Below are 288358 nucleotides of genomic sequence, written 5' to 3'. Positions count from 1 at the left end.
ACACTTCAGATTTAAACAGACACGGCAATTTGTATTTCAATAAGAAAAATAAATCGCTGTTCAGCGTTGAGGAAAGAAATACCTTCACTCCTACACGGGAGCCATTTACTGTATCACACGCACACATTTCAGCATCGCTAATGCAAACTGTGCTGCAGGGAGACAATTTAAATTGCCCTTCAAAAGGCAGAAAAAGGAACATTTCATTAGCCTGACACCTCTGCTCTTAAATGCACCAAAGGCTGGTTGTGCTACAGAAAGCTGCAGCTGGGTATAAGTGAAATCAAATACATTTTTGACTTGGTGCTAAGGAAAACGTGGAAATAGAAATGTCAGCGTGACAGACCGTCCTGCTTTTCTCACTCCTGAGAGCGAGAAATTGAAGCTACGTTGTAGTAAGGTTGGAATTCTTTACCCATTGGAGTGGCACATGTAGTTATTGATCATTTAATGAAGAAAAAGAAAAAGCAAACCCCAGCTTGTCACCAACACTACATCTTGTTCTGTCATTTCTTGTGAGCCTCAGCAACATTTTCTGCCTTGTCAAAGTAAATTTTAATTGCTACGTGATGAAAACTTTTTATGATGCTTCCTTTATTTGAGCCAGACCTAACTTTAGTTCCTGTCCACAGAAGAAGGTACTGCAAGACACCGAGAAGTTGGGAAAACAAAATCCTCAAGAAAATTCCCTTTTATATGTCTTGATCTTTTTATCTGATTAAACGCTGACCTGAGTTTACCTCCAAGTCAGTAGGAAATCCAAGTAGAGTACTCAGTTATTTTTTCTTTACGAACCACTGCTCTCCTTTTACCTCATCAAATTAGTTTAATTGACAAATAGATACTTCTAACAGCATTCTAGCACATTTGTCCCAGCAAAATCATACGTCTGCAGGACACTGCTTGCTTTAGATATTAGAAATCCTCACTACGAGATACTGGAAACTTGGGAAAAAAGTCAAGAGTATAGACTGCAATGAACGTATCAGCATGACTCATTTTTCTCATAACCCAACTGACGATCTTAATTGTTTTACATTTGATCGTTGCAGATTCAGGGCACATTTTTGCTGAGGCCGTTGGTGGGAGCCACACATTCCACTGGTGTTCCTGGGAAAAGAGGACGACAATTAGCACGGGCCGTCATGGGAACACCTTCAGCAATTTCATGGAAAACATCACGAGCTGCCAAGCCAGGTTTTTAGGCTACAAAGATCAAGATGAGTAGTTCTGAAAATACCCTGAGGAAATAAACTACAGAATGAACCATGTACTTCTTCCTATGAGCTAAAATAAGGAAGAATTGAAGATTTGTTAATTGATTTTAATATTAGGTTTGCTGATAGAAAGCTCCTAAAGTTGCTAAAATTTTCTCTCTGTTCTTCATGTGTGTGTGCTGATTGGATTATCTCCACAAACCTGGGGCTGAGACATAAGAGATGGCTGCTGCTTGCTTTTTTTTCAGTGAGCTTTTTCTTTCCTGTGACTTTTATGCTTTTGCCACTGTTCAAAAATAGCTTCTAAAATCTGATGTAATAAAGACAGAATTACATCCCTAGGCCTTCAGCAAGATCAATAAGTAAGTTAATTTCCTGAGTGGCCATACAGCTCCTGGGGCTGTGAGAGGGGGAAAAAGGACTAAAGGACACAGAGACCTGGGCCCAGGGAAAGACAATTCCAGCAGTAAATCCAACTCCCTGCAAATATAGATCCTGGGATGCTCATGGCAGGTCGAGTCCCTTCTACCTTCACACTTCTCTCAGAGAGAAACAGCAAGTGTCCTATTCCTGGGGCAGCACCTTATGGGATCTGGGGTGGGGGATGAGGAGGAGAAGGAAGGGCAGCAGGTGAGGAATCCCAGAATGTCAGGGGTGGGAAGGGCCCTGGAAAGCTCACCCAGTGCAATCCCCCCATGGAGCAGGAACACCCAGATGAGGTTACACAGGAAGGTGTCCAGGCGGGTTGGAATGTCTGCACAGAAGGAGACTCCACAACCTCCCTGGGCAGCCTGGGCCAGGCTCTGCCACCCACACCAGGAACAAGTTTCTTCTCAAATTTCAGTGGAACCTCCTGTGTTCCAGTTTGCACCCATTGCCCCTTGTCCTGTCACTCGTTGTCACCCAGAAGAGCCTGGCTCCATCCTCCTGACACTCCCCCTTTCCATATTGATCCCCATGAATGAGTCCCCCCTCAGTCTCCTCTTGTCCAGCTCCAGAGCCCCAGCTCCCTCAGCCTTTCCTCACACGGGAGATGCTCCACTCCCTTCAGCATCTTGGTGGCTGCGCTGGACTCTCTCCAGCAGTTCCCTGTCCTGCTGGAACTGAGGGGCCACAACTGGACACAATATTCCAGGTGTGGTCTCCCCAGGGCAGAGCAGAGGGGCAGGAGAACCTCTCTGACCTACTGACCACCCCCTTCTAACCCACCCCAGGTACCATTGGCCTTCCTGGCCACAAGGGCCCAGTGCTGGCTCATGCTCATCCTGCTGTCCCCAGGACCCCCAGGTCCCTTTCCCCTACAGTGCTCTCTAACAGCTTGTTCCCCAGCTTACACCTCCCAGCTTCCCTTGACATGGCACAGGGGTGCCCAACTCATTTTGTACAAGTAGCTACATTTACATAGTACTAAAATTACATATGGCCCTTTGAAGGCAACCATACGGCTGATGCGGCCCCTTGCGACAATGAGTTGGACACCCCTGTGAGGGTGATACAACCTCACCTGCACTGCACGGCAGCCACGTTCCTCCTGGTCAGACTCACTCATGCCCTCACCAACACTTATCTTTACTTCTAGAAATAACAGGTTATGGAGAAAACAAACTAATCCTAGAGAAAGGGAAAGATCACTCCGCTGTCTGCAAGCCAGACTACAAACAGGGAAGTGCACCAGAAACGGGGATGACTGTCAGATCTTTTGATGAAGGTATTCCTGAGCTTTCCCAGCCCTACGAACCCAGCTGCCCTTGTCCATCCCCAGCAAAGAGCCTGCCTACCCAACCCTTCGATGACAAACCCAGCACAACACCTGCAGACGCGGCTGTCACCAGAGAGAGGACACTGGTCGCACAACTGCTGCCATGACTGACGGGGGTCTCACCGTTCCATTTGATCAGTGAGCTTCCCATACAAATTTCAGCTTCACGTTCAGTGAAAGATACAATGTCAGGACAGCGGTATTTTCTTTCAGATTGTCTTTTATGGGGAACCTAATGCCACTGCCAGCGAATCGTGAGCTGCTTTCACAGTTACAGGCTTGGTCTCAAAGTACTTGGGATGGCTCTCCAGAACCAGCTCTATCAAATGTGTCTTAGCATCATTCCTTTTCCTTCCAGATTAATGATAAAAACAAAGCAGCACGGGTCAAGTCCAGGACGATTGCTTTAGGAACCGAACCCATTCACTCAATGATTACTTCCCAGTTTATAGTCAAAGGTCTCATTTGAGCACATTTTAATCCCTCTGGAATACATGAATTCATTCTATTGTTCCAATCTAACCAAGGAACACCTTACCCAGAACAAACTGGTATTTCCTATGAGATACCTGAATAACAAAGCTTGTCAAGAGCATCCAAAGCTCATACCTCAGTGTTATTTTCCTTGAAGACGCATTGAGTGGCTGACACATCTATTCAAATACATGAATCATGTATTTCGTCTGTCACTTGCTCCCTCTAGCAGGTCTATGGTTTCCTTTGTCATTCAATTTGTGTATTTTTAATATAAAGTCCTGGTGCAACTCCAGCATTTCCCAGTTTTCCCAGGGCTGCGTCGTGGGGTGTGAGATTGAGGAAACTACATCCCTTTCCCCAATAATAAGAGGTCACAGACATCCTTGCATAACTCTTTGAACGCTTGTGGATGTGCAGCATCTAAAGACACTACATTATCCTTGCTTTTTTAGCATCATTGCTGTTTCCAGTTGGGACAAGTCCACCGCCCCACTACACCAACACATCACCTATTTTTCCTGCTGGGAATTATGACCTACTTGTCCGGACTGTCAATGATTCACTAGCAGTATTGTAGTATCAGACTAAAGTATGAACAGAATTCATTCTTTTCCTATTGCTCTCTGGAAAAAGGGAGTTGACTTTATTTTCAGTGGCCCCATATTGCTCCTGCCCCCTTGTTGTGCCCCGGCAGGCACCCAAACACTGTTCACTAACATCAGCCTTTTGGCAGCTGCTTTCGTTTCCCTTTCAGCCCAGGATTTCTCTGTGCTTTAAAGGGGAAAACCAGCACATCACAAGTCTTTTCTCTCAACAACATCTTAGTGGCTTTATAAACATCTGGTAAAATCTCATTAAACAACTCCCTACTATTAATTGGGGTTTTGTGTGTCAAACGCTTTGTCTCAGTGGCTTTGGTTTGCAGTTGCTACTTCTCATTTGGTGGAGCCAGCCCCATTAAGGTTTTGGATGTAGAAGGGAAATTAGAACAGACCTAGACTGTAGAGAAGCGAGAATAACACCAGCTCTCACAACACGAGCACCTAACACAAGAAAACCTTCAACTTATTTGTCTTGTTTGTACAAAGGAGGGACGTTGGCTGTGTCCCCCTCGGCCTCAGTATCGCAGCACAAAAGGCTGTGGGGAAGGGAAGGCATCAGGAAAGTGGCTCTCAGGGCTACTGGATAGAAAGAAGGTTCATTTTTCCCGCACTGGGATCAAGACTCCAGGCTTCGTGCAGCTTGTGTAACACCCAGAACCAGCAACACAGAGACCAGCATGGAAAGGTGGAAGAGTTTTGTCTATTGATAGTTATTGCACATCTAGGCTTAGCAAAATCCAGTTCTAACTTGAGAGCAGTTCCCCACATTTGTCTGTGAGGGAGTTGTAGAAATCACCATCTGTGTAATGGTTCAAGGAGAGAACCTGATGAATGCTGAAAAAAAACCATGTTAAATTTAAGGTAACACACACAGCTTCTGCACTGCTGCCTTAATCCTCACTTTTCAAGGTTCCAATGTAGCACAGCAAGAGTTCCAAGAGTAATCAAATCAGCTTTAACAGGCTTTTAGCAGAAAGGGTAACATGTATAAGCTTTCCTAAGCAGCCTAAAAAAAAGTTTACATTAAAACATGTAACAGATACACAACTATGCTCAAATATTTTTATTTGTCTAATATGTGAAATAAAACAAGTTACAGCAAAGCTCGAAATCTGATGAGGATTCTACCTTAAGGAAAAAAAAACCTGCCTTTTGTAATAACAAATAGTTGGAAGCAGCGCATTGCTGTAGCGACATTGTTCCCTCCAAGACAAGTCTAAACTGTTCAACATTATGAAAACTCTGCCTATTGCTTTGTACCAGAAAATTTATTACCCCCAAATCATTTACAACAGACAGCACGCATTCCAAAACTGATTTGTTACTTTAGGCCACAACAACTCACTTTCAAAGCTTAAAGAATCCATTACACTGTGCAAAGGAAAGAGAAAGAACAAGACATATATTAGAGACGAGTTTAAATGGAATTCCATTAAAAAGTTTCGGTGGAGGAAGCCTACAAACATGGCCATAGAATCCATTTGAAGCATTCTTGGCACGGCGGACTGGGGAAAAAGATTGAATACAATTTTTATTTCATGAAGTGTGCGAGCATTTGTCACAATTTCAGCAACCTGCTCTCCTGGTCGGGAGAAGGAAGCCAGCCAGGGAGAGACTCAAACATGATTAACACAGGAACTCTTCTGTTTGGGAGATGTTATTACCTGCTTACACAGAACATGTCATTTATTTTACTTTGGTGAAGCGTAAAACACAATATGTGTGTTCAGCACCGCGCCGTTTCTATTATTTTGCAACAACAGGCGTTTGGATCAGTGGGAGCTATTTGATTAAAATGCTTTACAAGTTTTCCAGCTATGGAGGCTGCTGAAATTTAACAAGCGCTTCCCTGGTGTGATCAGGTTGTCGGAGATCAGAGACTCTCACACCCCAAGAAGCAAAACCAGCGCAAAGAAGATAAGAAGCCGTGAAGTGCCACCGAAGCCCAAGGGGGTGCACGAGGGCTGGGGGCAGCACCCCCTGCTCAGGGCAGGGGCTGGAGGGCGCTGAACCCACCTACAAAAGGTGACGCGGGCTCAGGTGTCAGCTGGTGCCGGGCCCTGCTGTGGCACCCGCCTGAACATCTGCAGTTAAAGATCAAAGAACCGACGCAGAAAGCCAAGATTTCCAAAGTTTCCTGCACCCTTTGATTTATAGCCTCTCTAATCACAAGAGACAATTCTCAGTGTTTTTTTTCTTAATTTGAATCACTGCGAATTCACATCATTAAGAGTCTTTTTCTACTAAGTTATCACAAAAAACATCACGGAAAAAGCGTAGAGAAGCGATGCGTGCTTGGTCAGTCCTGCATTTCTTTGAACTGCAGCAGGCCCAAATAGCCCAACCTCGGCTCCAAACTGTGTGTAATCCTAGATGACCAAAATACAGGGGGCTGCTTTGAAAAGAAAACAAAACCATGGAGCTCGACTGAGAGCAAGGGACTGGGGGTGCTGGCAGCCGCGTCCTTTGCAGGTGCCAGGGCTGTTCGGAGTTTAAATTTCTGTTCAAAGCCACTGGAGCCCCAGCATCAGGGCTAAAAAGTGCCCAGGTCCCTTCATCCACTGTCACACTCTGCCTGGAGTCACGTTCTAGAGGCCATTCCATAATTGCTACTGCTGGAAATAGATCTTTTTTTAAAGCTGTTAGAAATGTGCTTTTCCTTTAGCTTCAACAATTCTCCTCTCTGTTTAATTTTATCCTAAACCCATACCTATTTTGTTTCACAGTTCTCAGTTGAAATATTGACTCTAAAAACCCTTATTCTAGTCAACACCAATCCGGGCTATTCTGAGCATCCTATTTGCAGAATGAAGCACAGAGTCCAAGAGAGCATCATTATCGAACATCTAAATGATTTTCTTAAAGCTGCCTTTTAAGACCTGGGTCTTCTATGATCTTTGTCCAAGGAAGATCACCAGTGACCTTAACGAGATTGATTTAGGAATGCAGATTACACCATTAAGTCAAGAGGGGATTTTATAATTCACGGAAGCAGCTCTGTTACAGGTGAGCGTTTCCAGCCAGCCAGGCTATGGAATGAGTTTGTATCCAGCTGATCAGTTCTTTCCTACAGTAAAGCTGCTTCTCAGTGAGGATAATATACCCTCAAAGAAAATGCCTTATTTGCTCAGAAATAACACATTTGTGTTTTTACCTTTGGGTCAACTGCCCATGTGTATGTTCTAAAAACCATTTTTGAAAAAGGGCAAGTCATGAATTGTAAGTTGACTCTGAAAAAGGAAAGCAGATTGAGAGTAAGCCCAGAACACGCATTCCCTGAGCTTTGGGAATCCAAACACTGCGATTCCAGCACACGCAACACCACAAAACGCTACTAGAAAGCGCCCAGACCCAAGGCAGCGACACCCCGACTGCTGCTTTGCAGCCAATCCCTGCAGGAAAATCCGCCCCGAGGTCAGAGGAGGAACACACAGCAACGCTCCCATGGCGATACAGCTTCCAGTTCCACTTGCAACTTGCAGCGCCAAGCGTTCCACACACACCCCCTTTAACTCTGTGTGTAACGCTGAGCTGCGCTTCGGAAACTAAGAGTCAAACCGGTTTCAAAAGCTACAAGCCTGCAGAGGTTTTTGCCTTTCTCGTGCCCAACGGGCGGATCAGCACAAGGATCCACCAGCACCGAAGCCTCGCTAAAGCTCCCTGTTGAAAATAAGGGTTAAAAGGCCGACTTTTAAAGTCACAAAGGTGTTTTTTTTCCCCATGCTGATTTTTCTTCACATTTCTGGTCACTTAGTACTGTAGCAGAATAATGAAAAAAACAAGTTTTGTTTACTACCTTTGATTACCACCTTGGAGAAATTATTTAACGAGACAAATTAAAAACATCTGTAGTTTATCACAGTCAGCTCTGGGTACCAAAAGCTCTTGTAAAGTTGATTCTCTTGGCCCCCGGTGATAGTTTAGGGCCACATCCTCATTAAATACGGATGCGCAAAGCAAAACTTTCAACTGTGTGTAGCAGGGACCAATTTAGAGGATGCTGAAATATAATTACATCATATATCCATTAGAAGGATGGTCTCTGCAGCTCCCAGAGAATTTGGCGCAGCATTAAGAGCCTGTCAAGGTTGACCACACAGTAACTGAAGGGGAGGAAGAAAGAAAAAGAACAACAAAACAACACCAAACCACAGCGAAACACTGGAAAAGGATTTCTAGTGTGCTTCTCCATCTCATCTTTGCTCTAAAATTGAAGTAGTGTTCTGGAAGTATACCTAAGCCAAAACAATGTGAAAGCACCCAGCATCCCTCCCCCACCACTCTGCTTACCCCCAAAACCAGAGGGGTTCCTTCTCCAAGGACATCCCTATGATTACAGTGTCCCTGGAAGGTGAGAGACAGAAGTTCAAGTGTAAGTGGAAAAGCTCTGCAAAAGTTCTCCTGAAAACCTCCCCAAGGGAAGGCCCAGCTGAGCATCCTTCTCCCTTCATTTAAATCTGCAAGTGGTTTCAAACTCCTGTTCAGAGACTCTTCAGGAGACAGGAAAAAGACATTTTTCTGACTGGCTTTAATTGCAATACAATCAATACAGATTTTGATCAATTCATACTCAAGTTGAGAGATTGTACAAGTTAAAAAACCATCTTCTCCTCTGCCCGGTTCCCACCTCTCTCATTGTTTTCAGCCCAGCCTTAGAAACCTGAGCTCAGATTTAGAAACCAAGGCTGACTTTTCCTTTGAGGATGCTGATAGTAACTTGTTCAGAGAGCTCCTTGCTTGTGCGACTCTGCCACCACTAACAGGTTCACCCCAGTCCCTTTACAATGTCTCCTTTTACAGACAGGCCTATTTTTGATGTTGCTGTTCTGGAAAGCAATGAGCTCATTTGTGTGTTCGTCGAGTTGCAATTCTGCCCTTTTCTGCTCAGACAGCTTTCTTTCTGCTTTGCTAGATCCCATCCCTCCTGCGCTTCTGGTACGAGCAACTTATGCTGTAGGAATGGATAGAGAGTAAAGAGAAAGTTCAAATCTAGAGCTACCTGACAGTTCTGAGTTCTAGAGAGAGGTTTTTGGTTTGGTTTCCTGCACGGAGGTACAAATTTGGTTCGATTTGGGGTTTGTCACCTAATAAATGGAACACGGCTCTCCCGCTGGAAAGCCAAGCCTTAGCTCAAAGCCTTAGCTGCTGTCAGTCTGCGTTCACAGCTAACCAGCAACAAAACAGGTTCATGCCAGCACAGGCTCCGGCTCCTACTTTGTGCTTGTCCTCAGTTTTGTCCTGAGCCTTCCCCACCAGCTCTGACTCAGAGAACACGCTGCCACTTTTTTCAACCCTGACGGCTCCGCACTGAACTTGAACAGATTTGATTTTCTAATCCCCTCTATTGATTTCTAGGCATGTTTTTGAAACGTTCCATGATTTAGACCCTTCATTTGGAACAAAGGGCCTGGCACGGGGCCTTCTTGCAGTGTCACCGCGCTGCTGCAAACACGGAGTAGACTGGAAGAGGCTTCAATGGTCATGTCAAGCCCACGGACGTGACAGCTCAACAGCAGCCAGAGCAAGAGGCTGACAGCCCAATGTGTTTGCAGCTGAGCCTTACAGCTGTTTAACGCCTTACCGAGGCTTCCCAGCTCACGTCACACAGGTCCCCAAGGACAGCGAAGTCAGAGCAAGCTCTGCTCTAAGTAACATTTATTTTTCTGCATCTTTGCGCCCAAAAAGAATTGCTGACATCTAGTATTGCCGTCAGTCACCGGGACCTGTGTGTGTGCAGGCAGCCACCCCTGGAAGAGCAAAGTCCTTAAAGAATTCAAAACCAGCTTTGAAATGTTAACGTATGTTTTGTCAAACACGTGAGAGAGAGACAGATCCTAAACGTGCAGTGGCTGCAGACAACACAGTTCAGCACTTTGGTTTTTATTCCTTCATTTTACATTTATAGTATTTACGTAGAAGTGCTAATTTTGACCAAATCCACTACTTATTAGATTAGGCTTTTCCTATAAAGGCTGTGTCTCCAACAAGCACGCTTTTTCAAGCAATATTTAGTTTTAAATACACTTTTGAATAGGAATTATTTTAGGATGGTTCCGTCTTATTATTATTTACAGTGTTCCCACTGTATTATTATTATTTAAAGCATTCCTTGCCAGATCAGCTGGTCCAAAGACTGTCCTCAAAAACCTATGGCCATCTCAGTGTCATTATACACCTTGGGACATAGAACATATACAACATACATGAAATGAGAGGTTCCCTGAAGTCCACCCACTGCGGTCACAGGGTGAAAGCCCAAAGCTGCGTATTTATTCTGTCTGGAATAGTTCTCTTTCTGCGAGAGAGGAAAGGCAAGAAATCAGTCGCTGCCACCCCTCTGTTGCACTTACTGTAGACAGGATCACAGAAGAGGCAATTTGGATCTGAAACACTAAATGTTCTGGATGAAAAATTTTACATTAATTTAATATATCCATTGGTAATAGGTAATTCCCCCACTTTCCTTGAAGCAGGGGCTTATCCCAAGATTTACCTTAGCTTTGCTACAGAACTGGCCTTCTAAAACGTGCATAAGTAACCAGAAGAGACACGCAGTAATAGAAATGTATTTTGAATTTCGTCTCAACAGAAGGTATCTCAGCTTTTCTGTGCCAACACAACATCGAAATGTCGAGAAAGTTCCTCTATGCTTCATTACTCAAAAAAACCCCACAACATGCAAAACCAACCAAACAATGACACAAAACAAACAAACCACCCACCCAATGCAAAAATACAAACTCAACGAAAAACGCTCCAAACCCAGCTCTGGTCACCCACTGCATCTTCCAGCCTAGGAAATGAGTTTTCTGCCTCTCTGAAGGAATAAAAGGCAAAGCCAGAGTATTCAAACTTTCTTATACTGATGCATGTTCTCGGTTCCCACTCCCCACAGAAGCAAAACCCACGAACCTCCATATGACTTCCCAGAGCGCAGCAATCTTTACAGAACCCATGGTGTGCTGCAAATGCAAATAAAAACAAGCAAATGCACAACCAAGACGTCTCCATTTTCCTTCAGATTTTGTGTTAGAACTGACACCGACCGGTATGGCACTGAAAAGAGGGAGAAGGTCAAAAAGAAAACAAAATGCGTGTCCATGGGTTTGAAATGAGCTGTTTCGCAGCAGAGGTGTGAGCGGGTGCACTGAGGGTGACCAGCCCCACTAGATGGCAATGTGCAGTGTTAGCAGCCCTGCCTCAGCACTAGTGCTGGCCATACTGACAGCGTGTTCACCTCTCCTGCTTATTGTCAAACAGATACTATCCTTCAGATGAAATAGAAGAAGAGTTATTTAACTGTGTGCTTTTCACAAGCAAAGCCACTGCCCCAAGCATCGCTGTGGCCTGATCTCGTCCTGCTCCAGATCCACAGTTCTTCTTAGACTCGGAGATTCACTCAGCTCTTGTGGTCAGAAGGGTGAGAAGCACTCCTGTGGTAAGCAGGTAATTGTGCAAGAGTGGGTGTAGGTGCAGAGCAAGAAAATCCAACAGGTAAAGGCTGTCACATTCACACTCCTCACACACTGCATCAGGGGTACTCATTTTGCACTCCCGAGAATGCCAAATCTTACCCCTTCTATCAGTATTTTCATCTCTTTGCACTCAAAACACGTAAACTTCGCTCAGTGTGCCAGCTGCAGCACAAGGCAGCCGTGAAGATGATTGCTGACACTGAAACTCATAACCAAACTCTGGTTCTTAACATCGTGAGAATCTCAGCCATGTATTGGGACCTTTGCTGTAGGAAAAACTCCACGAAAAACTTCAAACCCAACTCTTATTAGAACTACAGCCCATTTCCCTCTCACCGTCACTTTAGAAAATCCAGAAACGAGGTTTGGTTATAGGACTAACATACTGGCAGCAGTTGAACATAACTCAATAAAGCTCGCCTTTTATTGCGAACCAGCATGTTCTACACGCAGGCAGAATTGCTTTATGGATTATACTGCTTTTGATGTCATCTTTGATCAGATTTACTCCTCATGCTTCAATAGAGCTATTTCAGAGCAACACCTGCCCAGACGACATCAGAATCAAGACCAACACATTAACATCTTTGTAATTGGTGCATTGACTGAGAATATTTGTCCCTGATTGCAACAACTATAAACGAGCAGACAAATGCCTCCCTAAAAATAGACAAAGTGCAGCATTAGCAGCACATCCTTCCCACAAACTGCACTTTGGCTTATTAAAAATGGATGAATACAAAGCTCACACAGTGTTGTACAAGCCAAACCAAGAGCCAACTTGAGGATCCTTCCCAAGCCCTATCTCTGAACATTCAGTTCAGCTCCGTTTCCCTGTCATAGGAAGGGAAGTTAGAGAAGAATTAACTGACACATGGAGAGGTGAAAGACCCATCTAGAGCATACAATGAGCAGAACAAGGGAGAGAATCCACACTTTGGCTGCCATGCTCCAGTATTAGCCCTGTGACCTCCTAAAGGACGTAATGTAGACGGCGTCACCCCACGGAAAGTGACAGCTATCACCAATCAACATGGCACGGAACACTTATTTTAATACAAAACTTTGTGCTTTTTTCGTATTCTATTCCAAGGAGGTTTACAATGTCCAAAGGATGAAACAACATAAGTTACCATAAGAGATGGAGGAGCAGAAACTACAAGGAACCTGGCAGGGATCCTAATCCATCAGCTCCGGGATTTCTCGCAAGCCTTTGGTCTGGAGGTGCAAAGCCATCCTGTAACGTTCCCTTTGCCACCACCACTCAATTCCGCAGAGCGCAGGTTTATTAAGGGCATTTTGACTAATGGTACATGATAGAACGTTAAAAACGTTTTCTCGTTTCGCAATATTTTTAGGAGAAGCAAGACAATGCATTACAATCCAGGCCTCACTGGTCATTACACTTCTGATCTTTGCACAGTTCCTGCAGACTAGGAAATGAATCCAGCTGATAGAAGACTGGAGTTAACTACCAATGCTTGAATTTTTAGATCAAATCTCCTTGTGCCAGCAAACCTTTTGTTGGTTATATCTATTTTTCAGACCAACAACAGTTCTCTTATGCATAGCTGGGTGTATGGTGAGAATTCAGTAGCAAGCAAATAAGATATCATGTAGCACAGACTGCTGTTTCTAAAGTGAGGGAAAGATCAGCAACATACAAGGTGAGACTGGGATGAAAGAAACCCAAGACATTTCCAAAAACCCCACAAAATCCCACAGTGTTCTGCAGTAAGAATCTTGCTCAGAGGGGCACAAAACCTCACACAAACCCAGCAAGCAGTTTGCTTGGCAACGGGCTAAATCTGCTCCTTCATTCCGGGGTGCCCAAGGAAGCTTCTGAGCTGGTGACAGGTTGTCATCTGCTGGCAAAGGGAGCAGGGATGCGCAGAACCCCAGGATGCCGCTTCGCTCCACAACCATCCAAATCCCCTGCGAAGAACTGGACTCAAGCCAAACAAAAACATGGCTCTCTTAATATCTGCAGTGGCAGATTCATACAGCAAGAAGGAAATTCTCCAGAGCTGGTAGGCAATAGCATGCCCAGATAGGCTGTTAAAGCCTGACAAAGAGGCATGGAAAAACACCAAGGCATAACTTTTCAGCATATCCAGATGAAGAAGGGGGGCAGATGCTCTTTACTTGGCGGTTTCTGAAGCATTGTCCAAACCAAGGGGCAGGGGAAGGGGCACGGGGTTTGTCTGCATGGGTGGCAACACCCTTCAAGTTTAATCCACTTGTAAAAGAAGAGCAAACAACTTTTTTCACCACAACAATTTGCTTTTCCTGTCTCTCATTTCTTCCAACATCTTTTGCTCCTTTCATATCTGTAGATGCACCCGGCACTTCTGTACACAGTGCCCTGAAAGCCCGTCAGACAGATTGGGTTTAACATCCTTTGGAGAAAGACACAATGAAAGAGTTCTACTATTTCTAGATAAGGAGAAATTAATTTGTTTGCAGAATGACTCCACTGACATGTAATAAGCTGAGGCATGAGCGGGAAATACTGAGGCAGGATTTCGACTTGGGGCAGAACCTCCACTGGAGAGACGCCAGAGAAAAGACTGTCTGGGAAGGGGGGAAGGATGGAAGATTCATTTAAAAAAATAAGTCAAATCCAGGAATCCATAATTTATGGGACAATGGAGAAGAAAGGCCTAAATTTACCATAGTATTAAGATGAAGCAATGATACACAAAAGAGTGGGAGATGCTACTGGTTCAGTAAAGGATGAGGAGGTCCAGATAGAACCTGGGAGGAAACACCCCACAGCCATCTCCTCTGGAGGCAGCAAAACAGTGAGAAAACCGTGTTTACAACCACATTTCCTGAATACGTCCCTCTAAAAATACAGGTTTTAGAGCAATAAGCTTCCCGGAGATGAGTGTCCTGACTGGGGCCATCGGTGTGCACAGAGAGTTTGGGATGGAGGAGCGAGGATGGTGCAGCTGGCACTGAGCGCTCCGGCGCCTTACAGAGAGGTGATAAATCATGTAGCGCTTCAGGGGCTAGGGACTCCTGCCAAACCCTCCAAAATGCCTGAAACTTGATAAGAAAGAAAGAAACAAAGAAAAAGTCAATACTGTGTAAGCTCTAACTTGGGTAGTATTAATTAAAAAAAAAAAAAAAAAAAATCAGAGTTTTGCACAATTTATCCCATGTTTTGTTATTGTGCACAACCTGAAAAATACACTGAATAAGTCTGATCTTAAATCCCAATGAGATGGTTTCTATGTAGAATTTGCCCTTTGTGATTTCCCTGATGTTATGACAAGGGAAAGGGGATGCTGAGACCCTTGGCATAAATTTTAATGCCATTAAGATGATTTTCAAACACTGCTCTCAAAATTGAAATAAACAGGAAGTCCTTGACTGGCCAAAGCACCAACAACTTGTTTGGCTAGAAAAGCTCTGATTTTTTGTTTCTACCAAAGCTGAAGAGTTACATGAGAGGCTATCTGGGCAAACCAGCTCACAGCTGGTCAAACCCCTGTTATTCCATTGGGTTGGCAGGAACGCTCTCGTTCCCGACCTGCAACCTCCTATTAGACCATACACAAACCAGAGTGAACTCCCTGATGGACACCTGTTATGAACAGCACCTGGTGTTCAGGCATACAGGCAAGTCCTGTTTAGCCGTACGCCTGACTGATCCCATGATGTGTACGTAATATTTCAGTGCTTGCGAGTCACAGAGTTTCGTCTTCTGGCAGGAAAAAGCCACAGAAATGCAGACTGGAGCTTGGCAGTCAGAACCCCTCAAAGAAGGCGTGAAGTGCCCAGCAGGTCTGGCCAGAGTTGTCTTTAGTTTGGTATTTTCTCCATGGCAAAAGGCAGAGTTACTCAGACAAAACGTGCAAGCTCAGCCACCTTGTCCAGGCCGTTCCCCTTGGACATCCACGACTGTTGAATCGAGACATCCCCACCATGTTCCCAGTGCCTTGTCCATGTGTTTGTCCTTGCTTTGTAAAACAGGTGATGCTCTTTATCTCCACCACACTTTGGACAGCCAGTTCTAGGAGGTCACACCTGCTGTGTAGAGAAGCATTCCTCCTTTCAGCTGTTTTAAGTTTATCTTACTGCATTTTCTGCAGGTGTCTCCTGGCACTAGTGTTGCACGTGTTGGTGAACAGTTCCACACTTGGTTCATCCACCACAATTCACGATATCCTTCTGGGAAGACACATCCCTCTCAAAAGAATTCACGGAAAGCACAGCAGAACATGCAAGTGACAGGAGCTCCCTACGACCCTTGCTCAAGTCACACACAACATTAATTCCACAAGACATTCCAGCACAGGAAATAAACATATTTAACTTTTCCTGTGTCTGGTAATCTGCACTGACGATCTACTGATATATGACCAAGAGGTTTGTTCCCACAAGTTAGAGTTGTTGAGGATGCTCTACTGAACACAAGAAAATTTCACTTCCACAAGAAGTACACAACATGGAGTTTTGCATATTCTAGTATTTAAGAAAATGAAGTCTGGCAGTGCCGCAGGAACTTTGGACCAAGACTGAGCCCTGTAATGCAGGACAAAGGGCTGTGCAGTGCAAAGGGCTGTCCTCCTACATGTCAAATACACACCTTCCACAAACCTCAAACCACGGAGGGACGCACCAGGATTTTTCCAGAGCCCTGTTAGGTAGAACCGCGTATCTCAGCTGTTCATGTGGTACCTGTGGGCACGTCAAGCCGCCTGACGGAGGGATTTGTCATGTTGCCGAACGCTTCGTCCTGCTTCTCTGGGGAGAAACTGCTGCGTCTTTTCAGAGGGATGATCTGTTCCATCCCACAAAAGCAAAGAGAAAGCAAAGATGAAAACACTATCTCAAAAAGTAGAAATTAGAATTGTAGTGGAGCAATTTTCTTTTGAAAACACAACAGTTGCTCAAGGCACAGGAAGCAAGTGGCAAATCCTTTTCCTCAAAGTGTTGGGCTCACCAGCAAAACCAGAGCAACTTTCTGGCAAGCACAGACAGCTCCCATGCCACGGGCACCGAGCACCGCCTGGGCCCTTGTCAGCAGCACTTTCCTCTGCAACAGCTTCAAAGTGCAGAGGGCAAACACCAGTGCTGGAATCCACTGGTCTTGGGGAATAACAGACGCTTTTTAAGTCATAAGGGCTTAGGTTCCAATATAAAATGTCTTCATGACGCTGATTTCCAATCCCAAACCGAGTTCAGAGGCCAGAGCCCTGACTCACGCTGATAACTTGTTCTGCTACCAAGAGATTTTGTTATCCCTGCTCTCGCCGCACCCACACGTCCACTCTTAGGGTGACTCATTCGACGCGGGTAACTAAGGACAAAGCTGGAATCTGCACTGGCCACGTATGGTTGAGTGACCACCCATCTTTATTCCATTTAATGTAATAAAATAATCAATTCCCTAGATTTCCTTCAACATCCTCTTCCTTAGAAGAGCACACTTCAGCAGCCCAGACACTAAAGCGAAGGTCTGTTTAGCCTCAGGAAAGCGCATACAATCCCCGCCTGCCTCCCGACTTGCTCGAGCTTGTGCTGCTTTCCTCTGTGGTCACGAAATAAAATTAAAGATCAATTTAACCGCCTGGAAGAAACAAACCTATAAATAAGTAGTTATAAAAACCCAGAAGACAAGACAGGAAGAAACAAAATCTAACCGACAAGAAGAGAGGCTGAAAATGTCATTCCAGAACTAACTAAAGAAAAAGCAAACTTACTGTTGTTCTGGGAAAGAAACTAATTGGCAATTTTTCCTGGAAGCACTTGTCAGTCATATGTTCACCCTGAAAAAGGCAGATTCATAAAAAAACATGCATTGCCAATCTAAAAACATCGCTTCACTAAGTCAGTGACAAAGTTCCTATCAGCTTCACTGGAACTAGGATTAGACCTCATGAAAGCAGCATAAGATCTTACCTAAAATTCAGGTTATTAATAAACACTGACGACTAACAAAGACAGAAAGGCAACTCATTGCTGCCAAAAAGAAAATATATAGTGGAACCCAAAGGCACCCACATGTGTATCCTTCTTCAGGACAGGAATGACAGCCTTATGATAGATGAAGCAATATGCTCAAAGGGTGAGGAAGAGGGAAATGATAATATTACTCAACTCTTTCGCAGAGCAATTTCTTCTCTCTAGTTCTCTATGTTTATTTTAGAGATTTAATATCAGATATTCCAAACTGCAGTTCTGACGCTTCTTGAGCTTCATGGATAACTTATTAACCTGCTAGATAGAAAATTTTTTAACCTCAAATGAAAACCAAGATTGTGTGATTCCTCGGTTGGCTGACTGCCCGTGTTCCAAGTCAAGCTCAGCTTGTACACAGAGACCTTGAAGTGTCTACTCCTTTTGGGTGGGGAATTCTCTCCAGAGTACATATCCCAAGGGGTAAACATTTGTTGCTGTTTTTACTGCTTGCTGAGTGAGTTTTCTTCATTGCTGACTTGCGACACGACAAAAAACAAAGAGTAACTCAGAATAAGAAGCACCAAGACAGAAACAACGTCTGTCTCTTTCCTTAGGGGAGTAAAGTGTCTTGACTGTTCACTGAGGCTGTAAAGCATCGAGATTTTTTGTGTTAGACACTTTGCTGATTCCAAAGACTCTTTTAATGCCACTTTCAAGTGACACTGAAAACTCCTCTGTCTGATACAGCAAGAAAAAACTGAATCCTTACAAATAGATGTGTTTTAATACACCTAGGGGAAAATACTTAACAATCAAAAAACCCCACCGGTCAGGAAGTTTCCTTCATGACCATCTGTAACCTCCAGGTAGGTGGCACTAACAAGAGTCCTTTGGGACTGATTCTTCAGGTGTGTCACCTGGCCAAGTGACACAAATTATGACCAAGGTTGTCACACAGCGAGTTTGCCTTTTGGCGTTCTGGCATAAGATCCTAACAGCTAAGGGAAAATGGAAATAACCAAAAGATTTTAAATGCAAGATGAAATAATTGTTTCTATACAGTTCTCATCCCATCACTTACTAGAGTTTGACTATCGGTCACAAAGAACAGAATGCAAAACAGCACCATTTGGCCTCTACATTTAGATAATCCTGATTCCAGAAGCCTCCTTCCGTGGCAGGCTCCTAAACCAGCGCACATTTAACCTTATCTCCATGTATTTATCCACAAAGAGAGAGAGAAAAGCCACAAGTGTATCACCACACCCTTCTTAGCTGCAGATGGGAGAAGGATCCTCAAAATAAGATACCCCTGTTGAATGAAACCAGGGAAAATCTGTGGACAACAGGAAAAAACCCAATCTATGCATCCAACGCACAAAACAGCAAAACCAGCTTTTAGAACATGGGATGAACTTTTGCTTTGTGTTGCTGGCTCTAAGCAGCTCAGTCAACATTGGAAATTGTACAAAGAAATAAGTATTATCAAAGGATTAATCCACAGACAAATGCCACCTTAAGGTAGTTCTGAAACAGTCATGTCTGCAGAGTCTTGTATTTCAAGTACTAAGAGCCTCTTTTTACTCAGCCACCAAGCAGCTTCATCTTCTCACAAAAAATTTAATTGTACAAAGTCCTCTTAAAACAGACCCTAAGTTACTTAAGACTCTGAACTTCTTTGAGAATATTTGTTCATGCATCTCTCTATATTCCTGAAAGCAGAGGTGAGACTGAGGAGGGGCAGGGGAACTTCAAAGCTCCAAGCCACAGGTCTTGCTGAGATTTCTGCAAAAATCACCTCAGGAAATATGTCAAGTGGTGGGTGTTATGCAGTGATTTTTCATTAATTTTAATTGCTGTCATTCTATAGGATAGCGAGCATCCTTAGCCCTTCGCCTCCAAATTGCACTGGGATTTATGCCAAATTTCTTTTCCCCCATTGGTTCCCTCAAGCAGTATTTAATAATGGAAGCGCTTTAACATGTTTAAATAAGAAGTGTAAATGCCGAACACTTCTGAATGAGAAGGAACCTGTATCTTAAATGGCACATGAAACCTTTATTCATAATTCTGTAAACTAAAAACCTGCACTATTTGGGATCAAATAAAGGCTTGATCAGGCTTGAGAGGAGAGTAGATGGAACATCCCCGTTGAAGTAAAATCAAAACAAAACATGAAGCAACTCTAACTTTTCATAACCATTAACTGCGTGTACTGGGGGCGTAGGGGGAGGAAGAGATGCAAACCTGCAATCAATTCCACTGATGGTAGCTCGTTGTCTTACTTTAAAAAAATCAAATATTGTCTGCACCACATTTGTGATATAGGTGAGCAAATAATAATAATAATCGAGTCCTGGATTCCTTGAGCCATGACGACTCCAGATCCCATCCTCCTCTCCTCCTTCAACACCACTGAGAACTGCTTTTTAAACTCAGGCATCTCTGTTGAAGTGCTCATTTTCAGATAAATGACCCACATTAGCATGGTTCTGAGCCCAGGTTAGGCGCCTGCCTCCTCCTAGGAGGCAAGGAATTAAAAATACACCAGCAAACGAGATGTATCATCTTGTGAATGATCATTAATGGCTTAAGACCAAGATCTTACTGATCTGTGCAGTAAAGATCTCATTAAAGCATGCAGCCTAGCTAGGAAGCTTAGAGGCAGGAGCTCCAGCACTTCCAAGTTCCGGTTCTTCCATCTGGACAGCAGCTGATGGGGCAGAAACAGCGATTCCATGTTAATTAGCATTATGTCATGATAGCTGTGGTGTATTTACCAAAAGAGAGAATCTCTTTTTCCAAAAACCAGTATATGTGAAGATACACTTGAATGACTTTCATACAGATTGGCTGCACCAAGCATGGCAAAAACACTCCTGAAGCAGAAGCAGACACCAGCCTACGACAGTCCATCTACCTTCAGAGACATTTCCCACTTCTTAAGGAGATCAGAGGCCCAGCGAACAAACACCCACTAATTTTTCTCAGCTTTCCAGAGTTAACCAAACAGCAACTCGCCATTTTTTTTCCAGTTTATATTCTTCCACACCCACATAGAGTCACAGAATGTCCTGAGTTGGAAGGGACAAGGCTCACGGAGTCCAACTCCTGTCCCTGCACAGGACACCCCACAGGTCACCCCGTGTGCCTGAGGACGTTGTCCAGTCTCTTGTGAACACTGTCGGGTTGGGGCCGTGACACCTCCCTGGGGAGCCTGTTCAGTGTCCAGCACCTCTGGTGAAGAACCTTTTCCTCATGTCCAGCTGCCCCTCCCCTGGCACATGTTCCTGCCGTTCCCTGGGCTCTGTCACTGTCACAGAGAAGAGAAGAGCTCAGCCTGCCCCTCCTGCTCCTGCTGAGGAACCTGCAGCCCATGAGCTCTGCCCTCAGTCTGCTCTGCTCCAGCTGAACAAACCCAGGGACTGCAGCCGCTGCTCACACGGCTTCCCCTCCAAACCTTCACCAACTTCATGGCCCCCTCTGGACACTCTGCAGTAGCTTTATCTCCTTTTCTCCTGTGTCCCCAGCCCTGCACACAGTGAATGCTCCAGGTGAGGCCGCCCCAGCACACAGCAGAGCGGGACAATCCCCTCCCTGCCCGGCTGGCCGTGCTGTGCTGGATGCACCGGGACACGGGTCCCTCTTGGCTCCGGGGACACTGGTGGCTCATGTTCAACTTGCTGTCGTCCAGAACCCGAGATCCCTCTCTGCAGAGCTGCTCTCCAGCATCTTGCCCCCAGTCTGTCTGTACAGCCAGGGTTGCCATGTCCCAGGTGCAAAAGCAAAGCTCACACACAAGCTCAGTCATTTTTCATGTTAATGAATGTCAGTAGAAAGGGGAATACCTTCCACCCTCCACAAAAAAAAACCACAGTGCCAGCTTGGAATCTTAAGTAAATACAGTTACCATTTCTTTCCATAGGCACCTACATTATCTTCTCAAAGCTACTCCAGTCAAAAAGTTCTTCATCTGTACCTCTTAGGTCCCTTCCTAACACGGCTTCTTGTGTTTGCCTCACCAGACCTTGGGCTTTGCTCAGTGTCTCCTACAACAGCCTCCTGAAGAGCAAGGTTTGATTTGGGGTTTTTTGGGGGGGTCTCTATGTGTGTGTTTGGGGTGTGTGCATGTCCTGTCCTCCCAAGTTCTCCCTGCACCATCACCAGCCCAAGGAAATCCGCCACTGTGCAGCTGGACGGTCTCTTGGTGGGACAATTTTCCTGCAACTACTCAAAATCTCAGGGTATAGAAAGTAAAATGTTGGGAGCAAAAGTGTGCTGGAGACTACTTAGAGACCTAAACTCGACAGAGGTACATCCAAGCCACAGCTAAGTTACAGCAGTACCCTTCAGTGCTCAGAATGAAGACATGAGAAGGGATTTTCTCACTCTCCGAGTTGTTTTTCACCTATAAAACATATCGAGTTGTCTTGAAACTAAATTCAGCTATTGTAAATTCTATTTAAATTCATTAATTAGCACTGTATAACGGAAGGAGTCAGTAAGTGCACAATAATTTCATGGATATATTGTCCTTCCTTCTCCCACTGCAATTACCACTTTAAGTCACTCCAAAGGGATTTGGCCCAAAATCCCCTTAATTTCTACCTGATTTAGACCAGTGATATCAAACCAAATCAGACAACTATGTTATTTCAGAAGAGAAACTACAACAATTAAACGCTTGGGAATTATTCCTTTTTGACCCTTCTAAAGGTTTTACTGGTTCTTGGCTGAAATATTTACTTGAAACTACCGCATTTAGCTGTAGCCTGTGTGTTCAAGTGTTCCTTAGGGATTCAGTGGATTCTGGTCACACTGGAATTTCGGCTTTGTTCCTCGCTAGGTCTGATTATGGTCTCCAAGACTGAAGCATTTTCAACGCCAAAGAGAATCGAGATAATAGGATAATTAGGAAGTGGAAATTTGTACAGACAGAGCCGCAGAATACAAGAGACTCATCAAGATCTAGAGCGGCACCCAACTGCAATGCATCTGTCCTGGTTTTGCTAAAAAACAAGTTTTTCTTTTAGTGAATTAGCCTGTCAGCTAAAGCTTCATATTAGCTGCATTTTCCTGGAGAACCAGATACATGTTTTGGTGAACACAGCAATGGAATGTGAAGTTATGATAACAAATTGATGCACCCCTCCCAAGACTGGCAACGAGAAACAGGTGACCAAGAAACTGACCAGCTGTGTATAACATCCCATTCACGTGAATACTTCATATAAAAGTGGGAGATCACAAGGATCTCATCCCTTTTCCTTATGGCCGACATTAGGAGAGGATCATTAGGAGAGTTGTCCCTGTGAGCTGAGGCCAGTGACAGACTGAATCCAGCTCCGGTTGGCTGCAGAGTCCAGTCCAGGACTTCGGGTGCCGGCTCTGCAGTTGCTGAGACTTTCAAGATTGGTTTTGTATATTTTGTATTATTTTCTCTATTTTATCAGTAGCATTAGTAAAACATTTTTAATTTTTCCAGCCCTCTCCTCTCTGTCCTTCTTTCCCTCCCGATCGCCTGTGCTGAGTGGGAAGGGGGAGAGGAGGTTAACAATACATCTGCCACAGTTTTATTGTCACCCCGCAATCAAAACCTCGAGAGCATCTGAGATGGGAGAGAGAAAACAATCGAGTCTGCACTACAAAGAAACAGACGGGGACATTGTCAGGAACAAGAGAAAGAAGTTGGTGGCTGTGGGTCACATTTGATAATGCAGAGATTAATTTTCTGTTGGGAGAGGATATTTCATTACACAAGTATTTCATACGAGCACGAGGTAGTCAGTATAATATTTCAATTGCGGAAGCTAGACCTGAAATTCTTCTGCATTCTCCACCTATTCAAAAGGTAATGCAGGAGAAGCACAGAATATCGGTACCTTCACATGCCATAGTTTTTAGTAACAGTTTCCACTCAGTTTCACAGATAAAACATTAATGAGAATTCTTCATATCTGCCTTATCAATCGTCTAAATCCTTGCACTAACGAGGAGCATGGGCCACTCTTGATATCAAACTGTGGTGTTTGTTTACCATTGCATGACACGTTAGAGCCCAACCTCCAAAAACCATAACACGGTCGCTCCTTTACCGATGTTTTCTGCAGTATTTTGGCAGAGGTTTGGACACGAGGAGAGATGCATCTTTCAGCATCAGCAGATTTAGAGAATACACGCTCAGCTTTGAAATTCGGGCAAATTGATCCTGCAGGGCTGTTTACTTCAGCAACACACCTTCAAGTGCTATCGGGGCACCTGCGTGTTGCGTAATTGCTATTTTTCTCTCAAACAAACATCAGCCAAATTTACAGTAGTTAAAGCCATAATCAGAGGAGGTGCTACAGCCAACTTTCGCAGTTCGTATTTAAAAAAAGAAAAAGCTAATTAGCACGATTTATTCCGGAGCCTGCCTGCTCTCTCCTTTTATTCCCTGCCCTCTGCACTGGCATCAGCGTTGCAAAGGCGGCTTGTTTGAGCACATGTGATAACCCGCTACATACACAGACTATCCTTGGTGCCATAAGGCACAGACACATGGGAAGATGTATCTGGAGTTGACTGACTACTCATGGCACATTTTGAACTAGCGCCAGGTCTTCAGCCTCACAGTTTAACACCCAAGGCCTGAGTGACCCTTCAACACTCAATACAGCCACTGGTGGTGGGTATTCACATTTTTACACCATTCATCAGCATTACTTAAATTCTATGTCCACACCTCCAAAGTTAGATGGTCCCATTTGTGATGTTCCACTCCCTTGACCTTAATGAAGATAATCCTCTACTCCATGTGATCTACAACCAGATCCTTCCATCGCCACAAGTTGCCACCTCCTTTTCTCCAAGTCAAAGCCAATGCAGCAGCAGCCACTCTCCCAGGAACGCCTCCACAGCGTGAAACACTACATTTTCCCAGCACTATTAAGCTCCACGGGCAATATTTGAGCTTCCTTGGCGCTTTCAGCCTGCACGTCACCTCTCACATTTGTTTGTAGTTCCACACCATGTTTTGTATTGTATTGATCTATGTGCAATGAAAGCTAGCAGAGCTAACCTAGGAAGAACTATGCAAACCTTGAAGTTCTTTGTCTAGAAGACTTCTTCACTCTTACTTTTTGACTCACACTAATACAACTTCTTTGACCTTACCTTGTCCAACTGTTCTTTTTAAAACCCGCTGTGACAGACTCCAACATGAAACAGCACTGTCGCTCAAAAACAGGCCCTGATCTTCATCTGTGGATAAGCTCAGGCTGTACTTTCTGTACCCATAAAGGAAAAGTTTTAGGAAGAAACACATGACAATATTACTTTGGACTAAGAATATAAGTCTATTTTTCTGAAAGGTCTAGTAAATCTTTTACTTCTTCTTTCTATTCCTCATGAAATTATTTAAAACAAAACAAAACACCACAACCTAAATTTTGAAGAGATTAAGAACCAAGACCACACTCCAGCTTAATGCTAAAGTCCAGCCTATCAGTCTCAGAATTTGGGCTCAGTGTCTGGCTTTGGGTGCATCTCCAATTGCACCCTGATAAGACGCTGCCTATCTACGCAAATCCCGAGCTCATGGTTTAACTCTGTACATAATACAACGGTGGAAAGCATAAAGCATTTGCCAGAATGAATATATGGATGAAAAAGGCCCCCTAAGGGTATGTAACAGTAAATAGATATTTCTCATGTGACTGATCAGAGTGAAAACTATATTCCAGTTTATTACATAGCCTGAAGACATAAAATTGAACAGTAATTGTTTGAACTAGATTCAGCAATACCTACCACAATCCACTAATGAGAGAGACCTGTGTTGTCTTGCACTTTTGGATTAACATTGTCGAACACATTGTATTTCTGGAACAGCCATAAGGATCTTTTACATTGCTCCTGACACACACAGGTTTAACCAGGTTGAGCAACTAGTCTGGCTAGTAAGGAACTGTAACAGGAGAAAAGCTGGGGCTCAGTGGACTTGCACACAGCACAGGAGAGCAGTCTGCTTTAATTCAGGGCTGTTCTCAGTCAACAGAGACCTTGTGCTGGCTTCACTGCATTTTACTCAAGTCTATTTTGAGGCCAGTTAAGAAAGTTACCAAAGTAGTCCCTATAAAACAGTTTCGTTATTTTTTTTTTCTCTCTTCTTTTTTTTTTAAATCTTGTTCTGCTTTAAAGTCCCTTTAAAACAACAAATATTTCATAAGTTGGTGTAACATATACAAGAGGTAAAAAAAAAAAAGGTATAGATCTCCACTTCATATAAAGTTTGGGGAATGACTATAGGAAAGCTGTACGACCTTAAATATCTAGCAAGAATGTATACAAGGACTGATAAAATTCTTCAGGAGTAACTGATGCAGAACAACACCTGATGAAGTCTCTGGCTTCACAATTTGCTGTTAACACCAAAGCACGAGAACGTGAGCATGAGTGGCACTCACGTCAGCTTTATTAGGTGCAGAAAGAACACACATTTGTCATGGGCAGGACTGACACATCAAAGCTATTATATTATATGCTATTATATTATATGCTATTGTACGGCTACCCAAACCTAATTGCTCTGGGGTTGTTCAACACCAATATTGCAAAATGGCTGCAGACAGACCGATGTTGATTCAAAGGAGAGAATCACAGAATGTCACAGAATCCCAGAATGTGAGGGGTTGGAAGGGACCTGGAAAGCTCATCCAGTGCAATCCCCCCATGGAGCAGGAACACCCAGATGAGGTTACACAGGAAGGTGTCCAGGCGGGTTGGAATGTCTGCACAGAAGGAGACTCCACAACCCCCCTGGGCAGCCTGGGCCAGGCTCTGCACCCTCACCAGGAACAAGTTTCTTCTCATCTTTCAGTGGAACCTCCTGTGTTCCAGTTTGCACCCATTGCCCCTTGTCCTGTCACTGGTTGTCACCAGAAGAGCCTGGCTCCATCCTCCTGACACTCCCCCTTTCCATATTGATCCCCAGGAATGAGTCTCCCCTCAGTCTCCTCTTGTCCAGCTCCAGAGCCCCAGCTCCCTCAGCCTTTCCTCACACGGGAGATGCTCCACTCCCTTCAGCATCTTGGTGGCTGCGCTGGACTCTCTCCAGCAGTTCCCTGTCCTGCTGGAACTGAGGGGCCACCACTGGACACAATATTCCAGGTGTGGTCTCCCCAGGGCAGAGCAAAGGGGCAGGAGAACCTCTCTGACCTACTGACCACCCCCTTCTAACCCACCCCAGGTACCATTGGCCTTCCTGGCCACAAGGGCCCAGTGCTGGCTCATGGTCACCCTGCTGTCCGCAGGACCCCCAGGTCCCTTTCCCCTACACTGCTCTCTAACAGCTCATTCCCCAACTTACACTGGAACCTGGGGCTGTTCCTGCCCAGATTCAAGACTCTACACTTGCCCTTGTTCTATTTCATTAAATTTCTCCCCACCCAGCTCTCCAGCCTGTCCAGGTCTCTGGATGGCAGCACAGCTTCCAGTGTCAGCCACTCCTCCCAGCTTGGTGTCAACAAAGAGGGCAGAACTCCTTACACCAAAGATGATGATGCTGGACCAGAGAGAAGACAGTACCAGAAAAACAACCAACCAACCCACTCCACTAGTTTTAATTGCTTCCCTGTCCATCCTGTGCAGTTCTTGTTCTCAGTAGCAAATAATCCCCTAAAGAAAGGTGGGAGCAAATCAAAGGCACAGAGAAGGCACCGGGGTGATACTGAGGACTAGCTCTGGTTACACCCAACCCATGCTAAAGAAGAAAAAGAAAGAGCAGGATAAAAAGATCAGCTGCCCTATCGTTCTGGGAGGTTGCTCCATTTTCTTCTAGCAGTTACCAGATGACTCATGAAGATCAATTACTCCTCAGAGAGAAACAAATAAATAAAGGACAATCCCAAGCAACACATGGCATATGTAGACTTATGGCTTCCTGGCCACCAAAACCACAATACATATGCAGAAACCAGGAGAAGAAGAACCATTACCCAGGAAGAGACCTCCAAAACAACCACCAAACAAAAGAAAAACTCAAAAAAACAAGGTAGTGCAGGAAGTCACCTCCTTTATGGCTTCAGAGATGGTACAGGTCTCCATAATCATATAGTAGCTGAGCAAAGAACAGTACTATGGTCTTCACATTACGTATGTCCTGAGCATCATTATTTGACACAAGACTAGAATTACAAGCCAAGGCTCAGTGCAGAGCCATCCCTCCCTGTCCACACACCGTACTGTACTGTAATCCACTCCTGCTCCCAGTCTTAGCCATGAGTCTCACATCTGCTGCTTCTCCTCTTGAATGACAGGCCTCGTGTGTTGTGTAATGAGAGCAGCAAGCTTCCAGAACTACAGAGAGCTAACAAACCAAGAAAAGTAACACCAGAATACTGAATAACCCAATACTTTATAATATTTCATTTTCACTCTCAATAGGCTCAGGTGTAATTGCTCCAGTTCGGGCAACAGTTGGGTTTACCCCAGGCCACAGGCAAATAAAGGTGGACTAGACCACGGAAAAAGTGAGCAACCACTCCTGACCCAAAAGAACGTCTGTTTCTCTACAACACTCAGCAGAGGCTCAACCACAGGAAAGCTCAAGCTGCAGGAGAAGCCCGTTACGCCATCCTCTGATGATGGGACTGCAGGAGGACGTGTGACCAGAACCTCCAGATCAACAGAAACGTTCATCTCACAACAACAAAACAGAAGTAAAACTAAGGGACTATAACAAAGTGTGGTGGGCAGAGGCATTATTTCCCTCCCAATGGTTCACTGCAGTCGCTCTTAAAATGAGAGTGTTGGGGTTCCTGATGAAAGTATTCAGAAATATTTTGTCTTCAAAAGGAAACGGATGCACAGCTCCAAGCTGCTCACCCCTGGCCTCAGAGCTCTGCAAGGTGGCTTCAAACTACACATTTTTGTGATGAATGGAAAGAACATAAAAGTGACCATTTTTCAATTAGTCTTTCATTCTTGTGTTTTTATAGTTGAATCCAGAACCTGGCCTGAACTATAATTCAGATTCTGTTCAAATTCTGGCATCTGTAGATGTACCAGATCTGACATTTACAAAAAATGCCCAACAATTGAGTGAGCCAATTCTTTTTGGAAGAAGCATTGCTAAGAATTAATATGTGCGGCTGTTTTCTGAAGGAAAAAAAGCATTCAGATCTGTTGTTCTGTTGTCACTTCTACACAGCTGGTAGCAGGGCATGAGCTGCAGAGTAAAATACAGTCAGAGGAGGAGAATAACAGCAATATGACAACAACAGAACGCGGACTGTATCCGGAGACTCTCCCTTTCCAATCCCCGACATTCTGGGATTCTGTGAAAGAAGAACTGTAGTAGCTTGAAACTGTCCTCATCAACATGTGTATGTCAGCACCATTGCCAGGAGAACCAGCCAAAGGCAGAAGGTCACTGCAATCTAGTACATGGCCCCTGCACGCAAATTAGTGACAGAAATGGGTGTCTGAAGTCACCACATCCTACCAGTATCCTGGGACTGGACAGTGTCTCTGTGCATTTCAAGGAGTGTGAAAGAACATTTGCGTTTTCTATTTGCAGGAGCTGCATATAGTCGGCTCTATTTAGACAAAAATTGATGGCAAACACTGAGTTCAAGTGTTGTTTCTGAAATGACCGCTCTCCAGTGAGACCCTCATTTAGGGTAACCAGGCTTTAACCGTTCGGGTTTTGTTTTTTTCCATTTTCATTAGCCATCTCTTAATCGCAAACAGCGAGCTAAATTTATGAGGCTGAACAGAGTTTTCATCAGTGCTTCAGAGCACTGTCCACCTCAGACCTCATGTAACAGTAACAGCAGTTGCTAAGAGATCTCAAAGGGAAAACACCCTTTTGATTGCAGCGGGGGCTGCGGGGAACCTGATGGGCAGATGAAGAAGGCTGAGAAGGAAACACATTGAAGATTATATGGCCATGAAAAAGAGGTTCCCATTCCTTTAGCACATTCGGATTTGCAATCATATCGCACTTTATTTGTAGGAAGCTAAAGAGCTCCACACCCTGCTATAAACATGGACATGAAACTCCCAGTGACATTGCACCAGGAGACGTTTGTCAATAGAAACAGGAGCCTTTCCCAAGGACAAGGGGAGCTGGAGTCCAGTACTAAAGAACAGCTGCAGACTAGAAAGAGATCGATACAGTCCAGGAGAGCTGGGATCTCACGCTACTCCATCCAACTGCTCTCCTTAGGAACATAATTCCTAGCATTCTGACTGCCTGCTCTGTTAAGCCAGCTCTGTTATCACAGAAGAAAAATATACACTGACTTCTTTCTTCTGTTGTTTGCTCTGGCTCTTGCAGTGCCCTGCCAGAGCCTGTCTCCCTGCCCACTGATGCTCTTCATCCACAGAATGTCACAGAATCCCAGAATGTCAGGGGACCTGGAAAGCTCATCCAGTGCAATCCCCCCATGGAGCAGGAACACCCAGATGAGGTTACACAGGAAGGTGTCCAGGCGGGTTGGAATGTCTGCACAGAAGGAGACTCCACAACCTCCCTGGGCAGCCTGGGCCAGGCTCTGCCACCCTCACCACGAACAAGTTTCTTCTCAAATTTAAGTGGAACCTTTTCTCTTCCAGTTTGTACCCATTGCCCCTTGTCCTGTCACTGGTTGTCACCAGAAGAGCCTGGCTCCATCCTCCTGACACTCCCCCTTTCCATATTGATCCCCAGGAATGAGTCCCCCCTCAGTCTCCTCTTGTCCAGCTCCAGAGCCCCAGCTCCCTCAGCCTTTCCTCACACGGGAGATGCTCCACTCCCTTCAGCATCTTGGTGGCTGCGCTGGACTCTCTCCAGCAGTTCCCTGTCCTGCTGGAACTGAGGGGCCACAACTGGACACAATATTCCAGGTGTGGTCTCCCCAGGGCAGAGCAGAGGGGCAGGAGAACCTCTCTGACCTACTGACCACCCCCTTCTAACCCACCCCAGGTACCATTGGCTTCCTGGCCACAAGGGCCCAGTGCTGGCTCATGCTCACCCTGCTGTCCCCAGGACCCCCAGGTCCCTTTCCCCTACACTGCTCTCTAACAGGTCGTTTCCCAAGTTATACTGGAACCTGGGGTTGTTCCTGCCCAGATGGCAGTTGCACTGATGTTACTTGTGCGAACGTGACCTCAGGCTTGGAATCACCTCCCACTGCCCACCTGGGGACATTTGCTGTTGCAAAGGGGGTAACCAGAACAAAGCCAGCAGTGGGATCCAGCTGGCACGCGCTCACTCGCAGCTCTCTGACTGACTTTGCATGTGGCTTAGAGAAAGGTTCTCTGGCCGTTCAGCTTCTCCGTCTGTAAACCAGATATAGTGATATTTGCTTCTGTTTATAGCAGAGCTGAAGGGTGTAGTTTCATAATCTGCACTGGAATTTTCAAAAAAGTGTTATTAGTACGTCAGCTACAATATTCCATTTACGTCTGGTTGTGAAGGGAGATGTGGAAAAAAAAAGGTTAATCAAGTGCTAATCTCTCTGCTAATTATTTTAACTGCTTACATTTGGAATTTCTATATATGTTTCTTTGACTTTGCTCCTCTAAATGGGAGTAAAGTGTACAAAAGGGAAGGTATTTCCTCCTTCCTGGTCCTGCTCCACCTATTTATTGGGCCATACTACATGCCTGGGAGTTTCATAATGGGAATTGGAAATGGAATTAAAGAAAAGGAAATTGCTACAAATGAAGCAATTTCCTGGGTGTAAACAGCGTTTGTAATTTTGACGAGAAGATTTAACACAAAACCATATTTTGTTCTGTCAAACCAGTGTGATAATTTGTTGTTAGATAGTATTTAGCTGAGAACACTAACACATAAGCTCATTATGACTACTGGGGACATAAAAGACCAAGGGCTGAACACAGAAGCCCTAATTTGGGCAGAACTCCAGGGCTCCAATGACACTTCTGTCTAAGTAATCACATTAGGATCTGGTCTTTCCAGCCCTAAGGGATAACAATACACCCTGGGCTACGTTTTCAAAAATTCAGTAACTTGTTTTAAAAAAATAAATTGAGGCTGGAGGAGCTAAATCCCATTGAATTCCAGCAAAAGTAAAACTTGGTGCATTGTTTAATGACACCACTTCGACACCCACGCGCCTGCTGGAGAGAGGCAGGCCGCACGTGCCACTCCTCCTGTCTCTAGCTGCCCAAATCCCTTACAAAATCCATTCTCCAACTCTTTTGGAAACAGCAATTTAAGCTTTTACTCATTTAAACCTCTTTAGTAATTCCCCTGCTGTTTATTTCAGCATTGAGGAACGGACATTGAGAATTACTCTTCGTATCTGTGAGTGGCTTCGAACACAAAAGTCAGTTCATTTGTCGGAACTAAAAGACGCTGCTCGAAGTTGCAGGATGAACAAACACCTCCTGAATATCTCAGTAGATAATCCTACTGACCAGCCTACAGACGTGTTGGTAGTTATGTTGCCTTGAACAGTTAGGGCTAATTCCAGTCTTCTGAGAAGGCTGAAATAGTTTGCATATTCTACAACTGAAAAGAGTAGGAGTTTTACACCTGCAAACACTGTCCCCTGCCAGGGTGTATCATTTTTTTAAAAACCCTTTGAAGTCTTTCAATCAAATTTTAAGGTATTAAATTCCATTTTAGCCTTTGCTCTTCCAAATCATGTGGGCAGGTGAATATGTACTCCACACAGGCATAAAACGTGAATGTCAAAAAACATCAGAGAACAAATCCACTGCAACGTGTGAAATGAATTTTGCCGCCACAGACTGATATACCACCGAGGCATAACATTTGCTTAGTTGTCTGTCGTAGCAGCAAAAGTAAATTATACTTCGGCAATCCTGGATGTACTAGAGGTAAGAAAATCATTCATCCAAGAATAATCAACTTCTGGAAATCATTCACAGCTGCTATAACGGAGCACAATGCATCAGCAATTAGTTGTGCATCACTGCTTTCCAATTGCACAAAGCTGGCTACAGTGGGGGTGGTGAACATTTGTTAAACGAGGTTTTATATGAAAAAAGAAGAGATCACCTGGAGGAGGAATATTACTGGAATTTAGTTTTCAGGTCATATCTGGGAATTTACATTTCAGTTGTAGAAAGTCTGCACTTGGCTTCCACAACCAATGATGTCATAGATCAAAGACACTGGGTCTCTCCGAAAGCCCTGCTGGAGAGATACAATGAATAATTCAACGTTTGCAGAACAGCTCCTACTCTTATTTGTACAGGGATTAATAAGAAGTGATTCCACTGAAAGCAAAGTACATTCTATTCTGGTGTGAGGGATATCCGAATGAAACAGCCTGCACCCACGGGTTTGCTGCCTTCACAGCGGGTGTCAGGCCCAGACTCAGTCCACTCAGGTTAAATGAAATATCTAAATGTTGAATATCTCTTCTACAGCCCGGGGAGGGAGAGGCATGTCGAGAGAGGGCTGCAAACCATACAAAAGATTAAGGCAGCTGAACTCCCAGCTCAAGAATCTCATAGAAATGTTTTATGATAGACCACGTGAATTCAATGCATGCACAGTAGAGGCAACGAAACCACAGATCTGAACAGTAACAAGGTGCCTGTGTTCAGATGCAGCACAAATGAGAGCACTCTTATTGTTACGAGCACTTTGTTCATAGCAAGGGGAAACAAAGCCTGGTAGTATTTTGTAATAGGCTTCTATGTACTCCTAGAAAAAAAAAAATAAGAGAAACAAACAAACCCATGAAGAAGTAGATATGAAAGCTCAGGTCCAGTCTCCCAAACTCTGTAGCTGGGCTGTCCCAAGCATGGCCATTTGGCATTCTTCAAAGCACACACACAAACTCCATGCTCAGATGCACACGTCAGTCTTTCCTGCCAAACCCACGAAGCGCTGTGTTCTCCCACTACATTTGGCTTCAATCCCACAGGGAAGTTTCCAGTTGCTGCCCTTTCCCTGCTTTCCCAGTCAGATTTGACTCACGTGTTTACTGAAGAAGGAACAAAAGAGCCAACAGGACCCAAAGAACCACTAGATGAAATCCTTATCGGGCAAGATATAGAGGGCTGTATCTTCTAATATCAGAAGTCTGGTTACTCATTTCATACAAACCTATACCAAGTTTTTGTAATGACATGTTTTGTCTATTTGCTTTAAAGAGGGACTCACAGGTGACTCCTCTTGTTTGTATAGACATGTACAAACACTAAATAATTTCAGTGGTCCAGCCAGGGTTTGGGTACATTTTATGTCCATTGCATTACTGAAGGAAGCACACACGAAGCTCAACGCTACCATTTTAGACAAGAGAAGAAATCATATTGGGACACGACAGTCCAAAGTAACTCAATTAATTAGTTTCTATTGTAAAACTGGAAGCCTCTTGGAAATACCTTTACACAAGTTCCATAAAACCAGACATTACAGGTTTTAAACACAACTCAAACATGAAGTAATCATAATCATTGCCTTTGGTTTTTAAACTAAGTCAAAACATGGACAAAATTATTAGCAATATTTGGTGCTCAAACCTTGCAGTACATATTCAACATTTGGATTTCTGACTCCAATTAAATCAATAGGAGCACCAATTACAGCAAACGATAATCGGAGGGAATATGCAATGGCCTAAAAGAACTCTGAGTAGGAAACGGCTGTAAGAGGATAATACTTAAACACAACAAAATCAGGAAGCCTGAGGAAGACTAAGCCTGACCAGTAAAGAAGAAAAAAAAAATAGCATGTCCTGCAGAATTTGAAATAAAACAGAAACATTTCTTTTCTGGAGATTCGTCTGGCATTTCTTTTTTTCTGGTAAACAGAGACAACAGCTCACAAGAGAAGTGAAAACGCAGATGAAGTATATCACAAACCTCAGCCATAACCTATCACTGTGGGCAGCACTACTTGTAGCTCCTGGGTGCACACAGGCTCAAGAAGAAGCTTCAAGGTGCCTCCTGCTCTGGTTTTGTGCCATGAATTGGAAAGACTAAAGCGTGATAATAAACTTCCAATGGAACTTAAACACGGAGTAACTGATATCTTGATAAAAATACAAAGCTTGATGCAAAAATAACTTCTGTTCAACAGCTGAGACAGAAAAAATAGAGCACATAGAGCTTCACTTGAGGCTGGGAAAGTAACTAAGTTTCCTTTTACAATCTTCTCCTGTTCTTATCTTCACTTCTATCCTGCTACTCATTCTACAGACAACCTTCCCCATCTTAAAGCCTCAAACGATTCCTTATTTTTCATTTAAATCCTTCCTTCCCTGTTCTCTAAGAACACTTTACTATAACTCCTGGAACCGCACAGAAACCACTGTCATGCTTAGTCTGCTGGTTTGTTTACTGCTTGGATGAACGGCCTACTCTTTTTTCATAGGAAATTCTCCAGCAGTCTCTACATCCCTTAATGCTGCTCTACAGGAGCTATTTCACTGCCACTGCACAAGCAAGTAACGCATCTGGCTAAGTTAATAGAAAAGTCCCAATTACAGCAGACCATTCAGTAAAAGCAATAGTAAAGGGCAATAAATACCATTATCATTTACAATTAGAGTATGTACACTATCCACCAGCCTGGCAGTTCAAAAGTGAGCTCAGAATTACATCAGTAGGCTGTTTCAGTTTGAATAATTAGTTTTATAAGAGAACATTGATCAAAGGCACTGGTAGCGAGTTTAGTGAAGTGTTCATCATGTACAAAGTCGCTGGAAAATTGCTCAGACCTGAACTCAGCTCAGCCAAAATCAGGTAAACCATAAATAACCAGGGTTAAAGCTGAAGTGTCAGATCTGAACAAAGGAATTCCACAGAGAGGAAAGCACGGCTACAGTCTGGGCAGGGATGGATTTTAAAGAGGACCCTTGCAGGCAGGACTTCACAACTTACCATCAAAGTAGCTGCACGGTGGTATCGTATGTGCTCGGAACAGCCACTTACCTCTCGGCTGCAGTGACCGTCCTGGAGAAAACGACGCTGATTCTTCACACATACGCTGATTCTTCATATTTCTTCATACAGCATAAGATTTTTCGAGATGGGGAGAGCACGTCGCCTGTGTGCAAGCTGTCCAGTGCCACAAGAAACCTACGGCAACACAAAAACAAAGCTTGATGTCATCTAGTGTAATGAAAGCATAGTGAAATATTGGAGATAACGGGAAAAGTTCATAGTTTTTTGTTGTCAACGAGGCAAAACAATTCAGGCTTTCTGGAAGAAGTTCTTTTCTGCTCATTGTGTTGAAACATGGGGCAAGGTCTCCTCTATTGCTCAGGGCTGCTGAAACAGCGTACTGCAAAAACTAAAGTTTAATCAGCAATTTTCTACCTCATTTTTTGCGTGTTTACAGCCAGCTTATTAAAGGTTCCCCTAAAGTGAATGGAAACATCAATGTTTCTCCAACGAAATCTCCCATATGTGTGAAAAATATGTCACAATAAGCTCTTCTGTTCTCCAGAACTGCCAGCAAAAGATCCACGGAGGATCCACTGAGGACACTCGGTGATGCTGCCTCCTGCTCCACAGCCGGGTTTGCTCCAGAAGCAGCCTGGACAACCTGTTAACAACTCATTCAAGTGGGTTGTGACCCTCAGCCATTGGACTCAGAGAGACTGTATCCCCCTGCGCCAAGCCCTAAAGTCCTTCTGACTTGTATGCACTACCAGAGAGTTTTAACCTTGCAAAACAGTTCACTTAATCACAAATAACACAGCCAATATTACTTGGACTCCTAGTTAGATAGAGATAACCAGCTTTCCAAGTACATAAGACACATTTTTTTTTTTTCCAATATAAAAATAAAATCAACATTTCAAGTAATTCAACGTCACCTGCTAAACTTATTGTAAGTGTATTTATTCCTTATTCCAGGGATCAGGGAGAGCACCATACGTGATAACGTTTAAAATGTTCTCTACCAAATGGTTGTTCTAGTGATACAATCAATAAGAGTAAATTAAAGGAGATGCTGCTTTAATTAGTTTCTAAACCCTAGAAACAGTTCAAGTGACTCCTGTCATCCTCCCCTTCCAGCAATGGAGCAAACGCCAGCATTAGTCCTCTTGCTCCTTTCACGCCACCACCAATGCACTGACCAGGCTTTGTCTTTAAGTTTTACCCTTTCTCATCCCTTGTTGAAGTTCACATTCAAGACAAAACGCCAAGGAACTCAATTTGACCTTGAACCGATTCCAAAAACCTGGCTTATGCGCTCCTAGTTGAAAGCAAAGCAGGGATCCTGGCTCAAGGGTGAAATGGAAGCCTTGTTTGAACTGTGAAATTAGTGCCGTTCAAGAAAAATGACTGTATGGGATGGGAACGTAAATTAAAGGTAAATCATGAAAACAATACAGCTTTTTTAAAAAAAATAAAATCGCTTTCCGTTAAAAGTCAATTATTTTGCTAGAAGGTCAGCTATATTTTCAGTAATAACACCGTTCACTAGTAGACCATGAAGACCTGTACACATCTGAAATATGTAGATCTTTTAATATGCACAACAGAAACTGGATGTTGGAACAGTGTCAAACAGTCGCTGCAAAATTACAATGCAAGTCGGACCACATGAAGTAATCAAAGTCTCAGTTTATTAAAATGTGTTATTTATGGCCTACAGAAAATATTTATTGTCTGTCAAAGAGAAGTGAGTTAAGAATTAACCCTTTTAATATTAAAAAATGTTTCTTTTTTCATTAAAGTTACAAATACTGCATTTTAGTTATGAAGCAGGCAAAACAGAGATGCCAAGCCTCCCACATTATCACCTCTCGGAATCAATCTTCCCATTCCTGTACTCTTTTTCACATAATCATAACACCTTATGCTGCTGGCAGGGCTGCTCCATCCTCTATGTAAAATGCCCTTGCTGCTGGCACTGTACCACAAGAACAAAGCAAACAGGGATTGGACGGGTTGCTTTAAAATGGTCAATGGTTGCCTTAGACCAACAGTTGTCAAGATACATTGTCAAAACCAAGATATAACCAGGACATAACCAGCTGGATGGATGATGGCAAGGTGGTGGATGTGGTCTACCTTGAGTAAGGCATTTGACACAGTCTCCCACAGCATCCTCACAGCTAAACTGAGGGAGTGCTGTCTGGATGATCAGGTTCTCCTGCCCCTCTGCTCTGCCCTGGGGAGACCACACCTGGAATATTGTGTCCAGTTGTGGCCCCTCAGTTCCAGCAGGACAGGGAACTGCTGGAGAGAGTCCAGCGCAGCCACCAAGATGCTGAAGGGAGTGGAGCATCTCCCGTGTGAGGAAAGGCTGAGGGAGCTGGGGCTCTGGAGCTGGACAAGAGGAGACTGAGGGGGGAACTCATTCCTGGGGATCAATATGGAAAGGGGGAGTGTCAGGAGGATGGAGCCAGGCTCTTCTCTGTGACAACCAGTGACAGGACAAGGGGCAATGGGTACAAACTGGAACACAGGAGGTTCCACTGAAAGATGAGAAGAAACTTGTTGGGGGTGAGGGTGGCAGAGCCTGGCCCAGGCTGCCCAGGGAGGTTGTGGAGTCTCCTTCTGTGCAGACATTCCAACCCGCCTGGACACCTTCCTGTGTAACCTCATCTGGGTGTTCCTGCTCCATGGGGGGATTGCACTGGATGAGCTTTCCAGGTCCCTTCCCAGCCCTGACATTCCAGGATTCTCTGATATAACAGACTGAGTCCTCCTGAATCAATCTCATCAGCATGAACACTTGCTTTTCTCATTAAAAAAAAAAAAAAAAAGCTTTGACAATCTTATTTTGTTTATTTTAGGGTCTACTCTTTCTGTTCACAATTATATCTTACCCAAAAAACTTAAGTGCCAGTAGAATGCTCCCTGATGCCCTTATATTTGTTCAGAGGCAAATCCAGCAATAATCCATCCGAAAAGCTTAGATTTGTCTCATCAGATTGTGGAAAGTTGCGGCTCAAGTCTGTCCTCACAAACACAGCTTATTGCTCCAGCCTGAAGGCATAACTGGGATTTCTGGAGAGACACCATGGCTTTCCACAGCTCCGTGATGAACACAGAGAGGAGGAACTGAGGAAAACATGAGTCACTGCTCGGTGTGGCTCTGCTGTCACCGAGCAGAATCCCAGAGGGATCCTCAGGCCATGGCACTGCTGTGAGAAGATACTTACACCTCTCTTATGTCGATACACTCTCCTCCTTTGTGCCAGTTTTGATGTATAAGAGTTTTTAAGATGACTCAGGTTTCTACATGGAACGTTAATATTGTATATGTTAGAATTTGTGCCCTTTTCAGGCTTTGTCTCTTATTCAGCTTTTCAGCAAAAGTTGAAAAAAAATACATTTTTAACATAAAAAGAGATACAAAAAAATCATATTTTGACTTAAACATAATTACAGTCAGTGATTTTCTAGGGTTTCCCGGTTAGGACTGCTTGGTTCAACACCTCCTGACCAGCTCAGGTAACAACCACACTAACATGACCAGCAAGTCCCAAGTCCATCCAGAACAAATGCAGAAGACACAGGAGATATGCTCTCTGCATATATGTACCAAATACACCGCTGTCAAAGGAATAATCTTGACTATCTAACAAGTCTTGAAGTGCTAACTTATGTTACAATAGGATGGCAATTATAAACCATTTTTCTGTTCTTGCCCATGTTCACTAAATATGTATGTGATTGAATTTTTAATTTGAAATATGTATATGAATGAACAAGACTCTTTGTACCTGGCCACGGCTGCACACGATTTTAAAATTGTCTAAGTCAGACTTCTTACTCAAATAGTGTGGTTCTACTAAAGGGTTACATAAAATATACAATTAGTCAAAGAAATCACCTTGGTCTTGTGATTTTTTGGTTAGAATACAGCAAAACGCCTTTCATAAATAACAGTCACTTGAACTGTGCATGTTCAGTGAGAATTTACTGTTTTGTTGTTTGTTTTTTAAAGTCACAGCATTGAAAAGATGGTGGGTTTAACACTTTCTAAATGCTTTTAAGTCTGAATACTTCAGACCTGAAGTAAGTCTTCCCTTAGGGATTTAATGTATTTAATTATCTCTGAAGTTTTATCCATCATAATAGCTAAGTGAAATCATTGCTCTTGTATAGAACAAAGGGGAGCCAAATATATAAATCAATATTTGATTTCTTAAAGTTATTTACTGGAGTAATGCATGACAGACACTGGAACAGTAAAAGAATTCCCAGTAATTATCTTTTTACCAAAAATGAACAAAAGGGTATTTTAAAACAACAAAATTCAAGGGTAATTACTCCAGAGAGATGGAGCAGCGTGCTGGGACACCGAAAGATGAGCAATGGGGACTTTTGAGCTCTTTTGCATTAATTCCAGCCACAGGGTCAGGTAGGACTTGATTGGCCACTGCTTATGGGATCTTCAAGTTGCCTCATGTCACAAAAGACTTTCACAATATCAAAAGCCATTTTAGGAGTATTGTTCTACTAGAAACTTCATACATCTTATTTTCTTTGTGGTCACATCTTAATGCAATCTCTGCAGTTTTGAAAGGGCATGAGGAGACGGATTATTTTATAGTTCTCCTCCTTCTTCAACCAGCCATAGTCTTGCATTGCTAGAGATCCCAATGCAGCGCCTGAAACTACATTTAGAATCAGCTCCTGCCTTTTAGCAAAAGAAAGATTTTCTTTCTTGTTTTCTCCTGTCTGTGGGGAAAAAGAAGGGAAGAAAAGGTGAAATTTCCAGTCTTCTTCCAGAACTTGAGTGTGGTCTGGAGCCACCCTTGCATGGCCCGGTCCCACGCTCTGTACCTCCTGCTCTCCTACCCAAATCTCCCATCTCTCTCCAAGCCGAGGCCCCAGCCGGGGTTTCTGTCTGTCCTGCTTCTCCAGCTGTGTCAGTGATTTTCTAGGTCCCCACGTGCTGGGCGTCCGTACACCCAGGGCCTCACCCATGGACTCTACGGCCTGAACATCAAACTTTACCTGTGACCTGAGTGTACGATCACCCTCTACCCTTCCAAAGGCAAACCCCCCCAGCTGCAGCCTGCGACCCCCTCCCCGATGAACCACCCACGTGTCCCCACCCTTTCCTCCACCTTCTGGCACTCTGGTGACCCCCTGGCCTCGGCATGGCCTGGCAAGAGCCCGTCACCTCCTGACACAGCAGATAAGATCAAACGAGAGGGGGCCGGGCCGTGCTCCGCTGCAACTTGCTGTCTGTAATTTGGCCACCTCTGCCTCACATTCATGAAACAGGTGAGAACAGCTTTATTCAGCCAGTGCATTTTTTGGCATTCCAATTCAGCACACAAACACCGCATCACATCTCACTGAACAGTACTACATCCATGCGTCTATAACATCCGAATGTAAACCGCGATCTGTAAATCCAGACGGTATTTAGGGGATTACGAAGTTGCAGAACGTGTCAATTTACTTATTACTCCTCAATTTTGTTTTACATTACATGTATTTCCTATCATATTACCAAATGCACAATCTATAAGGGATATAATCTGACTCATTTCCTAACGAGTCATAAAAACCTGGATTCATTCTCAAGGACATTAATCAATGCTTTGCCTGTTGGCGTTAATTCCTCATCCCCCCGGCCCAGTGATGCCTGGAGCACACTGTCACTTGCCAGCTGTCCTACCCTGGAACCACATTCGGAAGCTATTATATCAGCAATACCGAACAGATACACCGTTATTGCAGTCCACACTGGCATGGCAGAGGAGTAACCCAGTGGAGAATGAGGACCTGAATTCTCTGTGACTCTCATATCCCTCCTGCAATACCTGCAATTCATGTATTTCCCCTCCAGGATTTGAGACACTCCAAGATTAGCAGGCGACACCCTGTTCGGAGACACAAAGGCAAAGCCACTCCTCTGATAAGGAAACTCAACGCATTTCCTTGGATTTGTCAACTCCCAAAGTTTCCAGGCCCATGCAATTGTTGCCTGTGTAAGGTATGATCTGTCCCTCATCTCCTGTGCTACTGCAAAAGTTACACAAGCAAATGCACCACCCCCCAATACAATACAGAGATTTGCCAGAAAACAGCAATATTGTATTCGGCTAGATATTACTATTGCTGACAACAGTGGAGTAACAGCTTTAGAAGAGGAGAACCACATGGAATCTCAATCGACAAACAAGAAAATTGAGGCATATGGAGGAAAACAACTTGTACACCTTCACAAAGGGAACCGGGGCTCATTTGGGAAGAGAATCCAAGAGTCTCTGTCACAAAATCACTGTTAGATGTCACCCACTGAAACATCATGGTTAATACCAAATGGCAAACAATCTTTTTCAGGTATGCACTGGGGAATATCCTGATGAACATCTTTGTTCTTTCAGGAAACAAGATGCAGTGAAGGATCAAAAACTGTGCCACATCCTGCAGGATCAATTCCAGATGAAAGCTGGAAGAAGTAGAAACACAAGCACAGACTGACCAAGAATCAGAACGTTACGTATGTTTACCACCAGCACCTGGAGAGACATCCAATGGAAGCATAATGAATTATCCCAACCGGATTGCTAGAAAGTGAAATTTGTTTTGGGGTTTTGTTTGTTTAAAGGTGACCCTGCAGCAATTAGATACCAATCATGTCGCCACCACAGGAAAGGACCTACAGTCCAACATATGCACCCAAGTTTCTTTAATCCTTTTATTCTTTTGGGAAAAGCCCAGACTGTTCCCCCACCTGCTGTGCCCTCGCTGATCAGCTATCCAGCTGAACCGAAAGGGAACCTGCTGCAAAGGGTTAAGGTGGCTGCACTGTCACAGGCTCAACTACATGGAAAACAACACGTATGGAACTCTGCCAAGAGGAAAGAACAGTGGTAATAATAATGTCCAGCTTAGCAGTTGCCTAACATGGACTATTTGTTTTGTTTCATTGAATAAAAGGCTCATAATGTAATGAAGTGTAAAAACTATAGTAATTTTCAAAAGGATTGAGGTGGTACTTTTGAGAGACGACTTACTTCTCTAGCAGGCCCTAAAAATATCAAGAAGGGTGCCATGGGCACAGTGTCTTCCCAAGGCATCAGCTTATAGATTTACAGCATTTACGGGCCAATTAGTAATAATGGTAATGGTTATATTAGGATATCTCTGCTCTGCAAGCAGCATCCAGAATGACCCGCCTTACAGAACTAACTGAACTTCCTTTGAAACAGAAACATTTCCAGTCACTGCCGACCTGGACTCATTTTGAATTGGCTGGTTGCTTTTCAATATGATCCACTCTTCTGTAAAATTTTACAATATACAGGTGAGAACACTGATATTGTTCAAAAGCCTCCATGTTGTACTTCGTATTCAGATTCTCTGGTTTAAATTTGACAGTCTGTCCTCTCTTGCCCCCACTTGTGGATCTTGCCCACGCTTTTCCAGAAAAAAAAAATAGGTTATATTTATGCCACAGCACTTGGTTTTCAAGAATTCTGTGACTGGAATTTGTGAGGATTATCTCGCTCTGGAAAAGATTCCCCCTTTCCTCACTCATAGCTTGGGCACGTACTAACAAGCCATGGTATGTGATGAATGTCAGAGAACAAACCGCAGGAGCGCGCTGCCGGAGCAGTGACACACGGCGGTGACACGCGTCACCTCTGCGCCAGACGGACCCACTCCATGATCATACGTGCCAGCCTATACCAACTCGCCTTAAAGACAATGGCAACAGAAAATTGTAACGCTCATGATCTCATGAGAAAAGTGAACCTGCCGTTTCACAACAAAGCACAAACAAGTATTTGCACTGTCCTAGCTATAAACCTAAAACCACTTTTCAACAGATATGATTAATTTGCTGCTTTTGCAGTATTGCCAACCCCTCACGCTTTCAAAAGTCATGAGTCAATCCCCAAAAGCTCATCAGATAGGCTTAAAAGGGCTCTCTCTTTATATATAAATAGAGGTGTATATATATAAACACACATATGGATTACTATTTGCCTTTGGGATATGGAGTCTTGAGGACTGAAGATTCATTTTTAAATTTTCAAACTTTTTGCTGCAACTGAGGGAGCTTAAATAGCTTTTTCTAATAAGCAGATGAAATTATGACATGAACAATTGCATTCAGGCACTAACTCAACCTTTAAAATAGTATGTTCTGTAGTACAGTGTGATTTGGCAAAACCGTTAAAGACACGATACAGTTCAAACTACTGAACATGAGACAATATTTCTGGATGGCGGTTTTTAAGGGGCAGCTTCAGAAGCTCTGGCGTTGAGCAGCAGGATCGCAGGTGAGACCAGGCTCCTGCAGACGGGCTACGGAACTGCCCAGGCCCACAGGAATTACACCTCCAAAAATCTACTGGGTCATAATTATAGTCCACATGCTTCCCATTTAAAAGACGGCAATTCTTACACAACAATAATTAAGTATAAATAACTGAAAAACTCAAATAATGGACCAGTGGGGATCGCTGGGAATTAAGTAAAATGTACATCTTTCATTCTCTTTACAAAGGCAAAGACGACCAGTTTACTTAGTGTGGAGTCTAAACAAAGACTGTTCTAATGAAAGGGTGTCTGATCATCTCTATTATTAAATTATTAAGCTAAAAGCCTCCAGAAGCCTCAGAGGATTAATTTGGATTCATCGTCGTAAGTTGTCCAAGAACCTCCTACGCTCAACACCATAGTAATGAGACCGGAAACTTCCTCAAGTCTGACCCTCTGGAGATATGGAATGATTCCTCATTTTGGCCATGACAAAATATAGTACTGGAATGATTTGCTAAAGAAACTTTTTAAGAATATTGCAGTAAACGAACACAGCAATAACCCAAAGAGTTAGTGTAATACTAAAACTGAATTCAAATACCACTGAAGCCAAGGGAAGCCTTTCCTGATTGTAACCACATCCCAGTGACACTGGACAGATCCAGGATGGCCACGCACCAGTTTTTGGAGTGTTTGTACAGACAGATCCGTCCCAGTGCCTGCTTGATTGGAATTGGTATTTTTTCCAAGAATGGGCATTACAGTTTTTCACTAGGTTATTGCATCAATCAGAGATACTTCAAATCTTTGCAGGTGTCAGTAGCGACAATTTCTAACCTGCGTGAAGTGGCCAAAATCACTAGTCTGTATGAGATGTAGAGGTCAAGTGACTGCCCAGGAGACCTGAGTCATCCTCTGAACCTCGTACAAAGCAAACACACAACCAGAAGTTGGCACCTCCGTTTCACAAAGCTTGAGTGCTCTTCCCAGCGGAACCGAGCTCAAAGAGGACACAAATAAGGAAAATAAGTTGCATTAAACTGAACTTCCGTTTTGAATATACTTTTTACACTTGCTAAAGCGCAATAATTGCCCCATTGATTCTCTATTTCAGTAGTAAAAAGGTGTTTAGTTCTGTACAGGTACCAATTCTACTCATGGAATATAACTTGCATATAGCTTGAGCTCCCCAGTGTGAACAAGCCATCCGATAGCTGGATTTTTAAGGTATTGAGTGCTCTTTTCTCCTCCTCATTTGATATAGTGTCCCTTTTCAAGGCACACAGCATCCTTTCCAGAATCATTTGGTTCTTACAAAATCAAGAAAATATCATTCAGGTTCATGTAGTTCAACATAGCAGCAAACAGCTACTACTGTTCCACACTAGCTACTGTGTAACAATATTAATATTATTAATACTGACACTCTGAACAGTAATTCAGCTGCTGCTTTTGCTGCTTTTTTTCTTCCACGTGTGTCCTCAGTGTGTTTCGTTCTTCTTAGGGCCAAAGAGCTTAGATTTCCAGTGCCACATAGCACAGAAGTTCCAGGGATTTCCTACACCTATTGTGCACAATAGAGATTCTGGCACTAGAACCTGCAACTCCCACACTACTACTATATTTGTCTAAAACAAGCACAGGCAGATCAGAGACAACAAACCCTGATAGCAGAACATTATGAATGTGCAATACAGCTTCCAAGTATTTGGAAACGTTCTCCCACAGCATCACGGCAACTGTGCCAAAAATGTTGGTTTTCGGACTCATGGGCTCGATCCTCCATGTCAAATTTTGCTGCGTCATATGCATCGGAATAAAGGGGAACAAAGAAAATTCAACAACCGACCCAGTTAGAAAAGTCACTATCGCTAACAGGGAACAGCACTGTGAGCAAAGATGAACACTGTGGGTTCTTTTGCAGCACAGGCACAGCAGAGAAAGAAATTTCCATAAGAGACAAGAATTAGGGGAAGCAAATGCATATTAGATAGTAGCTGGGCTAAGAAGCATTCCCACAGAACACTAATTCCATGTGTATGCTTCTCTTCTTTATTCAAAAAAAGAAAAATAAATCACAAAACTGCCATCGGTCTATAAGAACTTTAGTCCGCTCCTGTATAGCGCTAGAGACAGAACCAGCCCAGAAATAACAGGCTCTGTGACTGTAAAGAGCTGGAGAGTCTCTTAATTTTTCCTTGATCGGAACAGAACAATGAATTTGCTGTTGTGCTTTTCTGTTTGCTAATGAAATCACTAGATTTATATGTTAGAATGGCGCACAAAAGATCCCTATTTTAGTATGACTTATCAGAATAGATCATAGAATCAACTGGGTTGGAAAAGACCTCAGAGATCAAGTCCAACTCTTGGTCCAACTCCAGTCCATTGACTAGATCACGGCACTAAGTGCCATGTCCAATCTCAGTTTAAAAACCTCCAGGGCCGGTGAGTCCAGCACCTCCCTGGGCAGCCATTCCAATGCCTGACCACTCTCTCTGCAAAGAATTGCTTTCTAATCGCCAGCCTAAATTTCCCCTGGCAGAGTTGAAGCCCATGGCCCCTTGTCCTATTGCTGACTGCCTGGGAGAAGAGACCAATCCCCACCTGGCTAGAACTGCCCTTCAGGTAGTTCTAGAGAGTGCTGAGCTCACCTCTAAGCCTCCTCTTCTCCAGACTAACCAAGCCCAGCTCCCTCAGCCTCTCCCCATAGGGCTTGTGTTCAAGTCCCTTCCCCAGTCTTGTTGCTCTTCTCTGGACCCGCTCCAGCACTTCAATCTCTTTCCTGACCTGAGGGGCCCAGAACTGAACACAATACTCCAGGTGTGAAACAAATCATCAGCTCCATCAGCATCAGGCCTAACGTGGGTCCACTGGCACCCGATCACTGATCCACGGTTGGACTCTGGTGTCACAAAGACAAACCTTTACCTGCAGCTGGGCCATTCGGAACATTTCACTCCTGTCTTTTCCAACACCAGTGAAATTCCTTAAACATTGGGCGAGATATTTTTGTGAGACCTGAAGAAACTAGTAAAATATTGCCCCTGGAACAAACCTAGTTGGAAATAAATGGGAGACTGGTGGGAGGATGCCACTAGTTCCTTAGACAATGAGCTAAAAAGAGGAAGGCTGAAGAAATGAGGAAAATTAAAACAAAAAGCCTTTTTCAGCTGTTAACAGTCTACTTAAAATCCAATTGCCAACTTTGTTTTCAGTTTGGAGCGTATGCTGTTGTAATCATCAAGTAAAAACAGGGTTTAGGTATGCAAGATAAGTTTGCGGATAATGCGCAAGAAAAAAATGTTGAGGCATACTATACCTTCAGTATTTACATTCCTGTTTTTATAATTATCTTAATTAAAGAGTAATTATTTCACTTACAGATAGTCTTATCTCTAACATGAAACTACCTGTCTACCATAAAAAAAATGAAAAACATCAAAATTGCTTTTTTTTTTTTTTTTTACTGTTTTTAATAGCTATTCTGGACTTTAAATACTGTCTTCACCACAAGGAAAACACATTGTTATACTCGCTTGCTATTCATAGTTCGTAAAAAGCAGTCAGGTTGCTAATAATGGAAGCAGGACTTCCAGAAACACTGAATTAATTGGCTAAAAAGAAAAAATATGCTTTCACCTTACTTGAAATAAAAGACACAAATGTACACTGCTAACACAGGGTTAGCCATGAGAATTTAAGACTAAATGACAGGAAAATATACGCTTATCCCTAATATAGATTACCGACCCCCCCACCCTGCAAATGAATTGGAGAGAATCATATATATTGGAGAGAAGCGTATATGTAGATACACTTCCATCTGTAGATAATCCAAACCAGGGAAGTAAGAGATAGGACACGTACATGCTTTGTATTTTCACTAGCAATGACCTGTCTTCCAGCCACTTGACTCCTCACCTTCGTTAAGCCCTAGATCAAAGTGAGACAAAATAGCAGAACAATCTTGCAGAAGTTGCTGGGTTACTACTCTGCATGAAGAACTGGCAGGAAACTAGATGGGACTTTAAAATAGGTCAGTTCACAAAACTTATCACATATTCTAAACACTGCCTAGAGCATAAATTAGGCGAGGTCTTAAAAAGCTGCCAGAAGTCACAGTCAGCCTTACTCAGTACTCGCTGGGACCAAGGGAAGCACTTGCTGACAGGACCACATTTGTCTCTACGTATGTGCTGTTTAAGTAGATGTTATTTAACTCATCAGCTGAGGCACCCTCTAACCCCACTTATTTTCCCAGTCTAAACGATTTTCTTTTCTAATACAGGGAAATGATGCACTTGTTACCCAAGCGTTTCACTGCTTAGCTGAGCCCAAGCTTGTTTCTACTTCAATGGAAATAACACTGGGACAAGTGCAGAAGTTGGACTTTGACCAGGGCCACGCTCCACCAGCTGCTCAATCTCTTGCTCAGAGGTGCCACATCACGATACCAACAGCTTTGTTACTCAGTGCAGGCCCACTGGCATCTACTGTTTTGTATGTCATGATGGAAGGCACTGTGCCTTGGTGGCATTAAACCAAAAAAAAACCAAAAGGAGCTACAATGCATCACGAGAAACGTGTAAATCCCTGTGGCAGTGCAAGGCCAGCACCCTGCATCTTGCTTTCCTTCCTGAGAGGTGACAAGCACAACACTGAATTACCCTGTTTCCCCCAAAATAAGACAGGGTCTTACACAATTTCTGCTCCAAAAGATGCTTACTTTTTACATGTATAGCTGCCTGGACACTATTTATATTGACTTTTTAAATGAACCGTAACTAGGGCTTGTTTTTGGAGTAGTGCTTGTATTTTGAGCATCCTCCAAAACCAGGCTAGGGTTTATTTTCAAGGTAGGTCTTATTTTACGCACAACAGGGTAATGCCCCTTCTCAAGTCCAAACCATGCTGTGCAGAGGCTAAACCACCTCAACCCCCGCAGCCCCTGCCTGCTCCACCACAAGGACTTTCAGGTTTAGTACAGACTCTTTAAAGGTGATTCTCTCCCAGTCATTTGCAGGGGTCGGGGGGGTCAGTAACCTATATTGGGGATAGCACATTTGTCCCAGCAATCACCTCATTGTAGTGATAGGGACATTCACTAACTTGTGTCATTTTATGTTGCCAGACTGTTTGAGAGCGCTAGCGAGGTTTTGCTGAACGTGGTTAATCATGTCACTGCTGCTGAGCAGAAAATACTTCCCTTAAAGCCAAAGTTTAATAAAGCCCAATGACCCACAGAGATCATGTCAACACAGCACCTACAGCTTTATGCTTTTAAATAACTGGAACAAGACAGAAAAAATACCAAATACATTGGACAATTTAGTCCCCACAGCTGTAGTCAAACAATTGCATCAAAGATACACAAAGGTTGATATTTACAGCACAATATAAAACAGAATTTTACTTATGCAAACAGAAAAATTAATTGAATTTGCCCAGCTAATGTTTGTTCACAAAATAAATTGAATTTCAAAACCAGACACTTTTTTTACGATGAAAAGTTGCCTTTGATGACACGATTCAGCTGAAGCCTATGCACGTACCACCATCAAAAGGACATTGGTTTTCTGGTTTCTTTTTCTTAATTTTGGGGGGGTTTCTACTGCAGCATGTTTTGCAATATAACCTGAGTGCTCAAGGAGATTTATTCCATCAGACTTAGCAAAAGAATTTGCTAAATATCAGCAAAAAGTTTTGACTCTTATTTAAAAGAACTGAAGCTTTCCTCTAATTATTTGAGTCAAGATTTCACTGTATAACACCTTAATCACAATGAGAGCTCCAGAATATTGAAAACAAATGTCCTGCAGGTACATATCTCTGCAACACGCAGCAAGTCCTATTTAGAAAACACCTTTCTTTGTCTCTATTCTGCCCTCCAGTGGTTCAACAATGGGACAGGCCAAGACAGATCAAAAGCACCAACCAGAACTTCCTCACCTATTCCTCTATCTGGCTGACAGTACATACTGATGGGTGTGAGAAACACAACAGGTCAAATGCTGAAATTGCATTTTTAAGAAAGAAAAAAATAAGATCAAGTTTCCCTCTGATCAAGTAATAAACAGTTAATACACGAGTTCCTGAGATAAATGCTTCCCAACCCTGATCAAGAAGTAAAATCACTTCACAAGTATCATTTGCAAAGTCTCAAGTAGAAGACAGATTTTCGTGGAATCTTCCTGAATTATATCAGAGATGTACACACCTACCAATACTGTAAATTAACTATTGATGCCAAAGGAACTGCAGCCTTCGGTCATGTTTACTCTTACAGAACACCACCTCTTCTTACTGGAAGAAATTTCTGTTCTTATCTAAACCTTTGCAAAGTGCTTGTGCAAAGGACATTTTCCCAATTTGGTTTTGTCTTGTACTCTATATTTGGGAACGTGTTTGGCGTTATTTGCTACAGCATCAAAATTCACAGAGCACGGTTGGCGGGGGACTCTGGGTGCATGATGTATAAATATCCTGTAAATACACTGCAAAAGCATTACTGGCACATTTTTACTTAGTATAAAAAAACTCAACTTGTGTCCTCTCTTCTGAAATTCTTGGTTTGCCCTGCAAGCAGTACATCCCAGAAAACCATTGCCGCAAATCTCATTCCCCAGTTCAGGCGATATGTTACGAACAGTGACATTTTAAACCAGCACCTCTTGGACTCTTTTCACATCACTCCTGGCTTTGGGCCTTTAAACTTTACATGAAAAGCAGGCAAGCTGCTGCCTTTAAGTGTAAACTGAGATCCTCTCTTGGTGGTGGGAACTCATTTGTGATGGTCTCAGAAAACAAAGTACCTAGAGAGTTTCAGCTGGACCTGTGATTTTTCTTACTAAGCCATGTAAAGTTGCAATTAAACAGCAACCATAAGCTTTGCCATACGGCTCTGCTATGAGAGTTGATTATGAGGCTTAACTGGTCTGTGTGTCAGGCCCTCTTAGGTCCAGAAGCCTCCCAGGACATGGAGACAGTGCTCCTGCCCAGAGCACCAGCTCACAAATTAACCAGCCAAACCTCCTGCCCCTGTCCCAAGAATAACCTGTGCCATAAATCCAAGAGTTGATTTCTAAACAATAAAAATAGGTGACTTCAACTACTGTCATTTCTTAAACCTCTAAACCATGTTTTCAAGTCTTCAGAAGACCAAGAAATCTCTAATTCTCAAAATACCCAATTTCTGATGATTAAAAAAAATGTACATGCAAAGAGAGCAGCCCATGCTAGTTTGTTCCTTGCCATTACAGACACTTCACCTGCCAAGAAGGGCTTTAAAAAATAATAATAATTTTAAAAAGCATAAGTCTCTCAGCCACAGCAAGTAGATGAGTGGTAATTATTTCCACATCAGCAGTAGGAGACCTTTGTTCCACTTAGGCAAGCCCTAGAAGAATACTAATTTTATTCTACAGTATACTGGGGGTGAAAGAGAATATTTTTCATTGGAAGCTTATAAGCTTATTGCTCATACTACTCAGCACTGTGAACAATAAAATGCCACAAAAGCATTCAGCCCACATCAGTACCTCAGTAGGATGCAGATACACACTGTTATTCTGCTGATCAGGTGCCATTCAACACCCTCCACATCCATATGTTCTTATATAGTGCCCAAACCAAACTGATTTAGGGTGGAGACTCCATTCCCTGGTTTTCCTTCCAGCTTCTGCCAACTCACTTTCCATCCAAAGCCTAAGCAAACATCTTAGTGGAGTTTTAATATCTAAGGATAAAGTTATGAACAATTCCTTTGCTCTGCGTATCAGCTGCCTCAATTCCACAGCTACTGGGTTGGGTTTTTTTTTTACATTAAGCTCCCTGGAGGTTCACACCTCTGCACACACCCAGAATCAACCCTGCATTGAGACCTGCACCTAGTCAAGAGCTAAGACTCAGCTGTTTCTCTTCAAGAGACTTGTGATACAGGTGTTATGAAAGAACACATTACATAGAGAAAAAAGACTGCATTCCTTACAGAATAAGTACCAATTTCTGTAAAGTTCTGATAAGCAGTAGTCAATATTACTTATACAGTAGCCTGATTTTGACAAGCATGAGATAGGAGCTCAGTTTTTTCCAAGAGAGGGACTGAAGGTCACATCCCTCTTCTTCCTGACAGAACCGGCTGTTCAGCCACTGTCCAGCCTGTGGAAGACGCACTGAGCACAATTCAAGATTCACAGGTGGACAAGGTCTTTTTAGCACACCCACCTCAGAGGCTCAGGACATAAACCAAGTTCTGCTCCCAGCTCCCACATCTGCTTACGCATTTTGGATTTTAGAATTCAGCTGGTAAAAACTGAAGTGAGTACAAGCAGCCAGGACCCAGGTTTGCAGCTCAACTGCAGCCAGAGGACACGGGACAAAGTTATGAGCAGGACTCAAGAAGAGAACAGACATAAAAATTCTTGTGCCTGGAGCTTGTTCTAACGAAACAGGACGTCATTTCTGCTCATTACATGGAAAAGATACACGCACTGAATGAATGTTTTAAGTAGTAGATGATCCCAAACCCATATTTCTGGTTTATAGCACAGGTTTTCCCTCCCAAAGGGAATGACCAAGCTTTAGCCACCCCCACCTGCCCAGAAAGTCACAACATTATGAAACACATCCACGGTTGCACAGGTGAAGGGAGGAAATTTGCACAAACAGATACTTGGAACGAGACCGATTTCACACTTAGAATAGATCTAATATGAACAAGGAAGCACAAAGCACACACAAAGCACGACAGAGGCCTGGCAACAAATATCTGAAAAGGAGTCAGACTCCTACCCTGTTTCCCTGAAAATAAGACCTACCCCAAAAATAAGCCCTAGCATGATTTTTTTTCATTATTTTTGAGGATGCTTGAAATATAAGCCTTACTCCAAAAATAAGCCCTAGTTACGGTTCATCTAAAAAGTCAATTTAAATTTACTTTTTTACACATATAGCTGCCTGGACACTATGTAATTGGCAACAGAATGCAGTAGGACAGATAAAAAAAGAAATTCACGATGGAATTCAGGGTTTGGAGAGTTATGAAGATGTTCCAGAATGTGATGACATGACCATATTTGAATAAAGCTTGATTTGTTTGTTCAAGAATAAATATAGATTGTTGTTTATGGAAAAATAAGACATTCCCTGAAAATAAGCCATAAAGCATCTTTTGGAGCAAAAATTAATATAAGACCCTGTCTTATTTTTAGGGAAACAGGGTATGTACCTTTAAAGTCTGGTGAATAACTACTGATATGTGGAGGGCACTCCAACAGCACGGGGATGGACAGTATTAAAAAAAGATTAAAATACATATATGTGAAAAGAGATCAAAATCTGTTCTTGTTTCACCTCCTGTTTCTGAATACTTCCCTTTCAATCAACTGAATTACATTATTCAGATTTCTTCCATGAGAGCACACTGAACTGGTCCAGCTGAAGTCCTGGGTAGGCCGACTTCACAAAGACTTGAACTCCATGAGCTAAGTTTCCCTTCTCAGTGTCACCAGAGTGACTGGAACAGTAAAGGGAGTTTCTCTGATCTCACACAACTAACTATAAAGGGAGGGCAGCATTTGGCTCTAGCTGAGAACATTAAAACGTTTTCATTGATCCTTGTGAGCCATTAGGAAATGCCATCAGTACCTGTGTACTGACACAATTGTCATTTTGGGTAAACTTCTGTTGTGCCCGGAACCAAGATTATACAATATACAATAAGAAACGGAGAACAGGGCATCAGCTTCCAATTCCTGTCCCACCACATGACACGCTTTTTTCCAAAGGGAATGTTTAAACATTCTCTATTCAATGTTTAATCACAAATGTGCAGAAAAGGGGACAGCAAAAAGGGAATTAATGATTACATTACTAAAATTAGTTACAACCATCTGCAAAATTATGCCCTTCATTTACCATAACAAGTGATCATGGAAAGGGAGATGACAGCCATCTTTAATAATTTTTAATAATTGCTAATAATAATCTCCATTACTATTAAGATGAACTCCCCAAAAGCAGTGCTGATCTTTAATATTTGTTCTTCCAGATGATCAGAACACTGATTTTTCTTTAATATAATGGTAAAAGCCATAACCTATGCAGTTTCCACAAATGGTAAGTCTTCTGCATTGCCAGCTACTGTACAGATAATTCTTTTCTAGTTTGTTAGCGAATCTTCTCACCCTTTCCATCAGAATGTTTCTGGTTCATTTCCCTTCACTCGGTATTACAAAAGCAGCCTGGCATTTAGTCAAACTAGGACAGCTTTACTGATAAAACCAGTGGGGGAAGCAAATAATTTGTCAAATCTCGCTACTCCTAAACAGAAAGAACGCTGCAAATCAATACACGGAAGTGTTCTCAGTTTGATTCCGACTGCAGAGAGGAAAGGGCAGCACCGTGTTCGCTGTCTCCAGCTAATTGAGTGAGTGCATTCTCCATCATATCTGCTTCTCACCAGAGAGGAAATGTGCAAGATACCAAGTAAAACTCAAGGAGGGGGAAAGGAGAATTAAGAAAAGACTTATTGGATTGCACCTCCTTCAGGTGAACAGCCCTCATCCCTTCTGTATGTCCACACAGCTGACTGCAATTCACCTGATGAATGATGTAGAATTCAACAGGTGCTCACCAACAAATCTCGTTGAACTTAAATTTCATATCAAAGTATCTACAAATAGGCTAGGAAAATACAGATTCACAGTGATACCTTTAGCTGCATTTCTCTGGTTTCCACGTTATCATTCGACACTGCTATTATTTTATAACATCTATATTTTTGGAAGCAAAAACTCAAACCAGGAACACAATCCATTTGCAAAATTAACATTCAAGGCTCCAAATTTTTGCTAATGCCATTCATCAAAAAGTTTGTTTTTGTAAAAAAAAAACAACAACAACAACAACAAAAACCAAACAACAACAACAAACAAACAAACAAAAAACCCACACCAAACATTTTTATCTGTTACTATCTAACTTATCTGACTTTAACCAATCTATGTGCTAACACTACAAGCTGGAATGTTCATCCACCTCCCTGAGCTGAAGAGTTTTATTAAAATATGCCCAAGGACTCTGCTGAGAGCCCTCGTGCTTGGGAAGGACAGCGAAGGAGGGAAGCTTTTTGCAACTCCATCACTAGCACATTATCACAACTTGCTTCAGTTTGGCAAGTCAGCAGTTATCCCAACGAGTTCCATTTCTTGTTTCCCAGGAATACTAGCACAGAGAAGATTACTGCAGTGTTATGACAGTTGTGTCTACATTTCATCTAAAACTAGGCAGTGAAGAAACAGGACTTTGAGATGCTGTTGCTTCCCCTCAACATCTCATGGCCAATCTTATTATCAAAAAGGAATGCAAGTACATTCTTCCATGTGAGGATGGTCTACAGAGAAAGACACCATAGATTTTGCTCAATCACTCTGTATATATCACCTCGGTTTCACACTTTCCTGGTATGTACCAATCCTGAATATAGGGCCTCTGCCTGGCTGAAGATTTAAGATATTCACGTCTCCCCTCTGTGACTGGTTAACCTTTATACCAAAGGTTTGTTTCCTAACCACTGAGAGTTTGCCTCTCTCCCCTTTAGCAGCTCAGCCGCCCTCCTGTTTCTCTTCAGCCTGAGCTGGCTGGTAAACTGAGGGAAGCAGGCGCCAGCCTCTCCTTTGCAGCATGCTGCCCTCGGCCAGGCCGTGGCCATTTGGAAACTCCATTCCCCTTAAATCACCAGATACCTTTAGAAAGAGAGAAGCGGGATTAGGTGGGTTCGTATTCCTTTTGCATTAGTTCACCCAGCCTACGGCCGGTTCTGCGGCCGCAGGCGGGTAACTGGAAATGGGCAGCCTGCCTGAACAAGACAGTGCTTAAGATGCAGGATCTGCACAGCCTTTCAACATTGAGAATAAGTCAAGTTAACATCAGCCCTTTAACTTGTATGTTTGTGGACTTTTAGTGTACCCTAAAGCTTCAGCAATAACAAGTGTCAGGTATGTATTTTTTAGTACTTGTTGAAAACATTTACACAAGCCAGCAAAGCGGCATGCATGCATAAAAACCATTTCACTGGTTCAGATGTTAAAACTGCTGTACAAACCAGCATTTCTCTGCCCTAAATCCTGTGTCGCAGCAGTGCGCAATATATCACAGCTTATCGCCTTTGACATGACAAAGAATCTCCTACTGCCAGCATTCTCAGCTCACAACCAGCCAATTAATTCTCATTCCTCCATCAGGGCAAGTACTCTGGAGTTAGTAACACACTAAGGAGCACCTTCTTAAGGAAATTCTCCCTTTCTGGGATGTTTACACTCATATTCTGAGATGGAAAAAAAAATGAACCCTGAACATCTTTTTCTCTAAAATAAAGTGCATGAAATTAGAAGAATTGGAGACACAGCGTCTTGTTCTTTTTAAAGTGAATGTTAGGAATGTGAATTACAGCAATTCTTTGAGGATGCTCTGGAGCTGGCTGGCTGTGAGCTTGTGTCTAGATGGTGGACAACTGTGGCACGATGACTGAGATAGTGAGTCCGATACCTACATGGCTCTACACCCAAGATGGATGATCTCTGGCCTGTCTGAAGAGCAGAAAAACTGCTGTCTGCAGGTTCCTAGACACACCTTGAAAATCAAATGCTGGTTAAGGTGTTATGTTTGTTTTTCTGCTAGCCACTACAATAACAAGAAACAGCAGATGAGTCTCTCTGAGGTTAGGAGTAACAGAAGTGGGTATACAACAGCACCTGAGCTTTCTCTCAGCATAGGCACACAGCCCAACAGCAACGCTAGATTCAGCTAGATCCAAAAAGGATACAGCAGTGCGGAAAGTCACATCCCCAAACTGAAAACCAAAAGCCTAAGCTGGGTTCATAGATTCTGTACGTGGCACAGGAGCTTAAAAATTCACTGACCGAACGCAGCCGCAACTGGACAGGAAGCTGCTTAAAATCATGCTTGGTTTATAGTTACTGATAACAGTGCAATAAAAACTCATCTCAGCATGTCTTAAATCCCAGCTCTCCCACAACACATAAGAAAGATTTGCACTGAAGTGAGGGTATCCACTTAGAAACACAGACCAGCACTTTCTACAAATAGAAACACCTACCCCTTTATGCTCAAAAACCTAAGCATGACACTTGGAAAGCAGAGGTGGAATCGCAAGTGGTCAGAGCACTCATGCCAGCAGTGACTGTGTTTCAGTCTGGTTCTCGCTCACACCATCATGCCCCAACCACCACGAGGCAGCACATTCTGACTGTCACACTCACCTCCCTGCTGCTGGAGCCACAGCGTTGTTCAACAAGGACTCTACTGAGGCAGCAAGGGAACATGAGTGCACAGGGCAGGGATCAGGGCACTTACCTGCAAGGGAAGAGTCCTGGGATCTGAACTCTGCTTCCACATCTCCTGCTGTATTTGATACACAACTTCGCACTGCAGAAGGACAGAACTAGTCCTGGGAGCAGGGAACTGAAATCTCTCCTCCTAAATGAGTTTGCCAAGAGTCATGTTCACTCCCTCCCCTCTATCTGGCCTAACAAAAATTATTTACTACAGACTTCAGCAGGAGTGGTGAGGATTGCCCATGCCCGGACTAGTCTGGCTGTTTAAGCATCCTCCTTCCAGGTGGGAGTTGAGGACGTTAATGCAACCGGAGGAGGGAATTCTGTACCTCTCCCTCCATGACAAATCCCTTCAGACATGGAGTAGCAAGCTGCAGAGCAACAAGTTTTTTCAACAAAATACTCATTGCTCATGCACTTCTGCAGGAAGCCTGATCCTTTCTGTGCCACAGAACAAACTGTCCAGGTCATATTTCCTATTTAAGATGATATTTTCTTGAACATGGCAATCACACTGATAGCAGCACTTAGTATAAAAGCTGTTTTCTAGGACAGAAATGGATTGCAAAATGATGTAAATTATAGCTGAAGGTGATTTTTGGAACAGAATAATCACTCCATTTCAGCTAGGCAAGACTAACCTCTAAGACTGACTGTTGCTTGCCTTCATTTGTTGCAGCATTGCACATTGGTGACAAGGTCTGGTTGGTGGAACTGAGACACCTAACGGCTGTTTGGAGCTACACAAAGACACTGCACATTTAAACTTACATTATAAGGTAAGAGAAAGAGAAGCGGTTTAGTGGGCACAGCGCAAATAAAGCTGCCAAAGCACCATTATTTAAGAGCAACTGACTTTTTCTTTTTCAGTATCATCTGTTCTACATGACTTGTATGCAAACTTTTGGTTTTCCAGATAAGTAATTCTTCCCCCCGACCCCTGAGTTTAAGTCCTCCAAGACATGAGAATGGTAAGCTTTACGTTGAAGTTGGAATGAGCAATAAGGACTTAGACAGCACCAGGTATAAGTAACGAGAAATATATATATTTTTTTAAACAAAACAGACCAATTGATATAAAAGTATTTACTGCATCACTGTATTGTTTTAACCAATGTATAACAACATAGTGCAATATGGCATCAAGACATACAGCTTACAAAAACATCTCCTTTCTGAAGCCATAGATAATACAGCATCCCAAGCAGACAGGCTGTAAAGAAAAATGATGCCCATTTACCTTGTGTCAGTAAAATTATTAACCATGTTATATTTAGCTAAGAGATAAAAGAGTTCTAGGGCGTGAATAGACTTCTGCAGGAACATCCTTTGGCAGCTGATTCACTGCGAGACATTGACTGTGGCCTTGGGAGGAGAAGGCTGTGAGATTAGCGTCTTCCTTCTCAGGGAGGAAGGCCCCTTGTCTTGCTGATTGCAACACAGACAGAATAAATGACGTTAGAAGAGGTTGGGGGCGGGGGGGGGGCATTAATACATGCCAGGAGGTGTCCTGTTCACGTATACCAGACAAGGACGGGGAAAGAGTCACGGATGGCTCATCGTATCTCTTCAGAACTAGAAATCACCTCTTTCTTGCCATTTGACCTCTTCTCTCCTACTTTGCATTCAGGAAGTACCACCACACTCCATGCACCCATGCCCAATGTGTGAGGGGTGTGCAGAAAACAGCTCCTGCAGCTTTGCTCTGGCAGTGCAAGCTCAGACATAGTCCTCAGTGTGATTGTTGACATTATCTGCACCACACATGCACATCTGGGCTCAAATATATTGAGCAGAGTAAGAGAGCAGAGATGATATGCAAGATGTGAACCAATGTCAGTGAACTGAGCAGTCCTGATTACCTAGCTGAAAGATAGAATATTTTCCTATATTTTTCCTATTCAGCTACAATTAAAGAGAAACTATTCCTGGGGGGCAGTGAGGAAACTAGTTCTGGTCTTCTCTCCTTTTATTTTTTTCTTTTTTAAACAGGGAATTAAATGTGTATCTCATGCTTTCAGATATATTATTTCTGACTGAGCATAATCACATCCAACAACATTCCAATCTGATAAAGTGAGAGAATGTATCTGCAACTCCAGTCAATGTTGCTTCTCCCAGAGCACTGTAATGCAGCCTTTTGTCTTAATTGATAGATCACAAAGGCACATCACAGTTCCAGAGTTACTGAGAAATAGCAGGTGACGTCCCTCATCTCCAGTTTATGTATTCAAGAGAGGACTAAATGACGCACACAACAGGCCGGACTGAGCAGCTGCTGCTGCACAGTGTGTCCACAGACCAATGATAACGCTCTGACTCATGAGCCTCTGCAGCACAGCCCTGCAAAGTACCTGCCCAAGCAGCACCAGCAGGCAAGAAAAGGCAGTCATTTAAATGAAGAGCACTGCACACAAGCATGTGTGTGCAACTAGGGTAACACACATATATGGATAAACAGAGAGACTGAACTAGGGAAATACAATTGTTGCTAAAATAAAGAAAATTAGCCTTGCTTATGCAAAGCTGTGTTAAAGGCCCACATCTGTAAGAAAACTCCTTTCCTATCCGTTTGCACTCAGCTGACAGGGTTGGTTTGCTGTGCTGCCAGCTAGTGAGAGCCAGCCAAAGGAGCTCACAGCAGCCCCGGTCCTGTTCAAAAGGAATGTTTTCTTCATAACAAAAGGAAGCGTGCACCTTAGCAAAAGGAGAAAGCACTCTCACCTGAGATCTGGACCTTATGACACAGGTGGTTGCTACCTTTGCTGTCAGATTTAATGCTGTAACACAGGACACTCCTAGGGAACAAGGTGTTCATGGCCCCAGGCAGGTCCCCGGAGCCCTGGGTTAAGTAAAAGGATTGGGCAACATCCCAGTAACAACATATCCAGCTTCCCCAGGAGCATTTGGTTCCCATTGTTTCCTACTGGTATTTTCCATTTGCTTCCTAAATGTTTACATCGCGTGTACTCAGCAGGCTCTTCAGGATGCCCAAGTCATAGAGAACGGTCCTCAGGAAGTCTCAGAGCATGGAGGGTGACAGACTACAATGGCTTGGAGAGACAAACTGGGCCAAGATACGCAGTGCCCAAAGCTCATAACGTGCCTGCAATTAAGATACTACTTAAGCAAATAAGCACGTCCAGTCCAGCGAACTTGAGCCAGAAGTGCCTGTAGGAGTTGTCAAGACCGGGAACCTTAAGGAAAGATTCTGGATGCAACTGCTGGAGGTGAAGCCATGCAGATGAACAGCTGGAAAAGGGCTCCTTGGTCTCTCAGTAAGGGATCTGAATTAATGTAAAGCCAGACCTTTCTGGGCTGGTAGAGACTTCCATCCCATGATGGAGCTGAACCCAGTGGCTCAATTTTTTTCCCCTCTTTTCAGTCCAACTAAGAATTTCTCAGAACACTAACTTTTCTCAGAAAAGCCCGTAGCTTTAATAGGCAAAGAATTTACAGCATTTCTATGATCAGTGATAACATTTGGGGAGCTCCTTGGGGTCTGAGTTTGTGGTCAATAAAAGGAAGGATGAAGACTATAATAATTTAAGAAGAGATTCTGAAAAGTGTAAATAGAGAGCTGGGCCAAGTGGCTCTAACTGCCATGTGCCCTTCTGCAAGCTTTCCCCAGTGAAGATCAGGCTGCCCGTGGCAGGAGTGTTTGACAGCAGCTTCTACCACCAAGTAAAGGCACTTCCAGTGGTGATGCCCGGGACCTGGGTGAATGAAGGAAGCACTCACAACACAGCAGGTCTCCAAGAGCCCAGCAGATTTAGTTTTGCAAGACACATAGTCAGGAAAGTCAAATAGCCCCTGCGCTCGTGTCCCTCCCAGCGTCCCACATTCGGAACTTGCCTCAGTGACGGGACAAATAGGAAAATGTTTGCTGATCTGGTGATGCTGTCTACCAGCTCACGCTAAACACAGCTGACATGCTGAGCGAGCTATAGAGCAGAAAACCTTCAAGAAAGATCCGTCAAAATTCAAACCAGCACAGACTGGAGCCAATGAAATGGTATTTTTACCCAGGAACGACGTGACGATGCACATCTCCCACCTGTAGAGTTGGCTTTGGCAAAAAACAGAACCCAGCGCTACTGTTCACAAGGGGATGATCTGCAGTTTGTTATTGCCACTGAGAGAAAACAGAAGGGAATCTTGTGGAGAAGGGGTAAACCAATGTATTACAAAGGTAAAACAATAATATTATGGAAATGCATGGCAAAGAAATTAAATTACACTATAATCAAGGAAATTGAATTAATTGTTTACAACTAGTTATATTTTTAATTATACAAAAGACAATTATTTTGAATGGAACATACAATCCCATATATATATATATATATATACATATATCAATGTCCAAGTCCTTTTCACACCCTTTCCTATATTTATAATTAAGAAGGAAGTCTTCTGATGACGTGCCTCAGGAAGAATGAGACATTACTTCAGTAAGTTAAACAGCAGTTTCAAGTCCTCCTGGAAAATGAATTATGATCAGAGGTCATATTCATTAGTAGGTCTGAACAGAATGAGAGAAATTTTTTGGACATACTATCCATGTGTAAATTGGCCATGTTTATGTTTGCCTAGTGTACCCAACATATGGCATAGGAATACCAGGTGACTTCAGATGGTGGGTTTCCTATGAACTGCTTTTACCCAGGTACTAAGAATTTGGTTTTAATGATAATCTCAGAGTGTTATTCTGGTCCCTTGATGAGCATAGATCCTAAAATTAGAGTGTGGCCACACATAACAGTGACTCTAAGCGTGTTAATGAAATTATAGAGTCTTTAGGCATTGAATAGCATCTCCAAATGTAAATAAAGAATTCATACTGGCCTGATGCTGGCCAGAGTGAGGTCAGCAGAACAACTGGCTGACTGCCATATGTGTGCAAATCTCCACCCGCTCTGAACACAACTGCACCTACCGAGGCGCATCCTCCAACAGCTCATGACTCCTCATCAACAAGATCTGAATGAGAAGCATGCACATAATTATGACAGCTGTGTACACAGTGCAGGCAGAATTGGCTAAACTGTCGTTTAACTGAACCACTCTAAATCTCTTTAATGCTGCCACGGTGGCACCTAAACTGCACTGGCACTATTGCTGTGAGTGACTGTAAGCAACTCTATAATTAACTACTCCATTTTCATCTCTTAAACTCTGCATTCCAAACTCTTACAATCTGTTTTCATTTTATGTCTTGGATACTGCATCTTTTACCTTTATGGACATTTTTCTTTGCTGCTCTTAATGCATGCTGGATTTTGTAAACTACTGGAAGCCTTTTTGAAGCTTGCACTTTTTTGGGTGAGAGCACAGCCACTGTGGGAAGGTTGCTTCCCCTCATAACAAGTAGCTTTAATTCTCTGTATGAGTGTCATCTCGGAAAACATGACAAAACCATATCAACCATGACAGCATACATTCATCACCTTCCCTTTTTCATACACAAAGCTAAAGATGCATTCACTTTGTTTTCTAGCCTCTGAGATCTGCCATTCTCTTGCAGCCACAAACTAAATTATGGTACAATATAACATAGGATATGGTATCTATTTGATATGGTAGCTATGGTTTCCACATATCATAAATATTTTGTTCCATTTTTGTCTAGAATTTGTTCCTTGTGTACTCAGCTCGCATTTATCCATAAGAGATAACCAGTTCCCTTACGTAACAGGTCCTGCAACTCTCACTCTGCTAAATGGCAATAAGACAACAATATGTTGACAAACCAAGAAAATGCATCCAAAAGAGCAAACTGCTGGGAACAAGTGGGCCAGAACTTCCCAAAAGAGCAAACTGCTGGGAACAAGTGGGCCAGAACTTCCTCCTGGTATTTCACCTACACTGTAAGGTGCTGCTTTTGACTAGACCAACCTGAAAAAGCCTGAGTTACTGTACTTCTCCTCCTGGCTTGTCACCAGAGTGGCTGAACCCTCTGATTACAAAATAGCAGGGAATAGGTGTTCTTTGGGTGGACTCCAGGATGTTGGAAGTAGTTCTTTATCTTGGCCCACACAAGAGAACGTTGCCCTGCTAGGCATACTGGGAATAAAAAGATTTGAAGCAAGTCCAGTTCTGCTTCTCCCAAAGATCCAGAGAAAAAAAAAAAAGGCCTGAAAACTCTTTGAGCTGTCCTCATTCACCCACTCCAAGCCAGGCTTAACAATACCACTGTGTACGATAAGCACTGAGGGAAGGGCAGGCACTGCCAGGGTGGGTTCACACTGCAGGGCACAGTGCCCAGCACCTCTCCCAGGGCTTGAAACACTAAGCTGGCATTAATGAACTGAACAGTACCCATCAGCTTCTGTTTGTGTTTTTATTGCTGCATTTGAAACCTGGACTTTGTATCATTTTGAAAAGACATTTTAACCGGTATGAATCCAAGTGAGTACAGATCGCATAAACACTAAAGGAACTGGGTCCATGCAACTGGACGGGTGTCACTGCGACTGCGCAGCATGTCTGGCTTTGCCCATCTCTGAGCGACTTCCAACATCTCTGACGTGACTAGATGTAATCTGTTTTGTTCTGCTGATGTGTGCTCACAGGTCACATCTTGTGCGTAACGCAAGGTGACGGTTTCAAGGAAGCCGGACACATCAGTTATCCCGCATCAGCAGATTTCGTTTTTAAAGTTTATAGTGAATGTTTCCTTTAGCAATACCTCCTTTTCCCCCACACTCTTTTCATTTGTTAATTAAAAAAAAAAAAAAAAAAAGTGCTAGGGTCAGTAGTGTACTTGGCATACGCTTGTTCCAAGGAAAAGGATTAAGCAATTACACATGCAGCCTCGCAGCATGGAAAGTACCAGATTACAGCCCCGTTCTGACGAGACCATATCCCTCTGAGTCAAGCATCTCTGCGACCAGGCTCATTTATGCTAAATTTACACTATGTATAGTCAACATTATAGCATTAAAAGCATGGCTAAGGTTAAAAAGCACTCCAAGAACACCAAATGCCTCGGTCCAAGTCAGTGTGTCATGCTGGCTGTTGCGCACGCCAAGGGGAAGAGATCCCATGGGTTTTGGTGGGGTTTTGAGGAGCTCAGTTCGGGTATGGGAACAGAAATTAGCCTTGAAGGTATTAAGGCCTACCCATGAGAAAGATGGGAGTAAAGGAGTACCTGGAGATATTAAGGTGTACCTGTGAGAAAGATGGGAGTAAAAGAGTAACATTGACAATAGCAAAATTAGCCAATGATATGTTCCTATTGCAGCCTGTAACCAACAGCAAAAAGGTGGTTAAGACTATATAAAAAAGCATTTGTGGCAATAAATGGAGACTGCTGTTTGTACTTCAGAACTTGGTCTATGTTGTTTGTCCATGTCAACCATGACACATACCTCGCCCCCCAAATCTGCTAGCCTGGGATCTCTTTTAACCATTCAAAAGTTAAACTTATGGCACCTTTTCTCTCAGCTCTCGGCTGCCCACGGCCCTCTCTCCTGCTCCATCACAGAGCCCCAGAGTGTTTCCTCTCCTCAACTCACCAACATTCGGTCATTACCTCACACACTCCCAGACGAGGCCTCTCACGTTGTGTCTCGGCTTCCCTCAGTCCCTCTCCACAGCTCCATGGCGGCCCTGCCTTGTCTCCCACTCCTGGCCCAGCCCTGTGGGGCAGCAGTCACAGGTGAACAGCCCAAGGGAGGCCTGGCCCGAACCCGGGGGACATGCCCTGCTGAGGGGGAAACCTCTGCCTCACACTGTGTGGGGACACACCGACCCCACGGAGGGGGGTGACCCACCGCCCCGCGGGGAACACAGCGCCCCGCGGGCCCGGGCCTCGCCCGCCCCGCCCCACCTGCCCCTTCACACGGGTTGACCCCTCCGGAAGGACTCGGGGCCACCAGCAACCGCCGCAGCCCGCCAAGCACATCCCACCCACGGGACCGGGTGATCCCACCCCCGGCTCAGCCCCCACCTCCCCCGGGCAGGGGTCGGGCTCCTCTCTCCCCTCACACCCCGCCGCCATCTTTCCAGGGCTGGTTCTTCAGCCCCTCAGCTCCAGCAACATGCGGTGGGACTGTTTTGTTTCATTTTTCTCAAAAAAAAAAGGTTAAAAACCCCAGAAAGTGTCCAACAAAACAACGAAAAAACCCTCAAACAAGACAAGGCATCATCAAAAAGGCTGAAAACTAACATCAAAATCTTAAAACAAACCAACCAACCCATCACAACACGCACAGCCCCTATTAGAGAAATGCATGTTTTTGAAGGTCTAAAATCACAGACTTAAGATAAATACGACATTCTCTGTTCCTTCCTCTTAAAAAAAAAAAATCATCGAAAAACAACAAAAAACAAACAAGCAAGCAAAACCACTACAAAAGATAGTCACGTCACCTGTTCACATCTCATAGGGAATTACTGGGAAAACTCTCAGGACTGAACAACTTCTGCAGAAGATACAGAACAAATCCCAGGCACATGCAACAACAGTGGAAACCACCAGAGGTCAGTGTTGGCGCGGAAAAGGCAAAAAGTGCTTCAGTGTTTTAAGAGAAGTCACTGCCCTGGGGTGACAACGTTATTGAAGAGGAGAGGCTGAGCAAGGACATTTCTGACCAGGCCTGATGCTTCTCCCACCCCTGCAGCTCTGCACGGGTCTGGGAGAGAAGGTAAAACACTCCTCTTTCTATTTCTGGGCTGACTGAGCTGAATGTGTCCTGGCACAACTGAAATTATCACAGACTTTAGATGGGATTGGCGACCAGGTGAAAAAAGAAACCTGCTTTCTCAGGCTTTGATAACCCGGCTCTCAGGTACCCAAGAGCGGTCGCCTCCCTTCCCTGGCTGGGGCCCTGTGACACTTGCCAGCTCAGTAAAACATTTTTTTCATCTCTTTAAATGGGGTAAGCACATTTTCCCCCAGGGGTATATGTTGCATCAGGAATGCTGAGGAAATTATTTTTTATTTCTGCTTTTCTAGAGGACAGCTGAGGAAGGGGACACTTGCAGAAACAAGTTTTCCAAGAGTGCTCAAAACTAAATGGCACATCTGTGCCCCAAGCAGCAAGAAGGGAAGGAAATAAAAAAGAATTCAGGGATAAAATGAGAGATACTGCTAAGCAGATGAGGCAGGTAACAAAGTAACACATGCTGACAATTCCTCTGATGTTTTGACACTTAGAAGCAAGGATAAGGTGACATTTGATGTACCTCATGACAGTGACGTGACCCAAGTAGTAAAGGCCAAGATGGCCTCTCAGTGAGATAAGAATCTGCCACCTGGGAGAACAACCTGCACCTGGAAGCTGAATGTGCTCAGAAAGGAGGACAGGATGATTCCTTTATCTACCTGATGCGAGGAGACAGCAGCAGTGGTGGTGAAGGGTAGCAGAGCTTGTGGGGATGGACAGTTCATGGGAGACTTAAGCACAAACCACAGGTCCACACTAGAGACTGGAAGAAGCAGGCGTCACCTCAGGACAGACTACAGAGAGAAAAAAATATCAAAATAAGATGATAAAAGAAGGAGGCAGTTGCTTTCCTTCATGTACTATCCACCAAGGAACGGAAAACAGGAGATATGCCCACAAAGGGCCATTTTCCTGCATAACTAAAGCGTTCACGCTTTAAGTGTCCCAGAGCCCAAAAGCCAAACTGGGACCAACTGGGAATAAGTCCACCTAACAAACAGCACGGTGCCATTGAGGATAACAGGTCTACAGTTTCTACATGAGTAGGTCCCAAACTGGGTTTAGTTCTCAAGCGTGAGGGGCATCCCTGAAGCAATGAAATCCCACAAGCATCATCTGGAAGAGATTCTGTGAGTGGTTAAGGCCATAGGCACCTGTTAACAACTCAAAGGAAAATATTCTATTAATTGGTGAAAATATATTAAAATTCATACTGAAGAAAGGGAGCAAAGACTTATTCTATATTTGTTTACACCAATAATCCACATCAATGGAACTACACTGAAATAAAATTGTAAAGATAAACCTGTCCTTGTATTCTGGCAGCTTTTTTTCATGAGTTAGATTTTCATGGCCTGGCTAATTGTTCCTTTTCCTATTCTTCCCTGAAGAATCCCGATTGCCTTCATGTTAATTTGCTGAAAGCAAGAAATCTAGTAAAAATGTAATTTTACCCTTGCTAACAGCTGGAGAGCCAAAATCAATTTGAGCAGCCTGCTGAGTAATGAAATTAGAGGACTCACAACTGACAGAAACCTCACAGGACTGAGCTGAGGGGCAGCACCATCACTTTTATTTAACCCCCGATGCAGACACCCTTCAGACACAGCTCAGAAGGCAGCACTAGGAATACCTTCTTAATCTCAGAGGATGTTTCTATTAAAGGAAAATGCAATGTAGATCACAGAAAGCTCATAATTTAGTTCAAACCAGGCTAAAACACAAAGAAAGATACTCAATAGGCTTGTAGATCAGCCCAGCCCAAACCTGCTCTAGGAGTAGGAAAGGCTCACTTGGGGGATGTCTGTACTCACTGGTGTCAACTTTTATCCTGGGAAGCTGCCAGAGGCAAGGTAGTAATTTTTAAAGTTAGCGTCGGTGTTTCATTTTTACCCCAATTAGACAACCTACACCATCATAAGCCAGAGCTGAGTTCTGCTCCATGGGGATGCTCCTCAACAAGACAACTGACTCAAGTGACACACCTCTCACAGTCACCTTCCAGCTATTGCCAGACTTCATGGCTGCTGACCTACCCCCCTGCACAGAGCTCATTAACAAAAAAACGAGCTGAATTTGCTATTCAGCATTCATCATGCAGTCTGAAGGATTTGGCCACAGTCACCCAGGCTATAGACACACATACAGTGAAAATAACCCACCAAGCAAAGACAGAGCTGTCTGCATCGGCAATTAAAGAGCCATTTTTTAAAAACAGACTTGTTTTTTTGCAAGGATGAGAATACTGATTGTTACTGTTTAACCCTGGGTGGCAGCTAAACAGTAAACAGCCTCTCTCTCACCTTTCCTCCCTGGGGGAAAGAAGCGAAAAGGAGGAAAGACTCGTGAGTTGAATTTAAAACATTTGATAGAATAAAAGATGAATGAATAAGAATTTGAATATGATGAAATATACAAAGCTATACAAATACACAGAGCAATAGAAACATGCTCTCCCAGCGATGAATGCCAGTGCATGGACACTGCAAGCACAGCAACACACAGATCACAGTGGGCATAGAAAAGCTACAGGAACCTTTTTTTTTCCCTTCATAATAACAGCAAGTAACCGTCATCTCCCTCCCCAAGTGACAGAGCTTGTCTCAGAGGAACTGGACTGGGAGCAAACACAACTTATCTCCCAAGGCTTCTGCCAGCTTTGCCTACTGCGTTATTCTCTACGTTGTTTTCCAAAGCCTACCAATATATTCCACATCTAAGCATGCTAGGAGTTAGCAGGCAGGATATTTAGTATGAGCTGACAGCTTCTCCTTGGAATAATGTAAAGAGCTGGAACAGGAGGGGTCTGGGCAGGCAGAGCACAGAGTTGGAAGGCCCGACAGAGCTGTGCGGCAGGGACCGGCTGTAAAACCCGACCTCTCTCGTGCAGGCAAAATGTTCTGAAAGCTGGCCCTGCTCAAGGGCTGAGCTGGTCTCTGTCCTGCCCAACAGCACAGGCCCTGAGACCACATCTGGAATATTGTGTCCAGTTGTGCCCCCTCAGTTCCATCAGGACAGGGAACTGCTGGAGAGAGTCCAGCGCAGCCACCAAGATGCTGAAGGGAGTGGAGCATCTCCCGTGTGAGGAAAGGCTGAGGGAGCTGGGGCTCTGGAGCTGGACAAGAGGAGACTGAGGGGGGACTCATTCCTGGGGATCAATATGGAAAGGGGGAGTGTCAGGAGGATGGAGCCAGGCTCTTCTGGTGACAACCAGTGACAGGACAAGGGGCAATGGGTGCAAACTGGAACACAGGAGGTTCCACTTAAAGATGAGAAGAAACTTGTTCCTGGTGAGGGTGGCAGAGCCTGGCCCAGGCTGCCCAGGGGGGTTGTGGAGTCTCCTTCTGTGCAGACATTCCAACCCGCCTGGACACCTTCCTGTGTAACCTCATCTGGGTGTTCCTGCTCCATGGGGGGATTGCACTGGATGAGCTTTCCAGGGCCCTTCCAACCCCTGGCATTCTGGGATTGTCTCCGAAGATTCCCTTTAGTGAAATGGCCTGTGGGGAGGTATGGAGCAGCTTCTGGCATACAGCAAATTCTCTTAGTTTGAAATTACTGTGAAGGTTGGCCTGCAGAAGATTTAGATGCCTTGTAAACTACAGATTTACAGGGAACACAGGTTGTAAATGGGAATTGTGTTTTCGTGAACATGCACTTCATATTCATTGTGATTTAAGCATGTTTTAATATGCATATTTGAAAAGTTTCCAAAAGGAAGTCAGATTAATTTTGCTCTGTTTATGATCCTCTTTGCATCACTCACTCTAGCAGCCAATGTTTGCCAAATTTTAATCTGCATGGGATTTTTAAAAGTAAGTATTGAATAAATAACTCAATAATCAGAATGGTTGGCTAACAGCCCAAGGCATGATTAACCTGCCTAAACCATGAAGCAGAGCTGAAGTGCTGAGCTGAATTCTGCACTGGTCTTATCTCCCAGGCATAAGGAAACCAAACCCCCCTCAGTAAAATCTTCCAGCAATGAAATTATTTAGGTGGCTCTTGTTTAATGAGTTAATATAAATTACTTGTAATCTAAGCACAAAAATAAGTGCCTTGTGCCTCCTTGTGTCTCGGAGGAGCACATGTATCTCAGCCCACCCTCCCTCTTTAGAATACATTTTTAGTAAAACTTTTCATTGAAAAAAAGTGCCCAGGACTACATATCTGCATTCATACATACACACCCAATTCATACATCTGTTAGCTGACTTACCTTGAAACACAGAGCAATAATGTTTCAAATTCACAAACCAGGCTTTCATATCTTGTTTTACTACTAATTCACTATGTCCCTGTGCAACTCACTTCATCTCTGCAGCAGTTTCCCATCAGACTCATCTAAATAGATCAGCATGTCTTTAGGACCAGGACAGCCTCTAACCATCTTTTAGCTTAAGATGAAGTTGTAATCCTGATAAAAAGAAATGCACTAGTACAAAATAACATTCCACTTGTTTCTAAGAATAAAAAAAAAAGACGTTTCAAACTGTTCCTAAGTATCTTAATAAAATATTTTCACTGAAGTCTGATTTCAGAAGCCTTTCATATTGATTTGACAGCTTTGCAGCAGCTCAAGTCAATTCTGTTTCAGCAGCGTGCTACAGTAAATCGTGTCTTTCCTCTCTTCCCCTTCTAATTTTTCAGCACTAACAATACCTGCAGGATTACCGGACAGATAGTCCTTGATAACCCATTTCTGGTGTTAACACACCACTTGAAATCAAAAACCATCCTCTGTGCCCGATTCTGTGTGGAGGTATGGACATGACTACAAACATGTAAACAGGAGACATGAGCATCTGTTTGGTGCTAAATCCAGGCTGTAAGCGACTCCTAGTCCCTACATTAAATGGTCAGAGTGGGTTTATGCACACTGCTCAGGACTGGCCTGCCTTAGGCCATGTCTTTTTCCAAGTCTTCTCTGAGCTACTCAAGGTGATTGTGTGGCCATAGGACGTTTGGATGTTTCTGGATTGAGTTTCTGTTGTGACAATCGCTTTCCAAAGCATTTGAAACCATGATGCCTTTCTTGCAGGCCATGAGGTTGATAAGCTTTTTGGAATGAATTCAGGTGTGTGTACTCACAGTGAGACACCCCAGACCTGCACGGAGGGTCCATCTCAGAAAGAGCTACATGGTTCACAACAGAAGCAGCACCCAAGAGTGGACACATGCACGAAGGAATAAGGACCTCAAAGCAAAGCAGAGGATTAAGACATTGCCTGTGCAGACATTGCCCAAGGGTTTCGTGTTGATAGTCACAGAAGCACCACAACAGCTTGCAGGAAGGTGCAGTATGCATCCCCTCTGGGTATTTATCAGCTCTGCTGTAGTAACACTCTCTGGTTTTGCACTGTCTGTATTCGAACAGTTGAAGGACTGATAAACACAAAACCCACTTGTGAACAAAAACCATTTCTAATGGAAGTGTTATTTAGAGCACATTTCTACAGAGAGAAGTACAGACCTACTGATACATCATGAAAAACCGCAGCAGAAATGCCCTTGCAGTTCTTAAGTCTCCTAAAATGCTGCTGCACATTGGACTACAGCTGCACAGAGGGCAAAATATTTTCTCTTCAGAATTCATCGTGATCATATACAGTAAAACAAAGCAGTTCTGTTCTAAGGACTGGGAATTCTGAAAAACTCCACAGTAAATGCGCCTTTCAGAACGCAGCAGGGAAACCAAACTGCTCACTAGATGGTGGTCGTGAACCACCACAGAACAGCGTAGTGCCTGCTTGGTTAATGATGAGCTCCAAAGCACAGTGGGGAGAAAAAAGTATTTAAAGTAATAACATTTAGAGCTTTATTACAGAATTCATTGCACATACAGGCTCTCTCTGGAAGAAGGGGAGGCACATGCTTTAGGCTCCAACTTCAAACTGACAGCTGGAAGCTGCTCTGAGCATCACAGCACTGCGGATATCGCAGTTGAGGCCATGGGAAGAAGGCAAGGCCTTCTCGACACTTCATGGCTGTGTGTCTACTGGACGTGGCAATGAAAGAAATGCCGGCATGGTGTCTGCACCTGAAGAGGGGTTACATGGGGTGAAGATCCTCCATCTCCCGCAGCGGTCCATAGGCTGCCTGTTAATGTTTTCCTAGAGGCCCAGGTTTAGGAGGGAACAGACTCAGATTTTCACTGGATCCCTCAGCCTTTCATTCAGAGCAGCAAACTACGCTTCTTTGTCAGGTAGACAAAGATTTTTCTACCATTGCCTTTTTCACAGTGGAACTATGTTTTTTTTTTAAGACTACCACGTTAACTGTTCGTTGTTCAAAGAAAAGCATTCTAGACAATACTTGACAGCAAGCCCTTAAAAAAAAAAAATCTTTCCATTGTCTTCCTATTTCTAGAAGTAATGTGTTTTTTAAAAAAATACTTCCCCTTAACTCCTTTGGGAAATAAGTCCAAGATGAAAAAAATGAAGATATGGCTGGGAGCAATGCAGTGAGACCGCAGCGTGAAGTTAAACGACAAAAGCAATCTGTTTGGCTCAATTTAAATTTCTCTCCTCACATTAGAGACATTAAAGCTGAAGGTCAAGAGCTGATAAGCACTATTGAAGGGCAACCCTGCCCGTGGCACCAGCAGGGTTAGAACAGCAAAGTGGTATAGCAGCCACTCCATCCATCCCTATAGTAGCTATAGAGAAGCTATACCAGAATGGGAGATTCGGGCACTATCCTGACTCACCCACAATGGTGTATTTCAGCCTACTCTTTCTCCTTTTCTTCCCTCCCCTTAGCGTAACCGGTGTATCATCTTTTACAATTATTGACTGTGCCCTCTCTGCAGCAGCTTTTGCTGCCCATCTACCCTCTGAAGCTGGCCAAGGAGACAGCAGCATTGGGGTATCTCAAAGCCCAGAGAGTATTTTCAGCAAAACAGTGTTTCACACCCTCCCCGCCTGCCTTCTGATGAAAAAGTTCTGAAGTGGAGCCCGAGCAGCAGCGGGAGCAGTGATGGGAGTAACAGGGTGGTGCTCAGCGACTGTGACACCGCCTGACACTGACGGATGAAGAGGCTGAAACTCCGACTGGCACTGGGTTGTTAAGAATAAAATGAACTTTCACTTCTCATTCATGCACATCCATCACCAGCAGACAAGCGTTAGCTTTTATAGTAAGGACTGCGATTTCTTTTGTGAGAGAGAGATAGGAGTAAGAGATGTAAATGCAGTTTCTTCTGTGCTTTCAAAAGCATTTTAATTCATCAACACTTTTTTGAAAGGATCTTTAAGAAGAAATAGAACTCTTGGGTAACACAGCTGGGTTTCAGCATGTTCAGCATCTCTGCTATCAAAGAGTTTTCTCGTTTGGCTGAGAACCTGGCTGGGGATTGTGCAGCAAAGGGCTGGCTGCTGCTGTTCCCTGGAGGCTGCGGCCGCCCATCCCCAGGGCAGGGCGGCTGCCAGTGCCACCGAAACACCAGGGTCTCACCTGTGTCTTCAGAGTTACCAATATTCTGAAGCCCTGTCTTGAATACAGGACATGTATGGATGCTATAAAGGGCATCTCTATGGGATCAGCTGGTGTTCTCCTGCTTCTGTATTGTTCTATACATAAATCTCCAACTATTTTGGCTTCAGGATTGACCATGATGGGAGCTGTGTGATTCAGGGCCTGGCTAATGTAGAAACATAGAATCCCAGAATGATTTTAGTTGGAAAAGACCCTCAAGATCATCAAGTCCAACCATAACCTAAGTTTGGCACTACCCCAAGTCCCTGAGAACCTGATCTCTGTGTCTTTTCAACCCCTCCAGGGCTGGTGACTCCAGCACTGCCCTGGGCAGCCTGTTCCAATGCCCCACAGCCCTTTGGGGAAGAAATTGTTCCCACATCCAACCTCAACCTCCCCTGGGCAACTTGAGGCCATTTCCTCTGCTCCTGGCGCTTGTTCCTGGGGAGCAGAGCCCGACCCCCCCTGGCTCCAAGCTCCTTTCAGGCAGTTCAGAGATCAGAAGGTCTCCCCTCAGCTCCTGTTCTCCAGCTGAACCCCCCAGGTCCCTCAGCCGCTCCCATCACACTTGTGCTCCAGCCCCTCACCAGCTCCGTTCCCTTCTCTCAACTTGCTCCAGCACCTCAAGGCCTTTTCTTGGTGTGAGGGGACCAAAACTGACCCCAGGATTTGAGGTTGGGCCTCCACAGTGCCAAGTAAAATGGGACAATCACTGCCCTGGTCCTGCTGGCCACACTACTCTTGATGCACTCATCTAAGTGAGAAAGGTCTATGTATTAGATGCGGTAAGTTTAAAAAAAAAAATAGAAGGAGGCTCCCTGTTACTTTGGCTTCTGCCCTAGGCCTTAGGGGACCCTCATGCGAGCATTTCATCCCACGACACTACTGTGGCCATGGGCTGTTGTGGGAAGATGCCTGAAAACCTCATCAAGACAGCCAGTCACAACACTGAATCAATAGGAACAAGGCAAACCAAGCTTCTAGAATATAACATTATCTGTAGGAATAATGACAGCACCACAAATTTCTGAAGAGGTAATTGTCCTCAGCAGACACTCAGTAAGACAAAATTATAAAGTCATTTAATACTGCAATTTGAAATTGTCACTAAATTGAGACAGTGAGTATTAAAGTACAAAGGCCAACTCAGCTGAATGTTCAAACAAGCAAATAGTCATCAGCAGAACCATGTACTGCCTAGACCGGTCCATATGTAAGTGATTTGCTGAACCAAATCTCCCAGTACTGTAGACATTGCCATGTAGGAACCATATTACAGTCTCCAGCACTGATCTCTCTTGTTCAGATCATAAAATGATTTGTGGTTTTGCAAATTAGTTTCACATTTCCCTCAGCTGCAATTGGGCTCTGGTCTGCTTTGATCTTTCTCTCCCTCTATCCCAACTTTGACCTATGTTTGAAAAAATATGAATTTACATTATGGTCATATTAAGGCACATTCAAACATTTGCCATTTTGAGATATGCCTTATTTGCCTTTCCAAAAACAGCAAAAAAAACTTCAGCAGAAATGTCAGGAGATTTTCATCCATGCAGGACATCTCAATTGTTTGAAAGAAGACACCCTTCCAAACTCCATCATCCTCCTCATGGTGCTACCGCAACATCCGAGGAGATGATGGTCACCGAAAAGCACACTTTGAGACTACGAACAACTGCAACATCACTTGCTTTGCTCCTCGCTTTGTCTTCCTCAGTTCCTCTTTCAGTCTGTCTCATGCACTTACTGCATCTTGTCATAACCAGCACTCCAGCTGCATCACGAACAGCCCGTCAGGTAACTGCTCATCATCTGATATTGCTCCATTTGGGTGGGATTTGATGCTCTGAATCACCACAGCTGTACCAAAGAGCACATGGTCTTCACTGCAAGTGGAAATGGAAGCTCCCAAAGGTTAAATGCTGATTCATTCACACCTTTATTAGCCTCAAATCAAATACTATACAAATGGGGAGACACCAACTAGCATTTGAATGATTAATTTGCCAAGTTTTACTGTTGTACTAATGAGCTACCAAATATGTAACAGCAGCTTCGAATCTGCCCAAGACACACATGTTGCTCTATTTCCCTAACAACACAAGCATAACTTTTTATATTCTTGATTAAAACAGACCTCAAAAGAAAAATTAAAAGCCACCATTTGCTTATGTTCATACTTCCAAGTTAAAATTAGCTTGCAGCAAGCATACCCACAGCAAAAGAAACCCCTAATGCCTATATGTTCTTACAATGGGAAAACACAAAGAAGGCGTGAGCACAGCCGTAGCTAATTGATTGAAGAAGTTGAACAGCTATCTGCAGAACGCTTTTTCGGAGTAGTCAATCAGCTCAAGCAGCTACCATGCTTTCCTCTTCAAAGAATGCCAGCCTTTCATGTAGGCTGGCTTTGTGCATAAGGGAAGTATTTTTAGCAATGTATTGAATGATTTGACATTGAGAGAACTGAGGGACATTGTCAAACTGGGAAAACTTGGGCTGTTAGTGCTTGCCTTGTTCTGAAGACTTTCTGGGCCTAGAGAACAGCTTTGTGCTCTGGTGATGGTCTGGAGGCACTCGCAGACATGGTGAGCATTTGCGTTTCTGCACAGTGCCTTTAAAACAAACCACAAGCCTTGTACTCATATAACGTTGTCCAGTCTTCCCAGAGATGGCTGAACTGTTCCTGTGCCGCCTCCTATTTCAAATTCAGGATTTAGGTGCACACAAGGTCAAAGATGCTGGAACAGGAAACTGGCCTGGCGCTTTAGTGGGTATAGAACAGTCTCAAAAGAAAACAGGTAGATGTAGGCAACACCTACCGTTATAAAATTGTATTTTCACTTTCACTAACAGAGCTTTCACCTATCACATTAATATTGTGCCACTTAAGACCTGAGTATTATCTTTACCATATAAAACAGATCTATGCCATTGCTTGCTACTACATGATGAAAACCTAGAGTCCTTCAAAGCATAACATTCCTAATGTCTTACTGAGAAATAAGAGAGAAGTAATCAATACGCACAGCCTTTCATGAAGCAGAAGTCTTAAATTATGACTGATATTAATTGTATATAATTGAAATTATAAACTCCCCAAAATAAATCATATCTCACTTGTAAATCTCATAAATATTTTTTCCTAACATTTATAAATAAGTTCTCATTCATAAGCACGTACAGATTAATGCAGAGCTATGGATGTAATTTCTTTGCAAATGAAGCTATGTCAATGTCGTTGTTATTTATAAATCTCCAGACTCCATTTTTTTTTAATCAAGTGTAACAGGTTATGAATCAAGGCATCTTTTATTGTTTGGTGTATAGGCCTGAAGAACCAGAAACAGGCTCTGTAATCTAATTCCCCCAGAGATTATGTAACAAAAGTGATAAACTAATAGTTAGTGCAGCAATGTTTTTGACAGCTATAATTTTTTTTCCCCAGAAGAAAGTAATTTGAATTTAGATTAAGACACATCACTATAGCTTTCCTTATAAAACATTGGATTAAGTTTCTTCATCACTCTCTATGCACATTTGCCTGAGCAAACCAAAATGTGGGAATTAAAAATGTAGGAACAGAGAAGCTGATGCATTCCATTGACCTTTATATTAGTTAAGCGTTTGAATTTCAATATAAGCATGATACATACTTTAATTAAAGTGTAAATCAGAACTCTGAATTTCTCAGATTTATGAGCCATATATCACAGAAGCTTCATTCTAAAATCTTTCAGCCAACAAGTTCCTTTAGGGTGGGAGCACCGTTGCCATATGACACCCTGCTAGATGCTGACAGTAAAAGATGGCACATGAGTTAACAGGGAGAACTTCTGGCCAGTTTGCATTTTTTAATTTAAATTTAAATATGAAGGCAATCAGAAGAAAAGAGAACAAAACCAACTTCTAGCTGGCTGTGTAGATTGATAACTACAGAAGAACAGAAGTCTTCTCTTTCTGCCTATACCAACTAATTTTACAGTATAATCTCTCTGTTTTCCCAAACCATAGGGTACTACGTATGTGCCCATCTTTTTGATGTACAGGGTTTATTCAATTCTGAGTGCTACGTTGAAGTATACTGAGATAACAGGTGGTCTGCTGGCTTCCCTGCTGCTCTGGAAGGGAAACGCTGTGTTCCTCGTCCTTTCAACACCATTCCACAGGAAGCTATTCAGAAAAAAGAAAACCCAAATAAACTGAAAAAAACCCCAATCCAACCAACCAAAAAACACCAAAAAACCCCAAAGAACCTCAAACATACACTCCTGCCCCCCACCAAAGCCCCAGCCCCAAACCAGGCCCTCAGCACAACCCGCTGTGCAGTACATGAAACTCAGTAACCTACCTAAATACATTTTTTATACAAGTGGAACACAATGAGCAAATCTTTTGCAAATAAACCACTCTGGCAGATGTTAAAAAAAAATAATAATTCCTCAGATGGGCTGTTTATTATCTTCCCTCACAGATCTCTTAAAGTAAGTTGTATATTTATAGCAACTGAAGTACATTCATCACAATTACCATTACTCACAACAGCATTTCCAGCGTGTTCCTGTTCTCTCCCACCTTTTGTTGCACTGCAAAGCTGCACAGTTCTTAAAGATGCTAAAAGTTACCTCTGCTTGAAATCTCATTCTACATTTCCATTGACTTTAATTAGTTAGATTATTCACATGAATAAACAAGCTCTAGAACAGCAGTTTGGATGGAAGAATTCCAACAAATTGGTTTCTTGTTTGGATTGCACCATCCAGGCTTATGGAAAAGAGGCACCCATGTAACGCTGAAGAAAGGGTTACATTGCATACAGAGCCCCAAGATCTGAAATACCCCGATTTGGAAGCCCTGTGAGTAACTGTATTGTGTTGGGAAGGCAGGATTATGACAGATTAATCTCTGGTTGGATAATTTCTGGAAATTTGTTTAGGTCTGAAAGAAACCCTTGAGGTGTGGGATTTGATACTGGTTGCCCTTGTCTTCCTGGGCACCCATCATCCTTCTGACTAGGTCTGCTGATGAATGCAATGTAGTGCTGTGAATTTTATCTGGTGCTAGATCAGCTGATGCTCCTCTTCTTTCAAAGAGGCCTTTACCCTCTGAAGCTCAGAAACAGCTCTTGCAACAATTTATCATCAACGACAAAATCTTTATCGCTACTGTTCTCATTCTGGCCTATCTGTAGTACTGAGATGTTATTTTCACTCAGAACAATGTTATCTGAGGAACGCAAAGCGGTTTGGCTGTGGTACTGCAAACGCAGCAGCCGGGCCTGTGCAGGCCTCTGAGCCCACGACATGGGCCCAGGGAAGGGACAAGTTCCAAAGGCACAACTTCAGGAATGGAGGAAACACACAGAAACGAGAGGCTGCCACTAGCACTAGAGTTACACGAAAAACAGTGATTTGCACTGCCCATGGACTTTGAAGGCAATTTGTTGCCCGTCGTGCATCCTGTGACTTTTGCCTCCTGGGGTCACAAACCAACATTGGCTCAGCACACCCCACAACCTGCATGGCAATGGCGTGCGTTCATTTGCAGCCAGGCTACGCTGATTATGTAAGTTCACACCATAATTGAAGGGAGCAAACATGAGCCATACTTCTAATTCATAAAACCAAACACATCTGTTTGCTGAAACCAAAGGCAGAACGGCAGCTGCAGCGCTGCCTTCTCGCACCATCGTGCGGCACAGGAGCGCAATGGGAACGGCACTAACCGCCCGCTAAACACAAAGTCCACCTTCAGTGCTCGTGCATCTGTCTGCAGAGTCTGATTTAGCACTAATTTATGCAACACGGTGAGATAATTCAGTGAGGTTGTTGTGGGTATATCTCTGCTAAGATGGTGGGTTACCTCAGGAATGACTTTGGCACTGGCACACTCCGAGCCCAACTGGTTTTCAAAGACTCCAAGATTTTAATCTTAGCAAAGGAGTGAGATATCTGCAAGTCACCTCCCTCAGCTGTATGTGGCATTGTTGCCGTTCGTCCCCACAGCAGAGCTCCTGCTCCAGTCCTCGTGGCCACGTACCTTTAGAAATGGTCCTGCCACCCATCTCCCCACCACATCTTATTCATGGAATCCCCATCCAATCCAGAGCAGAAAACATCAGTTTCCCTTCACATATCTAAGGTGTAAAGAGGACATCACTGACACTAGTTGATGGTAAGTCCCTAGGATAGTAAAATAATTTGAGGAATGTTGGCATAGCTTGGCATGCTCAAAGCCTGGTAGAAGTTACATTTATTATAGGTTTTAGGTGTCTCTGACAACCAAGGTCAAAGTCATCTTTTCCCACCCAGTCTGCTTTCTCTCCTCTGCTGGATATCACTGCCATTTCTTTCCAGTTGCCATAACCCAGTTTTATCCTGGTAAACACAGAGCAGACACAGCTGCACCCATCACCCCTTAAAGAGCTTAAAGAAAACAACAAAAAACTATTTCTTCTCAGTTCAACTGTTCTTTCCCACCTCTTACTGCCCGTGTCCACAGAACCACAGCCTGGGCTCCAAGCTACTACCAAATGGGCTCAAACTGCTGAAACCCAGAAAACACAGAAGGCTTTTTGTCAGCTTTCCACTTTACTACCATTAATGTTTCACACAAAGGTGACTTTTGAGAAGGTAACGCAAAACAATCAGAAGCGCCAAAATTTTCCTGTGAGGTTTTGAAACCTATCTGGCTTGGAGAATCCCTAAATTTGCCATTTCAATCAATTAGATTTTGTATAAACTTTTATTCCTTCTTACTATTAATTCTGCTTCTACTCTATAGAAGTTGGATAACAAAAGATTTGACTCCATTATCATTATATAATTATCTAGCTTAATACACAGCCTGAACATATTTTCACAGCAAATGCACAAGACAGAAGAACATCATTATATTTCACTGTATGTCTGAAATAGTGAGGCTGGTGGACCTGACAGGCAAACACACACTTTACAGTCTGAATATTCTATCTAATTTAGAAGAAGGAAAAAAAGAAAGAAATAATCCATCTTGAAAATATTCTCTAATCAGAAGCGAGTTGCCTGAGGGTACAAAGTATGTCTTCTGCAAGACGGAATTAAACCCAGGTCTCCCAAACCTTGTGAGCATCTTGTTACCTCCTGTAACCCATCTAGCCTGACAATCCTTATGTACAGAGCAAATAAACATACTCACTGCCTTAACAGTAACCATAGGGCCTGGGATAACACTTAAATGAGAGAAAGGAGGAGAAAAAGGAGAGCTTACACTACTCCACAGCTTAGACCAGATCAGGCTCTGTTCTAACTTTGTTAGTCTGGGTGTTGCACCCATCCAGGAGCAGCAAACCCCACAGCAATGGCACCAGGCTGCAGAAACACATTAAGACAGTCATGTTTACTGTTTGCATTTATGTTTGTACTTTATCACAAATTCTTTCTGAAGATTCTGTGTGTCACAGGAAAGATAAGTTATGCCAAAGCTGGAGACTGCCAATGTTGTCTCCAAGAAAATACAGACACTTTCTGCATTCCTTCATTCCTGGGGAGGCATCAGGGTACAGCCCAGGATGCAGGAGAAACCAGAGGGACGTGAGGGGCAACAATCCCAGCTCCCAGAGACCCATCCCTCTTCTAACGAGACTCATGTCGCCCATCAGGAAAGCGATGAAGGAAAAAAACAAAGCATTCTTGTTCTTCAAATATATTCCATTATTCTGCATAATGATAAAGATGTGATAGAATGCCAGTTCATCCATTTGCAACTCATTAACCAGCACAGCCCTAATCCTGTTCTACTGACAGCTTTGGTAGGATGGAAAGTCAAAACCCAAGTGGTGGGAGGAAGGTTGAACCAAGAGTTCCCAGGTGTCCAGCGAACCTGACCGTACTCTTAAGACTCAGTTTTTGCACAGTCTTATTTATTAACATCCCAACACACAGCTTACATTAGATGCATGTTTTTCAATTCTTCTGTAAATAAATCATTGGATCAGTATCCATCATTTACCCTCCTATCTCTGCCTGTCCTAATAAGCAACACATGGCATTCATCACCACCCTCTGTCATCATTTATCATGGTGTAGCCATTATCAGCCTTGGACAAACCTCTCCTCGGCACTAAGGAGCTGTAGGATTTGGCCCACTTACATTTAATAATAGAGACAAACGCTTTCTGAAGTCTCTCCAATGTTAGTAACTCAAATGGCTTTTTTTTTTTATTTTAAAGATTTGGTTTTATTGCCTTGAGGTTCAGATAATTAGGTAGATTTATATTTATATTGTCTTACTTATTTAGTCATGCCTGTTATTTAAAACCTAATAACAAACAATGACATTATTACTCAAGTACTTAGGATATCCGTAATCTAAATTAAGATCCAGTACAAATGGCTGTTTAATCTGACTCGATGGATAAATAAACATTCAGCAGTAAGAACAATAAGGTCAGCACAATTAACTCTTGGTTTGCCATCCTCTGCCAAGTGTCAGGGCATACAGCGTGTCTCACAGACAGGTAAATGCAGACCTCGATAGCAAGTATGGGAGAGCAAGCCAGAAAGTCAAATCCTACAAGCACAATTTTGGAGATGAAGGTCCTGGGATATAATCAAGACAAGGTTTGAGGGAAGAAATAACATCTTTATTGCATGTAAGGGTAAACTGGTAAAACAGAAGTATTCAGGCTCAAAACACTTTTTCAGCTTGCGAGGTATAGAGCTTGTTTGTTTGTTTCCAAGTATATCATTATATCTCAGAATTGATATTATCTCTCCCTGCAGACTTTAAGCAATTTACAGTTCTTCTTGAAGACGTTCTGCTTCGCACCTCCCATCTGCTCCCAGAGATAAAGCTGTTCCCCATCACTGCTCTTCACCCCTCCCGCAGCAACGCGGACAACTCATGTAAATACAAGTTTCCAAATAAATTATGGCTTTTAGATGAACATTGACCTCATTTCCATGCCTAGAACCAGTAGCATAGACCAGAGACCATGGGTATTATATGCTTGCCACATGAAATTCTATTTATAGGACCCAGCTCTCAGAGTAGGCACAAGAAAAAGTTAGTTGTTTCAGTGCAACGTGTACAGTAAAATCAGTCTAAAATCCTTACGAAAAATATTTCACTAGGGAAAAAAAGAGGGAGTTTAGCTGATTTGCCCAGTCACATCAAGTCCAGAGCAGCACAAGGAGTGAAACCTTGGTCTCTTCCCAAGGAGGTGCCCACAACTGGACTTGTCCTTTGGCCAGAGCATCCCCATGAAGGGCCAAAGCCAAACCAGCTCTCTCAGCTAAAGTCCCACCGTGGTTTTACAGAGGCTATAAACATACAAACATTTAGGTTGGAAAAGGTCCTTAAGACCATTGAGTCCAACCATTGACGTAGCACTGCTAACTCTACCACTAAACCAGGTCCCTAGGCGCCACATCTACATGTGTTTTATGTACCTCCAGGGATGCTGACCCAATCACTTCCCTGGGCAGCCTGTTCCAATACCTGACAATGCTTTCAGAGAAGACATTTTTCCTTATATCCAACCTAAACCTCCCCCGGTGCAACTTGAGGCCATTTCCCCTCTCTCATCTCATCGCTTGCCACTTAGAAAAAGAGCCCAAGACCCTCCATGCTACAACCTCCTTTCAGGTACTTGTAGAGACTTGGGCCAGCAAGGCACCTTTTACACTCAACCCTTTCGCATTGTTCCACCAGGGAAGGTGGCCTTACAGTGAGCGTAGGTACAATTTATACCCACTGCAATTCATTTACACATCGCTGAGGTGGGTGCATGGGGGCCTCAGCATCAATGAAAATGAGGCCCAAGAGCTTCATTCTGTGTTCTGGCCAGGCGTCCACCTCCACAGCACACAGGCAGTGCCACCACCCAGACACAGGGGACAAGGTCACAGACAAACGCAGCAATGCTATGAGAGATCCCCATCATTCTGCCGGGTGCAAACGGGACAGACAGACGGGACAGACACCGTCTGCTGGCCAGGGCCGCTGCCTGGGACAGCCCACCCTTCAGCAGCCACCCACACCATGCTCTCCCATCACAAACACCAGCCACGCTCGCGCACTCAGAAGTGCCAGCAAGAAATCCGCCCCCTCTCCTGGCTCCTTTCCGCAGCATGATGTCAGTCTGTTACAAACCGGCGAAGCCAGCTAGTTCTGCCATCAAAGCCCTGCAGTTGTATAATAAAAATATTCCTCCCTCCTGCTCCTGCCAGCTTTCAGCAAGGGGGACTTTGCTCCATTTTTTAAGCCCGCCACATGCCACACTGTGATGACTTCATGCACGTCTATAGACACATCTTGCCAAGAACCCAGAACTTCACTGCATGCAGCAAACCCCAGTAAACCTCAGCACTTATGGATGTAAATCCTGGCAGCAATGGCCTAAAATGGTGCTTTCCAGCTCTTCCCAGTGGAGCGCCTCCAAAAGCACGTCTGTCCCTGCAGTCAGTCTCTGGTGCGCTCACCACTGCACACAGAGCTGGTGTTGGCGGCGAGGCGAGCGGCACAGCCCGTCTGTGTGGGGCTCTGCTGCTGTGCCTTTCTCCTCTGTGCCTGAGAACACGTGGGCACAGCACAAGGAATGGGAATGCCCAGAGGCATGCTACTTCCCCAATTAAAAGTAGGTTATGAACCATCCAGTTTATTGTTTTAGGGTACTTAAAATTTTACACTGTTAAGGCCAGTTTTAAACAGTTACTGTGCCTGCGAGCTGGTCATTAGCTGACAGTGTGGCTGGGATAACTGCAACTAGTCCAGTCGTTGCACTTGAAGTCCTCATTTTGTGGAAACGGCCTTCTTCCCATGGGTGACTCCTTCATGACAATCCTCTCTGGCAAACTGATAATGTTCAGATCAGACACCCCAGAGAGCAATTTTTCTTCCTCTGCCATTCCCTATGCACAAGGAAAGCCAGGATCAAGAGTGCTCAGACACCCAACCTATTCCCAGGTATTCCTGCTTTTCCTCCTTTTAATGCTGAAAAACTGCATTGATTTCATCCTTGCCACGAATTTGTCGCCTTCAGGAGTATTGAATCAAACATCCCAAAAACCACAAGAGCCAACCCTAAGTGTGGGACAGGACAGGTAGAGAGAGTTATAATTATCCCAACCGACACTGAGCCAAGTCATCAAGTTAACTTCCTCCATACTCAAACCAAAACATTGTAGAATCATAGAATTGTTTCGATCAAAAGAGACCCTCAGGATCATTTAGTCCATCCATAACCTAACCAACTCTAGCACTAAACCATGTCCCTACGAACCTCATCTAAACACCTTTAAAACACCTCCAGGCACCTCATCATGCCACCTCAAATCACTAAGACTACTTTAGTGCTGCCTTCGCTTCCAATGAATACATATATCAATAATTCCAGACACTTTTGCCCTTTTACTCTGGGTCAAATATTTTCGCATGTTTTCTAAGATGGCCCTTCAGTACAGAAATAAAGGACAGCAGTAATGTCCCCAGGAGGCACTTAAAATCCTCTTTTAGTCTATTCCAGAACACTTTTTCCAAGAAATAAAAAGCAAATCAGAGCATCTCCTACATTTCTGGGAGTCTTTACACGTTATGGATCTTGAGATGATTAAAATGCCACTCAAGTAAACAGGGAGGCTTCTACCAAAAAAAGCCAACTTTCTATCTCAAACAAATCTTATCTTCCATCTCAGCATCATATTAAAATGTGAGGATTATCAAAGATGTGGTTTCATAAACAAGATTTTCACAGACAATGACACGGAAGAGGCCAGCACTGCACAGGGGTTATCACCGCCCTCAGCGCGAGGCTGCGCCCCCAGACCCGTCACCCCAAACCTGCCCCGGGAACCCCAGGGACCGCAGCAGCTCCTGGACCTTTGCCACACAACCAGGACATTCTTGGCAACAGCGATAAAGGCACTTGGTCCAAATCAGGAGAAATCTAGAAACCGGTTTGTCTCGGCACTCTCAGAGCCAAGTGAGTCTGCCAAAACTCGCAGAGCCGGACACAGGACGGGGGCGAAAAACCCAGGAAAGAACCCAAATGAAGCAACAGAGTGAACTCCGGACTGACTGTCTAGCCAGTACCAGCAAAACCTCATTATAGAGCAACGATGATGAAATACAGCGACAGGAAGCGTAACAGATCTGATGAAAGGCCTGGAAACGCTTGTGCCAATACAAAGTTTCAGGTTCACGTTCCATATAAGCTTTTTGAACAAGAACAGTGCCAGAAACACAGAAGAATCACCACAGAAGAATCACGCTCCACGTTGCTTGCAAACCAAAGCTGCATTAAAGCTTTGCGCTCCTTCAGACGGCAGCGCGGCCACAGCTCGGCTGAGGGTCTGGAGCAACATGGTGCTTGTTCTACACCCTCCCACCTCCACAGTTACTACAGGTGTAACCACCAGCGAGACGCCCGTGTGCAGAGGATGGATCATTCAGCACTTTGCAAAAAAAACACAAACCCCAAGAAGGCTCCAGCCCTGGTTCCACTCCAAACATCTATTATTTAGTCTGACTGCCCCCATTCCATTTCCTCCACTTTGATCAACTAACGGCCAAGAAAAGCAATTACCAGCTTCAGGAAAATATATTCTTGGTATCTTTGAGCTGCTGTGGCAAGAGTAAATGCATTGCTTTCTGTGAGAATGGAGGAAATATTTCCTCAGTGGCTGAGAAATGAGGGGGGGGAAGGCATGAGGAGGCTGGGGAGAAACTATTATTTTATTAACTAATTAGATCAGTGTGGAAAGAAAATGAGCCTGCCTGCAAATCTCTACATTATTGATTCTGAAGAGGAAGCTGTAGTATAGAATGGAGATAATGAAAGACCTTGATTTGCATTTGAAAATGGCTCATCCTGCATGGAGAGGGGAATAGAGTGATCTAGAAAATAATTAGTTATTGTAATTGGGGGGAATTAATTGCTGCCAACAGGCAGGTCTGGGAAAACAGTCAACGCAGGTGACGACGGGTCTTGGACTTTGTTCTTTGAAGTCTTACAGTACGTGGAAAAAAAGGAAATCCCCCTCTATTCCTTTAGTTTTTGTGACCAGCTTATGAACCAACTATTACTGTGCTGCTATTTTCCATGAGCATCCCCACTGCTCTGGAGACTAGGCTATACCACTGCTTAAACAAATAATAAAAAAACCATACAAAACCAGAACCAACCAACAAAACCCAAACAGAATTGAAAAAAAACAACAAAAAAAGTGGGTGTGTGGTCACAACAGGCCCCAAAACCTACTCAACTACTTGCCCATCAACCGCAGGCTGGGCCGGACGCAGCCGCGGCAACACAGCTCTGCCCAGGCTGGTCCTGACCTCGGCCCATGGTGAGGATGATGCTTAAGGAGATAAACTGAAGCATCCAATAATCCCTCCAAATTTACATGAGGAACATGTGGGAACAAATATTTAATGTTAAACTCTACATTTGGTTTCCTCTACAAAACCACTCCAAGAAAGAACAGAACACGATGCCTTAAAAAAGGGCGAAACAAAAACCAGCGGAATTGGGGAAAATATAAATCATCTTTTATTAGTGATTTCCCAGGGCGCTCATTCAACAGGACCACAGGGAACAGCTGCCTTCCAAACCTGCAACACTGCACAGTTTAAAGCCAGAGTGTAATTTAGAATAATATTATTGTTGGGGTCCTGGCCTGGCAGCTTGGCGCTGCTGCCAGTGCGTTACCGAGCTGCTGACACCGGTGCCGTCTCCAAGGCATCCACGAGAAAGGGTTGATGGATTTTTGGATGTTTCTCTTTTGCCCTGTGCCCTTTTAAAAGGGAGAGAAGTGATGAAACAAAAACCTCCTGGCAATGGGGTAAAAGCAAAACAAGCTACAGAAGGCAACAACAGCAGAGAGGCTGCAAGTGGAATTCATGAAAGGAAGAGAGGAAGGTTGTTGAAGGTACCCAAGTTACCAAATACTCAAGTCTGGAGATTTCAAGGGGGGATGGGAGGGTTGTGACGCGGGGCTGAGTGGGTAAATAACACCCGTAAAACTCAACTCTGCACCACATGCCAAAGGACTTGACTTGACTCAAGTGACACACAGGTGACCTGCAAAATGTGCCATGCAGAGATGGGAACACCCACCACCCCCTTTGGACCAACCACTAAACACACAAACAAAACACCTCCAAAGCACAACCGCCACCACCAAACTCCCCTCAAACCATCTTCATGTGGGGCGTGGGGCAGGGGCCCGATGGTAGGACCAGGGCTCTCCCAGCACCGTTGGGCAGCTCCAGCACCAAACATCTGCTTTGGAGCCTGGCCTTCACCCGCTGCTCATTTACAAGCCAAAAGATATGGTTTTGAACAATAGGTACCTATGTGGAGTAATTGCATTCTTAAATTCATCATTATATATGCCAGAGTGTTCCAGATGTGACCAGGTAACAGTACAAGCATCTGTCATATGTGTCTTTGCTCCTCTCCCCAAAGGAAAATAGGATTTATAATTAATCATAATTGTAAATTCAATATAAAAGCTGTGTCTGTAGAAAAGTCTTAAGAAAATTCAGTAGTTTTCTTAGTAAATCATTATTTTCAAAGTTATTATCTCTGGTGTCTGGTATAGGAGAACTACAGGTGACAGAGAACAGTCCACAGGGTTTATTCCAGCCTCTAATGTGGTAACAGTAGTTCTACAACCACAAAGTATCACGCTGATACTACCCTTACAGGGTGAAGTAGAGGATTTGTTGTATAACTCTCGTACTGGACGCAAAGACGCGTCGCAGCTGTAGCCACGTGTGTCGCCATTGCTTAGTGCCCTGTTGTCCCTTTGGACAGAGCCCAGAACTGGCTCCAGCTCTTCCAAAGCCCAGCCGAGCACCCAAGCCTGCCCGTTAAATGGGATTACTTGCACCAGTAACCGCTACTTTTCTATAAATGGAGAGTGCATTCAGAGGAGTGTTGTCTGCTCTGGCAAAGTTTATGAGCATCTGTATCTCTTGTTAGACTCCCCCGGCCTGCAAATGCAGCAAGCCACCTGCTGGCCTTGGGAATCCCTAAACTTTGTGACTAAACTCCACATTTGTGCCCTCCCAACTGCACCGACAATCAAACACGAGTCATTACAGGACTGTCTTTTCCTCTCGTCAACACCACAGCGGCTTTGTGTCCATTTATACTGAGTTCAGCATTACAATATTCCACCAATATATTGTATCTAGGATACACAAATACCTACAACACAGAGTTCAGTTATTACGGTGTGTAGCTGGTGGTTAGGCACAGTCCTGCTCCTACTCACAGCAGCAATTCTAAACTATATTGTATTGTTACTCCAGAATTACACTTCTACATTAGTGAACCCGAAACTGAGATATTCCTGGTCAATGTGAAAGCTATTTCTCCAAGGTGCAACTGAAAGATAAGAGGATTAACCATGACAGACCTTTGCAAAAGCCGAGATTAACTGGGATTACTCTTTCATGAAACTATTGTGAAGAATGTCTGTAAGAGAAGAAAACGATCATTTTACATTTCAACGGCTGCAGCGTTGGCGCGGTGCTACACAACACACTCGGAATTTCCAGTGCCAGCCCAGGGAGGCGCAGTTTCATCCACCCGAAATGAGTTTGGGAGCTTGATGTTGCACCGATGGACGTAGGAAACGGGCTCTCCAGCCGCCCACTCACACCAATGTCCTCCCACTACCATCATCTTTAACTGCTGGTCAGAGCAGCTTTGTTATCAACAATAAAGCAAACTTTTCATCATCATATGTTACCTGCAAAAGGTCATTTTATCAACCACGTTTCCAGAGTTTATTCAAACTCCAAAAATGGCAACACTCCAAACGCACCTCATTGAAGGTTATCAGTCTTTTTCCTGTACTCAAAGTATTCTGCGCACATTTTTTGACCCTGGCCACCAATGCCAGGGAGGATCTACTGTCTCCTGTGGTGCATCTGGATTCAAACAGCAATCCTGCCATCGCGGTGAGTCCAGCCCCTCTGTGCAGCGCAGCCCGTGGAGCCGCCAACACCCAGCAGAGGCAGCATTGCCACCCTCCCGAAGCATTTATGGCTCTGGTTTGGATGGATTTTGCTTAAATTGGATCAGCTATTGTTACTAGTGTGTTTTATAATTACTTTCTAGAAATTCACGGCGCCGATGAGAGTTCAGTACTCTGCACATTTCGCTGTTATTCCAAAATACAATTAGATTTTAGACTCCCCCCCTCCCACGTCCCCCAGAAGGATGGCATTCATCATTTGTTCTATTGGGAACAATTTGTGAAACACAGACTTCAAAGAAACTTTCCATAATCAGTGTTTCTCTTCAGAAACTTCTCTGTGAGGTTTGATTTAATGCTTTGGTTACAGACCATTATCACTGAAACAAATCCCCATAAACCCTGGACAGAAGTAATCTCCATCTGCTGTCTCACACATTCCGTGCTGATTAACCTCCCCCGGGTCACCTCCACATGTCCCAGCTGAGACCAGTTCTTTACTCAGCATGAACCAGGGGTGACTTTCTCCTTGGGCTGGGTCTGTCACACCAGGTCTCCCTCATCACCTTCTGTGCCACAGCAGCTCCCCACGCCCCGCATCACCAGTTCAGCTCTTCCAGCCCACCAGTACCACCACACCACCCCAGCTCCAAGCAATTAAAACATCCTGCTGATAATTTACGCACTCAGCATAGTTCTTGGCCACCACACACAAGACTCTCTAACATACAAAGAATCCCCTCCTGCCTCTCCCTTCACAGCACGGAGGACACCGCAGCATCCTCTTCCTCTCCAACTCCAGCTAGAAAAAGAAAATCCATAGCAGATGGCAAAACCTTTAACCCCACTGCAATGGCGAAGCCAATGTCACCTCCTGTTGGGGTGCAGCTGGAAGAAGATGCTCTTTTTCAGGACTTGGGTCCCTTCCAACATGAGATATTCCCATTCCCACACCGCCAGCAGTGATGAGAAGAGCCTCAGGACCAGCCCCCAGCAACTCATGCCAGGGGACACCAGGCAGGAGCCCTGGAAGCCTGAAGCTTCTCCAAAGGGCTCCAGAGGCCTGGAACAGCCCTACACATTGACTGCTGTGTGTAGAGAACACACAACATCAAGAGTTGTGTTTTAGAAGACAAAAGGATCAAGTTTGTGACTTGGGTTTCATACCACTGGAAGTGGATATAATTAAATCCTGCTTTTCCGTAGCCACTTCAAAATGAATGTGTCTGTGATGCGGAGAACACTGAAAGTGGGAAGATACTTTCTATTTAACCTCAAAATCTATTTTTACTCAAGAATTCTAATCCCCCCAGCTGGAACTTTCTCTTTCTCCTGGCATGGGGGGGAACAATGAAAAGATGAAGAAAAAATAAAAGAAAAACGAATGAGGAAGAACAGCCAGGGCCTCTCACATGGGCGACAGAGAACAGGGGGAGACAAAGAATATACAAGAGAGTCTTCTGTAACCTCTAAACCAAATGAAAGCAAGTCCTCACCCTGCAAAGCTCTGAGAGAAGTACCAAACTTCCCTACCCACAAAGGACACCCATTTTAATCACATGCTTAACACTGTACCCCAGGACCACACAAAAAACCAAATTTAGCACCAGAACCACCTACCAGAGAAATGAAAAATCTTCGGTTTTGCCATTTTATCATTCTTTACCTTTGCTTTCCGTCTCGTGCACGCTGTTTTCAGCACTCCTGGCCGGGCTGTGACGAGCAGCTTTTCCAGAGCACCACAGGCCAGGGCTGGGTGGGTCGCAAAGGTGTGAGGACACGCAGACCACAGCTGGTACGGGGGAAACGTCCCCTCAGCAGCACCCAGCAGCACCCAGGAGCCAAGTGAAGGGAGCGCAGGGACAACAACTGCCCAGCCCCAGGAGGTGGGGGCTCTCCTGGGCTCCTCCTGCAAACCCCACCCTGATCGCTGAACCACCAACACCTGTGTGACACAGCTGTGCTCCACGAGGCCTCCGCAGAAGAGACTGGTTCATGGTAAAGCTGTTATTGCAGCATGTCCTTCCCATAGCTGGAACCTCAAAGCATAACCCAGACCACAAAATCCTGAAAAGCTGAAAGCTGCTTCTCTCCTAAATCACTAGACTGAGGAATAACTGATATAAAGGAGAAGAAAAATAAAACGGAATGAAATTCTCTTTGTGGGATCTTGGAGCTAACAGAACCACAGGATGGTTTGTGTTGAAGGGCCCTCCCCAGCTCCCCCAGTGCCCCCCCTGCCATGAGCAGGGACATCTTCACCAGCTCAGGTTGCTCAGAGCCCCGTCCAGCCTGGCCTGGGATGTCTCCAGGGATGGTTCATCCACCACCTCTCTGGAAACCTGGCCAGCATTTTACCACCCTCAAACAGAAGAATTCTGGTCCATTGTGGTTCCCAGCTCGCGCTGCTGCAATGGGTGGGCCGTGTGGGGGTCCCGCAGTGTGAGGAGCAGCAAGGCCCACGCTGAGCACCCGGTGACTCTTCTCTACAGCATCACCGCACAATGCTGGCACACACCAGCCACACTGCAGTAACCCACATACGGGTATTACTTACATGCTACGAGATGGGAAAATACTTCCTCCCCGGTGCAGAACAGATACAATTAAAATATTAGGTAAAAACATCTTTCTCATTAATCTACTGCTAATTGAATTGCATGTTATGTAAATTCCAGTCAAAAGCAAACCTGCTGTTTCATTCTGTAATGGACCCATTCAAATTTCCAGCAAACACACAGATTTTAATTTCTTCTTCTTTCCAATGATACATTTGATCTTCCTCAGTCTCTGGGATCACCAGATCTCCCAAGGAATAAACCAGCCAAGTACAATGAGATCAAATTTCGTAGAGGCAGGAGTAAGTCCCCGCAAATCTAAGCAGAACACGGACTGTTCAGACAGGTCACATAAAGGCCATTTCCAATTTTGGGCATACTAATAATCTCAGGTTTTACACATATATAATCATATGCCCCAAGCCTGCTATAATTCTTTATTAGGTTTAAAGCTGTTGTCTTCCTCATGAATTTATCAGCTTGCATAGTTCTCGGGTAGCTGTTCTTACTTCACCTCCAACAGGCAAGGTGGAGGGGGCACAAAGCAGCTGAGGGAATAAATAAAAAGCTACTTAATTCACTTGTTAGAAATGGAGAAAGGAAATAAAGGAAAGAAAGAAAGAAAAATATGGCTGTTCAAGGGAGAATTCAGGAAAGCTATTGGTGTTTTAAGAAAGAGGCCACAGAGATACAGCCCAGGCCTGAACTCTGTTCAGTGTGCAGGGACACACACACTCTCATCTCCCGTCCAGGTTGCCCGGCCAAATAAAGCGGAAGGAGTGTTACTGGTGATGGGAACGGGCGCTGTCAGGAGCCAGACCAGGTGGAGGAGACCGAATTCCAGCCCAAAGCCACTGCGAGCCAGGGAGAGCACGTCCTCACCAGTCCAAGTTCAATCATGAGTGCTGTCCCAAGACAAAGCAGAGGCTGCAGCGCCAACTGGCCACTAAAACCAACAGCGCACACGTGTTGGGTTGGTAAGAGGTAAAAGATTCCTCTCGTTGTTTTGGGAACAGAGGAATGGGAAATTATCCCCCATAAGCCTTTCCTTTGCTCTGACCGAGCGACTGTTCCTAACCCTTTTCGAATGCCTGCCGGACACAGTGCTGATGAAGACTTGCTTTTTTATAACACAGCACTTTAGTTATAATAGTATGCAAAACCTTTCCTCAAACTTTCTTCATCAATTACCCGTCTAGAAAATGAAAAGTCGGTGTTACAAACTGCCAGATCCTTAATATGATTGACTATGGCTGGTTTTACTCAGCGAAAGGTCTCCAGGTAACAAATAGCCTGTCCAACTGTGCTCTGACAAGAGAGACTGTTGAGGCTTGAATATAATTTACGTTCAATCAAATCCTGATGCTGATGGAGAACTCTGGGTGACACTTGTATCGCCGCTTCACAGGGAGGCTGCGGGATGAACCTGGAAGCTCCTGCTCGTCTTGGTGCTGCCGGGCCTGGGGCTGTGAGATCCACGGCATCTGGAACGACAAATCACAGCAACGTGGGTCTCTCTGCTAAACGCTTACGAAACTCTTCACTATGCAAAACAAAAGATGGATGAAGATCACTTTTACAAAATGATTTTTATAGAAAAAAAACAAACCAAAACAAACCAAAACAAAGCTTGTTGTATGCAAACTCAGATATCCCATATTTTACAGCTGGGGAACAGCGATAATTTTTCCCCGGTAATGGGTCTTTGCGATGTTAGACACAGAAACATTTGCACTTTTTTATCAATAAGAGAATCCAAATTTTAAGTTTCTTGAAGTGGAAGAAATTGGCCTTGGGATATAGTGAATACAGTACAGCTCCCCTCTCACCATGTGGGGTTTACGCCATTTTAAGATGCAATTCAAACGAACCTTTTACAATATAATAAAATTGTTGATTATAGCATAACAAGACCTAAGATTGGATTTCTCGGGGTTTTTTTGTGTACATGCTGGACAAAACAAGATTGTAGAAAAGAACAGATTATTAAACTGCAGTGTGGTAAACATCAATATATTGTAGCTATGTTTTTCCTTTAAAACATTTTGCAGAATAATTATAACTGGAACAAAGGAAGCCCAGAAAGTTTCAACATTGGAGCCTTTTTGGGGGGAGGAAAAAAAAAAAATCAAACCCAAAGAAAACAGCCATAAAGAAGTTCTGATATTCATTTCTAAATCCTAACAAATACTTCGATTATACTATGCTTTACCACATTTGGCCTTCAGCTTTGGACCACATCCAGTTTCCTGTAGAACGAGAGGAAATCCAGCTCAAAACTGAGGTTGTGCTATTCTCTAAATGGCATTATACAAACCGCCAATTTAACGAGCATTTTCCTCTGCGTCATTGAGTAACACAACTGAAGCCATTTTCCTGCAGAAGAGAAGCAACTCCCCTTTGCGTTTATTTAAAGCTGCAAGTGGTTCCTCAGTGGCGCACCCACGCTTTAAAATGAAGAGCAGTAATTGATTATTTCGTTATTTCCATGTTTCCTCTTGGACATTCCTTTAAGAATTATAACGCATCTAATCTACGCTTATAGTTACCTAAATAGCATGAGTCTGTATAGAGAGGAATCCCAGCACCTATAAGGACAATTACTAAAAACAACAACGCGAGCTTTCACCCCAAAGCACGACGTTCCTCAAGGCCTCGGTCTTGCAAATATTCACCATGTGTGTAGTTCTCCTAAAGCAAGATTCATTCGTAGGCTTTTTCACTGGTGGAGTTTTATTTATATATATATATTTTAGGCAACATATTATGAAAGTTGGCAGGAGGAAAAGAACCCGATAGGATGAGGTGAGCCAACCATCAGCGTCCACGTGTGGCCATCGCCGCCGCGTCTCCACACAGAGGAACCTCAGTGGGGGCCGGCGCTGAGCCGGACCAGAACTTTGTGTCATAAAGAGAAACTGCTCAAGGTTTTTTCCCTTAGTGGCAAAACCCATTGCTCCCAAGTGAACATCTTTCCTCTCTGGTGCAGATGTGACTAAACCTAAAAATAATTCCTAAGAAAAGGTTCCAGCACTTAACACAACGCATGTACTGTCTTTCTAACCCTTCCTACGCTCATTGTCAAATGACGATGTAAAGAATTACATAAGAAAACAAAACAAAACGATAAAAATTAACTTAATTTACACAACCAATAAAAAAGTTTAAAGCAATGATAGAAAAATAATATAAAGGCTAGATACATTAAATGCCAGTTCAACAGTATTAAGCTTTGGTAGAGCAGTTAAAGAGCATAGCACCAATAAAATCCAAGTCAATACACGCTTCAATACGCATGAGCTGTGATGAAAATGTAAATTTTGGCAAGGAAAGTAGTGTACGTTCCCTGACGCCACAGTTTCATTTCAACATCTAACAAAAAGTCTTTAGGCTCTTTGACTTGTCGCTGGAGGTAGACGATGCCCGTGTACGAGTTCAGCCTTCGCGTGCTGAAGTAGTTCTCCTCGTTCCCCTTGTTGATGGTGAGGATTATGTTGTCTCCAGCGTAGGCAGGCGATGGTCCAATACGGAAAATATGAGCTGGGACCACGATATTGGTTTGGAAGTTCAGCTGGTAATAGGTAATGCGCACCGGGGTGTTTTGGCAGTCCAGGTAATTAAAACAACTGATTCGTTCACACCGCCTAGGAGATGAGAAATGAAGCACATTCAGTGTCCATATCCAGGTAAAAATATATGTATTTCAGAGAATTGCAAAAGTATTAGACAAACAGGTGTCCTAAATTTCAGCTGTGTAATAATCAGCTGCTTGTTCTGCTTTTACAGGGCCCATTTGTAAATGATATAAGTGTCAGAGTACAACAGTGTAAGAGAAAGATCACGGACATGGGGAGCTGTGTGGGGAAGCACAGAGCGTGGAAGAGGCGTCTGCAACTCATCACTAACAGCGCCCCAAGAAAATAACAATAAAAATGCTGAAAAATGTAGCTAAAACACGGGAATGGGAAACAAGCTCCTCAACTTGCAAAGCTGCTCGGTTCTATAAGGCAGGAAAAGTATGTTTTAAGTCATAAGGAATGGAATACAGCTTCCAAAGCCCCAGCAGCCACTGAGGCAGAAATAGGCAGGGAGATTTTGGGGCTCCTGAGCCCCAGCTGCTGCGGGATGTGCCCCTGCCAGACCCCTGCAGCCTGGCAAGCTCCTTATCCCACTCTCCTTCCATGTTTCAACACTCTCTGAGGAGCTGCAACCTGAATATTAAACAGGGAGCCCCAAACCCACTGTAAAAGTGGCGCATGGAGCAGCCTGGCAGCCACTGCAATGACATAAGCAGCAGAGATGTTATTTTTTCTTAAATCTAATTATAAACAGAGCCTTGTTAGAGCTGTAGCAAGTCGAGCTGCAAGCTGCTGTTACAGCAGCAGTTGGGAGGCACATGGGGGCTCGAGGGCTGGGAAGAAGAAGAGGCAAAAACTGGGAAGAGGCAGAAACTCTTCTCTATGGGGAAAGCCTGTGTGCTCCAGGTACCAAAGCATCTTCTCAGAGCTCTGGGCGCTTAACGCTCGCCCACAAACTATTGCACTACAGGGCTGCTGGCCGTGTTGTGATGGCGATACTCACATGTCAGACACTTTTCTGTAGTTGGAAGGGCACTCGAAGGACAGGCAGCGGAAGCTGCCCTGGATGTTGTAGCAAGTCTCTGCAGCTGAGCAGTTATGGGTTCCTATTGCACATTCATCGACATCTAAGAAGAAACACAAGGAAAAAGACATGCTAAGTTAAAAAATACGAAACTAATCACAATCTACAGGCTGTAATATGCTTATGAGCCTCTCTGTGCATGGGAAGAGGGGTCTGTGGGTGTGCAGAGGGCTGAGTCGCAGTGCCTGGGCAGTGCCGGTGCTGCGGGGCACACTTGGGCTGGGACAGGCACACCGAGCCCAGGTGTGACAGGTTCATCTCTGCACACACAGAATCACAGAATCCCAGAATGTCAGGGATGGGAAGGGACCTGGAAAGCTCATCCAGTGCAATCCCCCCATGGAGCAGGAACACCCAGATGAGGTTACACAGGAAGGTGTCCAGGCGGGTTGGAATGTCTGCACAGAAGGAGACTCCACAACCCCCCTGGGCAGCCTGGGCCAGGCTCTGCCACCCTCACCAGGAACAAGTTTCTGCTCATCTTTCAGTGGAACCTCCTGTGTTCCAGTTTGCACCCATTGCCCCTTGTCCTGTCACTGGTTGTCACCAGAAGAGCCTGGCTCCATCCTCCTGACGCTCCCCCTTTCCATATTGATCCCCAGGAATGAGTCCCCCCTCAGTCTCCTCTTGTCCAGCTCCAGAGCCCCAGCTCCCTCAGCCTTTCCTCACACGGGAGATGCTCCACTCCCTTCAGCATCTTGGTGGCTGCGCTGGACTCTCTCCAGCAGTTCCCTGTCCTGATGGAACTGAGGGGCCACAACTGGACACAATATTCCAGGTGTGGTCTCCCCAGGGCAGAGCAGAGGGGCAGGAGAACCTCTCTGACCTACTGACCACCCCCTTCTAACCCACCCCAGGTACCATTGGCTTCCTGGCCACAAGGGCCCAGTGCTGGCTCATGGTCACCCTGCTGTCCCCAGGACCCCCAGGTCCCTTTCCCCTACGCTGCTCTCTAATAGGTCATTCCCCAACTTACACTGGAACCTGGGGTTGTTCCTGCCCAGATTCAAGACTCTACACTTGCCCTTGTTATATTTCATTAAATTTCTCTCTGCCCAGCTCTCCAGCCTGTCCAGGTCTCTGATGGCAGCACAGCTTCCAGCGTCAGCCACTCCTCCCAGCTTGGTGCCATCAGCAAACTTGCTGATAGTACACTCTATTCCCACACTTTCTGGCATTTGCAGCAACAGGGTAAATCACATTGATTTCAATTCTGCTAAAATTCATGTCTTCTGCAGAAAAAAAAATTTCTTTCCTCGACATTATCAGTTAATAAGAACTGACAGTACACTCGGCAGCATGTGCGATAATTAAGGGAGACCACTCGTCCCTACCAGCAGCTCGTGGTCCTGCCCGTGCTGTGGGATAGTCCTGCCCATGCGTGGCGGAGGCTGTGGCCAGTGCAGCCACTCAGGGCCGTGAGCTTCCTTCTGGCCTTTGCAAACACCTGGACCTGCCTGTGAACCCAGCTATTCTAATCCCAAACACACCTGATGCACACAGGGTTTAACTTCCCATGGAGAATAAACACGAGAAGGAAAATAGTTGTCAAACCCCAAGACCCCTCTGTTTTGCCACTTCCCACTGCAATAAAAATCAAACACAAACATGTTTTGTTCAAATGATACATGAACACCTAGACAGAATCGTCTGTGTTGTCATATTCTCCCTTCTCCTGAGGTGTCTGAGTTGTGTTGTAATATTATAAACTAGGCTGAAAGGAAGCAGAATAAAATAACTAACTAGTAGCACTCTAAGGCAGTGGAACCCTGAACTTCTCAGACCAGCCATCCCGTCCATCCCCGCATCTGCTGTGCAAGCTTTCCACAGCTGTTGTGATTGAAAGTGGATTTTAAGTAGCTTCCTGAAAGTGATGGGCCAATTTTTACAGCTTCACAGGTCACTGGTGCTCCCTGACCCACAGTTTGAGGCTCAGACGGCGCCGGTGTCCTGCGTGGTGTTTCTAAAGCAGCGTGGTGCTCACAGCCCCGTGTGCGTCTCACAGCTCCAGGGCTGGGGAGGCACCACCGGGCTCCCGGCAGCAGAGCCCGTGCGGGGACCCATTCCGGGTGGGACACACGAGGGACGGCCCCTGACGAGGACTGGCCACTGCTATAAACTGCTCGTACGCTGCAGAACGTGTGTTATCGCAATGGCTCCTTCTTCACGGACAGGGCTGTGAAACGGCCACTTAACGTTCCCCCATCACCGCAGCCTGCAGGGGCCTTAAAACACATCATGGATGGACAGACACCCTACATCTGCCAATACATCGCCCATTCACAGCCTGCTGTGACAAAAGCTTTCCATTAGGAATAAAGAAACCCACCGGAACACAACCCGCCCATGGTAAAATCCAACGGGACCTTCTCAGTGACGTGTTGAAAACTGAGAAAGCTGGGCTGTGCCCGGAGAAGAATTTGTCTGTGCATGAAGGTTGCTCTGGATTAAAGCAGGGGGCACATCCAACACGCAGTAACCACTGCTGTACAGCTGCACCATCCAGGAGATGTAAGCTCCACCAGACTATTATGAAATAGGGGAACCTCACTTTAGAACAAGGCCAAGTTAAATATAAATACACCACTGTAATGAGAAATAATGTTGCAGAAGACAAAAAAGAATATTTAAAGCTCAAAGACACTTTATGGCTTAGAGCATAAACGTAGTTACCTAAATAATACATACGCACAAACCCAAGCCACGGACCTTAAAATGCTGAAAACCAGATGCAATAACAAGGATCCAGCTTGAGCAAAAAATATTGGCAAAGATCCCACAGTCACATTGTGTACTCCCAAATGTCTAGACAACGCACGGAGGCTTTAAAATGAAATAAACGCTAACAGACAAACCACGCGGACTGTGCTGGGCTCTGCAGTCCTGCCAGTTGTCACAGAGGAGAGAGACTTAGAGGAAAACTCCAACCTCCCACTCCCTCCGTTCCCCCGGGACGAGAACTGGTCTCATGCACTGAGCTGGCTGCTTTCAGAGTCTTGCAAAGCGAAGTATACAATAGGAAGCGGGAGAGAATCAAAGTAAATTAAATCCCTTGCTGATTCGCAGAAGTGCCCCTAGGTGAAAAGAAAATTTCTTCCATATTGCAACCATTGTCATGAAAGCGCTCGGTGCACCAGTGCGGCTGGGCTGCGAATACCACAGCCAGCACCTCCAAAATGTTCCACATGTGGAGACGTTATTACATGAGATAGAAGCCCTCTGTTTGAAAGAGAGGGTACAAAGAATGTACCACCAGCAACTCTGAAGAACTGCTCAGATGATGAGCAACGGGGGCCAGACCTTCAGCTGGTGGAAACCAATATAATAATGAGTTTAGTCCAGCTGGCATCAATTCAGACTGTTTCCCTGACCATATTTTCAGAGACCTCAATATAAAAGCCTGCCCAGACTTGTAGCTACGCACTTGCAGAGCTCAAACAGGGCATGGACCCGGGGCTGGTTCCAGCACCTGGCTGAACACCAGCTCTCCAGCCACGCACATGCCGAGTTCTGCAAGGGACCAACTTTGCCCTTGAAGGGTGCGTGTTCCAGCTGGCATAAGGACTTCAAAAAGCTTTTCTAAGTGTTATTGTACAGCTCGCTTAGCAGGGCCGGTCTGTGCAATCGCAGGGGGAATGTGCAGGGAGGATTTCACACTATGCAAAGAATCCACGTGGGGTCCCCAGGTCTGTTTGGAAACCTCCTTCCCGCAGCGCTGGGTGCGTTGGGCTGGAGCTGAGCTGGCTGGGGAGCGGTGGCGCGGCTCAGACCTCGCTGCTGGTGGAGGTGCCAGAGAACGGGCCGGCACTCCAAGGAGAGGAAAAAAACAACCAACCACAAAACTGCAGTTTTCTAAAGGTGATTTTTACGTAAGAAATAAAATGCCCACGGATGTCACTGCATTCTGAAGTCAAACTTAAAAAAAAAAGCAGCTTTAAAAACCTTTAACAAAATTTAATTGTTACTTAGTCTGTTTGTCTCTCCAAAGTCAGGATCAAGTATGCTTATGCCATTCATGATTTACACAGTGTAAATTCACTGCAGTTACCACTGAGAAGAGAATTTTAGCACAGGAGATACATAACCCCAAAGTTATGTGAAGGGTTCCTGAAAACCGAAGCGCAGGAAATGCCTGGTAGTTGGTGTAACCGACGGCAGGAATGCCCGCAGTGTACGCGAAGGTAACCAGATCTTCAATCATCATCACACAGACAGTGCATCCTTTGGAAATCAGGGCTTTTTACTTCAAAACCAGACAGCTGCGCACCAGATGAAAAACACCAGACACCCAGCAGACACTTGTGTGATTATGGAGAAAAGGTGTGTGTGTGTGTGGGGAGGACACATCTCACACTCAGTTTTACTAACACCAACATATTGAAGCTCAGGTGGCAGATAGGACGTGCAAGTCCCCGTCACAGCTCCCACATTCACTCTCCCCGTTTTCTGGGGCAGGAAACCACAGCTCATCACGGAGCCACAGACTCCTACATCTGGCACCTCTGCAAACCAGCTCACTCACCGCTGCGCCAAGGTGCACATTGTGCAAGTCGTCATCAGTCTGAATGATAACGTGGGCTCCCTTGGGAATTCATTTAAACAATGAGCTCACACTGACAGCTGAGTTGCCGCGGCACATTTTCTAACACAGCATAAAGCTGACATTGCAGATACCAATATTTGGAAACTTTGTCAAATACTGGCTTTTTGACAGTGACTAATGTAATAAAATTTGGATTTGACTGAATAATCATGATGGCTTATATCATTCTGAGGACTAAAGCTTCATGATATAATCCTTTCAGTTTCTAAAGTCCTCATTACCTCGACAGGTTCTTCCATTTGCTGCCATGGTATATCCCTGCTCGGGACAAGCACACTGGTAACTGCCAGGAACATTCACGCAGCGGAAAGTACAAAGAATGCCTGCGCTCTGCGTGCACTCATCGATATCTGGGGAAAAAACACAATTACAAACATATGAGAAGAACAGAAGTCTGAAAAGGGAGGCTGCAGAACACAAGGAAATTCTTATCTGATGCATTTATAATATATTCTTAAACAAGAACGCAACCATGAAAGTTTGCCATTGCTCTAGGGCAGCTGATGGCTCTTTCTGAAATGCTGAACACAAGACTGCTGCCAAAAATACTGATTGCAAGTAGGGTGGACTTATGGAAAAGAACAATAAGTCTGGGGCAGATCTGAATTTAAAACACTCTAGCACCTCTGTAATTCCTCTAGGGTTGCTTCAGGGGCTTCCCTGTGCTAGGAAGAACATGGGTTTCTTCATTATTTCCTACACAGAGACTCTCCAAAGTATGTGTCAGGATTGGTAACTTCAAGAAATCAGGTAGAACCCTTCCCTTCTCCATTCTGATCACTCATTCACCCTCCACCAGCAGAAGTCAGGGCAAGCCTTCTTACAGCTGTGGCTGAGAGGAGGTTTTAATTGATGCAATATAGGTAAAATATCTTCCCTCCTCATTTTTTTCAGTCATAATCTCTAGCTCCATGAACCTTGCTGGTGTATCCCAGTCCCAAGTAAGACGCATGAAAACAAAACTGAATTTTCTAATAGCTGGAGTTACCTTTTGCAGCTTCTGCAGCCGGGTGTAACTCAGAATCATCCTTGGGCATCACCTGCAGCACTTGGTGCTTGGTGAGAGCTCAACAGCACCGACTGCTAATGAGTCAGACAGCACTGACCGCTAACGAGGACACACATTGAACTGGACCTGGGAAAGCAGCAGCCTCACCTTTACAGGAATGCCCGTCTTCTGCCAGCTGGAAACCCTGTCTGCAGTAGCACTGGTAGGAACCGTAGACGTTGGCACACTCCTGGCTGCAGGGACTAGTATCGCATTCATTCACATCTGTATCCAAAAACAAACCCACAGGCATTGCCACAACACTTCAGAGCAGTAACTTCCACCACTTCTTGCCTCTGGGAACAGCTACCAGACCCTTCTGCTCAGAGGGAATAAGGAGGGACTAATTTACCCCAAGAAGATGTTTTTGCCACCTCAGCAGAACGACAGGAACTGTGAGGATGGCTGTTGCACCTGAATTTCATTTCTATATATGCCAATAAAAACATGTCCACATGCAAACACGTTTCAGACATTATATGTTACATTTGATTAAAAACATGTAATCATTATCTTAAAAATACAATGGAGACCTTACAAAATTTCCATTCTATTCAAAATCAAGTTTTTCAAGTTTTGTCACTACCAAGTTTCATCTTTATTAAAATTTGAATGAAAAGTTTCATATTCTAACTTTGTTATGTTCTCCTTTTATCTGGAAGGAGAGGAAAATTGCATAACGGAAAGGAAGGAAGAGGATAAACCTGTCGGCTCTCATCTGACAGTCTGAGTGTTTGATTGAGTATCTGCAAATTTGAGGACACATAAATAATGGGCTTACTGTATTTATGTTTCACCTCAACTCCTCTAAAGTCCCTTAATTCACACTGCAATTTCTTCTTCATGGAAAAAAGGTCCGGTACCTTCACAATGCTTCCCATCGTAAGAGAGGCGGAAACCAGAAGAGCAAGTGCAGTGGTAGGAGCCAGGGGTGTTCTCACACGTGTGCTGACACAGGCGGCCAGGGTAATTCCAGCACTCATTGATATCTGCAAATACACGATCAACTTAGAAACAAAAGCATCAAACGAGATGCAGGGAGATATTTTTAAAAGCGTCACATTTGCAACTTTGGAGGCGCCGCACTGCAGAACTAGTAACTGCAATGGTGCTACGTACTGCCCCGAGGTGCGAGGCTCCACCAACCAGTCGTTTCATCCCACCCTGTGCCTTACGTACCGATGCAGCTCCTGCTGAACGCATCGTACTGATAGCCCATCTTGCAGTCGCAGCGATAAGCCCCGGGGAGGTTGTGACAAATCTGCCCTTCGCCGCAGCGGTGTACACCAGTCTGACATTCGTCCACGTCTGCAGAGCCACAGAAAGCAATTAGCTCAAATATAGTTTGATGAAAATCAGCGTTTACGAAGAGGAAAAACAAAATTAAACGAAGTAACAGGAATAGAAACTTTTAGGGTCGTCCTCTGGACAGAACAAAGAAGAGCAGCTCTTCCCACCGTGCTCTTCTCAGCTTTCCATATCTGCCAGTCAAACTTATGGAAAGCAATACATTATCGTAAAAGTGAAAATGGGGACTGTAACCGCAATGGAGCTTTCCCAGCGTATTCTGCAATTCAGTGTAAACACATTTTGATTCTGTTGGAACTGTGACATTTCAACACCCTGTTCTGTTCTGCCATTACGTGAGTCACAGCAAGCCATTTCAAGCAAAGCAAGAACCAGCCAGAAATTCTGCTTATCCCGTCAATTAAAGCGATTGCTATTTTCATCCCTAGTTGCCATTTCAATCTCGCTTCTGCTGTCTACCTTTTGCTCTCTCCCAATGTCCATCTTCTTTCTCTACTCCATCCAGTCACATTTTGATATTCCTCACGGCCTCATCCAAAATCCAATACCAACAAATCAGTCGCTTCTCCGCTCACACGCATCACTTCCAATCTCATTTTAAAAGCCCTCAGATGACATGAGGGTTTTCAATACACGCTGATTTCCAAGACTTGAAACATGACTAAATAGCTCATCAGTATCTAACAAATTCCTGTTACCATCTGTGGCAAGAAGCATCAAAAGTCTGATTAACCCTCAGAAACTTCAACTATTCTGAGTTCTGCCATTTAGTAACCCATCAGATCCTGCTTCCTTCCTATTATTCACATCTCTGACTATTTTCACAACCCAAATCCCTGTTCATGCAATATTAATTAGGATGGTAGTCTAAGGCTAAGGGGTTCTCCATACTGTCCTATTTGAAGTCGCAGATTTGAGCCCTGTTTGATTCCCAAGGGTTCTGGGCAGTTCTGATCACAATTCCTTGCACAATTTCTGACTGGCTCAGAGATTCCTGCTGAAATCCCACCTCCTCATTGTCTCTTAAGATCAGAGGTGGCATCAAAACAAGGACGTTTCTAATGCAGGTACAAATTTGTAAGGTAGCAGTTTTATTTGCAATGATTTCATGTGTGCACCATTCCATTAGTTTGTCCAAAATCAAATATTCAATTGCTTTCAGACTTTAATTAGTTCTAGAGCATTATACCATCAGCAGTGTGCTATATTTCAGGACAGCTGGAGTGGCTTTCAGTTAAATGAATGTAAGAACTAGTGTTTAATAACTCATTTGCTAAATCAGATCATATAAACCTTTTGAAGAGAGATGAATCCTCTAAACCAGGTGTGTCAGACTCATTTTCACCGGGGACCGCATCACCTTGTGGTTGCCTTCAAAGGACTACATGGAATTTTAGGCCTGTATAAAGGTAACTACTCCTAAGAGTTTGACATCCCTGTTGTAAGCAGTGTAGTTCTGGAGAAACATGTGCAGCTGATGTATTTACTACTAGGAATAAATCTGAAGCAGGAATCTAATTAGCTATTGTAATCCTGTAAGGAAACTAGTCTTTATCATAGAAAGGAAATTAGGACCATATGCTTCTCTTTCTTCTTCTCCATGAACTCTGCCTATTAAAGAAATTCATACCACAAAAATACCAAAAGATATAGACTGCAGAGTGCACAGAGCAAAGCCAGAGAACTCACCGATTGATGTTAAACATTTGTTTTCCCAAAATCAGACTAGATAAGTTTCCTTATACCCACTCCTGAAAAGCATTGTCAGTCATACAAAGTGTCACCAGTAATTAGAACACATTGTGCTACCTCATCACACTTTAAAGACATAAATGCTGTATGAATAATGACAATTTCCTCCTCTCACACATTTGCACACAGTCACTGTCTTTGAGGAACAACTGGGCAAAATATGCTGGATTCTCCCTATAAATCATCAGTTTGAAATTTAGGAACAGAATTTGCCCCAGCCTTTCACAGGGTTGGTAAACAAAGGCCGTTAGCACTACAGCCAGGACACTCGAGCTGCTCGGTGATGACCGCTGAATTTGGAAACAATGGCATTTCTGGAGATGTTGGCAACGGCAGTAACTCTATAAACCATTTCAGGGCCACCGTGTGCCTGATGGTGCAAACGCACCTGAGCCAGCGGGCTCTGCTGAAACAGGGCTGATGGAAACCAGCCGAAGAGCTGAGACAGGACTTCCGGAGCTTCCCTTTGTAACAGCCAAAACATCTCAGGCTGCTGTATAACAAGGCAGCAAATGAGACCGCACTACTGTGTCCCAAATGTACAAAGCACAACCCCCTAGAGCCGTATTAGGATGGTTTCTCAATTTCCTCAGTTACAAACATAAATTGTCCACATCTTCTGCTACTTCCAGATATTCCCCAGTGGCTGTGCATTGTCTGGATAGTCCTGGGGGAAAATCATGAAGGGAGATGCAGCGTAATCAAGAGCAAAAGGGAGAATGCAGAAATTTATGTGGAAATGGATCTTGCAGCTATACTGCTATTTTTCGCTACTGGTTGCCAGCTGTGACTGACATGGCTTCCACCCACCTGTAGCATTACAAAAGTATATCTATTTTTCATTTTGTCATCCTTCTTTTTATTGAAAGGGAACATAAGTAGGAATTATTAGGATATCATCAGTAAACAAATACTGATTTGTCGTCTTTTTTTCCCTGCCATTGTTTTACAGTTTCGTATTTCATGTAACACAGAACACAGGGAATTCAAAAATGCACAGCCAGTCCCGCCTGGCACCAAGGACCAAGCGCTCAGTTCCTTTGTGCCTCGTGTGCTCATTTGCAGAACAAACGCTCACAAGAGCTGAAATCTGCTATTGAGTTGCTAACTCTACAAACGCAGAGGAACAAATACAAATCAGTAGCGAGCTGTGTGCCAGCCTATATGAATATTTCAACGTTCTTTTCACAAAGGAAGAACGGATCCTAACCATACACACCGGTGGGTGTGAATGGCGAGCAGCAGAGAACACCCACTGAGCGCTGCTCTCGCGATCCACAAACCCAGTGGTTCTTGTTTGCTGCATCCCACGCTTCACATCATATCACTTACAGTGTAAAAACCAGCAATGGACCATGGCTTTCTCTGACAGCATGAGGTTAAATATTAACTAAATCACATCCACTTCAGAGTGGAAGCCAGTAAATGCCACATGCAGCCAAACCCGGTGTCACCGGGCGCACCGAGGGACCGCAGGCAACAGCGAGACACCAGCGCAGCGTCACTGAGCAGCCAGGACAGCAAACACACAGCAAATTCCCTGTCCTCGCAGGAACTTAGGACTCTGGAGGCAACGCAAAACCTCTTTTTAGAACTGAAATGTACTTTTTTGTCTGAGAGGGCACCCGAGCAGCCACTGGACCGGCCCTTACCGACGCATCGGGTCCCCTCCTCGTTGGAGTGGTAGCCTCTGCTGCACGTCAGCGTGTTCCTCTGGCAGGTGTAAGACCCGACGGTGTTGATGCAGTTGAATCCTGGTTTACACGGCTCGGGGAGAGATGTGCATTCATTAATATCTGGTGAAGAAAATGAATTAGCATAGTAAGAGAAGCTATTTAACCTTTCTGGTCTGTTTTCTTCCAGCTGTCACTTCTTTTCCTTCTTTTCAATTTCTTGTGCTGCAAAGATAAGTCTGCTGTGCTAACTCTTACAAATTCAATATGTAAGCACGCGTATCTTGAAAAGGACAGCAATGTTTAAATTAAATTCACAGCAGGAAAACTACACGTGGTCAGTATGCACCCCTTGGGCAGGCTAAAAAGAACAGGAGCTGGCTGGCGGTGCTGCACACACAACAAACATCTTGCTGCTCACACTTACCAACACAGTTTCCCTCAGGGTCTTGTAAAAACCCATCCATGCAGCGCTGCTTTGACTCGCAGTAGAACGACCCTTCTGTATTCTGACAAACAAAGTTTACTTTACAACTGTGAGTTCCTCTCTCGCATTCATCAATATCTGTTGATAGATCAAAACACCAAATTGTGACTGGTTGAGCTGTAACCTTCAGTAATCTTCGCGACTTCTCAGGGAGGACGTTAGGAAACATTATTTAAAGCGGACACTCAGCGCTGCCTATGGGAAATTGGAGGTTTAGGCGTGTTTGTTCTTGGACACCCACTTCAGCGTGGGCTTCAGAACGTGTCAGGTCCTGCCGCAAATTCAATTCAGGTTCCTGCTGCTTTGTTCACAGCATCTCTTATGAGCCACAAATACTGAAACATTCAAAATCCTAAGTACCCCAAATAAAACGAGGAATAGGGTACACATAATAAAGCGTGTACCGTTCCTCAAAAGCAAAATGGTCTCTTATTCCTTCTGTACCTCAGGAATTCTAGGTAGAAAGTGACCTGCACTGAAGTTGATATTAACAGGGCACCTCACGTTAACAGGGCCGGGATCTCACTGTGTACATGGGCACAGATGTACTTACATACACAGAACAAACACTTATTCAACTCGGAAAACTATTCTGAAGAAAGTCTGAATGAGGGGTAGGAACATCGGTAACAAATGTTGCTTTTTTTCCTTACTCTGCAGCCAGAGCTCAATGCAGCTTTCTCAGTTTTTATTATGTATATGAACTTGTTTTCAAATGACATTGACCAACTTGGTGCTTGCTCTCTAGGCACACTGAAAACATGTCCTGCAAGGTTCAAACTTATCCATTTACACTCGACTGATCCGTGTTGAGCAACTGATCAGCTGGTATAGTGGCATCGCTTCCATTTTCCAGATGAAGAAACCCCACCTAAGAACAGACTTCAGCTCTAAACATGTTTAAAATTCAGTTACTAAAACTCTTTCCAAATACTGCTGTGACAAACGCTGGCTCCTGAGAACACTCCCTGAGCTGAACATCTTTACTAAAGGATAAAGACAAACAGGGGAATCTCCAGAGCTGAGGAGTCCCCACTCCTGCGGGCGGGAGGAGAGCGGCTGGCACTTCTATTCTAACTCCACAATTAAATGGTAATGCCACAAGGGAATTTCACCAGTCTCCCACAAGATACTGTATTCATAACTCTTCCTACCATATTCGTACACTGAGACAAAGAAAAATGTGGAATTGTGTATTTTGTAAACCTCTGCAAATTCACTGGTTATCTGTCGGCATTTTAGTCTTTCTTATAAGCCATTAATTTAAAGGCTACTTCACAAGAGTTTGTAAATTTTATAATCTGTTATTATCTAACTTTAAGACTAGAAAGCAATTTAGATTAGCAATAAATGGTGGAAATGCTATAAAACCGGACAAAAGAACAAGATGTTCACAAACAGCCTCTTCGAGTAAACCAAGATTTACTTATGACAGCTGTGTATAAAGTGAGATTTCCGATCGTTTCTATTCTATAACCTTACGTTATATATCAAGAGCTAAGTTCCTTCCTTAGGCATCTCTTACTCCAGCTGTCAGGAAACTATTTGTGTAAAAATACAGGAGTAAATAACAGCGAGTTCTGCCCTGGAATGCAGGACACGTGTCCCTTGCACACTCCTGTGCTGCAGAGCGACTTGGGCAATGCCGTGACGGCCGAGCTCACCTTCTCCATTGGACCTCGGACAGACCGAGAGTGGGGGCAATGAAGAATAAATAACTGCTTAACCCCATGGCCATTCCAGATGTAAATAAATGCAGACAGACCTCCTAAACACAGGAAGGACGGACTGAGCGAGCCCCAGGAGAAAAGCAGAGCTAGGCAGAGGAGCGTAACACGAATTCTCCATCAGTGAGCTCTCTCTCACCCCTTAAACCCAGGGTAGATCCTAATTCAGAAGGTTACATCCATTTTCCAAATAATTTATAGTTATCGCTGGCAAATATTTCCAATAAGTGAATGTACAGAAGGGGCCTATGAAGCCAAAAATTTCCATGATGATCTGCTTTTTTTTAATTACAACCCTGATATCACAAACCAGCAGCAATAAAATCCTTCCCTTCCCTTCCCTTCCCTTCCCTTCCCTTCCCTTCCCTTCCCTTCCCTTCCCTTCCCTTCCCTTCCCTTCCCTTCCCTTCCCTTCCCTTCCCTTCCCTTCCCTTCCCTTCCCTTCCCTTCCCTTCCCTTCCCTTCCCTTCCCTTCCCTTCGACAGCAATTGCACCAGCTGAAGAACACCTGTCTTACCAACGCATTCTCCATCCTTGAGTTCATACCCGGGCTGACAGCTCAGCTCCTGCAGACACCTGAAGGACCCCACGGTGTTGACGCAGTGCTCTCCCCGCTGGCAGCTGTGCGTATCTGTTACGCATTCGTTCACATCTACAAGAAATGGTTAAACAGTTCAGTGCAACGTGTTTATCAAGTGATCTGCCTCTTCCTGCTCTTTGGGAAGGAGTCAAGAGCTCAAGGGAAACCATTTCTTCCAAAAGGTAGTCAATATACTTCGCCACGGTGTTCTGATGAAGGCTTTTTAATTCCAGATCTGTTGTTAATAGAGAGTAACTCGAGACACAAATCGCAGGGAGATTTCCTGGGTGCAGGCACTGTGGACAAGGGGTGGACAGAACTGATTAAACACAGGGTGGGCAGAGGACTGAGAACCAGCTTCTGTTTCACTGGACAGAAACCTCCCAAACAAGTGAATGAGAATGTGATTAATGCCCCTTGCTCGTTAGCAGCTCTCGGTCCTGCTGGTGTGGAACTGGAGCCACCCAACACCCTCATCACCCAGGGAACGTGTCAGCAGAACTGGATATGCAGGAAAAGGTGCCGAGAGGAATCCTGAAGCTCAACCAAGCTCCTAAATTTGTGCTTAAATCTTCAAAGAGATCTGGTTTCAACAGGTGGAGGTGCAGAAAGGTTCTTTCAAAAAAAAAAAACCCACTGAACTAGCGGATTGCGGAATGCAGGACACCATTTGGAAAGGAATATGCCACACCTTTAAAATTATACATTTTGATAGGCTTGAACAAAATAACCTCAAATTCAGGTTTTGCTTATTTTAATATGAAAGCTAGGAATACCACGAAGAGCAAATACAAGCAACAATAAGGACAGAGATTGGAACAGAAACTTTCTTGCCATTCTCCACAAAATCTTACACGCTCACAGTTCTATATAAAGCCAAGAAGTATTTTTAGAGCTAACGAAAGCCAAATGTGACCATAACGACTACCAATCATCCAGCTCCTCTGCACATGGAGCTGTTCTCATACTACACAATACAGCAAGTATTGTTCAAATCAGATTTTCCTCTGGGCTGTAGAACCTCGTTCCCAGATAAGTAAAGCAGCAGATCCATTGCTGCCCCTCATGGACCTGAGTTTATCTCCTCTTGCAAACCACAAAGAGCTTTCCCATATAAACAAACTGTCAGTGCTACACGGCATCATATGAACTTAAACCAGCTCAGCACAGTGTCAAAGGAGCCACTGGGAGGAAGGCACTTTTGTCTGAAATACGCTCCAAATAATGTAGGATTCCACCCAATTAGCAGGTGTAAACAGGTAAGAAGAAGGTTAAGGTTTCATGGAGAAAAAAATACCTAATATAATTTCATGTTTTGTTGGCACTTTTTTACTTCATTTTCAAATTTCTAAGTACTTGAGAAAACAAGTAGAACTGGCCAGAACAGATTTGAGGGAATGAAAACCAAGGGAACGGGAGGATTACCTGCAGAATTTTCGGTTTGTGCTGGGGTAAATTTTATTTAACAGTGCAACCTCTCTCTGCTTTTTTCTCCCTGTTGATTATTCATAAAACCAAGAGCACCCACAACCCGTCTCTGCTCAGGACAGGAAACCAAATCCACAAGGCAGCAAGATGCTTGACAGAGCACCAGGAAAAAGATGAGTTATGGGTTCAGCTTGAAACAAATTTAAATCCCAACGCTGGACCAGCTGCAGCGTTCGGCCAACAGAACTGAGACTGTGAGGTAGGGCAAGATTATCTGTATAAAATAACAGGAAGAAGAGGGAAAATAATTCAGTTGCAAACAAGTGATACAGTTAATTTTTGAGAAATCTACTCTCTTCGAATTACTTCAGCTCTATTTGGTCTCTGGAATACATCTGTGTTATTTAGGGCCGTTGTTATTTTGCAGCCGCCCATCCCGCGCTCACAAACCGTCCCTACGGTTCAGCAATAAAACGACCACTTAGTGCTCACGCTGCAGGAGGGAAAATGTAGATGGGAGCAGCAAAGCAGAGCGTGCACGTGGGTGGTGGTGATGGCTTTGCCTGAACGTCACCGGGAAAAGCAATCCGCAGCAAAAACCCCCAGCTCCTGTCTCTGGAGAACATGGATTTTCAAGCTTAAGACATTTTAATATCTGCTCACTAAGTTACACAAAGCTGGCGTGTACAAGCTATTGAAACAGCTGGTGACTCTCCACTGCGCATGGTTGGCTTTCAGGAATTCGGGATATCTGCTCGAGTGTACCTGGGATTACAGTCTTCTTACTCCTGTCCCTAAAATATGCACGGAGTAGCATCACTAAACCGACAATCATTTGCAAACAAATGACCAAAGCTTTCCTCGTGGTGTTTGAGATGGCTCAGGACAAGGCACAAAAGCAGTCAGGCTAGAGAAGGGAAACCTGGGGCTAATACGGCTGCAATGGGACAGTTCAACAAAACAGAAACCCCCCGCGTGGCCGTGGCTTCCCCCTCCACTGGAGAGGAGGAAAAATGGTACATACAGCAAATATCGTGCAGGCTCCACACACAGAGCGTGAGCAGGGAGCACTCAGGGTCTATCTGCTCCAAAAGGAAGAGAAGCTGCAGAGTTTTCTAGATTATTTACAAGGATACCTGTAAAAACCTGACTTGCATTAGAGAAATACAGAGGTTTGTTATTTACTGAGGGAGAAGAGGATCTTTTAGCTTTACAAATGAGCAATGCCTGAGGTTTATCTTATACCAGCCACAATAAAACTCCGTTATAATGTCACGCGGTAGAGGACAGGAGAGAAAGAAAGTGAATAAAAGTGAATACACTTGGCATTTGTATAGCACCTTCTGCCAAAGGTGCTGACAAACACGCATTCATTTCGTTTCAGAACTCCCCTGGGAAATGTAGAAAAGGGTAGATATATCCCTACCGCATAGTCCAGGAGGAACATCAGGGGGTTGAGGAGTGAGGTTTTCAGGAGCAGAAAGCGGGGACCTGCAGCAGGCTCAGGAAAGCGCCGACACACCAGACGGGCCAACTGCGAGTATCGCCTTCTCACAACCTGCTATCTCCTCTGTAAAGGCAGCTCTCGCTCCAGTGCTGCTCTCCCAGCCATTTAATTTACACTAAATAATTCTACTAATTTCCCATGCTTAGCAGAATCTCTGATTTCAGAACAAATAAATAATAACAAAATCCAATTTCGACAATTTAAGGAAAACCCAAGAAAACAGTAAATCACATTTCTGCTCTGAACTATGACACTGAATAAATTTCCTGCTCATTCTCTCACGATGCTCATTAATAAGATGTGATCATAGAACTTTGAAAGAACATCACCTAAGCCGTGATGGTCAGAAAAACAATGTTATAAATGGAGGGAGAGCACAGGGGTGGAAGAAGGTGAATGTGTTTACACGTGACATTACAGTCACAGGTGCTGCTGCTTTCGTGAATGACCAGAGCTCTCCGCGTCTGTTTTCCCAGGCATCAGCACACAACACTCCTAAACCTGCCTCTAGGAAAGCACCTCAAATAGAAACCACTTCATAAGCTCAGGCCTTGGCTGTTTGAAGCAAATTAAATCCTCATAAATACACTTGTAAAAACAGATTGGTTTCTTATACAAATTTAAATAGCAGAGATGATACAGCAGAATTATGATGCATCTTTGACTTTTACACAAAGAAGTCTGTGCCAGAATCAACAAAGGACTAATCTGAATTTTAACATTCCATCACTTTGGAATGGATCTTTTCCGCTGCTCGGACTTAGGCAGAATTCTTGAGCTGTATTTATGAAGTTTTGTTGTTTCATGATGTCTGGGGATGGGGTGGTATTGACACTGTCCACAGAGATCAACTGCTGTGTTTTCTTAGCTCGGTTTAACAGTCAGCAGCGCCGCTGTGGCCATCATGCCTAGGAACTTTTATGACTTTTGCACAAAGTTATATGTATCCTGAGAATGTATTGCTAGGGAAAAAGCCAAATAGCATACAACTGCTGATGGTAAGTGGCTGAGCAAATGCTGCACATGTGTTTTTACTAACTCATATTGAAATGTCATATGCAAGGATGGCCAGAGAGCCTTTTAGCACAAATGGTTTAAATGCACTGCAGAGCATGAAGAATGATGCTGCTGTGGTGAACAGCTTATACCGATCATCTTACCAACACATTCCCCGTGCCTGCGGAATATAAAGCCCTCTGCACAGATCACTCTGTGGTTGACACAGCTGAATGATCCCAGTGTGTTCACACATAATTGTCCTCTGGAACAAGCGTGAGCACCTGTGAGGCACTCATCCAAATCCGCATCGACATGTTGCAACCAAAAGCAAACCCCAGAATTCCCTTAGAACCATTTCTGAAAGGAAACAACGCTTCTTTCATGCTGGAGATGTCTGAATGAGGTGTGTTTGAGCTCCCACATCAGCACGGTGCTATGATACATACAGTGCTACACAGAAAATAGCGCTGGAATAAACTCTCTGAGATTATCTAGTCCTTGCTCGCACCCCTACGCTTTTGTCATTTCAGAAAGAGCCGTTCTTAAAACCTCTGTGGTCACACAGAGGCAATGCAGACTCTGCAGGAAAGTTGTTTCAGTGCACCACCACCCTTACCATCAACCACCTACTTTAATATAGATTATAAACATGCCCTTCTACAATTTAAACCCACTACTTTCTTCACCTCCTGTAGGAAAACAACTGCCTTGAAATGCCCCTTTTGATTCTGACATTAATTAATCAAATTAGCTTCCACCACACTTGAGTAAGCAACGCACAGTGAATGTTTGATCTGGTGATATCACATTCCCATCTTCTTCACAGACCATCTGGAATTTCACAAAAATTATTCGTTACTCAATAAGATCTGAAATGAAGAAGGATGTGGATCACTTGTGAGCAATTCTGAGCATCAGAAGCTTCTGTTGAATTTCACTACTGGCTGTTAGTGCTCCCACACTTATAGATTTATAATTAAGGTATGTCACAGGGTATTGCTTCAAACCCCCAAATCTTTCCTGGGAAAACGTATCATAAACACATCCATTTAAAATGTATACAGTGTAAACAACCATGATGCAGCTTTGGCATTCACTGCTCATCATGGTGCTTCAGCATCGACTGAATCCCATGGAGCTGGCCTGGCCCGCAATGGCACATTCATCGTAGCGGTGAAGCCTCATTGAATTCAGGTCTTCAAGGCAAGCAGGAATAAAACAAACCAAAGGGGTGACAGGGCAGAGCTGTCGCTCTGAGGGGGTTCCTCAGGCCAGAAAACGTGCCCACGTCCTGCCAGCTGCTGCCCTTCTCAGAAGAAAGGCTGCGTGCCCATAGCTGTGTGGACAGACACTGGGGAGGAACCCTAGTGGGACGGGAAGCCAAGAGGGCTGAACAACATTCCCAAATGTCAGAGGGAAAGAGCACAAACCCAGGCCTGCCTTCACCTGAGGTCCCCCAGGAGTTATCTGTGAAGCAGATTTCGTAGAATCATGGAATCACAGAGTTATTTTGGTTGGAAGACACCCTCAACATCATAAAGTCCAACCATGAACCTAACACTAACCCACGTTCCTAAGAACCTCACCTACACATCTTTCAAACGTCTCCAGGGATGCTGACTCAACCACTGCCCTGGGCAGCCTGTTGGGGTGCTTCACAACCCTTTCCAGGAAGAAAATAATAAATAAATAAATAAAAATACCCAATCTAAACCTCCCCTGGTGCAACTGGCACATTTGGCAGTTCCTCTGCCAAATGTTCTCTGTACCGCCCCTTGCAATTCACAATGCTGAAAATAAGCAACCCTTAGAGAAACACCTCGGGGTATAAGATATAAAAGCGCTACAACCATGTCTCTGTGGTGAACCCCCACCCCTTACCTTCACAAGAAGTCCCATCAGCCATGATCGTGTATCCAGACAAACAAGAGCACACAACGTTTCCTTCCACAACGCTGCAGATGTGCTTGCAGGGGCCATTATCTAAACAAAGCAAAGTTGCAAAATACATTAGCATTCACAACACAGATGAGCTGAAGTTACAAACCTCCAGGTCATCCAAATGCAATTCCAGTTTAGGCAATGGGGAATGCAGTTTGTAAACAACCTGTCTGGGCAGCCCTAATCACTACTTACAACCCTCCAATTACACAGAAACACACCTGTGCCACTCCTACCTGTATTGTTCACATTTTGCTGCACAGCTGCACTGCTTATCCTAAACTAAATAGCAGGTGTGCACTAACCCTGGAATCAGAGCAGAGCCTCTGGAATCAGAGCAGAGCCTCACATTGCTTCCTCAGCTTGCCCTTGACAATTGCTCAGCCTTATGCCAGAGGTAACAAAATAAGGATGTGCACTGAAATCAGACTGGTGAAGGGATGGGTGAAATTTTATTCCAGCTCTCTAAACGTTCCTCACTCATCTGCGGTTTGCACCTCCAACGTACCTTTACACTTATCCAGCTCTTCTTGTAAGGACACGATGAGAAGAGGCTGAGAAGGAGAGGCTGGCGGAGGGACGGTGGCTTCTGCTTCCAGCCTTGTCACCTGTGCCCTGTCAGGATCTGTAAGGCAAGCGATGCAGAGACGGGTCAGGGACAGCGTCATCTCCAGCAGACACCCACGGCAGGCATCCCTCATCCTGCTCCATGGTGCTCTGTAGGAGGAAACGTTTTGGTGACCCAGACAACTGTCCCTGAACGGAGGTTTCAAAGTTGCCATCTGCTTGATATGAAACTGTGCTGTGTGCTAATGGCGACACTCACAGACGCCATGGATACAGATGAGGGAGCTTTAAATATTGCAACACCTAATGAATCAACCAGAAAGTGTTAATTTTATTTTTTTTAAATGCTGCCGTATTAGAAATTGGCTGCCTTTCATTCGGTGTATGATGAAAAAAAAGCTGGACCCCAAACAAGTCTTTAAACCTATTCTGTACATCCTATTTGAACACAGACGAAAAGCAGACACTCACCTCTACAAGCACGGGATACTCTGGAATGGCTTTTATCTAGCCAAGTGGAAAACATGACAGCTGCTCTCTGTCATTAAGATTTTCAACAAACAGTAATGTTAAAGGTATCAGAACAGTTAAAAAAATATAAAGCAGCTCTGTTACATCAATCAGATTAATCCAGGTTACCAATATCATCAAAAGAGAAGCCTAAATCCATAAGGCTAAATTCTTCCTTAAGATGGATGTGTCCCATTCCCACTGATCTGATTACAAGTGTCACCTGGAGCAAAGCATGAGCCACCAAACACTGAAAACATTAAATGGCTACGTGTGAATGCAGTAAAGGTTTGGGGTATGGAAAAACAGGGATTCATTTGGGGAAAAAATAAAATCACAGACGTACAATGGACTATGACACAGAAGCAAATAAAAGTCACCTGCTTGTGGCATAGCCTGAATGATTTCCGCAGAGAGAAAACAGGGAAGTGAGAAGCAGTTTTCGAAGTTTCATCAATGTATGCGCTTTCTCCTTGGCCACTGCAAGAACATCACCTTGCCCAAGCCTCATGAAGAAGTGTGACACATTTTAAAACACGAAAGTTAAATACAAAAACATTCATGATCCAGCAAAGAGCAGGAAATGTACTGGGACAGGAAGAGATACAAACGCATTACAGCTAATCGCAGGAGTAAAAATTACCAATAGTATGAGATGTAAAACTGTCTGGCATAGGTCTCCATGTGGAGACCACGACGGAGATGTGCACGTACACAAGGGAAAAATGAGAAATAAGAGGCCGATGTTTGGCATGGCCATGCAGAGGGCAGGTGTCAGCCACGGGTGGCACGTGAGGTGCCACCTCCCTCGCCTCTCAGAGGACCCAGCACTCCAGACCGCGGGTAGCGACCCGTCCAAGCTGTGCTCTTTGCTCCAGACATCTCACAGGCCCCGACTCTCGCCACAATCCCCTGGTGAGCTCAGCAGATCCCTGTGCACGCCCCGGCAGAGCTGCCCGGAACACCGACTGCACAGGAACCGGGTCCATTCACCCAAATCCGCACTTCGGGTTGTGGGAGAAGCCAAGCAAAGCAAACACACACATGCTCCAGGTGAACGACCAAGCCACATTTTTCAGTCCTAAAACAAGAATCGTTTTCTTTACCTCTTCTGGATTAGGCTCCTTCCCCAGAACTTTAATAAAAACAACGGAGCAAACAGCTGCCACAGAAACACTGTCAAACGCATTATGGATGTAAGCGCTGTAACATCATGTTGAGAAGAGCGACATAATGAAAGCTCATTATTTGGCTTGGGCAGAAAGTATGTGAAACCTAAGGAATTTGGTCACTGGATGGCAACACTTATTTTGCTTGTTAAATAACTGAGAGCACTTGTAACTAATATAAGGTTTCAACTTTTTGGGTTATCTGATTTGGAATCTGGCCATTGGAGAACTCCAGACATCAAAACAATTACACCACAATAGACTTGCTTTTCATGACTTCCCACCACACTAGATTTATTTAGATTTTGTATCACTGAAAGATGTTAATGATTTTAGATAAAAATCAAAGTTCAGGAAGCAATGCTGCCTGGCTGAACTGAGTAAAGTTCAGCTAAAGGAAAGTGAAGTACAAACGACTCTAAGAAGAAACAGTATTTCATTAACAACCTTTACAAATCCTCTTCTGAAAAGTGAAAACAGTCTTGATTTGAACATATTCAATACCACCCTGATCTCATGGCACCAATGCATTAAAATTAAGCATAATTAAGTTTCCTAAATGGTTGTTTGTCTTTACATTATTAACCTGTCCAATTTCTATGGAAAATGTCCATGCATCAAAACATATAAAAAGCCTCACAGGAACTCCAGAGAAACTAAATAAAAGCTTGGTAGATCAATGCAGGTGGCACAAAGACATGGTGATTCCTGCCCATTTTCTCACCTGGAGAGCAGCTAGTTCCATCCTCCTGCAAAGTGAATTCTGGAAAACACGAACACTTGTAGGACCCCACGGTGTTGATGCACAAATGCTGACAGAGTTCCCCACCATAGAGCAGACATTCATCCAGGTCGTCTCCAGGAAGGTTATTTGACAGTTCGGCTTCATTACTGATGGACAAAGCTTCATTGTGATCTTCTGTCTCTGAAACTACAAGAGGACAACGCTGGCTGGTTCTCTAACAGGTGTTTTGGCATTAGGACTGTACAGTATGGAGCTTTTGCTCCCGCAAACTCCAGATACAGCCAAAGTTACCCAAAAGAGTTACACCAAGGACAAGAGAAACCCATCCTGAAGATAAGACCATTGTGCTGAAGGTCTGGAGGGACAGACATTTTACAGGAGCCACTGCCACAGAAGGTGACCCGGGGAGCTGTGACACTAACGCCACTGCTATTGTTCTTTGAACTAACGTACCACACTGAAGCTCCATCTGAATTGGCCTCACTGAAGAAGCACCCTGAATTTTTAATTTCAGGAGAAAAAGTTATCCAGTTGGTTTGGAAACTCTCTTCAACACCACTATTCATTTATTGGCTACTTCTGTAGTTAGCATTACAAACACCCTGGGACACAGCGAGCAGTGACATGGCTGTCCCAACTTAGACACTGGCAAAGGCACCATCCCTGTCATCTACTGACAAGACTTTCTGCAATACTAAAATGAATCATTCAGCGAGTTTCTCAGTCAGCTTTTATCAAGCACATCCATGCAAACTTCCTTACTCAGTGATGTCTCAGCTAGGTCAAAATAAACCCCTACATTTGTTGGTGAGAGAAAACAGACATCTGATTCATGAGAAGGGAATGGACAAAACCTGAACCCTGGAGTATAGGCAGGAGGTCACCATGGGACTCCTGTGTGATGCTGGAAGGAGCCTGTCGTTGGGCTGGGGGAGCATGGATGTCCAAGCTCCAGACTTGTCATGTTCCCTTTGCCATATCTATTCCCAGGTTTCATTGGGATCATGATCTACGGGACTACTTTATCTGGAAAAAACTCATCATTTGCTTTACGCAGAACTTTTCAGGATTGCTTCTGCTCAAAGGCAATGACCGGCTTCATCTTTGCTTCATACTAAGAGTCAGTGGCAGGTCTCTGTACTATGTGACTCAGAGGGAAAAAAAAATGAATTCCAAATGACTGAAGGCTTATTTTGAGGATGAGAAATATCTACATATTTTTTAAGAACAAGGAAATCTTTAATTGATCTGAGGGGGAAGGCAACTGTACTCTTCAAGCATTACTCCTTCCAACACCTCCCCATACAACCACGGGAGCCAGAGACCTTATCTGCAATGCGTTCGCATCACAAATGGACAGTTACCCTTCTCAGGCGTCACTGTAGGCAAAGGCTCAGGATGCCGTTTTATTTCGGGATGGATGAAGTGGTCTCCCCCTTCACAGCAGGACAGCATCACGTGGCTGCAGGGGTAGCCCAGGTTGACGTTGGACTCGCAGGTTTTCCCCTCGCTCCTCAGTCGCAGGCCCAGATGACAGCAATCACAGCATTGCTGCAACAGGAGGAGACTGTCAGTGACAAGGATTTCATACCATCCCCTTCAGGGATGAGCCCACACACACACCTGGAACCGATCTGCACTTTAGCAGCGGAGCATTTGGAAAAGCATTTAGGGTGCGGATGGTTGCAAACATCAAAGCTTTCCCTGTGCTTGGTTTTGCCATCCCTGCACAAACGGCTCAACTGCAACAGGCTGAACACGAACTCTCGCTGTGACAATGATTTTGGCAACTTTGCATGCAAGGAGGTAACGGTGCCGCACGTCACCTCTTCGTAGCTCTGGCACACAGCCACTGCTCTGTGTATAGTACATTGTAAACAAAATAATGCTACAGCTCTTCATATTAGATCTCAAAAAAATGGTTCATTGTTGAAGTTATGTGAAAGGACCTGAAAATATCTTGCATGGATATGAGGATCAGCAGTACCTGATCTCCATTAGTAAAGACTCTTTCCTCGATGCACCACTACCCTACACATCCTCTGTGACCTTCTAATATCAGACTGCCCTGGACAGAGCCCAGTTCAGATAGTGGCCAGAGCAAGGCCAGGGTATATTTTATGATTCCTCTCCTCCCTTTTCCTCTCATTTCCCCTTTCCTTCCCCTTCCCTTCCCCTTCCCTTCCCCTTCCCTTCCCCTTCCCTTCCCCTTCCCTTCCCCTTCCCTTCCCCTTCCCTTCCCCTTCCCTTCCCCTTCCCTTCCCCTTCCCTTCCCCTTCCCTTCCCCTTCCCTTCCCCTTCCCTTCCCCTTCCCTTCCCCTTCCCTTCCCCTTCCCTTCCCCTTCCCTTCCCTTCCCTTCCCTTCCCTTCCCTTCCCTTCCCTTCCCTTCCTTTCCATTTAAGCAGCAGCTTCCCTGACAGGTTGATGCAGTGGGCACCCCTGTACTGGGGTCTCTCTTGCAGTGTCCTCTGTTGCAGGTGGCAGACAGAACCTGTGCTGTGCTTTACTCCGTCACACACAAACCTACTGCACAGTCAGACCACAAAAACACATCACATGGATGATATCAAATTCAAGAAGTCCATACTGCATCTGCACAGTGGATATCCAACTGAGCAAGGAAACTGAGAAGGGAGTTGTAAGAGACATACAGGGGCCATTTGTGAAGATGCCCGTCTGGATTTAAATGAAAAGGCGTCAGACACATAAAATGAAAGTCGTAATTCCAAGTGGCACCAGTTAGCGATGTCAACAGAAAGCCCAAGGATGGAACAGAAGAAAACTGAACTGAGCTCCCACTTCCCAGGAGAGAGATCTCTGACCGAGGAGAAGCGGCGCTGGATGGGCTGGATACAGATGGAAATGGGAAGGAGTCACATTTCATGATTTGCAACCCTAGACTGGCACTGACATCAAACCAGAGTCTTTCTGCACCGGGGAGACACGGAAACCCGTCCCCACAGCTGCATCTGCAGAAACCCTTCAACACTCAAACAATGGAGCTTTAGCATTTCTTGGGCATTTCGTGCACTATACGTACCCACTGCACATTCAGCCCAGTACCTATGACCACAGCTCATGCCTTCTGTCCCTGCTTTCTAACCTGGAAAGTCCCCAAACACCATAAACAGGAGGTGTTATTCACACCTGTGAATGTGCACAGCCATAAAGAGTTGCCTTTATGTGTCCAAACGTTTGTCTGTGAAATGTTTACAGTACAGGTCCTGAAGATGCTGAATTATTTTTGATACTAAAGGGGCTAAATCACCTTTTCAAAAGAAGTATTTAAAAAAATTACCTGACTATAATTTATTGTGGTCATGCTTGAAAAGAGAAAAACCTGTTTTCATCCTCCTCAAATCCAGAATTACCAAATTCAAAATGTAATTAACTGAGAATTCTACTTTCTGTAAATATTTCTAGTTTTGGTCCATTTTTTTTCAGCTTCAACATGCAAAATAAAAGAAGTTAAAGGTTTTAACTGAAGTGCTGTAAAAATACTGGAATATTTGCCTTGAATAATAAATAATATGGCTTTTTTCAATCACGGTTTTAATTCACAATTTATCGCATGTGCAGGCATCACGGAGAGTATTAAATCAGTCACACACTTCTGGGTTCCCATATTTTCCAGATAAATACAAGTGTCTTATTTTCCATTGGAAAAACTGATTTGTCAAAAAATGTTCTCTTACCTACCTTTCGAACTTCACCAGAATTTTACAACTGATTTAATAATAAATATGGCTGGTTTTGCATTGAGACTGAGAAACTTGCCTTGAGAACCACTGTTTGATTCACAACTCTCCAAAATATCCCTCCTGGAATCGCAGAATAATTGGGTTTACCATGCTGGCATCTCCATCCTCTAGCAACAAGTCCCTAAGCTTGCGCTTGTTGTCTTAAATAACAGGTATAATCAGCCTAAGATTAAGGTGTATTGAGGACAGGCTGAATACCTGGAGCTGAAGAGCTGGCACTGCTGCATCCATCTCGAAGCAAAAGAGCCATGTCTATAACAAAATGCCTGAAGAAGACCCATGCATGATCTAAGATGTGTGAAGACCTACACGTTTGTCACCTGGAAGCAAACCACCTGGCTTCTGGCAGGACGGTGTAAATGTCTTGCAAAGTCTTTGAGGCAACAAACTCATCTTTCCACATTCCAGACAAAAGACTTACCCTACGGCTCGTGCTTCGACTGCTGTGCAGAAGACCCATGGTGAAAACGTAAGTATAATAATTCTGTCACACTTCAGAAATATCAGTGTCTGCTCACAAATGCACAAATTCTCCTTTAATTCTAATAGCAGACTCCAGACCTACATAATTAATAGCTCTGAAAATGACAATTTGGCATAGCTAATTGAACTTTAAACTCCACAGTAGACGTCCATGTATTCTGCTTTTCCAGTGAACAATTATCTGCAAGCGTCACCGATGTATAAGAACACACAGAACTCATCAGGTTCTTGCTGAGACAAGGGAAGCTGCACTTAATCTTAGATATAGCTATGTAAATTATTATCAGAGGGAAATGAATTCTGGAATGCACCCTTCTGCTAAAAACAAGACAAGCGAGCGAGCAAGATGCTGAATCTTCAAACTGGTTTAAATTGGTTTGGCTCCACTGATTCTCATAAAGCATATCTCATTTATACAAGCTGAGGCTGTGGCTCGTGATTTGTGATTTGAACCATTTGTTAACAGTCTGCCTTTATTTATGAACAAATGCTTCCATCACCATCTACAATGCTTGCTCCTCTCGTCCATCCTTTTGTTTAACTGAGAAATGAGGCTGCAATTCAACACCGCAGCCAAGAAAACTCTTCAGTAATGGGTTTCACATTATATCTTAATTTAAGTTTTGCCCTATCGTTTTGTAAATTCTTCCACAACATAGATATAAAAACCTAAATGGTCTTTTCAGCTATTTCCAAAGTGAGGAGGTAGAAGTAATACAGCAAGTTACATCTTAAAAAGGGAGATAGAAATAATTCAAAACAACATTACTGTGAAGTTTTAAAAGGCGCTGCATCACCAGGCAATTGAAACCTTAAGCGCAGTGTAATTTCCCTGCCGCATTCCTGCAGCTCTGATTTTCTGTGCTCCATAATAACGCATAAAGAAATTACTGCTAAATGCAGGAAAGGAGAACACCTCATATTCGCGACAAAACCTACGGAAGCATCAGAGCACAGTACCTTATAGGCTGAGCCCCCGCAGGGATCGCTCTCGTCCGGCCCGCACACGTCGCCCTCCTTGGCGGCCACCACGCCGGCCAGGCAGCTGTTCTCCCGCACGGCCGACACGCAGCACTGCTTCTGTGCCACCCTGCAAGAGCCGGACAGCGGTCACACACACAGCAACACCCCGAGCTGCTGGCTTCACAACGCCGCCCGCAGATTTGAGCTCTCTTTGACATGGGCACCAACAATAGTGTAATATAGAACATGCACTGATAAATGCTCGAGAAGTCTCGTGTTCAGGTCACCATCTCTGAAAGCCTGGCCAGCAATATCCCTTATAGCTCATCTATATTTGTGAAATAGTCCCTCTTCGCCATGTTTTGCTTCTCAGAAGTCTTCAGAAGGTTTCAGAAACAGAAAATCACAGAATCACAGAATGTCAGGGGTTGGAAGGGACCTGGAAAGCTCATCCAGTGCAATCCCCCCATGGAGCAGGAACACCCAGATGAGGTTACACAGGAAGGTGTCCAGGCGGGTTGGAATGTCTGCACAGAAGGAGACTCCACAACCTCCCCGGGCAGCCTGGGCCAGGCTCTGACACCCTCACCATGAACAAGTTTCTTCTCACATTTAAGTGGAACCTCCTGTGTTCCAGTTTGCACCCATTGCCCCTTGTCCTGTCACTGGCTGTCACCAGAAGAGCCTGGCTCCATCCTCCTGACACTCCCCCTTTCCATATTGATCCCCATGAATGAGTCCCCCCTCAGTCTCCTCTTGTCCAGCTCCAGAGCCCCAGCTCCCTCAGCCTTTCCTCACACGGGAGATGCTCCACTCCCTTCAGCATCTTGGTGGCTGCGCTGGACTCTCTCCAGCAGTTCCCTGTCCTGCTGGAACTGAGGGGCCACAGCTGGACACAATATTCCAGGTGTGGTCTCCCCAGGGCAGAGCAGAGGGGCAGGAGAACCTCTCTGACCTACTGACCACCCCCTTCTAACCCACCCCAGGTACCATTGGCCTTCCTGGCCACAAGGGCCCAGTGCTGGCTCATGCTCATCCTGTTGCCCACCAGGATGGAAACCTTGTTCTCTGACAAGTAGGAAAAGGGAAATGCAGCTGTATGCACTTATTTCTTCACCAAGCAGAGGGCTGAAGCTCTGGATGGGATGTGAGGAGTGCGGCACATCTCAAAACCCTCACACACTCTATAGCCCCGCAGATTGTAACCCAGAACTTCAGCCTTCCTCTGACTCCAGTTATCAATTAGAAAGCTATGGGGGACTTGAGCACTGTGTACAAACATTTCCTATATATAGTTCTTCAAATCAAACATTTCAACAAGATTCACTAGAGGTTGAAATGAAACAGGTTAAAAACCTAAATGGCAAATTTCTAAATGAAATTTAATGGATGTTTATTGAAATAATAAAATATTCCTCCCTACTATTTTCAAGTCTATATTAGATTTCCCCCCTGCCCCTTCAAAGCCGTGTCTACTTCCATTCATATACAAAAGGGCAGACAAAACCAGGATGTCTGTTTGGCTTTACTCATTACCCTGTCCCATTTGACTTGTTTTACTGGGAGTCCTGGGACAGGGACGGCCCCATGATGGGGCAGGGGGAGCGCTGGGACCAGCGGCCACAGGAATTCTCCTGCAGGGGTTACGACCCGTAGATTGGGCGTATGCGACATGGATTAACATGTTAGAACTCAGAAGAAATCATACATTATGTTCTGAGTAAGGACGAATTTCTGTTCTGGACAGATTTGGTGGCATGAAGGAATTAAGCACAGTTTTTTGTTTCCAAGAACAACCTTGATGTCTCACTACGTTTTGCTGACGTGTTGTCACAGGGTGCCCGGCTCAACGAGTGGGACGTTGATGCATCTTAACAGCCAGTGCCCCACAGCAAAGCAATTCTCCTCCAACTGAATTATTTGCAAGCAAACAACTTTTGTCAGTGAGATGCTGTTATTACTGCAAGAAAATACAGTTGTCCCGGGAAACAAAACCTTTTATTCTACGAGAAAAACGTATTTCCAATTCACAGCTTTCATCCTAATGCTTCCATTAATATATATGTATATATATATATGAAGGAAAGGGATGTCTCTTTTTCCAGTACAACCCAGCCAGTCACAGCCACTTGGCCACTTTCCTGATACCAATGGCCTGTTGTGTCAGCTTTACAGTAATATTTTTATGCTGGATGGCACAGGAGAGGCATAAGCAGGAAGCAGTGGTTGGAGTGTGATTACAGGAAGGGGATTTACCACCTCCATGTGCTTCCCTTTCTAGGAAGTTAGTTTTCTAATCCAGTATAATTGCCACCTGGAGAATTTTTTGAGCAATGAATAGTTTTTACCCAAACAGATTCAAGTGCCAGTAGCTTAACTGTTGCTGCTTACATAAGACATCCAAACTTTAATTAAAAGAAAAATAATAATAAAAAACCCACAACTATCTGGAAGTCATTATGATTTGTAGAAATTACAAAATGCTGCTAGAAGCATTTTTATATGTGCAAAGTGTTTACTGTATTAAAACACTGAAATCTCCATAGATTCATCTTCTTCCGAAATGTGACATTTAGCTGAGAGAAATTCCTTTGGTGTATGAAATACACAGTAAAAACAGCATTATCTGGAGTATCACTGGCCATTTTTTATTTTAGTATTTCTTCAAGTATATCAGCACAGCTCAGCTTCAGCTACTGTATTAGCAGCGAATGAATTGGGAACAGCATTAACCACATTCTCTTGTTTCTTCTTCACAAACCTCCTCTTAGGAGAGCACATGAGTTGTCGGTTCGAAGAAGATTCAGAACATTTTTGCTTTAGGGAGCGAGTTAACAGGTTAAGATCAGTGAAATGACGTCAATGTGATCAAACTGATGTGAGTCTAATGGGGACACAGTGTCAGCAGAAAGCCGGATTCACACTGGCGCAGCTGATGTCAATGCCACCAGATAAACATTGCTCTGCTATGATAAAAACATTCCAATTAGGAGATAAGAACTGCTACACTGGGTCAGATGAGATTTCATCTAGCCTAACATACTATTCCTGACACAGCCAGTGGCACAAGCTCTGGGAGTATTTTTGCATCTATCAATTGACTGTCTAAGGCTTTTCTGTAACTTGCTTTATTTCAAGTCCATTTGTGTAATTACTACACACCATCTCTTTTAGGTGGCCCCAGCTGCAGCAGACTCCTCTGTTGCAGCAGTCATTTCCAGGTAACTTGCTATTGATTCTTAACCAAACCATTGTGTCTGTACCATCAAAGGGAACAAACAAATCACACTTAAAAAAGACTTCAGATAAGCACAACTTGTTTCACTGCATGACATTTATGATAGTTGGAGACATGGAAAAATTTATACTGAACTGTGGTGGGGTTTTGCATATAACCCTTGGGCAGACCAAAAAAGCATCATCATGCCCCAGACGTTACATCTGCTCCAAGGGGGGACATCATGTTTCACACATCACTCCCCACTGTCTGTCTGCAGCCAAGCTCTGTGCAAACCCTCCCGTGGGCACTTCTAATGCTCACCCTGACCGTGACCATCTCTATTAATAGAGTCCCCATCCTGCCATTAGTGGTGTTGATCATCACACAAAGGTACAATGTGTTGGTGCACTAATATAAAATGCCCAGAGACATCAAGATACATCAACAAGTAGCTTTAACATTTAAGTTTTTGCCACTTGAAAACCCCAAAATGGCATTTGGAAACACCAGACACCTCAACACTCTCTATAGAAACAACCTCGGCCTCAGCAGACACGGGGCAGGCACCACTTGTTTGCTTCAGCTGGAAAAATCAATCCCTCAGTGCACTCATGGTCTCTTGTCAAACCCAAGATGTATAGACAACTATCCTGGCAGAATGGTAACTAATTTTTACAACTAGTATCTATCTTCTACTTTTTGAACCCTTTAGATCCTGAGTCGCGTTGGTGGGTGCGTGCACGCCGGACGGTGACGGTGCAGGGTGGTGTTGGACCCGGCACGGTGACCAGCCCGGCACACGGGCACAGCTCCAGTGCCAGCAGGACAGTTTTGTCTGAGCTTTCGAGGTTTGAGTTCGAGTGCTTTTTTACATGAAACATCTTATTTATGTGGAATATTTACAGGTGGTTTAAAATCTTCAAAACAGGGACACAACTGAAATTTTGTAAGTAAACCAGCTGAACTCCTGATGTCTTTTCCTTCCAAATCCCAACAGATTCACAGGGACTGGTACATTTAGGATCCGGCTTTTCCATCTAAACCCAGCCTCAGATGTGCAGGTGCAACTCATTAACATACTGGATTTGCATCTACTTAGGTCAAGGCTGGAATTTTTTAATCTGTCTTTAGTTCACAGACAGTTGGTACGTGTCGGTTATGTCATGCCAGATCCCAAGAGGGGGGACTTTAATCTCCCAGTAATTTCAGAACAGTGCAATGATACTATCTTGGATAAAAATGATGACCGCAAACTTTTTTAACGCTGAAAATGCTGGGATTATTCTTAGAGAAATCTATCTATCTTATGTAGCACCAGAGAACTTTGCTTTCATCCCTCCCTATGGCCTGTTTCAGACTGGGGGGGTGAATGGCAGGGAGCGTCATTGTCCCTGTCACCCTGCACCCATTCTTCTCTTGCTGTGTGGTTTGGACCTGGCACCCTCACTCAGCCCAGATGCCACTGACACGGGCGTCAGAACCCGCAGCCATTCATATCAGACAATAAACACATCGTTTAACCAGACGGATAATCACTGCATTTAGCACTTGCCAAGTGGAAGACAAACACATTTAGCTACTCTGCCTTTCTATTTATCTGCTGCTCCACAGATGCACATAAAACTGGAAAACAAAAATTTGTGCTCTGCCCACATGGGAGAGGAAAAGAAACCTTAAAAGGCTTTTGTTTAGATCAGACTTTGGGGAAAGGGAGGGGGAAATCCTTCTTTCAAATTTGTCAAGACATACTGCCAGTCTACCAACAATTCATACAATGAACGAAACAGTTCCCAGTGTCCTAAACATCCCACAAATTGTGCAGTCGTTTCATTTCTTCTAAAGGGCTGCTCTCTATGTTAAGTTAAAATGCTTGGTTTTGCCTTACGTACCTGCAAATATCACCATCCATTCCACTTACAGGGATTTCTGTGCACTCCCCGTTGTCTATAGCCCACTGTTGTCCAGCTCCACAGCAGCTCTCAATCAATTCCTTTGTGGAACCTGTAGAAAACACACACCCAGAATGTTTTGTATGGAATGGGCTGGATTTAGCTCTGTTTTCTTAATTGAGAAGATCTTTAAAATAACAGTAGTTCAGCTTTTTCTTCATTTTTGTTTCCTTTTTTCCTTTCCACATTTCATTCAGTTACATGCAAAAGAAAGAGGCAACTAATACCTGCAGTATCTTGACACCTAATAATGTCTTTTAGGGAGGAACAGCAGAAGCAAATCAGAGTTTTAAATACAATAAAAGACATAACTGATTTGAAGACAACTCCACCTTTGACATCTCTGAACAAAAACCTGAAAAATCATGCTTGGCCACTTAATGCAAGTTTAATAAGTCAATACAGTGCCTTTGCTACCACCAGCTGGGCAGCACGAAGGTGTCCAAATAAAGCTCAAAACAAACAAAATACAGCACAGCGAGTGTACACAAGCTTGGCCTATGGCACACGCAAGTGGCAGCAGTTCTCTTATACCAAATTATAAATATGAAGTTTCACTGGTGAATAACAACAAACTGAAGCACATTTCTTGTCACAGTCCCTTAAAGGTCTTAGCATTTTGCAAGGGTGTTTCTAGTAGGTTTGGCATACATAGCACTAAGAAATTGTTTCCATAAGACCAATGGAGAAATTTCACTCCTCAGAATTGCCTGGGGTACGTATACCTGCAGTGTCCTATGGCTGAACTTGACGGTTCAGCTAGTTTAAAATCGTAACAAAAAAGTTTTGAGAAATGTAACTCTGACTCTGCTAATGAGCTGACGTAAAACACAGGCACTCAGAAGTACATTTTCAAGTCACAGTGAAATATGACTTAACCTAGCGGATTTGCAATATGCTACATGGACAGTATACAACAGACTTGGGTCACATCAGACTGAGCAGAGACATTTGGGAAGGTCCCTCCTGCACCCGCTCACGCCATGGATGGGCTCTACTAACGAGCGGACCAGCTAATGTTGGCTTTGGGAACAGTTACACAGATACCAAGTAAGGAAGTTATTAAGAGATGTATGTTAGAGCGACATGAGGTGCATTACAACTGCTTGGGAGCTGTGATTTCGCAGTACTGATATTCACGTCAATACACAGAATCAAGATGGTCTATCAGGCCACAGGGCTTCTTGTTCTCCACAAGAGTCCATGGCCCTGGGCTGAGGAGCTGGAGCGGCACCTGCTCCATTGGCTCATCAGAAGTGCTCCAGTTCCTCTCAAAACCATTTCTATGGATATAAGAAACACTTTGTGCATTTTATTCATCCTTCTGGGCCAGTCTCTGACATGGTTTGGTGTTAGCATTAACAAGAAACAAGACAAACTCCCCCCAAACAGAGTTGTAGGAGATGTGTGGGGGCAATGGAGCTTGGGTAGCTCCTTGGGTACCACTCCCTGACCAACACCCAGCAACCCAACGCTGCAGAATGATGGATTTTCAAGATCTCCCAGCCACTTTTGAGATAAATCCCTCCTGAATCAGTTCTGCTTACAGCAGGAGCGTGAGGAACCTCTTTCTCTACAGGGATTTTAGGAGAAATGCTGTTGCTGAAGGTGCAAAACTCAACACAACTCAACATTCAGAAGCCAGTCGCTGCTGGACTGGCCCTGAGCGTGCTGGATCTGTCAGGGAATGGCACTGCGGCTGATCCGAGGTTCTGCCGTCATCCCAGCTCAACTGAGATGGCAGCTTCGCCAACCGTGAAAAAGTTAACACAACCCTTTCTTTTGTCTGCATTCGGTATATGGTATCAAGCCAAATAATTTTTCTTTGCAAAATTGTAACACTTGAGCGAGACATTTTTAGAAACAGCTACAACTCAAAACATCTGGGTACCCACGCTGCACAATGCAGAGGAGACAAAGACAGCCCAGGCTAGCAGTTTTTACAGCACTTATTCTATGTTTCAAACAATACTAGAACTTTATACAGTGTCTTGGAGAGCTAAGTAGTCAGTAGATATCAAGGGTAAGCAGTTTAAGTGAATTGTGATCTTCAGAGTTAGAAAATATTGGCACTTACACAAACACTACAAACCTCCTCAGCAGAAGACTATTCCTTTATGCTTGTAATATTATCTCCTAAATTAACGATAACATTTTGGAAACTGGAAAGTTCTCATCACCAGCGTGGCTTGCTTTATAAAAAGCAACTAGAAAAATTAAACACACGCAAAATATGGTGCTTGTGATCATGAAATGTCTGCACATGAGAAAGCGACTTTGAGAAACTGTATCTAACAGGAAGGAAAAAGAGGTGGGAAAGGAAGGAGGAAAGAAAAAAAGGGGAAGGGGAAGGGGAAGGGGAAGGGGAAGGGGAAGGGGAAGGGGAAGGGGAAGGGGAAGGGGAAGGGGAAGGGGAAAGGGAAGGGGAAAGGGAAGGGGAAAGGGAAGGGGAAAGGGAAGGGGAAGGGGAAGGGGAAGGGGAAGGGGAAGGGGAAGGGGAAGGGGAAGGGGAAGGGGAAGGGGAAGGGGAAGGGGAAAGGGAAGGGGAAGGGGAAGGGGAAGGGGAAGGGGAAGGGGAAGGGGAAGGGGAAGGGGAAGGGGAAGGGAAAGGGAAAGGGAAAGGGAAAGGGAAAGGGAAAGGATACATGTCCCATGACTGACCAAGATCTCATGGTAGAAAAACTGCCAAATTCCACTTCCGTCTGCATTCTTTGACCCTGATAAAGTTCACGTTGGACACCCTGTGGCAGTGCCGTACAGACCTGAGTGTGACTTGGCTGAGCAGCGCTGGCCGCTCCAGCTGCCACATGGAACTCAGTTTGGGTACAGTCTCGCGATCCCACTAAGCCATCGCACCAAGGACATGCAGGACGGCCCCCGCTCCTCCCGTAACTTTGGTACATTTTATCTCATTTTCTTTAAGGCTTTGGGGAGAAACAACCCCAAGCAGCCCCGCTGCAGAGGGTTCCATGCCCGACGCCGTTCCTGCTCACACACGGGACATGTGGCATCAGAACAACCACAACTGGACTTCAGGCCAGGCAACGCTCTCATTTATGCAGTGTATTAACCATGTTAAAAATAAAACTGAGTCTTGAAAGCTGTATGACATGTAAGAGTTGCTATATGATACGAGAGGGAGGATATACACAGTTAAACTAGGCAGGAAATACACCTGGTACCAGATAGTAACAAATCATTGCTATAACACAGTTTTTCAACATAGTTTTAATGTATTCCCTTGGTAGAAACCCTGTTCATTTTACCACATGCTGAAACACATCTGTTGCTACAGTATTGCTAGGTTTAAAACACAAGAATACATCAGAATCTACTAATGTGTATTGCAGTAATCTACATGATTTATACTTCAAATAAAAATGAACTACTCGTTCCTCACTAAAGACTCAGTATCAATTGCTGTACTGAAGTGCCACATCATTAAACAGTCATATCTACAAGATATATTGCCTTTTGTTATGAGCTTATGAATTTTTAAATCTAGAATGCACTTATAATAAAATGAACAAACTACTGCATTTTATCTCAATCATGAATTAGAAAAACTGAACAATTCATAATAGGACTAACAGTCATTAGTGTGGATTTAGGATATTTTGATTACACATTAGCATGAACAAATATATACAACGAGATACATACATAAGACTGAAGATCACACAGCTTCTATGCTGTATGGAGACTATAGATTGTGAAATACTGATACATTCAAACAGAGCTCTGTTTATTTGAGGCTCTCATGATATTAACAGATTTAGAATTAGATTTGCATCTGCTCACAAGAAGTCAAGTAATTGTGTTTGAGAACACCATAATCCTGAATATTTGTTATACTGTGTGTGCCCTTGATACTTCATAAGACACCTGTGAACAGATAATTTGCTATTTATTAATTTATTCACTAGGAAAAAAATGTAATTTATTTCAAGCTGTACTATAAAACAGCATCAAGTCTCCTCACTTGTTTTCAATTTAGCAACTTATCTCCCACAATTATCACTCTACATCACTCTGAAGATATGAGCTTAAGTACATTTTGGCCTCATCTCAAAAGTTCGTGTATTGTCTTTTAGAGACATCGAGAATTTAATGCAATTATTTAGAGAAACCTTTTCCCCTCCTGAGAATTTTAACTCTTCCCTGGCTGTGGTTTAACAGGTCACATTGTCCCAGCGCCAGGTCCAGACCTGGCTGGGTTTTCCAGGGCCACACAATATCCATGCAGCTCATCTCACAGACAGAGAAATCTGCTCCAGGCGGTGTGTGTATTTCGGAAAGCTTAGCTGAAGCTCAAACATTACACTAAGGAAAACACATGGTTAAAGGTTACGAAATTATTTCCCCCAGCTCGCACAGTGAACCATAAGTTTGTCAGAATAGGACAGGAGAAAAAAAGGGATTTTCAAAAATCCTCCTCCCTTTTTGCCCTTCAGTGTTCATAGATTACATTTTGAGAGTGATAAAACATCAGCCAGATCTATGACTGGACAAGAAGGGATAAAATATTCCCATTTCTTGCCAGAACTTTTTGTGACAGTAAAGTTTAACTGATTTCAGCTTCACCTGAACTTCCCCTCAGAACATTTATGTGGTTTCACACCTCTGATTTCATTGCTTGCTTCCATTCTCACTTCGGTTCTGCGGTACATTTGTGTCGACTGACTAACTCCTGTTGTGCAAATACCCACTCTTGGGGTAAATGCACTGACGGAGCTATGAGGCGCGTTTTATGCACTGTTCTCCTGTTGTAAATGTTTCTTCGCCTAAGCAGAACACACAGCCAAACCCTAAGACACGAGCGCTCCCTCCCGATGCAAGCACTGACCATCACTCATCAATCCATCCAGGTTTCCACCCACCAGTGGCAAGTGATGGGTTAAACCTTGGCCATTGCCTTTGACACTACCAACATTTCCTTCAGTTAAAATAAATGATTACTTTCCTTTCTATTAAAATTATTATAGGAGTCAAGATGAGTTAAATCACAGAATCACAGAGTGTTAGGGATTGGAAGGGACCTCAAAAGATCATCTAGTCCAATACTCTTACATGGTAATTTTTATCTATAGAGAGACGCAGTGCAGGGTTTGGCTATAACCATTTGATCCAAGCTGTAGGTTAAGTTCAAAACTTGTATTATTCTCCAATAAGATTCCCTATTAGCCAGGGAAAGTCAGTGCACCTCGTTCCAGATGAAGTGTGAATCACAGGTAAGACTGGCATTCAGGGGCAGTGGGATGTTGTCAGCCCCAGACAGCTCCATCTCTTCACTGCTGGCTTTAATTGAAGCTGTTAATTGCCAAATAGGCACTCACATGCAAAGGAGGCCATGGTCATACCTCCATACCTTACTCTTTGAGGTGGGAGGGGAACTAAAATCCAACAAACAACGCAGGATCTTGGAAAGAAATGAGTTTGTGCACTCAGATTAACTTTGATGTGGAACCTCAAGACACAAGGCGCTCCACTACGACACATCTTCATTTCGAGGGTCTCACTGCTCGGCCACGTGGGAAGCTGAAAACCGGGACTCTCAGGCTACAATTCTGCAAAAAGCAACTGCACAAAGTGGGCTGGTATAAACCCTTTCACACCTCAAGAGACAGGCATTACGCGGTGTAAAAGCCGACCCAGTGGGACAGGTTGGTTTCACCCACTGCCACCATCCTCACCCACCACAGATGAGTGGAGGAAGAACAGAAACGGTACTAGAGCAGCACAAAAGCAGCTCCCATCGCGTCCCATGAGCACACGTGGTCAAGGAAGGGATCAAAGCAGAGTGCTGCTTTTCCTGTCTAGTCAGAACTCCTGTCTAGTTCCCCGCTCCCTTATAAAAAACCCCAAAAAGCACCTTGAAAATATGTTTATAGTTTTATATATGTCTATCTTTCCTTTTAAAGGAAGGGGTATCTAAGCCTACAATGCACCCTGCACATACATTTCACGAGAATTGCTTGCTCACGCTATAGGAGAAGGTATTGTGTTTCCTTATGAAATACCTGCCTGAGAACAAAATCCCATATATGACGGCAAATAGTGAAGAATAACTTCACAGAACAACGATTAACTTGATGGAGTTCTTCAAATACATAAAAATACCTGTTTCCAGTGGGTCTTTTTTCTGCTCCAATCTCTTCATCATTTAAAGCTTTAATAAATGAAAAAAAAAAAAAAAAAGTACTGTAGCTTTACTCCTTAATAGCTTGTCATTTCTTATCTTATCAACAGTCTGAGAGGGTTTATTAAATTCCCTCATTGAATTTCACCATTTGGTTGTGCAGTGTAACATGTTCTTAACTTGATTTATCTGAGCTGGCTAGGAAGACATTTTAATGAGTTAAGGTGAAGAGGAGAAGAACGTTTGTGTTGGCAAAGCCAGGGGAGGGCAGGGTGACCGCCCAGCTGCTCTCGCTTCAAACCCAGTCCCACTTGCGTCATGGGGGCCGGTTTGGCTTTGCTCAGGACCTGCTCCCGGATAAATCAGTGCAGGGTTTGCTCTGTGCAGGTTACTGCAGGCTCCGCCGTGTTCAGGAGCGTATTTGACCCTCATTCTCACTGAAATGAGAGCGGTGCTCAAGTGTTTCCACAATCAAATCCCGCATTAGCTCACTGCTGATCCATGGGCACTCATTAGACTTTTAGGCTCCTCTCATCGGAAATAACAAAAAAGCAGCAGAAATACTGACGGAGCCGAGAGTTCAACGCGCATCTCACAGCTTCAGCCCAGTACCTAACGCTCCTGTCCTCTTCTCCATCGCCTCTCCCATTCCAGCTGGCCTCAGTTTGCCATCCCATTGTCCACCACACTCGCAGCAACCTGCCTTCGCTTTAAACTTCATACAGCATTTTTCTACGCTCTCCTGCTTCCCCCAAGGTCACCTGCATCTCTTTAGAAACCCATCCCACCCGTCAGCCAGGAACAGCTCTGCTCTACTGCCTTTGCTCCTTGGGAGGCATCTGCTTTCCATTTCAACCTGAAATCGTTCTGTTTCCTACATTATTCTTTTTTTCATAAATTCCTTATGCTGGCTTGCTTGGCAAAACATAGAGAGTTGTGTCTGCCCAAAGGCACAATGAAAAACTGGATAAAACAAACTGAATGTTCTCATTTTACTCTGCACTGTACAATAGAGACATACATCAACATAACCCCAGCCAGGATTGTTTGGCAGATTTTCTTCAAAGTGTGAATGAATAGCAACCTTATATTCCCTCTGGCTTTAGTTCTGGATAATCCTTGTAAGTCAAAACTTGTATTACCTGCGCCAGAGGTCAGATAATGTAGCCGATGTTTGGTCTTTAACGTTTCCATGACAGCAGCCTTTATTAGCTCCAGGTTGAAAGAAGGGGGAGGGGAACCAACTAAATGAATTCTTTAACCTTTTTCACCAACTAAAACCCTAAGCAATTCCTCTTCCTGTCTTTAAGAAAACTGGCTCGTTTGGATCTATCCTTCTGTCAGCGAGTTTCAAGTGAAACAGCTCATTCACCATCATCCTTCTATCAGCTCCAATTCTAACTCAAGTCGGCACAATGTTCCTTGCCCTTCGGCAGAGTCTCGGCTGCATTTTCCTCAACTTCCCTTCCCCAGATATTGCACCGAGTATATTTATTCTATTAACTTTCAAAAGAGCTGAGGCTTTGGAAAGCCTGGTTCCGATTATGCTTGTGATTCCTGCCTAAAGGGTTTTATCTTGGGGGAGAGCGTGCTCTTTGTGCGCTCCTTTTTGTGGCTAGGTAGGCTCCTTGCTCCAAAGCCGGCATTTCCACCAGCCCTGCTTAAGTTTCAAGTGTTTCTCAGGGGATGTAGCCAGGGACTGTCTGTCCGAGCGCCTGGGAAATTTAGGCAGGATCCCTGAATCTGCTGCAACTCAAGCATTTAGTAACCCGAGCACTTTCAGTATGTTCTCAGCTGATTGTGCTGAGGTTGTAATGATAATGAAATTACCAAAATAATATTTATTTTTTTAAAATAAAAGCAAACAAAGAGGCAAAAGGATGTGTGTGTAAGGCCTTAATCTAGCTTATGTGCTTCCCCTACTCCTGTGCCTTTATCTACAGAAAAAAACTCGTTACTTTCACCATGTAACTGTTCAAACCCCCACATCGCAATACTAGGGACAGCCATCCATCGAGACATGTTGCTGCTTCAAAATTTAAGAGTGTAGTAATGAAAATGGTCTTTATTTTGGACGGGGAACACTGATCAAGGACAAGGAAGCTACTGTGCCTTTATGGTGTTCAATTGCTTAAGAACGCTGGACACACCTTAATCAGGCAACCCAATTAAATACAGAATTTGCTTTCATACCAATCACAGTAGAAACCGGGCTGTTGTGTAAGGTCACAAAGGAGGATTGTACGCTTGTATCTGAATCCTATCTTCTTCACAGGGGCACAGATGACAGGTTTAGACACACATCCTGGCAGAACTAACCCATGAGAGGGAACTGGTTCTGAATAGCCATGGGGAGCCAACGCCCAAGTTCACTTTCAGGTTGCAGTTGTGAGCTTTTAGGCATTTGAGTTTTGCAATTTTGATAACTGAGAAAAAATCCCAAGCAGAAGACCAGTGCTTGATCTGCTTGAATCGGTACAAGCGCATCAGCACAGACAATAAATACGCACCCGGAGCTGCGCCCTAGGAGAGCCCAGCCAGAAATTGTTCACAGAAACACTCTTGAATCCTTTTGAGGAAAAAAATGCCAAGATTTGCTTTCTCTTCATGACCAATTCATGCAAAGCAGAAACACAGTAAAATTCATCAGCGAAGTTGTTCACTGTGAACTGAAAGCTCATCTATATTCAGAACATTACTGAAACAAACCGGGAAGATGCGCTCATTGACTCATCCCCAGCTGCTGGTGTCAGCTCATTTTCCCTGCAACGTTTCCTAATACTTAAGTTTTGAAGGACATGAATGCGAGATGTTAACAACTGAGCACCAGCCCCATGGCCCTGCACACCTTGCACAGGTGAGAGCAGCGATCACAGCATCAGCCCCAGGGCCCTGCACACCTTGCACAGGTGAGAGCAGCGATCACGGCACCAGCCCCATGGCCCTGCACACCTTGCACAGGTGAGAGCAGCGATCACGGCACCAGCCCCAGGGCCCTGCACACCTTGCACAGGTGAGAGCAGCGATCACGGCACCAGCCCCATGGCCCTGCACACCTTGCACAGGTGAGAGCAGCGATCACGGCACCAGCCCCAGGGCCCTGCACACCTTGCACAGGTGAGAGCAGCGATCACGGCACCAGCCCCAGGGCCCTGCACACCTTGCACAGGTGAGAGCAGCGATCACGGCACCAGCCCCAGGGCCCTGCACACCTTGCACAGGTGAGAACAGCGATCACAGCACCAGCCCCAGGGCCCTGCACACCTTGCACAGGTGAGAGCAGCGATCACGGCACCAGCCAGCAGCCCCAGCAGCCCGATGTGCTCTGGGGAAACATGTGCCCTGCGCTCAGCTGGACAGGGCTCAGGACTGTTGGCCAAAAAATTCTGAACATCAGAGGAAGGAAACTTTCGAGTTTCACTGAGTTTCTAACCAGTGCATAGGGATGCTTAAAAAGAGCAGAAAAGTTGTTTTAGGCTTCCAGCTCTTCTTTTTTGGGGTATCCTAATGTACTCCTCACTATGCTTTTGTCAGGTTCAAAATCATAAACTACACTGTTTATTTATTTTATGATGTTCTGAAGAGCACTCTCATTTCCTCCGGCTTTTTAAAATGAAGTTCTGCAATTAGTGTTTGTGCAAGAATTCCAGCGCTAATGACTGCGGCCCAGGGCGCTTCCTGGATTACAGGAGGCTGGAAGAGCCGACGGGCCACGTTCCGCCTTCATCCCGTAACCCCGAGTCTAAGTGCTCCGGGATGCACCCAGTGCCAGAGAAGCTCTTGCAAAGGAAATTCGGTGGGATGCTTTAGTCAACAGCAACAAAACAAACTTCCTTTTATCCCTCAGAAATGTAGGAGGAAATATTAATTTTGGTGGGCTGATAATGATGTTGAGAATGTTTCAGGGGAATTTAGCAGCCAACAGCAGGAAGCCCAGCAGGAAACTTCTCTTCTGCCACGCAGCATGTGTCAGAACCAGAGCTGTTTGGAAACAAGGGTTTCCAGTTCTCTAAGAAATTAATGATTTGGGGTGGAAATTAGGAAAATGGAGTTTTTAACTTCTAAATGGAGCACCTTGTTGGACACTGGCCCTGTGGGTTCACACAGGAGGTCCCCGGTAAGTCGCTTTGCTCAGTTCCACTTCAGACTTGAACTCCAGCTCAAACCACCTGGTCCCCCGTGGTGCAGCTCAGTGTAACCCCACTGGAGCCTTTGGCCACGCTATACCAAGAGAAACACAATGACATCAAGTGTTTAATTCCCTCATTCCTCCCTGACAAAAAACCTACACCGCTCGGATCACACACAAAATTCATAGGCTTTGTTTCAACTCCATGTTCCTAATTAAAAGGAGCAAGTCATGCTTGTATGTGATCATCAAGATTAACGATACTGTTGTATACCTGCAAGCACGGTCACTGAAGTCACCTTCACATAAGGCAATCATCTGCAAATCATTGTAAACTATGGCAGGAGTCGATGTTGTCACCTGGATAACAGAATCATTTTGGCTCGAAAAGACCATCAAGATTATGGAGTCCAACCATAACCCACCCCTGGCACTGCCCCATGTCCTGAGAACCTCATCTTCATCTGTCCAACCCTCCAGGGCTGGTGACTCCAGCACTGCCCTGGGCAGCCTGTTCCAATGCCCCACAGCCCTTTGGGGAAGAAATTGTTCCCACATCCAACCTCAACCTCCCCTGGCGCAACTTGAGGCCGTTTCCTCTGCTCCTGGCACTTGTTCCTGGGGAGCAGAGCCCGACCCCCCTGGCTCCAAGCTCCTTTCAGGCAGTTCAGAGATCAGAAGGTCTCCCCTCAGCTCCTGTTCTCCAGATGGTCCCTCAGCCGCTCCATCACACTTGTGCTCCAGCCCCTCACCAGCTCCGTTCCCTTCTCTCAACTCACTCCAGCACCTCAAGGCCTTTCTTGGTGTGAGGGGCCCAAAACTGACCCCAGGATTCGAGGTTTGGCCTCCCCAGGTCCCAGCACAGGGACGGTCACTGCCCTGGGCCTGCTGGCCACACCAGTGCTGGTACCAGCCAGGATGCCGGTGGCCTCTTGTCCACCTGGGCACACGTGGGCTCACGTTCAGCCGCTGTCACCAACACCCCTGGGTCCTTTTCCACCGGGCACTTCCCCAGCCTGCAGCGTTCATGGGGTTGTTGTGACCCAAGTGTAGGACCTGGCACTTGCCCTTGTTGACCCTCAGACAATTGGCCTCAGCCCATTGATCCAGCCGGTCCAGATCGCGAGGGTTTGAACCAGTGCTCATGGGAGCTACAGGCCCTGTGGTCTCCTTTACTAAAAACTAAAGCACAAAGCCCTTGAATATGTAGAATAACTTTGAAGATGTTTATATTTAAGCAATTCCTCAGCTCAGCAGCACTGATGAAATCAGGCACATGCTGAAGTCCTTTGCTGATTCGAGTCCTATACGAGCTGCATTGAGACCAAGTGTGACAGTGCGTCCTATGGGGGACATTCAACAAGTAACATCTGCCTCCTACAAAGTAAGAAATAATCATAAGGATGTCATGAAAAGATTAGCATTTCATTAGCTGGCAGCTTGTATCCGTCTCTACAGAAACTATTTCTTCAGCAATCTCAGCATTTTACGCTTTTTGTCAGTTTTGGAGATAGCTCCTGCTCAAGCTCTTATGTATAAACCACTCAAAACAAGCACAAACATGAGTGGAAAGACAGACGCCTGGTCCAGCTTGGCGGAGCACTCCATCCACAGCTGGGAAGGAGACTCTGGTCCCAGTGCAGCACTGGGGCTGGATCCACCACCCCACACCAGCACCTCACACCGGCACAACTTACATCTCGCTGGAATTCCAGCTCCTGCAATGGACTCTGGCTACACTTCCTACTTGGAAACTACAGACTGCAGCCAATTTTAAAGGAATTTACATTCCTGAACATATTTTACTTTGGAACCAGAGATGAGGAGAGAGAAAAGGGACTGACTTGTGAAAAGCTCCAGCTCTGTGATTTAAATGTGTTTTGGAGCATTGGAGATAAGGCAGCAAATTCTAATGAAGGGTGGAGGAGTCTCTTCATGTCTCCCACAAAGGCTCATTACAGTTCATTACTGCAGGAGACATCTGAAACAGAGTGAAAGAAAATATTAAGAGAGGCAGAACTTTACATTCCACTTCATGAATGTATTTCCAAAAACCAGGTTTTTATTACTTCTGTGTAAATAAGTGTCCACTGCTCATTTTTTCTTTTTGAATATTCAGCCACAATCTGGGAAAACAATAACGCCATGTCCATTCACACACAGCACCTGCTCAGGCTGAGGAAACAGAAGCTGGATAAGGGAGGAGATGATGGAGAACAGAAGGAACCGAAAAGCAGAGCAGGGAAGTGGTTTTAGTGCTCTGTGTTTAAAGACCAAATTACAATTGAAAGATCAAAGTATCAGGATGGTTCAATTCTGAAATTTCTTATCCAGGTTTCTAGTCCAAGTCAGCCCATTAATAGCTAGTGACAGGTGTACAGTCTCAGTCTGTCCTGGGGGCTGTTGATAATAAGATCCATACAAAGCACTTTGTGCTGATCGAAACCTCTTGGGGGAGCACATCAGAAGGGAACTATGTGTCTACGTACTCAAAGCCAGAAAAGTCCGAACATAACCGCAAAAAGAAAATAACTTCTCAGTGGCCTATTCATTTCTAAGGAAAATGAGCACAATCCTCGCACCTTCAATGAGAAGGGACCTGCCCATTTCTTCTGGAGAACGGAAAAATACATTCGCAGCCCAATAACGCATACATTTTATCTTCACATATGAGGCAATGGCTTCATGCAGAGCTGCTCTGCGCTGCAGAGCTACAGACACCGCACAGTTCTGGTGACTCCTGAGACACTCTTATAAGCGCCGTTTACACCGTTTGTATTGATCTGGGGTGGCCCCACAGCCTGACCCCTGGCTGGAGCATGTGGTGACCACCTCGGCCGGGTCCCAGCGATCCCGCTGCATTTCCACCCTCAGGATCAAAGGGACAGATTTGTATCCTGCACACAGACCAAAATCACTAGGCCAATATCTTATTCAGTGTTTTTCTTCCTCCCACCTCAGTACACCTCATGACAAACAGATTATTTAAATAAGGTCAGAGAGCACTGCAAAGACAAGTGAAAGATGAACTCACCCCCTCTTGGTTCTTCAACAGACCCAGGCCAAGAGGAGAAATATCTTAGTGCTATCTTTGCACATTGGCTGTACTACTTATAAACACTTAAAAACACTGACATCCTTCTGTAAAAGGGGCTGTAATGCAGATTTTTAGTTCTATAGCTGATTTAATCTAATTTATTTTGTTATTTATGTACACAAAGGTAAATCAGCACAAAATAGGTCTTTTACAAACTACTCCAGAAAAACAAGTCTCTGTGCAGAATATTGGGTCTCTCCAGCAAGTTTACAATTTTGACTTCTTGCTGAGATCTGATTTGGTTTTATTTGGATTTGCCAGACAAAAACCTTTCTGTGCTTTATCTGCAATCTCAAAGGGATGTTAAATGGATCCTTAAAAGCAAAATACAACACTAGGGAGCATCCACAAGCAAAGCACAGGTCTCGGTGAAGTGCCAGTGGAATCCCCTCATTTCCCTCTCCTCGTTTTCCTCATCAGATGCAAATTCTATTGACCTCCGAAATTGCCTCTCTCCCTGAGAAAGGCATCTGACCCACCAAGTAGCACGTCCACACATGCCAAATGGGATCCCGGAGGCAGGGAAGGAGAAGGTTCATGCGGGCAGGACCGCTCTTACCTCCGCCACGCTCCAGGCACGTTAAAGCCACTAATTCCCATTTAAACCCCAACTAACTCACACAAGGGGAAATCCTCTCTTACAGTGCTAAAACTCAAATGTTTTAAAACTTCAGAGATTAAACCAGACATGAACTCCTGAATAACGTCCCTTCTAATGACACCGGTAAGAGCTCCTGTGCTCAGCTCCAGCTGCCTTTCTACACGGTCCAGAAGCTGCGGCACCGCTTTGCAGCCCCTGTCGCCCCATCACCAACAGACTGACCCAGACATGGGAAGGGGACAGGGAACAACGTGCAGGACACCATGGAACGGTGCAGCGGCACCCGCCAGATCCTCCCCAGTAAGGAACGTGTCTTAGTCTCTTACTTGAGGCAGAGGTCCACCTTTGAGCTTGCTGCTTCTCCACCTACAAACACTCTTTGTTAACTGTCAGCTGCTTCCCGATCACTGCAACACACCAGCTTGCACAGGGGACAAGGGCTGCACAGGGTGAGAGGGGAAAAACTGTTCCTCTCTAACACACCTTTGGAAATATAGGGTCCAAACCTGACTTGTGGGGAGGCTTTGCCACTGTCTGCGCCTGCAAAGAAGGGGAAGAGGGGAGGAAGATGGGCTGTGTGTGACTATAGCAGTGTATCGGCACGTATTTGCACAGCACCTGCCAACCAAAACGGAACCCAGAAATTCCTATCACATCAGATAGGTGAGTCCTTATAAAAATGTGAAGAAAAATGTACCTGTTTCCAGCACAGGAGCGCTCTGAAGGCTCTGACCCACCCAGTGCCAGCTGCAGGTGTCTCGGATGCATTTTGAGCTTTCTGAGGCCTGACGCTGTCCCTGCAGCTGCGATGCTCAGCACCAGGACACGGGCAAAGCCTTTTGGCAGTGGCAACACAACCAGAGGTCGAAGCTGCCGTGCTGGGGAGCTCCAAAGCTGCTGGGAGAAGCGTCGCCCCGAGCCGGGCTCCCTTGGCGAGGGACAGAGCCCCCAGCAGACCCACTGGCAAGGCTGTTTTTTGGGAGGAGCTGTTTGTTTTAAAACTGAAGTTAAATAAATGCACTGCAACCACATTCTAATGAAAGATTAGCTATCTGGGAAAAGACAATATAAAACCTCTTGGGATCACAAGGCAATTCGTTACAAAACCTTTCATATCAATACGAATATTCAGCTTTCAACAACAGCAAAGTGCCATCCAGATGATTCAGGCCAGGACCACTCTCTGTGGTGTTCTCGTCTCACCTGGCTGTGCCCACGGCTGTGACCCTCGGGCGCTCGGTACTGTCTGGATAAATCACTGGTACCCGGGCAGACAGCGGTAACCACGGCAGTGACAGCCCCACGACACCAAGCAAAATCATCTGTGTCCAGCTGCTTTCCCACAGCTCTCACCCCGAAATGTTTCTCCGTTTCACTACACGATTTCATCTGAGTCCCTTCAACTCCTCCCTTTGCTACCTGCATGTATTACTCCTATTTTTCTTCACCCTTCTTCCTTCTCCCCCTCCACAATTCCTGATGCTCCAGCCACCGCATGGCTCCTTCAGTCCACATGTGTCCCCGGACCTTTGCCACCCTTAAACCTTTTTGCACATTAACTCGCTGACTCAGCAAAGCTTCTGCCTTGGCTCAGGGCTCCCAGTGCTCAGTGCATCCAAAGTGCTGCTGGCTGAGCTGGCGCTCAGCAGGTGTGAAAGTGTGAGAGGAGGAGATTCCCCATAGATCCCCCATAGATCCCCCATCCCGAGTGCCGGGTCTGTGCTGCGCCGCCCCATGTGCAGCCACCTCAAGCCAACGGATGAAATCAAAGTCATTTGGTATTTGCATTGAATTCGTACAATTGGAAACTATTTTATTCCTGTGCAGCGGTTCATTGACTTTTATATGACTTAATCTCCAGTGTGCACATGAACTGACGAGCACTATAACCGAATGAACAATATTCCAAGAACTGGAGAGAACATGGAAACCTGAGTTCACAGTTTCATGAGTTCATAATGATAGTAAGATGACTTACATTTACAGCAAAACTGCCTGGCGCAGCGTAACAATTTGTTATTGAAAGTTAATTGCTTTTCCACACCATCTTCTGTTAAAGTAATGATTAGTGCAACCCTATGCACTTGATTTGTGGTTTGAAGTTATTTAGTGAGGAAGTAATATTGAATACGGAAAGGAATGAAAAGAAGCCTTCTAAATACAATTTTGCTTTCCACATTCTCTTCCTCTCTACACATTTTCCCATATTATAGTTGCTTACTTTCCTAGGAGAGGGGAAACTGTTTTGCCCCTTCCGGCTTTCGAGGCTTTACGTCAGCTTACATCTATGACACAAAAAGAGCTTAATAACATAAATTGTCACTGAGAATCAGTGATTAGAAGAAGTTATTTTCCAAACATCCATACAGTGGGGTTGGCACATGAAAAACCATTGCAAATGAGGAAAATACAATGGCTTTTAAACACAGACGGTTACATTTGTTCCCAAGAGTCAACATCTGGCTCCCAACAAAAAGAGCCCAAGACCAGCAAGAGCCCAAATTGCCCAGTTCTCTGCCAGCAACACACAGATCCAGCTTGCACAGGAACAGCAGGGCAGGTAAGACTTTCTAAATGCTGTTTCCATGGAATAGTTCCAAAACACTTCATATGTTTAAGTCTATTAAATTTGATATGTTTGCTTGACATCCAGTGATATTTGCTAAAAAGAAAGACTCAACTTTAACTCTTGATGGAATATTTTCACAACCCAGTCCAGTGGTACAAGTTACATGCTGAGCTCATTAACTATGTATCCAGCACCAGCCATTTCCAAATCTGTTGGAAGAATGCAAGTGAATTTTACAAAGATACACCTACAATCAGCAATTAAAAATGACTATAATGATTATAAGTACAATCACAGCTCCACAAACGCTCAGCCTCTCACCATTTTCCCCCATTGCAATGTATCCACTTTTTTTTAGCAACTATTTTATTCATTTAATTTCTGAGGACAGGCTGACCTAACACTACTTCGAATGACTTCAAGCTGAGGACACTTTTCCTTCAGTATGGCCAGAAATTTCAATCCTGGCAGTCTAAATCACCATAATCAATCTTTATGCATATCTTGATAATCTTCTCAATGCCATAAGAAGTCCTGGCTGCTAACATGAGGTATCGTTCCCATCTATACAGTTACGTTCAGCACGGCTGGGATCATCTTAATTTCATACAGATCTCTTGCTCAGGTGACTTTTCTTTCCTTTGTCACCTCAGATAAATAAATGGGTCCATCACTCATCACCTTTGCAGATGGATTTTTTTTTAAAGTAGGATCCAAGCTAGAATGCAATTTATCTATCTATACATATATATATATATATATATATATTTAACCATCTTATCAAGGTACTTTTCCCTTAAGAGTGGTAGTCTTCACTTACCAGAGCTGGTGCAGTACAAATCCCACTCCCAATCCTTCTCCCCCCATGTAATAAAAGATGATGTAATTTTTCACGTTTTATGAAAAAACATGCTCATTTTCTCCTTGTAACTGGCAGGATTATCAAATATACAGTAAAAGAAATATCTCTGAAGTAAAAGAGAAAGTTTCTTATTCTTTTTTTAGCTAATGGGGGTATTTAAAACCAAGCTCCATGAAAGCCAAGAGCAACTACCACAACAGCCTGCTACCCATGCAAGAGAGAACAGTTTCCATTTGTAAAATCCCAGCCCTGAAGTGACAACCCAAAGTTTTAGAGTGACAGAGAAACCTGCTTATCTGCTCATTAAAAGACAATTCAAAAATAAATTTCTCATTCTGTTGAGTCAAATTACTAGCAGATAGCCATTAAATGCTACTAAACAAATTTTTGTGAGCCTCAGGCTTTTAACTTTTTGATTGTGTGCATAACAAATAGCAAGAGCTTGAGGTAATACGATACGCAAGAGGAATGAATCATTTTTTGGCCATACAAAGGGGAGATAATTTAAAACCTTTACGCAATCTCAGCAGACTGACAGCTGAGGTAACCACCTCCAATGACAGCTATATCTAAAGAGCCATGCGAACCATGGCACTGTCCCAAAACGCCTTCCATCAGCACTCACAGACTGAAAGCTATTGTCCCCGTGCAATTTTTAATACTACAGCCTGTTTCAGTATGGAGAGAAAACCTTTATGCAAATATGAGCTAAGAAGCTTAAATAATTGCCAATAACAAACACAGACCAAACACCACAGCCCGGAGGGCTCGGAACGGAAAGGTGCTGGAACATTCCGCGCGGAGGCACAGCGCTCGGCAGGGTGCGGCAGCGCTCTGAGCTGCACGTTCAACAGGGATCCCTGTGAATCCTGTGGGGCTGGTGCTCAGCACCTCCCACTACCTTTCTTAAAACTTTATATTTACCTATAAACTTCAGTGACAGAATCTCTGACAAGCACGGACTCCGTACACACCCCCCGTCTCTGTTCACCCCTGGATGAAGTTATAGGATGCACAGATTACACTGGGAATTCACTACACTGGCAAAACCATTTGCAGAAAATCTGAAAGGAAGACTTGTTCCTATTGTAGACAGAGACCGGGACCCAGAGGCACAAATCTTTGCAATCTGAGCTTCTCAGCTGCAGATTCAAGACTTGAGAAAACCTGAAAACACCAAATGTGAATTTTTAACCTACGCCTTCATTAAAACTTGAGTTAAATTTAAAAGTGTAGCCAGCTATGCCGATCATTTAGAAGCTGGAAGGAGAATGATGCCCGTAGCAAAGCGCACATTTCACAGCACAATGGCAAGGAGGGAAGATGCTGATGATACAGAAGCTGAGTCAGATGGGAACAGACAGCTTGAGAGCATCTGCAGGGCAGGACGGATGAGATCTCTGCTGGGATGAGTCACCAGAGCCACGCAGGAAACGAGGATCACTCAAAACAGGAACAATTATCACAGCAACATAATGTTTTTTAATGGGAAATTAATGTTTTATTCAAGTGATGTTTGCTAAATGTTATTCCTTGCATCCACGTCTAGAACTCCAGCTCCACCTATAAGACTTGGATCTGATTTTCTGCTCAGTTATCAACTCCCACAATTGCACAAGCCTCTTGAACAACAGACTGTGCCTCTTCACAAGCTGGGGAGCTGAATGGTACAAAGCAGATTTATCATCCATAATGTGATATAGACATGGATGAATGGACTTTTTTTTAATAGACCAAAGCTTCTTGGGAACAAACATTTCTCCCAGTATACAGTACAAAAGATAAACAAGCACTAAAAAGTGTTCCATAGATTTTGAGAAAGACTGACCCACAAAGAACATTCAGCTCCGGCCTTATCCAGAAATGTAAACAGTTTAAGGGGGCTGGTTGTTGTCCACAGCCTGCAAGTAATTAAGCACTAATTCTCTACCACCTACTGAGACAGAAATTGGAGAGGAAACATGACACGATGTTAAGTATGCGCTTCTCAGGACAGGCTCAAGCTCCACCACCCTCACCAGACCAGGACCGACCTGCCTCCCCATCTAAAAATGACAGAGGAACCTAGAAATCTCCAAAGGCAGATTTTTATCTCCAAGTGAGGTATTTCCAGAGTCGGCTGAAAAGGTCCCAATCCACCCAGTGCCACCCACGCAGCAGAGGGACAGGGAGGAACATTCCCAGTTCGCTGCAGCGGGGCTCACTTGTGACAACCAAATCCTTGAAAAGACCTTCATACACTTCACCAAAACATTTTCCGCTTTATTTGCAGATTCTTTTTCACTGAAAGAAGATGAAAGGCTTAGTTGCCTTATCTGTAATCAGATACACATTTGCCACACGTTCCTGGGACAAATAAACTGAATTTACCTTATAGGATGCTTTTATCCAGCTGAACTACTTAAAATTTGCTGCTGCTTTGTTGCACAGTAACATTTCAAAAACAAAAATCAAACCCAGTCCCAGGAAAGCATTATTCTATGGCATTCTTCCGAGCTCCACAGGCCTCCTGAGGCAACAAAAAAGAGGAAAATGTTTGAAGCATGATGGATTTTTCCCTTCCCAGCATCTCCAGGCCCATGTGAGCCCTTGCTGGAGCTGCTCGGTGCCGTCAAACACGTCCCATCCTCGGCGGCACGGCCGCATCGCCGCCCGCGGCACCGCGAGCTGCGGCGTGACTCCCCAAACCCACTCGGGTTTCAGCGCTCGGCGCCAAGTTTTGCTTTGGCAGACAGACTGAACGCCCGGTCCAGACCTCTATTTTCAATTTAGACCAGTATCTATGGCAACTGCAATACTATTTTAAACCATTCCCATCTAGCCGCCTCCAGGTGGAAAGGAAAATAGAAAAAAATACCAAGCCCACCCCGTCCCCCACTCATGGCGTGTGACACAGTAGGACATTGCCGTCTGCCGAACTTCTCAGCAAGGCCGTTCTCCCTCTGCAGCGATCTCCATGGGCCTGAGCAGGAACAGGGACACATCGGAATTCTTGTGCTTTGCTGTCTGTTTACAAGGTGGGGTAGATTTTGATTATTTTTAAACTCTTGCGATTCAGCTCTTTAAGGAAGAACGTGCGGCTCTCCTCCTTTTTTTTAAATCTCTCAAATGCAAGGTGATGTTTTTGGGGCAGCCACAAGACTCCGGGAGATGGAACCTCACAAATAACCTCAAATATCAGATTATTTGAAACATGTTGTAGCGTTTGGCACTCCTCCCTTCGTTTTGTCGGTGATGTCCAAGGCATACATTCTGTGCTGGGAAGTGTTTATGAGTCTCCTTTACAAGCATGTGCGGCACAACGCTTGACAAGCAACTTCACCACATACAGAACTTCACTCTTCCTCGTTCTGAACAAGACTTGCTACGAAAGGCAGAAGTTTGTCAAATTAATCCATTTGCGTGACTGGCAGTTACGGAAAAAAAGCCAGGCAAGTGTGAGCTGTGAGAAATGTTGCAGTTATGTGTGAAACCAGGTGAAGTCTTTTTACATGCTCTTGTTATCCAGCTACAGCCAGAAACACATTCACTGTGTTGTGTTGGTTTTGCAAACCAACTTTGCGTTACTTTGAGGGTTTTCCAAGGTTTGTGGCCCAACTCAGTCATGCAACAAAGGTTCCCTGTGTCACTGGTGTCACCGTCCAGTGCGGCTCCATCTCCAGCTGCCCAATTTATGGGACTCTCTAAGGCACTGCACTTTTAAGAGAGATGAACAAACTTTCCATCTATATGTAAAATCTTTACATCAAGCTGGCAAGAATTCCTACAGCACCACGCAAACCTGTGGAGTAATTTTGCCACTTTTAAACTCCTGCTTATAAATCTTCTGTTTTCAAGTACATAAATTGTGGCAGTGGTCATCATGACTGCAGAGCTGCTTGACAGCCTGATTCAGAGAACACGTTAGGAAGTATTTTAGTATTTTAGGTGGGTTTTTTAAGTATACACAAGCGTTTAAAAGTTGTTCAGCAGTTTGAGAGTTGGGAACCAAGTTGGGAACCATCAGGGAATAAGAAAAGAAGAGGGCAAGCAAGATAAAGGCATTTTCTAGTCCTATCACACAGCGCTGGGAGTTACTCTGCACCTCTTTTTAAGGCATTTGATAGCTGACAGTCACACGCAATGTGTACCCAGCAGTGGCTGTATTTACACATTCATCCCGCATGCTCTCTGTGTGTAACTCCTGTAACAAACACCACCTTTGTGTTCTCCGCCACAGCTCAGCCTGCACATCCACGTGAGCGGGTGCAGCATCTGCACGCACAGCCAGGCACCCAAACTGCTCCGCTGGAGCCCACGGGTAGTGTCTTTTCCTCATTAAATCAAGACAGGGCACAGCTAAAGCCTGAACTTCACGTTTTCAGTCCCACGAGCGGCTCTGCTGAACAAACCTGCGCTGTACCACCAGCACTGCCAGAGCAGCCGAGAGGAGATGGGTCATTAAAGCAGATAACGTGCTTTCCATTCCCGGGAGAATGCACAGACGTACCCATGGTGCAGAGCACACCACAGCCTCCAACACCACTAATGTCGGCCCTCTTAACACCCACTGAGAACTCACATTCTCCTTCCACCGCACCAACACTTGCTCCTTCCTATTTGTCATCAGCTTTGGCAATTTTCATGCTCTGCAGAGTCTGGAGCAGATTCAAGCAGCAAAAGAAAAATCTCAGCAAGGTGGCAGCAAACAGCCAGCCAAAACAAACAAGTTGGGTTTAGAAAACCTCTCAGGTTTATCTCTGAGAACAAAATCAATCACCATTTCAGCAGCGTGGTCCTCTGGCCTCCCAGCAAATGGATGTATTCCTTATTCCTGGAGCATTTAAAGAGTTTTGCTTCTTGCCATTAAATAATACAAAACAATAAAGCACTGTGAAGATTTCTTCACTAGTACCAGGACCTACCTGTGTTGCAATTGCAACCAAGACGTGCTCCAAGAACAGCAGTATTCTGACCTAGCGTGAAGGCAGTACACAAGGACGACTCCCATACTAACATAGTTATTACTCTGGGTTCAGAGGAGCAAAACAATTAATTGGTCTGTCCCTAACATCTGAAAGACAGATTCATCTACAAAACTGACCACAACCCAGGTACTTGTGGTCAGGAGCACAATTAACTCCCTGGGGGAGCCTGGACTTTTCTGCATCAGGCTGGAAACAGAGGAGCATAAACCTCAGTTCTGTTAAACCAGCACGGATGGGGGAAGGGTATTCATCGCTCAACACCAGTCCTCTGTTTCTAAAGCACTGTGTTCAGGATGCTGGACCGGGAGGCATCGAGCCCTTCCCTGCCCGCCATGGAACGGGGGCTCGTTCATGCCCCTCGGCAGCGTGTCGTGCTGTCACCTGCATCCCCTACACATCCATTACCCAGACATTTAATTTGTGCGATTCACAAACAAAAAGACAAATGGCTACAATAATGCATTTGTATAATGATTGCATGGTCTATGAGGTATTCATTTCCTGCAAATTAACTGCGAGATCTGGGAGAGGAATTTGAGTCTGACTGAAAAAATAGACAAACAAATAGGTTTTTTGTGACTGCAAAGAAAACCTTGTGAAGTGAGACCAACTGTTGTATGGTCACATGGAATGTAAGGCGTTCTTTCTTACAGATAGCATTTAACTTTCAGAATTTCTAATGCTTAAAAGTTGTCCTTTACCATTTTATAGTAATCCAGGAGGAAGTGATACAGCTAAAATTAGTTTGTACCTTCCGGGAACTGACGGGGTTAATACGGCATTGACAGGACAGGATTCAACCTTCAGAGTCTTTTCCCAAGAAATGTTACCAACTTCATAAGGTGAGTAACAACAAGCAAACTCTCTGAAATAGCAGGGTCAGATTTCAAGACTGCGTAAAGCTGTTCAGCAGGCCAAAAAGGGACGTTAACGGGACCTAATGAAGGCCAGATCCCATCAGCGATGCTGATGAAGTGTTCCACCTGCAACATCACTGGACTCAGTGATCCTCGCAGGTCCCTTCCAACTCAGGACATTATGATTCTATGATTCTACTCACACTGAAAAGCAAACGGAACTGGCTGACTCCAGAAGTGACCTGCTCCTCTTGTCCCCGAGGCCGAGCACAGAGCGCTCAGGACAATCGCCTCCCAGGGCCAAGCAAGGCAAAAGTTTGTATTTCAAACACATACGTAAAGCACATTCATTAGCTTAATGCGATATTCCAGAATTCTGAGACCAGTGCACAGGATTTTGGAAAGTCCCCATATTTATCTTCCACCTCTCTTAAAGACATAAGCAAAAATACAGTTTGCTTGTGACCGCAGCCAGTCCAAGCTGATGGAAATGAAACAGCTATAACTTTCCAACATAAAACCCAGTCATCACTGATGTTTACCATACTTTTCTTTTGATTTCAATGACACGAGTTACAGCACTTACCAACTTTTACCATTACTACGTGAGACTTTACTGAAGCACATGTTATCTTCAATGAAAACAGTTCCTCAGAATAACTCTCTTACAGGATTATGTGGCTGGAACGCGGCAGTTTTGAATCTGGAAGTGAAAGCCACTAGCAAGGTTATTCCAACAGAAGGAAAATTAATGCACATTGCAGAGGAAGAATTCTTGGATAAGAAGGAAAACTATACTAATCTGCAGCCGCTTACAGGCCATAAACAAGATGTTTTATAGAGGTGGCTGAAGAATTACAATTGGGTCTATTAGAGCACTGGAGAGGAACAGCCATCAGGGGAAAGCCTGAAACAAACTCTGCTGGGTGGGTGTAAGGGCCATGGTTTAGTGCTCGGTTAGGTTATGGTTGGAGTCAATGATCCTGAGTGTCTCTTCCAACTGAAATGATTCTATGATTCTACAATTAATTCTGTGTTACAAACCACTGACAGCAAAACATAATTGTTTCCTAAGCCCCTGCAGAATGGCTCAATCAGAATATGAATACAAGAAGCACTTTTGGTGTTTCACCTCATACAAGATGTATAACTCTGTAATATTAATCAATTTAACTTGTGCTCAGAAAAATTATTCCAGTAAGTAGCACATACAATGTCTTCCAAAACCCAGACAGAAACTAACGTATAAATAGTGAGAGGTGAGAAGAAAAGGAAACTGAAGCGCAGCCAGATGTTCTTGTTGCGAGAGCTCATTCATTTTCTCCTCAGCTCCGCTCCCATCTGCCCCAGCTCCTGCTCCAGGCACGGCCGGAGGAGCCGGGCGCCGACACAGCCGCACACGGCACACGCTCCCACGGAAACACACCAAGAGCAGCCCAGTGACATACCCAGACCTGAATAAATCGCATTAAGTTGGCTTAAAATTTAGAATCATAGAATCATTTTGGTTGGAAGGGACCCTCAGGATCATTGAGTCCAATCGTAACCTTGCTCTAGCACTAACCCATATCCACGGCAAATGCCATTTTTTCCCATCTGGTACTCCTGCCCCTTTTCTGTAGTGCTCAGTGATGACCCTGTGCTGAGCACTTACTTGCCTTTTCAGTTATTTTGTTTTGGTAACCTGTTGACCTTCCTGACACCACCACAGGCACATCTTCCATTTATAAATATATAAAGGGTGAGTGTCAGGAGGATGGAGCCAGGCTCTTCTGGTGACAACCAGTGACAGGACAAGGGGCAATGGGTTCAAACTGGAACACAGGAGGTTCCACTGAAATTTGAGAAGAAACTTGTTCCTGGTGAGGGTGGCAGAGCCTGGCCCAGGCTGCCCAGGGGGGTTGTGGAGTCTCCTTCTGTGCAGACATTCCAACCCGCCTGGACACCTTCCTGTGTAACCTCATCTGGGTGTTCCTGCTCCATGGGGGGATTGCACTGGATGAGTTTTCCAGGGCCCTTCCCACCCCTGACATTCTGGGATTCTGTGATTCCTCTGTTTCTTCCCTGCAGCTCTCTCAGAAGAGCTCCTGTACTGGTCCTCCACGTCTGCTGGCCGACACCAGGCTGCAAAGTCCCCGTGCCGGGCTGCAATGACCCCGTGCCGGGCTGCAGCCACCCGCAGCCACCGCAGCATTCACAGGTGCCATCCCACCCCAGCCCACAGCCCTGGCCTCAGAGAAATGACACTTGTCCCCAGCTGCAAGGCACAGAAGGTGGCTGCTAGGGAAGGGGTGGAGGAGACACGCAGCACACGACACGGAAAATCCCCAGTGAGGTCCAGCAAGAGCCAAAACACGCAGGAAGGTGAAGGCGCAGCACAGATGTCTAACGCAGGAGAGGCGATGCGAATCCTTCTTGAAACAAAATAGCTAGATAGTGACCTCATACAAAATAAAGCTTATCCGCAGCACTTCCCTTACATGTCCCTGAGACACGCTGCTGTGCCCAGTTCAAACAGCCGCACGGGAAAGGCACACAGCGCTGCACGCAAGCCTGCCACCTGTGCCGCACCGGACGGGAGGCACAAGCAACAACCTGCCCTCTGAATGGCACCAGGTTTCATTTGATGATTCTCATTATTTTTAAGATGTGTATTATACACAGAGCAACAGCTCACAAGAGCATCAACTTCAATAACATCTTTTAAAAGTTACTGAAGGAAATCCTCCCCATTCATGTTAAAAGGTGTTAAACCCGGAGTTGTTGGAGATATAAACGTTTACTTTAGTACCTGGTAATTCAAAACTAAGGTCAAACAACTCGGAGGCCTTTTGAATGCAATCAGCATCCCTGCGACTCACAGAAGGAACACAAAAGCAACCAGCACTCATAGCATTGAGGGAGAAGGAATTATTGTTCCATGTGGTTTTCTAAATTGCATCTTTTTTGGTATATGGGGCAAAACCCGGGAACTCAACATGCAAGGAGCAGTCACAGACCCAGCGGTTCCGTAACGTCACTGCTCACAGTTCCATCACCGTGAGGTGGGTGGCGAGTCCCCAACACCCCACGTGTCATGTCAGGGCAAACACGAGGGGCTCCGGGGGGACATCGCAGCTCCTTGGGCAAGGGAGGAAAGGGGAATACGTGCAGCAGAGGTTTGCTGGTCCTAAATCGTCCTGGTAGCACAATTACTGTTGTCCCCTGTCCCTCTCTCAGATGTTGGCTCAACGCCAGCACCACCAGGGCTGTGGGATGGAGGTTCAGAATTTTTGTGGTGTCTTTGGAAGAGAGTCGGTCATCTCAGGCACAGCACACACAGGCAATGGTCAATAAAACAGAAAACCTGCTCACACACAAGAGGATCTTTATAAAATTCCAATTACTGCTGGCTTGTTACCTAGTAATCCCTAAGAGGTAAGAGACATTGCTCACTGTGAGGCCTGGGGTAACGGAATTACAGATCCTTCCATGAGTAAGCATATGCTAGAAAGCTGCGCTTACTTGGCCTACACATTTGAAACTGTTCAAAAGGTTATTGTCTCACAAAATCTGGACCAGAAATTACTACTTATATTTGCCTTTTTCTAACAAGGAGCTACATTCAGGGTTGTTTTTAATTCCTCAGTGTTCAATCAGAATACTACAAACACTACTGCAAAGAAGTCTCATTGAAATTCTGTTTTTTGAAGAAGTACATGCATACAAAACATATACTCTCAGATATGTACTATAAATAAACAGCAAACACGGTCCCCTTGAGAAACCTGGGGATCCTAACAGCCTTGTCTTTTCAAGTGGTTAACTAATTTGTACATGAAAACACCTATATTATTTTCATAGTTTGTCTCCAGCATGTTCTAATTTCAGAATTGAAATCAAATGTTCCTGCTGCAAATGATGGATGGAGCTAGTTCTTCACAAACAATAATGTTTACTTCTACAAAGCATTATGCAGGATGGGTTTCCCAAAAAATTTTGGAAGGTTAGGTGCTCTACTCCAGTTGAATTTATTATTTCAAAATATAAGATTGAAACTGTCTTGGTAACTACGTCCCATGAAGTTAAGGACATCTGAAAACCCCAACCTGTGCTCAGTGTTCCCGTTTTGCTGCAGCGAAAAGAACTTGGTATATAAAATGCACCATCAACAGACGGGAAATCTGGCGACACCACATCGTCACACTGTGTGCAGGAAAAAAGACCTTGCTCTTCAGAGAGTATTTAACGATGGCAAGACCAGCAAGATCTGAAGGAATACGCACGTTTGTCCCACCTTGTACCGCACACCGGGCCTGCTTGCCGTGGTCCATGCTGAGTTGCAACCTTAGCCATAAGATCACCCCAAAGTGTGCTTCATTGTAAGAGCTGATATATTCATTTGAGGGGCAGGTCAGGAAGACAGAAATCCACCTTCTCAAACAGCTCGAGTTACTAGATTGCCAGGTACAGGGGGTTAAAAAGAAAAGATGTCAAGACCTGAACATTTCTGTAAGTTGTTACATGTCTGTATACACCGGACTCTGACAGGTTATGCACACAGTTTTTCGTAAAGCGCAGTGAAACTTGGCACAGGTAATTCTGTATCCCAGGCTTGCGCTTGCACCACTTCACAGACCTTCACATCTTTGAGAAAAGATCCTCTAACTACTTTCACTAACTAAAGACAAAGAGCTCCTGGTTCAATATACAGCTGCCACTTAAAATACTCCATAAATAAAAGCCTGACACAAAGTATTAACTAAGAGCTCACGATCTTTAGTTAGTATCTCCATTTTAGCAAGTAGATGCACATGATGAATGGAAGAAGTTCTGTGGTGACCAGGGCTTGGGCTCGTTGAGGGAATTCTTGCAAAGAAAGAATAACACACCAAATTTGAGTTCACAGCTCCGAGAGGCACCCTGAACCCAGCCAGCTGGAAAACCAGCAGCAGCTCCCGAAACACAACCAGACGAGCAGCAGCCGTGCAGCAACACATCCAGAGATCACGTAGAGACAAACCCCAACCCAGCCCTGACCCAGCGGTCAGCCCTGCGGATCCCTGCTCCAGTTCCTCAAGCGGGACTATTCAGAGAGCTTGATAGAGGCTGAATGTTGCATCCACTGAAAGCAAGAGCTTTGGAAACAGAAAGCAAGGCCAGATCTGGAGATGTGATCCCTTTGGCTACTGGTTATTGCAGTGTCTGCAGACGATCAGCCTGGCTGTCCTCCTACATGTTGGTGCATGTTTTCATTTCCCTCGCACCCTTTGCTCACAAATCCATGCCACAAGCAATGCTCAGTGTACAAACACTTGAAATTACCGGTCTTGTTAGAAAGGAAAGAGCCAAGAGGGCCCATCCCAGCACAAACTGTTCCCTTCATCTTGCTGTCCAACCCTGGCTGCTACTTGTGCTCTTACATATTGGAAGGAAGACACATAAAAAGACAGAGAAACATGAGTGTGGTGACTCCTGCAGCTTGGGCAGGTTTCCTTCCACACACAGCGTGCAGGGGACAGACCTGGCTGTGCCTTATCCCCCCTGCTTGGCTCGAGCACAAACCTGAACCAACACGTCCCTGTCCGCAGGGCCGGCTGGCAGGGCCCAGCACCAAACCAGACACCCTATGAATGCTGGCTTTGGCAGAACAGATCGATGTATTTTGAAATTCTCTCTTAAAACACTTATTAATTTTATAGTATTTTAGTCTTCCTCTTTCTGTAAGTATCTCAGCCTGCCTTAGACCCACTCGTGCAATCTGCCTCTATAATCTTGCTGTCTCAGAACTGTAACTACTAAAGAGACAACGGCCGCTGTCACCTGGAGCTGTGATTCATGCTGATTCACACTTGCTGGCCTGGAGGCTTTTTGTCCCCACACTCCACTCTCCAGAGGTTTATTTTTACTTCTCAGTTATCCTAGTTGGAGGGCTCAAAGCTGATATTTTCCTGCTGCGGAGAGAACCAGGACGAAGCAGACAACGTCGGATTAAGCCTGAGGTAATTCAAGTAAATGTGAAAGAACACTTCACCTGATACAAAAAAACATTATACAAAGAAATTTCCAACACGGTTTGTGTTTCTGACGCACCATCCATTGCATTCTCCCACCTCCAGTGCATTTTACGGTGGCAACAGAAGGGACGAAAAGTCGGTGTGCCCATGGAACGCCTCGGAAACCCTCACTGCTTCACGGACCTCAGTCCCTGTTGGTCCTCAGTGCAGAAATTCAGGGTCGTCTTTCTTCATGAGCCCCAATATCAGCAAACATGCAGCAGATGGGTTGGCTGAAATCTCAATCACCTCCTTAGAAGTTACACAGGAGCCTCCCAGAACCTGATCAGGATTCCCATGCAATAAATGCCATTCTCACATCCACTGATCTCCGCTCGCAAATATTTACTTGGTGCAATTTACTTCAGTTGGAGAGCAATTATCCTTATCTCTAAACACGACCATGATAAACACATCCCCAAGTGGTGACTGTTTTAAGTGGAAAAATACCTCCATTCGGAAACACAGTGGCTCCAGCTAGACACAAATTGCCTGCCAAAACCAGAATGCAAATCAGAAAACATTCACAACAAGGCTGTTTCCTACCTGAGTTGCATGTATGCAAGAGACAGCACTCCACTGGCAGAACATAGAGAAAGGGGAAGAAACAAAAAATAATAATTATAATAAAAAAAATGGGGAAATCGTAACAAACCTTGACAGTAAGACAGTCTTGTTTAATTCCATCCCCCCATGTTCAGAACATTTTTAGGATGAGGGAATAGGAAATACAGAAATTAAACCTCCCTCTGTTTGCTGCTCTTGCAGTAAGTGACAGGATAAGATCAATGTTTGGAAAGAGACTGTGTGAAGAGAATAGTCTCTATGCATCAATCATACCCCTTCCCTTGGTGAAAGTACTTCATTTACACTTCCTCAGCTGATTAATTACTTCTACTTTACACTTACAGTTCCTTTAGGAATGGAGTAATCAGCATTTGCCACAGACACTTCAATAGGTTTTTAACTTCTAAATGGAGCACCTTGTTGGACACTGGCCCTGTGGGTTCACACAGGAGGTCCCCGGTAAGTCGCTTTGCTCAGTTCCACTTCAGACTTGAACTCCAGCTCAAACCACCTGGTCCCCTGTGGCACAGCTCAGTGTAACCCCACTGGAGCCTTTGGCCATGCTATACCAAGAGAAACACATGACATCAAGTGTTTAATTCCCTCATTCCTCCCTGACAAAAAACCTACACCGCTCGGATCACACACAAAATTCATAGGCTTTGTTTCAACTCCATGTTCCTAATTAAAAGGAGCAAGTCATGCTTGTATGTGATCATCAAGATTAACGATACTGTTGTATACCTGCAAGCACGGTCACTGAAGTCACCTTCACATAAGGCAATCATCTGCAAATCATTGTAAACTATGGCAGGAGTCGATGTTGTCACCTGGATAACAGAATCATTTTGGCTCGAAAAGACCATCAAGATTATGGAGTCCAACCATAACCCACCCCTGGCACTGCCCCATGTCCTGAGAACCTCATGTCTGTCTGTCCAACCCTCCAGGGATGGTGACTCCAGCACTGCCCTGGGCAGCCTGTTCCAATGCCCCACAGCCCTTTGGGGAAGAAATTGTTCCCACATCCAACCTCAGCCTCCCCTGGCGCAACTTGAGGCCGTTTCCTCTGCTCCTGGCGCTTGTTCCTGGGGAGCAGAGCCCGACCCCCCTGGCTCCAAGCTCCTTTCAGGCAGTTCAGAGATCAGAAGGTCTCCCCTCAGCTCCTGTTCTCCAGATGGTCCCTCAGCCGCTCCATCACACTTGTGCTCCAGCCCCTCACCAGCTCCGTTCCCTTCTCTCCACTCGCTCCAGCACCTCAAGGCTTTTCTTGGCATGAGGGGCCCAAAACTGACCCCAGGATTTGAGGTTTGGCCACCCCAGGTCCCAGCACAGGGACGGTCACTGCCCTGGGCCTGCTGGACACAGCACCCATCACTGGCAAAACTACTGGGCCAGACCAGCCAAAAAAGGAGAGGGGAAAAAATTCCCAAACCAAATGGCAATTCACTGCAGTCCCCGAGTGACGACATTAAACAGATTATCTTAGCTGGCTGATGCGAAAGCAGTGCAATATTACACCTTGTTGTACATGCTTGTGCCCACCCCCGGCTGGGTTTCGGGTGCAGAATTATGTCCGTCCTGGTGCTGGGGACCCACCCGCACCCCAGTGAGAAGAGCAGCGGCACGGACCAGCCTGCAGTTGTACGGAAACACAGGGAAAAGCAATGCCCAAAAGCAGAAAGAGAATCAAACCACAAAATTAACCTTTCCTGAGCACCAAAGTCCTGCATGTTGTTTCCACCATTAGATTATATATAAGGCATCAGGGATTTGGGAGATGAAAGCTCAGCTACATATAAAACCAAAGTGAGATACATAAAATATAAGTAATGAAGCCAAGTTTTTAACCAAAGGCATCGGGGGTCCAACCACAGTGGAGTTTTGGTGCCAGTACACAGCTAGCGGGGAGAACAAATAAAATAGCCACCTAACTCTGCCTGAATTTGTAGTGGCAGCAAATGTTTCTGCGAAGCTGTGAAGCCTCCCATACTTTTGTAAACTCTGGAGAAAAAAAAAAGACTAAAAAACAAAACAAAACCCTAGAATGTCCCAATAGTCACAAAAATGTATCCCTCAGTGAGCTGACCCCCATCCTGGGGCCATCCCCAGCAAAGCCACCTGGCAGGTTGTGAAAATGAGGGGGATCGATGCAGTCACATCATGCTGCTGATTCCTGAGGGTAGAAAATAAGTTATTTGGCAATTCCAGTAGATTATGCCACTTCACAGATAGATATGCATGTACAAAATTTATGTTTTCATTCTGTATCTGAAGGCAAAATTAATTTTTCTTTCGAGTCTGACTAATATCTTCACTGGCCCTCTATCACTGCTCAGGAGTCACCAACGCGACAGAAGATGGATGTGGTTTATTACTTGAAACATATGGATCTACTCGCATGAGTCACAACTGCATCAATTAAAACAACCAAACGAGTGACAATCCAGCAGACCCATCTCAGCCAAGCAGGCCCCGGGAATCACAGACTGGGGATCACCTGAGAAGACTCTAAAATGGAGTAGTTACCTCTGCTGCTAAACACTTCCACACCAATAGGCTTTCTTAAACACCCTCTTCAAAAAGTTCAGAATGGTTCTCCCATCTTTTCTTTTTGAGAAAAAAAAAAAAAGGCAATTTAACTTTTAATGAATTGTTTTTAAGTCACGTCAGAAAACGGGTTATTGTGTCTTAGTCCCCACTTGGACCCATATATCGTGCACCGCCTTGATTCACAGCTCAGATTAGATTATGTGGTAGCGGCAACAAATATAAGGGAAGAGCTTTGCACTTAACCTGCACGGTAATACTACACAGTGTAAGTCTAACTACAGCTGAACTCAGGGCATCGCGTAGGCAGATTCGTTCTGCCACGTGCATTTGCACAGAGCAGCCGCAGGCGTGAAGGACAGATCCTCTTCCTCGGGTTACACGAACAGCAAGGCTGGAATCCGCTCACTGCTCCCTGAGGACAAGCGGCCAGTCACCCCTGCTTGATTTGTTTGATTCACCTTTCACACCACAAAAGGAGCTAGAAGGAAAATGCAACAGGTACCCGTGAAGAGAAGGTAGCGTGGAGTTAAGGCCTGGAGCGCACTATTATCTATGAAACCTCTTCTGGAGTTGCGAACAGCATCCCTCAGGATGGGCTGTGCGCTCAGCTCACGTTTTCTCTTTCCTGTGTTCAAACCCGGCTGCTCTCCTACAACCAGTGACGTTCTTCGGTAAGCCTGGTTCTAGAACACTGTTTTGGTGAAACCAAGAGTCAAGGTCTGACTCAGATTAGAGCTGCCGTCACTAACTGTGAGGTCAACATTTACAATAAAAACAGAAGCGACAGAAAAAAAACCGCTGCCATCTCCATTCATGGACCTTGTACATGTTTTGTTTGGTGAAGACACATCAGGTGCTGTTTGTGTTGGGCACCAGAGTCTCAGCTCAGATCTGCTCCCCTCTTGCCTCCCTTCAACATCTCCAGTAGATGGCTGGGGCAGCTCAAGATGTTTAAGGGCTACCTGGAAAACCCAGGAAGAAATATCACCGTCTAGGGAGTAATCAGTATTCTCTGCTCAGACTGCAATTATGAGACATCTGAGCCTCATGAGAACATTTTGTGCCACATCTTGAAAAAAGAAGATACTACTCTTGATTTGATGAAAAATGAATTGGAAATATGAGCCGTACACGTGCTAATTTATAGCGATGAAGTTTGCATTCATTCTAGTAATGAGCATTGCATAAAGCGTATAATCAACATTCACTGCAGATGTCAGGAGGAATCCGGAGGCAGAGAGGAAATACGTACACTTGCCACAGTTCATCATAAGCATCATAAACTTCCAGCCCCCAAAAATCACAAAGCAAGAGGCAGTTCTTTTTCTCTCTACTAGTCCTCTGGGGTATTTGAGTGTATCTATCAAGTTCTTGTACTAACGAGCTTAGACAGCCTTTCAACCAGAGGATAAATATTACAACAAGTGCTGTAAATATTTTCCTAGTAGAAGCACAACTGTTTTGCTTCCTCTCCAGCAAAAGACAAAAGCTACAAATGTGATTACATTCACTTGGTAACTGGAGGACCCAAGCAGATAACTAATTCAATCCTTCTGTGTAGAGTAAGACGTTTTCTCTAACATTCCATTAGAAATTAAAAGCAATTAATGGAAGGAAAAGGCCAGAGTTTCACAAATCAACATCTGAAATACAGTTGAAATACCTGAAAACAACATCCACAATCTGCAAAACCAAAGCAAGGCAGGCAATAGTGAAATGGCATCTATTATGTCAAATGAAACACAAACCATCTTCTGAAAGGGATAAAAGGAGGTAACTGGATTGATTTCATGTGTGGAGCAGTAAAAAGAAAAGAATAGTCAATATGCACCAATGTTATTATGAATAAATGTTCTCTAGACATCTACACTGGCAGTGGTTCTTACCTTCTGGTAACCTGGGGTTAGCGTGGATGGAGTTGGGGTCCCCATCTTCCTCGGGATGGTAACGATAAAGCGTCTGGGACTGCTTTTGGGAGGCCTGACTGCGGTCTTCCTTGAGAGCAACCGGAGGAGAGGTTGTTGCGCTGAACTTCACCTTGGGGAAAGCGTTTCCCTCCTGCACCTCCTGGGAAGATTTTGACCCACTGGGCTCTGTTAAGTTCACCTCTTTTAAGTCCAGATGCAGGCTGTTCCCTGGGTCTTCTTTTCTGGCATGCTTTTTCATTTTAGAGTGGAGGGCTCTTTCTTGCTCAGGCCTCTCTTTGTCCCCTTGCTTCCCCTTTGGTCTCCTCTCCAGTTCCTCCAGTTGCTTGGGTGTCTCAGTGGTGGCCGTTGTGTGCTCTGGAGGAGCACTGGTGGTTAGTGGTGCTTCCTTGTGTGTCGTTTGCTGGAGGGACGCTGCCGTGGTGCGGGGCACCCTCTTTCGCTCACTTCTTTCTGTGGCACTGCGAACTTCCGCGGGGACGTTAGGCACCGGCGTGGTGAGCGGCGCAGCCGTTTCCTCAGTGTCCGGATCAGCCGGAGCCAAGGCTGAAGGAGGGATGCTGGCGGGCAGGTAGTCGTAATCCTCGCTTTGCTCTTGGCTGATGCTCTCTTGCTCTAGGTGGGATGAATAACTCCTGTATTTCTTTGGAGACTCCACCTGGGTGTTGTCTCCTTCTGGCGCCTCCTGGTCATAGCTGTACGGATCATCGTAATGCCTCTCTGCTTCGCCGTCCTCAGCATCTATGGGACTCGCGGTGTTCAAGGCGAACGCGTTACAGTCTGGCAGCTGGTAGCACATCAGCTCGCCGCCAGCGTTGGGGCAATGGCAAACCTTGCAGGGCGGCATGTGGAAGGTGTGCCCCGCCACGTACTTCTGGCCCTCGTGGAGGCAACCGATCCTCCCGCACTGAGGACACCCGTCGGCCGGCACCACCGCGTCGATGCAGTTTGGGGGCAGCTCTGGGCACAGCATGAACTGGCAGCTGATCTTCCCTCCCCCCTTGGGGCACGAGCACTCGGTGCTCCCGAAGTCCACGAAGTACGACTGCCCTTCGGGTACTTTGCCGTTGACGAAGCCCACGTTGACGCAGTCGTAGTACTGGTAGCCCTCGCAGGTGCAGCCGTGCTGCAGGCACGTGGCGCAGCACTCGCCCGGCTCCAGCACCTCCTCGATGCAGTTGTCCAGGGGCCGGCACTCGGCGCCCGTGCAGTCGCGCTGGGCGCGGGACACGCCGCCGCACAGCAGCGCCAGCAGGACGGCGTTCCAGCAGCTCTGCTGCCAGCGCTGGCACCTACCCATGGTCTTCCCAAATAACACAGCTCCAGGCCAAACTTGCACCTTTAATGTTGTTTTGTTTTCCTAGAAGGCTGTAGGTTCAGCTCCGGATCTGCAGTGTTGTTCCCGAGTTACCTTTTCTCACAGATCCTAGAGTTATGAAAGAAAACTCTGTTAAAGACCATACCCAGCACATATCCTGTTAAACATTAGAGGTTTTTAAACGTTGGGACAAAATCCAACATCTGGAAACCTAAGTACGAAATTAATCATCATGTCTTCCAAGCATTGTAGGGACTAAGTTTGGAGTTGCATGCTTCCCCCTCACACCCATTTTGAAAGGGAAAGAAAGAAAATGAGAAAAAAAGGTTGTGAGTCTTCTCTTTTGAATCTGTTCACAAAATGTATACATATTTCAACAAAAACGCCTTTATACTTCAATGCCTTTTTGTTAATCATTCTTTCTAGCTAAAAAGAGAAAGATTTTTTGGCAGATAGTAAGTAAATACACAGTTCTTCCTCTGCAGATGTAAGCTGAAGATAATTATGCTTTATGCTTTAATTACAAAGACCCAAATCTTAAGGATCTTTCCTAGACAAAACATAGCCCTGAGACGTGAGAATTTGTCTATACACATGTTAACTCCAAAGAGGAGGAATTTTTTTCCGCCTCTTTCCCCCGCTTAGCAATCTTTCGCACTTCAGTCTTCCGCATTAATGGTAACTTTCTTGCCCCAGCAGTGCTAAGATAGAACTTGTCTGTATATTGTGGTTACTGTGTGGTTAAACAGCATGTTAGCGGTCCTGTAATACAGACCAGAGGCTGGATCCTGAGCTGGCGGGGCTGCACAGCACAGCGCACACGGGACCAACTCTGACCCCACTGCGGGGACAGTGACACCAGCCGAGGACATGGGACCACTTCTTTCAGTTCTGACACCACCGGTACCACTACATAGTGAATTACCACACTCTGAACAGAATACATACATAAATGAGGTGGCAGAATAGCACTTTGCTAAAATGCATCGAGGAAAAGATGCATGTTCAAAATATATATATCTATATCTATATAATATGTATAGATATATATATAATGTATATCTATAGATATATAATATATATCTAACGCATGTTCAAAAAGCTACACGATCAACATGGAAAAGTAGCTAAAACAAAACAAAGTTTGCCTATAGAATTGTATAGAATAAGCACTCTGATTATTTTTCCGGAACCCCTCCCACCACCAAAAAAAATAAAGACCCTGAAACATTTATGTAGGGGGGGAATATGTAGTAACATCACTGAGAACAATAAACCACACACGCAACAGGAATCCTGCCAGAAAACCCATTCAGAAAGATTACCTCTCCCATTCAAGCCAGGCTTCAAGGAGGCTGCTCCGGCGGCGCTGGGAGGCGGCCAGGCCATGGGAAATCGTGTCTGCTCTGATAAGATACGGACAAACCGTGCTCAGAATTTCCACAGTTCTGCCCTGGAATTGGAATTACTTCAGCACGCTGTGCAGAGATACAACTCTTACGAATGTAGCTTTTCTGCTAGTAATTTGAGTATATTAGTTGAGTGTGCTAAAGAATACTCATTGAAGGCAAAATAAAATTGTCAGAAAGCGTTAAGAGTGGCCGGGAAGAATATCACTTCTGCAGAACTGCTCTCAAAAACAGGGTATTTCGTATGAGGGAGAACTTTCAAGATGTTGTGCTGAAATTAATTCTTCAGAATCCAGCCTGGCAATTGATTATTTATCCTACTTTGAGCAGCTTTTCCAGATAATCCAAATTTGTAATGATGACGTAGCATTTGCTGGGAAATCATTAATGGGAAGGCAATTAAAGACAAGCTTCTTCTGTAAGGGTCCCACAGCAGGATTTTGTCACCACCCCCTGCCCTTGGTACCTCCTGGCTTCAACGCTTCAGTGCGTGGAAGCCCTTGGTGACCCTGGGTGCTGGTGCAGCTGGACACAGCTCTGCCCTGGCCGTGTCCCCTCAGCCCCTTGCTGTTTCCAGGCTCAGAAAGCCCCAGGACCCCAACAGGGGCTCTCGGGGTGTCCCAGCCCCACGTTTGGGCACCTCTGCCTGTACAAGGGCAGGGCACAGTGTGGCCTTGGGCATCAGCACCCACGGGCCACAGAAAGGACAATGGCGATCTGCTCAGGTGACCCTATGTTAGCAGAGGGGTTGGATTGGGTGATCTCCAGAGTACCTTCAACCCCAACCAGTCTGGGATTCTGTACCTTGTGTGCATCACCCACCACACATCCTAACAGTCACCGGCTGCTGTCCTGGGGCAGCCCAGCCCGGCAGGTACCAGTGACAACGGTACCAGTACCAGGGAACAGGACAGCCCTGTGAACGGTGTTTGCCTGCCCTGCTTGCACGGTCAGGCTTCCCAAAGCAACCACTCACTTCTCAGGCATTAACTTGAAGCCCCAACAAGAAATCCCCCATTACCTCATGTCCTGAAGCAAGAAGCAGAAAGCCAGTCATGCTTTACACCTTAGCACGCCAGAAGTTCAAGCCCAGCTGAAGGTTTCTCATGGGACAGCCCTGGTTTTGTGAAAGGAGGTGCTTGAGTGCCCTCCCCTGAACCTCCTCCACATCTGCAGCCCCTTTCTGTCCAGGGGTTTGGATGCTTGTCGAGCTCAGCTCCCGTTTTTCCTGCTCCTCTCCTTGGTCCCTTGCCTCTCACCCATGGAGAGGCCCCAGGGCTGGTGGCCCCTGTCCGCCAGTGAGCCCGTCCCTGCTCCCACCCCTCACACCTTCTGCTCAGCCCCCAGTCACTCCCTCTTCACCCTTTCTTTTCTCATCATTCCCACATCCCTCAACATTTGGTTTCTCAAACTACCAACCTCTAAGTGATAAGGCCAAAATCCTTCTAAACCCTTTTTCTGTTGACAACACCACAACCTTCCCTGTCCTCAGGCTCACTTTCCTTCATCAGAGGCTCCTTGTTTCTGGTGTAATGATTCCAACACAAGTATCTCCTTTTATTCCCGTAAAGCATTTCATTTTCCCTCTGCTTTCTCCATCTGTTCCCCATTGCTCCCGCCGCTTTCCCCACCCACCCCATAAACTTGAATATCAAAGAAACAGTCTCTACTTCAGGCACAGAGAAAACCAGCATTGAGCGCAGTGCACAGGCAAGACCACTGAGCCCCACTGACAAATCGCGTCCCCCCAAACAGTGCGTGTGCTGCTGCCAGCCCATGTGGCCCATGTGCTGCCGCCCCTGGATCCGTTACCCCTGCATCTGTCACCCCTGGATCCGCTGGCCCTGCATCCGCATCCTCCCCAGCACCAGAATGATGCTCTGTACACAGCAGCCCATTACTTGGTAACAGCATCAAAAGCTGATGCTGTGAAATAAAGGTGTCTATACCAAGAGGGAAAAATGCACCATCTCTGGAGGACAGGAAAGTTTAATACCAGTACACAGTGTTGCAATAACTTGTTTCCACTAAATATTTTAAGGCTTTCTTTAATGTCCTTTTACACAATACCCAAGGGCTTCACCTTAATGAGAATCAGGTCTTTTTACTCCCAACTCTGTCCTTCACCCTCCCTTTATCAAAGTCATTGACTTTCGCTGCTCAGTTGGGTGGGATGTCACAACAAATTAAGCCCTGCACGCCTAAAATAAAGGTCTTTCAAGGTTCCTGCTGAAAGTTTTACAGCAAGACAACCCCAGTGTCACCCCAGTCCTCATGCACTGCTTGATGACCCAGAAGGCTCCAATTTCCGTCCTTTGTGGAGTTTCCCAACCCGCTGTGCTGCAGATGCTGCTCTGCTTTGGTTCCAGCACTAACCCTGTTGGCTTTAATGAGGTCGGACTGGGCCAGTGCTAAAGGAGCTATTGCCAGTCCTGTGCACACAGAATGTCCCCAGAAAGCACGAGCGCCCAGGCAAGGGAGGGCAAACAGTCTGGATTGGGACTAAGTCCCTCAAAGTCAACAGAAGTACACATGTGAGGTAAATCAGCAGCAAATAGAGGATGGTCAGACTACAGAGGAGTTCCTTATTCCTCAGTTCCTTCTTTAAAAACAATTCCTAGGAAAGGCAAAGCCAAGACGCCTTACGGAAAACCAGCTTAAAAAAAAGTAAGAGTCCAAATGAACATGAACTGCAGGCACACAATTTCATGGAAAAGGAAAAGAGAACGTTTCACATTGCAGATGAAACCAGTATCCGTGGGACAGGACATCTGACAACAGTGACCATCAAAATTATAACTAGAGCTGGCTGAAAAACACCATCCTCCCGTCTCCCGGCAGGGGAAGCAGGGAGAACAAAACAGGATTTCAAAATATTTCATTTGGGGGCTAAAAAGTTATAAATTCTGACATTTTTGCCAAACAATATACTCTGAGTGATTTACTTCAATCAAAGCCATAGCATAAAGTTGAAAGAAAGAATGTCAACTTGATTAAAACAGTTCAGCTCTATTACTTGAAAATGTTGATGAAACCAGTGTGTTCCTGCAGAAGATCTAGACATTTTAAATGCACAACTTCTTTAAATTAAGAGGAGTATTTCATTGGGAGATTCTTTTTCCAGATGGTTTCATTTCAGTGCTGAACCAGAAAGCTTATTCTAGGTAAGCAGAAGTGACAAGAGGCACTTTCCTTCAAAGGCTTCACACAAACATCATCCTTCTATGTAAAGGTTGCCCCAGCGATGGCAGAACAACTGCAGAGGGTGTGCACGTGGGGAAGAGATGCTGCAGGATCAAGAGCATTCTTTCAAATGTTGATGGAATAAGAGGAGGCAGCCATTTATAAACAAGAAGCAATAAACAGAATAAGAAGACAACACCTGCAGGAGAACCCACTGACTTCCAGCTTTGAAGATGTGACTTAACTAGCTGCAGATCCCCACAAACAGGTTTAGATACAACTCTTTACACTACCTCTCAATTCCTCACTAAATTGCCCTTTTTGAGGACGGTGAAAATAGCATAGCTGGTTTGATATACGTGTTCTTTCAAACGGTGTGCAGAGCCAGCAGCAAGCCTGATGTGAAAGCAGAAGGGGGCAGAGGACTATGACCCCCCATGCCATGTCCTGGCAGCACCCTGGGTGACACTGGGGTCAGCACCCCACTCGGCCACTGATCTACACACACAGACACAGGTCTGGCTACGCGCTGAGCTGTGGGAAAGCAAATGCAGCAGCGGCACTCAGCACCTGCACACAAAGCAACTTCATAACCCACACAGCAGCTGTGAACAGCTCTCCCGGTCTCCCAGTGCCACCCAGTCCCCCAGTGCCACCCAGTCCAAACTGGCTCTGCAGGCTCAGGCTGTACGTGACCAGGTACCAAACACGGGTCTGTGATGCTGAATCTCCTCTGCATCACGCTGGTGAAAGCATTGCAAAAAGCCTGGGAGGAGGCCAAAGCGCACGTGCACACCCTCACCGAGCAACAGGGCTGAGGTGTTTCGCCAGCCTGCGTATTTTAGCACCTCTCCCCAGCCAGACCTCGCTGCTCCGCTGCCAGCAGCGTTTCAATGGCTGCAGTCAGGGTTTAGACTAAGGGAGGAAGAAGGGAGGGGACGGAAGGAAATATCCATTAAAAAACAATCCCTTTTAAACACAAGAGAAAAATGGAAATTTGTGAGAGATCTTTCTTGTATGAAAACCAGAAAAGCCCCTAAGCCGTGCCAGGCAGGGATTAGCTCTTCCCTTCGCACCCTCTCGGTGGGAAAGCCGGGATCTCAGCGCGCTGGCCGGCTCCCGAGCACAGGGAACCCAAGGGCTGCTCACCAGATGAATGAAAAGCGGAGAAGGGTTTCCTTCCCTGCTCTTATGCAACACGCAGTGCACAGAGCCAGTCGTTTCTGCCTGCTAACTGAGGAAATTTGAGATGAGCTGCAGCCAGCCTTCTCATTCAGGGCACCTGGGTTGGGGAGAAAGAGGAGAGGGGTAGGACAAACCTCAGTGTAAATCCAAATTCAATGAACTGCTTTTTCTTATCAAAAGCAAAGCACGAGTTGCTTAGTCACTTAGTGTTGTCAACACTCCAGTTCTTGGCAAAATCAGCCCATTTTCAGAAGTCATAGTTTTTGCAGGCGGTTTTCTTCAGCTTTATTTTCAATAAGAAACCAGTTACTGTTAACCCTCTTTTCAAGGAAAAGCTTAAAAAATGGACATCTGGGAATCTGAAGGATCGTTACTTCACAGAGAACTCAAGAGCGGGACAAACAAGGAGCAAGGGATCAAAACTCACGCGGTTTCCCAGCAGCGGCTCCGGTAAGACCTCCCTTCCCAGCAGAAGCGTCCCCGGGCAGAGACGCTCCTGACGCTCTCCAGGACATTCCCCACGCTCAGATCCAAACGGGAACCTGACACGCTGCAGTAATGGAAAAGCATCACCCAAGGTATTTCAGCTGAAGTAGCCAAGCATTAGCAAGAGCAAGCAGGCAGCTCTGGGATGTATTCTTCCAGAATGTGCAGCTTTTGAAGCCATTTTTGAAGTCCTGAAGAGTGAAGGCAGCTTTTTTCCTAGTGAATGACGGAGCAGAGCAGAGAAGGGGAGAATTATGTCTTGGATCTAGCATGTCAGCGCTCTCCTTTGCCCAGACCAGCCCAAAATAACAGGGCAGGTACTTGGCTCACTGAAGAGTGGAATTCTGTGTCATTGGGAGTTGCCACTGCAGCAGATCCAAAGTGATTCAGGGGGAGGATGGAGCTGCAGAGGAGCGAGAGAGAAACAACTCACCCGGGGGAAAGGAGGCGAAGAGAAACCCTGTCCCACCCAGCGCCCATGGCTGCTCCTGGCCCAGCTCTGGCAGCCGGCGCTGGGGAGCTCAGCAAAGGCGCTATGTATAATGGGGGCACGAGAGCGGCTGGAACGCAGCAAGCGTGGTGCCTGGAGCCTGTGACAACCCTCACGGACGCGGTGTCCCTTGGGGCGATGCCAGCGCGGTGCCAGAAGCCTGTGACAACCCACCCGGATACGGTGTCCCTCAGGGCAATGCCAGCGCAGTGCCCAAAGCCTGTGACAACCTGCATGGACGTGCCGTCCCTCAGGGCAATGCCAGCGTGGTGTCCAAAGCCTGTGACAACCCTCACGGATGCGGTGTCCCTCGGGGCGATGCCAGTGCGGTGCCAGGAGCCTGTGACAACCCTCACGGATGCAGTGTCCCTTGGGGTGATGCCAGTGCGGTGCCAGGAGCCTGTGACAACCCTCACGGACGCGGTGTCCCTCGGGGCGATGCCAGGAGCCTGTGACAACACGCACGGATGTGCTGTCCCTCAGGGTGATGCCAGCGCAGTGCCCAAAGCCTGTGACAACCCACAGAGACATGGTGTCCCTCAGGGCAATGCCAGCGCAGGGCGCGGGAGGCTCAGCATGTGCTCGCAGCAAGGCCAGGGTGATGCTGCTCTGCTAAAGAAGAAGCCAAGCTCCTTATTTTCTCTAAAAATAAACGTGTTTGCTATTGATGTACTTTTTTTTCCCCTTTCTTACATCATCAGGTTTCAGGTGACTATCTGTGCACCTCAAAAACAAAATTAAATAATCCAGCTATTTCCACGACAGCCAAAAAAATCTGGGAAAATACTAAAGCAAACTCAGCAACAGCCATTCAAAAGCGTTTCCCAGGGCACAGCCAACAAAAACTTGTCAGAGCTCATAAGTTATGGACTAATTTGCACGGAGAGAGCTGTCTTGGCAGCGGGCAGGCCAAGCACGTCCCCCAGCTCCATGGCCCCTCGCACAGCCGTGCCATGTGGGGCAGCGCAGGAGACGCGGCCCACGGCTCCAGTGACGGCCCCACAGCGATGCCCTGGGCTCAGGGAACTCTGTAAATACCAGGAGCTGCTCTGATGAGTGAAGGAGATGATTTTTTCCCCATTTACTTGAAGAGCTGCACTCCTCCATTCCCCCCTCAGGACAAAACCAGCCCCTACTTTCCACGATGCTCCCCACTATTTAGATACTTTTTTTGTGGGAAACCATAAGTAACTCAAGCAGACGATATCCCTATACAGTCTCATAACCACGCTCCCAAAAAGCATCTTTGTAAAGCCCTGCATTACGTTTTTCTCCTTTCTTTCCCAAACCTTCCTCCAGGACACCCCTGCCCCTTCCCAGTGTCCCACAGAGCTCACACATTTGCGGGGCTGCTGCTGAATCTCACCAAGGAATGAAAACCAGCGGCAGCCCCAGGGGCAGCGGCACACAACACCGAGCGCCTCGTTTCTACTCCCTCTGTGATCCCCAACCTCCGGTTCTTCTTTCCTACCGTGCTAGTTAGAACATTCCATAAGCAACAGATTCCAGCTTCGGATTTGTTTCTTAAATCAAGTTTTCTACGACGCAAGAGTCCTGCCTGCACCACAGTGTCCTATGCAGCATCAGGAATGCACATCTTCTCCTGTTGTTGGGAAACATGCTGGTGGCAGCACCCGGGCATTACAGAGACGTACACCTGGGTACTACCTACCTACTTCAGGCTGCCCTTTTGGAACAGTTCATTAAAATTCCCCCACCCTAAAATACAAATTGGGCAAAAGAAAGCCTACTGTTTAACTGACAGCTTAGCAAGTGGCCTTTCCTGCCCTGCGCACCGCTCTGTGCCAATTTGGAAATAATTAACAATTGTTTTCATTGAGGGAACGCTGAAGGGAACTGCAGCAGTTTCCACCTGTGAGGCAGAAGTTCTCACAGCCAGAGGAGCAGCAGTTCCTCCAGCGCCTGAACTTCAGCCTCAGAGCTCGGGAGTTTGGGACTCGCCAGAGTAACTCAGAGGGGTTTGCTTCAGCCTGACGACTAATTCCAAATCAGTGTCAAAACCAAATGTCAATACAGCGAGTTTGCAGTAAATAATTTTCCAGTAAATATGTCCTGGTCTTGTCAGTATTGTGATTAACAGCAAAATTCTATCTGCTGATGAAGTGAAAATAACACATATTGTACAGTGAACATTTTATAGCCTCTTACTAATTTTTCACAGTTATCCCATGACTTTTACACAAAACGCTGTCAATGGACCCCTTTTGATCCGCAGCACATAGAGTTGCTGTCTCCAACCAGAATTTCCCAAGGAGTAGGCTATGAATCTTGACATGTTCCCCTCAAAATGCACAATAACTTCCCACAATGTAGCAAAATGCCCAGAAGGACCCAAGATCAAACTCTTTTCCTTTATGACTCAACAGGATCCAAATCTGTCCCTCAAGAGTAAACGTGCTTTCAGTAACCAACTGTAGACACAAAACAGCTCCTTTCATTAGCTGTCCTGTGCTCCGCAGCTGAGAAAATACATCTGCTGCTCTCCCAGCGGTGGAACGCACCTTGCTAAGACCCGCACGACAGTGGGGAACTTCTGCACACCCACCGTCCTGCCCGCGCTCCGGCTCCTCAACAAATCCCAGAGTGTCAGGGATGGGAAGGGCCCTGGAAAGCTCATCCAGTGCAATCCCCCCATGGAGCAGGAACACCCAGATGAGGTTACACAGGAAGGTGTCCAGGCGGGTTGGAATGTCTGCACAGAAGGAGACTCCACAACCTCCCTGGGCAGCCTGGGCCAGGCTCTGCCACCCTCACCAGAAACAAGTTTCTCCTCATCTTTCAGTGGAACCTCCTGTGTTCCAGTTTGCACCCATTACCCCTTGTCCTATCACTGGTTGTCACCAGAAGAGCCTGGCTCCATCCTCCTGACACTCCCCCTTTCCATATTGATCCCCATGAATGAGTCCCCCCTCAGTCTCCTCTTGTCCAGCTCCAGAGCCCCAGCTCCCTCAGCCTTTCCTCACACGGGAGATGCTCCACTCCCTTCAGCATCTTGGTGGCTGCGCTGGACTCTCTCCAGCAGTTCCCTGTCCTGCTGGAACTGAGGGGCCACAACTGGACACAATATTCCAGGTGTGGTCTCACCAGGAGGCATCACCTCCACCTCACACTTCAGGGAAATGTCTCTATCTTGAGTCACTGGCATTGTGTTTTCTCGGTTACAGTAGGGTTTCTTAGAACTTTTCATTTTTCAGATCTTCAGTCCTCAGCACATACTTACTGCTGAAACCATCCCCAATTGACAGTGATCCTGAGAGTGCTCCAACCTGAACAGAGTGCCTTCCTCACAGAAGGGAGGGACAAGAATGAGCAGCGCAAGATGAAACAACTGTCCTGACCACAACTTCTACTTGCAAGGCTTACCTGGAGTAAGCCTGGCCTGAACCGACATCTTCAAGCTCCACGGCAGGACAGGTCGGGCAGGACCTCTGAGCCAGAGCTCAGCCTGAGCCTGAGCCTGCACAACGGAAGAATGAAGCTGTAAAAGATGAAAGGTGGGTGCATCTCCCAATAGAAACTGGTACCAGTATCACTGAACAGTCATCTCCTTTGCTCTGCCACCACTCAGCTGCATTTCTTGATTTCCCAGTCCTATGGTTTTCCACAAGCCATGAAGGAGGGGATAGGGTTTAGAAATCAGCTCCACAAAGGCTGGGTTAAGGATCCAGCCTTGTGATTTTGCATTGAAAATGGCTCAGCTAATTGATCTGCTTGAGAATCTGCCCAGCTCTTCTGCGGCATGGAGACGAGGAACTGGGATTTACTCCAGCACTCGCATACATGCCCACGCCATGAGACAATGGGCTGCAGACACAGCACATCGGTAGTGAATGGACTGGATGTTCCAGGAGGCATCTTGCCAATTATCAATTAATGAAGTCCAGAAAAAGCAACAACGATCACTCCTCAGGAACAGTTTCCACTCATATGGTGACAAAAGAAATCCCAAATCAGGGTTATTATATATACCAATTAGATTCTTCAGCTAAAGCGAAAAATTATTATTTTAATGGAGGAGAAACTAGAACATTTGGTTAAAATGTTCTCACAGAAATGTTAATTACCACAGGCACTAAACAAACGGAAATCAAAGCCTACCATTTGTTGAGCACTTTGAAAAGTTTTAATGCAAAAAACATGCTGGAAAGAAACCTTCAATTTTTCCTCATGAATGAAAGCGAATCCCTGTAAATAAAGCTCCATCTATCATGCTGCTAATCAGCCAGCAGCCGCAGATGTAATCCATCCATCAAAACTGCTCCTGCACAAACTTTCCGTAAAAGATAATAGAATTAATTTGGTTTGTTGGATACCAAAATGTGAAAAGATGCCTGCTCTGCTATTCCAGCTCAGAGTCGCTCATTCAGCGACAATAACACCAGATGTAACCTACAGAAGCAACATCTCCCTTCTCCCACCCTGTGTTCATTCCTCACCGATCCTCCATGAGTTGTCTCAGAGAAGCCGGGGGTTGCTGCGTGACTCCCAGTTTTGGGAAGTCAAACCACCCTGCGCCTCCCAGGCTGGATGTGAGGCTGGGGAAGGTTTTGCTCAAGGTGATGGACAGACAGACTCCAGGCTGGATTTGAGCCCCATTTATCCATCAAGAGATGCCAAGTCCAGTAACACTGCCCCATTTACTGAAGATCAGAGAAGTGTTTCAGAGGAGGCTTCATACTAGATGGTGGGGGAAGTTTGGTTCACCTCTTCAGCTATGAGTCCAGGCAGCAAAATTATTTATAACCAACCTGAAATTGATTTAAAGCTATTTAGAGGCCGTCACTTTGAAACTCGTAAAAGAAAATATTGATAATGGTATTAATTCTTTCTGAAAGGTTTCAACACAAGCAGATATAGAAACATATGAATCCACAGGGTGGTGAGGCCCTGGCACAGGCTGCCCAGAGCAGCTGTGGATGCCCCATCCCTGGGACTGTCCAAGACCAGGTTAGACAAGGCTTTGAGAAGAAGGTGTCCCTGCCATGGGCTTGGACACCAGGGTTGGACACTAGGGTTCCAGGGCTGGAACTAACTCTTTAAGGTCCCTTCCAACGCAAACCATTCTGTGATTCTATTATATTCCTTGTACTCCCTTGGCATGTTTTTGCTCCCCGAGGAAGGTGACAGTAACACACAACCCTTTTGTCCGCTACACATGCAGAACCCTGGATCCTGAACTCCTTCCACCCATTTCAACAGGTTTGGAGCACACCCAAATTGTCCAACATGTAACCTTAACTTGGAGGATCATCTCCTGGGGATAGGAGCACTGGTTTTATTCTACATACTGCACAGAATATCCAACTCACATATCTTGCAATCACAAAGAGATAGTTTCCTATATATCTAAGTACATTTAGTCACCTTCTGCCCTCTGATGCACATTTGTAGTTCTTGTGTTCATAATGATTTGTGGTTCTGTACCATACTCACCCGACAAACCAGAGTGGTATTAGAAGAGCAAGTCTGGTTTACTTTGCAAGTTATACACTACATTTTCTATTACCACAGAAAGCCAGTATGGTCTGCTGTGTAAATATGCAACCCATACTCATCATATTTTAAGTTATCGATCATCAACAAATAGAAGTAAACCCACCATACCTTGCAACTAAAGGCAGAATGATCAAATTTAGAAATCTCGGCAATCCAGAAACACTAATACTGAAAAATTTGACTTCGTTCTAATGAGGAACACACCATGTTTTTTAAGATATCTAACAAAATGGTTATTTTACTGCAAGTCTTGCCCAAAAGAGAACAGAAGAAACTATTACTGAAGAAACCAACTAGACTTTCTCCAGCATTCATGAGATAAAAGTAGACCCTACCGAATACACTAAAAATTAAGCTAGCCCCATCTTCTCATATAAAGTGTTGGGCAAAATGAAAAAAGTGATGTAAAATTTGCTTGTCATGTTGGACCACAGCCACATGTTCCTTCTATGCTGGAGAGAGAATCCAGAGCAATCAACTGAGTACAGCTCTATTTTTGCATTAAGTACATACATGTACACCCGCCAATAGAAAATGTTGATGAATATTTTTTATATGTTACCTTACAGAGGTGCATATACTTTAAATACTAAGGATATGTGTTTTCTGCTGATATCTTGGTTTTTTGAACACACTAGCCAAATGGTAAACTGGGTCTGATTTTCATTACAATGAACAACACTCCAATAAGGTGGTATTGACCAGTGAGCACCATTTGTTTTGGTCTTGGTACACTAAAAGACATATATATGTTTTGGTCACTTTTCTCCTGGAAGGAGAGGAAGTTATTTTATTTTCCAGTTGAAGAAATCCTACAACTGTAAAGATTATTTACACAATAGGAAAGAAATCATTAATACAACAGAAGAAGAATGAGGCACCGGCAGAGACCCTTCCTGAGGCACAACCTTGTCTCACCCAGAACAATCTGAGAACACATGGGCAGCCCAGTGAGACATTCCCACCCAGCTGGCTGATTTTGGAGGCTGGGAGAGGGAAAATTTGCACCAGATTTCCAAATATATAAAGGTATTACAGCTTTGCAGAATCACTTCTGAAAGCTTCTGATACAGTGATCAAAGCACAAAGACCATGAACAGAACAAAGAGGTGGTCAGTAGGTCAGAGAGGTTCTCCTGCCCCTCTACTCTGCCCCGGGGAGACCACACCTGGAATATTGTGTCCAGTTGTGGCCCCTCAGTTCCAGCAGGACAGGGAACTGCTGGAGAGAGTCCAGCGCAGCCACCAAGATGCTGAAGGGAGTGGAGCATCTCCCGTGTGAGGAAAGGCTGAGGGAGCTGGGGCTCTGGAGCTGGACAAGAGGAGACTGAGGGGGGACTCATTCATGGGGATCAATATGGAAAGGGGGAGTGTCAGGAGGATGGAGCCAGGCTCTTCTCAGTGACAACCAGTGACAGGACAAGGGGCAATGGGTGCAAACTGGAACACAGGAGGTTCCACTTGAATATGAGAAGAAACTTGTTCGTGGTGAGGGTGGCAGAGCCTGGCCCAGGCTGCCCAGGGGGGTTGTGGAGTCTCCTTCTGTGCAGACATTCCAACCCGCCTGGACACCTTCCTGTGTAACCTCATCTGGGTGTTCCTGCTCCATGGGGGGATTGCACTGGGTGAGCTTTCCAGGGCCCTTCCAACCCCCGACATTCTGTGATTCTGTGACCATGAGTCTAAGTTCTCTAAAGATCACAGGTTCAGTTTAACTTCAGTTTACTATAAGTCTCCTCACAAGTGAAGCCACCACAGCCAGTGAAGATGCAGCTAAAACTTGTGAGGACAACTAATATCACTGATAATCTGGTGATGGATGGATGGATGGATGGATGGATGGATGGATGGATGGATTGCTCCCTAGATGTGAGCTTGTCTTTATGTACCATACGGGGACCTTACACAATTAATCACCTTATTTTCAGGTAGATAAAGCTTAAGAGCCTGTGATTTTTCAATTTGCAAACAAGAACACTGCATGGAACATGAACAACATTTATAGAATTGTTAAGACAGAAAAACTGAAGGGGATATTAATTCCCCATACGTGGACCACAAAAGTACAGAGGCCAGTGTAGAGAAAGCAATAATTCCCCAAGAGGCCAACTGGAAGAATCCCAGCAGAGCTCTAAAAAGTGATGGATTCCACCATTCTAGCAGTTCCAGGTCCTTCATAAGGACAGAGAAGGAAAGTGGTGCAACTTCTCACAATTCTGCCAACCCTCCATTTGACTCATAGGGCTAATTTTTACGGAGGGTGCAGGATGAGCATCACGATGGAGATGTTCCACTCTGTTCGTAAAGTCAGCTATGTTACACACCAACATAAGGACCATCAGGATCTGGGTCTTCATTGCTTCCACACTAATCTCAGAGAGCCAAAGCTCTATAAATCAAATAAAAAAGAACTTTACAGCGTGGAGACAAGATTAAGACATCACAAATCTATCTGATTATAAATGTAACATACTCCTGTTACACACAAACTATTGCCAGTATATACTGACTATGTTATATACTGACCGCTGCCTTCCAAGTCCTGATAGATAAGATCTCCCATTTGGAATGTGTAACCAAAATTAAGGATCATTCTTAAAATAATGTTAAACAATAGCTTTCCACGTGCGTAGAACCACCTCAGTCGCGAGGTGCTGTTCTTCCTTCAGGAGAGGGTTTCAAGTTGTTTGACTCTACTCTGTTCACTTTACACAAATGCTATTCCTTTCTTACAGATGGATATGATCTGTTGAAGACCTGGAACATTTTATCCCATAGCAAAACTCATTCAAAAGTACCATCTGGTCTTCCCGCAGGGGCACAGTAATGCCAGAAACTGTTCAACATTCCATAAATTAAGACCATATAATGGATAGCTCATTGTTCAAGTGAAGCAAGGAATCGTTTGGAACTTGAAGACAAACATTTTGCTGGGATTTTGCCTTAAAAATAGTATCCAATGTGTTTTTTTTGTTGTTTGCTTCTTTAAAAACTTGCCACTTAACATTAAACAGCAAAGGTATGCCACAATCTAGACCATCTTAAAGCCTGGCTTTGTCCGCACTTCCACCAGTGTCAGCAGGGTCCCTTCTATTTACTGCAGCCTGCTTGGACTGGGCCAAGGATTTAGAACAGATTCACTGAAAAACCCAATTCTGTTCTCATTTACCCTGCTACATGTCTGTTGTACCTCTATGCTATACTTCCTAAGAGAAAACAATTCAACGGTCAGGTTCAAGAGCCATTAAAATACATTCTATCTTATAGATGTTACACCAATATATTGTGCTCTCACGCCCCTACACACGCAACACTCGCCTACTGATAGGAACCCCAGCCAGAAATGAACTGCCATCTGCTATTCCTTTCTACATCCATGCAGAAGTTTAATCAGTACAAAGGCTGGACATAAAATCCTGCTATGAGTATGCATCATTCAAATAACAATACAACAGCCTTCAATTGCCATCCATACAGAAAAACCACAGACTAAAAAAAATAAAGTTACAACGGAAAAACTAAAGCATGCACCAAGGAAATCAATAGTGCTTAATCGAAAAGAAGTGGCAGTACAAAATCCTGCACCCCGGAGCGGGGCCGGTGGCGCCGTGCCCGGGTCTCTGGATGCTGGAGACACGCCGCCCGTGTCACCGGGAGCCGTGCGAGCCCTGCTGCAGCGGCTCAGGGCAGGGCTTGCACGGCTTGAACACAAAACCACTACATACCGCTGCATTTCAAAACCTGTGAGTGCCACCGATAGGTAGATGGCACTTGCATGCCTTAAAAGTGACAAGAATTATCATCTAAAAATCGAGCTATTCAAGCCCATAAAGTAGTTACTTAAGACTACGTATGGAAGCGTATACAATGATTATCATCTCTTTGTGAAGCTCTCACGCTGCTATAATAAAATGTGCAGAAGTAAAGCACTTTTAGCCCAACTATTACCATCCCTAGCAACAATGCCTATATTTTTCCATCACATCAGATCCTGGACGGTGGGGGAAGGGCAGGAGCGACGAGGAGGGGGAAATGCAACTTGAGAAGTGGTAAGTGTGTCAAAATCTAAATTACTTGGAGATATTTTGCAGCACAATCATCCTTTATGCTTGTGCAGCTCGGCTCATATGGCTCACATTCAGCCTGTCACACTGAATCATCGCTACTTCTTGACTTACATTAACAAAAACAAACCTAACTTTCGCTGCAGTATGTGAGGTAAAACGCTCTCTGCGTTCCCCGTCAAAAGGCCAGAAGCGGCATTAAAAATAACTGGTTTTGTAAGAAGTTCACTGCTGAAGAGAAGATAAAAAGAAGTCTGCGAAGATCTGACTAATAGCACAAACACATGTGTTGCTTATGGAGCGTTTCGCAAAAAACCCCGTACTGCAGAAAGCTTTGTCCACAAGCAGCGTAGACACAGCTTTAGCAGCCTTAGCTAACAAAGCAAACCCGCCCCTATCTGCATAAGTCTTTAAACTGTATCAAACAGAAGATATTTAACAAGAGCTTTGGAGCCTGAGGAACAGTTAGAAAGTAAACGTGGAAAGCAAAGTACAAATCCAAAGAGAAACACAGCCAGACAATCAACCAGCAGAACACAAGGCACAAAGCAAAGCCAAGCACTCAAACAAACTTATTTTACGCTTCTCCCAGAAAACGTGCAACAAGCGTCCCGTTCGGAAGGATTTCTGCTGACCTGCGGGTGCGCGGCAGCGCGGACACGGGCAGTTCTCCTGTCACCTTTTGTTCCCAGCCATCTCAGCTGTGCTCTGCTCCAAGCGCTGCTCACCCTCCCCAATCCCCTTTTCCAGCTCTATCTTAGGAACTGCCCAGATTTTGTAGTGTAATCTGAGCAGGGAAGTACCATGTGCCTATGATATGGTTAATGCACTTTTTACCCCCTGCGATGCCTTAAGGAAGCTGCCTCGCATTTCAAAGCCCAGCCTGTGGCTGCCTGACCCCGCTGTGGCCAGGGCAGTGCTGGGGCTGCCTCCTCCACCCCAGCAGGACGATCAACCCCCCCCAGCTCCTGGGACAGGGCACTGGCCAGGCTGGGAGCCCTGGGGTGCCCAGCGCAGAGGGGACCACAGCCCTGCAGCACGGGGAGCCAGTTCTCCTTGCCGAGGGCCACAGCGCGGTGCTGGGGACACCGCTGTCCCCACAGCCGCCACCAAGGCCCTGCACAGAGAGCGCTGGGGAGGCCCCGCAACACCCCGCGCAGTCTGGGCATCTGGCCCAGGATCCCTGGCAAGGAAGATGTTAAACGGGGTGTGCTGCAAGGCTCCCATCCACTCCTCTCCAGTGCTGCCAAAAGCTGAGCGAGAAACAATCTCTGTTTCTTCTGCTAACAGAAAAAAAGCTTTCTGCTACACACACAAAACAGCCTCTAAACTTCCTTCCATTAATTCTTCTGTTAATATTCTTCTATTGCTATTGACCTGTTTCTGTTCTGTGTTTCCAATCATCGTCATGCTTAATGATAAGATTATGCTTCAGAGAAGAAGGAAATACCTTTTCTTTCCAAATTCTGCACAGGGCAGAATTAAACCAGGGGTGAAGCTGCGAAACACCAGTGAGGGCACAGGGCAGAAGGGGCAGAGTCCTGGCACTCCTGCTCGTCCAGCCCGACCACACCAAACCCCAGGGGATTAACACTGACCTGGGGGAGCCTTTTAATGAATGTTTAGGTCTTAAACAGGGTCAAGTGCAAATCATCAACGGTTGTGCTATTCCTCAACTTTCTTGAAAGCAAATTCCATGTAATGCTGATGTAACACTGTCAGTGTCTCAAGCATTGCTAAATCCAATGGCACAGGGGGACTGAGGGAGCCCCACTTCATGGAGAAACAGGAGGTTCCTGTGGCTCTCCCAGCCAGGCGCGGGAGCAGCTGTAGCTGCTGTGACAGCTAAGAAAGGGCCCTAAAAGAGAATAAAGGGGAGCAACAGTCAGGGGTCTTGGCAAAGGAACAACCTAAGACACAAAGATGGCAGAAGATGGAAAACCTCTGGGGGAACTTTCTCTCAGCCAGAAGGCAGCAAAACAATTTCATGTAAGGAACCTGCTTGTTAAATTCTTAGCCCTGTGAGTAATGCCCGCAAATACCTTGTGTGGGATTTCTAGTGATTGCTTAGTCCATCTGCAGACGTTTCCCTTCTTCAAACTCTAGACCTTCGGATAAACCAGTTTATTCTAAAGCAAAGGCACTAGTTGCATCTTCCCTGTTGCATAATTAACTAAAACCAGCTACATCTGAAATCAGCAAGTGTGCAAGGTAAAACTTGCAATAATGCACTGTATAGGGCTATTTCAGAGAAAAAGATACATTCTTCAACGATGAATTCAAGACCTCAGCTCGGAAATTTGATCTTCATCAGTTATAATGATGATTGCTTACAAAAAAGTCAACAAAAAGGAAGATAAGTGATCACAAAGGTTAGGAATATGGCCAACAGCCACCTCTCTTGCTGTGTTTATATCCACAGCTTGTAGGCACAGACATCATCCCCACTGCGCCCTGGGTAGCGCTCTGTGGTCCTCACTCCATTAACATGGGACTCAATGATCTTAAAGGTCTTTACTGACCCAAATGATTCTCTGACACTACGACAGTGCGCTCCCCCGTCCCCGATTCACAGCAGTGACCCCTCTGGTGTCCGTGAGGCTGCGCAGCACAGGCAGGTCACAGCTCGCTCTCCACTGCTTCGCTTCACCAGCCTGTACAACAGGCTATAATTTGCTGAAATTATCATTAATCAAATCTTATTTTTCTCTAAAGCAGCTAATGAAATAACAAAGGGACACTCTGCGAGTGACAACCAGCAGCTACTTAAGAGCACAAGCCAGCATCACAGTAAGATAAGGGACCAGAATGTCCTTTCACCCACATCATCCCAACACCACTGTTCTTTCACACTTCAGGCAGTCCCTCAGAGCTCAGAGGCCCTGGGCTCTGTGCAGGGCTGAGAGTGCCACACAGAATCCCAGAATGTCAGGGGTGGGAAGGGCCCTGGAAAGCTCATCCAGTGCAATCCCCCCATGGAGCAGGAACACCCAGATGAGGTTACACAGGAAGGTGTCCAGGCGGGTTGGAATGTCTGCACAGAAGGAGACTCCACAACCTCCCTGGGCAGCCTGGGCCAGGCTCTGCCACCCTCACCAGTGGAACCTCCTGTGTTCCAGTTTGCACCCATTGCCCCTTGTCCTGTCACTGGTTGTCACCAGAAGAGCCTGGCTCCATCCTCCTGACACTCACCCTTTCCATATTGATCCCCACGAATGAGTCACCCCTCAGTCTCCTCTTGTCCAGCTCCAGAGCCCCAGCTCCCTCAGCCTTTCCTCACACGGGAGATGCTCCACTCCCTTCAGCATCTTGGTGGCTGCGCTGGACTCTCTCCAGCAGTTCCCTGTCCTGCTGGAACTGAGGGGCCCAGAACTGGACACCCCCTCACCGCATCCTCCCAGGGATTTGCTCTTTTTTGCTGCCCCAAGACTGCAGACACCCCCTTCCCTGGGCAGCTCTGCCGGGAGAGCCCGTCCTGCACCCATCGCTGCTCCCTGGGCCTGCGAACAGCGAGGAGGTTCCGGGAGCACTGGCAGTGCCACCCAGCTGGGGACAGGTCACTGCGGGGGTGTCGAACACAGGGCAGCCACCGTGACGCAGCCAGATCCAGCTGGAAGGGCCCGGGCACAAGGGCCCCAGCCTACCAGTGTCTGTGGGTCAGTCCACATCTTTTCCAGACTCCAAACAAACCCATGAAAGCTTCATTTTGATCTATAAATCAGGATGAGATTAAGATATACAAACACAACTTAGTACAGTACCCAAAAAGCAAGGACTGACATTTTTAAAAGAATCCATAATCTTGGTTTTTGAAGTATTTCTTCAGCGGCGGGAATTGTGTTGGAGAAAAGAATGCAAAGCTTAGAAGCTTCCAAGAGGGGGTCACGTGAAATTACTCTATTTCGAGATTTTTCCAAATCACTAACATTTTGATTCTCAATGCATCTGTAAGAATCTGCCAACAAACAATTTTTCACCATCAGAAAAGGCAACTTTTTGTGGTTTGCATCTGGCCTTTTCCAAGTTTAAATAAAAAAGATTTTGCAAAGAACTTTTGCCATTTCTGTAGAAACTTTGCAATCCACAATGACATAGCATATTTTTTTCAAACAAAAAGCAAACCCCCGCAAAAAAAAGAACAAAGAACATCCTTTGTTTCAGACAAAGAATTTCAGGAGAAACCACAAAATGTTCAAGCAAAACATTAAACATTTGATTTTCCACCCATTTTGCCAGCAGTCGAAGTTTTCCCATAGTTCTAATATCAGTGTCAATAAGGCAGGGAGGGGAGGGAGGTCAGCTGGACCACACGCCGCAACTTCAAATCTGTGCTCAGCAAATGAGGATGGAGATAGGATGTGATATGCAGAAAGCAGTTTTCTTCTTTAACTTTTCTTTTAATGAGGAAATGAGACCTACTTAGTATACCTGTCAGGAAAAAATGGCACTGCGAACCAAGCAGATATATTTCCTCCCATTATCACACAGGTGCTGGCGCTGCAAGCACCCCGCTCTGCCCCCTACCCCGTTACCCACACTGACGTCCCCAAGATCAGGACGCTGCTGGTGGCAGATATTATTTAGTCTCTTCAGATGGGCTTTAGAAAAGCAGGCCTAAAAGCAAATGGAAACATTTCATTTTAAACCCAGTGGAGACTAAATAAATCACACACATGCTTGCTGGACACCCTTCACTGATTATTTTAGTATTGGTTTTTTGTTTTTTTTCTAGTGCAAAGGTATTTCACAATGGTGGCAACGCCTGAAGCTGCAGTTGCGTGTGATCACAGAATTCCAGAATGTCAGGGGTTGGAAGGGCCCTGGAAAGCTCATCCAGTGCAATCCCCCATGGAGCAGGAACACCCAGATGAGGTTACACAGGAAGGTGTCCAGGCGGTTTGAATGTCTTCACAGGAGACTCCACAACCCCCTCGGCAGCCTGGGCCAGGCTCTGCCACCCTCACCAGGAACAAGTTTCTTCCTGTATTTAAGTGGAACCTCCTGTGTTCCAGTTTGCACCCACTGCCCCTTGTCCTGTCACTGGTTGTCACCAGAAGAGCCTGGCTCCATCCTCCTGACACTCCCCCTTTCCATATTGATCCCCAGGAATGAGTCCCCCCTCAGTCTCCTCTTGTCCAGCTCCAGAGCCCCAGCTCCCTCAGCCTTTCCTCACACGGGAGATGCTCCACTCCCTTCAGCATCTTGGTGGCTGCGCTGGACTCTCTCCAGCAGTTCCCTGTCCTGCTGGAACTGAGGGACCACAGCTGGACACAATATTCCAGGTGTGGTCTCCCCAGGGCAGAGCAGAGGGGCAGGAGAACCTCTCTGACCTACTGACCACCCCCTTCTAACCCACCCCGGGTACCATTGGCTTCCTGGCCACAAGGGCCCAGTGCTGGCTCATGGTCACCCTGCTGTCCCCAGGTCCCCCAGGTCCCTCTCTCCTATGCTGCTCTTTAATAGGTTCTTCCCCAACTTACACTGGAACCTGGGGTTGTTCCTGCCCAGATTCAAGACTCTACACTTGCCCTTGTTCTATTTCATTACATTTTTCCCCACCCAGCTCTCAGCCTGCCCAGGTCTCTGATGGCAGCACAGCTTCCAGTGTCAGCCACTCCTCCCAGCTTGGTGCCATCAGCAAACTTGCTGACAGTCACTCTATTCCCCCATCCAAGTCATTGGTGAATATATTGAATAATACTGGTGATAGTACCGCAGTGCCCAGCACTGTGACTTCCAGCCTCAGAGACAAGCAACCACAGACTACAGAAATGCCACCAAGATTTAGAATTAAATGCATGTAATGTCCAGTCTAGAGGTGTTTCATCTTCATGATAAAGATCATAAGTGCTCATATATTTTTCACTCTTTACAGGAAGAGAGGTTTTGGTAAATAGCATATACAAGTGAGTCTCCTATTACTAGAATCTTAGTTCATTTTATTTAACTGTAGCAATAAAAGCAATGCACTCAAGTTAACCCGTTTGCCCAGACTGAAGAGACATTATTACATGTTCTTGTTCTTTTACACATCCTAAATATCCAGACATTTGCAACACCCCAGGGTATAGTGTACTATGTCAACACTTCGAGAAGAATGCAAAAATGTTAATAAAAATGAAGAGAGATTGCTTATCACGCGCTCTTGCTATTGATGTCTGCATTTTAGATAAAAACACAAATGATTACAAGCACTTTCCACAGGACGCATCCTTCTGCATGTGCGAGCAGCCATGCCAGGAACCAAACGGCACAGCAGAAAGCAGACTGTGTCCTGGCTTTGCTCTGCAGGCGAACTAACGCTTCAAAGCATGCTGCAGTTCTTCCTACTGGGCAGATCCATTTACACCAGTTACCGATTCAGAGCTGAGGGGTAATCCCCCAAATCAATCCGTTCTGTACAGAATCAGATTGTATCCTCTCCATGTGGCCGTCCAAGTTTTATACATTAATCATACCCAGTTGTTCAAGATCACCAGACAGTATGTTGTGCTGATTACAAGACAGAGCTCCATGCATGAGGCAGATTAGTTTGAAGGAGGAAAGTACTATATGCTAAGTGTTCTGGTTATGAAAATTGAATAAGCAAAAATAAGCCTCAACAGACCTGGTAAAGCCACTGGGCAAGCCTCAGCAGCTCAGTAATAACAACATTCTCCTTTGTAATGACTCCATGGGGCTGTTGGTGAGGCCGTGGTGCCTGTGCCCCCTCCAGCTGCCCATCCTGACACCCGCCACCAGCCCAGCGCCCATCGGCTGCTGCAGCCGCCTCGCACCGTCCCCCCAGCCACCGCGGGAGGAGAACGAGACAAACCCGCAAGCCAGCTGGATTCTCTTCAGCAGCCTAATTAGCGGCCTGAGATAATCCACTTGATTTTGCCTAAAGCAAACTAAGAAGTGCTCATAGGAGCTACACAGCCAGCAGAGAGGAGGACTGCGACCTCCTGCCAAGAGGCAGTGACAGCGACGGGAGGTTGTGACAGCAACAGGAGGTTGTGAACAGGTCTGGCATCTTCTCTGCCAGCTCCATTAGAAGCCAGTAATACATTCTGCAAAGCAAAACTATATTATTTTTTCTTTTCTTTAAAAAAAAGGGCTTTGGTATCCAAATTAAAATCTTGCAGCCTGTTCCCATGCAAAATCCATCACAAGTGATACATTTGTGGAGGACAGCTGGAACAAATCCATGACTTAATGACATGGTAAAAGCAAACTTTGAGCAAACAACTTTAAATCATGTGAAATACTACTGTGGATAGATGAAACTTTACAGCGCTCACATGTTACAATAATTAATCATTTCTAAACAGTTGGGTTTAGTTCTTAAAAAAAAAAAAAAAAAATCATCATTTACAGAAGTGATTTTTTTTCCATTCCAGCCATATATTTAAAGCAGCGCTCTCCTGTGAAAAGGTTTCAGGCTACAAAACACTTCAGTTTTACATGTATTCTGTCTCTCTCCTGTCTAAAGATTCATGACACCAACAAAACAGTGTTTCTGGCTTCCATCTTCTTTTTCTTTTTTTTAAAGTATTCTGGCCTCCAAAGCCTCATGCACAGTTCAGAAAAGCTGAAGTCCTAGAGGTTGTTTCTATAAAACACTTCAAATGGGATGGTCACAGAAACACCCACAACAAATTGCCTTTTCATTTAAATGGGAATTCAAATCTCACGGGCACCCTCTCAACCTGTCCATGCATGCATACCCAGTGTCATCCTAAATCATAGAATGTCCTGAGTTGGAGGGGACCCACAAGGGTCATTGAGTCCAACTGCTGTCCCTTCACAGGACAATCCCACAGTTTACAAATCCAGGTGAAAGAAAAATAGCTGTTCAGTGTGAACCGCACAGACCCTGAAGGAGTTCAGCTGGTCCCACTCCTGATGGCCACTGCAGAGCACCAGTGACCTGCGAAATTCCCCAGAAAGAACTGCTAATGGGACCCAAGCTATGAGCTGGGGACAGATGCCAGGCTGAAATGACTCAGGACACCACAAACATGAGTGTGAGGGGCACATCTTAAGCTGATTCCATCTGACAAACGTGCTGAAGTCGATGCTGGATAAATGGCTCAGGTCTGATTTAAGCGCGGGCCGGGGGACACATGGCCGGGGTTTCAGCAGGGCTTGGCCGAGGCCCAGCAGCTGGCTGGTAGTCTCCCACCGCACATCTGGCAGGAGGGACAGAGAGAACATTCACTGTGCTCAGGCAGACTCAGCAAATTTTAGTCAAAAACAAAGGTGGTTTGAGCTAACCTGGCTGACACTGCAGTGCGGTAGGTTACGAACACCTATAAAACCCCTTCTGCCAGCTCGGCTGGGGATATAATCTTTGCTGGTTGTATTTTCTGCTTCCAAGAAGTCATGTATCCATGCCCCAGGAATTGCTTTCTCTCTCTCCCTCCATCACAAGTCTAGACAAAACCATGCTAGGATCCTTCTTTGACTGTACATGTACAGGTGTAAGGGGTTAGCACTTACTAAAAGGTTTTGCGGACACAGGAAAAAGTGATCTCTTTGTTTCCAAGGTCTGTTGACTGAATAGAGCCCAGAGTACAAAACAGAACTGAACTAAAAGAAATCTCATGCCAGGGATCAAAAAAAAACAAAAAACAAAAACATCCCTACAACAGGCAGGAACGAGTCTGTGAGGTGAGAAGGGACACTTTTTAAGCCTTCATTTCATGAAAAGGAGTGTGTGACGTCCTTCCTCGTGACTTTTCCCTCTCCAGGGTCCCCGGAGCCCAGACCCCCCGCAGCAGGCGCAGGGCTGCCCATGGACAGCAGCTGCACGGCGGTGGGACCGGCGCAGAGGCGCTTCTCACGCTCCCCTCTCCACCCACGGCTCTCCAACACCGGATTTCTGGCAGGGGTTTGGACGGCTCGGCCGCCCTTGCCTGTCTTCATTCATAAAATCGAGACCACACTGAGGAAAGCCACAGGCTCCAGCGCACCCGGCAATAAAAGTCACTGACATCTCCCGGTCAAACGTTTACTGCCACGGCTGCCCCGACGCGGGGAGCCCAGGGGTCACATCTGGACAATGACGTCGGGGCAAGCTGCATGCGTGGATCGGTGACAGTGCTCAAACTTCTCCCTCACTTTGGACTTGATCCACAGAGTTCATTAGCGAACAAGTCAGACCGGAATGTAAAGCAGACCAGGCAATGTAATTAACACAGCTTAATTTTCACTAATAATATATTAGGTTTGTAACACACAAGAATGAAAAGGTAACTCAAAGGGTTTGGTCTTGCTCTAATCACGTTCAGCAGAAGAAAGAGTGGATCCAGGCCACGAGTGAGCTGCAATTTCTTTATATCTAAGCAGGATATATGTTTGTTTCAACAGCTTGATTTCTCACAAAGAGGCTAAAATAACGCAAACAGGAGAAAACAAACCACCTTTTGGAAAGCCCCTTTCAGAAGTCTCTTTCTTTCAGCTCTTAATCTATATGAACATGTAATCAGAAAAGGTCCTCTTGGGATATCAAATCCAGGCCGCTGTTATTAAAGGCAACACGTCACTTCCAGCAAGAAGGAAGGTTAATGTTATGCCAACGAGCTGGAAGGAAACGCAAATTTCTAATGCAAGAGAATGAGGGGAAAAGCTGAACAAAAGTGAATGCATGAGACTATATCACTAGATCAGAGCCTTATTCTAAACATATGGGCTGTTGGTCCATCTAAGAGGAGATAAGAGGCAGAATAACCAGGAGTCAAGGTTCTTTGTGCCACTCGGGATCTGCATACAGCTCAGAAAAGAAACAGCTCAGAACAGTCCAGCCCTGGGATGGGGAGGAAGAAGAGGAGCCCCCAGTGGGATGGTGCAACCACGTGGGATCACGGTCCCCCCGAGGCCAGGGAAGGCGCACGGAAGATGCCAGAACTGGTGGCCCAGTCATAGCGGGCTGGTTTCTTCAGGGCATGATGCTGAAAAGCCAGAAGGCAGCTGTAGGAAAGCATGTGTCCACTGTAAGTATTTCAGTAACCACAAAAATACCTGCATAATTTAAGGGACGCTTCCGGATTTGCCAGAAGCAGTTATATCCCACCTCTTGCCCACAAACTAGGGGAAGAAATTCCCAGGCATGGAAAAATTTCTGAAGAACAGCTTGAAAGAGGAGACCAACATTGTAAACATACGTCATCTCCCAGAATAAAGGCAAGGCGCAGCTGTGAAAGGCACGGCTGGCAGCAGGCTTGGTTTGGTTTACACGGGATGCAAAACCTACGGGCACAAGGATGACAAGGAAGAACAGCCACGGTACCTCCATAGCCAACAGTCCCCACACAGGCTTTGAGAACTGAGGGCAGATACCAGACACCACAGCAAGGACAGCCATAGGAGCCCTTGGAGGTTCCAACACACACACACACAAAAGGCATAAAAAGCGTAATTTTTAACATGGAGTGAAAGCAAGTCACAGCCTGGAGAGGGGATGTAAGTACTCTGTGCTCCTGCAAATCCAGAGGAATGGACATGCACAGGGCTGGAGTGGCTCTGGCAGCGTGGAAATGCTCCAGCACCATCCCTCCTGTTGTGGAGGAACTGTCCAGCAAAACAAAAGAGTTCCAAAAAGCGTAATAACTGGGCTCAACGCCCACCAGAGAGCCAGCGGTTGAGAAGATGCCATTTCCCCACCATGCTGCTGCTCTACAGCAACCTACCAGCCGAGCTAAAGCCCGGCCTGCGGTGTCTGGTGGGCTCCATCCTGCGCACATGGAGGAGTCAAACTACACTCCGCAGCACCCCTGGGCAGACTCACGGGCCGTTTCCAGGGGCCAGGTGATCCCAGCCATGCTCACCCACCTCAGCTGCGTGGGTTGTTGTTGCTCTCTCACGCTGTGTGCCTGAGCGGGACAGAAGGTGGTGACGATGGCACTGGAATTTCACCTTTAATACCACCCAGCACCATGGGATTTGCTGCCCATCATCATCCCCGAAAAGCTACACCTATGGCTCGGTGCACAAAACCGGAGAAAGACAGCTTCTTCCAGCTGCAGGCAGATCAGATAAATTTAGAAGTCTCTAATGCCACGTCATCACTTAATGCAACTGAAAAAGTGTCAAAGTGGATGGATCTGCTGAAGAAAAAGAGTGAGAGATTGCTCCAATCACAGAAACCTATTTGGATTAAAAGACAAACATTCTTCCTTCTATTTAAATACACTGCAAAGCAGCGTTTACCTATGACCACCGTATGGCTTGCAAAGCAGCTCACTGCGGTGTGCTCAGAGCAGCAGGATCCCTGAGGAGCTGCCGGGACTGAGGCCTCTGCTGCATTGCCATTGGGTTCTTGTATTTACTGGAGAAGATAAAGGTCCACCCACCACCCTGAATTCAGTAACCCCTGCTCAGAGCCTTGCCTGTGAGACAGAATCCAGGGGTACAGTTAAAATAATTTGGCTGTTCAAGAAGGCGGCAGTGCTGGGAAAGGTTTGCCAACGCAGCAATGCCAATTAAGGGTGTGATTTTTGGATGATAGTTTTACGCCAACACAAGCCCTATTAGTGCTGGTGTAACTGTCTTCCAAGTGATTCTGAAGGTCCAGCAGACTCCATTTGGGAGAAGGAACAGTTAAAAGACCCTTTTTTGGCCTCTCTAGGCCCCATTCTACCATTAGGGGAAAAACTTTCCTATTAAAACTAGTTTCATCCATCCCACTAATAAGGGTGTTTTATGCCTAGAAAGCTGTACCTTTCTCAGACAGTTCTCATCCATTAACTGTACATCATAAGCTGTAGGTTTTGTTGTTAACTGACAGTAACCAAGTTATAAGTAAAGCCGCATTTATGGGATGTGCCCATAGCCTCCCTCTGCAACTGCAAGGACAAGGATGCCTAAAACAAGGGTGTCGCATGAGTGGGAAACAAGAGAATTTAGGTGCCGATTGTTGGTTAGAAAACCACAGGGACAGACACACTCTCAAGTACCACCCCCCTACTCGTCACCCACGGGTGCAAAGAAACAAAACTCAGTACTAACACAACTCAGCAACAATAACGTATTTTCCTTCAGTACCAAAGGCTTGAAGAAAAAACTCAGTGCCAGGAAGCTCTGAGAACGTTCCTGCAGGTGGCACAGACCACACACCCACCCCACCGGCCCCGGCCTGGCTCCCCACGGGTGGCTCAGCTCCGGCCAGACAGACGGACAGGCTCCAGCATAAGCCTCTGAGTGACAGGAGGAAGAGATAAGGTGATGGGAGGCGTGGGGCAGAGGACAAGCTGGCGCTCGCTCAAGCCCTGAACACACCATGAGCAATTCTGCTGCCGGGGGCTGGATTTCTCCACTGACCTGGCAAGACCAGTCCCCCAAACATCCCTGAGACAGCCCCCCTGCTCCCTCCAGGAATCCAAGGAGCAGAAAGCACTTCTAGCGATCCCGTGTATTTTCTCCTAGTGATTCCGTGTATTTTCTCCTCTTCAAACTTCCCGTTGGTTTTCGTTAAGCTCACAACGAGGCGAGCGAGCCAGCACAACTTGGAGAACGCGGTTATGGAACAATTTTGCCAGATTTCCCCCCACCTCCAAATGACATTTGATTTGCAAACACTCCCACCAAACCGCAGGCTGCTCTCGCCTCCACCCGGGGAGTTGTTTTCAATAAAGCAACAGCTCTGACACATCTACAGAAACTTTTTTCTTTGACAATTTGCCACTTTCAGACCAACAATAAAAAAAAAAAAAAAAAAGAACGCGAGGAAGAGAAACGGCGTAAGGACGCATTTGCGAATTCGTGCCGGTAGCCGGGAAAGGGCTCCGGCTCGTGTCCCCGCACCGAGGGGCTGCAGCCGGCACTGCCGAGCGCTCCGGGACCCAGCGCTGGGCTCCGCGGGGCCGGCTCCGGGGATGGGGCTGCTCCGCGCCCGCGCTGCCCGCCGCTCCGCTGCACTTACCGGGCCGCTCCGCGCCGCGCTGCTCCGCTCCGCTCCGCGGGGAAGGGGCGAGGGGACCCCGGGAGCCAGGGGGAGGGGCCGGAAAGCTGCGGCGGGGCTGACCGGCGGCGGGGGGTTTGGCTGAGCCGGCCCTGGGGCTGCGGCCGCTCCGCGCTCCGCTCCGCACCGCGGGCAGCAGCGGCCCGGGGAGCGGGGCTGGACACGCTGCGCACTGAGAGCGGCTGAGTGAGAAGGCACACGGGGAGGAGAACGGGCTGCAGCCCCGGTCCTGGGGCTTCCCATTGAAAACAAAACAAAAACAAGGCCAAAAAAAAAGCGGGGGGTGAAAGCCGAGCCCCGCACCCGCCGTGGGGCAGAGGGGCCCCACCGCCCGGGGCTGCCCAGGTTAAGCCCGGTCAGTCAATCAAAGGTGACTTCGAAATCGTGCTAAGAAGTGCTTCTAATTCTGTTTTCCTCCCACTGCTGCTCACCGAGATTGAAGCGGCGCCAAACTTACCTCACTGTAAGCCACCATGCATTTGGTGATTGAGAATCTAAATCTTTACATCAAGAGGGTCCAGTTGTATTTATATGACAATAGAGACTGTTTATAGAAACCCATCCTGGTATAAATTAGAAGAAATCCCTGGGAAGAACAAAGTCACTGCAGCTCTGTGTCATCAAGCAAACATCCCTCAGAGGGTCTCCAGAACAAGGCAGGGTGTCTGCTCCCCAGTGCCAGGCTGGCTCCAGCACCCTGGCTTGGTCAGGGACCCTGTCCCACCCTGGATGGGCAGCTCTGGGACCTCCCTTTGGGGCGCTGGGCTCAGCTCCCCCCTGGCGTTTCTGCCCCCTCAGCACAAGCCGTTCCCAGCCCTCAGCCTGGCTGCAGCCCTGAACCCCTGCAACAAGCCCCACAAGCTGGGCGTTGTCACACTGCTGAGCTCCTCTGTCTTCTCGGGCATTTAGTTATGGAAGGGACCGACCAAACACCCCCGGATGCCTTGGCCTCGCTCCTCGTCCTGTTTGATGCCCCCAAAGCCATCAGCAGAAGACGGCTCTGCCCGAGCCTGCATGGGAAGGGCTGCAGAAACATGGCCCTCAGCAGCTCCCATTCACAGGCAAGTTTGAAATGTGCGCAGACAAAATGTGTGTACAATTAAGGAAACACAGCAGTGTAAGAATTTCCATTTCTGAACACTGCGGTATCCTGTCTCTGACACAGCCAAAGCCTGGGAAAGTGGGACTGTCTCATTGCGTGATGTTGCAGTGTGCGTGGGGAGGGGGTTTGCTGCCCATCGCTGCTGGATACCCTCAGGGCTAGACCAACTATACAAAATTATTGTGTAACTTTAGCCAGAGAGAAGAATGCTATTTACTTTGTGAGGAAACAACCCTCCAAAAATGATCCTACACAGTCTTGAATTTCATCTCAAGGAAAAAAGAAAACATAGAAGGAGCAGAGGACTCAGATTTCTCTCTACCTCTGTGAAGATGTGATGTGAGCACTGCTGCACTAACATCTCCTTAAATCATCTGGTGACAGCCCATGAGTGCCACTTGCTGTCACCCAGCTGCGCTGTGAGCAGACGGAAGCAGCAGAGCCAGCGGTAACGCTTCATCTGGGCTTTGCACCAGCTTTGAGGCTGAGCTAGGAGCGAGCTCAGGCCTGCCAGCTGCACACCCCACGGCTGGAGTCACCGATGATTGAGGAGGACCAGGAGAGACCAACGGAGCCAACCCCAGGACTATGATAAAACTAAAACAGGAGTTACAGGAGACTCCCAAAATCATTCCAGCAGTTCTTGTTGTTAAAGCCGTGATGGCCTCAGCAAGGCAAAGCGTGTAGGTGGGGTAAAATCGCTCAGACTGATTGATGCACACAGAAATATTTTAGAAGCTTCCAGGCACACAAATCCTTCCCGGATCTAAGAAGGGGGTGCAAGCTGTACCCCTGACTATGTTAGATCTTCTGCATTAGGTTTCCTCTCCCTGAAACACCCATTCACTGTTATCGCCATTTTTGCTCCAACAGCATAACCAACACTGAGGCAGCAGGAGATCCCAATAACCAGACCCAGTAAAGACAAGTTAAAAATCCTTCTCACCACTTGTTCAACAGCTTTTCCAATGCCCTTGCAATGCCCAGAGCTGAATGTACAGCAATGGGGAAGCTTCAGGAGGAACACAACCCCAGCCATTTGTTGGGGCTCCTTTAGGAGGGGAGAGGTAGGAGGTGGAAAATAGTGCACAAGGTCTCAGTCTTGTGTCCAGCACTGAGGATGGAGCTGAAGGAGGGCAATGGCATGGCCAGGGTGGATCACTGTGACACAGGGAGCGGACTCCATCCTGCTCTGCAATGATCGCCTGACACACCAGTAGGACGAACCAGTTCATCCCTCCGCACATCAGTGTGAACCAGCAATAACAGACACAACATGGCCCCAGAGGACCTTACTGGAGAGGACAAACTCCTGGGCACAGCAGAGCAAAACAGCCGTGAAGAACATGCCAGCTCAGCCCTGCTGCGCCTCACCACACCACCGCTCACCTGGAGACACCCAGGAGTCCTAAACCTGCACCGAAAACTGGAGTTCTACGACAGCGGCCTGTCCTCGGGTACTGCTTGCACTCAATTTGCTTAAGTAAAAATACAGCTCAGAAGCAGAGTAATATTTTTAACATCATAAAATCACTTGAAATAGTTTGCTCTGACTTCAAGTGGCACTGAAGAACTAATCCATCCAGGATTTCATGAAGAGAGACTAAATGGAAATAGCCACCATTTCTGAATGAAAGAAAACTGACCAAAAAAAAGCATTGTATGGGGACTGAAAGGATTAGACAGGTCGTGTGAATCCACTCAGAGATCCAGAGCAGCTATCATCACGGGTGGGATTAGCACTTACCCACTCAGGGACTGTCTTTGGAACACAAAGCTAACTCTTTGGAAATCTGACTTAAGGAGGAGAAAAACCCCTTTATTTTGGACTTTGATTCAGCCCTTTTTTGAACCCTCACCACTCGTGAAACTCTGCACTGGGCACCAAAGGGCAGGGGGGTAGCGCTGCCTCCTTCAAGAGGCAGGCAGGAGACCTGGACATGGAGAGGCCTCTGGACATGGTGCAGTTAACCCTGGAGAGCGTGGCTCACAAACTACTGGAGCTTTTCCAAATAAAAGCCCCAAAGAACAACCAAATCAGGGGAGAAAAGATGTGGCATTTTAGAATTCCAGAGCTAACATTAAAAAACAAACAAAGAAACAAAACCCTCTCTAGTGTTTCCTAAGCAACAATTTCCTAATTGCAGGCCAGTACCCCTCTTTTTCTGCTACTGTAAATTCTAGAAACTCTTTTGCCACATCTCTTCCGTGACTCTCTCCTCCACATGGCTACAGCATTCCCACTTTAAAGCAGTGCTACTCTGGCTGAATAACCACAGAGCAGAGCTGAACAATTGTCAAGTGTGGGCAGACTCAGACTAAAATATTTTCTCACATGGCCTCATCCAACCACAGTTTTCCAGAATTTGGGAAGATGTCACACGGAGACAGAAAACAATGCTTACTTGGCCAAAGTCAGGCCATTCCACCAACACGCCTTTTAGCGCAGAGGACGGTCAAGAAATATAAGAAACATACAGCTCACCCAGGAAAAGCTTTTAGCAGACGTTGCTGCTTCGAAATGCTGTAGAGTCAATATCTTAAAACACTTCAAATGAGAGATAAAGTTAACAATTTATAGACTAGCCCAATTAAAACAAATCAATTACAATGGATGTCTGCTCTGAACCCAGTGGCGATCATACTGTTCTGGAGATTTCTGATCGCTAGGACTCGCAAAGATCTGCTGTGATCTGCACAGTTGAACTCTTAACAGTGGAAAGTTAAAGAAACAGCTTACAAGAGAAGATTCCTGAGGTGCTGGATGAATGCAGTGTGAGAATTACCTGCCTGGACAGTTTAGGGGGGAAACAGCATCACCCTTTTTTCACCATCAGCCAGTTTTTCTGCAGGTATGTGGTCAAATTCAGTGCTCTGCCATACCCATTCAATGCCCTTGGAGGAAATACAGTCATATGTGTGAAATGGAGTAAAGCATAAAACGTGTGCCCGACAGCAACTTGCTGTTAATTTAATGTACTGACAAACCGAGACAGCAGCGTTTGATAAGGTATTCTTTCAGATTCCAACATTGTGCTGCAAGTGTCTGAGAAATGTGCCCATATCTAAGATCAAAGTGCTCCTCGAGACAAATGGCATGAATCTCTATCTTGGAGCCCAATTTGAAACGATTCCTCAAACCTTTTCACCATCAACAGTACACAACAGAAAGCAGGGCTCTCAGAAATCGGCACTTCGGTGCCAGCAAATGTCACCTCCTTGATGCACTTTCTGACTGCAAATGCTATGAGACAAATCCTCCACCAAGGCAAGCTCTTCCTTTACCCCATAGCTGTAGGAACAGGCACAACATGCCCTCTTCCAGGGCTTGCTACCTTCATTTTTGTCACACATAAAGTTCCCAAGAAACCCCAGGTGATCGCATCAGACACACTTTAGTTTGGACTTATTTCCAATTATGCAGATGTAGCTCAAATCTGACATCCATGCAGATGTGCAGTGAGCAGGAGGGGTTGTGTTTGTCCCCAGTCACCCCTGTTGGCATCTCCCAGTTTCTCTCACAGCCCCTCTCTACCTCAACATCTTCAGAGTGCGGAAGTTGAGGATGCAACTGAAGCAACAAGTTTCTGTTTATTGTTTTCTTCTTTGAAAGTGTTCGGTGTTGACCTTGAAAGTTTTCAAAAGCCAGATGAAGCTCTAGCTCTTTTCATGGTGGATAAGCTGACTAACACAGACTGTTCAAATCCTCTTCGATGTGCTGCAGCAAATTGCGTGCAGGTTGTAAACAAACCAAAATAAATATCCAAGATAAGAATGACCGCCAACGTGCTGCATCATGTCAAGCTCCCCCCCGAGTAATGCTTCACATTACGATTCTGAAACATGCTCTTAATTTAGAAAGAATAGCAGTATTGAAATGTCATTTCAGCAGAACATCACAAATACTCAAGGTTGCCAACTAGGACCCAGAGCCCACGGGCTCTTCCTGTGTGGGCTCTTTTTATGTGGGTTTTTGCACCCACAGACAGCTCTGCTAACGTCAGCGGGTTCTCTGTGGGTGCGGAGATCTGTCAGCACTGCACCCGGCCTTGCTGGTGGGATGCGGGAGAGCAGGCGGTCTGAAGAAAGGAGGCAAGGGGAGCCCGGCAGCCGGGCCGTGAGCAGGGCTGAAGTGCCCCGAGAAGCTGCACATGCTCTGCGTGGCTGTTCTTGTGAAGAGCCACTCCAGTGTGCCACAGCTGTAGTCGGGGAAGAGAAGGGATGAAACGGGAGAGTCTGTGGGGACAGGCAGCCAGCCCCAGGCAGGGTGGCGGCGGTGACTTTGAGCTCTCCCTTAAGTTTGTGTCAGCTCTTTTTTTAATCCCTTGCCCTTTTGGTGCAAGCGAGGACTTGCTAGGCTTTTAACCTGAAGTCAATTATATCTCCCATCATTCCTGTGCTTAGATATTCAATTTACATATCTCCCAACTGCTCAATTTTACCTGCTCATTTTCTTCTACCAGGAGCCTTTCCCTTTGTGGAAATATTTCTGCTCACAGCAGTGGGGTGGCTCATATCTGTATGGTCACCTTGTAATTAATAGTTCTTTCATTTCTTTTCCAACACGAGCACATATCCATCTCGTGCTGCAGCATCCTGTAGCTACCAGAAGGAGCCACCGCTGCTGGAACTTTTGCCCACGTGCACTCTGTCTGCGCCACAGAACTCCCCAAAATGATGTGTGTGTGTGCTCACCACGGCACAGACAGCTCTGCTCTTGTGCACTCATACTCCTGCTCTTGTAAAATCTGGGGTTTGCTCCCATGTCCACAACAGTAGTTCTGTGTACTTTCCACACGTACCAGCCTATGTGGGATCCCCTTCTTTCCCTCCCAACCTATAAATTAATTTTGTAAAGGTTTCATTCTGGGCCTGCATATTCCCATCTAGATTGCAATGGCGAGCTCGTCATCCCCATCACAAATTCCATTACCAACCCAAAATGGGAAGATTGTGTCTTCATCCCTGAAGCGAGGTATGATTTCCATCTGACATGCCTGCATTTCCCAAGTTTCTGCTTTGCTGTCTGGAGTTGCCCGCTGCCTTTACCCACTCACCAAGTTACCAGAAAACTGCCAGAAACATATGGCCCTTCAAAACTGCTAGAATCATAAATAAGACCACCTCTGTCTCATCTATAGTGCTCACAAATGCAGGAGGAAACAGTGTTTAAGCCTTCCACAGTTCTTTGCTCTCCAGCAGGATCTCAAATCCCAGCAGCGCCGCACATCACCTCGCTAACCGAGGCTGTTGCTTTGTCTCATGTGCTCCAGATACCAAGTCCTCGCGTGGGACTCGCACCCAGGAGCCTGTTCTAAGCAGCACCTGAATTTTTTGTGAGGAGCCTGGTGTAACCCCAGCCACAGTGACACTCAAGACCAAGGCAGAGACAACCACTGCTGACGGGGGCTTTCTGGCTCAGCCCGCACAGCAGAGACCTGCTGCCAATGCGTGTGGGTTATTGGTGCACATTTAGGAGGTACAGCATGGTCCCCTTTGACAAAGATAAATCCTTACATAAACCCTTACAATTACTTGACACAGATTGTTGTTTTCCTCTGGTGATGGCTCAAATAAAAATGTTTGCATTGAGGCCAAGAATGCAGGGTCTGAGCCCTGCAACATCCTGCATCGGTAATAAATACCTACTATGCAAATAAACCACCCGAGTGGCTATTTCCCCAGATGTCACAAAGTTACACCACATGCAAGCTGCTGTTTGATGCTGTCTGCTATTCTGAAGGAGCACGACAGGCAATTCCTTGCCGTGGCAACTTCTAGTAGCCATTACAAGCCATTATCATTAAAGCATCCGAGCAGAATACTAAGTTTCAATTTCTGCCCCCTCCCCCCCCCCACCCCCCAAAAAAAAGGTAAAGGCATTGCCTCCTCCCACAGAAAACTAGCCTTATGTTAAAATAAACCACTTGGGTTAGAAACTAACCTACTGGTATTTAGTATGCAGTTGTCACTACTGATTTCCTTGCTTGCTTTATAATACAAATGATCCAAAGAAAAGATCAAAATCGTGTTTTGACGGCTGTAGGGAAATGGGAGACTGTCACCAAGCGCTGGCAGACCATCTCTCTCCTCCAGCCAGGAACAAGGCCTCATATTAGAGGTTTCCCAAATCGGATAAGGTGTGGAGCTAATAAAAACTTGAAACAGCCTAGAGACCTGATGATTAAGTCTTGGAAAGCTGAAGGCCATGTGAGCCAGTTAGTACTGACTTGTACCATGATGGATCTCTAACAACATGTGAAAGTTATCATCTAGTGAAGCAAAACATCCCTGTTGTTGGGCAGCACAGACACACAGCCAGCCAAGTTCTTAGCAAAACCATCTCATGAGCCCCACAGGGACTATTTGGAGATGTCATCCTGCACAAATAAACCTAGTTCACACAAAATCATCTCGGTTGAAAGTTAGAAAGTAGTCCCGCTGTTACCTGCTCTGGAAAATCCAACCGAGATGTTTCCTTTTGCTTTTTTCCACCTTAGCTGAAACTGCGGCTTCTGAGCTGGATCCATGCAATAGGCATCCACGTACTTCTTTGCTGAATTTATGGATGCTGCTGTGTAGCAGAGTAACGAGACTGTAATACTGTGTAACTCTAGTTAGTTCATACTGAAAGGCCAACTCATGATTGCCTTGGATGTGGTTCTCCTGTTACTACTGAAGGGAATAGATGACCCTATAAAACAGACAGCAGCAACACCCCTTTCACAGCTGTCTCCAGTTTCTCTCCTGAAATTTGGCTGGGTGTTTTCTTCAAGATTCAGAACACAGATGTAAACTGTTTAGGGATATCCTTAGGTCCGTGTTTCTCCTTAACAATGCCAGAGAGAATGGAAAATGTGGCCTGCTAGTTTTATAACCACCAGAAAGGGGAAAAAAATAGAATAAAACACCTCTACAGTGAGGGTCTGACCTGCAGCAGCATGGTCTGTTTTCCAACATGTTACAGTTCTGGGGAAGTGTTGCTCTGACAAAGTTTTCAGGCAGCGATGGGCGGATCCTCAGCTGCCCACAGACCCCACTCTGGTGGTCTGCAGTGTAAGCCATGATGAGCCTCTGCAGGGAAAAGAAAGGGTCACAGAGAGAAGACTGTGGGGGTTTTGTAATGTTAAGTGAGATCTGTAAACTTGGATTGCCAAAGCGCTGTGGGAGCTGCTCCTCAGAAAGAACACACTGCCCCGTGCTACCTGCTCACCCGGGCTTTTCTGAATAGAGGCAGCTGGCACAGGGGAGGGGGAGAGGGGAAAATCACACAATCCCAGAATGTCAGGGGTTGGAAGGGACCTGGAAAGCTCATCCAGTGCAATCCCCCCATGGAGCAGGAACACCCAGATGAGGTTACACAGGAAGGTGTCCAGGCGGGTTGGAATGTCTGCACAGAAGGAGACTCCACAACCTCCCTGGGCAGCCTGGGCCAGGCTCTGCCACCCTCACCAGGAACAAGTTTCTTCTCATCTTTCAGTGGAACCTCCTGTGTTCCAGTTTGCACCCATTGCCCCTTGTCCTATCACTGGTGTCACCGAGAAGAGCCTGGGTCCATCCTCCTGACACTCACCCTTTCCATATTGATCACCATGAATGAGGTAAAATCTGGACCCTTGCCACCGCAAAATGAAGGAGGATCCAATTTTTCCCTGATTTTAACAGAAGCGTTAGGAGGAAGAGAGGTGACTGTGTGGCCGCCAAAGGCCCCATCAGACAGGCCAGGCCATGGAGCCCCAGGGCTGCCCTGCCCGAGCACCCGTGGTGCCGCCGCTGCCCCTGCCCCCAGCACCCCTGCTCTGCCCAAACCGGGCTCCTCCTTGCCTCCCAACACACGGGAGCAAGGCTGTGGGAGCAAGGGTGCCCACCGAAACATGCCTTGGCTTGTGGGACAGAGCAAGGACTAATGAATGAGGGAAAATGTGGGAGCATAGCTCATGGTGTCCTGAGGAGTGTCTGCCCACAGCCACAGAGCCTCTGGCCACAGGAGAAGAGCTTCAGACCAGACAAAAAGAGACAAACGGGGACAGTCTCCCAATACAAATGAGTTGCAAACACCTGCTGTATAAAATAACAAAGGCAGAATCGAGGAGCGTAGCTGCAGAGGCCGGGCAGCCCTGCGCTCCTCCCGGCGCTCACCCCTGCTCTGCTTTCAGACACCTTTGGAGCAGCGCAATGCCTTTCACTTCTTATGGTTTCCACACAAAAACCTCCCTTTTCCTTGTTTCTCCTCATCTTGGGTGTCCATGGTGAGGCTGGGGGGCTCCAGGGCACAGCCCTTCCGGAGGCCACGGCCCTCAGGGTGCAGAGTTAACGGTGAAAATACCACACTGCTGTGAGGAAAAAGTGTTATAAACAGCCCTGTGACAGCCAGGAGATGAGGAGGAGGAAGGTGGTTTCGTTTTTTGTTTCTGGTCATCTCTATTTAAATCAGAAATAAATGTATTTTTCCTAAGGCTGCCATGCTAATAGCTTCTGTAGCAAAGAGGAAGCACCAGTCACCTAGAAACAGGAGATAACAGACTTTCCTCTTAAGTGTTACCTACAGAAAACGGCACAGACCAAGATAGTTGGAAATTATTGCTGTAAACAGAGAAGCTCATGATGTTTGTGACAAGAGGAGCTGCAGCTCCCCAGGATTTCGGACGAAGCCAACCCCATGGCCGGCACCCCAGCCTGCGCCTCCCGCCATGGGCAGCTGTCACCCCGCTGCTGAATTTCACCGAGCCGGAGCACACGAGGTGCGTCCCAGCCCTCGTGTATCCTGCGGGGAGCTGCGATGCTTGATCAGTGCTGGGGACAGCGCGGAGACCTCCGGAGCCAAACCCCGCGGCGGAGGCACTCACGTTTCCATCCCTGCACCCCGGCATTCCTCACAGCTACCAGTTTTCCAGCAGAACTTCAACAGCCCCTGCATGAGGCTCAGAAAGGCTAAATTTAAGTTTTCTGTTATTTAAGAAATGATTTTTTTTTTTAATGAGACATATCTCTATGCCAAGCACTTTGTGGAAAGCATGTGTGGGTTTGGGGAGTGGGAGAGATTGAAAAGACTCAAGTTCTGCAGCAGTTACCAAAAGTCTGCTCGAGATGTAAATTCATCCTCAGCCTTTAGTACTGGGATCTTAAAAACATGTGGAGGCCTGAGCTGATACTGTCTTTTTATTTTGTGTAGGCCTTTATCTTCAAGTAATAAACCAATGCTTTGGCTTATGGAGGGCACTGCTGAAGGAGAGAGTGTCTTTTATCTCCTACATTGTTGTTATGTGGCATCAACACAGCATGTAATAAAACACATCTTGATATAATAATAGTTTAAAGATTGTTTAGCAAACAAAACTGTTGTTTGCCTATAATAATGTAAATTTGCAGTTCTCCTTTACACTTCACAGATGATGAGAAAAAGAGATGTTAAGATCTACCCAAAGGAGAGATTTAATTGTGAAACAAAGCACTAAGTGTGACATTTAGCTGAGATTGTAAAGGCTACAGTAATTAAAAAAGACTAAAACATATGGTGCACTTCATGAGGGTGGTTAATAGGATCTGCCAAACTGAACCTTTTTGGTTCAGAGAAGAAACAGGAGAATACAGCTATTGTCCTGAATTTTGGATCATAAAAGAAGCCTTTGTTTTAGTCCTGGTGAATCCGGAATGGCACTCCCACTGTAATTCAGGTAATCTGGAGGAGAATGATTTCCTTGCATCAGCTAAGCAAGGTATGAGGTACTTCTGTGATCTAGTAATGCATTTACAATTTGATATGAGGGAAGGAAATTGTCATTAGTGGCTTGTAATAGTCTGTCAGCTGATGCCAGCACAGGGTAGTGTCACACTTCAGCTGGAGGAGTGTCACATCACCGGCACTGTCATTGCACTTGGGGCACCCTCTGTAGTCACAAATGCTGGGTTGTATTTCAGTGATGTTACAGAGGAACATGAACCACAAGAAAACCTTTGTCAGCAGGTCTTTGACAGGCCGCTCGCTGGAGATGTTGCAATGCAGTGAAATCCCATAACAGCAGACCTGGAGATAAAACCAAAACAAACCCAAACCCACAACAACAAACTTGTGTAATCAGAGAACTCACAGAAGCCAAATCCTTAGCCAGTGTAAACTGCCATAGCTCTAGTACATCTACACTGGCTTTCTCCATTCTGGGCTCAGTTCTCATTATTTCATAGTTTTTAAGCTCTACCTTCCCACTTCAAGGTGCAGAGAAAAATAGTATAAACATTGATCTACCGGTTAAACTGTGTCTTGTGAAAATCTATGTTGCGTTAAAACCCATAAGTGTCTTTTCCAAACATTCCCATCTTTTGCTGCTGGACATCAAGTGGGTACGCACAGCCCAGGCTGGTAAAGTGTCCTTTCTGCAAGCATGTTGAAGCTTTCCGTCTGAGAGGGCAGTGGCAATCAAACCAAGTGTGATGAATATTCACAGCTTTTTGTTTTTTGGGAAGATAGTCTAAAATGAAGCCAAGCTGATATGGATTTCTGTGGCAGCAGCAAGAGAAGCTGTGGCATTCCTGCATTTTCCAGGGCGTTCCATGGGTGCTGTAAGGACAGTTTAACACCCTGACTAGACAGATTGCTGTGGCTGGGCGAAGGAACGCTTGTGTTTAATCCAGTGGTGCCAAGCAGAGCGCTGCCCCGATGAGTTATTGCAATGTGTCCTACCCACGGAGGGGGAAATCAGAGAAGGTGGGTAACCAGGAACAGGGCGTATTTCTTCTTTCTGCTGCCTGAAAGGGAGGTCAGAAAAATAACAGTATCAGCAAAAGGCAAAGATATAGATATGAAAAGAAAAGCAGATCAGAAAAAACATTGGGCTGCCATTGAACTGAACAGTACTTATTGTCACCACGTACCCTTATGACCTGAGCATGCAATATATGCTGGGTATATTATTACATTTCATGATACATAAAGTGTATCACAAGAAGTCTACCCAATGCTGAGCCCGTGCTAGTCCCCAGTGCAGCCCCTGGTGTCACGGGGAGGGCAGCAGCTGTCACACAAGCATGCGAATCCAGCACTGACCAAGCGCCCTGCTCCTCAGCCCAAGCAGCCGCCACCGCACGGAGCCCCTTCCCCGCTCTCCCCTTGAATCGCCCACAAATTCACAGTTTGCCCACATCACTCTTGCTCACAAACATCAGCACCCAGGGGTGCACACGACAACACCCCCATGAGCTCTGTCCTCGTGTCTCAGCAGGCAGGAGGTCAGGCCCATCCCACACACAACAAGTTGGTAGCTCCATCAAGTTAAAGTGGCACTTTCAAGGGGAAAAAGAATTTTGGCACACTTTCTTTAGAGGGCAGCAAGCTCTCTGCCAGCACGACTTTTGAGACATAATTTGCCCAATTAAATGACGTCACTAGTGGAGAAAGATGGGCTGATCTGTCAGACCCACAAAGCACTAGACGTCAGTGACAGCAGCAGCTGGCAGAGCGCGCACGTAGCAGCCAGCGGCCCAAACCTTGAGCAAAGGAAGGAAGTTCTTCCCATAGATACACCTTTCCTGGAAGTAATATCGAGCTCATAAAAGCTGGCAGTTTGTTTCTCTTTTCTTCTTCTTCTGTATAAGTAACACAGGAACAGAACAGAAGAAAGAAGATAATTTTTCTGGTATTAAAGTGCTTTCTGACTCCAACTATTTCTGGATTCCCCAAACCCGGCATTTGCAGTTTCATCCCAGGAGAAAATTGTGTGGCTTGATTTTTTTAGGAAAAAAAAAAATAATCTCAGATTAATTTCTGCAGATTTGAATAGAAATGACTTTCAGACTCAGGTTCCATGGCAGTGGCGAGTCCTGTTTGTGACTCACCAACTCTCTGCAGGCTCCAGCAATTGCAGCAGCCTGTGGGTATTCTCTCAAGCTGGGTTTGCTTCATTCGAGTACAAGCTTGAAGGCAAAAAAGGTGTTCTCTTCTACCAGATGCCTTATTTAGATGTGATTTACATAAGGGAAAAAAAGTGTGAGAAATATGAATATTTGCATTTTAAACATAATTTCAGAGTGTCTGTTGTGGTTCATTCATCTGCTTTTTGGCTCTTCGCTACGTTTAGCTCACTTTTATTTGACTGCACAAGCAGATGAGCCTCATTAGCTTGACGGTGGGTTTATTTATTTTCTTCATCCTTGCTGGCAGTTCTTACCTTTTGAGTGTGTTGTGGGGGCGAGGCAGGTGAACCACGTTTATGTTCAAAATTGTCCACATCATAGCTGACCTGATCGTAACTCTTTGATCCTGGCTAAATACCCAAGAAAACTTGAGGCGATGATCATCTTGGTTTCCCTCTTTTCAGGTAAGACGTGGTACCTTTCTGCCAAGCAGAGGCTTTGGAAAGCAAAGGCCATCAGAGATGGCTGGAAGAGTGTCCTGAAGCTGCCTCAAGACTCGGAGCCCCCAGGCACCTGTGTTTTCCTTAGAAATATCTAGAGGTTACCTAATCCCCTGGGAGAGTTCAAGAGGACTGTGCCTTTAACCTGAATAATGTCAAATGGGAAAGGCAGGAGTGCTCCTTGGAAAAGCTACTGAGAAAAATGAAACTGCTGTCTTTGCTAAGGAAAGACCAGAACAGCCATTTAAATCTCTAAGCTGAGTGCACATGTCTTGGAAATACATAATTTACCACTTACCAAGGATCAGTGCTGCTTCAAGCCCAGCAGTTCACAACCACAGACCTGCTAGATATTTGCAAAAACACTCCGAGCACATCTCATTTTTCACTCTAAACCAACTGATAAAAATAATAAAGTGGTTTTGACCTCCCTCATGTACAGTTTACATTACTGCTTCCATTGCTGGTTGCATTTCTCCTCCCCCCTCTCCCTGGCTGCTGCAGGATCCAGCTCCTTCCCGCAGCCCCGGGTGCCTGATGTCGGGTCACACTTTGCTGCTCTTCATGCCGAGTCCCCATGGTGGTAACAACTTTAAAGCTCATCTGGGTGTTCCTGCTCTGGCAGAGGGATTGAACTAGATGGTCTTTTGAGGTCCCTTCCAATCCCTGACATTCTGAGATTCTGTGATTCTGTGACACGCTAGAGACGAGAAAATTGTTGAAAAAGACAGCAATTGATTTCCTTGCTTGTTGAGTGTTGAACAGCCTTCCCCCTCTTTGAGTGTCAGACAGAAGCCTCCCACTTTATCTTTCTGTCGTTCCACCAATGCTGACAAGTTTTAAATGTGCGGCAGGTTGCAGTGATGGGGGGTTTGTCCCAAAGCTCCCTGAGCCGCTGGGGTCCAGCGGGGGCACTGCAAGGACAGGCGGGTTTTGCCTCACCTGCCCTCGCTCTGCTTCCCAAAGCAGTAACTCCCCAGAGCTCACCTTGTCACATTCCATCTTGTAGTCTGCCAAAAATATCTTCTTATTTAAAGTCGACCTTTTACATTATACACAAGAGCATAATTTCTCTAAAGAACTACTTTGCATAATACAGAGAAATAACACATGAGAATGATTAAACTGAAAACTGTTTTTGTTTCAAGAAATGAGTTCCATGACAAAGAACCATCAGCTTTCAAAAGCAGATATATTGTTTCCTTTCAAACTCCTGCATATAGCCAGCAGGAATATCTACAATAATTCCATTATAACAGAAAAAAACCCTGCACTCTTCAAAATAAAGTCTTCTGTATGCAAGAGCAAGTGAAGCTGATAAATTTTTACAGCACAACTCGCTCTGCTGCAGAAGGAATGTCCCCGGGGCCTGGGGATTACGTGGCTTATCCAACCTGTCCTGCTCCTTGCTCCCTCCTGCTGCTGCATCTTCCAAGCCAGAGGCCCCATGGTCAGAGCTGGGGGGCTGGAGTCAGCAGGAGTTTGTGTCTGACCCCGGCCGAGCAGTCCCGTGGAAACCGGGGGGATGCTCAGAAACCAACTTGTATTGAGCTCCGGAAGGCAACACAGAATTCTGAGCATTTCTTCACAGGGTCAGTTGGGTTTGCAGAAATCAGTGGATGGAGGTTTTGGAAAGTGATAAAAAGGCAGAAGCAAGTCTCTGGTCAGCTACTCCTATCAGCTCAGACTGAATAAGAGGTGTCACTTGCTGGTGCTGCTGGGCCTGGGGTGTCACCTCCTCCCTGGCACGCACAGATGTCAGGGCAGTGGGGACCTCACCAAGCTCCGATCGCGCTGCCTGGGGGCCGTTCTTCTGCCATCTACCGCTTCCACGCTCCATCTTAACAGACGACCTTAAAATGCAGGGGATAGCATCACCTGGCCAGAAAAATAACTTAATAAAGCAGTTGGTTGCTGACACACTCCAAATTTCTCCAGTTACGAAGCTTTATGCACAACTATCACTTTTACAGGAGCAGGAACACGAGCAATCAAACAATAGGTAACATCATCAGGTACCAATGTAGAGGCTCACTTGAAATTCTGTGCACTTCTAGCAGAGCAGCAATGAATGCAATGACAATGCCAGGGCAGTTCTGAGCCCAGAAAAGAGGAGAATCTCGCTGGAATGGCAGACACTGAAAGCCTGAGCGAATGCACGCAGCTGCCGTCCCAACACCATCAGTACTAAGGCTGCATTCTCCTCGAACTCCGGCTTGCAGGCAAAGTTCGTAGTGGTTTTAGTTATACAAGGAATGCTGAATACAGCATGAAATCGGTCTGCTGTGACAACAGAAAATCCTACGTAAGAGTCAAGCAATATGAGCATGAACAAGGAGATATTGCAGTTCTGGGCTAATAAAACGTGTACCAGAAAATCCAAAGCTCCCCGGCTAAGCCCAATAAGTCCCTTCTGCACCAACAGCCCCACTTTGGTTTCCTGCCTGCCCTTACGCAGTGGATCTGCTCAGCTGATGGAGCATTTTGCATCATGGTTTAACCTAAGCAGGCTGTTTTGTATCTCTTTAACGGAATACGGCCCAATATTAAGAAATGTTCCCTTAATATTTTGAGAATTAATGATGCATGAGTAATGCAGTGGTCTGATCCAAGAAATGTTCCAGTATTCTTTCATATTATCAAGTTTTTCCAAACACCTAATTTTGCTAACTACCCACAGAATACTGGAAGTGACTCGTCCCCATCCGAGGAAGCAGCGACTGCGGTGTGAGAAGCTGAGACTGTACGGCTTCTGAAACCCACCTGAATGAGTTATTCACATTAATTTAGAATTTGCAAAGAAACTTTCCCAGCACAGACAGAAAGCCGCACACCAGCATCTTCACCCCGTTTCTGCAGCCGCATCCCGCGGCAGCAGCTGCCGGAGGAGTTCCAGTCCTGTTTGCTCCTGCCTTCGCAAACCACAGGATTGCTTTTAACTGAAAGCCTCCTCCTAATCGGCATTTTTTGGAGTTGCAGAGCGTTTGGAACTCAGAAGATCATATGGGGTTACTTAATGAATTGCATGTTTTGTCCTGCTTCTGCTAGTTGATTTTTTTTAAGATACTGTTCATGAGCCTGCCTGGCTCGCTGGTGTTTGTCGCTGTGCCATACCTCCAACCACCACGTTAACGTGGTTGTGTTACAATACACGCAGCTGCCATAAAGCCTAAGGTTTCTTAACCAGAAGAACAGCAGAGACTTGACTTTAAGACCCTGATGAGCCTGCTTTGTGAAAGTAACTAGGAAAAACAGTGATTACTTGTCACAAGTTACCACACAGAAGATCAATAACTGATCGCTCTTCCGTTTAGCTGCATTTCTCTTTCCCTTCACAACCAACAGCTGCTAAATTCTGTGTAAAGCCTCTGTATGAGCTTGTGTGCACGTTTCAAATGAATGGATAGACTTGGGCCTTTTCAAATGTACTAGCCATTTTCTGAGAGGTTTTCCATGTGGTACTTGGGACTGATCTACCTGATGGCAGCAGAGCTGGTGGTGGCAGCGCCGTGACATGGGGCTGAGCCCCGGTGACAGAGGACGGGTCACAAAAACCCCACTGGCACGGCCCTCCTCCTCGGTCCAGCTCCAAATTCCTGCTGGTGAGCTCTGTTTCCAGTGCAATCCCCCACACACACTAGGGAGCTGGCCTGGTCGGGGCTCAGAACCATTTGGAAATCCATGGGAAATGATAATGTGTGCACAGTTCACAGGGCGATTTTTTTTCTTTATTTTTTTTAATTTATTGCTAAGACTACAAAACCAAATGTGGCATCTGAAAGGCAAGCTGGATCCCTTCCTTGTCGTGGCCTAGCAATAAAGATCTGTAGAAAACCCTCGCTCAAGCCTCCTGCCTGATGCAAACCACCAGGGCTCTGGTCCCGCAGCCCTTGCAGGGAGCACAGCACAGGACCAGGGCAACCAGCGCCCACTGAGGCCGCACCAGCATCCAACTGGCACCTCCAAAAACTACACAGTGCTTTAAATCATCCTAAATATCTATAACACACCTTTTTTTCTCCAGCAATGAAAATAAAAAACTGGTTGTAGCGAAAATTCAGAGGGTTGTTAGATTTTCAGCAGCACCATTAGATTCTCCACAGTTATTTAAACTGACCGGATAAAAGACAAAAGCTTTAACAGAGCAAAACCAGAGGCTTCATTTGGTTGTCTCATTTCCCTGCTTTGGTCCCAACCTCGCTTTCCAGCTGCCCCAGAGTCCCCAGGGATTTTATCTGTCACTGCCTGGTCTGAATTTATGTTTTTAAAATTTCTACCCAAGTTCCTATAGTCTCTTGGCCATTTATCACCTCAGCCCCCTCTTCCTGACCCTCCAAGTCTGTCTCCACCTGATTGTAAGGTATTTAATACATTAATACATCATCCTCTTTCAAAGCTGTACCATTTAACAAAGGTAAATGCTCTATCTCTGCTACCACCTACCCCAGTCCAACTGCCAGAGCAGTAAACAGGCAAATATTTTGCTTGGCAGTGCTGGTTGCAGTAGGAACATTGTTTTGCAAACTGAGTTTAATGTCCAGAGCACCGAGTTCCTTTTTATAACACCATACAAAGTATACAGGAAAGTATGCTCTGTTTTCTGTACCTAGTATAGGACGAAAATTACTATAAAAACCATAAAAATATTAAATATCAGTTGGTGGCATTGCTCCTGTAAGATGAGGGACACACTGGTAGCTCCAGTTTGAGTATATACACACAAAAATCACACCTCATTATATTCATAAATAAGGCAATGAGATAATTGGATAGATCCCTGAACTGCAAAACAAAATTACCCCTTCCTTGGTGCAAGGCAAAGACGACAAATGGGTGAATGTTCAAGAGGTATGCCAAAAAAAATGCTGAAGTGATTGTTGTAACCCTGACAGACACAACCGAGTCAACATTTCCCATAAATCCTCATGTGGTGTGAAAAATATGTGGTTTATTCTGCTCCTGGAGAGCGAAACGAAAAATTGCTCCATCTTTATCCCAGAGCAGCTCGCCATGCTATTGTGCAATGGAAAGACATTTCAGCACAGTGTAAACGTGGAGCTGGATATTTTAAATGTTGGGGTTTTTTCCTTCATGGTTAATGCTGCTGTTGTGCAAACAAGAATAATCTTTGCTGGTCCCAAAGCCCTGTTGGCTTCACAGCCCTTTGCAGAGGAAAGATGTGATGCAGGAGTTGTTCCATCCCACACACACTCTCACCCCCTTTGCCTTTCCCTTGGAGTTGAGGAGCAATTCTTGGGAGACTTGTTATGCAGGAACTCAGCATGGAGACACGGGTGATCACGCTACAGAGCTGCTCTCCACGTCCACAAATATTCATTAGCCAGGGATGCAGCTCTCATGGCGCCAGCGCAGGGAGGCACAATCCTCCCCTCACCCCCATCGCTGTGCAAATATTTTCTGTATTACTGTAAATACCAATGGCTTTTCCCAAGAGGCACTAGTGGCCTTCTTGTCTAGCCTTCGGTCTAACCAGTCACAAAGAGTCAAAAGGCCAATTTAGATTAATGAGTCATAATTAAAAATATATATATATAAAATAAAAAAAAATACATTCTTCATTCTTCCATATAAGGTGTTTATTAACAGTTGTACTTGACCAGGATACTCACAGCTTCGATTAAGTCCAGGGCTATACCAGGTGTAGTTCTCATTTCCAAGTACCCAACTCTCTGCAAGTACCCAACTCTGACTGGGCTGCTGCTTGGAGCACAATAGAGGGGATGGTTTTGTGACACAACGACCAAGAGGGTGGCAGGTGGTTCAAGAATCTCATTCCCAGAGCCGCCTCCTGCAATCTCAGCCCAGCCTTGTAACCCCAGCCGTGCTCCTCGCCCCGGCGTTTCAGCTCTGGGATCCCTTCCCGTCCCCAAGAAAGTTCATTCCTCATTTCCTCTGAACAACCCCTCTCCTCCTCCTTTTGAGAAGCACATATTAGACCTATAGCCTCTCAGGCTTTGGTTTGCACCTGTCTTTCCTGGCCGCTCAGCTCCTTTGAGAAATTCTGTGTGACTGACCCCAAAACAAGCACTTTTTAACTGCACTTTGGGCGCACAGGTATTTAGCCCTGTGCCTCCCTGCAAATCCCAGGCACACTCACCTTCCCGCACTTGTCTTGCTGCAGGTTGACTGCATGGTGGCCTCCCTGCCAGCTGGCCCCCGTCCTGGGCAACACATGGGGACAAGGCCACCGCTGTCACCTCTGGCAGCTGAAGCTGCCCATGGCACCAGCACAGCTGTGTAAATCATGGGTGTCTCCTTATTCTGTCACAGTATCACAGTATCACAGTATGTTTGGGACCGGAAGGGACCTCAGAAGATCACCCAGTGCAATCCCCCTGCCGGAGCAGGAACACCCAGATGAGGTTACACAGGAAGGTGTCCAGGCGGGTTGGAATGTCTGCACAGAAGGAGACTCCACAACCTCCCTGGGCAGCCTGGGCCAGGCTCTGCCACCCTCACCAGGAACAAGTTTCTTCTCAAATTTAAGTGGGACCTCTTGTGTTCCAGCTTGATCCCATTACCCCTTGTCCTATCATTGTTTGCCACCAAGAAGAGCCTGGCTCCATCCTCATGGCACTCACCTTTTATATACTTATAGACATTAATAAGGTCCCCCCTTAGTCTCCTCTTCTCCAAACTAGAGAGACCCAGCTCCCTCAGCCTTTCTTCATAAGGGAGATGCTCCACTCCCTTCATGCAGCTGAAGGAAATGTTTTGTGGCTGCAAAAGACTTAATACAACTTGAGTGAGGGTCTTCGGGCTTGGTTTTGCTTATTTTTTCCTGTGGTACACGGAGGAGTACGGTGTCTGGGAGAACCGGGGACTATGGAAGAAGCACTACCGTACAGCTGGTGCTGGAGCCACACAGTTTCTGGAGGCAGAGCGAGCTGAGGCTGTGTGTACAGCACGCTCTGAAGCTCTTCACCGCGCTCAGAGCAGAGGTGTCCCGCCACAGCCGCGGCCAGCTGGCCGGTGCACGCCGACACCAAAGGCTTCGGGCGGCCCGCGCTCTCCCGCGGTCGCTCTCGCAGCTCAGGCCAAGGCTTTGTGCTGTGAATCGTGTGACCTGCACGAACCTGCTGAATCAGGACCAAAAAAATGCTGGTTCCATCCTTGCATCTGTAAAGTCCACAAAGAGCAAAGCTATTTTTCATTAATTGCTAGCTATTCCTCTTGGCAAGCTAGTTTTCCTCCCACTTTTTATTCACTTTGAAAAAAATAACAAGAGCCCATTTACTCCAACACTACAACGGGGCTGATAGCATATCCCTAGTTTCTCTTCCAAAATCCCATACTAGCTATCAAATGTTGGCACGTAATAACAACTAATCCAGCATATCATCTACTCTGGTATTTCCCTGCCAACACAGAAACATAAAAAGTTCTAATTTCTGTAAAACAGAATGTAGAGCTGTGCAGCCCCCAGCAGTGGAAGTGCTGACTTCTAATCAGTTTTCAGCACAGCCCAATATATCTGTCTGTGAATATTTTTCTGATACAAAAATGTAAATTCCCTCTTTCCTTAATTTCATGCTAATTTGCCTCTTTAACTTACATAACTAGTTTCTTCTCACTGGTATTTATGAATTGAAAACATTTGTTCCTTTTAGCCGTTCATTAAATATCTGGTTTGTCTCTAGTGAGGGTGGAAAGCAGCACAGCCATTTCCTTGTTGCCTGGAGACTCGTTTGAGAGTTAGCATCAAATGTACACGTTCACAGGGTCCTCTTTTAGATATTACCCAAAAATAACTGAGGATTGCGACAGATCAACAGTGCTGAAACAGTCTGGAATTCACCCACCCCACGCCTCCCGAGTCCAGGAGACAAGCGATGCCTTCGCTCGCGGGAGAGGAGGGAGGTGGGACGGTGCTCAAAAGGTCCATATCATGGCATCATTATCTAAGCAGGCTTCAGGACCAACAATATCTTGCAAGTGGTTTCTATTTTCCCTGTTCTCTTCCACAAGATCCACATCACAGCATGCAGAATGGTTTGGATACAGCAGAAGCTGTGCTTGCAAAGCCTCTCCAGGCCTTAAAGAGTGATGGTTACGCAGCATCACTGCACTCCAAGGGCTTTGTTTTAAAAATGGAGCCTCAAAAAATTAAACGACACTTGTACTTGTTCCTCTCCATGGAACGGTTATGTGTGTGTTTATAGTACATGCATGATGGGGGGAATGTTTGAGTTTTATGGGGATTAATAATTAGGATGTGAGCTATATGCCCGAGTATGTATTTATGTGTTTAGTACATGCATTATATGGGGTTTCCTAAGTAAATGAGGATTATAAACATGGTAAATAAATTAATGCACAGTAGTACATAGGACACAAGTGCAGCGGGGCGAGGGGGTGAGGGGGGTAGGGGTGGGGGGGTGTCTGCATTGTGTCCTATATTTTCCATTGGTTTCTGTAGCTGAATTCTACAACAGTGGTTTTTCAGGCTGTAATTCTTGGAGAAAAGGCAAGCAGAAACTGCTACAACTTATTTTGTACTATTTTTGGGGCTCGGTTTTGTTTAACTGGTTTTATTTCTTAATACCTTCCACTTCTCAAAGTAATTTCGTGTAATCACAGTACGGACGGTTGGGTGGTTGGTTGTTTCTCCCTCATTCACACAGTGTTTCTGGATCACAGAGTCCAGCGAACACCTGACCGAACAGAACTTCCCCTCTTCCAACAATTGGAGTTCAGGTTTTGATTCTGATTTGGTAAATTTGGGAGAAACATTACTATTTTAACTTATAAAAAACAGAGGGGGGAAAAAACCACAAATGAATTAGTAACTGCATATCCTGAGCCCCTCACAAAGCACACGGTGAGCGTGTCCTCAGCTGGGTAAGCAGACCGGCAGAGATCACTCTCAGCTCTTTCCAGGTAGTTGGCTGCTCTTTCTGCTGGTCTGTCCATTCAAATAAAGGTCCTGAAAGAGCAGTGACACACGAAAAACACATAATTAGAAATGCTGTCCGTTCATGAAATGTCACTTGATATTCCTGAGACACTGGCTCCAAATAGCCTCTTTTTTAAATACCCATTGATTTTGTCGCTTACTAGTAACACTGGCGTAACAATAGAATTTGTCTCTCATATGTAAGATTGCATCAGGAACCATTAGAAAGAGCAAAACCTCTCTAAATTTTTCAGACCATTGTAAACAGCATTTCCTCAGCATATTCATTGAATGATTAAAGCAATCTAAATTTGATATAACAAAATACTATATAGAGTGTAATTACACAGGGAAGACATTAAGAATGTAATGCAAAACCAGGGTTACGCTATGTGCCAGAAACACAGTGCAACAGCTTGTAAGAGCACATTGTATAAATGTGCACCAGTCCAACCTACAAATCTTTGGGGACCAAAAAGCATCTCCTGGAGCACGGGATACTATTTCATCACTAGCCACCACCTTTGGGCAATATTCCATGTTCTTGTCGAGTTTTATATTAAATATATTGTACCTGAGGGATGAGAAGGATCTAAGAGAAAAATCTTGATTATTAAAAGAAAAGTGAGGTACTTTCTTTTGAGTTAGTAGTTCATGAAATGCCCTCAAGGCCTCTAATACGATTTTGTGTTACGGCACTGGAAGTTCAGGCAGCTGAGATCCCGTACAGCAGCAAGTGGTGCCAGAGGTCCCAAGACAGCATTTATGACACAAAAGGAGGGGGTTTGGCCTTTTACAGGAGCTGCACAATGCTCCGTCACTGACCTTCTTACTGTGGCTGAAGAAGCTGAGGTGCTGCAGCAGCGCAGGCGGGAGCGCAGGGCAACTCACTTAGAGCCTGAGCAATCACCACCTAAAAAGAAAGAATAAATCATCAACCAGATCTTCTGCAGCTATTGCTTAGACTTCCAAAGAGACTGGAGACACACTTCATTCCTGATGAAACAGCAGGAAAATATTGCACATGGAGAAACACCTGAGGATGACGCTCAGCTTATCCCCGCTCCTCCTAAGGGTCCTCCGTAGGGATAAGACGAGAATTTAGATTGTACTGGAGCCACATGATTTTGGTTTGTTTCACAAAAGGTATTTGGCCCTTTTCTCTCTCGCCCGACCTCCCTGTTGGCTCCTGCGTGCGCGGCTGCTCGTGGTGCCGTGGGGCATCGGCAATGAGCTTTAGAGCCCCTTCGCTCTCTATTTACCTCTGAAGTGGTGACAGTGCCGCTGCTCTGCCCAGAACAAAGACATTCTCATCCCTCGACACACCGCACCACCGAGGAACTCTGTCTGCCAGATGGACTGCGAAGTGTAGAAATGCCGCAGACGAGAAGTCATTTATGGGTTCCATAATTCCTGCCACCAACCACACTAACTGGCATTTATCAGCAAGAAATGGATGAACGATTAGTCACAGGAATAAAAACGAGGCAGTAGACCCTCGAAATGAAGAGGGGATTATTGCTGTTTAAAAATTGAAATTATATTGGCTCCTTTTTAAAGTGATTAGGTAGAGAATTTGTAGGAGGCTATGCCAAATGCTCAAATGTGAACCTGCTTAATTGTGGGAAAAAAATAACAACAGGTCTATGTGCTTTGGTGGGTACCGTCAAACTACATGAGACATTCTTCCAAGATTCGAGCAATGAGGATGAATTGCCTTCAGCTCTTATTGCCAAATAGTCATTAATTTGTACAGTTATTTTGGGGGAATTTCAGTATGAGAGGAAGATGGAATCCAGCTCTGGGACAGGCAAGGACAGCCTCACCAGCCCTCCTGTGTTTCTGAATAGCCCGAGTTCCCAAAATCTCCCCTTGGAAAGAGCTGGGCTCGAGTCCTGTGCGCTGGGAGGCACCGAAACATGGTCCCAGAGAGCAAAGGGCTCATTGAGGCCACCCAGCCCCTGCAAGCCCCGGCCGGTCCCTCGCCCCCCCCAAACACCAGCTTATTTATCCCCCAAATTCTGGTGATTTCCACGATTTATACTCAGAGCACAGCATGGCCTGGTTAAAAGAATATATCTAAAAAAGCGCTGATATGAGAGAAATATTCCCTGTGGGTTTTTAAAGAATTAGTGAGTCTTTCCCTGAACTATGGTTTATATAGTTTTCTTAATAGAATGCAGCTGGTTTAATGAACGGAAACATTCAAGACTAATTTATTCAGAGACTGATGGGGGGAAATATCCTAAATAACTCATATATATTCTATGAAACCAATCTATTAATGAAGGCATTTATTCATAAGAAATATGTTCAACAATTATAGTGAAAATTAATCAAACACATTATTACCAATTATTATTCCACCAGTTCTAATTGAGAGATAAAATGTCCTTTAGCTATAGTTTCTATATAAAGTGCACAGTGAAGTAATGATTCAGGTACCCGTGCCAGAAATAGTTCAGCAGATATCAGGGGCAATGGATGCATCAAACAATATCAATTAAACCTATTCTGGCTAAAACCTGCAGTATTCTCCTTGGAGTTTCAGCTACTTTCCAGTTATTTTGCATTATTAATTTGGAGTAATGCCTACACAGAATACCAACAGCAATTTGACAGGAAATTAATGTAGAGACTCCCCCCCGAGATGTTAGATGTTGCAAAGCCCATTTTTCCTTACCCGGAGTTAATGAATAATCATCTCCTTGGCAATGGTTCCTGAAGTAGAGACTTGTACTTTGGTTCCTGTTGAATATAGAAAAATAAAAACTGTCAGATAACGTAGGCACCAGGGGGATTTATCCAAAGAAACTTAGTGAGTAAATATCCTCCAATGCAGCAAGCCATTTACTTGCTCCAAACTGTTCAGAATATTAACACAGTTAACTTCAGTTTTACAGAAAGTTATATAGACAAGTCACATTTATTGCTGTTCATGCTAAAGATACCTTGATGTCTCTTCCACATCCAAATGCAGCCCCCGCTCCTCCCCCAGCCCTACCACCCATTCACAGATCCAGGGATTTCCTTCAATCTTTCTTTCTCGAGTTGCAGGACAACTTCTTTTGTAGGTGCTTTTCTGGTATTTCATCGCTTAATTTATTGCGGGCACAGAAGGTGAGCGCTGGAAGTCATTTTCCTGTTGCTTTTGCGCTAAGACGCTGACCTCTGGGGCAATCTCACAGGGAGCGAGATCTCCTTGGAAAACCCAAAGCTCCGAGCTAGAGCTCAATGCCCTGCAGAAAATCGATTAAATGGCCCCGCTGGCGGGCGGCTGCAGAGCGGGGCTGCTGCGCCTCCGGACACGCAACATCCCGGGAAACCCGGGTGTTTCACTGGGCTTTCTGCAACACTCGGGATCTTGCCGTGGCTTGTGCAGGACAGCGAGACCAGGAAGGAACCCAGGGCGTGGGAGGATCCCCATCCCCATCCCCATAGCGCGTTGGAACGGGGCCAGAGCGGCACAACAGCCTTTACCACAATCAGAGTGATCCTCACAGGATGATCCATGGCACCCACCCTGAGGAGAGACAGAATTACTGTGTTTTCATCCCGAAGTGTCCCCACAACTGCCCCGACCCCTCTCGCACTGTGGTGCAGGCGGCTCACAGGCTGTTAGTGGGTACGGACCAGCTCCCAGACATCTTATAAAAGCTGTTTGCAAAGTCCAGCCAGAAGCTGGTGTCACACCAGATGCTGCATATAAATAGGAGCAAAACGGGCACCAGGGACTGGACTACGGACACACGTATAGTGACGTGCTCCCAGCCCCAGTTTGCACACACGGTTGTGACCGTGGGGGACAAGACGCTCCTGCCACCGCTCCACTCAGAACGTGCCCTGATTCAAGGGGCTCTCCTGGCCCCGCCAACATGCTGTGGGGATGCCCCATGGGTCACTTGGACATGTCCAACATAACCATTCTCCTGTGGCGCAGGGAAACACTGTGCCTGCCTATACCCCTGATCATGGTGAAAATCATAGAAACCTAAAGCGGGAAACATTCTGCACAAGCCTGACAGCAGTGGGGGGAGCAGAGGAGGGACCGCGGACCTGCACACGTGTGCTCGGTGCAGCAGGCGCTTCCCACCCTGACCTGGGCACCTGCTCATTTCCGCAGCCAAAATACATAGCCAGGAGGTAACTAACGTTCCACAAAATTGTTAATATTGAGACCCAAGCACTGGAAAAGATACCAAACTCTTTTCTTCTGCCGCCCCAGCTGTGTCTCTCTAAACACTGCTGCCAAATTAGGTCCAAAGGTAATTTTGTTTTGCTCCTCAGCGACCTCCAGTAAATCCCTTGGCCCCCAAGGGATTGCTGGAAAAGGCAGAAGTGGCTGGTCAGGACCTTGTGTAGTAGGAGACCCACCAAAATTAACTTCACCATCTCCGAGCGTGAGAAGTGCCAAGTGCACAGAACACAAACAGGGTGAGCGGCAGGTTCGTGGCAGGGTGGGGGACGTGCCGAGCCGTGTCCTGCCATGGGCACAGCCCAGCCCGCGGCACCCGCCGCTCTCAGCCCCCCAGCACGGCCGGGCTCTGCACAAACCACAGGGACACGCTGACACCAAACACGGGTTTTCCACAGGCTTTCCACGTGCCCTGCAATGCCAGGATGTGTGTGAACTATATCAAATCTTATATAACCCTATTGCATAGACTAGCAACGTGTGATCTTGAAGCATTTTCCATTTTTATATGTAGGAAAGGACATGATATGCTAAACCCCTTGAAATCCTTCTATTTGTAATGCACAGCATAAATAAGTTTTTTTTTTTTTAACTAACTGTTTAGAATGATAGCACTGCTATATAGAAAACTCCATTAGCAAGTCCCATCTTTATGCCCTTAAGTGCACCACACTCAAAATCATCAGTTAGAACAAGGACAGCAGCAGCAGCAAGTCCCACAAAACACCATGGAAAGCAAAATTCAGATCTGGAATACAAAAAACAAAATACATACACAGCTTAGAATGCAGTACCAGATCTGAAAAAATCATCTTGCACATGTAGAATTGTACTTGTGTCATCAGAGCCCCAAGCAGACTATTCCTTCATGTGCATTTCTGTCCACACCAGGCACAACCCTGGGGACACGGAGCTGGGGCTGGTGGCTTTGGTGGGAGTGGGCGCTGCGGCCTGGGGCTTCTCAGCAGAGAATCACAGAGTCAGGGATTGGAAGGGCCCTGGAAAGCTCATCCAGTGCAATCCCCCCATGGAGCAGGAACACCCAGATGAGGTTACACAGGAAGGTGTCCAGGCGGGTTGGAATGTCTGCACAGAAGGAGACTCCACAACCTCCCTGGGCAGCCTGGGCCAGGCTCTGCCACCCTCACCAGGAACAAGTTTCTTCTCCTCTTTCAGTGGAACCTCCTGTGTTCCAGTTTGTACCCATTGCCCCTTGTCCTATCACTGGTTGTCACCAGAAGAGCCTGGCTCCATCCTCCTGACACTCCCCCTTTCCATATTGATCCCCAGGAATGAGTCCCCCCTCAGTCTCCTCTTGTCCAGCTCCAGAGCCCCAGCTCCCTCAGCCTTTCCTCACACGGGAGATGCTCCACTCCCTTCAGCATCTTGGTGGCTGCGCTGGACTCTCTCCAGCAGTTCCCTGTCCTGCTGGAACTGAGGGGGCACAACTGGACACAATATTCCAGGTGTGGTCTCCCCAGGGCAGAGTAGAGGGGCAGGAGAACCTCTGTCGACCTAGAGAGACTAGAACAAAGCAGTAGCAACCATTTCCAATAGTTCTCTTGCATGGATTATAACTGAATTTTTCCAACTTGAGAGTTCTGATGAGGTTTTTTGCTTATCCCCCACCCCCTTTTTAATGCAATATTCTATAGTTGCACCATGATTTGTTTTTTTGAGTAGAAGAATTGGCTCCACCTCTCCTGCCTCTGCCCCCCAAGCTGAGGGCACCCATGTCCCCCATGGGTTTGGGTTGGGGATCAGGGGACAGGGACACTGCAAAGGCAAAGAGTGCCCAGCGAAGGCTCTTGCCCCAGCACACACCAGCTGCCACAGGATGCAAAAAAACAAACGTGGCTTTGAAGTTCAGCCATCCCTCAAACACAGATGTATCTGTAAATTCAGCCCTGTAATCACAAACAGCAAGGGCAAGATAAATCAATCCATCCAGCCACAAGTAACCAGCTGTGGGCACTACCCTACATTTGATAAGCTCTTATCGAAGTCCAGGTTTCTGTTTGCAGAGTTCAGCCTCCTCCTCAAATAAAAACCATAATCAGAAGAGGTCACTGTACCCAAGGATCCAGCTCATCCTGTGGTCTCTGGTGGGCACTGAGCCCTCTGTGTCCCCCAGCTCTCCTCTCCCTGGGCACACACCAGGGGGATCTGCAGCTTTGCATAACTTCACATTATGCTCTGAATTAGTGCAATGTTTCTATCTGTTTCTCAGACTCCCTTGCAAATATTAGCAAGGTCAGAGCCAAACGGTGATTTTCCAGACGAGGCTGGCAGAGCTCGCTGAGATGTGGGAGATAAGATCCAAATAAAAATGACTCCTGAGGTAGCTCCAATGGGAGACTGAGGACAATGTTAAAGCAAAGCCCCTCCATCCTCCCTGCAAGAACATTTATCGCTAAAAAAAAAGCAATAATTTGAAATAATTTGGGAAAATCATGGTCATGGAGCCATTGTGCCAATGGTGGGGCTCTCCAGACAGCATCCGTGTGGGGAGGTGCCTGCTCGAGCAGCCAGCTGGCTGCTGCCCGCATGGAGACAGGAAAACCTGTGGAGTCAGCTTGTTCTGCAGCACGGAAAAGCCGAGATTTGGCTTTGGGAGGTGGGTGAGCTGTGCTGAGTTCGGGTTTCACCGGGGCTGGATGCAAAGCTGCTCCTCTTCCAGCCACGAGACGCACAGGGCCCTCGAGCAGGGTCACTGGGATTGTCCCATCAGCGCTGGCTGCAGAGCTGATGGAGAGACAGTCGTCACCGGGAGCTGCGCCAGAGAGATGCTCACACATCATAACACCCTCTTCTCTTCATCGGGGTGTTTCTGCTGCCCCCATCCTCTCACGAAAGCAGTTGAGGGAATTCGAAGACTCTGAATGTGCAGAGAGTGCGCTCAGTGTCTGTCTGGAGGCGGATCATTCCTCTTTGGATCAGGTGAAAACAAAGAAAATGTAAATAATATCTGCATCCTGTAACGGCTCCTTCAATACTTACACAGACCAGGGCAGCACATGGAGACTTTGTGAAAAGCAGCAATTACATCAAAGCTGTATTGGGAAAGCAGAAGGTAGACAAGTACAGGCAAAAGCAGAGAATATATAGGACGTAAAATTAAAATTTAGGCTGGAGATGAGAAAGCAATTCTTTGCAGAGAGAGTGGTCAGGCATTGGAATGGCTGCCCAGGGAGGTGCTGGACTCACCGGCCCTGGAGGTTTTTAAACTGAGATTGGACATGGCACTTAGTGCCATCATCTAGTCAATGGACTAGAGTTGGACCAAGGGTTGGACTGGATGATCTCTGAGGGCTTTTCCAACCCAGTCGATTCTGTGATTCTGTGATTATTGTATTGTTTAATTGATGTACTGCAGGATATTGTTCTAATGGTGTGGGGAAAAAGAAATAATGATTAGTTAACTCATTATTAATGTTCATTTTCTTTTCCAGGTTTGCCAGCGAGTTGAGTTAATTATTAAGCATGACAGTCAGGCTTTAATATATCAGCTATAGATTCCAGTCACAGCAGTCTAGTTCAATAATTGGGTTTCTTTCTGCTTCATTTTGACTAATAGCATACTTACAGCAATTATTAAAATTCATCATAGCACAAAAATAGGCCATTTGAGCCTCACCAAAAATGACCTCTGCTCATTGTTTAGCAATGAATTCAAAACAGCTCCTCAGAAAAACATCGAGCAGCTTCTCTGATGACTTCTCGATAGTCACAACGTGACCACGGACATTCGGTGACAGCGCTTCAGGCGAGGCAAGGCAGCGTTGGTGCATTTAGACTGCACAGCCAAATGAACTTCCCTCTGAAACACAAATTCAGATGTGATTATTTAGCTACAGGTCATTCAGCCGAGCCGTGGAAGATTGGTTGTGAAAAGGCAGATGTTTTAACACTGTATCGTCGGACTTGACCGTCTCCCTTCAAATGGCTGTAGGTGCCACATGGACACAGCTTCTGCCATAAGGAGCTTGGGGTGCTCGTTCCTGATCGTGCAAACTCTACGGAGAAGTTTAACTTCCCACACGAGCACCATAGACTTTAGACCTACGGGTATGGAGGCACCCACAGAAACCGTGCACGTCCCAACCACCCCAGAGAGAGCTGGGGCTTCCACCAGGACTGACAGACAAGACTTGGAGTGGTGAAAGATATAATTAATTATAAAAATATAGAATGAAAATACAGAAAATAAGAAAAGTTTGGTGTTTATAGCCACTAGAGAAAGGATCAAAGCCAGCAAAGCTGCACACTCACCATCTCATCCCACAAGCCCACCAAATAGATGGGGCCCAGGCTCTGAACAGCCACATGGTGTGATGCATCGAAACCACTACAGTCTTGTAATCTGTTCACAAGTAAAAATAAGGAGAGAATAACCAAGTACCTGCTCACACAGTGACCCGTGAATGCCTTGCTACAACAGCTGGCTGCAATAAATGGCTGCTTAAACAGGATCCATGCAAATCATCACGAGCTCCTTTTGTGCACAGAGCTTGGGCCCCACACAGGTGACAGCCCTGGAAACCAGTCCAGCAGCTGCTGCTGGTGGGACTGGGAAAGGGCCGTGGCCTGGCCATGGGCAGACACGTCACTGCTGGCATGACGAGGGGACATTTCTACAAGAGTCATTGGTGCCACCACCGGCCAAGAGAAGGAATAGGGAAAAAATTTGTATTTGCACCTTGAAGCTGAAAAGGGATAGTTTGAGTCTGAACTGCACAATTTTTCCTCCTAAATTATCTAAAAGCAGAAGACTTGATAATTAAGCAACTGTCAGGTTAATATTTGAGAGAAACTAAAGACTGGAAAGATACTGAAGACTCGCTGCACAAGGTCATTCAGTGACACGCTACTTGAGAGCTGAAGATAAACCAGATCACAAACCAGCCCATCCTCCAGCCGGTATTTAAGTCAGCAGGAAAAGATTCTGGAAATAAGAAAGCACCATTTGGTTAGAAGTTTTGCTCCAAGTCCAAAGGAACACCAAGCTTTCCCACACCGTGCTTTATCATTTCATGATATTGCTCAACGCCTTGTTTTGTGTGCCCAGCTGTCATCGGTTCCCCAGTCCCATCTTCATCACTGGTTTAGTGTGCGTTGGTTCAGAGTTAAGACAATGAGCCTCTGCTATGTGTGTAATGAAAGGGGTTAAAGAAATAGAAAATGTTATTTTTTTAATGGGCCTAACACCACAGTGTGTGGTGGTGTTTAAAGAAAAGAAGCTTTGCGAGTTAAAAAAAAAGCAATAAATTATTGATTAATCTACCCAGGGAATTTCATACCTTACCATTCTAATTAACAACAGCAATTACAAAATAATAAATTGGATTTGTACAGTAGTCCCATCTCGGCTAACTATTATGTAACTTTTAAATTAAGTTTACAGGTGCTCCTTGTCTTTAATATTAGAACATGAAAGAACTGAAACTGTTATACCCAAGGCCAAAATACTGCTGGTAATGGCCATTTCTCACCCAGCTGTGTTACGGGTCTGGTTTTCACCAGCTCCTGAGAACATCGGGGAAGTAACAGGGCATTGAGACCCACGGGGGTTTTAAAAAACACGTGTTTTGTCCATGTTTCCAATCTGGGCTCCGTTTCTTCTTCTCACCCTCTAGACTACACATGTGAACTCTCTACAAGTGACCATTTACTCTCCCCCTTCCACGACATCCAGTTAACTCAGAGCCACCAGTCCCTCCAGGAATATCATTTCAGTGCCCCAAACACCCAAGTTTTTAATTTCTTTGGTCACATTTTTAGATAAATTAGATGCTTGTTCCAGATGTGTCACTCCACTGGACATAGTACCTGTTCACGTCTGGTTTTGTGGATGAACAATCTGTGCAGCACAGAGATACCCTGCAGAAATGAGCTGATATAATTGAAGCTGCTGTTTTGCTCATATTGGCATTTGGGTCAGGGCTTCTGAATCAGTCATTTCTGAACGTTAAGTAACTGAAAAAATATCGATATACAGTCAGCCTTCTCACACAGCAGTGATATGTGCAATAGAAACAAAATGTTTCTAAAAAGGCATATTGGTTCTATTCTAGGACAACTTCTGAATTGTAACACAAAGGCATTTTTTCAGCTTTAAAATAGGCTCTCATCTTTACAGATTCTGCCATGCAAAGGGGTTGCTGAACACCACCTATACATGAATTAGCAGCCAATTAGCCAAAAACCCTCTTTCTTGTCACCAACCCATCTCTAGCTATGACTCTGCACATTCAGAAATTACATGATAATGGGAGATTTTATCCTCTTAATAGCAACAATGCAAGAGTGTAGCAGACACAGTTTTACCTTTTAATTAAAATCTGGTTCCCAGAGATGCTCCAGAGTTCCCTGACTGTTCAGAGGAACCACAGAATCATTTTGGTTGGAAAAGATTCTCAGGGTCATCGAGTCCAACCGTTACACCACCCTGATACTAACCTATGTCCCTGAGAACCTCATGTCCGTCTGTCCAACCCTCCAGGGCTGGTGACTCCAGCACTGCCCTGGGCAGCCTGTTCCAATGCCCCACAGCCCTTTGGGGAAGAAATTGTTCCCACATCCAACCTCAACCTCCCCTGGCGCAACTTGAGGCCGTTTCCTCTGCTCCTGGCGCTTGTTCCTGGGGAGCAGAGCCTGACCCCCCTGGCTCCAAGCTCCTTTCAGGCAGTTCAGAGATCAGAAGGTCTCCCCTCAGCTCCTGTTCTCCAGGGCTAAGGAGAAGGAAAACCTGCCCATTTTCAGGTCTCCCATGCTCTCTATGGGATGCTCCAGCCGGTCTGTGCAGCACAGATGGCAGTGATTGCTGTCACCTATGCCAGCACGTGCTGTCATCCACTTTGCAGGTCCCAGGTTTGCTGTGTGACAAACCCTCTGTCACAGCAGCTGCCACCAGCACCCTGCAGCCACCCCGGCCCGGCCGGAGGGTCCCAGCCAGGAACCGCCAGCTCTGCCATGCTGGGGATGTCGCCTCCTCTATAGACACCTCATAAAAGCTTTATAAACCACCAGCATTATAGCTGTTATTTGCATTACTTTAAAGTTATGTCACTGCTTCCATAGTAAAATTACTTCAGCAGGTTGTAAGTCAGGTGTAAAAACTCTCTTCGGGCCAAAACTTGGCACAAGCATGCACGCAAACACACACACACAGCCTGATTTCTGGGAAGAGATTTTGCATTACTCCTGAACCCTGTGCAGAAGCAGAGGGTTTGCTGTGGGGAGTTTTCATGGGGAGAAGCCACAGAGCTCCTGCGGGCAGTGGGGAAGGCTGGAGGTGGGGTGGAGACGCAGCTGCCCTTCCCGGTCCCCTCCTTCCCACCTCACAGCTCTGCAAATAAAGCGGGAAACACAACTGGTCTGTGTGACACCAAGGTCCCGCGGGTGAAGGATGCGTGTTCTCCAAGCTCAGTCTAAAACTCTGAGGGTACAGGGACACCCCAGGCTCCTCTGCAGATACTGCTCTCCTTTAAAGGAGGATTTATTGGAAGCCTACAGAGACTCAAACAACCCTTGAAACAAGTTTTGCTTCAGATTAGTTCGGATGCACCTGAAAGTTACTGCAAAGCGCAGAGAAATGCCTTTGTATCATCAGGACTTGAGTTGGCCACGACCACCGTAGTGCAAACCCCAGCGCTGACAGCAATCCCTCCCGCCTGGGCCCTGCGAGCTCAGTGCTGGAGCTGGAAGAACAAATCATAGAACTGTTCTGGTTGGAAAAAACCTTTAAGATCGTGGAGTCCAACCTTTAACCCAATACTGCCAAGTCCACCTCTAAACCATGTCCCTAAGCACATTTCTACACAACTGGAAGCCACATCCAATGGTGCTTGTCCCTTGTCCAGGACATTTGGTGGGACCAGGGGAGGAGCTTGAAGAAGCACAAAGGAAAAAGGAGCCTCTTGTTGATCTGGAAACTCCACTCAGCCCCTCGTTCCAGAGCCTCCTGCCACACAGGGACGGTCACTGCAGCACCCTTCAGACCATTCGCAGCTGAAGGTGCTCACTACACTTGACCTTTTGTAATGCAACAATAAGTACATTTTCTTCACAGCCTACAAGTCTATTATAAAAAGCAGACTAAACTCGAAGCAGTCACTCGTTGTGACATTTTGTTCCCCGAATAACACAGTGCTCCACCTTTGTGCGAGTTTTCCTGTGCTCTGCTGGGTCAAAAATCCCCGTCTAGCCCATGGGGGATGAGTCATTTCCTCATGTGCTTCCACTGCTGCTGCAACCGCAGCCCTCCTAGAGTCTAAATGATGAACATATAGGAAGAAGAACCATACAGAAAGAACTATAATAATGTATTACCATATTATCTGGTAATAAAAAAGAAAACATGGTTGACAATAAGGGTATTCTTATTCAATCTCATGCAACCATATTTAGTGATATTAGTGGTCTGAGCATTACTATCTATCGTCCCAACTAGAAATTATCTGACTTTCTGGTTACACACATCATTTGAAACACATCACAGCTACATCTTTTCATGGTCTATGCACACAGCGCTGGGATCTCGGTGACTGTTTCCAGAGCAGACCCTGAGCACAGCGGTTTGCTCCGGGCGCAGGGTGATCCCAACCTAAAAGCTTCTGAAGGATAAATTATTAAGAGTATCATTACAGCAGGAACTCCGATGGTTATCATGAGATAATCGTCAGACATCTGTCTTTATAAGACACAGGGCATAGTCTGGTGCTTTCTGTTCCCGAGTGACATGATCTCATAACCACACGCCCCTGGAGCTGCACCGTGGCTGCTGTTAACGCAGCACTTCATGGCGGGGGAAATGTGCATTTCTGTGCTGGAAGAACACAAATTTGGCAGCTTATAGCTGTAGTTTACGCAAAGCTGTTTGTTTCTTGTAAACAGATTTATTTTCCTTAGTGGTAGGGACCCAGGAGACCCACCATATAGCAGTGCAACAGAGAGCATCTTCTTGCAGAGCAGCAGCGGGGAAGGATGGATTTTTCCGGTGCAGGCAGAGTGCTCCCACGATGATTGTTTAAATGAAGAGGGGCAGTGAATATGCAAGGCTAGATAAGGTCAGAAAAATCTTCTGCTGCATGAATGAACTCCCTACTGTTTGTGTTGCAGAGGTTTGCAGGCATCCTGCTGTGAGGCTGGGCTCCTGCTGGGCTAACCCTTCCTCCCAAACGGGGCTGCTGCCTTGTTGCTCATTCCCTGGGTCTGTTTGTATCTATCCAGTCATTCCTCACAAGCCACAGCTCTAGCCCAATCCTCTGCCTTCTCAGCAGTAGCAAGACTAAAATGGTCCTTATGCTCCTCTCAGAGAGATCTGTTAATACAGACCCACACACCAGCTATGGAAAATACCCATATCCAAAACACCCACCTGCTATGACTTCAACTAATGCACTTCTCCCTGTGTCAGAGCCCAAAGTGGAGCAGGACGGAGAACTCACCAGCTGCAGAGGATCGTCACTGAAACTCGAACTGTCTCGAGACCCCTGTTGTCTCAGGCAGACGTGGGGCATCTCTCCAGAGCCTGCCCACTGTTCCGCACAGTGAGGAAGGACAGAGCCCACGCTGCAGCCCAGAGCTGGCACCAACGTCCTTCAGCTCCCTCTGAGCCAACCAGGCTGGTGTCCGGGAACGGCAGAGCCTTGATCACAGCCACGGCGTTTAACAGCTGTGGGCAGTGTACAGTGATATTTAGGTTGCTTTCTCCACTGGCCTCCATTTTGCTTTGCTGATGCTGGTCCCCATGCTGGGTGAGCACAGGCTACAGCTGCCCTTTGAGCAAGGACAAACTTTGGGGCTGGCTGCCCCACGGCCAGGAGGTGCCCAGCTCAGAGTTCCTGGTGTCTTCTGCCTGCCCTGCAATTAAATAACCACAAACCATTGCTCTCCCCTCTTGTTTCTTTTCCCTTGTCCCTCAGCCACTACATCAGCTCCTCACCTTGTTTTGTTCTGTGCCTCATCTCCTCTGGAAGTCACAGGCTTTTCTGTCCCACTCTGGGGATGTTTCCTCAAAGCAACACTGCAGCTCCCCCAGTGCCAGGGCATCCCGCAGCACCTCCCTCTGCACATGGGCCCAGACAAAGGCACCATCAACAACATCACTGAGAGAGGAGCCAGCTGTGGAGCCACCCCACAAAGCACCCTTTCCACACACTGCATTTACCTGCTGCTCTGTGCTGCTTCTGTTATTACATTATTATTATTTAGAGTCATAGAATCATTTTGGTTGGAAGAGACCCTCATGATCATCAAGTCCAACCATAACCTAACCTAACCCTAGCACTAAACCATGTCTATAAAAACTTTGCCCACATGCCTTTTCAACCCCTCCAGGGCTGGTGACTCCAGCACTGCCCTGGGCAGCCTGTTCCAATGCCCCACAGCCCTTTGGGGAAGAAATTGTTCCCAGATCCAACCTCAACCTCCCCTGGCGCAACTTGAGGCCGTTTCCTCTGCTCCTGGCGCTTGTTCCTGGGGAGCAGAGCCCGACCCCCCCTGGCTCCAAGCTCCTTTCAGGCAGTTCAGAGATCAGAAGGTCTCCCCTCAGCTCCTGTCCTCCAGCTGAACCCCCAGGTCCCTCAGCCGCTCCATCACACTTGTGCTCCAGCCCCTCACCAGCTCCGTTCCCTTCTCTCAACTTGCTCCAGCACCTCAAGGCCTCTTTTGGCATGCGGGGCCCAAAACTGCCCCCAGGATTCAAGGTGGGGCCTCCCCAGTGTCGAGTGCAGTGGCACAATCTCTTCACTGGTCCTGCTGGCCACACTATTCCTGGTACAAGCCAGGATGCCGGTGGCCTTTTTGGCCACCTGGGCACACTGCTGGCTCATATTATTACTTATATTATTTATTATATTGTTATATTTATTATCATAATCATTCCACCTGGGGAGATGGCAGCCTGTCCAGAGCCTGCAGCCACTTCCAGCATTTCCTGCACCTGATGCACTTGGCTACACATGTCGGGAGCGTTTGATGAACGGGGCTGTGGAATGTGGGGAGAGGAAGCCCTTCTGACACAATGGACGAATTTACAGTGATCTGTAAGGAAAAGGGAAATTGAAGAGTAATTTGCCTTTTAGAGGAAAAAAAAAAAAAAAGCTCTGCAGTGAATGCACTGATTTTGTATCACAAGGTCCAAATATTTCAAGCAACATCTAATTATTTATTGTAATTACTCACAATAAGCAAGAGGAGAAAGAAATAGAAACACACAAAAATGTTTTGGGAAGTATTATGCACCCACCTCACTCTGCCCGTGAGCCGGACGGCTCGGAGGAGCCCGGCCCGGATCTCCCTGCACCCCGCAGCTCCGCAGCCACCGAGGATGCGCTGATGAGCAGTGGCACAAAGGTTAATTAGCTGAGTTCAGTCCCGAGGGGAGGAAAACCATCAGCAGCAGGGAAGGGCAGAGCGTCTCGGATTGAAAACCACAGAAAACACACTTGTGTGCTGGAGCTGAACACAAAGTTCGTTAACTACACTGTGCCCTTCACCACGTAAAGCTTTAAATGCCACTTACTTACATTTACAAAGCCAGGCTTATGTTATGGCAGGGTCATTTGATTTGATTCAGAGGCACCGACGAATCTGTTTGACACGTTGTTAAAGGATCGTCTAGGATGCCCAGCACCCTGGGTGGCCGCTCTTACTACATCAGGAAACAAAGAAAACACGCCCGGCAGCTCGGCATGGGGAGTCGTGCTAAAAGAGCCCGTTCCAGACACCGGTGGCACACGGGGTATCGATTTTCATCCTGGAAAGCCGCTGTGCATTCATCACGCAACTTCTGCAGCTGAAATAATACACCGACCCGTGTGAACCAAATCTTCACAGTGGGCACATTTTTTCTCCTACTGTTCCCAAACAAAAATCAAATGTAACTAGTAAGAAACCAGCCCATCTCTACTAATGAATGGTAGCATGAGAACATCAGCAACGTTTCAAGTGAAAATCTTCTTGGTGCACTGAATTAGGCTTTTCCTGGAGTGGAGCAAGAACCTTTGTGCCTGAAAAACTCACTTTCTGGTAAATCTACAGACTATGGGGAGAAGCAGCCTGCTTTCTTTTTTTGATCCTGACTTATTTCTTCCTGTAGCCTTCTATACCTTACCTCTATATGGGGCAAGTGGGAGGGACAGCTGTCCTGGGCCGGCACTGGGAGCAAAATGGTTCCCCGAGTGGGTGTCACAGGAGGATGCAAAATGCAAAGGCTCAGGGAAAAGGAACTGTTGCAGTGACAGAGGTTGTTTGTGTAAGGCATTGTAGGGAAAAATAACATATAATGTTCTCGAATCATAAATAACCCAGGAAAACAGTGGTGATAATTCTTTACTGATGCCTTTGAAATTAACCCACTCTCCCAAAATTTTCTCTAATCATTATATTTAATTAAAAGCTATACATAATATTGTAAATGTCCCTATGTAGTATATGCTCACACCTGCCCTGGCTGCTGCCTCTGCCAAGCCAGGACCTGCTGCTCCTGCAGGGCCACCCTGGGCAGGGGCTGTGGGTGCTGGGGGCTCCAGGGGGGCTCTGCTCCCGGCCTCCCCCACCAGATCCCCGCAAGAACACACTTGTGACTTTCCCATCCAGCCTGCGGGCTCTGGCTGGATTTAGGAACTTTGTTGTCACTGAACATCTTGGTGCAACTTCAGTGAATCACCTCTTGCCAGGACGTGCTTCCAAACGAGGAGGAACAGGGACTCATTGACCTGAAGGTCTTTGCACAGAAACAGGACCTGGACCAGCAGGACAGCCAAAGCGCAGCACAGAGAGCATCCAGGCCTGCTGCTGGGGCGATGGAAAAATCCATAGTGGCAAGGAAACAACACAGCATCTGGTATTTTGAAATGTGGCTACAGTTTTCCTGTGCGCTCTGGCTGTGAGTCACTAGCGACAGGCTGAGAAATGCCTGTGCTAAGCTGCTGCCCGCCCCCAGCGCGCTGCGTGCCCAGGGCCGAGCGTGGGGTGCAGCTCGCGGAGGAGAGGTCAGCTGGGGTTCCCCGGGGCAGAGCACAGCCCTGCTGTGGGACCCCAGCCCCAAACACTACATTAGGCAGGAGATATCTTCCTGCTCAGAGGGATGCTGCAGAGGTGACATTCACCAAAGGTGACCCAGGGACCCAATATCACAACCAGTTGCCTGCAGCGAGCCTCACACTTCAAAAGTCGAGCGGCAATGATGTTTTGCCCACGTGCACTGGGCCAGCCCAGCCCCGGGCCAGGTCAGAAGGAGCAGGAGAGCACAAAATGGTTGTTGGCAGAAAGAAAAGAGGCCCAAAGCAGGTATTTCAGCAGCAATAGCCATGCTGCTCACTGCCACCCCAGCGCCTTCCCTGGGACGTCACTCTGCTGTCGCAGCAGGAGCAGGACAGGGATGCAAACGGGAACGACCCCTGGCAATGGTCGGGGAGCAGCTGCCTGCAGGACGGGGCTAAGAGCCTCCCCCATCCCACCATGGCCAAGCAGCAGGAAAAGAGAGGAATTAGCAATGGAGCACAGTATTTCCTTTCCATTAAAAGGCCAGCAGGACCGCAAGCTGCTCTTTGTGTATAAACATGACAAGTAAGCTGATGGTAACATCTGCCCCGAGGAGCCCTTTGCAGGGCGACCACGCGTACAGGGGCAGCAGCCAGCCCATGGCTCGGGGGGCAGAGGGAGACGGGGAGAAGGTCACCCTTGGTGTCCTCACAGTCCTCAGCAGTGCCTGCAAGAGACACTGCGGGACGATCATCTGGTAACCCAAACAGGGAAAAACACAGTAACACGGAAACACCCTTGGAAACTTTTTGTGCCTGTTCCAAGGGGCTGAGCAGGGAAAATGCTGGTGGAGGGTGTGTGCAGCCTCTCCTCGTGCACAAAGGGCAGCGGTTCCAGCCTGGGATCGCTGCAGAGCTGGACGTGGGTCACCACCACTGGCAGAGCCTCCAGCTTGGGGCTGAATTTGTGCAATCAAGATCAATTGCAGTTGAGACCAGCCCGTGCAGCAAGGCTCAACAGGTCCCATCACCACAAACTCAACTGTTGCATCCAACAAACACCACCCTCGGTCTCATAGACACTTGGACAAGTCCTTACCAGAGCTGATGGCTCTTTTTGCTGTTCTGCTGTACCCCTGATGAGCTTTCCAGGTCCCTTCTAATCTCTAACATTCTGTGATTCTATTAAGAAAAAAAGAACAAAGAACTCAAGAGAGCATGATCTCGGCAGAGATGGCATGGGAGGGCAGAGCAGCCTTGTACCTCTGCTCAACATGTTCGTGCTCAGCCAAGGTCCTCATCACTGATGGATTGCTCTCTCCAACACCACATTCAAAGATAAACAGACATTTCACAGTCCGGTTATGGGGCCCTGTGTCTCAGGAGGACAGGTGGAAGTCCATATCCTCTTCTCTGTAATGTTCTCCCACAGGATTTCAGGACCATTTGCTGTCCCCAAGACCCCAAAGCTCACAGCAGAGCCCACGGCATGGCTGTCCCAGCACAGCCCAGCTCCCGGGGGACACCGGCAGCACGGAACCCCATGAAACACGGGTAGCAGAGCGAGGCCGTCCCTGCAGAGCTCCTACCACCAAACCAGGTGTCTCCCAGCTTCATTTCTCCTGGGCAGGAGACACCGCAGCACAGCTGGCAACAGAGCCGGGTACCCAGCGCCCCCAATCCCCCGCAAACAAAAGAAAGTGAGCTAAGAACAACAAATAGGAGGAATCACCTTCTGTATCCAGTTTTACATCTGTGTTGGAGGTAAATAAAAAAACAACCACCTGATGAAAGTGCAATCAAATGCTGGGCAGCGTTTGCCCACCTGGGGGTTGTTACCCCCAGATTCACCGTCCAGGAGTCACAGACCGAGAGTGGAATTCTCTCTCCATTTCACACCTACGTGTCCTGGCTGGAACCGGGCGCCTCGCGCCCTGCACAGCTGTTCCAGGACACCAGCCCTATCGCAACTCAGCTATTAATTGAGTTATTGATTTGTGTGTGTGTGTGTGAAACTTCACTAACAGCAACACATTCCAAGTTCACTTACATCTTCAGAAACATGACCCTAGGTTGGTTTGGGTTTTGTTTGTTTTTGAAAGAAAAAGCTATCCATGAAAACACAAATCTTTTAAATAGATGGGTTTAGCTACTATCTTTGTTTTTCAAATAAATGACAACATAAAAAAAAACCCCACCTTTTCCTAATAAAGAACAGCAAATGGTTGTCCTCCTTTTCCCCACCAATTCAATGTTTAATTGTCAAATTATTTTCACAGTTCTGGGAAACCAACAAAATTCTGACGTTTCTGCAGGAAAAAATAAATTACATTTAACTCTTGATCTTTAGGAAGCACTAAGATACTCTAGTAAGAACCAACCTGCTGGAGAGGCTCTTTTCCAGTTGGAGATTTACACCTAATCGCAACCAAATCACCTCCAGGATTGGACTTGCCAAGGCTTTTCAAAGGTATTTTTGAAGGTTTTTGTTCTTTTGCGTGTTTGCAAAAACACTTGACGTAAGGGGCATTTCTGCCAAGGCAACCTGCTGGTGTCTGGAGAGGAGCTGGACGCACGGCAGGCTCAGGGAGGCTCTGAAGACATAATCCAGGTTTGCTTCTGGCACAATTCGTGCCCTCTCCTCAAACAGGGGACTTGCTCTGGTTTTTGGGCAGCCCCGCTCTGTCCCCTGCTCGCTTACCCACGGAACCGATTTTACTGCTGTGAAAGACATTACCTCTGCAAAACCAGCTCAGCAGCATTTGAGAACCTTTATGTCCTTGTTTACAGCAGCTTGTTGGATACTCTGAGCAAGAGTTTAACTTTTGCTGAATGATGAATTTCGCCTGGCAGAAGAACTGATGCTCCGTTTCTTACAGAGGCAAAACCCCCATTGACTTTAATAGCTCTCTGGCCAGCATAAGACCTGGAAAACCATTTAATGGAGCCATTTAGTACTGAAAATGGCCCAATATATGTATGAAAAGAAGCTTGTTTAAATGTTGGAGACGATTAGAGCATCCTTTAAATTAGTTAATAGCAAGTATTCCTCCCTCCCACCCTCCCCTCCATGACTTGTGAATGGCACGTTTGACACAGTTATTTTCCCCAGAAACTAAACTGCCTGTTGTTCTTCTGGAAGAAAAGGCAAATGTGTTGTATGTTCTCATCATCATCAGAACGAGCTGCTTAATAAAAATGCGCTAACAGCTCAGGCTGGGGAGTTATTTCCTCGGGCTGCAACACTGCACCAAAAGGATTTCTGTAAACAGCTATGAAACAGGCCCCTGGAAGCACAGAAGCGCTATAATCTTTAAAAGTGGTTTGATGCAACGCTACAGCCCACAGATACAACTCTGGAGCCACCACAGCAATATAATAGCTCTAGCGATTAGGCCTGAGCTGATACAGACATCTGGAGTAAACTGCACCGAGCCTTGTTTTACCTGAAGAGAACAGCGCATGGAAAAGCACAGGCTGACAGCAGGTAACCCATCGCTCTGGGGACTAACACTGCCATCCTGTGCTAGGACTGTTAGGATGGAGCCCCAAAATGACTCCTGGCCAAAGGAACACACGGCACAGAAGTGCTGGGGGGGCTGGACAAGGAGCTGACCCCAGCGCGGGTTGGAGAACACACCGGGCTGCCCAGAGAGCTCTGCAGAAGCCACCCCGCCTGGAGCCGCTGGGGCTGGGATGAGTCCAGAGCTCGGGCTTTCTTCTCAAACTGCAGCTGTCAGCACTATAAAATAAAGCAAATACTGTTCAACTACAAAGAACTAGCCAAAGGGAGCCAGCTCGTGGCCCTGCGGCTCTGGGCACTGTCCCACTCCAGCCCAGCAACACCTTGACATGCTACAAATTCAGAGCACTCATTTTCTGTTGGGTGTGTGAGGGTCAGGACACAGAAACTCTCCGAAAGGGGATGGATGAGAGCACACTGCAGAGCCCGGCTCATAGAGCAGTCACAGAATCACAGGATCCCAGAATGTCAGGGGTTGGAAGGGCCCTGGAAAGCTCATCCAGTGCAATCCCCCCATGGAGCAGGAACACCCAGATGAGGTTACACAGGAAGGTGTCCAGGCGGGTTGGAATGTCTGCACAGAAGGAGACTCCACAACCTCCCTGGGCAGCCTGGGCCAGGCTCTGCCACCCTCACCACGAACAAGTCTCTTCTCATCTTTCAGTGGAACCTCCTGTGTTCCAGTTTGCACCCATTGCCCCTTGTCCTGTCATTGGTTGTCACTGAGAAGAGCCTGGCTCCATCCTCCTGACACTCCCCCTTTCCATATTGATCCCCATGAATGAGTCCCCCCTCAGTCTCCTCTTGTCCAGCTCCAGAGCCCCAGCTCCCTCAGCCTTTCCTCACACGGGAGATGCTCCACTCCCTTCAGCATCTTGGTGGCTGCGCTGGACTCTCTCCAGCAGTTCCCTGTCCTGCTGGAACTGAGGGGCCACAACTGGACACAATATTCCAGATGTGGTCTCCCCAGGGCAGAGCAGAGGGGCAGGAGAACCTCTCTGACCTACTGACCACCCCCTTCTAACCCACCCCAGTCGCAGACACCCGTGCCTGCAAGATAAGCCTCGGATACTTTGAGAGCGCAGACTTGCAGCCATGAGCAGGGAAATACAAGCCCAGGGACACACTGCCTCTCATTTTATCAAAATGCTTTGGCTGGGGATGAGAAAGCCATGTTCTTTACAGCTAAAGCTCCTCTGCCCTGTTAGGACAGGAGCTTTCTCATTGTTCTTCCAATATTTGCTTTTTACTGGAAAAGAGGGATCAAATTTATTAGGAGTTTTCAGTAACAGAGCTACTAGCCAGGTTCTGTACCTCTAATTAACAGAATAAAGACACCGATAGCACAGACACTTCCACGGCTACGCACAGCTTTGCAGCTCGCAGGGCATGGGTTAGATCCAGATTGCCCTCCATATATTTTTACAGATGACTTTAAATCTTTTCACTTTTACTTGCTCATTTGTTTTATTTTTCTCTTTGGAAAAGATGCAGCAATACAGGTTGGAAGGCCTGGGGTCCCAGTTCCAGAAGTTGTCAGGGGTACAGGAAAATCTCAGCTATCCACTCACCAAGTCACAGGCACAGCTCCAGGTGAGCTGTCCTCATCAAAGGCGGTTGTGTGCTCTAGGAAACTGCCTTGTCACCCAGAAATACAGCTTTTTTTAAAAAGAAGAAAACAAAATCAAAACCAACAAACTTCTGGCAGTGCTAAAAGGGGAATTTATATTTTAAAGGTTACAATTTTCTCTGATTGTCCCAGAGATCCCCTGCATATACAAAACTAAAAGTGAAGAATTGGAAGTATCAAGAAACAACTGAAATGCCAAGATGGCAAGTATTTTCGGTAGAAAATGTTGCCCTATCCTTGTTCACTAAAAGCTTAACAACTTTCCTAAAACACAAAAACCAACCCCCAGCCTTCTCTTACAGAAGCGGGACCTGTTGAGTTCAGACCCTTCTTCTTCAAAAACTTCACACAACCCCTTTGACGGGAAAGGGAAAAGCCCCAACACAACCGCGTTGTCCCCACAAAGAACAAGCAAAATGCTTTTACCAACCAGCTCGGTACGTGAAGTACCATGAGGTTCAGATTTCCTGCCAGAGTTTCATGTCGCCCATCCAGACAAAGTCGAAGTATTTCTTAAATAAAAAACAAACCCAGGAGCTCTGATAAAAACCTGGGTTTAGTTGTGACCAAGGTAAACGTAGACATGGAACAGAAAACAGTGTTGTATTTGGACTCGGCTGTACAGCCAAATCACCTGAAAGCAAATCCCTTGCAGTTACTGTGGGCGCTTTAAAATGTGTTTGTTAACTTCGACGTGAATAATGAAAAACGTCTCTTTTTCCTAAAAAGACAGCTGTATTGTTGTGTAATGAAGAGCAGATGTCAAAAAGTATTTCAAAGACTTGAAAAGAAACCCAAAACAAACCAGAAAAAGAGCAGAAAGGCGGCACTGGCTGACTTGGCTGGAGCGGCCCTGGTGTCCCTCACCGACGGTGACACCACACGTGTGGTCACTTGGTTCCATTCGGGATCCTCCTCGGATCCGCGGCAGTGGAACGGCTTTGGCTTCAGGCAGCATCCCCAGTTTGCACCGCTGAGGAACCAGCTCGTTTTTTAAGCGTTTAAACCGCAAAACTGAGTTCAAGTTTCCTGTACAATTTTATGAGAGGCCAGAAATGCGGCCAACTGTTTATCTGGTGTCTGGCCTAAGTGCTGATAAAGACTTGGCTGAAATGTATATAATCTGCCATTAGTAAACGCAATTTATGATAGTCTCAAGGAAAGACATGACCACTGCTGGCTCTGTTAATGGTACGCTCAGCAGAGGCCAGGGATTTAGTCAGTACAGAGACAAGACTTAATTCATTTCTTGTCCCCAAATGCTGGTGATTTAGGTCAGGATCAAGACAAAAAAAATACGTAAATCTAACGGTTCCAAACCAGAACTGCCAGGCTTTGCCAATATGAGCTCAGTTGCTTCAACACAACCCAATACCCTACTTCATAATTTCAGTGACCCATCTAAAGCAAATACCGGCTCCAATAACCACACTCCAGTTAAAGTGATAAGCCCTGAACCTGATGTGAGACACAGACAAGCTTCATGTTACACACTGGAGGTAGAAATGCAGCAGGACAGAGCACGGCCCATGAACACATTCCCAGCACCAGAGGCATCAAGATCAGAGAACACCTATTACATTGTGTCAGCCAGGACCCTTCCAGCTGTCGTAATTAAACTCATATAAAGGTTCACATCCCATTGCCTATAATACATTTAAAATTTACACTTACCATTAACGGAATGTAGGCAAATCTGATCCATACGTAAGCTCTGCATATTTAAGGAAGTTATACTTAAATGCACATCCACTTTATGGTTCAAATTCATCCTTTGAAAAATTCCACGGCCCTATCTGAAAGCCAAAAGACATTTCTTTTTGAGATCTGTGATGAATGAGATCCAGACACAGGGCTGTTTCACAAAGTATCATCGGTGCCAAAATCTTCAGCCAAAGAAAAATTCCAAGAACAACTATATGGATCTAAATATCAAAGATCTAGTCCTGCTATATTCCAAGCAAAAGAGAAATATATGAAGGCACTGATAAATCACTTTCAAAGTACACGTCGGAAGACATTAAAAAGCAGGCACCTACAATAATTTCTAAAATATTTCTAAACAAGTAATTTTTGGACTGTTTTTTCGGGGCGTAATGTAACATCACTGTGATTTAGTGCTAAATGATCCCAATACGCTTACTCATTTTAGCACAGAATTTAATCAGAGTTTAATTCCTCTAGATAACCTGACTCTACAACAGGGTGACATTCAAAGGAGACAATGCAAATAACAGCAAACGCTGCAGAACTTAACTGAAAAGCATCATAAAACTCATCTAGGCTCTTTTCTCTCTCACCTACCTTGAACTACTTCAATACTCTAAACCAGACAGGACCAAAATTCTTGGCACCCATGGTTATGCCACTGCTACAATCTGGCTGCAGGCATGAAGCTGGCCAGAACAATTTCTGACAGCTCTTGCCAAGAGACCCGCGCACAAGTCCCTTTCTGCTCCGTCCAGCTCCGTTTCCCAAATATCTTCAGGTGCTGGGATCCCCGTGCCCACTGGCTGTGGGTTGCAGTTCAAGTCCAGTATATAAACCAGGAGTGCGGTAGCATTCCACTATTCCTTGGCTCGAAGAGGACCAAGAAACGTTTGGTCACACAGAAAATATATCACTGGAAGGAAATGAACCTGCATTGACAGAGAACACAAAGGGAAAGAGCCTGTTAAGCCACACAGACAGTCCCTCAGGGCTTCCCCAGCTCTGTGCACCAAAAACGGGGCTTGGCGGGCGGCTGGTGCTCTGCGCACCCCAAACAGGGTTTGGCGGGCAGCTGGTGCTCCCCAGCAGCCGTAGCACGGTGGGGCCCAGGCCGTCCCTTGTACCGCAGCTCTGCTCCGTGGTGACACCTCAGCTCATCATTCAACTGTGTTGATCCGGGCGCCTTGCCCGTTGGTGTCTGCGGGGTGATTTTATTGTTTTTCTTTTAATTTTGTGAACATACGCAGAACCTATTGAACATACGCATTTAAGGCTGTTTTCATCACAGATTCAACTCGAGTTTGCTGCACTCAAGTTAACTCCCCTCGCATTAGCTGCGCTTAAATGAGAGCAGCTACTGCACTAAATGTTATTGGAACTGCATGGAGCTGCATTAGCAGCCAGGGAGCTGGGAGCAACATCCCCGTGGAGAGGAGCCAGCTCAGGTTCAAAACCACCACCAACAGGGGTACAGCCAGGGATAAACCTGCACGGAACGCTGGCCTCAGCAAAAACCACCTACTGTCCGGTTCAATGGAGAAGAGTTTTACACAGTCCTGCTGCAAGTTTTAAAGGCAAACCCAATGCTCTCCTAATAAAATGAACACAAACCAAAATATTTATCATTGCTTATGGAATTGATTTGGGCCTCCAGCTGTATAAAAGTGATCAAGCTCTGTGTGTTTCCATACATGGACAATTATTAGCTACCCATTCGTGACATTCGCATTTCCAAGCAGCATCGTGTTCTGAGCTTCCCCTGTTTTTCCCAGAAGCTTCAGGGCTACAAATCTCAGGCATTTGTCAGTCAAAAAGATGTTTCCCATCTGGCTGTCTTTCAGTCAGACTCAAACCTCAAGAGACCTTTGCAGTAAAACACTTCGAAACAACAGAAGAACTGTTCAGCGTACAATAAAATAATTCACTGCAATTCTAATAATGGAAATTAATAAAGCTATCATGCATTTATAAGTGAAGTGGTGCTTGCTGGCAGCATTCAGCAAGGAAATCTGCGTAGATACTTGGACTAAAGCACAGAAATGTTTCCTAGGAAGGGAAAAACATGCCAGTTTACCTTCCCGACATAGCCCCTGCCAGTGGTGTTCACCAGGGCTCACATCTGGACTGTAACTTTCATCTACCTTCAGACAATTCTACTATTTTTAAGCTTTTTAAACTTCCATGAGGTTCTTTGCATCTCCATTTTTAATATAACAATACCAGATTTTCCACATAAAAGGGGTATTTGGGCTAAGTTGTATTTACGGAGAGCAGAGACTAGTATGAACGTTCATCATGGAGGGAGCTGCTGAAAAGCAGCGAGATGTGCTGCAGATAAAAGCAGTTTTTATGCAATGTGCATGGATACCCCAGAACTGACACTGCACAGGAACTGGCTGATGAACACTTCCAGATGACCCCATCTCACAGTTACAACACCACTTCATCAAAGCTGAATTTGCTCTTCGACACCTCAGTGACTCACAGCGACTTAACTGAGCCAGTTCTGTAACTTAACCCAGCAAATTACCTCTTTCCAATCTGCAGGGCACGCGATGCACAAGGTACAAGAAAATAAGCAGCTCTTGGAGGAGATGCATTTATCTGATTCATGAGGGACAACTTCCCAGCTCAGTAAGTTCATGATGCAATGGAAATGAGTTGTGGGATTTCACACAAGAATATATACTGCTATATTCAGGTATTTGTCATGGTTACAGCAGCTCTGTGAGGGTAATCACAATACTTAAAAATCTAGAAATGTTCCTGCTACCACCAAGGGATGAGGTACAATTAAATACTCTGATCAGTGAAAGCAGCAGCAAATTCTATCCATTTACCCTGAAGCATCTCTAGATTCTCCTGTTTGGACCCAACTACAGAAATAAAAGCTTTGTGATGGACAACCTACTTTTGAAGCTTGTCTGAGATGAAGACAGAAGAGGGATTGTACTTTCTCCCTTCCCTTCCCAGAGCAAGCGCAGCTCTGCTCCCCCTGCCAGCGCTGCCCACAGTCCAGAGCATCGTCCACTGGGTGACCTCCCACTTCTGCCCCAGCACAGCGTGAGATCATCACACCAACCCTGCCACCACCAGTCTGTCCCTCTGGAGAATCCCAAACCGGGAGAAAAGGGCCCGTGTCTCTGTGCTCCCTCCCAGACAGCAGCATGGCGAGATGAGCTCACCTGACCGACATACAGCTCTCAGTACTGCAGGGTCTCCCAGAGTCGCTCTGCTCCTATTAGAAGGGAGTGGTCAGTAGGTCAGAGAGATTCTCCTGCCCCTCTACTCTGCCCTGGGGAGACCACACCTGGAATATTGTGTCCAGTTGTGGCCCCTCAGTTCCAGCAGGACAGGGAACTGCTGGAGAGAGTCCAGCGCAGCCACCAAGATGCTGAAGGGAGTGGAGCATCTCCCGTGTGAGGAAAGGCTGAGGGAGCTGGGGCTCTGGAGCTGGACAAGAGGAGACTGAGGGGGGACTCATTCCTGGGGATCAATATGGAAAGGGGGAGTGTCAGGAGGATGGAGCCAGGCTCTTCTGGTGACAACCAGTGACAGGACAAGGGGCAATGGGTGCAAACTGGAACACAGGAGGTTCCACTTAAATTTGAGAGGAAACTTGTTCCTGGTGAGGGTGGCAGAGCCTGGCCCAGGCTGCCCAGGGAGGTTGTGGAGTCTCCTTCTGTGCAGACATTCCAACCCGCCTGGACACCTTCCTGTGTAACCTCATCTGGGTGTTCCTGCTCCATGGGGGGATTGCACTGGATGAGCTTTCCGGGTCCCTTCCAACCCCTGACATTCTAAGATTCTGTGCTGTCTCTGGGGCACTGGGCAGTCAGACAGGTCTGGGCTTTCCCCCCAGCAAGGGCGGCACAGCTGTCAGTCTTGGGGCACCTGTTGAGCCCAAAGGAGAATCAGAGCACGTGGCAGCACTGCAGATAGTTACAGTGCAAAATAAAATATCTCATCTGAGATTAAGCTAAGCCAACAGAAAGACAACCCCTGCTTTTTGGCATTTTAAAGGTGTAATGATTCACTTCCCTAATCACAACGAGGCAGTGTCCTCTAGTGGTTAAAGCACTGGACATGGAGTGATGAGCCCAGCAGGTACCATCTGCGGAGCCTTTGGCAGCTCCCAGCAGACAAGTTCCATCAAGCCACTGAGGTGCTTAACACGCCTTCGACTGAACAGCAATGGGAACTACATGAGCCCAGGGCACCCAAATATTTTCAGAAACACCTACTGAGCCCCTACTTGCAGCCTTTAGGACTTTGAAGGACCTTTAATTTCTTTAAGAAGCCATGAAGACACAGACACCTCCCTGTCCAGCACAGCACTCCCACAGGGACCGGATGGGCAGGATGTCACACAGGGCACAGACAACCCTTCACGCCACACAGAGAAGCAGCTGGGAGGTCCACAACGCAGAATATGTAAGGTCTGCTTCCCAAATTTCTCATTAAAAAAAACTGGACGGCAAGGCACTCACTGAGAAGACACACAAAATCAGCTTGAATCATACACATCTGAGGATAAGTGGGGGTTTAGGGGATCCAGCACGTCATAGGATCAAAAATATTGACTATGCTGAGACCCCACGGAACACTAGTGCCTCATTTTACTACAAAATTACTGTATTATCAACATCTTTAGACTCGAGTGGTAGCAAAGGAAGAGTTTTTTTGCTTCCCTATGCAAATCACACTGTTCTTTCAGTTGAAAATGATTCATTAAATGATTTGTTGAATTACCTCTTAAAAAGGCACTCAAAACCACCGTGCCAAAGCCAGGAAAGGTCTGCTGGGAGATTCCGGTTGTGCTGTCAGGCAGTTTCAGACCAGAGAACAGGTGCACTGCAAATCTCAGTTTTGATTAAGTGAAGCTTCCTGTATTCCCAGCCAGAAAAGCGATATTCCATAAGAAGACTAGCTAGATAACTTTAAATCTTTGTAAGAACAGTTAAGACATACTGAAGTGAGCCATTATCATAGAGTTCCCAATTAGTTTGGTTATAACAAGATGACCAGCTCAGGGATTTTTAAGATCTTCTGTCTGTAATGTTTTGAATTATGCCAAGTGTTCTTCTTAAAGTATAGCTAATTTCTACTTTAGCCCAGATTTAATTGACTGGATCTTGAACATATTCTATCATGTCAGGTTAAAGATATTGTAATTAATAGAATTAGACGGGATGTAACGACATTTATCTCATCTAAAGCATGTACCATACAGGAAAACAACTGTACGTAACACAAATACAGGCTGAAACCCAGAAGGGATGGAAATGGTTTTCATCAGACCTCTCTACTAAGAGAATGCCATCCAGCACGTAGAATAAATACTCTCAGCTCATTGCAAAGCTGGTGGATTTCCAAGCAATAATGCTTGCGATACATGGAAACATGTTACTGGGAACTTGATGAAATGCTCTAGTTGAGAGAAAATTTTGTGACCTAGTGGGAGTCCTGGAATTTCTCAGAGCATTGCATATTTCTAGCTACATTTCGGCCAAACCCAGCAGGCCAGCCTTCAACATTAAATGTTTCTCCAGAGCACTTACAGCCTCTACAATGGAGACAGAAAACCTAATCACATTCTAATTGAGCCAAATCAGACTTCCAAACTCAAGATGCATTCAAGAGATATTTCCTCCGGTTAAAATACAAATCCACTAGGCCCTTCTGCGATGAGCAAGTAATTCAGAAAAGACAGATCGGAGGATTTAAATATGACCACGCGCACAGATGAAAATGCATCTTCTAACAGCGGTACCGTAAAGAGGATAATTGGTGTTGCTTCTCCTCAAGGCACTGGATTTTCTCCCCGAGATTACACAACCTACCAGAACAGCTGGGGTGCCCATTAGCTTATTGTAAACACTGGTCATCTTCCCCATTACCATGTTTTTTCAGACTCTTCCCTGTGGAGAAGGCTGAATAAAGGATGGTGCTGAGCTTACCACGGGACCAAGGATGCCATTTACTGGAAGCAAGCCGGGCCACATTACGATACATCATGAGATGGACCAAGAAACTGCTCATGAAAAGATTTACACAGTAGCTCAACGCCTGTTCAACTGAGCACTTCTGTTTTTTTTAATTGCAGAGCACTTTGTTGTAAACGCAATAGAACTTGAAACAATTTTAATAATATGCCTCTTAAGTTATTCTACCTGTTCAGCAGACCTGCAGCGTGTCTTCTGAAGCCATGCTAATCCAAGACTTGGGACCGGCTCCATCCCTCGGGCTGCCGACGGCTCCTGCCCTAACACACAGACGGTCCCACCGAGCTGAGGAACAGGGAACACTTCTGAGGGAGCGGGTTTTAAGCAGGTCACTGGAAACAGTACATTTATTTCAACATGATGTAACTCAGTCGCCCAAATTCAAAACTCAAGCTGGATTAAATCCCTATTGCACCTCGTTAGGGTTCTGCACCGCTCTCCATGCCCTATCAACAGTTCTTCCCTGTTGTACCCATTTTTAATGCTGCACAGAGAACTCAAGATGCATTTTCTGGTAAGAGAAGTACCAAGATGTAGTAGATGTAGATGTAGACCAAGATGTAGACCTTTCCTGCCATGCTTCTGTGCGCAATGCAGTTGGGAAGGTGTATTACATGCGGAAGAACAAATATTTCAAAAATCATATGCTGTCAGAAAGCTCAAATGCAGAAACACTGATGGTACAGCACTGCCCCTCAATTATCTCTATTCCTTGGAGGAACAAGCGTGTTTTTGTCCAAGAATATGGAACGCTTACAGTTGGGCTGACAGTGCAGTGACCACAAACACAACTCCGGTTCTGATAAACACTAGTGTTTATTTTACTAGGGCTGTTATAAAACAGGGCTGCTTAAAAAGAGGACAAGTGCAATTCTCTGCTCGCTGACTAACACAACCACGTCCTTGCAGGCAGCAGGTCGCTGTCACACACCTCACGTCTCCCTCCGTTGCTTTGATGGTATTTATTTCCCTGATCCTCACATGATTAAGTTTACAGGAAATCTATCATTTGGTTCAAGCAAAGCATTGCTATTTCCCCTATGGAAATGGCAACACTAAATCATGCATTTTTCTCACATACCATATTTTGAAAGGTCTACATTCCTTCACGTTTCAGGCTCAAATGTTCCCACAACTGAATCTTATTCTAAAAGCATTCAACTCCCACCTCCAGTAACCAGTCAACCCCAAACACACCCATTTTACATGTAGCCTCGTTTTTCCAAAATAAATAACTTGGTCTGTTCACTGGAGATTTATTATCTCAATGTGCTCATTTTGTTGTTGGCCTTGGCAGAAACATCCACATTTAGAGTGAAAGATAACAAAAATGGACAAACCTTAAAGCCCAGTGTTACACAATTCTATTAGGTAGCAGATGGAAAAAATAATTAGCCTACACCTCAGCCATCGCATGCTTAATTAGGAGCTCTACGGACATATTCTCTCAGAGATGTTCTCTTCATGCCAATAATGGTGACTGTTTTCCACCACAGGTCCTGGAACTGGCAGACAACAAGGCAAACTCTTGAAACCCGGAGCAGAAAAAAGCCTGTATTCTTCTGTGAATTCTGGGGTTTTCTTACGCATTAGTAATTTACAGTGCTGGGATGGCTGAGTAGGAGGTTATCTTGGTGACAAGAAGGGCAGCTCAAGTGTCCTCACCACTCTCTTTGCAAGGGAAAAGGACTTCTGAGGTCCTTGGTGGCAGCAGAAACTTGTTAAACAGCCTTCATGCAGTGCAAAATAAATATATATATGTACTCATATACATACCAAGAGCAATGAGAGTTTCCTCTTCAACTTCCACACAGTCAAAATGTAACCAGAGCCTTGCTACCTCTGCTTGTGTTTGTAAAGAAGCGCTGAGAAAGGCTTGTGCATCTTGGTAATCTGCTGCACAGCTCTACACTCAATGAGAACATAACCCAAGTAAGCGTGAATGGAGGAAATATCTTTTAACGCTAAAACGGCTTGTTGAAATTACGACAATATATATACAGGTCAGACCAAATTTCCTCTGGAAAGACCTCTGGCAAAAAAAACCCACCCTAGTTTCTAGGATTTCTGGCCTCACTCTCCCTTGACGAATTATTTATTGGTACGACAAAGCGTCGCCACCTGTCAGACTCAACCTCCTCAGCCCGTACACCTGTATCTTTTCTATAATTTTTGTGATACTCTATATTATTAGTCATATTTTCACAACAGTTAAAGGCTAATAATTACGTCTTTTGAAAGAACTGATTGATGTATTCATATAACATGCAGAATATGCACAGCAAAGGAACCCAATTAAAGCAGAGCAGAATACCATGTATCTGGTAACAAAGAGAAACCTCCATACATAGTATTCCTCTGTGTATTAAGTCACGAAAAATGACCTGAACTCTGGTTGATGACACAGAGATCACATCTGCCCCCCTTCCACTGATAACAGCTTGAAAACCACCGATATAGAGTGCAAAAGAGCAGTCAACCACTTCCATTGAAGCAGGGGAAGTATCATTATGAAAGCAGCACATCTTTTCAGATCGACAATTTTATTCTCAATGGAATTCTTCCAAGTAGCCAAAGGAAGAAGAACTGAGCCAGCCCTTTGATTTGCAAAATCTTTTCCACCTCCTTTTAAGTAGATGAAGTGCAAACCAGCTACAGCAGAGGAGGAGATGAGATAAAAGCAGAGCCCTAAGTGTTAGATACAGCAGGAGTGCGCTTTGGTAAACCCACGCTGCTGCCAACCATGCAAGGGAAAGATTAGAAACAAACAAAACCCAGAACATTTCTAAGCATGTGAACAACCAGCTTCAACTCTACTGATTTCATTACATCCACAGCAATTGGATGAGTTGACACAGCAATTCGTTGAGTTGAAGGTTGGTTGGTTGTTTTTTTTCCCCAGAAAACGAAATTAAATCCAACCCTCTAGACTGTCCTTATTGCAGAAATGCACAATCAATCAGGCCCAACTTCATTAGTTTGACCTTGACAATTATTTATAGGTTTATATTGTCCACATCTAAGCTGAAATATTTCTGGTGAGCTAAAGCTTACAAACTGCATTTCTTAACAACAACTGTCGTCTCATGCCTCACCTCATCTTTTTTTTAATAAAACAGACCTTAATAACAAATTCTTCAGATGGCAGTGCACCACATGTAGGTATTTGGCTTTGATAGGTGGGGCCTCAGCAAGGATTGGTCATCCCTGTGGAAGAATAAAACGTTAGTCTCCGGTTTTACCTGTACCCTGAAAAGGTGTCATTTACATTTCCTTAAATTATTTGCTTAGGAGCATGAAAGGGAGACAGCCTGTGTAATCCTCTAGTTGTGAACGTGAGAACGGCCACGCTCCAACACAGGAATGCCCCTTCTCATTGCGGCATTTGGGAAAAATCAGCCTGCCAGATTTAATGAGGAGGAACGTAAAAAAACCCAGATGGCAACTGTTTTGAACGCAGTTTATTGCATTCTTCATTTAGTGACTCAGCTTCATTTCTCAAGCTGTGTACACCCATTACATCGAGAGCCTCAGGTATTTAAAAGTAAGATAGGTTTACTGCAACTACATCGTGAAGAACAGATCTCTGTGATAGCTTGTTAACTTCCAGACATACACATTTACTTTTCTGGGGTCAAAATAAGGTAAAACTCTTTGAATTCTTCGTATTGTTCTCAAGGAAATGCAGTCGGCTCTCAAAACCCCGGTCTGCAGCTTCTCGGACCTGCTCTCGCCTCCCACTCTGCACAAACACCATCTCCACGAGCAGGCAGCGGGAACAACAATTCACACGCATTAAACAAGCGGCACCGGAATGAAAAGGCCAACGATTATTTGTGTGCCTCTCCCTCTGTAAACCAAGAATTTCTGCAAAATGAGGCTACTTAGCCTTTCTTTCTGCAAATCCAATAAAACAGCTTAATTGCTAGTTCAGATAGTTCATTATTTCTTAAGTGCTGTTGCTGTCTGAGCAGTCATTAAAAACCATCGTTATTTTCATATTGCAGCGTATTCAGCTTTCAATTACAACCTTGAAGCCCGTTGGCTACGCTCCCCATTTTTCCACGTGCTGGTTACACTGCCTGCTGGCCTGTGAAAACACGTCTGTCTAGAAATACTGTATAAAGAAACAGATTATTCACAGAATAATTAGCGAGGTCGTCCGACACATCAGTAGAGTAGCAGACTCATCTTTACAGCTGCCATTCCATTTTGATCATTATTTAAGATATGACAGAACTCAAATTCCATGGGTGGCATAACATGCACAAATGGATGCGGGAAACGCTGCCCTATAGAAAATAGTCTGGGTTTGTGACTTAGTCCCAAGGATTCTTTGCACAGGGAGCGGAGAAGCGGGCCTGACGCTGCTTGCAATGTCAAATTTAGCTGAAGACGTCTCCTGCTGTAGCACTTTAGCAAGTATGCTGTAACTTCATTAATGATGAAGCCCTTTTTGCACAGCCATGCGTGGATCCTTGACAACTACGTACAGCACGCTGTAATTGCTGTGACACATACAGCTCCTACGAGAAAGCAAGAATTCTGGAAAGATCTTATTTAAATAACATTAAATCAAGCTTCACTTTTCATCCTTGTCTTATGGCTTAGCGATCTATATGTTCAGAAAAATGTCATCTTTCTTTCCTTTCTTTAGACAGCTTTTCTTTCTTTCCACAGCACAGCTTTCTTTAAACTAGTTTTTCTAGTTAACCAGCACATAAATCCTGTTCATAGTTTTACTAACCAAATGAAACCAGACTACAGAGCTTTCAGTAACTTCCTGGATGTTTATGACAATAGAAGGAAAATGATCCCTAGCAGCAGATACAGCTGATGAAGCATTAAGACTTCTATGGAATGGTGCTCATCGTCACAGTTAGATACAGTTTTCAAATTAATTTATCAGCATACGGTCCTGTATCCAATCACAAAGAACAGCACGAAATCTTGATGGACCTTGGAACCTCTACCGCTCTCTCACTCATCCATTTTGTTTCAATACCCTGCTCCCTAAAGGGTAAATGAACACAAGCTAGAGAAAATACAGACTATTTCTCTTGCCTTTTAATTCAACCACTGCACACTGGACTTATTTCTCTGTCACAGTACAGTTTTTACCGTGTTATTTGTAAAGCTTGTTCTTAATTAAGGATTGGGTAAAATATGTATCTATTCTACAGATCAGTGAAGTCTGAAACATTCCTGCTGTTTCCAGCTTTCTAATAGTATTAAAAACATAACTCTTAAGTGGGTACTCGTAAAGCTTTTTAACACTATCAACAACAAGAAATCACAAAGGAAGTTGGCTTGCGATACGCCAGTTGGTTTGCCTATTACTTAGTTGAATAATAGAGAAGAGTTACTTTACTGTCTTACAACTTGATGTTTTTATAAGTCAGTAAAGATACGATCAGAAGGAATCACCTGGGAAGAAAATCTGGGGTGATTTTTCCCTCCAGAAATCAAAACATGGCTGTTTTACTCTGCCTTCCCCTCCAAAGCCGCATCGCTGGGACACCACGTTTACATCTCGAAACTGGAACAGGAAAAAAAAGAGACAAAGATGAGTATCATTTACAGAGCTGATGATAACGATGAGAACAAAAGCCCAAGTTTGGCTTCTCTCCTGCTCAGACTTGTTTTTATACAGCCTCATCCATTTCTACCATCTGAAACAATTCTTTGATTTTCAATACTTATTGGTTGCCAATTTTTTGTTCATAGCACATCCAGCTCTAGTCTGGCTTCACAGTCTCAACACAGGATATTTCTTTGTGCTGTGAGTACATCTAATTCTACATGTAGAATTTTGTCCTCTGATCTTAACACACTATCAATAGCTGTATTATTTAATTGTGCGCTTTAAAAATCCTTCAAGTACTTTCTTATAGTTCCTGGGATACACTTCGCACTGTTAATGTAAAGTTGCCCAAAAGTTTGGGGGTTGATTTTTGTTGGTTTGTTGGGGTTGTTTTAATTAACAAAAAGCAACTTTGAGAAACAGATAAAGGCAATTAACCCCAAAATCAGAGATAGCGTATCAGGAAGGTGAAACAATTCCTCCAGAAAAGCCTAATTTCATCAACATTTCTGTTTGCAACTTCTAAGAGTCTCAGCACTTCCTCCAACAGTGTTTCAGGAAGTGGAAAACTCCATGAAAACCTACAGATGGCAATAAACAGGTATCATGTGCCCTCCCAGGGCCACGAGCTGTTCCTGAGTTTGGAGCTGGTTTAGGAATCATCAGACGCTCTAGTTTTTGGACATCCCCCACAAAAAAAACCCACCCCATCTACTTCTGGTATTTGTCATCTTGTTTTGATTCATAAATCTGATTCTGTTTTCATGCTTGAACCAGCTGTTATGAATTACTTCGACCATCTCTTTCTGATGTGGGAGCTGCTCGTCCTAAACCACAAACCGCCGTGGGCAGAAGTTGCTGTTTACCTGGCCCATAACCAGCCCCCCAGGTGCACATACAGAACCTGCCTTGACACGTCTACTTTGGAACATCTCCTATGCTAAACAAGATCCAAACTCTAATGAATTTGCAAACAAAACAGGTAAGCCCAAAGTCCACTAAGACCTCTATAAAGTGTCAATCGGTCAGTGGGGAGCTGTGGGGCAGCTGGAGAACGGGCACAAACCTGCTGACCGGCACAGAAAAGCAGAATGTTCTTGGTGATACTTCTGGTGGATGGTTCTCACAGGAAAGAGTTACAAAGGATGAAAGGAGGGAGAAATCAGCATATAATATAGAGAAGCAGCAACTAAATATACTGATAGCTACAGTACCAGGAAAGCTTCCTCTCGATTCATATGAAGAGCAAAGAGGCTGTTGCCGGCTGCAGCTCCAACAGGCAGGGAACATCATCTCTGCTATAGAACCGAATAGACATTATGTCTATTTTACCCTAGGTGTCTTTCCTAGGTGTCAAAATTGAAAGAGACATATCTCTGCTCGTACAAAGCACTGCAATGTTATAACCCTAATAAGAACTAAATTTAGAACACTATAAAGATGCATTATTTTAGGTTGGCCTCAAGTACATTTTTCTTTTTCTCGCTCCCTTTAGTTTTTGGTGCACAAATCAAACCTGCATTTCCAGAATAATCAGTTCCAGCCAAGTTCAAAGGATGTCTGCTCTCAACTGCAAAATAAAACAAGAGTTTGGATCTTATTAGTGAAATATATAACTAGCCTTATATCTGTCAACAAATACTTCAGCTAATTATCTGTAATGTGACTTTTGAAGGAAGAAATGGAAGCACGCCATGGCTCCGCAGACCACAGTAACTGGCAAAAGGCAACACTGCAGGACCGGTAACGTGAGCTGTGCCTAACGTTACTGGCACTCTTGTCAGACTTTTTGTACTTAATTCATCTCCAAGCAGAAGTTTAAGCTCGGGTAAGCTGCAGGCAGGGAGCTCGGCACTGCACCAGGCTGCTAAGTCAGAGCTACGGCCCCACCACAATCACTTCCCATGCCCAGTCAATCTTTTCAACCAAAATGGCAATTTTGTCTTTCCACAGTATTCTGAATTTAGTTCCAGGAAGCAGCGCTATGTGCAGCACACGCACTCGTGCACACTCCGAGGCTGCAGGAAAGCAGGGCAGGTGTTACCGGCTTCATCCCAAGGCCCGTCTCCAGCTCAGTGCTGTCCTTGCGTTGAGTCGCGCACGGAGCAAAACAAACCTCCTGTTCTCGCTGCCGCGGTCAGCCTAGGAGAGAACCACTCCGTGAGCTACTCCTTCATACAGATCACCCAAACACCAACTGTGCTTGTAAGAAATTAGTTCTATTGACCTGCACTAAAAAGTGACTGGCTGTAACAAAATTGCTTGCATATAGAAGGGAAAATTAAATGAGCAGTGGATGGGAAATTAAGAGATTACCAAATGTGTCAGGATCAAGGAAAGACTAAAAACCTGAAAAAAATCACACCTATTTCAAGTCCACCCTAAAGGGCCATACTGAGTAATTTGGAAGCTCACCTCTAGAAGGGCTGGGGAACACACAACCTGCGCTAAATTGAAGGCAAGTTCAGGACACAGCATCCCTTGGGATTAAGCCCTTTAGTATCACTTGTGATATGTTCTGTTTTTAGCATCAGCCAGGGGCTAGAAGGAAGATCATCTTCCATTGAGCAAAGATAGCAGGTGAATTTTCTTCTTCACCAAGGGGTTGCAGTTTTCTTGGAAGAAGAATGTTGTCCATTATTCAAAAGCTGACACAGCACCAAGATCCCAGACCCTGCAGCGTTCGGAACGCAGTGAGATCATTCAGCTCCTGGCAGAACAGCACAAGCAAAATCTACAGCCAAGATTATGAACTTCAGGACTTGATTTCTCAGAGAGCATTCTCCCCATGTAGGACACAAATGTACAGCACAGTTTGTAAAGTACAAGAAATTCCTGAGTGTCACTTCAAAGACCACAAATAACAGGCAGCCAGCACTGAAAATAACCATGGGATGGGTGGGTGCAGGAGGTATTTCTCAATTTTTTCCTTGGATACATGATACAAGTCTGGGACTTAACAAAGCAGGGACAGGGAACTGCTGGAGAGAGTCCAGCGCAGCCACCAAGATGCTGGAGGGAGTGGAGCATCTCCCGTGTGAGGAAAGGCTGAGGGAGCTGGGGCTCTGGAGCTGGACAAGAGGAGACTGAGGGGGGACTCATTCCTGGGGATCAATATGGAAAGGGGGAGTGTCAGGAGGATGGAGCCAGGCTCTTCTGGTGACAACCAGTGACAGGACAAGGGGCAATGGGTGCAAACTGGAACACAGGAGGTTCCACTGAAAGATGAGAAGAAACTTGTTCCTGGTGAGGGTGGCAGAGCCTGGCCCAGGCTGCCCAGGGAGGTTGTGGAGTCTCCTTCTGTGCAGACATTCCAACCCGCCTGGACACCTTCCTGTGTAACCTCATCTGGGTGTTCCTGCTCCATGGGGGGATTGCACTGGGTGAGCTTTCCAGGTCCCTTCCAACCCCTGACATTCTGGGATTCTGTTAGAGTCAAACAAACAAGTCACACTTTCAGTGTGAGACAGACTGATATTACCATGTAAAACTAAATTTTAGTCAGGGTAAGAACATGACCACAGTACCCAGCACGTGTAACGCCAGGTCGTGTCCCGGTATCTGCTGCAGCTTCATATGCCAACCGGTAGAGCAAACAGAGGAAAACAACTCTTCCACTTGTTTTTTCAATAAATCTCACACATGGATGACCAGCCAGAAATGCATGTTCGTACATTAACTATAAGCTATTAAACAATCTTCACTAGTTCTTTCTTAAGTAATTTGACTCAAAACTAATGTCCTGTTACAAAAAACAAAGCCTCCTAGGTCTTTCTTCAAGCTTGGTTGGAAGTTACAGCATCAGTTCTGAAATGCTCCTTCCTATTATTGGAGAATTTTATAGTTACAATTGCAATTGAAAAAAAAAAACCCCACCCAACACACACGTCAAAAAACTCCACAATTTTTCCCCATAAAATGCGTGACTACATGGCCTTCTTCTGGCAGACTTACCTAGCCCTTTGTGTTACACTGAAGTTTGTCAAAGATTCAAATTGTGATGGTTGTAGGTCAAGGCACGGTTTCCATGATGAAGTTTTTGGTAAACTTTGCCTGATGATGACAGTATATTAACTATGAATCATATAATATCAGTGGTGTAAATTCAACTTAGAAACCGTTTCACCACTTCTTTTTGAAAAAAGAGTACATGTTTACCTTGGACTAGTTTCTTAATGTGTAAAAATTCATCTTTTGGTTTTAACAACCAAGTCAAATATCACACTAAATTAAATTTTTTGAAAGATATGAAGAGGAGTTCTCTGTTCGCCAATTGTAACTTCACAATGAACACTGAAAACGCAGTCAACACGTCCATTGCTTAACGACGACAAATTTTACAGATGAGTCTGAAAGCGACCGGCAGGCTCTTCTGCAAACATTCTTTTCTCTCTGAAAAGACATTGATTTATAAAAGACCTCTAACAAATTATTGCGGCCTTAACAGAAGCTTAGTTTAGTTTAATACCTGTAACAATAAAATACGAGTTATGTCCCCTTATGTATATAGTGACGTTGGAATTAGAAAGTGATTTTAACCCTTACGATGACATCTTAGTAAGTATTTGGATGCAAAACTTCCAAGCTCACTGTAAGAGGCCAAGGCACGAACTCTCAGAGAAGCCACTTGCTGTTGACAAACCTTGTACTGTTCAGAGTTTTGGTTACATCTTCTTGTCTTCCCAGTAAACTGTTCCATTCCAAGTATTTGACAGCCAAGACACATGAAGTGAAAAGTCAGTCAGTGTTGTTCAACGTCATTTTAATTTCCACCGAGATAAAATAATAAAAACATGTCAACACAAACAGAAAATGTCTTGGAAAAGATGATAAGGTATTATAACAGTTTGAGTTTGTAGAAATTTAAGTTATAATTTTGTAAAAATTATACGAAAGAACAACATCTTTCAGTAACATCAGACAGTATAGAAAAAATAAATCAACATCAGTTGTACTCTGATGATGCTTCTAGTAAGAAATTTAAAAGTGCCTTTTAATAACAGTGTTGCAACTCAAAATTAGTGCAATATGTCAAATCTGTTTTAAAGCAGATATTTATAGCAATTGTGCAAGTTCTTAAAATTAACAAACCTCAATCAATCTAAAAATTAAGACTAAGTGAGGTAAGTACTCTAATTAGAATTAAACATTCCTTAAATAGCTTATGCACCAATTCTACACGGAAAACACTGGTGTTCCTACATAGAAGGGCTCCAGCCTAAACACAACATCAAACTTGTACTACAAGTCAGTGAATACTTGGAAGTTAAAGCTCTTGCAAAATATACAGTTTAGTACATTTATGACCCAATGCTGCAAACAGTACCTAAAGCAAAATACACCAACTGAAATAAAACCTGGCTTTACAGTTAGTGCACTCCATTTGCTTTTGAATATGTTATTTTGTTCCCAAATCCTCCTAGAAGCTCCCAGATGCTTGCACATTAACTTCATGTAGAAAGTTCACTGTATTTTTATCTGTAAATGTGAACAATTTGCTTACCAACTATGACTGCAACTATGAGTACCATTACTCTTCCAGCAAGTCAAAAACACAGCACTAGTTGGGGAAAAAAAACAAAATCAAAATTTCACTGTTTCATACATGAAAAGCTGGCAATAACAAGCTACCTTGTATTTCTATATCATGTTTTCCGCAAGAATTCTCAGAACTCTAAGATTAGCTTTCCATTTCATTGTAGTTTCTTCGCTCTGTGATTTACGATGCATAGTAGCTATTGCCTTTTATATGCAGGCCTCATTTTAAAAGGGGCGAAAACTAGACTGTTAATGCTGAGCCCTTAATGGCTCATTTGCATTTGGCGCCAAAGGCATTTCATATTTTATTTCTCAAGGTGTTTATAAGTAGGATTTAAGTCACTATCAACAACAGGAATAAAATATAAATTAATGAACTTTCGTTCTAATAAGCTAAGGCTTAAAAGCCTACCGACTGTTTTTTATAGTATTGCACTTTGCTTTAGTATTAAACTGACAGTTCAAGCCTGCACAGAATGCGTTTTATAGCAATATTTCAATAGAAAAAGCAATAAATAAAAAGCAGTATCTTAAAAAAAAAAACAAACACCAGTAGGTTCAGTCCATACATTTCCCACCACAGTCCGAACTGCATCACCTCAAATAGGCCTGGAACAGTGTTTGGATACCAACTGCATAGTTCTTTCAACATAAGAAACTACCCATAACACGAAGAGAAGCAATTAACGCTTTTTACAGTAATATTATAGTGTGAAAGACAGTACCCTGGAGTTTATGTCTCCATTAGCTTGAAAGGATTTGTTGCCTTTGCTCAAGACAGCTCCAGAAGTTAGACACCATTACTCTGTGACTGCATATTATCTCTACGGTGTTATTTTACAGGCAAGCTGAGTGTTCTTAAAACGTTTTATTAACCCTGATAACGACACGGAGGCTCCCTGCTCCTAAACCGGAGGCTGTTTCCTACAATTCAGGAACTTGTCATTGCAGTGACAAGTTGCTGAAGTCTTGAGCCGAGTCTCTAATCATCTGTTCTACCTTGGGATTCCCAGCTCCGCTGGCCGCCAGCTCCTTGTCAATGAGCCCCAGGCTATGCAGATTGAGGATGGAGTCGGCGATAATCCGCGCCGTCCTCTTCTGGTAGCCCCCGGACGTCACCATCAGGATGGGGATTCTGCGCCTTCTGGCAGCCTTGAACACGACTTCATCTCGCTTCACAATTCCCTGCAGGTTCGCAACAGTTACAAAGGAAAAAAGACACCAATGTGAGATTTTAGTTGTAGCCTATGGCTTATGGATTTATAGTATTGGATGCCTGATAAGCAATTAAGCCCTACATTTTACAATATGAATAAATAAATGCATTTAAAGGTCCCGTTAGCAGCTTTACATGCATAAATCAGTTTAAAAAAAGAAAGGAAAAAATCAAAAAATCCTTGAGTTGGTTTTAGAGGACACAACAGATACAAGTCTTCACTGTAAGTTCATAGAAGAATTCCTGCTCTAAGGCCATAAAGCCTAAACTGAGAACAAAACTTAGACATTCACCCTGGTTTCCAGGGCAGGAATTGAGCTCAGAAAGGTTGCCTGGATTCAAAGCGCTTTGTCTTGTGCTCGACTTGCAGAGCATCCTCTGACAAGGGTTTAGCAAGTTGAGCAAGATTTCACAAACCCACAGAAGAACCAGAAATCCAAATCAGATTTTACATGTTCCTAATTGCTAGCTGAATTTGAGCTTTTTATTAAAGGAACTGGAAGTTCATTACTAAAAGAATCCATGACTGAAGAGGGAGTTGAAGAATTTAAGTAATGGCAAACCCACAGAAAAGAAAATAAATTCTAAAAAACCTCTTACTAATAGAGAAAGGTATGGAACAACAAAATAACAGATTGCTGTGCTGTCATTGACCCATACAACAGAAGACTTGCAGTCTCAAATAAGTACACGTGGGGGGAAAAGAGAATTGAGAAACAACTGCAAACAGAATTAAAATCTACTTTTGGGGAAAAACGAAAAGCAGAGAGTTCCAGAGGTACATAGGAAGCATAAATAATCCATTGCAAGTCCACAAGAAAAGACTAACAACATAATACACAACAGCTTACAATGGACAGCTCAAAATTTCACTGCAAAAGCTGGAGAAGGGGAAAGGATTAAAATGCAATCAGATACAAAAAATGTAGGAAGCAGCAACAAAAGTGTTACAACAAAATGAATACGCACTACTCAGACTGCTGAGAGGAAGACTGTAAATACATCATTAAAAAAAAATTAGACCACAAACAAATGGTAAAGGGAAGTCATATGATTCAAATGTAGCTGAACAAACACTTTGTAAAACCACAGAACAGTAATGGGTTTTGTACAGTTTGATACAGCCCCATAAAAGAAGAATGGGAGTGAGGAATACTAACTGAAAAATAAGACAAAGGCAACTGCAGAATTCAATCAGGAACAGCTCCTTCAAGGATGTAAGAGAAGAAGAGATGTGCACCCCTGGGGAACCAGCACTGCATCCCAAGCCGGGGTGGTCACTGGAACCCACAGGCCCCATCCCACCCCAGCATCTCCAGCTGGGAGAACACGCAGGGGCTTCTTCCAGCAGTTGTGTCACCAGGAAAGAAAATGCATCAAATGACAACGACAGCCAGGCACAGTGCCCACTCACAAACAAAGATGAGAGGGACTTACCTGCTACACCCCAAGTTTTCCTTCTGTAGCCTCAAGCACCAAGAAACTATCACTCATAGCACTCCGAGGAGGCACAACTTTGAGTAGAAGGAGGACTGTAGCAAGATATTAAAATATGAATGACATCTACAACTGTAGGACTGAAGACTGGACTAATGAACCTTGATGAGATTAATTATCCAGTTCGCTGTATGTCCAGCAGCCTGGGATTTCAGGCTAGTGGAGCGTGCCCTTCACACCTCGGCCAACAAGATCAGATAGGCAAGAAACCCTGCCTTCATTTCACAAACCAAAGGCCTGAGCTACAGAAACCTTTTCTCCATCAGGCACCGGAGGCCCTGGCTGCACAGAGGGACAGCATTCTGCCTTTCATCTCTACTTGTGACCAGAAGAATCATTTCACCTTTCCCCATCCCTATGTTTCATCTCTTTCCCGACCCAGCACGCTGTAGCAACTCATTTTTCAGGCAATTAACATTGCTCCTTCTCAAACGGCAAAAAGAATTTTGAGAAGGCACATCTTAAAGTATTCTCTGCCTACCACCAGCTTCCACTTCACAGAATTCCAGAATGTCAGGGGTTGGAAGGGCCCTGGAAAGCTCATCCAGTGCAATCCCCCCATGGAGCAGGAACACCCAGATGAGGTTACACAGGAAGGTGTCCAGGCGGGTTGGAATGTCTGCACAGAAGGAGACTCCACAACCTCCCTGGGCAGCCTGGGCCAGGCTCTGACACCCTCACCAGGAACAAGTTTCTTCTCATCTTTAAGCGGAACCTCCTGTGCTCCAGTTTGCACCCATTACCCCTTGTCCTGTCACTGGTTGTCACCAGAAGAGCCTGGCTCCATCCTCCTGACACTCCCCCTTTCCATACTGATCCCCATGAATGAGTCCCCCCTCAGTCTCCTCTTGTCCAGCTCCAGAGCCCCAGCTCCCTCAGCCTTTCCTCACACGGGAGATGCTCCACTCCCTTCAGCATCTTGGTGGCTGCGCTGGACTCTCTCCAGCAGTTCCCTGTCCTGCTGGAACTGAGGGGCCACAGCTGGACACAATATTCCAGGTGTGGTCTCCCCAGGGCAGAGCAGAGGGGCAGGAGAACCTCTCTGACCTACTGACCACAACCCTTCTCTGCCCCACCAACGAGATCTTACACCTCAGGTCATACCCTCTCCAAGGCCAAACCCAAGGAAGTCCAACCACTCCAGCTTTTCTTTTCTCATTAGAGACTTTTCCACAGCCATGGAAACAGAACCTGGAGACTCAGAGCGGGTTCCAGGTCATCCCACCTCAGTGCATCGAGGACTCTGCAGGCAGAGAGCAATGGAGCAGCTGCTCAGTGACAGAGATTATAAGAATAAGGAAATGCAGAAGAAAGCCAAGCAAACCCAGCAAGGAACCAGAGCTCTGTGCCAAAGGAAGCATTTGAGAAGTAAAGTACTGCAAAACAGAATGAAAAGTGAGCAGATCAAGCATTGGCTCAATTAGAAGGGAATCCGAGAGCTCACAAATCAGGAAAGTACTTTTCTATATTGAACTGGTGGACACTAAAAGAACCAAATGCGAAAGCCAGAGAGAGACAGAAGTGTGGAGCTGTCAAAGAAGCAATCGCTACAAAAAGAAGAATATATGAGATCTGTAGATCTTTGTTCGAGAAAAGCAGAGTTGTTCTACCTGGAAGGTGAAGACTTCCTGAAGTTATACAGAATGAATCAAAATTTAAATCTGGTACCAAACTGAGGAGAATGGAAACTGAACTGAAAAAGGGTAATGATATTTGTACAGAAAAGAATGAGGAAAGGGAAAAATAAAAATTCTGTTTCTTTGCTAAAAATACATGGACAGGCTGCACTAAATTGCTACAACTGGAAGATACCAGAAGAGCAGCTTAAACCAGCTGGGAGTGCTACAGAGATAATTAAATGTAACACACATACTGGAGAAACACATCACCAAATGTGTTAGGTGAGAGTAGAAGAAACAAAAAACACCGGAACAGGCACCTGAAGAACAAAAACACTTAGTCAGGAAGAGACAACAACAACAAAATGCTGAAAGAGCAACAGAGCTGTATGTGTCCGTAACAGGAAAACATTCCCGGTTAAAGTATAGTCCTTACCTTCACCTAACAACGGGCACATCACCCTTCAGCACCTGCTGAGGAGTCAAGGTCTGTTGCTATCTGTTGGTAAATGATATCTGATATCATAAATATCCAATACCATAAATAATGATACAAACCTGAGGCGAAACAGCCAGTCCTCCCAGCGGGTCACCATCCAGAATGTCAGTCCCAGCGTTATAAACAATGATATCAGGCTTTAATTCATTTAACGCTCCTTCCACGTGAGTATGTACCTTCTGAAGATATTCCGTGTCCTCTGTACCCCACTCCAATTCCACCTTGCGTTTAATGGCACCTAAAAGAGTCTTGACGTTATTCAATAAACAAAGTATTGCTTTGAAAGAAAATGCAAGGCTTGGAGAAAGCAGGAGAAAATGATAATATTCCTGGAAGTTTTGTAAATACATTACATTTGCACAGAACCTTGAAGAAAATTGTTCAACTACTTGTTTTCTAAGCAAATGTAAGCACAGTGACCTTGAGAAAATTCCACTGAAGAAAGAATATTAGATTATAGATATATATACATATATATGTGTGTGTATATATATATCTATATATCTATCTGAGACAAAAGTAGAAAATGTTATTGAAAAGCAGCTGATTTACATGTCCCAGAATGTCAGGGATTGGAAGGGCCCTGGAAAGCTCATCCAGTGCAATCCCCCCATGGAGCAGGAACCATTTACCAAACAGCAAAGAAATCATAAAGAAAATTATTAACTGAAAAGTAACCTAACTAAAGCATAAGGGAAAGAAAACACTAAATTGCTATTGCACAGGGAACAGTTGGGAGAAAACAGAAGGTAAATATCACTGAGAAATTATTAAGATGTTTTATTTTTATCACAACACTCAGAACTTAACAGCAAGGGATCATGAATTTATGTGAACTGCTTTATGAATGTATAATATAACAAGATTATGCTTTGCCCCAAGCATTTTTAATTTCGTGTTCTTACCCTGTAATCCTACCAGAAGAACAAATATCTACTCTTAATTTAAATCCAATTCTTTCTAATGCTTCTAATAAAGAAGGGTTGAGAAGGTAGAGGAAAGAAACCCAAGGCCTGGCTTTGGGTGCTTTTACAGAGTTCCATCTAACCCTGAGTCTGAATTAATCACATCTATGTCAGAGGTGTTTCAAGGTACAGTTTCCACCTCATCACACCCTGTGCCTTAAACTCACTGACTTGGAGTCTTAAGTGTGAGCTCAGCACTCACCAAGTGTGCTCAAATGCATTCAACACAGGATGAGACTTATTTATTCTCCTGATTGCTGGGTAGGGTTTTTTTCTGCTTTCCATCCTTGTTGAACATTAGTCAAGCATTCTTTTTCTTTCCTTTATCTTATAGCATGGACAATAGTTTCAAGATTTGTTTCTTCATGATATTTTTCCTGAATTTTCTCATTGCTATAGAGATGTCCATGTGAGTCTGCACAGCTGTGCTCTTGAGAGCATCACTTAGAGCCTCTCCAGGGTGACAAACGCAGAGCTGGGGAGGAGAAGGTGAATACAATGCATGGGGAACAAATAAGTCTTGTTCTGATGAAACCATTAAGAAATTGAGACAAGCGAATAAGATCCCACACCTCTGCAGGTCTCTTGTCTTCAACAAAACACAGAATCAGATTAGTTACTACCCAGATCAGGGACTGCTGATGGACATGGCGGATCCACAGGTCAGAATGAACATGGCTTTTGCATCTAACAGCTTTTGCCCATCTCTTGCTAATTAGTGAATGTACTTCTACAGCTTTGAACCCTGTAAAATGACACTTGGACCAACAGCAATGCTTTTTGAAGGCCTGAACTTTGAGTTTCAGCTGTCAACTTCTTACGTTCACCCCTCAGTGAACTGGTCCTTTCCCCCATTTATTTTCTTCCTCTTCCTAAACTCCTGTGTCATTTCAAACTACTTCCCCTTGGGGTCTCACAGCTGAGCATTAGGCAACATCAGCTACACTGGTTTTGGTTTTATTCTTCCCCTCCTAGTGAAGTACATGGGGCAAAAAGAAAAGTACAGAAGAGACTCCTGTAATGAAACGTGAAGAAAATGAGCATGAAGTACAGGGAGCCAATGATGAGTTAGAGCTTAGCCTAAGGATTCAGACTCTCAGGTTCAAGCCTCCCTTCATGAGATGCCCTTTTTGGTCTCACCTTCCTCTGCTCACCCAGCATGAGTTTAGAGTATTTAGCTGCTGAACTCCTGTTCAGACACGTTACGCAAACTACAAGGATGACATATTCACCTGCCTTGGGCCGCACGTTTCTGCCCCTCGAGCTTCATCTGCAGAACAGGACCGGCAGCATGGCCAGCTCTGCAGGAGAGGGGTGAGCTCAGGGCTTCACGCTTGTCAACAGGGGCTTACTGGTTTGGTCCTAATCCATCTGTTAAAAATGTTGCCATTTGACATAAAAACCAATGAATGCTTTTCTTAGGGTAAAAAAAATCATTTGCCTGCAATTTGTCTGCTTACAGACACAGTTTGCTTTAAAAGGTCATTTTTTTAGTTTGATACCTTGAAATACATACACTAAAATTTTCCAAGTCTTTACTAGCTAAAAACCACAAGTCCAATGCACTGCAGCTAATTCTTGCCAAGAATCCAAATTTAGTATGCTTTTCAGAATGACAGCGTCACTGAAGAAATCCAACAGCAGAAGAACATCTCCCCCAACAGACTATGACTCAGTTACAAATTAAGCCTGTAATAAAGGACAGTGTAACAGAATCAAAGATCAAATCAACCTCAGGTATTTGCATTCCGATTTAACCATTATCAAAACCCCACTAATTTGGTGTGACAGGTCACCAGACGCGATAGGCACATCACAATAGAGAACAACAGCAAGAACCAAGCACCAGCTCTTCACATTCGCATCACTTCCTTTTGCTTCCCACCTTGGTTGGCATTCAGATGCACCTTGTTCTCTGGATGCTTACAAAACAAGCTCTACTGCAAAGACAACACCTAAATATGTCATAATTTATAACTTTCAGAAGAACACAAAACCTTTTTATACAGTAATAGCTAATCCCTAGTGAATTCTTATTTATAAATATAGTATAAGGGGAAAATTAACAGTCATCTTCAAATTGAAAGGATTATTTAACTCACTATTTGAAGCACAGCAGGAACTTTTGAATGGACTGCTAACAAAGTCCATGTAATACCCACACTTCACATTCCAGAAATGAGGGAAAACGCTACAGTGCCAACACTATTGTGATATGTCACCGTGATCATTGAAAAGTGTATGTTGTCCTGGTTTTGTTAAAAAACAAGTTTCTCTTTTAGTGAATTAGCCTGTCAGCTAAAGCTTCATATTAGCTGCATTTTCCTGGAGAACCAGACACATGTTTTGGTAAACATCAATAACTTCACATTCCATTGCTATAAGCGTGGATGGACATCTCACCAGAGGGGCAACGAGAAACAGGTGACCAAGAAACTGACCAACTGTGTATAACATCCCATTCACGTGAATACTTCTTATAAAAGTGGGAGATCACAAGGATCTCGTCCCTTTTTCCCTTTTCCTTATGGCGACATTAGGAGAGGACCTTGCTCATCGTTCCTGCGAACTGAGGCCAGTGACAGACTGAATCCAGCTCTGGTTGGCTGCAGAGTCCAGTCCAGGACTTCAGGTGCCAGCTCTGCAGTTGCTGAGACTTTCAAGATTGGTTTTGTATATTTTGTATTATTTTCTCTATTTTATCAGTAGCATTAGTAAAATATTTTTAATTTTTCCAGCTCTCTCCTCTCTGTCCTTCTTTCCCTCCCGATCGCCTGTCCTGAGTGGGAAGGGGAAGAGGAAAGGACGTTAACAATACATCTGCCAGGGTTTGATTGTCACCCCGCAATCAAAACCCTCAACATATCTTCAACGTGAAATTAAAGGCAAACAAACACAAAACACACAACAAACTACTTAACATTGTTACAAGGAAGCTTATTAGTCAATGAAGAAGTTACTTAATAACACAGTAGGTCTTTTACATTTTGGAATATGAATTTCAATTGTACTTACGTTTAGCAAATCCATCCCCTGGATAAATATATCTATTGTACACATCCATAATATATACCCGATGATCATCCATAAAGTCCCTCTCATGGCCATTTCCCTGAAGGAAATTTACAGTTAGCTATTCCTACCATACTAACACAGAACTAAGTAATCTGCAAATTCTAGAGTAATTAAGACTACAAAGACCTAATATTTAAAACTCCTGAGTCATTGTCTTATAGTGTTGAAGGTTACTTTGAGGTGTGGAGTTTGGGGGCTTTGAAGACTGCAGGAATTATCAAGATCAGCCGCCTTATATCTCTGCGAAGGTAATTATCATGGATATCACCATGCATATAAGAAAGATACACAAAAATTAGAAGCTAATTGTCTTCAGCAACATTGCAAAAGCAGCTGTGACCACCAAACAGATTCCTCATCTGCCAAGCATGGGAAAAAAGTCACTTTCAAGCACTGCAGGAATACTCATCTTTTAGAAGGATTAATAAGTAAATAAAGCAGACTACAGCTCTTCTGATAATTCAAGCCTTGCTGAGAAGTAATCCCTGGAAAAATCATAACCAGTAAAGACCCAAGAGTTTAACATATTCTTTAACACCAGGAACTCCCTACAAAAAGACTGTATTGGGTGTAAAAACAGACACTCAAGAGAAAGCTCAGATTCTAAATATCACATTTCCCTCGCCCCCATTACTCATTTTAAACAGTATTCTTTTGGTTCTCATTTAGACTTTTTTCCATTAGTATAAAGATCATCTTTTCACAGCAAGCACTAAGATAACTTTGTTGATATCAGTGTATCATCCAGGACCCCAATATAAGTTCATTTACACTACATTTTCACAGATATATCTTCTGTTATGCAGTTATATACTTGATGTTCATTTTGTAACCCTTCCCAAGCAGATAGATAAAATACATTCCTGCTACAGCTTCCCCTGCTGGAAACAAAGAAAGAATAGCTGGGCTAAAGCCAGTCAACGTGTGTGAAAAAGTGGCAGCTTCCACCTATTTCTTTAGCACCTCTGGTCCACAAATAAGAAGTTCACAAACAGAAATCAAGAAATATGAGAGTCCCTGGGTGAAGCATCTTCTTATGGAAGGTGAAGCGCGCCAGCGCACCAAGAACTGGAACATGCACAAGATGGGAATATAATTCCACATGCTGACAGAGATGGGTGAAGAGAATCACAACCACAAAACATCTTTCTATTGCCATGAGTAACGACACAGAGTAAGCAATTGTAGGATGCCTTCACTTGCAGATAAGAGAACTGACAGAGGATGGAAAGCTTGCAGCCATTAGGCTTCCTCACTGCCACACAGCTACTTAATAAAGTATCTTCAGTGCTTCAGACTGGACATCATTTTGGTGCATTAACTGCTTTTCTAAAAACACAATTTCCCTCCTTTCAGGATTTATTTTGGAAATCCTCCCAAAGATGAGATTTGTTCTCAGTACCCACAGTAAATCCCTTGACCGGGGCAGAGGGACGTGTTTGTCACACCACGAGCCCCAGGCCAGGCTTTCCAAACACCGCAAAGATCACTGAACTAAGTGTAATTCTGCTTTAGAGACTGTTCTGCCTCAGATCAGTATGCAACTCAACAAGATTTTTAGGTCTAGCCACATGATGGAGCTACAACTCAGTTCAATTTTACTAAACTGGCTTAAGAACCTTTTGGGCCATAAAATAATTAAACAACTAAACTGTTCACAGTTTCCTTCATCTGTATTCTGCAAGTTGAGAGTTTATACTACTATTAGAAAAAATGCTATTTATTACACATTTGTATCTGCAGCACTGAATACAGGTAAGCTACTCACCTGATGAGCATCCAGATCAATAATTGTGGCTTTAGAAACGCCTTGTACTCTTTCAAATAAGAACTGGATATATAAGCAAAGAAAAAGGTGGGAGAAAGTTATGAGGTTAGGTGACAGATTAAACTGAAGGCTTGAAGCTTACGTAGTATATTACTGTTCTGATTTGAATGTTATGTGTGTCTATTCATTTCATTCACCAAATAAACAGCTAAATGCTTCTAATAGATTTAATTACAAAAGCTCTAGTTACTTCACATAAAAATATAATGTTGGTATCCAATAAAAACCCTATATGTTTCCACCAGATGAGACATACATTGCACAGTCACCTGTGCAGGTGTCTGCCAACCTGTAGAGAAAGTTCACAGAATCCCAGAATGTCAGGGATGGGAAGGGCCCTGGAAAGCTCATCCAGTGCAATCCCCCCATGGAGCAGGAACACCCAGATGAGGTTACACAGGAAGGTGTCCAGGCGGGTTGGAATGTCTGCACAGAAGGAGACTCCACAACCTCCCTGGGCAGCCTGGGCCAGGCTCTGCCACCCTCACCAGGAACAAGTTTCTTCTCAAATTTAAGTGGAACCTCCTGTGTTCCAGTTTGCACCCATTGCCCCTTGTCCTGTCACTGGTTGTCACCAGAAGAGCCTGGCTCCATCCTCCTGACACTCCCCCTTTCCATATTGATCCCCATGAATGAGTCCCCCCTCAGTCTCCTCTTGTCCAGCTCCAGAGCCCCAGCTCCCTCAGCCTTTCCTCACACGGGAGATGCTCCACTCCCTTCAGCATCTTGGTGGCTGCGCTGGACTCTCTCCAGCAGTTCCCTGTCCTGCTGGAACTGAGGGGCCACAACTGGATACAATATTCCAGGTGTGGTCTTAAGTTGATGGTGAGAGGGAAGAAGGAGACTTCTGCTCATCTCCTCTTTCTCCCACAAGGTACCAGACAGAGGACCAGGGATGTGTCACTGAACAGCATCCCACACTAACTTATAAAGTAGATTCCACAAATGAGGGGTGAGCCCAATGGAACGGAATAATGGGCAGTAAACCCTGTAGTAAGAGCAGCTCCACCCAGGTGTAGCTGGTGCATCCTCATGTCCTGCACCAGCCTGTAAAGCTGATGGTGACCTTGGTGCTGCCAGAGGCTAGAGCAGAACAAATCACAGCACGGAGGAAGCAACAGCCACAACTGGGCATTGGAACGGGGCGAAGTGAGAGCTGCCCAGGCCCCAAAACACCGGAGCCAACTGCGTGAGACACAAACAGGCGCAAGTGAGAAACATCCAGTGACAGCATCCAGCTGCACCGGCACCACATCCAGCCTTTAGGAAAAGCTGCAGCAGGGCCTGCTGGCGTCAAAGCCACTTTTAATAATGGAATCCATTTCTTATTCCACTTCTGTGAAGGGAACAAAAAAAAAAAAATCTGATTCTTTGACTCCTAACTCCGACAAGTTACTGTCTTTAATACAGATATCGTAAACCCCAAAGATTTTGTACAAACCCGCTATAATTTCTCAATCTGACTTTTAATGATAGGGAAAATAGAACACTGTGGATTACTTTGCTGCAAACTACCACGTACTGAAATTAGCATGTTATGTCATATAGTGTGCTGCAATCATTAGAGCTTTTTAATGTTTGATTATTACTGATACTTTATAAATATTCTAGTATACAAATACACCACAGTACATTTGATAAAAATAAGCCCTAATTGCAGAAGACTCTTGGTTCAGCCTTTCAACAGCTGAATACCAAATGTATTCATTCACATTCAGTGATCATTTAGGAGACATTCACATTTTTATTCATGAATTTGAACCACTCTGAGCACTGCCTAGTGCAGCTTGATTCAGTGAGAGTATTTCTGTCTCTGCATTTGTCTTGATTGTAACCACTGAAAACTAATGGGGAATGTTCAGGTTCGACTGCAAGGCTATAGGGTAATTATCACTGAGGAGATTAAAAGGTGTTTTGATTTGGAGTGGGTTTTCTCAAAAAAAATCCCCACAACATTATTAATGCAATTGTAGTGGTTCATATTTACATTTGTAATTCTGACCCCTGCGACTCTGCCCTTCCACTTAATACTGCATATGCATTATGTCTGCAGCACCACGTACCACGCTGTTTTCCTATCCCCACCCATCTAGATGGCTTCATTTTCTACTAGTAAGACGCAAATTAGTTTTTATGAATTTACGTGGATTTTTTTTCCATCTGCACAAAGCACTGCTTAAATAGCACCTCTTACCTTTATAGCCAGGGTGATATCGGCGTACGCACAAAATCCTCCACCTTTGTCACTTGAGCAGTGATGAAAACCGCCCCCTAAATAAAAATGTGGAAAAAGCGAAAAGTGAGATACTAAGGAACATAGATCAGCTTTGAAAGACATAGAGTTCATTTACATGCCGGGCACATCTTTTTCTTTAGCAAATACCCCGCGTAGAGCTGTTGAACCTTTACCAGCAACCTGGGGCTTCTGTACAGACCTTACGCGTGGCACAGGACCTGCGGCTGCCCACGTCCAAGGGAACTGTCCCTTCCAAGAGCGGAGACACGCGCATCTCTAACACCTGCTGCTCCATGACAAAGCACCGCTGGGAAAGTTCAGCTCCCCCACGTATGTCTGAGCTGGATAATTAACATTACAGGGCAGGCGAAGAGGACCTGTACAAAGTTCTTTTCTATGCTGAGCACCAAGTCAGAAAAAAAACACCCCAAACTATGACTATAGCGTTATCAGTATTTGCACATACCCGTGTCCTTTGCAGACACTTAGACCAGAAGAAACTTTGAACAAGTTGACTTAGTAGATCAGTAAATATGACAGGCTTTGGGGGTTGTTTCTCACGTCTATTTAATTTTTAATATTGGACAGTCACTTTGTACAAGATGTGTCTAAAATAATAGAAAAATCCCAGAACTGATGAGCTCTATGAAAATGACAAGGCAAGTATTACATGGTGTAAAATATTGCTTCAATAGTTTACTGGGTCTGCGTTGCTATTTGCTATGAGCAGGACAGCAGATTTATATTCACTATATTCTTCAGAATTCATTCAAGTCTTTTCCAGGAAACACTGCATAGCCAAAAATAGACAGTAAATGGTACAGCCCTGCTCTCCAGCATAGCAACCAATTCCTTCATCCAGTATAATTTATATATTAGCTGATGAGATCTACAAAAATTATAATTTCATGAAAACAAATATTTTATTGAAATAGCTATATATATTGATATCATATCTGTATCATGTTATCTTTTTATTTTGAAAAACATTGAATTATAAACCAGCAATACGGGTGATAGTGAATGAGAAAACAAATCTTGTATTCTTTCCTTTTTTTTTCCTTTAGGGTTGATTTTGGTCAAACACAATACAGTGACTATTATTACAAACAGAACACACATCATGCTAAATGAAATAGAGGATATTTTAAACACACCATCTAAGGCACTATGTACTTACCCACGTTGATCGCCCAGCCTCTATCAACAGCAAGTTTTCCTGCCTTAAGAAAATGACAGTGAGAACTTCCCAAAGGAACAAACCAACCGTTCAGCCCTGTCGCTTCCACCCCAAGCGCAACTCCTGCCATCCCAACACACCCACTGAATTCTGGAATATTTTACCACCACAGCTCATTCTGAATCAAATCTCTGAATACAAACCAGACAAAACTATCCTCAGTGTAATTAGTCAAAAAAAACCCCAACCAATTGATCTATCATCTTTATTTCATTTTCTGGCCGTTGGACAGATCTAAAACTGTGCTTTGCAGAGATGAACACCCAGCCCCAGCTGACAAAGGGAAAGGGAAGGTACAAGTGTTGGTCAGAGCGACGAATTAGCAACAAACTGCTTTCTGCTCATGTAAGAACAGGAGTAACATAAGCTCAAAACTCTGAAAATACAAGTTAACATAGTTTTGGCTGGGAGTGGGGACAGAAAAATGCTACAGTATCAAGTGTCCTGTGACTTGTTTTTTTTGAATGACACAGCATGTATAGTATAGGATATTACCAATTTTTTCCCCTCATATACAGAAAACCTGTGCCTGTATCTCTCCTTTGAACTCAAATGACAGTCAGAGAAGGGAAAGTATCGACAGAGAAGAGATAAACAAGGCTTGAATTATGATATTTTAATTGGAAAACCTGACTTATCCTGGCCAGGAAGAGTCAAGCAAGTGTTTAGCTGCAGTATTCCTTAAGTGTCACGTTAAAAAAAGACACCACCAGCTATAATGGGAGAAATAAAAAAGGATAAAGAGAGATTATTCTTTTTCATAATCACAGAAAGAACGTATTACGCCAGGTCCTGCGCTTTGGTCACAACAACCCCCTGCAGCGCTACAGGCTGGGCACAGAGTGGCTGGAGAGCAGTCAGGCAGAATGGGATCTGGGGGACTAATTGACAGGAAGCTCAACATGAGCCAACAGTGTGCTCAGGTGGCCAAGAAGGCCAATGGTATCCTGTCCTGTACCCAAAACAGCGTGGTCAGCAGGACAAGGGCAGTGATCCTTCCCCTGTACTCTGCATTGGGGAGGCCACACCTGCAGTGTTGTGTTCAGTTCTGGGCCCCTCAGCTCAGGAAAGACATTGAAGTGCTGGAGCGGGTGCAGAGAAGAGCAACAAGACTGGGGAAGGGACTTGAACACAAGCCCTATGGGGAGAGGCTGAGGGAGCTGGGCTTGGTTAGTCTGGAGACAAGAAGGCTTAGAGGTGAGCTCATCACTCTCTAGAACTACCTGAAGGGCAGTTCTAGCCAGGTGGGGATTGGTTTCTTCTCCCAGGCAGTCAGCAATAGGACAAGGGGCCGTGGGCTTCAGCTCTGCCAGGGGAAATTTAGGCTGGAGATTAGAAAGCAATTCTTTACAGAGAGAGTGGTCAGGCATTGGAATGGCTGCCCAGGGAGGTGCTGGACTCACCGGCCCTGGAGGTTTTTAAACTGAGATTGGACATGGCACTTAGTGCCGTCATCTAGTCAATGGACTGGAGTTGGACCAAGGGTCTCTGAGGTCTTTTCCAACCCAGTCTATTCTATGATTCTGTGATACATCATATAGGAAAGGAAGTTTGGGCAGTTGAGAGTTTTTCATCACCAGTATTTATATTTGAACAGTTCTAATTTAGTATTAAGAAAACTACTGGGAAATAAACATCATCCTGTTACGAACATGCTAACGTACACAAATTAGATCTTGAGAAAAGATTGTAGTTTCTGAACTATAAAACCCATTAAGTCACAGGGAAAGCACATTATCTGTGATTTAGCATACTTGCGTAGGGATTCCTCACCAAAACCCAATCTTCCCAGATTGCTAAAAAAATCATTAACAAGTACAGAAACTCAACAGGAATCTTCATGATAAATGGGACCATCAGGAATAGCACAAGATGGTACTTCTGACTTGTGCTGTACAGATTTTACTGCCTGATGAATCAAAACCGCTTTTAAAGCACATAGCTATTTCCCCATAGCAAAGAACAAAAAAGGTAAAAATAACGGTATATGGCATCAAGATCAATCCAGAAGTGACCAGTGGTGTCATCTGTATTTCAGGAGACGTGACACAAAGACTTAACAGACAACTCGTGTCTCTCTCTTCTGCATGACCACACTTGTAACTAGTGAATGCACATCTATGAGTTACAGATAACACAAGCACAATGAAAAACATCACAAAACTATATAAAAGCATTAACTAGTGAGAACCAAGTTGAAAAAGATTTCACACATGCTACTGTCAAGACCCTGACGGGCTAATTAGGAAATGGGATTTAAGAGGCAAGAGCAACAACAGGTGGAGAACAGAGTCCAAGGTGGGCAAGACATATACAACATAGGTTATAAAATAAAGCCATTTCCCACCCACAAGCCTGAATTAAACCAGACTTGGGAAGCTGCAGGATACTTACCCATGGCAAGTGTCACGGAACTCGCTGCTGTCCTAATGATTTTGGAAGAAACCACTGGCCATTTTTACCTCACAGCTCATCAGAATAAGCAGCAGTCAACCCACTTCACCCAGACAACTTCAGCAGCAAGAGGTGGCTTTTGGATCTTTCCCTCTCCTACCCCCATGTTCAAAAACTCACGGGAAATCTTCCTGTGCTACTTCTCTGCTCTGATCACAACTCTCACCTTTTCCTCCCGTCATAAACAAGATTTTTCTGAACACACGCATAGGTTTGTCGATACATTTTGCAACTACACCGAGTACGGCACAGCATCCTGAGGAGCTCCATGACAAACACCGCGTTCCCCACTATAAATAATAAGCTGTGCCAGTTTGCATCACAGCTCAAACAGGATGATATACTCAAACTCTCTGCAGAGCTCCAGGTGTTTAAATACGTACTACCAGTGTTTTGGATATTACAAAGAGAGTTAAGATGCCACGTTTCAAACAATTAGATCGCACTGTTAGCAGGTGTTTCCGAATCCTCATTTAAGCCCAGTCCATTCCATTCCTTTCTCCGCTACCTTTTGGTAACCAAACCCAACCAGTGGCAGAGAGTTACTTTTATATACACACTTGCAAATCCAGCAGCTGGGTAGGACACAGATTTAACAACAGAGTACTAAAATACTGAGAGAAATTGCCACTTTTTTCTGATAAAGAATCAGGCATTGAATAATTCTATCATTAAAAAAGTAAATACAACAGAAAAGCAGGACATTTTATCTTGCGTTAACATTTCACAACAACTGGCTCTGGACTGTCACTTCACACGACAAAACCCAAAAGAGCTGCAACTCAATAGTGCCCAGACCCACTTATACCCAAAAATGACAGCAGCAACAGTTAATCTCACATGAGCCCCACAAAATTAAAGAAGACTTGGAGAGCTGCTTCACCAAGCTTCTGTGCTCCCTCACATCATCCTCAGCTTAGGCTCACAAACAGATACAGTCTTTCTGATTGTTTCTGAAAACTGTACTGCACTGCCTTTTAAAGACTACTCATACAAGAGCTCTTCACATTATTTATGTCTTTAATGGATGCTTGATATATTCATGAAGGTAAGCATTTAAAAACAAGAAACCTTGATTTCAGCGCACAGATTATTAAGTACCTACATTTCTGTTGACAGAAATGGGAAGCTACCAACTAGCCTGTTTCTGAAAATAATGCCACTACTTTATCACTCATTCTTGGCTTCCCAGTCTCACTTTTAATATCTAGTGGTTGCAATAAATCGTGCTCTCCTATCTGGCACAGACATACTCTGAAAGGTTTGCCAACCCATAGAATAGTGTTCTTCAATAACTGGCTTCAAACAGATACAGAAAAAGCAATAGGGGCTTCTATCCTTTTCACGTGCCCCCGCTGTAACAGTTGCCTTCAGGAAGAGCAGCTAAAATGCAGCAGGGATCTATTTGTACCATAATATTAATGATTTCAGACAGGATTGTCTTCCATTTAGGTACCTGTTACAGCTCGGTGCCTGTAAAGAGAGATGGGGAGCATTACCAGACTCTCCCAGCACCATGCTACAGTCTGAGCTCTAATATGACAAAGAATGATAAGAAGTGCAGAAAAGGTTCCATTAGTTACTGGTTTACAATTACGAAGGCATCCTTTCCTCAACACATGGTTTAAATAACTCATTCCCGGCTCCAGCTATTAACTATTTTCTTTCGTCCTATTCCCCAGTGTCTCTCATGGCAATTCTCAGGCACATTAAATGTCTGGTGACACTACACAGCTCTTCCGACCAGAGCATTCACTTCACTCATTAGAAAACAACTCTGTTCAGGTGAAGCAGGCTACGTCTCACTCAAGTTCTGCTGAACTGCTTATGTAGTATTTACAACAGAAGAAACAGATTAATCATCAAAATGAGCAAGGTGATAGGATTTCTAAATTTAAACACTTAAGAGCAAACAAACCATGCACATCTCCACATACAGTACTAAGGCCGCTCAGCAAATTTGTGCTTTATAGATAGCCTCTATATTATCAATTTTGAAACCTTCCACAGTATCACAGTATCACAGTATGTTTGGGATTGGAAGGGACCTCAAAAGATCAAAAGGGACCTCAAAAGATCCATTCCTAGAATTTGCCTGTATTTGACTGCTGTTCAGAACTATTTCAGTTTCTGTATATGCTGTACATCCCACCACATCTATCGTTGCTTGCCCAGGCTGCCCCTTGCTCTCTCTTCTGCTCCTGCAAATTACAGACCACACAGATCAGGCCTGTCCCTCACCCTGGTAGCTGCCACCAAGCTGCAAACTTCGCTCCTGTCTGGGTCTGTACACAAACTCTGTTCCCTCTACAGGGCTTAAGCCTTCGAGTTATACAAATTATTACAACCCACACGTTTATAGTGTTTTATCAACAAGCTTAAATATGATAAAAGGGAACCAAAAGCACCTTACCATTATTGTTCCTCCTGTCTGGGTTCGTAGAGGTCTCAAAACTTTTCTCTGAACAACGAAATTGGGAAGAAAGGCGACTGGTGGGATTTCTGTGATCGTAGCCACAACAAAGGACCACTACAAGGGGGATAAAAGTTGCAGTTAATGAAGTCTGTCTTAATGATGACATTTAGATCTCGTATCGGTTGCTATTTACTGAAGAGGAGCTCACAGGTCCTTTGCAAGATTTTTAATGTTTTTAGGTGGAAGTGACAGCAACTATCCTTATCAGTAACTTCCAAATAGGTTCATCCTGAAGTTGTTAACTAAGAGAATCATCACTTTCCATCACTGTCACGAGGGTTTTCAGATTTTAGTATCAAATGGTAGCAAAGCAGCTATTTTTCAGCAAGTTAGTATTTCAGAATATCTAATATCCCTGGGACTGGGAGGAAGAATTGTAAAATGTCCTTCAGCAGTATTAATAGCAACTTGATATATTGTTGAAACCTAAAATATCTTTCCCTGTGTCGAGTTAAAAGGATATACCAAGGAGAAAGGAAAAACAACTCAAACAAGAAGTTCAAATACTTAAGTGAACACACAGTGGAAATTTTCAGCATGGAGAACTGATTAAAATATATTTAGCATATTGAACACTTCTGGAAAATGTTTCAAGGAAACATTCTGTTCAAAAGTCATATCAACGAGAATATGATTTGAAGGTTAGAACACAAAATATTTGCAATATGTAAATGCTTTTTTTGCAAACATATAGATCACTTCAAAGAACTTCTACTAACACGGCTGCCAGCGATAACACTCCTAAATATATTTCAAAGTACGAGTCACAAGCAAGAATTTACCTCTTCATCCAGTATGGAAACATTTGGGTACTGAGAATTGCAGGTTTGACACCCTGTACAAAGATTGTGAACAGATCCCCTTCTCTCCAGCGTCAGGAAATCTGAGCAGACTTAGTAAATCTACCGCCTGACCACTGTCCACTCTGTTCACACACAACGGGACGTACAAGCGGTCAGTGGGAACCACAGACAATCACACCCCGACTTCAGGGTCCTCCGGTATTCAGCAAAGACTTCAGCTTCCCAGTTGCCAGTGTTGGGAACCCGGAGCACCGCGGGGTGGGATGCAGGGGCAGCATCACTCACCGCTCTTCAGCACTAAATACAGTTTGTTAACACTTCATTTTAAGCTCTCACAGTCACTTTTCCTTGATTAAGCCCAAACTCTATAACATACACATTTAATGGGAATATTCTTGCAGGACTTCACTTACAAAATATTATCACTACTAAATTGAGTTCCTTAACTATAAAAAACTTCTCAGTAAGGTTAAATGACTTGACAAATATTTCAAATTATTAGTATTCAAGGACTCAAAGTTACATTGAAAAACCTATATTAGGAAGATAAAGCTGAAGTAGTTGTTTTTATGTCGATACATCCTCAATTAATGCATTACTGATCAAAACCAACCTCCAATGTCCCGCCTTTTATGTTATGCATTCATCGCATTCCAGCACTTTAAAACAACCAACAACACATCAAATTAAAAAATCAAGTCAATTTTGTTCTTTAATATCTAAATTTAAACTGTGTTTAAATCTCATTGATAAGTGCCTGTAGCCAGTCCCAGCTCAAAGGGAAAATTCACGGACTTACAAGTCAAACATCAAACAACTAAAGTGATTTATAATTAGAAACCTGCCTGGGACAAAACTCTTCAGGTCCACCTTCAGTAGATAAAGAAATTCTGTTCTTAGCTTGAATTAGCATAGATAAAATCATAAAGTACTGCAAGAAGCTTGCAATTTTCACAAAAGTTTCTAGGTCAAGAAACAAACATGCTATTATGATCAGGAATAGGATATTGCACTGGTGGAAACTGGTGATAACCAGATGACACACCCGAGAAAACCAACCAGCCAAAAAATCATTTTGGTGCATCAGTCTCCTAAACAGTAAGTTGGAAATATTAAAGAAAGGACAAGACTGTTAACCAAATGCCACCTGATCCTTTCCTTTGAGAGGCCTAACAGTTGTTGTAGCTGCAAATAACACCCTACAGCATCCATGCAGGGTGGAGATACTGAAACCTGTCACACCTTGTTCCCTGAGCCCTTGTTCAGTGCTCTTTCCAAGTATATTCAATTATCATCACCTTTAAAACAACATATTTTTTACATTCCTACACATCTTTACCTGACACATCAACAATTAAGTGAAAATTTAGGTGAAGAGGATCAAATTTATGTATCTGCTCTCGTGACCTTTTAAATGAACATTCTACAGCAAAATCCATTCAGTTTTTCACCGATGACATTTGCAAAAGCTGAGCAAGTAAAAGCAAAATGCAGAGAGCAGAGACAAGGGGTGAAAGCACAAGAACTGCATGAACTGAGGAACAAGACAGGGAATCTTAAGCACTTCTGTAGGTGCCCATCTCATCCAAACCAAACCACAGGTTTCCAGCTGTGTGTGCGACCACAGGTGACTCGGCAGCTGGAAACCCGTGCTCTGGGTTTGGATGAAACAGGCACCTACAGGAGTTCATGGACACACAAGCATTATCCTCACATTTGCATTCCAGCATTTGCTCACGTGTTATCACAGAACCTCTCACAGATACAAATGGTTCAATGAAAGGCTCCAGGTCTGGCAGTAGCTTTAACCGCAGTGACTGTCTCCTTCCAAAATTTCGGAATGCTGCTATGCAGGAAGCTCATTATTTTATGTAACACCAGAAAAAAGCAGTAAGTGGAAAAGTACTGCAAACAAATGATCCAAAGTCCAGTCACTACCTTAGACACCTAAATTTTTCAAAGGAATATCTGAGGTGGAATCACCTCAATTCAAAAGGTCGAATTTTGTTTTAAGGACTAAAGCAGGGAAACAGAGACTGCTCCTTCCAACGCAGAACAGATTTCCACATCTCTTTTTGCACATACCATTTTGTTTCTCTTCAGCCAACCCCCAGCCATGTTCTTCAGCTGCTGCTACGACACCGACCACCACCTCTTCTTACCACTCTATGGAATTTCCTACCAAGTCCAGGCCCAAATTTTAAATTAAGAATACTCAAGCAATCCACCATTCTGAGAGACTCAGGCACTCCCAGAAACACAAGCGCCTCTGCAGTCTCCAGAGCTGATCTTGCATAAAACAATGTATTGGTAGACCTGTATTTGTCTGGATTTACAAAAAAAAAAAATAGCACAGCAAACCTTGGATAAGGCCATACAGGGGATACCCAGGGCCTTACATCTAGCCATGTTGTCTTTGATTTGCAACTAAGCACTCTTCCCTGCTTGGCAGGAATTTGCTGGCATGACCAATACAACATCTTCCAGTTTCTATGATTGCCGCAAACATTCTCTCAAGAAAAGGGGAATGATGACTGGGTAGTGAGCTGGACTGAGAACTGGCTTAAGGGAAGAAGCCAGAGAGTCGTGGTCAATGGGGCAGAGTCCAGTTGAGGCCTGTATCCAGTGCAGTGCCTCAGGGGGCAGTGCTGGGCCGGTATTATTCAATATATTCATCAGTGATTTGGATGAGGGAACAGAGTGACTGTCAGCAAGTTTGCTGATGACACCGAGCCGGGAGGAGTGGTGACACTGGAAGCTGTGCTGCCATCCAGAGACCTGGACAGGCTGGAGAGCTGGGCGGGGAAAAACTTAATGAAATATAACAAGGGCAAGTGTAGAGTCTTGAATCTGGGCAGGAACAGCCCCAGGTTCCAGTGTAAGTTGGGGAATGACCTGTTAGAGAGCAACATAGGGGAAAGGGACCTGGGGGTCCTGGGGACAGCAGGGTGACCATGAGCCAGCACTGGGCCCTTGTGGCCAGGAAGGCCAATGGTACCTGGGGTGGGTTAGAAGGGGGTGGTCAGTAGGTCAGAGAGGTTCTCCTGCCCCTCTGCTCTGCCCTGGGGAGACCACACCTGGAATATTGTGTCCAGTTGTGGCCCCTCAGTTCCAGCAGGACAGGGAACTGCTGGAGAGAGTCCAGCACAGCCACCAAGATGCTGAAGGGAGTGGAGCATCTCCCGTGTGAGGAAAGGCTGAGGGAGCTGGGGCTCTGGAGCTGGACAAGAGGAGACTGAGGGGGGACTCATTCCTGGGGATCAATATGGAAAGGGGGAGTGTCAGGAGGATGGAGCCAGGCTCTTCTGGTGACAGCCAGTGACAGGACAAGGGGCAATGGGTACAAACTGGAACACAGGAGGTTCCACTGAAAGATGAGAAGAAACTTGTTCCTGGTGAGGGTGCCAGAGCCTGGCCCAGGCTGCCCAGGGGGGTTGTGGAGTCTCCTTCTGTGCAGACATTCCAACCCGCCTGGACACCTTCCTGTGTAACCTCATCTGGGTGTTCCTGCTCCATGGGGGGATTGCACTGGATGAGCTTTCCAGGGCCCTTCCCATCCCTGACATTCTGGGATTCTGTGAGAGATACACAGTTAATCACATCTGAATGCACAGGACAGGACCGGTTTTGAACACCCAGACACAAGTTATACACACAATTCCCCGTGAAGTCATCCTGTAGATACTAAAAATATTATTATGGTAGAGCAAACTGAGCTGTGCACATCACACCCTGCTGCAAAGAAGTGATTCAGCAAGAAGAGGTGGGTGGTTGTATGGAATTGAAAGCTCACTATCAAGAATAGCTGCAAGAAGATCAAATCTAATGATGTATAAAATTACATGTAACTTCATAGCACAGAACGAAGAAGTGTAAGAGAACTTGGAAAAGCAGTAAGAGAAGAAGGTCCACGCAAATAACAGATCCCTTACACAGAAAAATAAAACATTCCAGAAATAGCAAGACAAGGACTCTTGCACTGTGGAAGGGCAAAGATGACTCAAAATAACTTCTTTTGAATTATGAAATGGAAGATTATTTCTCATGCAAATCCCTTCTCTGCCCTCCAAGTGAAGAGGTGCAAAATTAAAGCAATGTCACCTGTGCTCATAAAGCAATCCTTGCATTAAAAAGCATCCAATAAAGTGCTCCATTTTGGTGCTCTCCAACATATTTTCAATTTGTGAGCCATATTTTACTAGAGTAAATCAAACTTACCCTTTTGAAGACCAAAACCTGCATACTAAAGAGAATATAATTTGCATCTCAAAAATTAAAATATTCCTTATGTTCATTTAACTTTGCTAAAATATTTCAGATCACTCATATAAAGTGGCAGACCCTCTTTCCACTCCAACCTCTCTACTGTGTTAGTTCCCTACTATTTCTATGTTTTTCTTTCAGTATTCTCAATGAGAATATTGAATTAAAAATGTATCATCCTACAACCTGTAAAAGTCGATGCTATAACAAATCTAGTAGGATATCTGTTGCCCTTGACACTAATTCTAGACACTTTGCTTGAAAAACACATTAATAAGTACAGCACCTTCAATTTATTAAGGTAGCGCCTTGTGTGAACAACCAAGAGATCTTCATCAGTAGCTTCCCGTGCCTGCACAATCAAGTCATCTGCAATTAGTTTTTCTTCTGAAACAGGAGAAAAATAAGAATTGGCATTGTATTCCATCGCTTAACTTTCCATATTCCCCCCGCCAAAGCAGCTACTTGGACCTTAATATAATAACTTCATCTGTAAATCACTGAAAGAACTTCTGTTTACTCAGTGCTTGCAAATTTTGCGAATACATACCTTCTGTACACATAAGCTATTAAGGTAGTGTGTATATCATAAATATTGTTTACAGAAAGTTGTGTAATCATGGTACCTTCTTGTTTAAACTGAAAGAAAAGACGGGTAGTGATGGAGGATGGACAGACACAAAACAATCCTTACAGTCTAGAGCTTGATATACTGAGGAAGTCTCTGTGCTCGTACCACCACATATTCACCACTCTTTAACATGCTTTAAGAAATTCCACATTTGCTACTGGTATTTAATTCCGTAAATCAGGAGAGAGCAACAAAAAAAATCTAAACAAAATAACTGCTTTGATGCTCATGGAAGCGAATGCTAACACTTTATTAGGATATTTGTCATACCCCACCTCCATTTAATTTCAAGAAATACCAGTGACCAGCTACTAAATCTTCCCCTTAGAAACCAAAAGATAGTTTATTTAAAAGATACTCTTTTAAAAGCAAGCTACAAAATATCACTCCAAGGTTTCAGAAAGCGATCAAAGACAATACGTTTGAATGCATACATCTGGATATGCTTGCCAAGAACTTCAAGTTAGGATCAACTAAAAAAGCCAAGCAGTGCAAATAAACAGCACTGCTTTGCATATGATCACTATAAACAACAAATGTAAGGCACTGAGCTGATCTTCCCAGATAAATTTTGCTATTTAAGTGCTGCACAGCTGCAGTCCACTAGGACAGTTACCTTTTCTTCAATATATACTTGGAGGTGGAAGAAAACAACTCACAAATGTGAGAGATTTCGTTCTGAAGTGTTATATAAGAACAGCACCTGCAACAACATTTGTCTTGGCAAGCTTGTGCTTCTCCCGACTGAGGCCCGAGGAACATTTCATTCATTCGTGTGCCAGACAGAAAGCCAAGCTGCTAACAGTGTCATCTGGAAGAAGGAGAAGGTAAGTGCAGGATTTTCAGTGGTGATTTTCCAGGAGATGACAGGGAGCAGTGGAGATCAGCTGCTGCCAGGAGTGGCGACAGAGAACACCAGGAGCACCCAGGGGTATCCCATGGCTTCTTTCCGCTTTGCAAAGCAAGAAGAGTTGAAGTGACTGGAAAAACTAATTTTCTGTGAAAGACTTAGAGTAAAGAGTGGACACTTGACAGAAAAAAAAACTAGAGGAAAAGACTTTACATGAAGAAGAACGAGAAAGGCAAAGGTTTTGATTAATTAAGAAAAAAGTCATGCGATCTAAGGCAATTATTTAAGGGAAGAGCCAAAACTCAATTACTAGAAGGGGAGTTTAACCTTGGTTAAACGAATACAAGGCAGCCTAAAGTCGGAAGGCCAACACTTAATTGCGAAAGTTCATCAGCTGAAGGAATCATTAGGAGCATATAAGCACAAGAGGCCTTGCCCTCGGACAACCTTTGTCTTGGCAAGAGAAGAAGTTTAAAAAAAAAACACATGAACACCTTAAAACTTTAGATAGAGAGATACCAAGATTTTACAGACCCTGATGCTAACCTTGGTTCTTACATTCATATTTCCTTAATGTACTTCTGCCTGTAACTTCCACTTTGTTTAAAGAGCAATAATGAGCACCATGGCAAAAAGTTCCCGCCTGTCACCAGAGGCATCCCTCAGAGCTCTTCCCAAACACTATCAGAATAACATCAAGAAGTTTATAAAGAATGGATTTATAGAAGCTGCGCTAATCTTTCAGCCTGAAAAGTGCCTTTTGCCAGCAGGCTGCCTGCAGCTGCAGCAGAGTAACTAAGCTACACCCCGCAGCAAGGCCGTCATTAACACCTGTAGTTACCAAGGCCACAAGGAATGTCCCAGTTCTCCTTATACCAGGTGTAGCAATGGAAGCACAAAGCTCAGGAAGCCAAACTCAGCACTCCCAAACTGTAATTCACATCTCGCAAGCTAAACCATCTGCAAGCTTGCTAACACTGGAAGGATTTTCCATTCATCGCTACAAAACTGAAGCCTGGGTTCTGTTTTAGATTCAAGCTCAGCCTTCAAAAGAAGCAACTGGAACCACAAACAGCAGCTATCCTCAAGAGGAAACTGGAAGGAAATATTGTTCTTGTACACTAATCTAGAACTGAAAGTGTTGGAATCGTCAAAAATCAGTTGAGTATCAAAACACAGCACGCTGAGCTATGTCCACAAGGCTCCAGTATTCTGCACCTGACTTGAGCCAGGCTGGACATAGAGATCCTGGTGCTCAGTTCAGGGGTGGAAACAGCTCGCAAATACCCAACAGGACTGTTTTCTAGAAAGGCCAAGCAAGGAAATTCTGCTCACTTCAAGCTTCCACTCAAATTGCGAAGACAAGAAATACTTAAGATGGTTTAAGACACTGCTATGCTCATGATTCTCCTCACTCCTTTTTACTCATAGTTTTGGGCCAGACTGAAACGAGTCGAACTAGTTACTCTAGCGAGTATTATTCACATCTCCAGGCAGAGCAAACCATTTAATGAGCTCAAAATTTCAATCGTATTTCTGGAGTTTCACTCTCCACAGACACCACAACTGAGCCGAGACCAAAACTGTGGGTGTATTTAGCGGAGCGGGCTAGAACATACATTTTCAAAAGGACTGTAAAACAAACCTTTGTATTAAAAAGCTCTAGTGTAGGATGTTTGCTCTAACACTGCAATTTCATCTTTTAAATATTTCACAGGCAAGATGTTCAACAATGTGTTATACACAGCATCCAACTCACCTCAGAAATCCTACAGTCAATTGAACTTGCTAAGATTTAAATCTGCAAATATATAAAAATACTGAAGTACTCCAAATAGGATTAAAGAGTGTCGCTTACATCTACACAGTGAGCAATGAAGATGTACAGTCACTATTATATTTGCAATTGTTAACATGAGTCTACACTAACTACATCACTTCCATTAGCTTTAGTGCAAATGTTGGTTTAAGAGGTACTTTCTGTTATTTTACCTTTCAAAAAATTGATTACTTTTCCCCATTTCCCTGCATCGAATGGATGCAGTTTCTCAAGTCCCACGAATGTGATGTTGTAGTCTGGAGAATATACGATAGGCCAGCATGCTGCCGGGGGGTCCTCGTACAGCGCGGTTCTGTGAGGCCTTCAAAGGCAAAAAACAAACTCGTCACCGTTTTTAGCAGCCATTTACGAAGTTGAATGTTTTTACTAAAATCTCAAATTATAAATTAGAGTCCCTATTAAAACCAAGTTTACACTATGGTTCCTGATAACGCAATTTCCCATGGTCACTGAAGGAAAACTTGGCTGTTTAACTGCTCTTCAGCAGTAGGGTCAGGGAGAGCAACACCTCTGACTTCCCATCAGTACAATTAAACTCTTGCACAAACCAGTAATAGGGAAAAAAACCTGAATATTGAAGAATGTATATGAATTATGCACACAAAGTTCATTGCAGACATTAATGAATGGAAACATTTACTCCTCTTCCCTTTCCAAGCTTGTCAAGCAGCACCTCTACCTTAGAAGGTGCACCCGGTTTTACAGACAACATAACCTTCAACAGACACGTTAGAGGACTCACAGTTCAAAGTCTGTACCAAAACACAATTGAAAAAAACGAACCACACTCTCCTTACTCACAATGCTTCTAACACAAAGGTGGAAAGACGTCTAGGATCCCTTCCTAGGCACAACAGATTAATCCGTGACCAGCTCAGCAAAAGCAGAGAGGCTTGGGTTTGTGTCTGTGCAGCATTACAACCACGGGACATACCCCAACTTGAGATCTCACACCTGTAACCCTTAACCAACACTTTCCTTTACTCCCCCTCCCTATTCTTGGATTCTGCAAACCCCAATGGCACAGCCAGCTCAGAGCCTCCTCCACGACACGCTCACTGACCAGCCGAGGAGCGCTGGGCTCTGCAAGCACAACCCCAGCCCCGGTGGGTTTGGTGCTGGGCGGACACCTGCGTGCACACCTGGGCCCGGAGCCGACTCTGGGCTCACGCTCAGCCTGTTCCCCCAGCCAGGGCCTCCGTCGCTCCCTCCCCTGCCCCAAACCCGGTCACCAAGTCACGCTGGGGCCTCTCTTGCTCCCCGAAATTCAGCTGAACTTTGCAAAGGGCTTTGTGCAACTTACTGCGCAGGGCAGAACGGCCCTTTGTCAGGTGAATACCGAAACAGAAAACCCCTTATTTCCAGCCTAAATATGATCAAAAATACCCTTTTAAAATCCAGTTGAAACAAAACAAAAAAGCAAACACGAAGACAATGGATGTTTTTCAGCAGAGCCTGCACCCCACGCAGGGACAGAGCCCGGGCTCCCTCGCCGCGACAACAGGCGGCTTCTGTCACACGGGCCGCGCCTCCCGGGCCCGGCCGCGCTCCTCTCCCGCCGGCAGGGCCTCGGCACCGCGGGGCCGGGCAAGGGGCGGCTCCCGCGGCCTCCCCGTGCGCTCCTGCCCCGCTCATAGCGGACACCTCACACCGGGGACGGCCCAGGCCCCGGCGCCTGAAACCTCCCACCTGCCAGGGCTGGCGCCGAGCGGGCGAAGCGGCGCTGCCGCAGCCCCAGGCCGCCCCCCCGCTCCCCGGGTGCACCTTGCGGGCAGGGGCCGGCCCCGGAGCCAGAGCGGCCTCCGCCCGCCGGCCCTCCCGCCGCCCCAGCGCCGCGCCGGGCCCGCCCCGTGGGTACTCACATCCCCCCGCCGCCCGCGGGAGCGGGCCAGGCCGCGCACGGACCGCGGCGCCCCCGGGACGGCACCCGCAGCCCCGCCCGCCGCGGGCGGAGACACCGAGCAGCGGGCGGGGCCCGGGAGCGCCGGGGCGGGGCTGCCCGCCCCCACTCGGGCCTGGTCCGGGGCAGGGGAGGCCGGTGGCGCGGGGGTGCAGTCAGCCGCGGGCGGCCCGGGCAGAGCTGTCGCCGCTCTGGGACAGTGTGACGTGATGTGACGTGCGGGATCCGCGGGGGACAGGAGTGGGGGAAAGCAAGATGCGTGGTTGCGCCACCCGGATGATAAAGGAAGATCAGTACTAACATGACCGTCTGGACGGTCAAAGAAATAGCATCACAGAATCCCAGAATGTCAGGGGTGGGAAGGGCCCTGGAAAGCTCATCCAGTGCAATCCCCCATGGAGCAGGAACACCCAGATGAGGTTACACAGGAAGGTGTCCAGGCGGGTTGGAATGTCTGCACAGAAGGAGACTCCACAGCCTCCCTGGGCAGCCTGGGCCAGGCTCTGCCACCCTCACCAGGAACAAGTTTATAGTAGAAGTTATAGTACTAACATAATTGGATCATAGCAAAATATAAAGGGCCTTGGCCAGATTGTGCTGAAGTATGTTTCTCATAATTGAGTCATAGCCCAGACCCGTGAGAATGGTCTCTCAGGCTGGATGAATGCCCCCAAGTGCATGGTGCATGGGAATGTAGCGGAAGATTTGGCGGGGAGGTTGGTTAAATGTAAACACGCTCAAATGACTTGCAGCTGTCTGCAGAAAAAGCACATCACGCTAATTGTTTTACTGACCTTGTGTGCTTGGTGAGTAGAACCTCTGTGTTGGGTAACACAGGCCTGTGAGAAACTCTGGGTACCTTATCACTATATCTGAGATTCCTGCTTTGTTGTGAGAAAGAGCGGGCGGCTGCGCCGGCCTGAAGCCTTGAAATACAGGTGAGCTCAGCAGGCCCGGTGATCTTAACAGGGCTGAACTGACCAGCGCCTGTGTCCCCGCTGTCCTCTGCCTGGGAGCTCAGGTGCCACTTTGGAGATCCCCCAGTAGAGAGACATAACTAAAATAAAACTTGCTCTTTGCAATGCATTCGTGGCCCCTGGCTCTTCTTGCGTATGTGTATACACATGGGATGTGTGAATGTCCTTGGGCCTGGTCTGTGAATGAGTGGGAATGTAACTGAAACAAACATAACATGAGTGTGGTGTGTTTTTAATAACAATTATTGGAAAAACATCTTATGTAACATCTTATTCCAGGCCTGTGTCTGTAAATCCTATGAATTGTCAATGGCTAATAAAGAGGGCCTCAGCCTGGCTCAGCTCTCTGCTGTGCCCGGCTCTGCTCTCGCTGCTGACGAGATCTCTGCCTGTGTGCGCGTCTTTGCGTCCCGGTGTGCGTCGTTCCTCATCGCCGCTGTCCTGGCTTTGTTAAAAACAAGTTTCTCTTTTAGTGAATTTTGCCTGTCAGCTAAAGCTTCATATTAGCTGCATTTTCCTGGAGAACCAGACACATGTTTTGGTGAACATAGCAATGGAATGCAAACTTATTGATAAGCATGGATGGACATCTCGCAAGAGGGGTGACGAGAAACAAGTGACCAAGAAACTGACCAACTGTGTATAACATCCCATTCACGTGAATACTGCATATAAAAGTGCGAGATCACGAGGATCTCGTCCCTTTTCCCTTTTTCCTTATGGCCGACATTAGGAGAGGACCTTGCTCATCATCTCTGCAAACTGAGGCCAGTGACAGACTGAATCCAGCTCCGGTTGGCTGCAGAGTCCAGTCCAGGCCT

At 45.1% G+C, this 288358-nt stretch overlaps 2 protein-coding genes and 1 long non-coding RNA gene across 16 annotated transcripts; all 3 read right to left on the bottom strand.

Moving 5' to 3' along the window:
- Positions 1 to 94368: 94368 nt before the first annotated feature.
- On the bottom strand, positions 94369 to 201386 carry FBLN2 (fibulin 2). Of its 6 annotated transcripts, none has more exons than XM_065074896.1 (17): positions 201179 to 201386; positions 162999 to 164463; positions 128677 to 128788; positions 123565 to 123694; positions 119724 to 119910; positions 118339 to 118545; positions 115877 to 115993; positions 115309 to 115410; positions 109431 to 109565; positions 107127 to 107264; positions 106679 to 106822; positions 103146 to 103274; positions 102830 to 102955; positions 102075 to 102191; positions 101140 to 101268; positions 96235 to 96358; positions 94369 to 95297 (listed from the first exon to the last, which is right to left on the bottom strand). In XM_065074896.1, the coding sequence occupies exons 2-17, from the start codon at positions 164335 to 164337 to the stop codon at positions 94940 to 94942; spliced, it is 3594 nt and encodes a 1197-aa protein (XP_064930968.1). In that variant the 5' UTR covers positions 164338 to 164463; positions 201179 to 201386; the 3' UTR covers positions 94369 to 94939. The 6 variants fall into 6 exon arrangements, with proteins under 6 accessions (XP_064930968.1, XP_064930971.1, XP_064930966.1 ...); XM_065074899.1 differs by lacking the exon at positions 201179 to 201386 and adding an exon at positions 194086 to 194497; XM_065074894.1 differs by lacking the exon at positions 201179 to 201386 and adding an exon at positions 193590 to 193944.
- An 8592-nt stretch (positions 201387 to 209978) lies between these two features.
- On the bottom strand, positions 209979 to 236210 carry LOC110359061 (uncharacterized). 7 transcript variants are annotated; one of them, XR_010474989.1, is made up of 5 exons: positions 231441 to 236210; positions 231080 to 231235; positions 218678 to 230053; positions 216820 to 216907; positions 209979 to 216024 (listed from the first exon to the last, which is right to left on the bottom strand). It is a non-coding gene; the product is annotated as an uncharacterized LOC110359061 (long non-coding RNA). The 7 variants fall into 7 exon arrangements; XR_010474991.1 differs by having other exon boundaries at positions 218678 to 224009; positions 224462 to 236210; XR_010474988.1 differs by having other exon boundaries at positions 231080 to 236210.
- Positions 236211 to 256375: 20165 nt separating this feature from the next.
- On the bottom strand, positions 256376 to 286878 carry HDAC11 (histone deacetylase 11). Of its 3 annotated transcripts, XM_065074892.1 has the most exons (11): positions 286523 to 286878; positions 284813 to 284961; positions 281626 to 281726; positions 276211 to 276327; positions 271284 to 271326; positions 270062 to 270138; positions 267808 to 267870; positions 265980 to 266076; positions 262059 to 262237; positions 258168 to 258353; positions 256376 to 257190 (listed from the first exon to the last, which is right to left on the bottom strand). In XM_065074892.1, exons 1-11 carry the CDS (start codon positions 286861 to 286863, stop codon positions 257161 to 257163), a joined length of 1383 nt encoding a protein of 460 aa, XP_064930964.1. In that variant the 5' UTR covers positions 286864 to 286878; the 3' UTR covers positions 256376 to 257160. The 3 variants fall into 3 exon arrangements, with proteins under 3 accessions (XP_064930964.1, XP_064930962.1, XP_064930963.1); XM_065074890.1 differs by having other exon boundaries at positions 256376 to 258353; XM_065074891.1 differs by lacking the exon at positions 286523 to 286878 and adding an exon at positions 285964 to 286377 and having other exon boundaries at positions 256376 to 258353.
- Between the last annotated feature and the right edge of the window lie 1480 nt (positions 286879 to 288358).

Source organism: Columba livia, chromosome 10, assembly GCF_036013475.1.
Source record: "Columba livia isolate bColLiv1 breed racing homer chromosome 10, bColLiv1.pat.W.v2, whole genome shotgun sequence".
In the NCBI taxonomy this organism is placed as follows: Eukaryota; Metazoa; Chordata; class Aves; order Columbiformes; family Columbidae; genus Columba; species Columba livia.
The sequence above is the reverse complement of the archived record's forward strand: the minus strand, read 5'-3'. Positions and strand labels throughout refer to the sequence as shown.

Bases quoted from the DNA above. Each gene is read 5' to 3' on its own strand.
- HDAC11 (XM_065074890.1), bottom strand. From the start codon at position 286,863: ATGTTAGTACTGATCTTCCTTTATCATCCGGGTGGCGCAACCACGCAT. The intron at 276,328-281,625 runs GTGCTGTACTTA...TCCCCCTTGTAG, and splicing joins GCTACCTTAATAAATTGAAG to TGGTCCTTTGTTGTGGCTAC. The intron at 262,238-265,979 runs GTAAGTACAATT...AGACTCTTTTAG, and splicing joins AGGGGATGGATTTGCTAAAC to GTGCCATTAAACGCAAGGTG.
- FBLN2 (XM_065074896.1), bottom strand. From the start codon at position 164,337: ATGGGTAGGTGCCAGCGCTGGCAGCAGAGCTGCTGGAACGCCGTCCTG. The intron at 109,566-115,308 runs GTAAGGGGTGGG...CATTTCTTGTAG, and splicing joins TGATGGGACTTCTTGTGAAG to ATGTGAACGAATGCGTAACA. The intron at 102,192-102,829 runs GTACCGGACCTT...TTTTGGATACAG, and splicing joins CGATGGGAAGCATTGTGAAG to ATGTGAATGAATGCGATACT.